This window comes from Pseudoliparis swirei, chromosome 8, assembly GCF_029220125.1.
Source record: "Pseudoliparis swirei isolate HS2019 ecotype Mariana Trench chromosome 8, NWPU_hadal_v1, whole genome shotgun sequence".
Taxonomy (NCBI): domain Eukaryota; kingdom Metazoa; phylum Chordata; class Actinopteri; order Perciformes; family Liparidae; genus Pseudoliparis; species Pseudoliparis swirei.
Window position 1 is genome coordinate 21,662,256 of NC_079395.1, and position 243,578 is coordinate 21,905,833.

At 45.8% G+C, this 243,578-nt stretch overlaps 9 protein-coding genes and 1 pseudogene across 15 annotated transcripts; 4 read left to right on the plus strand and 6 right to left on the minus strand.

Moving 5' to 3' along the window:
* Positions 1 to 8,040: 8,040 nt before the first annotated feature.
* Positions 8,041 to 116,154, plus strand: map4l (microtubule associated protein 4 like). Of its 2 annotated transcripts, XM_056421154.1 has the most exons (17): positions 8,041 to 8,121; positions 29,690 to 29,889; positions 43,587 to 43,673; positions 45,138 to 45,215; positions 46,854 to 47,081; positions 52,936 to 54,252; positions 81,402 to 81,739; positions 84,358 to 84,540; positions 86,148 to 86,274; positions 86,879 to 86,932; positions 87,893 to 88,134; positions 91,399 to 91,449; positions 103,522 to 103,614; positions 105,231 to 105,312; positions 105,407 to 105,516; positions 105,651 to 105,843; positions 109,671 to 116,154. In XM_056421154.1, exons 2-17 carry the CDS (start codon positions 29,700 to 29,702, stop codon positions 109,673 to 109,675), a joined length of 3,378 nt encoding a protein of 1,125 aa, XP_056277129.1. In that variant the 5' UTR covers positions 8,041 to 8,121; positions 29,690 to 29,699; the 3' UTR covers positions 109,676 to 116,154. The 2 variants fall into 2 exon arrangements, with proteins under 2 accessions (XP_056277129.1, XP_056277130.1); XM_056421155.1 differs by lacking the exon at positions 103,522 to 103,614.
* A 7,298-nt stretch (positions 116,155 to 123,452) lies between these two features.
* On the minus strand, positions 123,453 to 139,102 carry LOC130197693 (myosin-7). The gene is made up of 39 exons (XM_056420516.1): positions 137,693 to 139,102; positions 137,551 to 137,594; positions 137,246 to 137,461; positions 136,941 to 137,084; positions 136,698 to 136,854; positions 136,584 to 136,611; positions 135,694 to 135,799; positions 135,510 to 135,602; positions 135,345 to 135,408; positions 135,158 to 135,256; positions 134,959 to 135,062; positions 133,935 to 134,073; positions 133,733 to 133,851; positions 133,492 to 133,641; positions 133,178 to 133,348; positions 132,787 to 133,093; positions 132,637 to 132,704; positions 132,283 to 132,488; positions 131,985 to 132,108; positions 131,686 to 131,822; positions 131,320 to 131,575; positions 130,450 to 130,692; positions 130,190 to 130,366; positions 129,954 to 130,099; positions 129,745 to 129,835; positions 129,265 to 129,654; positions 129,057 to 129,183; positions 128,817 to 128,935; positions 128,528 to 128,724; positions 128,106 to 128,289; positions 127,594 to 127,759; positions 127,380 to 127,504; positions 126,996 to 127,304; positions 126,711 to 126,914; positions 126,288 to 126,584; positions 124,772 to 124,876; positions 124,574 to 124,669; positions 124,190 to 124,324; positions 123,453 to 123,563 (listed from the first exon to the last, which is right to left on the minus strand). Exons 3-39 carry the CDS (start codon positions 137,444 to 137,446, stop codon positions 123,543 to 123,545), a joined length of 5,805 nt encoding a protein of 1,934 aa, XP_056276491.1. The 5' UTR covers positions 137,447 to 137,461; positions 137,551 to 137,594; positions 137,693 to 139,102; the 3' UTR covers positions 123,453 to 123,542.
* Positions 139,103 to 140,352: 1,250 nt separating this feature from the next.
* On the minus strand, positions 140,353 to 148,836 carry LOC130197611 (myosin-6-like; annotated as a pseudogene).
* A 9,804-nt stretch (positions 148,837 to 158,640) lies between these two features.
* On the minus strand, positions 158,641 to 173,520 carry LOC130197692 (myosin-7-like). 2 transcript variants are annotated; one of them, XM_056420514.1, is made up of 39 exons: positions 173,494 to 173,520; positions 173,240 to 173,299; positions 172,467 to 172,674; positions 171,814 to 171,957; positions 170,359 to 170,515; positions 170,238 to 170,265; positions 170,035 to 170,140; positions 169,271 to 169,363; positions 169,110 to 169,173; positions 168,889 to 168,987; positions 168,665 to 168,768; positions 168,018 to 168,156; positions 167,818 to 167,936; positions 167,572 to 167,721; positions 167,291 to 167,461; positions 166,901 to 167,210; positions 166,742 to 166,815; positions 166,418 to 166,623; positions 166,202 to 166,325; positions 165,979 to 166,115; positions 165,621 to 165,876; positions 165,299 to 165,541; positions 165,040 to 165,216; positions 164,797 to 164,942; positions 164,614 to 164,704; positions 164,138 to 164,527; positions 163,210 to 163,336; positions 162,997 to 163,115; positions 162,719 to 162,915; positions 162,297 to 162,480; positions 161,987 to 162,152; positions 161,777 to 161,901; positions 161,380 to 161,688; positions 161,092 to 161,295; positions 160,698 to 160,994; positions 160,046 to 160,150; positions 159,866 to 159,961; positions 159,635 to 159,769; positions 158,641 to 159,510 (listed from the first exon to the last, which is right to left on the minus strand). In XM_056420514.1, exons 3-39 carry the CDS (start codon positions 172,665 to 172,667, stop codon positions 159,490 to 159,492), a joined length of 5,814 nt encoding a protein of 1,937 aa, XP_056276489.1. In that variant the 5' UTR covers positions 172,668 to 172,674; positions 173,240 to 173,299; positions 173,494 to 173,520; the 3' UTR covers positions 158,641 to 159,489. The 2 variants fall into 2 exon arrangements, with proteins under 2 accessions (XP_056276489.1, XP_056276490.1); XM_056420515.1 differs by having other exon boundaries at positions 172,467 to 172,669; positions 173,494 to 173,513.
* Positions 173,521 to 178,686: 5,166 nt separating this feature from the next.
* On the plus strand, positions 178,687 to 184,314 carry fitm1l (fat storage inducing transmembrane protein 1, like). Its single transcript, XM_056420911.1, has 2 exons — positions 178,687 to 180,013; positions 181,695 to 184,314. Exons 1-2 carry the CDS (start codon positions 179,835 to 179,837, stop codon positions 182,365 to 182,367), a joined length of 852 nt encoding a protein of 283 aa, XP_056276886.1. The 5' UTR covers positions 178,687 to 179,834; the 3' UTR covers positions 182,368 to 184,314.
* A 1,312-nt stretch (positions 184,315 to 185,626) lies between these two features.
* trnau1apb (tRNA selenocysteine 1 associated protein 1b) lies at positions 185,627 to 192,538 on the minus strand. The gene is made up of 9 exons (XM_056420910.1): positions 192,355 to 192,538; positions 191,620 to 191,717; positions 191,408 to 191,507; positions 190,500 to 190,552; positions 189,270 to 189,398; positions 188,790 to 188,906; positions 188,389 to 188,641; positions 187,616 to 187,661; positions 185,627 to 186,281 (listed from the first exon to the last, which is right to left on the minus strand). Exons 1-9 carry the CDS (start codon positions 192,388 to 192,390, stop codon positions 186,145 to 186,147), a joined length of 969 nt encoding a protein of 322 aa, XP_056276885.1. The 5' UTR covers positions 192,391 to 192,538; the 3' UTR covers positions 185,627 to 186,144.
* Positions 192,539 to 193,750: 1,212 nt separating this feature from the next.
* ankrd45 (ankyrin repeat domain 45) lies at positions 193,751 to 206,291 on the plus strand. The gene is made up of 5 exons (XM_056421143.1): positions 193,751 to 194,743; positions 195,510 to 195,677; positions 195,755 to 195,840; positions 197,925 to 198,063; positions 205,747 to 206,291. Exons 1-5 carry the CDS (start codon positions 194,509 to 194,511, stop codon positions 205,797 to 205,799), a joined length of 681 nt encoding a protein of 226 aa, XP_056277118.1. The 5' UTR covers positions 193,751 to 194,508; the 3' UTR covers positions 205,800 to 206,291.
* On the minus strand, positions 198,763 to 205,060 carry bpnt2 (3'(2'), 5'-bisphosphate nucleotidase 2). Of its 4 annotated transcripts, XM_056421142.1 has the most exons (9): positions 204,408 to 205,056; positions 204,154 to 204,226; positions 203,746 to 203,892; positions 203,485 to 203,644; positions 202,674 to 202,769; positions 202,424 to 202,585; positions 201,727 to 201,861; positions 201,624 to 201,651; positions 200,792 to 200,870 (listed from the first exon to the last, which is right to left on the minus strand). In XM_056421142.1, the coding sequence occupies exons 1-8, from the start codon at positions 204,524 to 204,526 to the stop codon at positions 201,629 to 201,631; spliced, it is 915 nt and encodes a 304-aa protein (XP_056277117.1). In that variant the 5' UTR covers positions 204,527 to 205,056; the 3' UTR covers positions 200,792 to 200,870; positions 201,624 to 201,628. The 4 variants fall into 4 exon arrangements, with proteins under 4 accessions (XP_056277114.1, XP_056277116.1, XP_056277117.1 ...); XM_056421139.1 differs by lacking the exon at positions 201,624 to 201,651 and having other exon boundaries at positions 198,763 to 200,870; positions 204,408 to 205,046; XM_056421141.1 differs by having other exon boundaries at positions 200,778 to 201,651.
* Positions 206,292 to 211,724: 5,433 nt separating the features above from the next.
* Positions 211,725 to 223,891, minus strand: dars2 (aspartyl-tRNA synthetase 2, mitochondrial). Of its 2 annotated transcripts, XM_056421216.1 has the most exons (17): positions 223,403 to 223,891; positions 221,805 to 221,904; positions 221,199 to 221,265; positions 220,969 to 221,070; positions 219,420 to 219,515; positions 219,199 to 219,322; positions 218,247 to 218,293; positions 217,965 to 218,071; positions 217,291 to 217,360; positions 216,047 to 216,226; positions 214,674 to 214,781; positions 214,476 to 214,538; positions 213,608 to 213,760; positions 213,313 to 213,531; positions 212,742 to 212,852; positions 212,577 to 212,652; positions 211,725 to 212,323 (listed from the first exon to the last, which is right to left on the minus strand). In XM_056421216.1, exons 1-17 carry the CDS (start codon positions 223,569 to 223,571, stop codon positions 212,106 to 212,108), a joined length of 2,010 nt encoding a protein of 669 aa, XP_056277191.1. In that variant the 5' UTR covers positions 223,572 to 223,891; the 3' UTR covers positions 211,725 to 212,105. The 2 variants fall into 2 exon arrangements, with proteins under 2 accessions (XP_056277191.1, XP_056277192.1); XM_056421217.1 differs by lacking the exon at positions 220,969 to 221,070.
* An 832-nt stretch (positions 223,892 to 224,723) lies between these two features.
* On the plus strand, positions 224,724 to 229,599 carry cryz (crystallin, zeta (quinone reductase)). The gene is made up of 8 exons (XM_056420867.1): positions 224,724 to 224,926; positions 226,061 to 226,213; positions 227,026 to 227,189; positions 227,872 to 227,923; positions 228,027 to 228,176; positions 228,314 to 228,415; positions 229,152 to 229,247; positions 229,365 to 229,599. The coding sequence occupies exons 1-8, from the start codon at positions 224,819 to 224,821 to the stop codon at positions 229,524 to 229,526; spliced, it is 987 nt and encodes a 328-aa protein (XP_056276842.1). The 5' UTR covers positions 224,724 to 224,818; the 3' UTR covers positions 229,527 to 229,599.
* The last annotated feature ends 13,979 nt before the right edge of the window (positions 229,600 to 243,578 follow it).

The following is a 243,578-nucleotide window of genomic DNA, read 5'->3' on the forward strand; positions in this document are numbered from 1 at the left end:
AGTGTGTGAGTGAGTGTGAGTGAGTGTGAGTGAGTGAGTGAGTGTGAGTGTGTGAGTGAGTGTGTGAGTGTGTGAGTGAGTGTGTGAGTGTGAGTGTGTGAGTGAGTGTGTGAGTGTGTGAGTGTGTGAGTGTGTGAGTGTGTGAGTGAGTGTGTGAGTGTGAGTGTGAGTGAGTGAGTGAGTGTGAGTGTGGAGTGTGTGAGTGTGAGTGTGTGAGTGAGTGAGTGAGTGTGTGAGTGAGTGTGTGAGTGAGTGTGTGAGTGTGTGAGTGAGTGTGTGAGTGAGTGTGTGAGTGAGTGTGTGAGTATGTGAGTGAGTGAGTGTGTGAGTATGTGAGTGTGTGTGTGAGTGTGTGAGTGAGTGTGTGAGTTTTTGAGTATGTGAGTGTGTGAGTGAGTGTGTGAGTGTGTGTGTGAGTGAGTGTGTGAGTGTGTGAGTGAGTGTGTGAGTGTGTGAGTGAGTGTGTGAGTGTGTGAGTGAGTGAGTGTGTGAGTGAGTGTGTGAGTGTGTGAGTTTTTGAGTATGTGAGTGTGTGAGTGAGTGAGGGTGAGTGTGTGAGTATGTGAGTGAGTGAGTGTGTGAGTGAGTGTGTGAGTGTGTGAGTTTTTGAGTATGTGAGTGTGTGAGTGAGTGAGGGTGAGTGTGTGATGGAGTGAGTGAGTGTGTGAGTGAGGGTGAGTGAGTGTGTGATGAGTGAGTGAGTGTGTGAGTGAGTGAGTGAGTGATGGAGTGAGTGATGGAGAGTGAATGATGGAGTGAGTGATGGAGTGAGTGAATGATGCTGCCTGAATTTAACAGCCTCTGAAGGTGAAAGGCAGTGAGCTGGTGAATCACTTCTCTCATCTCAACGCGTTGATTATCATTCTGATGATGATGATGTCATCAGAAGAGAGGGACGTCCCCGTGAGGACTTGTGCATGTCCTCTCCGCTGGTTCCGGTCTTGGTGTCTTCTGTCACGGTGAGACTGTCGGCGTTTCTCAATCAGCGTACTTGTGCGTACTTTCCTCTACTTGTGTCCTCGTGACTCGTGAAACGTCATCAGTCTCAGCCCGGGTACATGTTCCAATTCAAAGTGCGCTTCTCGCAAAGCACGGTCAAAATGCCCGGATGTGACTTGATCCTCCCACTTTCCGGAGGATGCATCAGAGGAGACTTGTGCGCACTCTGGCCAGCAGATATTCCAGAATGCATTTCACCAGCAACCGGAAACAGTAGCGGAGGAGAAAATAAACTACTGACAGTTGACTTTTTATAAATACTACTGTTGTTGAGTCACGGAATGTAATTTTACGATGTTTTGTTTATTTGACTGTAAAAAATAATTTACAGTGAATAATTAGAGTAAACTCAGCAGCAAGAACAGTTGATGTGGTGACGTCATCAAGTCAGCTGCTGTTCCAATCGCAGAAAGACCGTCCTCCCGTTCTCCCGTCCTCCGGAGTCTGGACTCCCAAGACCAGACTCCAAAAGAACACAAGTCTGTACTCGTGTACTTTGAATTGAGAAACGCCGATTGTGACGCGCGTTGCTTCCTCTGCTCCTCCACTGGATGTTGATGGAAGGTGTAACACCCCTTCTGGCCAGCAGGTGGTGCTGCGGGTCCGTGCTTATCCACCTGTTAGGATCTCGTCGGTGTTTTAAGGAGCAGCATGAACCAGACCTGACTGTTCTGGTCTGTGCTGTCAGAACTAGTGGGACGCTCTTCAAGATTTGTTTTCATTTTTAATGAATTAATGAGTAGTATATAATACATTTTCCATCATTTCCTGCCGCGTCACAGAACATTGCATCACCGCATGATAAATACATTCTCCTTGTTCTGTGATTCTCTCTTCTCTCACCTCTTCATGTTCATAACACTCTGTGCGATGCGTTCAAGGTCCCAGAGAAGCAGTCTGGACTCCAGAGACCGAGCTCTCAGTGGGCGACAGGCCACATGTACGACACTAGATGTTTATGAAATAAAACTTCTTCTCTTTTATAGTAAGAATTGTAAAGGTCACCAGAGGTCAGATCCAGTGTGTCTGTACTGAGGCATACTTTACGATTCATGGTTGTGCTCTGAAATCATAGCTACTAAACAAATAAAACATATATTCATTTGTTTTTCTTTAATTTTGATGATTGACCGTTTACTAATTCGAGGATTTTTTTTCCACAGTCTGGAATATGTATAAAGTTGCATAAAAATTGGTTCACGCGTTTGTTACTTCTAGACTGGATTACTGCAACTCCTTAATATAAGGCTGCTCTAATAAGTCTCTTAAGTCCCTCCAGTTGATCCAGAATGCTGCAGCTTGTATTCTCACTAAAACCAAGAACAGAGATCACATGACTCCTGAGCTGCTCTGCACTGGCTCCCTGTAAAATCAAGAATCACTTTTAAAATTCTCCTCACCTACAAAGCCTTGATTAGTGATTCTCCATCATATCTGAAGGAGCTTGTAGAACCATATTGCTCCACTAGAGAGCTTGTAGTACCATATTGCTCCACTAGAGATCTGCCTCACTAAATGCGGGGCTACTTGTGGTTCCTAGAGTCTTAAACAGTAGGATGGGAGCCAGAGCCTTCAGGTATCAAGCTCCTCCTCTTTTATGGAGCCAGCTCCACCTTCAGTCCTGGAGGAGACTCCGCCCCCTCATGGAGACTGAAGACTTTCCTCTTGATGGTCTTATAGTTAGACCTGAACCAGGTTCACCTGGAGAGACCTAGAGATGCTGCTAGAGGCTGAGAGGCTGAGGGGGACGCTTAGGATACACTGAGCTCCTCTCTCCTCTCCTCTCTCCTTATGGATGAATTTTCATCTCTCCATTACACATTATTACCTTCGCATTGAAAATGCCGGAAGGTTATGTTTTGATCGCCGTGTATTTATTTATTTATTTATTTATTTGTTTGTATGCGTGTTATTCGCAAAACTCAAAAAGTATTGAACCGAATTGCATGAAATTTGGTGGGATGATTGTTTATTATCCGGGGACCAGTTGATGAGATTTTGGGATTGATCGGGTCAAAGGTCAAAGGTCAAAGGTCATGAACAGGTCAAAATCTTTCGCAGAACTCAAAAAGTATTGAACCGAATCGCATGAAATTTGGTGGGATGATTGTTTATTATCCGGGGACCAGTTGATTAGATTTTGGGATCGATCGGGTCAAAGGTCAAGGTCAAAGGTCATGAACAGGTCAAAATGTTCTTGAATCGCATGAAATTTGGTGGGATGATTGGTTATTATCCGGGGACCATTTGATTAGATTTTGGGATCAATCGGGTCAAAGGTCAAGGTCAAGGTCATGGAAAGGTCAACCTCTTTTTTTACCATAGCACGATACATTTTTGTCCAATTGGCATGCAACTAATGCCAAAATGTTCATAATTCAATGCCCAATCTTGTGATATGCGAAGGTATGCGCTCTACCGAGTGCCCATTCTAGTTAACTCTGCTTCCCCTCCTGAGTCCTTGTGACTTCATGTCTCATCGGGTCCATTGGACCTGGCTGGGTCTGATGCCATGGCACTGCTGATGCCCCGCCCACTCCTCCTCTCTACCTCCATCTGCCTGATGGATCATGGAGGTCTGGATCGTGGTCCATGCCTAGTACCAACTATTCATACACTCTGTCATATTCATTGAATGTGTTGTTACTCTGTAATGGTTCATTCTGGTCACATGACATCTATTGTTCATCTGGTCACATGACATCTATTGTTCTGTCCATCATGAAGAGGGATCCTCCTGAAGGGTTCTTCACTTTTTTTCCCCTGTGAAAGGTTTTTTTTCTTTTTCTTGTGAGCTGTTCCTGATCCGATGTGAGGTCAAAGGTCAGGGATGTCGTATGTGTACAGATTATAAATCCCACTGAGGCAAATTTGTAATACAAATACAAAATAAACTGAAATGAATTGAATACAGAACTTTAACCCTTTAAATGTCAGTTTACATCATGCTGCTTCAAAAAACTTTAATGTGTAAAAAACCCAAATATTCCCATTGCTGCACACTGGACCGGCAACATTTAATCCCCCCCCCCCTATCATCATAGCTGCCTTCCCTCCCCCTCCCCCTCTAACCCAGACACCCCCCGTGGGGCCTTCGCCCCAAATCCTCCTGCAGCCTTAAAACTCTCTCCTCTAAATCTCCTTCCTCCCTGCAGTCTCCCCCTTCCCCCTCCCCCTCCCCAATCATCTATCATAACTATCATCATAGCCGTCTCTCAGAAAAAAACCTGCATTGTCAGTATTTTGTTTTTGTGTGTGCTTGTGTTAAATTGACACATCCTATGTATCAGTGTGTCAATCCCTCAGCTAAGCCCCGCCTCCGCGGGGCTTCACTCCTCATTTAGGTCATCAGATGGTAAAAAAAGTGAAACTCCTCTGATTGGTCCACAGACTTTAAAAATGGCGGTTTTCCAATGAGCAACAACCCAAATCCTCCCTGACACACACGGAGCTGGAGCCCCACGCTTCAGTGATGTCATTATAGAAGTGATGTCTCAGCGGGGGGGGGGGGGGGGGGGGGCATGTCTTCATCATGAATCATTAATCTGAGAGTTAAGTACATTAGCTGGTCATACGTACCACGCATGACCTTTACTCTTGTGCATCGTGTATTTATTGCCCCTGTGTACTGCATGCAGGTAGTTTGAATAGTGGGGATCACAGATCACGACCATATCCAGAATGACCTTATAGAAAGGTTGAATACATTAATAATGACAATGGCAACATGGGGAGACTGTTGGTCAATATGAGTCGCCATGGGAACGCATCTGTGAGGCCAACGCATCGATAGCAACGTGCACCTTGAGAGTATGACATAGCCAATTTATTTTCTTCTCAAAATTATCACGTTTTATTTTTTGGGGGAGGGCATTCTTATATATATCTAATTTTAATTTGTTTTTGCTCAAAACATGTTCTGTGCATTTCTGTTTGCTTGACATGATTTCAGTGATGTTGTATTAATTCAAGAAGGTTGAGTTCAGGCTCCGCCCCTTTACAGTGTGTCTGGATTTCCCACACTCCTAACAATAAATAAATAAAATGTTCGTAAACATTTCCCCTGCTTCGGCCTGCTTTATCCTGCTTTGATCTTCTTCGTCCTGCTTCGTCCTTCTTAAGCCTTCTTTGGCCTACTTTGTCCTACTTTGCCCTTCTTTGGCCTTCCTTGGCTTTCTTTGTCCTTCTTTTGTCCTTCTTTTGTCCTGCTTTGTCCTGATTTGGCCTTCTTTGTCCTTCTTTAGCCTTCTATGGTCTACTTTGTTATACTTTGCCCTTCCTTGGCCTTCTTTGGCCTTCTTTGTCCTTTTTTGGCCTGCTTTGGCCTTCTTTGGCCTTCTTTGTCCTTCTTTGTCCTTCTTTGGCCTGCTTTGTCCTTTTTTGGCCTGCTTTGGCCTTCTTTGTCCCTCTTTGGCCTTTGTTGGCCTTCTTTGGCCCTCCTTGTCCTTCTTTGTCCTTTTTTGGCCTGCTTTGTCCTTTTTTGGCCTGCTTTGGCCTTCTTTGTCCCTCTTTGGCCTTCTTTGGCCTGCTTTGTCCCTCTTTGGCCAGCATCAAGCCGACTGTCTTAAATCCTGGCAAACATCTGTAAAACACTCGACGGTCCCAGTTTTAAAAGTAACAAAAGGGATATTCCGCCGTTGTCTTTTTAGCGCTCACACTCATCTATAAGCCGGATATGAACATAAACAATGCCCCACGTGACCTGAAGCCAGCGTTGATGTGTGTCTATGTGAGTCAGAAGCTGTTGCCATGACGCCCGTGGCTTTACACATTGGGGGCGTTTCCTTTCTTCGTGCCGTTCGTTTGCACGTCAACGGCACGTCAGCTGTTTTTTCCGTGTTATTGTTTACGAGTATAGTTTTCACATTAGATGTTGTTGGTGGTGAAGTACCTGCAGCTGCACTGTGGAGGAGATGAATGTTCTGCAGGCGGTTGATGATGTTGGAGGATAACGAGCAAACCCACCGAATCAAACGGGAGCTGTAATCCCAGATAATCCCAGAGGAACCTCAAGCAGCCAGTGGTCTGGCTGGAGAGCTGCGCCAGCCTGCAGCCCTGATCCAGCCAGGCAGGCAGGCACCAAGCAGCCGCTCAGGTTGTTCCATGAAAACACTGCGAAGCAACGGACCATAATTACATGAGATGAAGAGTGAACTCACAGCGGGGTCGTTCTTCAATCCGAGGGTCGGCGGTTCGATCCCCGGCTCCGCTAGCCCCCGTGTCCATGTGTCCTCGGGCAAGACAGTTAACCCCAACATGCCTCCTGTAGGTGTGTCTACGGTGTGTGAATGTTAGTTACTCCTGTGCAGGTGGAACCGTAGCTCCTCCCATCAGTGTGTGAATGTTAGTTACTCCTGTACAGGTGGAACCGTAGCTCCTCCCATCAGTGTGTGAATGTTAGTTACTCCTGTGCAGGTGAAACCGTAGCTCCTCCCATCAGTGTGTGAATGTTAGTTACTCCTGTACAGGTGGAACCGTAGCTCCTCCCATCAGTGTGTGAATGTTAGTTACTCCTGTACAGGTGGAACTGTAGCTCCTCCCATCAGGGTGTGCATGTTAGTTACTCCTGTACAGGTGGAACTGTAGCTCCTCCCATCAGTGTGTGAATGTTAGTTACTCCTGTACAGGTGGAACTGTAGCTCCTCCCATCAGTGTGTGAATGTTAGTTACTCCTGTACAGGTGGAACTGTAGCTCCTCCCATCAGTGTGTGAATGTTAGTTACTCCTGTACAGGTGGAACTGTAGCTCCTCCCATCAGTGTGTGAATGTTAGTTACTCCTGTACAGGTGGAACTGTAGCTCCTCCCATCAGTGTGTGAATGTTAGTTACTCCTGTAGTTAGTTACTCCTGTGGAACTGTAGCTCCTCCCATCAGGGTGTGAATGGGTGAATGATATCATCTTGTATTCAAGCACTTTAAGTGGGAAGACTTTACAGCTTTATTTATCATTCACTATAGGATCACAGAAGAATGCAGCCACTATATTTGTACTATTTGCTTTTTGCTTCACTAAATCTGAGTCTGTGACATTCAAATCCTTCATCCACAGTTGGGAAATTAACTTATTCCAGTCATGTTTCTAAATGTAAAGTACGATCAAATAACTACATCAAGGTAGCTTCTAATTCCTGCTCATGATTTGTGAGTTTCAGGCTCCAGATATTACTGCGACAGCAGCAGCTCAGAGCAAGGTAGCACAGCTCATTTGCATATTGGTTCATTCTTTACTTAGGTCCCGTCTTACGTTACCGCCTTTTGATTTATTGTTCATTGATTCATCTTCATGTTCACAGTAAGATGCTTTCACTGATTCTGACTCGTTGAAAGTTAAAATGGATCTATCAAAAGAAGTCCACGAAGAACACTTTTGTTTTAGGATATAACATCAAAGTGAACATTAAAAATAACTCGCAGATAAACATGGTTCACACTCAGCCTGCATAAACAGGGCCAGAGTGCATTCATGTAAGGTCTCTAGTAAAGAACGTGTGTTTGTTTACCGATGCCCTAATATGACACAGGCTTCTTTAATTAAAATATGACAATAAAACTATTATTAGTTTGAGTAGAGAGTGTTTTACAAAGCCGTTGGTGTCTAGACAGGTGGTGTCAGCCTGAGAACTGAACTCTACTTACTGCACCTTTCTACTTATTTGTTCCGTTAGTTTTTACTCGGGTAGCACATTTGTGTTTTTAAAAATATATAGCTGTTTTTAAAAATGTTCATAGATATTATATGCAGTCTGTTTACCCTCTGAACATCAGAAGTCTAATTTGGAAATGCTATGTCATTCTTGTATGTACTGCGATACACTGTGTGCATTTGTTTCTTACAAACCGAGTGAATGTCTCCCCTTTCCGGCGGCTCGTGAAGGCAGCAGCAGCATCCCCCGGTGCCTGCAGATTCCCATCTAAAGGATTTATTTTCTCCTCTTTCGCTCCGGGCTACTGATTGGCTGAGCAGCCTGGGAAGAGGGCGAGGCTTGCATCAGAGTCCCGGCACCAGTCTGCTCTGCAAGCAGCGAAAGGTGGACAGATTTTCACCTTCACGCGCTCTACCTGTCACACACACGCGCGCGCGCACGCACGCATACACAGATACGAACGGGACTCATCTAAGCGGTGAGTAAAGTGCCTTATTTTAGCTTTTGTGTCGGATTTTTTGACGTGTCATTCGGCGTTTTCTTGTCGCTCATCTCGCCTGCTCCGTCCTCGCGCTGCGCCATCCTCGTCTCGCGCGTTACTGGCGGTTTTCTATGTAGGTCTCGCGCTGCTGCTGCTGCGGCACGGCTGGTGGGCCTATTTATCTTATTGTATGGCGGACGGGACACCTCACTGGTGTGCGGTGTTTCCAGTCGCAACGGCGGAGGACAGTGGGCGTGTGAGGAGGTGTGTGTGTGTGTGTGTGTGGGGGGGGTCTCTCATGCGGAGCTCCGTGGGTTCTGGTCTCTTTGTTGTGGTGGTGCCGCAGTCGGGGATGGTACAGCCCTCCTGCAGAAACACCACCAGGCTAAAGTGATCCAAAGATGTTCCTGTGATATCCCTCCGCGAGCTCGTCGTCCTCACCAATTCGCGTCAATCAGTGCATCGCAGCGCCTCTTGCATCCAATGCTATTGTCGTCTTTGCCTCTTTAACCTTAATAGTGCAAGATGGGACAACACTACCCTATAGACTATGCGTCCCAGTGCTATTGGTGCTCCATCACCTCCACCACAGGAGTGTAGTTTACTCAGAGGCAGCAGGTGCAGTCAGGGCCTTCTTGTTATATAAAGGCCTTCTCTTTCTCTCCCCCCCCCCCCCCCCCACACACACACCACCACCCCTGATGTTACACAGCCTTGCACCAGTTCATGGAAGAGTCTGGGACGTTGTACTGGGAGCAAGCCATTATACAACCCCCCACACTCACACAATACACACATACACACGCTCTACACAACTACAGACACACACACTGCATCCTCTGTCTCTTTGTGGATTAGCACACATTATTCCATCGATGTGTCTTTCTCTCTCCGGCCGCTTCTGTTTCTTGCTCTTTTTTCTTGTCGGTTTCACATAAAACTCGACGGGTCGTACATTTTGAGTAAAGTTGTTAATAGACGGACTGCCACGCTGTCGGTCTGGGGACATCTTGATTCCCCCCCCACCCATTCCCTTAAAGTAGAACTGGCCCTCGAGTCGCAGTGTCACGTTGTGACGCTACGACTCGGGACGCGCCGGTATCGATATCGGGGCCAATACCGAATAAACAGCTGGCTGGGGTGTCGATCTATTTCATCCAGTTCTATTTTTTTATACATACTAATATTTGAATCCCTGTTTATATTTTAGTATTTAAAAAGCACTTGAATTGTTTTTCCTGCTCATTGTGATGATTGCTTTTGACCAAGTGTGTACGATTTATTATATTCAATAATGAATATAAATTGGGTACTTTGTCCGTATCTTTTATGATTTTTTTAAACAAAAAGCTCACAAAGCAGTGTTTCGGTCACCCTCATAGATACCCAAAGCCCAGGTATTGGTTTCCAGACTGAACACGTCTGGATCTCTATGTCTAAATCTCTATTTACTTAAAAAGCAACGTGAAGTTTAAACCCAAGAAACATGGCTGCGCCTCTCATCTCACTCAGTGATTTCATCTAGACATGAATGGTATCTTTGGAAAGTTCAGAATTTGCGGATCAGGAGGACGGTGCTTGGTGCGGATGGATCCGCTGGCGTCTCCTGCTGGGGGTCGAACAGGTCAGATTTTGTAAAGACGACTCCTAATCGGAACGCCGTTTGGAAATCAAATTTACGATTGCACATATTTAACAGAACTAGCTTCCAAGATAACTAAACTCTAACATTTAAATTAAAAACAGAAAAAAACACTACGAAACTACAGAGTTAGGTTCAGGCAACAATCCTACTTGGTTAGGTTTGTTTAAAAACAGTCATCATGGCTTAAAATGACAATGGAATTTAAGTGAAATAAAACAAAAATGCAAAAAAAGTAATTTGTTCACATGGGACAGAAACAGCAGCCTCCTGGGTGAAATATTCTTTATATTTATTCATAACTCATGTTGCTATACATTGTTATGGCAGCAGGTAGTGGAACCGGTTATCGGTTCATAGCCCCAGCTGGTCCCACCACATGTCCAAGTGTTTTCGGGTATATTTGTGACAGATCAGTGTGGACAGACTAGTCAGATAGACAGGCTAGTCAGAAAGACAGACAGGCTAGTCAGACAGACAGGCAGACTAGTTAGAAAGACAAGCTAGTCAGAAAGATAGACATGGTAGTCAGAAAGATAGACATGCTAGTCAGAAAGATAGACAGACTAGTCAGAAAGACAGACAGGCTAGTCAGACAGACAGGCAGACTAGTTAGAAAGACAAGCTAGTCAGAAAGATAGACAGGCTAGTCAGAAAGATAGACATACTAGTCATAAAGATAGACAGGCTAGTCAGACAGACAGGCAGGCTAGTCAGAAAGATAGACATACTAGTCATAAAGATAGACAGGCTAGTCAGAAAGATAGACAGGCTAGTCAGACAGACAGGCAGGCTAGTTAGAAAGACAAGCTAGTCAGAAAGATAGACATAGCCTACTAGTCAGAAAGACAGACAGGCTAGTCATAAAGATAGACAGGCTAGTCAGAAAGACAGACAGGCTAGTCAGAAAGACAGACAGGCTAGTCATAAAGACAGACAGGCTAGTCATAAAGACAGACAGGCTAGTCATAAAGATAGACAGGCTAGTCATAAAGACAGACAGGCTAGTCATAAAGACAGACAGGCTAGTCAGAAAGATAGACAGGCTAGGCATAAAGACAGACAGGCTAGTCAGAAAGATAGACAGGCTAGTCATAAAGATAGACAGGCTAGTCAGAAAGACAGACAGGCTAGTCAGAAAGATAGACAGGCTAGTCATAAAGATAGACAGGCTAGTCATAAAGATAGACAGGCTAGTCATAAAGATAGACAGGCTAGTCATAAAGACAGACAGGCTAGTCAGAAAGATAGACAGGCTAGTCATAAAGACAGACAGGCTAGTCATAAAGACAGACAGGCTAGTCAGAAAGATAGACAGGCTAGTCATAAAGACAGACAGGCTAGGCATAAAGACAGACAGGCTAGTCATAAAGATAGACAGGCTAGTCATAAAGACAGACAGGCTAGTCATAAAGACAGACAGGCTAGTCATAAAGACAGACAGGCTAGTCATAAAGACAGACAGGCTAGTCAGAAAGATAGACAGGCTAGTCATAAAGACAGACAGGCTAGGCATAAAGACAGACAGGCTAGTCATAAAGACAGACAGGCTAGTCAGACAGACAGACAGGCTAGTCAGAAAGACAGACAGGCTAGGCATAAAGACAGACAGGCTAGTCAGAAAGACAGACAGGCTGTTGAGTCAGAAAAGCAGACAGACATGCTGTCTATTCAGAAGGACAGACCGAATGACAGCCAAGAATAAACAGAAAAGACAAACGGAGGCAGGAAGATGGAAAGAGAGCAGCATTGCCAGCAGAATGATGTGGTCATGAATGAACTTGGGAACAAAGAATTGACATAAGTCCGTCTGCAGGTTCAGGTGTGCAGAGGGACTCGCAGCATGCAGAGGACGGCCCACATCGCATCAGCCACACAGAGAGAGGCAACAGGGAACTAGATGCTTTAAAACCATTACAATGAGAAAGAAGGAATACAAATAAATGCTGGCTGCATAAATCAAAATGTTAGCCGTGCTGTAATTGATTACGTTTTTGCGATGACACCCGGTGTGGGGCTGTGCTCGGGATCGGATCAGCACAAAGGACAAAAAGGGAGCAAGTCTAACCTTGAGAGATCACGTTTCCAACAATACAAATAGCCAAACAATGACAATCCATATGAGCAGATCCCTTTGATGTTTGATGAAAGCAGCTGGTATCCAGACATCACCCTCCCAACATGTTCATTCAATAAACCATCATCTATTCTAAATGTTATCTCTTGACTTTCTATATCGCTTTCTTTATTCATGGAGTCACAACTGTAATGCTCGTAGAATAATACAAAAAATAAAAGATTGTATTTTTATTGATAAAAACAAATCTTGTTTTATTATAATCTGAGTTATTGGCCACGGTTTATTATTAATCTTTAATATCTATTCATGTTGTTGTGATTTTTTTTTACAAGATTAAAAGATTACATGTGAAAAAAATCAGCGTTACATTTTACCTGCGCCGTATCGTATTTTCCGCAGAACCTGAACGCATCATGATGCAACTGAACGGAAGCTTCGCCCACTGGCTTAGCGGTGCTGCTAACATTAACTAGCTCTCCTCTTGTCGCACAGATTGGTTGTTTACAATGTAACGTGGTCAGAGGTTAGAAAAACATTCATGACGTCCTGATCACATAATTGACTGAATATTGACGGATAGCGATCGGCAGTGACATTTTATTTCAAGCAGTGCAAACGATGGCAACAGCGCTGACATAACAGTATTTTCTGGCATCAGTTCATCATCAGTACAGAGCGGCGGCCATCGGCTTAGCCACTAAAAAGCTCTGTCGACAAAGAACGGAGAAGCCCGGGTTCATTTTCTGCTGAGAAATATCAATATTATATTGATGTTGTCTCAGATTCTGGATATCATGATATAGGTGTTGTTGTCCTTTCTTGGTATTCAAGGCTGCATCACAGTACAATTATAACATTTTTTGAATTGAAAAGACAATTCTAGCTGAACTATTGTTAGCATTTACCCACTTCGTCATTACAGCCACATTTACTGATGGTTATTTATTTAAAATGGCTTTTTGTAAACATTGAGTAAAAGCGCGAATGGCCAACCCGACAGTATCGTTGCTCAATACTCCACGACATCTTTACATGGCAAATCACTGTTAACTGCTCTATTGACGCTCTGAGTGTCGTATAGTGTTCCCAGCACCCGGCCCGGTACCGCTCCGTGGGTCCCTTGCTACGCTTTGATTTATTATCAAAGGCGGAAATATGTTTTATTTTGAAAAAGTGACTAGTGATGGGAAAAAAAACCCAAAACTGTTCATCACGTGCATGTCAGCGAATATGTTCTCAATAGGGATGCACCGATCTGATCGGCGCCGATCCATATCGGCCGATATTCCCATTATCGGTTTTGATCGGCGTTCTCAAAATGGCCGATCAAACTTGGCCGATCAGATGACGTAACATCTGCGAGAACGATCAGAGACGTTTCAATCGCAGCGAACCGCAACGGAGACAATGCGCCCGGCGAGGGCCGACAGAGGTCAGAGGTCCACGAGGGGATCCTCACGCAGCGAGCGGCGTCCCCCGAGTTGAATCACTGCGGTCAACTCAGCCGACTCTCACATGTCTGCCCCTATAGACTGATGTTCACGGTAAACGCATTAGATCGGGAGAGTGCGAGGGTTTTGATAAAGTTAGCGGAAGGATTTACGTGACACAACATCCGGTTTTGAAAAGTTCGCGGAAAGAACCACGTGAAACAACATCCGTTTTTCAAAATAAGATGTAGACAAATCATACACTAACATATAAAAGTAAACAATGAACTGATTTTGTATCTTTATAGATCGTTTCTGAGATTTAGCTTAAATTATGCTAACATTAAAACATGTTTACTGTACCAAGGAAGAGTTTATAAAAATAAGTCAGACTTTTGTATGTTAAAAAATGTCCTGTAAATGGATTTCCCCAAGAGTTCCAGGAAATGAATAATGCAGATGTGTTCCATACATATCTGAAATCCCCTACACTGGCAATCAATCAATTTTAATGTATCAATTAGGAAATGTTTCAAAGTAAAAGTCCTAAATGTTTAAAGAAATCGGTAATTTCTTTAATGTTTGAGGTGCTTTATATATGTATTTCCTCATAGTCCTAGGCAATAATGCTACACAATAAATAGAATGCTTCAATCGACACCGTGATCGGTATTATCGGATCGGCAGGTACTGATTTCAGTGATCGGTGATCGGCACCAAAAAACCTGATCGGTGCATCTCTAGTTCTCAAAAGTATGTTTCAAGTCGGCTACAGCCGAACCCTCGTTCTGTTTTGATCAATAGTAATCGAGTTGATAAGCGTGTCTTCTTGTCTGATCAATACGCAACTGTGAGGTGTGAGGTGCGCGAATGGATAGAGAGACACAGACCGTGCGCGTGCAGCACGCCAACAATTTTTTTTGGGAGCACCGAAGACCCATTTTGACCCAGGAAAAACCCTGATCTGTTCACGGCACCCGCGAAATTAAGCCGGGAGTGACGTACGCAAATCTGCTTGCGATACCCGCGAAACTTAAACTGACAAAATGAATGCACTTCTTGCCCTCTTTTTGTCCCTTGTTTACCCCTTTCTCCACCCCATGTGGAATTTACGGTCCACCCCTTTTACGGTCTGTCGGTCCGTGGTCTACCGCTTGTGCTACCGTAGCCATCTCGTCCGCCATTGTTTTAGAAATAAAATGAAAAGCTGGCGAAAGGGCTCCTCCTCTTCCGCTACGTAGCCAAGATGGCGGCCATTTAGGGCGAGTAGTGTCCATCGCTTTACACGACATTTTTTGCCCGTTTGCAGTGCGCCATCCGGGTACTTTCAGTGCACTGAATTCTGCTGGTTTTATCAGTGTGGCGCCATAAGCACTGAAAGTCAGTGCTCGAAGTGCTCAAGTGTCCGGTAGTAGACACAGCCCCAGACATCCCTGCCCCAAAACCTCACATCGGATCAGGAAAAACTCCCAAATAACCCTTCAGAGGGAAAAAAGTGAAGAAACCTGCAGGAGAGCAACAGAGGAGGATCCCTCTCCAGGATGGACAGAACAATAGATGTCATGTGACCAGAAGGACAGATTTAGAGTTAAAATACATTCAATGAATGTGACAGTGTATGAATAGTTCATAGTAGGCATATTCCACGATGGAGACCTCCACGATCCATCAGGCAGATGGCGGTAGAGAGGAGGAGTGGGCGGAGTCTCAACAGTGGGCGGAGTCTCAAGATGCCGCTGGCCTCCCGCTGTGCCGACTAGAATACGGCTTCAGTCCGTCGCAAGATGTTCGGTACACTTAATGGGCAGGAGTGGTGTGTATCTATTATTGATGACCATGGTGGATCATTATAAGCTATGGGCTATCTGTTAGAAGCCTTTTTTATTGCCACAGTGGGACTCACGGGATGAAATCCGTACCAACGTTTAACAAATGAAGGCAGCTTTCAAGTGCTCTGACGGGGCATCGACCAGGTGACTTAGAAAGGACGCTTTCTGTCTACCGGGCCCTCGGTGTGTTTGTAGACAGAGCTCCTGTTGAAAGGAAACTCCAACTTGCTCTCCTGCTTTTGGTGGTGGTTGCCATGGGGATCTGGCCTGTGTAGAAGTGAATCACCTTTTGTGAAATTTGTAAATGAAAAGGCCGCTCACGAAGTTCACTCACTGCCACGCTGGTCTTTCTGGACGAGGCAGAGCGTGGTGGGAAGCTCTGCACCGACTCAGCCCAAAGGACAAAGCTGTTTCTGGAATGGGGTTTGAATAAACACATTACGCTCAAGTACTCTTGGGACTTGAGCACTTGATGTTAACTTATTCTTATTATGTGGCTCCTTCATTTGATAAGAAAATCGACGCAATAAAAAGCGCAGCAATGTCTTGTTACTCATCGGCCGTTATGTACAGTAAATCGTCCAGTTAGTCTGTCTGGATCATTTTCATATGTGACTTCTAGAACAGACGGTTCTGTAAACCCGGTATGACTGGAAGGAGTGAGGTAAATAGTCGCCTTTTGTTAGTGGTGTGCAAGTTCTGTTTGGAAGCGCTTAAACCGAAAGATACTTCAACAAATGCATCGCGGTACCATTGAGACTTCAAAGGTATCCCCGACTACGCTGTAGAGGCGGCGAGCCCATCCAACGGGGAGTTCACAGGAAACGACAAAAGGTCGTCCTCTCCCGCTGAGGGAACGGGCCGAGACTCCGATCCGACCTGACATCATGTGGTACAGCGGAGCCGGGGAGGACGGGATGTCATCCTCCCCTTCCAGCCAGCCTCCTCCATCCAGCCTCCATGCAGCCTCCATCCAGCCTACATCTAGCCTCCATCCAGCCTCCATGCAGCCTCCATCCAGCCTACATCTAGCCTCCATCTAGCCTCCATCCAGCCTCCATCTAGCCTCCATCCAGCCTCCATGCAGCCTCCATCCAGCCTACATCTAGCCTCCATCTAGCCTCCATCCAGCCTCCATCTAGCCTCCATCCAGCCTCCATCCAGCCTACATCTAGCCTCCATCCAGCCTCCATGCAGCCTCCATCCAGCCTACATCTAGCCTCCATCTAGCCTCCATCCAGCCTCCATGCAGCCTCCATCCAGCCTACATCTAGCCTCCATCTAGCCTCCATCCAGCCTCCATCTAGCCTCCATCCAGCTTCCATCCAGCCTGCATCTAGCCTCCATCTAGCCTCCATCTAGCCTCCATCCAGCTTCCATCCAGCCTGCATCTAGCCTCCATCCAGCCTCCATCTAACCTCCACCCAGCCTCCATCCAGCCACCATGCAGCCTCCATCTAGCCTCCATCCAGCCTCCATCTAGCCTCCACCCAGCCTCCATCCAGCCTGCATCTAGCCTCCATCCAGCCTCCATCTAGCCTCCATCCAGCCTCCATCTAGCCTCCCTCTAGCCTCCATGCAGCCTCCATCTAGGCTCCATCCAGCCTCCCTCTAGCCTCCATGCAGCCTCCATCTAGGCTCCATCCAGCCTCCATGCAGCCTCCATCTAGCCTCCATCCAGCCTCCGTCAGTGCGTGTTTGTGATATGAAACAAGCTGATAGCAGTCGCTGAGATCCAGATCAGGTCTGACATCAGACAGTAGAGGACGGGAGGATGAGTACAAAATGGCCCTCAGCTGCCTTCAATGCATTAAACCATCGGACAGTCGCAAGGCTCACGACTTAGGGTTTGGGTTTTGGGGTTGGCATCGCAGTCGATCCTGTTACTCTTCTTTTGTGTTTGAAAGATTCTTTTGGGGGCATTTTACACCTTTTTGTTTTGACAGGAAACAGGAAACGTGGGGAGAGATAGTCCAGCCGTCTTCTGTCTTTTCTTGTGTACATTTTAGCTAACTATTCTGTTCAGACAATGTGGATAAACCATTTTTACTTCTCAAGATTCAAGATTCAAGATGTTTTATTTGTCACATACACACACAGGGTGTGCAGTGAAATGAAAGTGGCAATGCTCAGCAGGAATGTGCAAGGGCAACAAGTACACACTATTTACAATAAAAAACAACACAATATTTACAGTAAGTGTGTGTGTGTGTGTGTGTGTGTGTGCCTAAGAGGGGCAGTTGTGTGGGTCTATGTGGGGTCCTGGTGAGGTCGGAGTTCACAGTCCTGATGGCCTGAGGAAAGAAACTCCGTCTCAGTCTCTCTGTTCTTGCAGCGTGACTACGGAGGCGCCTGCCTGACCGCAGCAGCTGAAACAGTCTGTTGTTGGGGTGGTGAGGATCCTTCATGATCCTGCCGGCTCTGGTTCTGCACCTCCTGGTGTACAAGTCCTGCAGGGTGGGGAGTGTAGTTCCAATAGTGCGTTCAGCCGAACGCACTACTCTCTGCAGAGCCTTCCTGTCCTGAGCGGAGCAGTTGCCAAACCAGGCTGTGATGCTTCCTGTCAGGACGCCTCTACAGCTCCAGAGTAGAAGGACTGAAGGATCCTCTGGGAAACTTTAAATTTCCTCAGCTGCCTGAGGTGGTAGAGGCGCTGCCTTGCCTTTCTCACCAGAGTGTCTGTGTTTGTTGACCATGTCAGATCCTCGGTGATGTGGACTCCCAGGTATTTATACCCGCTCACCCTCTCCACAGTAGTCCCGTTAATCCCCAGTGGTGAGTACGTCCTCTGTTGTTGTGCCCTCCTAAAGTCCACAATCAGCTCCTTAGTTTTGGTGACATTCATGATGAGGCTGTTGTCCTGGCACCAGAGTGACAGATCAGCAACTTCCTCCAGGTAGGCCTTCTCGTCGTTGTCGGAGATCAGGCCCACCACCACTGTGTCATCCGCAAACTTGATGATGGTGTTCGAGCTGAACCTGGCCACACAGTCATGTGTGTACAGGGAGTACAGTAGGGGGCTGAGGACGCAACCCTGGGGGGATCCTGTGTTCAGGGTGAGGGATTTGGAGGTGTGTCTGCCCACCCTGACCACCTGTGGCCTGGCGGTCAGGAAGTCCAGGATCCAAGCACACAGGGGGGTGTTCAGTCCCAGCTCAATCAGCTTGCCGGCCAGTCTGGAGGGGACTATGGTGTTGAAAGCTGAACTATAATCAATGAACAGCAGTCTCACATAGCCCCCCTTCTGGCTGTCCAGATGAGAGAGTGTCTCATATGTTTTATTCTGCCGTGGACACTTCGAGTGAATAGTTTTAGTGAAATACTGACAGCTACCAGCACCGGAACAAGTTGAAACCCACTGGGAAGAGTGGTTTCAGACTTTGCTATCGTCGGCGTTAGAGTGTTTATGTAAAGGTTACAGGTACTGGAACCCAAAAGCACGACAAACACAGGAATGCAGGAGGAGGCGGTTTACTGTGTGTTTCAGGCAGGGTCAAAACCAGGTAGTCAGTCCAACAGGGCAACAAATCCAAAAAAAGGGGGCAGGCAAAACCTTGAGTCGGGTTAACAGGCAAACACGGTCATAACAGGCAGGTCAGGAAGAAACTCTAATAACGCTGGAAGGTTTGGCGGTGACACACAAGACAATCTGGCAGAGGACAAGTGGAAGTGAGGGAGCTAAATAGTGAGGGACTAACGAGGGGATGGGCTGCAGGTGAGAAGGGCGTGAGGACCAGGTGAAGGGAATGAGGGACAATCAGGTGAGGATGACAGGATCTGGAATGACAGGAGAGTTAATTAAACGTGTAAGCAGGATGAATTTTAACTAGGAAGGTGGGGAATTCGTGACAGTTTATTTTCCGTGCTTTGTCTCGAAGTGGCGCTCCACATTGCCGCTTTCAACAACCACCACGCGTTTGAAACACATGGAAAATGATGAAGTCCAAGCATGATTGTTTAAAAAAAACAGTTTTTTTAATGTCGGCTTTTCCCTCTCTTTAGAGAACGCCGTGTTAAGAATGTATTTGATCTGATTGACGTTATTCTCTCACTTCCGTCTCTCCTCTCCGTGAGCTCGTATCTCACTCCCGGGTCGCAGATTTGATTGGCTAAGGAGCCTCAGTTCCTTGGCCAGCTAAACCAGTCCCAATGTAATACTTCTCAATGATTTATTCCTCGTTGACCGCTGGTCTCCACTGTTAAATTCATTGCTTTCCTGGGAAGTTTAGCAAAACCATTACAAGCACATCACTAGCACATTTCTACAACTAACCAACAATATATATCATATTTAAAGCAAAATAAACGAGGTTTCAATGTAATATGTGTATTTGGGTTTTATTGTTATGTGGGTTCCAGGACTAGGGAAAGTCTTCTGGTGTCAGTCCAGCATTCACGTGCACAGACATGTTGGGGGGCAGGTGCTCAAACACAAAAAAGGGCACCCATCGCCAAGATGATTTATCTATTGATCACTGTCACTTGAAGTTAGCAAGTAATTTGTTGCTAGGCAACACCTGAAACACATTGTGTCGTGAGACATGAGAGCTGAACACAATGACATGTTTTCTATTAACAATTACAATTTATTTTCATTTACAAAATGATAGGAGCGAAAAATGACGTATAATAAACGTGCGAGGAGGAGGAGGAGGAGGAGGAGGAGGAGCTCGGGGCAAAATTCTCACAAGAACTCAAATAAATGCCCCGTCAGATATCAAAACACATTTGGGGGGAATTGATGACAGAGAGAGGTATTTTTATTCTTCAATAGTTATGAATAAAGAAAAAATTGGTCTCCAGCAGAAGGGGCACTTTTCTCATCCAGGGCAAAAGGGGAGGAGCTTGAGCACCACTAGGGGTCTATCTGTGCCTGGTGTCCAGTGTACACTCGTATAGTATCTATACAGTACAAGTAAACTTGATTTGAGGGCATTGTACACGTGTCTGATTACCTTTGCATTGAAAATGTGGAAGGTTATGTTTTGATCGCCGTGTATTTATTTATTTGTATGGGTGTTATTCGCATAACTCAAAAAGTATTAAACCGAATCGCATGAAATTTGGTGGGATGATCCGGGGACCATTTGATTAGATTTTGGGATCGATTGGGTCAAAGGTCAAGGTCAAGGTCATGAAAAGGTCAACATCTTCTTTTTACCATAGCGCGGCCAATTTTTTATCCAATTGGCATGCAACTAATGCCAAAATGTTCATAATTCAATGCCCGATCTTGTGATATGTGAAGGTATGCGCTCTACCGAGTGCCCGTTCTAGTTCCTATTTGAAACTATTGATGTGAAAGTTGTTGAACTGACTGGGCTCCACATGCGGTACCAGTTCTACGCGCCTCCATACAGATCTGCAGCCTTGTGTTACCATCACATCGTAGGTTTTGCCCAAGGAAACGTTGAGCAAAGGACGTTGACTTAGTTTGTTTCCTTTCCAAAGGACACTTACAGCCTCGAGCTGCTTCCATCTGCATCCTTTTTTGCGTCCTTTCTTGTGTCCTTTGTCTCTCCTCCCACTCTCTCCTTTCGAAAATAGACCACGCCAAGTGCTTTTGCTTTGAGACCGTGGCAGTGTGAGGAGAGACGGGGAAAAGTCCTGCGTTGAATTCTGACTTCATGCGAATGTACTCAGAGTAATCAGAGTAACTCATTGTGCTGAGTGGCCCATTCAGATTAATGTTTGTTTGTTGGATTGTTGGACAGTTTAACGTTAATCTTCACAGAGAGATATAATGTTGCAGTGTTTACACTGTAAACAACCGATCAGTGTTGAAACCAACAGGAGAGCTAGTCACGTTAGCAGCACCGCTAACGGCCAGCGAACCAAGATTCAGTTACATCATGATGCGTTCAGGCTCTGCTCTGTGAAAATTATTTTTGGGCGAAGGTAAATTATAACATTATCGTGATGTGTTTATGTGTAATTTATTTAAATGTAGTTTTTTTAGTGGGTTTTTTTTTAACAAAGTTATTAGAGTTGAATTATGAGCTGTTTAATATTATTGACACTAGCTCTAAACAGATTATATCATCAATATCATTAAGACTACAGCAAGATTTGTTTTAATCCATAAAAATACAATGTTTTATTTCCACATAATTTCAATTGGGTGTTTTTCTGGAGACAAAACCCATTATAGATGACTATAACGAACAGTAAAAGGATAACATTTAGAATAGTTGATGGTTTATTGGCCTCAGAGGTGTTTAAATGATAAATGGTCTGGGTCCTTGTAGACCAGCTGCTATAATCAAACAACACATAGTTCTATATCTGTTAATATGGAGAATGAATGATCATCAATTAGTATCGATGGCAAAAACAATAGTTTGGTAAATGACTCAAACTAAATGTTTCTTTTGTCAATCCCCAACATTTTAATTTGAATTGTGCGGCGAACCCATCTCTCCAGACTAGCGGCTGCATTAAGTATGTAACCGTCCCGACAACCTTGTCAACACCTCTTAAGTCATTAAACCATCAAACATTCTAAATGTTACACCTTTACTTTGCTATAATCCATCTAAAGTGTTTTATTTCTTTATAAAAACACAACTCAATTTAAACGCATGTTGTCATTGTCAGTTGTATTGATGTATTATAATCTGCTTTGAGTTCAGTGTAAACAGCTTATAATTAATCTATTATATATAGCTCTGTCCTTCAAACAGACATATTTATTTAAGTATCTCACCTACAATATATTTTATAATAACATTATAATTTACATTCGCCTCAAGTACTCATTTTCACTGAACAGACCCTGAACGCATCATAACTGAACTGAATTCAAGCACCGATTGGTTGTTCACAAAGTCACATGATCAGAGATTGGAGACGAGAAAAAATTCAACGGTGTCCTGATCACATATTTGACTAAATATCGGAGGATAATGATCGTCATTATGGTTATCCAGATCCCATGAAGCAACATGTTTTCGACTAAATTGAATAACAAGCACCTGCTAACTCAAATGTCTCTGACAATCTGAATTGATAAGACTTATGGGGAATACCCCAATGTAGTTCACTCAGACTTGTCTTATGACTGTATTTGTGTGCATACACATAGTCAGTGTACAGATGGACATGTGTTACATGTTTACCTTCGCATTGAAAATGCGGAAGGTTATGTTTTGATCGCCGTGTATTTATTTATTTATTCATTATTTATTTGTATGCGAGTTATTCGCATAACTAAAAAGTATTAAACCGAATCGCATGAAATTTGGTGGGATGATTGGTTATTATCCGGGGACCATTTGATTAGATTTTGGGATCGATCGGGTCAAAGGTCACGGTCATGAAAAGGTCAAAATCTTCTTTTTACCAAAGCACAGTCAATTTGTATCCAATTGGCATGCAACTAATGCCAACATGTTCATAATTCAATGCCCAATCTTGTGATATGCGAAGGTATGCGCTCTACCGAGTGCCCGTTCTAGTTTTGTACTGCGATAGTTCACTTGAAACATGTTTAGTTAAGTGAGGAAACACTTGTGGTGTATTTAATTCCCACATGAGAGAACGTAACTATGTGGTCCCTTCATATGGACCGTCATGATAACTCATTCCTGCAGCCATCTATTGAAAAAAAACCTTTAACCACATTCCTATGTTTGGTCACCTTCACTCGCGGTCTTCATCTCGTCTCCTTCCCTTGAACGCCTCTCGCTTTGAAAACACGAGCACTGAGCCACATCTGACAGATCTGCCCCGTTAGTCATCGTTGGCCGACTGTCTGCAGCTCTCGCTCACGCACCAACGCCACGTGTGTGTGTGTGTGTGTGTGTGTGTGTGTGTGGATACGTCGACACAGTGTGTTGTCAGCAGTAATTGAAACTGCCGCTCATCAGAGAAACGCCCGCCGTCGTAGTTTGTTCCCTGTCAAGTGAGAGACGGCGAGAAGCTGCTGAGTCACCATGGCAACTTGGCCCGGCAGCCATGACAGGTTTTTTTGTGTTAGTTCCGGCCCAGGTGGCGCGTTCGCTTTTATTTCCCCCTTTTGTCCTGCATGGACTTCTCTCCTGTCACTCATCCACGTCTGACATGTCCATCGTCCAATCAGACAGCAGCGCTGCCGTCCAGCGTCACACCTGTGTTGTAAAGAGACAGGAGAAGGAGAACATCGTACTTCCCGTCGCCACGATTCAATCAGGAAGACGGCAAACGAGAACAGTTCCTGAAGCTGGACGAGACAAGTCGACACATGGATTACGAGCCGACTAAATGGGGTCAACATGTTGTATCTAGCTGCTATACGTCACATGACATACAGGGGGCAGCACACCATTCAACTGAAGTCGGGCCCTGAACCTTTAACTCACTGAATTTATTGAGGGTATTTTGTATTTTATTCAGTCAATCATTGCAATTCAATACAATATTATTCTATAAATATACAAAACGGAAAGACTGAAAAGGTATCTGTGGAAGCAAAAATGCTGATATATTCCTATCCGAAATGATTATTTTTAAATTAATAAATATTTAATATAAAATAAAGAAAAAGCATGAAGAAAAGTAATAATTATATATATATATACACATACATATATATACAAATATATATATCTACAAAGATATATATATATATACATACACATATACATCTTCCATATACATACCTCTCAATCACACTTATAACCATCAAAAATGGTTTTATAAATAATCCTTTTGAAAACCAAAATCAGTCCGATAATCCATATATCCGTCCTCTATATCTATGTTTATGTTTCACACCAACCACACCTCTTGGTAGTTTCCCTCCGAGCTTCTCATCCTCGTGGCCTCAGTCACGACCTCAGCACATTACGCTTCGTCTGATTGGTGTCCGGCGTCAGCAGCTTTATGGGAGAGCTCAGCACTCACTGTCACGTTGCAGTGCCGCTGGTTTTAGAGGTGACGGGTTGAACTCCTCCGTATCGTCTTACAGATGAGCGTTTTGAACCTTTCAAGAGATCCCGCTGTAAACGCGTACATTTAAGGTGGAACGTAGGAGACGAGATCACACAAACTGCATTTAAAAAGAAGACTTCTCTCTTTTCTCTCCTGGACTGCAGACATTCCAGATAATTAAAAAATATGATGCAGCTTAAAGGCCATTTGCTCAGTATTCAGTTCTTCAGTACTCAACATATTCCGTTCCTCTAATTTCTTCACACCCCTAATGAAAGTGAATATTCCACCAACACTCCTGTGCATCTGCAGCCGTGCATTAGCGTGAAAAGCCGGCGGTGCCCACAGCCGCCCTCCTTCAGTCCTTACACCACCTTCCTGAAAAGGTCATCGCTGCCACATGTGACATCCGAGCCCTCCGTAAAGTTTCAAAGTAGGAGTGTTTCTCCCTCCAACCAAAGCCTGGGTTTACTTCCTCTTCATCTGAGAGTGCATCTCTTCCTCATCAGGTCTTAGCAAGCAGCAGACCAATGCAGGCCCACAGTCCCACTGCGCACCAATGCAGGCCCACAGTCTCAAAAGGGACAGTGTGATTTAAAGTAAGAGTGATATAAAGGGACAGAGTGATTTAAAGGGACAGTCTGATTTAAAGGGACACTGATTTAAAGGGACAGTGTGATTTAAATGGACAGTCTGATTTAAAGGGACACTGATTTAAAGGGACAGTGTGATTTAATAATAGAATTTAGAAATTATGAGATACCCACGAGACCTGGAGGAGAATTTGTGACAATGGAAACAATTTTCTTACGTACGAACTAAAGTCATAACAAGTGTATGAGGATGTGTATTTAATACGTATGTGAATCTTACCTGTCACATTATTTTCCCCATACATGTTGGGTTCCTGCTATCAGACAGGAGGAGTGTGTGGGACGGTTATGGAGATTAATTTAGATGACGGTTCATGTTCTCTCACACACACGCATGAGCACATAAATATCAACCAAATCTCTCTTGTGTTTCCATGGAACAGTTATGTGTTTGATGTCCTGCCAATCAGTGTGTGTGTGTGTGTGTGTGTGTGTGTGTCTGCTTGCATGAGAGCAGTCGGTTTGGGAGGATGAGATGATTATGTAGCAGAAGGCTGTGTACAAAGAGGGAGAGGTGGCGGGTGCTTGAGCAAGGGATTGTGGGTACAGATATAGTTTTTAATCCCCCAGAGTGCAACAGCTGTCTGCCCCCAACAACCATCATTGTCATCGTCATCACCATTTCATCATCATCTCACTCCCGTCTCCCAAAAACACACACACACACACACACACACACACACACACACACACACCTTTTCAGTGAACAGTTACATCGTGGTGCTTCTGTTTAAAATGCTTAGAAAGTTAACGTTGCATTGCGATTGGCCGTAGTGACATACTGTATCTGCTTCCAAGCTGCATTGATGCATTTCTTTTGTCCACTTGGGGGCAATAAAAAAACCTGAAAACACAAAACTGATATTGAAACGATCGCATTGGGTTCAAATACACGCTTGTTACCTGACTCGGGCTATTAGTTCAGGTGGTGCCAGTGACCCTAGGACTAACGGGAGGCAGAATGGGGAAGAGAAAACAATCAACGGCGGCTCCAGGCCACTGAATATTCCGCTTTATGAAGCCTCTCCAATGGAGTGATGAATATTGCAGAATAATACGCTCAAGAGGGCAATCCCTCTATTTGGGATTGGTTCATTTTTCGAACTGGAGCGGAGGAATTATTCAGTGTGTGTGTGTGTGTGTTGGAGGGAGAAAGAGCGAGCGCGGTGCGATTACAAAACAAACTGTGTTAAAGCATTTCAGGAAGAATAATTTGTTGGACAAAATATATCTGAGAGAAATATGAGACAATGAAATAAAGTCCGAGAGAGAAACCAGTGAAAGCTGTTCAAGAGTGAGAAACACAACGTGAATGTGTGTGTGTGTTCATTTGTGTGTGTGTGTGTTCATTTGTGTGTGTGTAAACAATGGCCCACAGTTCCGCTCCCTACTGTGTGTCCTCACACTGGCTGCTATACCAGCCCGTGTGTATGTGTGTGTGTGTGCGTTCTTGTACATCTATCTTTGTGGGGACCAGTCTCATTAGTGTTTCTCACAGCCCAAGATGACGTCCTCAAATGTCTTGTGTTGTCCACCGCAGCAGACGTTTATGAAAGTGGTTGGCCATTAATCCGATAGATGATAAGATAGATAGATATATACTTTATTAATCCCCAAGGGGAAATTAGTTCTCTGCATTTAACCCATCCTTAGTTATTAAGGAGCAGTGGGCTGCAGTGATGCGCCCGGGAAGCAACTGGGGGTTCAGTGCCTTGCTCAAGGACACTTCGACTTGCAACTAATGGGGAGAGCCGGGATCGAACCGACAACCTTGGGGTTGCAGGACGACCCCCTTACCCCACTGAGCTACAGCCGCCCCAAATAGATAGTTGGCAAATGACCAATCGATATTTTCATCTGACTTTCTTGTAAAGTGAAGATATTTTAACAGGTCCTCATTTCCTTCAAAGGGAAAGTTAAAGGGCTCCGACTTGGATGTAAGGTTCCGGTCAGAGTGAGACTCAGTTTAGGGTTAAAGGTCAGACATTTAGTTGTTAAGGTTAGTGAAAGGAGCCAGGGACTGCAGTATTTCAATGAGTGTCCTCGCAAATAGAATAGATAATAGATAGAAGTACAGGCAACATTTGTGTGTGCGGGTGTGTGTTTGTGTGTGTGTGTGTGTGTGTGTGTGTGTGTGTGTGTGTGTGTGTGTGTGTGTGTGTGTGTGGTACAGTTGCAAGACAATGGCAGCTTGTTTTCTGGCCGGTGGATGGAGGGACAAGCAGAAACAGTTTATTGAGGGTTGTTGGGACATCGTTGAGCGGACGGAGCAAAACATGAATCCCAGACATGCTCCATCTCCATGCATCGCTATGGTAACCGATGCAGGGTTGGTTCAGTGAAACCTTTCCACCAGTGTCCGATATGAAATGATGATGAAAACTGTGCATGCACTAAACCGATTTATTTGCCGACCTGACGCTTTTTACTTTTGTATAAATCTATTCCACAGCCTTAATCCTTCTAAACTCTTGTCAGACGCAACATTTCATGCCACCGTGACATCACAAAACACTCTTTTTTGGCCATAACACAATCATTCATATGCTAATTCACCAACAAATGATAGGAGCGGTGTGTGACCAGTGGCGGCTGGTGATTTTTTTGGGGGGGGGGGGCGCAGTTGGGCGACGCGGTTTAAATAGCACTCAACAATGAGAAGAAAAGAGGTTTTGAGTAGAATATTGTAAAAAACAAAGCTTTATTTAAAGAACACACTGTGCTCAACACTGTCCAACACACTGTAACTTTGGGGATGAGAGGTTCAGAGCAGCTTTAAGAAACATTGGGCTGGGTTTCAGAGGTTTGCAAAATAAAAGAGTTTCACCCTCACATGAAAGAGGTTCAGAGCAGATGTTACAGATGTGGAACGGGCATGGAAGAAGTCGGCTCAGATGGTGGATTTTCCCAGCACTTATTTATTCTGCAGAAGACAACAGAACACACACATTAGCCTTCTGATCTGTCTCTGCACTTCCACTTCCCTCAGCAATATAAAACCATTGTCCATGGAAGACAGGACCACATTAAATATAAATAATAACAATTCTCATCAAAACCCATTACATGTAACATACAAGGGGAAAACAGAGACCCCTAATGGACAAAATAAATAACTACATGAGCTAGAGTCATTTCAGCAGAAACAGCGAAAATTCTAACTTTGAACAAAAGGGAAACACATCCCTGCAAAAGACAACAGAACACACACATTTGCCTTCTGATCTGTCTCTGCACTTCCACTTCCTATACACGCAAAACAACACAATTTACACAAGGAAAATATACGTCGGGGCGACCAGATGTAGCTAAACAAACGTTGCCAAAGTGGCTCAATGAGACCGCCACCAAACGTATATGTTGACGGTCTAAATGACACGACAGCTGGACGCCGTGATCGTATTAGCGACCATTACTGTATGTAACATAAACGGTTAATTTTTATTAAAGAATATAGCCAAAATAGTGCTACATCGTTTTTCACTCAACTCACCCTCAGCAATATGAAACCATTGTGAGCAGGGTTGCCAGGTCTGTGTGACAAAACCAGCCTAATGGCCAATCAAAACCAGCCCAATATCAGAACTCAAAATATGCCCGTGCCAAACCATATGCACTGCTTTTAAAGTCCAACAGCATTGCTATCATTGCCAAATGTATTGTAATATCTACAAAGTAACAACATATGTTTAGTTTGCCAGCATTAAAAGCAGGTTTCCCTAAACAGTTATTTCACCTAGGTCCTAAAATGGCCTTGTGTAATTAGATACAGTATATTATCATAAATAAAATGTGTGTAGCCTACGTGCTGATCTGGAGTCAGTTTGGTAGGATTTGGGCATGAATAAATTATTTCATTTAAAATATGGATTTTTATTTAAAGATATTCATGTAATTTGCATGCAAAATAGGTCTACCCGAACCAACGGACAACAAATTCAACCCGCGGCAACACTTCAAAAGTAGCCCGATTCCGCGGGAAAACCGCGGACCTGGCAACACTGCTCTATGGGCTGAGGGAACATACGGGTCTCTGATCTGCCGAATAGTCCACGTGACGTGACCAGTGGCCATGGCGCACATTTTTGTGACCCAAGATTCACGTTTCATCCGCCAATGAGAAGCCGTCCTTGCCGAAACGACTGAAATGTTTTCTCGATGCCGTACACACACATTGGGCCGGTGTCTTGAAGAAGGGGAGGGGCTTCTCTCCGTGATAATGGCGATATATTATATTTTTTCACATTAACTTAAGTGGTTGTTGACAGGCTGACGGTCTCCCACACACATTTAGCGCGTCAACACGGTATATTTACTATTTAAATGATTTGGCATATAATGTTTTTTGACAGGATTTTTTTTTTTTTTTTTTCATCTTAAAATTTTAAGAGGGGCGGCGCCCTAGCGCCCTCTATGGACGAACCGCCACTGTGTGACGCACAGCAAAACTCTGGCACCCGGTGTTTTCAGTGTCAGTCAACACGCTGGCGGCATCTTAACGGCCAATCGGCGAGGATATATCACCGCCCGGTTACACTGGATGATTTGGTGCATGACTTTAGAACCACGAGTCATCTGTTTCCATTAAGGGTTCATGCGTATCGTTAAAGATAATAAAACCCCAACAGAACGTGTTCACGACTCCCGTTAGATGTGTTGTTTTAATGCTCTACTGATCTGGACCCCTTTGTGTTGAGAGGGATTGGCGTGATTGGTGCGGCCCGACCTCGTGTTTTCGTTCCTCGGTAGATTGATGGTCTTTTTCTAACTCAGAACGTGTACAACCCATTCAACCACTTATATTGACTTCCACATATTTAATTCATATTCAAGCTTCGACTCTTAATCACTAACGGCGGATGAACTGGGCTTGTATAAAGCGTGGCGGGCTCAGTCACGTACGTATCGTGAACGTTATGAAGGAGTTAGGGTTGTATCGATGACGGCAGTTGGGAGGAAGACAAAAAGCACCGGATAGTAAACGCCCCTCCCCCCCCCCCCCCTTATTTTTTTCTCTTCAGCAACAGGACGATGGACCTGAGCCTGCGAGACGCTCTGGGCGGGTGCGGAGGCGGGGTCCCGGGCGGGGCCCCCGCCGAGGCCCTGCTGAAGAGAGACTTCGTGGCCTCGCTGGAGAAGGAGAGCTACGACGACCAGGTGGGAGAGACGGTCTCCAAGAGCGACTACCGGCCCTTACTGGACGGGAAGGACGGCAAGAGCGGTGAGTCTCCGATCGGATGGGGGGGGGGGGGGCGTCTCTGGAGGAGGGTAGAGTCCATAGTGGCTGGTAGACATTGAGTCAAATGGATATTTTCCCATCACTGGGCTTGAGTTTAGGTCGTCTGGGTGAGATTGTGAAGTTTCAAGAGGGTAAACGGACCGCGGTGATGACCGGTTAAAGTTCTGTCCGCTCCCCGTCTTCATTTGTTCTGATCTGATCTGAGATCCAATCCAAACCGTGAGCTTCATGATGCGTTCAGCGCCACAACGCTCCAATTTCAGAACCCGCTATCGGGTCTGACGACGTTTTTTAGCTAACCCGAGCTATTTCAGACTATTGTTCCCCGAGTAGCCAATCAGACGAGCTGATACCGAGCGGCGTCTTCGTCAGACAGCGGCGTGGTATGGACCAGGGGGCTCCGCCTCTTCTGCTTTCAACACTGTTTATCTGCATGCAACCAAAGGCAGCTCCAACGCTATTGGTCGGTAGCCCAAAGGGACGACAACCGGACTTCAAATGGAAACCAAAACGCTTCCCGTACCAAAACTTTGTCCCGAGAATATAGTTATAGAGATTAAACTTCAACCGACCCACCAAATAAACTGTAATTATCTACAGTCTTGTAGGTTTGACATGTTATAGATCTGTTATCCCCGGGGCGTTAATCGTACAGCTTGGTTTTACATGCGGCTTCAAATAAAACACTCAGTTCTCCCATCAGAGGATGGGTCCTCACCGAGGATCGTCATATGAACAATTATTATAACACAGCCGTCTTATTGATGTTAATTTCCCAATGCGCCGCTTTAAGAGAGCCTTTTGTTTCAGAGACACGATGTGTGAATAATTAATGTTGTTTTCTACAATGTAGGTTACTGCATATGAAACGCATTGCAGCCACTGAAGTGGTCCTCACAACGCTAGGAATGTACGTGTGTGTGTGTGTGTGTGTGTGTGTGTGTGTGAGTGTGTGTGTGTGTGTGTGCTTCGGAGATTAAGAGTGTAATTGCCTGGACACTTTTCTAGCCCTGTCTAGACTTAAATTAGCCGACTGTCTCTTTCTGTCGTCTTCTCTTTATTTTTCCAACCTTCTTCCGACTCATTATATCTATATTTTCTTTTACTCTATTGATTTTGTCTAATGATATATATTTGCTATATATAGTTTTTCTCTCTCTATTCCGCCCGTCCCCTCTTCTCGTCTCTCTCTCCCCGTCTTTGTTCCGCTGTGTCAGCTGGAGACGGTGCTGTGTTAGCATCATTAGCATCAACACACACACACACACAGTTATCAGCCAGCGGCACAGCCCGGTCCAGTGGGCTGAGTGGAAACCTGACTATCTTGTCAGTACCGTCCACCGCTGGAGGAACTCTAACCCACGACACGTCTGGGCGTGTTGGGAGTTGTGGGATTCACGAGAGACGGAAGACAAACAAAAACTCCAAAAAGAATCGTCAAGCTCAAAGCAGAACTATTTTATTTAAGATTGAGATTGATTCTGACATCATCCGGGGCCGACTCCTCTGGTTGTATAGAAGTCTATGCTTCATGTGTTAAAGCTGCATTCTCTCTCCTGACCACTAGGGGGCGACTCCTCTGGTTGTATAGAAGTCTCTATAGTGACTCTCCTTTTCTCTTGATTTATTCCCCCAGTAAACATTGTAGTGTATGTCTCAATCTCTAGTTTCAAGTCTTCCTTCCTTCCTTCCTTCCTTCCTCCATCCTTTATTTCCTTCCTTCCTCCATTCTTCCTTCCTTCATTCTTTCTTTCTTTCCATCTTTCTTTCTGTTTTTCTTCCTTGCTTATTCCTTCCTTTCTTTCCTTTTTTCTTTTATTTATTTCTTTTTTTCTGCCCTCATTCCTTCCTTCTTTCTTTCCTTCCTTCTTTCTTTCCTTCTTTCTTTCTTTCTGCCTTCATTCCTTCCTTCCTTCTTTCTTTCTTTCTTTCTTCCTTCATTCCTTCCTTCTTTCTTTCTTCCTTCTTTCCTTCCTTCTTTCTGCCTTCCTTCCTTCATTCTTTCTTTTATTTCTGCCTTCCTTCTTCCTTCCTTCCTTCTTTCATTCTTTCTTTTATTTCTGCCTTCCTTCCTTCCTGTCTGTTGACCCGATGCCATGTTCCTTCGTGGCGACCAGAGTTTCCGTAGACGTCCGCGGTGCCACATCAATTTGACATTCATACATCAGTTCATTTCTCTGATATCGCCTCACATGACGCCACAGGCGAGCGGCGGCGCGTGGCGTTCCGAGCCGCTCAGCGCAGACGGCTCGTCTGAGTCGACGTGTTCGTTTTATTCTTTTGATCCTTTATGATAAAACATCCGGCTGTCGTATCGTCTCACGTCGTCCTCGACACGCACAGCTGGCGTGATAACCATCACCCAGAGACACGTCCTCTGGCTGTGTGTGTGTGTGTGTGTGTGTGTGTGTTGGTGCCATATGGGAGCTGCTGTATAGGAGGAAGAAGTCATGTGCTGACAGCAGATGTGTCCAAATGTTTTCAGAACAAAAACCCTCAGTCGAGTGCAGATTACATCACAGATTCACATGTGATAAGATATTCACTCAATGAATTTTGTATTATTTATTTCACAACACATTTATTTAATATAATGCTCTCATATATATACATATTATTATTTATATATATATACATATTATTATTTTTATATATATATATAGAGAGAGAGATTTTATATAAATATATGTGTATATATATAAACATATATACATATATATATATGTATATACATATATATAGATACATATTATTTATATATATATATATAGATACATATATTTCATATTCATATAGATTTTATAAATATGTATATAGATACTGTATATGAGCATTATGTTAGATAAATATGTTGTGAAATAAATAATAAATAAATATTATATATTGCGAAATAAAACAACAAGATAATATATAAAATGCACGAGTCGAGGCAACAGGACCAACAACATGACGTGTGTCACAGCTGCATCCGCTGTCCATTGTTTAGTTGTATATAAAAAATATATATAATTTATATATAAAATATATATATTTTATAGACCCAAAATGTTTTGTTGTCAACATCCTGTCACAATTAAAGCTTAAAGTGTAACAGGTTGCAGCCTCCATTCAGTATAAAAACACAAGTCCTCTGAGGGGGCGGAGATGAGTCCTCTACTGTGTGTCAGTCTGAAGGCAGCTGGTGGACATGAACAATAATGATGTGCTACGCTGAACCCCAGACCGGCGTGTATCTGGTTGGAGGGTACGTGTCCGTGTCAGCATCACTATACGCATCAAGGAGATCTGCCGTCTCCATCTCTGCCAGCTCCTTTTCCTTCCTCCCCTCACACGCTTTGGGCTTTTTCCTCCTCCTCCGTCTCGTCCCTTTACGTCGCCGTGGAAGCCGTGAAGTCGCTGGAGGCCTCAGCAGAGATGCTCCTGAGTCCCGACTGTGTGCACGGACCGGGAAACCCACAGCTCCTCCGTCCTCAGGGCAGAGTCTCAACAGGGCAGTGGCGTAGTTGGTCGCAGGAATTCCACGGTCCGACAACCCTATGAGACGTGAAGTCAAAAGGACTCCGGGGAGAAAGTAGAGTTAGTAACGTGTGATGGAGAGATGAAAATTCATCCCTAAGAAGAGAGAAGAGGAGATAGGTACTCAGTGCATCCTAAACGTCCCCCGGCAGCTATAAGCCTATCGCAGCATATCAAGGGGCTGGACCAGGTGAACCTGATTCAGCCCTAACTATAAGCTCTGTCAAAGAGGAAAGTCTTAAGTCTACTCTTAAATGTTCCCCGTTAAAAGTTTAAAAAGGGGCAGTCGAGGCGTCTTAATGACTGTGATGACCTCATTGTATTGTAATATAAGATATATTTTGCATTACTCTTGTTTAAGGTGAAAATGAAAAGCAGCAAAACAAAGGTAAAGTTGTGCTGCCGTCTGCGTCGTGATGCTATCGAGCTGCTGCTTAGCCACGGGGACACACCGCTGCAGTGTGTGTACTTTCACTGTGTGTGTGTATATGTATATGTGTGTGTGTGGTACAGTCCAAGTCACTGCAGACACATGTGACTGCAGTACAGGAGCATAATTTCCAGAAGCTCCACACACACACACACACACGTGCAGCTCGGGTGAAGTCATCACACACACACACAGACACACACACACTGCCGAAATGGTTTGGACGTGTCTGTGTGAATGTGCTGATTCAGCAGATAAGTGAATGTGATGTAACTGGAGCTTTCACAGCACTAATGAGTCGTAATGTAGGAACAACATAGTAACATCACAGAAGACCGAAGTTCACACCAAAAGACACGTCGTCGAAAACGCGTGAGTTTACTCGCTCGACCATTTGCCGTGTTCACGCCATAAGCGTCGAGACGCTCCGCGTGGGGCGGGGCTTATCTCCGTGTCTCGTCTCCGTAAAGACCGTTATCATCTCCTTCATCCACCAGAATAACTAACCACTAGTTCTGCTTTATATTTGTTGAGGACATCCCACACACTAACGCCCTCGTGTTTGGGTTCATGACATCAATATATATATATATATATATATATTTATACATGACATCACCCGTAGAATCACTCAGCTCGGTCACTTTCACCGATGAAGTTACTGTCACGTCCAAAAGACTTCCAGCGCTACGAGAGCAGAACATCTAAACGCTGTTATTGTGTTCATAACATTATAATATTTAATAAATGTTATTGTGTTCATAACATTATAATATATAATATATGTTATTGTGTTCAAAACATTATAATATATAATAAATGTTATTGTGTTCATAACATTATAATATATAATATATGTTATTGTGTTCATAACATTATAATAAATGTTATTGTGTTCATAACATTATAATATATAATACATGTTATTGTGTTCATAACATTATAATATATAATATATGTTATTGTGTTCATAACACTATGATATATAATAAATGTTATTGTGTTCATAACATTATAATATATGTTATTGTGTTCATAACATTATAATATATAATATATGTTATTGTGTTCATAACACTATGATATATAATAAATGTTATTGTGTTCATAACATTCTAATATATAATATATGTTATTGTGTTCATAACATTCTAATATATAATATATGTTATTGTGTTCATAACATTATAATATATAATAAATGTTATTGTGTTCATAACATTATAATATATAATAAATGTTATTGTGTTCATAACATAATATAATATAATAAATGTTATTGTGTTCATAACATTATAATATATAATATATGTTATTGTGTTCATAACATTATAATATATAATATATGTTATTGTGTTCATAACACTATAATATATAATATATGTTATTGTGTTCATAACATTATAATATATAATATATGTTATTGTATTCATAACACTATGATATATAATAAATGTTATTGTCTTCATAACATTATAATATATAATATATGTTATTGTGTTCATAACATTATAATATATAATAAATGTTATTGTCTTCATAACATTATAATATATAATATATGTTATTGTGTTCATAACATTATAATATATGTTATTGTATTCATAACACTATGATATATAATATATGTTATTGTGTTCATAACATTATAATATATAATATATGTTATTGTGTTCATAACACTATGATATATAATAAATGTTATTGTCTTCATAACATTATAATATATAATACATGTTATTGTGTTCATAACATTATAATATATGATAAATGTTATTGTGTTCATAACATTATAATATATAATAAATGTTATTGTGTTCATAACATAATATATAATATGTGTTATTGTGTTCATAACATTATAATATATAATACATGTTATTGTGTTCATAACATTATAACATATAATAAATGTTATTGTGTTCATAACATAATATATAATATGTGTTATTGTGTTCATAACATTATAATATATAATATATGTTATTGTGTTCATAACATTATAATATATAATGCGTCTATCGCAGCCACACGCGTCTGTACGTTGACTTTTCATAGAATTCGCGAAAAAATCTCGTCGCTTTTGGTGTGAACGCACCTTTACCTGTTCGTCTCCTCGAAGTATAAACACGTCTCCACTTCCCCGTCTTCTTTAAATGAACTTTCCTCTGCACCAATCTCTCTCTTCTTGGACATGTTGGGATTATTTGTCTGATCTTTTTCAACTCTTTTTGTCGGAAGTTAAACGCCGATATGGATAACACTGCTTTCTGGGACGCTGTTCATTTAGGGGTCACAAAATCAACGTGCATTGTGGGAGATTCAGTAATTTCTTTTGACATTTTCAAATGCCGGGGTGGTGACCGGGCCAATCTGTCCGTGAAAAGACCAGAGACAACCGTCATCTGAGTTTCAGTCGGGAACAATGTGTGTTTGTCTTTAACAACTTTCAGATTTCAGTTTGTTAAACGGCGGCTGACTTCTGTTAGAGATGCTGCTCTAGGCTGCTGGGGGACGCTTAGGATACACTGAGCTCCTCTCTCCTCTCCTCTCTCCTTATGGACGCTGAGGATACACTGAGCTCCTCTCTCCTCTCCTCTCTCCTTATGGACGCTGAGGATACACTGAGCTCCTCTCTCCTCTCCTCTCTCCTTATGGACGCTTAGGATACACTGAGCTCCTCTCCTCTCCTCTCTCCTTATGGACGCTGAGGATACACTGAGCTCCTCTCCTCTCTCCTTATGGACGCTTAGGATACACTGAGGTCCTCTCTCCTCTCCTCTCTCCTTATGGATGCTTAGGATACACTGAGCTCCTCTCCTCTCCTCTCTCCTTATGGACGCTGAGGATACACTGCGCTCCTCTCTCTCTCTCTCTCCTTATGGACGTTTAGGATACACTGAGCTCCTCTCTCCACTCCTCTCTCCTTATGGATGTTTAGGATACACTGAGCACCTCTCCTCTCCTCTCTCCTTATGGACGCTGAGGATACACTGAGCTCCTCTCTCCTCTCTCCTTATGGACGCTTAGGATACACTGAGCTCCTCTCTCCTCTCTCTCTCCTTATGGACGCTTAGGATACACTGAGCACCTCTCCTCTCCTCTCTCCTTATGGACGTCTAGGATACACTGAGCACCTCTCTCTCTCTCTCCTCATGGACGCTTAGAATACACTGAGCACCTCTCCTCTCCTCTCTCCTTATGGACGCTTAGGATACACTGAGCATCTCTCTCTCCTCTCTCCTTATGGACGCTTAGGATACACTGAGCTCCTTTCTCCTCCTCTCTCCTTATGGACGTTTAGGATACACTTAGCACCTATCTCCTCTCTTCTCTCCTTATGGACGCTTAGGATACACTGAGCCCTCTCCTCTCCTCTCTCCTTATGCATGTTTAGGTTACACTGAGCTCCTCTCTCCTCTCTCCTTATGGACGTTTAGGATACACTGAGCTCCCCTCTCCTTTCTCCTTATGGACGCTTAGGATACACTGAGCCCTCTCTCTCTCTCTCCTTATGGACGCTTAGGATACACTGAGCTCCTCTCTCCTCTCCTCTCCTCTCTCCTTATGGACGCTTAGGATACACTCAGCTCCTCTCTCCTCTCTCCTTATAGACATTTAGGATACACTGAGCACCTCTCTCCTCTCCTCTCTCCTTATGGACGCTTAGGATACACTGAGCTCCTTTCTCCTATCCTCTCCTCTCTCCTTCCGGAGGAAGCGCTGTGCCAACGGCTGCTTGTTTCAGTAGTGGCGTTTTGCTTTTATTTTATTGTCTTTTTTTGCACTTTTCCTCTCTTTTTCTTTTTCTTTTCTTTCACGTTTGTCTTAGCTACGGTCGGACACTGGACCATAACTACTTTTTTCGATACTTCTACTGTGGCTTTTGTTCACTTTGTCGTGAGTATCGGTGAGCCACAGCAAAACAATGACGGGACCGCGCCTACTGCGTGCTCAGTTGATCGCGCTGTGCAGGCCGGCTTCTGCCTGGAGACAGACCTGTGATCCCGCTGGAGCTACGGAGGAGGGCTCATGTTGCAGATCGGGTGTCAAGCGGAGGGCTAAACGAGGAGATACAAACCCTCGGTACCCGATCATAACGGGAACGTGAGGTCTTTGGCGAATAAGACGGATGAGCTCGGCGCTGGTAATGACCGAGAGGATCTTCCGTGAGAGCAGTCTCTTGTGCTTCACTGAGACGTGGCTGCACGCGACTATCCGGATCACAGCGCCTTTGCCCGGCTTCAGGACTGTTCGGGCTGACAGAGACGCTACACAGAGCGGTAAGAAGAGGGGGCGGATCGCTGTTTATGTGAATGAACGGTGGTGCCATCCGACCATGTGTGCGTGAAGGAGCGCTTCTGTAGCCGAACATTGAACTGTTGGCCGGGATGCGCCGTACTATTTGCCGAGAGTTCACGTCCGCCATTGTGGTTGTCGTAGCCGCCATCAGCTGACGCTGAGGAAGCTGTGGACACCATCCACTCCACTGTGTCTGCTCTGCTGAATCATCAGCCTGGAGCATTCATGGCTATCACTGGTGACTTTAACCACACCACATTGGAAAAAGCTCTGCCAACCTTCCATCAATACATAGACTGCCCAACAAGGAACAATAAACTCTGGACTTGCTGTATGCTAATACTAAGGACGCATACAGCGCCACTGCCCTTCCCCCCCTCGGCAGGTCTGATCATGACCTGGTCCGGCTGACACCCAGGTATGTTCCTCTGGTGAAGAGGCTGCCGGTGACCACCAGGACTGTGAGGAGGTGGCCTCTCTCCTTATGGACGTTTAGGATACACTGAGCTCCTCTCTCCTCTCCTCTCTCCTCTCCTCCTCCTGGACCTCCTATGGACGCCTCCTCTCTCCTCTCTCCTTATGGACGCTTAGGATACACTGAGCTCCTCTCTCCTTATGGACGTTTAGGATACACTGAGCACCTCTCTCCTCTCTCTCCTTATGGACGCTTAGGATACACTGAGCTCCTCTCTCGTCTCCTCTCTCCTTATGGACGCTTAGGATACACTGAGCTCCTGTCCTCTCTCCTCTCTCCTTATGGACGCTTAGGATACACTGAGCTCCTCTCTCTCTCCTCTCTCCTTATGGACGCTTAGGATACACTGAGCACCTCTCTCCTCTCTCCTTATGGACGCTTAGGATACACTGAGCTCCTCTCTCCTCTCTCCTTATGGACGCTTAGGATACACTGAGCTCCTCTCTCCTCTCCTCTCTCCTTATGGACGCTTAGGATACACTGAGCACCTCTCTCCTCTCCTCTCTCCTTATGGACGTTTAGGATACACTGAGCATCTCTCTCTCCTCTCTCCTTATGGACGCTTAGGATACACTGAGCTCCTCTCTCCTCTCCTCTCTCCTTATGGACGTTTAGGATACACTGAGCTCCTCTCTCCTCTCCTCTCTCCTTATGGATGTTTAGGATACACTGAGCTCTCCTCTCCTCTCTCCTTATGGACGTTTAGGATACACTGAGCTCCTCTCTCCTCTCCTCTCCTTATGGACGTCTAGGATACACTGAGCTCCTCTCTCCTCTCCTTATGGACGCTTAGGATACACTGAGCCCTCTCCTCTCCTCTCTCCTTATGGACGCTTAGGATACACTGAGCCCCTCTCCTCTCCTCTCTCCTTATGGACGCTTAGGATACACTGAGCACCTCTCCTCTCTCTCTCCTTATGGACGCTTAGGATACACTGAGCCCTCCTCTCTCTCCTCTCTCCTTATGGACGCTTAGGATACACTGAGCTCCTCTCTCCTCCTCTCTCCTTATGGACGCTTAGGATACACTGAGCTCCTCTCTCCTCTCCTCTCTCCTTATGGACGCTTAGGATACACTGAGCACCTCTCAGAACACCTCTCTCCTTATGCACGCTTAGGATACACTGAGCTCTCTCCTCTCCTCTCTCCTTATGGACGCTTAGGATACACTGAGCCCTCCTCCTCCTCCTCCTCTCTCCTTATGGACGCTTAGGATACACTGAGCTCCTCTCTCTCTCCTCTCTCCTTATGGACGTTTAGGATACACTGAGCTCCTCTCCTCTCCTCTCTCCTTATGGACGTTTAGGATACACTGAGCACCTCTCCTCCTCTCTCCTTATGGACGCTTAGGATACACTGAGCTCCTCTCTCCTCTCCTCTCTCCTTATGGACGTTTAGGATACACTGAGCTCCTCTCCTCTCCTCTCTCTCCTTATGGACGCTTAGGATACACTGAGCTCCTCTCTCCTCTCCTCTCTCCTTATGGACGCTTAGGATACACTGAGCTCCTCTCTCTCCTCTCTCCTTATGGACGTTTAGGATACACTGAGCTCCTCTCTCCTCTCCTCTCCTTATGGACGTTTAGGATACACTGAGCTCCTCTCTCCTCTCTGCTTATGGACGCTTAGGATACACTGAGCTCCTCTCTCCTCTCCTCTCTCCTTATGGACGCTTAGGATACACTGAGCTCCTCTCTCCTCTCCTCTCTCTCCTTATGGACGCTTAGGATACACTGAGCTCCTCTCTCCTCTCCTCTCTCCTTATGGACGCTTAGGATACACTGAGCACCTCTCTCCTCTCTCCTTATGGACGCTTAGGATACACTGAGCTCCTCTCTCCTCTCTCCTTATGGATGTTTAGGATACACTGAGCACCTCTCTCCTCTCCTCTCTCCTTATGGACGCTAGGATACACTGAGCTCCTCTCTCCTCTCCTCTCTCCTTATGGACGCTTAGGATACACTGATCTCCTCTCTCCTCTCCTCTCTCCTTATGGACGTTTAGGATACACTGAGCTCCTCTCTCCTCTCCTCTCTCCTTATACACTGAGCTCCTCTCTCCTCTCCTCTCTCCTTATGGACGTTTAGGATACACTGAGCTCCTCTCTCCTCTCTCCTTATGGATGTTTAGGATACACTGAGCTCCTCTCTCCTCTCCTCTCCTCTCTCCTTATGGACCTTTAGGATACACTGAGCTCCTCTCTCCTCTCCTCTCTCCTTATGGACGTTTAGGATACACTGAGCTCCTCTCTCCTCTCCTCTCTCCTTATGGACGCTGACCGGCCCACCACCGCCCTTCAGCCAGCCCCCGAACCACTTCCTGCACAGCACCCTGACCTCTGGAGGAAGTTTGCGTGTCAGCATCCATTTAAAGGGAGACTCCCCCCGCCAGAGCACCAGCGTGGCCCAGAGATATGTATCTTCATTTATTTCTCTGTCACAGTACTAGGGGAATAATCTCAGCATCAGGAGCACCAGGACAATGTTCTGGGTTTGGAGGAGGAAAGGAACCCAAATGAGCAGCTAACATGTGGTTAGACTCGAGGGTACGGACTCCGAGAGACACTTTTAAACCGAGGAGAAAATACTTTTTGAGTTTCAGGTGTCAGGAAAGACACTTTGTATTATTGTTATGAGCAAAGTATGAAATAGCATCCAAACTGAAAAGTGCTCTGAACCGACCAGATCAATAGTTATTGTATTGTTAAGTAATGCGTTTGAACCACAGCTCGGGCCGATGGAGGCGTGGCTTAGAGATGGCGACTGTGGGCGCTCCTGAAGAGGTCAGCACAGAGTCATTTTATGGGTCATTTCATCCTAAGGATGGCGCTGCGTCACAAACCATCTGCAGCGCCTCGTCACCGACACGCCCCGTACCCGTGAAAGCCACCTACTACCTTCAGAGGCACCCCACACACACACACACACACACACACACACACACCTCGTGTCAAGGCCCATACCTCTTCTCTTTTGAACCCATTGCCCCCTTCTGGACCAACCTGAAGATGGCTGAGCGCGGTGAGCTCCAACTGAAGGTCACCTTTGCATCTCCGCCAAAACCCTCGGCGGTGCTGTCCAAACCGTGCGGTACAAGCAGTTCTTTTGGGCTGTACTTCCTGTTTCTCACGCGGTGTGTTTTAAAGGAGCTTTCCAGTAAAATTTGACCTTGAGGCTCGATGCCGGCTCAGAGGACTGTCTGGGTCCTGACTGTCTGCACGCACATCCTGTGAGTGTGCGAGTGTGTGAGTGTGTGTGTGTGTGTAGTGCAGTTGCAACCTCGATTTCTACAATGTAGGTTGCTGCATTTCAAAACACATTGTGTCCTTTGACTGAATTCAAGTGGTCCTCACAAGGTACAAGGGCAAGGAACGTGTGTGTGTGTGTGTGTGTGGAGGTCTGAGAGAGGGAACGATCTTGTTGCATTGTGTCTAGAATGCATTTGTTTGTTTCTGTCAGCTGTGTGTCTCTCTGTGTGTACGTGTTACCTTTATTAAAAAAAAGAGAGGCATAATGAAAAATTTGCTCTCTCAAACTCACTCGACCCCAATGCTGACAAACTCACCGCTGAACAGCGCCTGTTCACGATGTCACCACGATGTCATGGTGTCATGATGTCACCACGATGTCATGATGTCACCACGATGTCATGGTGTCATGATGTCACCACGATGTCATGGTGTCACCACGATGTCACGGTGTCAGTGTCACGATGTCATGATGTCACCACGATGTCATGGTGTCACGGTGTCACGATGTCACGATGTCATGATGTCACGATGTCACGGTGTCAGTGTCACGATGTCACGATGTCATGATGTCACGGTATCACAGTGTCACGGTGTCACGATGTCACAATGTCATGATGTCACGGTATCACAGTGTCACGGTGTCATGATGACACGGTGTCAAGATGTCACGATGTCACGATGTCACGATGTCACGATGTCATGATGTCACGGTATCACAGTGTCACGGTGTCATGATGACACGGTGTCAAGATGTCACGATGTCAAGATGTCACGGTGTCACGATGTCACGATGTCATGATGTCACGATGTCATGATGTCACGGTATCACAGTGTCACGGTGTCATGATGTCACGATGTCAAGATGTCACGGTGTCACGATGTCACAATGTCATGATGTCACGGTATCACAGTGTCACGGTGTCATGATGACACAGTGTCAAGATGTCACGATGTCATGATGACACGGTGTCATGATGTCAAGATGTCACGATGTCACGATGTCACGGTGTCACGATGTCACGATGTCACGGTGTCACGATGTCACGATGTCACGATGTCACGGTGTCACGATGTCACGGTGTCACGGTGTCATGATGTCACGGTGTCACAATGTCATGATGTCACGATGTCATGATGTCACGATTTCATGTTGTCATGATGTCACGATGTCACGATGTCATGATGTCACACGGACAGACACATACGCATTCACACGCACATACACAAACATATACACACATATACACACACACGCATACATATACACACACACACATACATACACACATACACACAAATAACCCCCCCCACACACACACACATACACACACACATACATAAACCCACACACACATACAAACACACACAAACACACACACACACACACACATTCACACACACACATACATAGACACACAAACCCACTCACACACAGAAGCACACACAGGCTGGAGCTGGAGGAGCAGCTGACGGAGGGACCGACTCAGGTGGAGCATCTTGTGTACGTTGTTGGTTCCGTCAGGGTTCAGTCATCTTTCAGACACAACACACACACATACACACACACACTGACACACAGACATCTTTCAGACACACACACCTGTAAATGTGTTTATGAGTCATCGGCCAATGACGAGCTCACAACACAACGAGCCAATCGGTGATGTCTGCTGATTGTCGATGACGCACCTCTCTCCTCTCCTTCAGGTCCGGGGATGATGTCGCCAATGATGTCGTCGGGTGGACGCCAAGACCCGGCAGGACAGTCCGCCTTCAGCTCCGACTACCTGTCTGGTGAGGGGGGGGATTTGAGACTTAACTGGGAGAACACCCAATACCACCAGTACCACCAGTACCAGTATGTGTGGCTCCGCTCCGGTGTCCCAGTAGCCAGTGGAGCAGGACTCTGATGGGACTCATTCGTCCAATAAGAAACATAAATGTCAGTTTGTTTATTTACTAAACACAACAAACACCGATCAGAGGAACTCCTCGCTGCGTCTCCTGGTAAACAAACATGGCGTCCCCAGGTGCATGCTGGTCCGGTAATATAACCACAGGTACCCACAGTGTTAATTAGTGAACACATGAACAATCAAAAGACTAAATATATCTCAACCACAACAACAATGAACTAAACTAAAAACGACCTCGTCTTTCATGTCTTTATTTACGCCGTGTTTGTTTGTTGTTGTCCAGTAGCATTGTTTATGTTCACATGTTTTATTGATTGCATTGAACCTCCAGACTGATCCCGTTGGAATACGCTGAACAGCAGCACGTCTACGCCCACTCACTCTTCTCCCCCTCTTCTTCTCCTTTTCTCCCCCTCTTCTCCTTTTCTCCCCCACTTCTTCTCCTTTTCTCCCCCTCTTCTCCTCATCTTCTCTTTTACGTCACTCCTCCCTCATTTTCCCTTTCTCTCTCTGGTCGTCTCTGATTCTCCAATTTCACTTCCGCTCGTCACTCTCCCATTCCTCTCTCTCTCTCTCTCTCCCCTCTCTCTCTCCATCTGTCTGTCTGCCGTTCTGTCTCTCTCTCCCATCGCTCCCATCTCTCTCTCTCTCTCCCATCTCTCTCTCTCTCTCATCTCTCTCTATCTCCCCCTCCATCTGTCTGTCTGACATTCTCTCTCTCTCCCATCTCTCTCTCTCTCCCTCCATCTGTCTGTCTGACATTCTCTCTCTCTCTCCCATCTCTCTCTCTCTCATCTCTCTCTCTCTCCCCCCATCTGTCTGTCTGACGTTCTGTCTCTCTCTCTCCCATCTCTCTCTCTCTCTCTCTCTCTCTCCCCTCCATCTGTCTGTCTGACATTCTCTCTCTCTCTCCCAACCATCTGTGTCTGATGTTCTGTCTCTCTCTCTCCCATCTCTCTCTCTCATCTCTCTCTCTCTCCCCCCATCTGTCTGTCTGACATTCTGTCTCTCTCTCTCATCTCTCTCTCTCTCTCTCTCCCCCCATCTGTCTGTCTGACATTCTGTCTCTCTCTCTCCCATCTCTCTCTCTCTCGCATCTCTCTCTATCTCCCCCTCCATCTGTCTGTCTGACGTTCTGTCTCTCTCTCTCCCATCTCTCTCTCTCTCTCTCTCTCTCTCTCTATCTCCCCCTCCATCTGTCTGTCTGACGTTCTGTCTCTCTCTCTCCCATCTCTCTCTTTCTCTGTCTCTCTCTCCCATCTCTTTCTCTCTCTCCATCTGTCTATCTGCCGTTCTGTCTCTCTCTCTCCCATCTCTCTCTCTCTCTGTCTCTCTCTCTCAGGTCCCGTGATGGGTGGGAGGACCGATCAATGGAGCCTGAACAAGACGAAGGACATCAGCGTGCCCGACTCATTTCTAGGTCCACTTTTGACTTTTGACCTCTGGCTCTAAATTAAAACGTCATATTTTCCATGAACATAAACAATATGTTGTGCGGATAATCCTCCTGGAGGCTAATCCATCAAAACAAAAGCCCTGACACAAGCTGCTGCTCTGGCTGGCTGACGACACGCCTGCTGCGACCACGGTCACCACTCAGGGGATGAAGTTATTTTATTTAAAATAACTGGAAATGTCCATAATAGATAAATACTAAATACATAAATAAATATGATGCAGTTTATGGGGAACAAAAGTAATTTGAGAGAGAAGCATGAAGATGGGTGTACAGTGTGTGTTTTGAACAGGGTTCCTACGGTCATGGAAAACCTGGAAAAGTAATGGAATTTTAAAATGGTTAATTTTTTAGCCCTGGAAAAATCCGTAAAAAAATTTAATCCCACATTTTTTGAAAAAGTCATGAAAATGTGTTATATTCACATGTTCATTCAAGCTGAGTTTTAAATATATAAATAGTTTTTAAAGAAAGACGCTCAAAATATTAGCCGGCGTACTGCTTCTGCTTATCTCGTGGCGCAATTTCTTTTTTCCCGTGCTGCGAGTGAACGCACCTGAACTGAAAGGTTCGGTGGCCGTAGCAACAGTAGCTCAGGGGTAATCCACCATCACGTTTACACCGAGAGTTCACAACACGTTTGGTCGTGGACATTTGGTTTAAAGTCCTGGACATCTATTGGTCAACATGTGTGTGAACCCTGTTTGAGGGACATGTCCGGGATGCTTCAGTGTTGACAGGTTAGCAAGATAAAGATGGAAGCTGAAGCTACAGATCTCAGAGTGAAGGTGAACTCATCACCTGCTGGTGGAGACTGAAGACGAGGAAGTTAAGGAACAACTCTGTTCCCGAGAAGGAGGTCTTCATTCACTGTGACAAGTATTAAAGAGCTAAAGCAGCCGTTTACATTCACTAGCTAGCGTAGCATAAACATAATAACGCTAGTTAATGATAAGCTAACGTACCCTGCTAACGTTAGCTACACAGGTTTTAATGTAGAAACGTCATGTTTTAGAAACGTATATATATCTCCTTCCGACCTCTCTGGGTAACAAGCATCACGGTCACACAACGCTCAACATAGAAGATGAAGAACAGCATCAGCTACGCCAGGGCCAGCCTGCAGTCAAGGAGCAGGGCTTAACTAAGCTAGCAGGAAACCGTGCATCCTGGATCGCTTGTAACTAAAGTAAATGTGTAAACCAGCAAACAGTTGTCGCTCTACGTGTAGAACGTGACGACAGAATGTTTAAAATGATTCTGAAGGTATCCGTCAAGTTGGATGTTGCCACGCCTAAATCACGAACAATGAATTATGAGTATTGTTTGAAGCGTAGCGTATGACACGTGATGTACATAATGCGGGAACAGTGTGTAGGATTTCAGGTGTTATAATAGCAGAAATGGAAAATAATATTATCACTTTTTTTCTGTTTTTCCATGACCTGAGGCTCACCAACAGGGGAGGGGGGGGGGGGGTATTCACTCGGTCCCAATCTATGACCTCACCACCAGATGGCACTACAACCTACACACTGTCCCTTTAAAGCGGTTGTTGGTCTGTTGGTGAACTCTGTGTCCCGCCACCCCCCCCCCTATCAGGCTTCTCCCAGTCCGGGATGGGGGGGACCACGGGGTCCGGCCACCCGCCGTTCCAGACCGCCACTCTGGGCCAGACCGGGACGGGCTCCACCATGGACGCCCAGAAGAGCTCGGGGGGCCTATTCGGCGTCGACAACAAAACCACCGGTGGAAGCAGCAGTCCGTTTAAGACCGGCGATCTGTTCTCGTCTGGCGGCCCGGGATTCCCCTCCATGGATCACTCTACAGGTATCAGGGGGGGGGTTCATGCTGTTACTGCGTGCCAGTGGCAGCAGAGGGCAGGGGGGCGGAGTCAGGAGAATGAGGAGAGAGCGAGGAGGAACCTGCGGTCTAGGCGACAGCTCGGCCCAGATTGGGGGGGAAAACCACCTAAACCCTCGTCATGTCCTCCAGTTAGATTCATTAAATGTCCTTAATTGTTGGCGTGTGAATCCCGGGACGTCGCCGTGGGGTTTCTGCAGCAGCTCGTCACGCAGGCCCTGCTCCCGGCAGCAGGGGGCAGCCTTCCCCATCGCAGGAGCACTCTGTTGCTCCTCTGGACCATCATAGACAGCTTATATTTTTATTAGTGTTCAGAATCTCACATACACATATTTAAATTTTTCAGATTCTTTGTATAAAGAGAAGTAAAAAAACAAAAAAATAAACACATATGCAAATAAAGAAACAAAAACAATACCATAGTAACAAAACGATAAATAAATAAAACGGGGAGAAATCATTTTCTATAGAGTAAAGAAATACAGTCAGGCCATTTATCTGTGACATAGTTGCACCACTTTTGCCAGTGCTTAAGAAATGTTTCCGTTCTTTGGTTAACATGGGCTGTGATCTGCTCCATTCTGTAGATCTCTGTTACAATGTCTCTCCATGATGTGATTGTAGGACACTCTGGTAATAACCATTTTCTGGTAATAGACTTTTTACTGGCCACCAGCATTGCATTTATCAAGCGTGACAGCCCATAGGTTCATGTCTCGCTGAATTGAGTGTTGGTAATCCTCATAAGCAGCCTGAGTGAAGATCGGAGGTTCGATCCCCGCCTCTGCTACACTAGTCGATGTGTCCTTGAGCAAGACACTTAATCCTGTTGCTGACTGGAGTTGTTAATCAGTGAGACATTTTGATAATTTTGTTTCCGCACGGCCCTCAACTGAACTTTTTTAATGACTGAGGATCTGATAGTGCAGAACTTATTAAACATTAAGCGAGGGTTTTTCATTTTGGATTTCTTCTCCCTAGTTGTTACGTAACACTTACTATCCTCGGAGGGATTGTTCCTCGGTAATTGTGGTCTTTAGATTTACAATCCTATTGATTTGAGCATAGAGATATTCTTATGATGCATCATAAACATACTGAGAAGTTGTTATAATCTGCTCTGAATATCATCATCATAGTTGTAATACATTGTTTTATTTCTAACATACATCATACATTATACATCATAACAACATCATTGTTAATATGCATTATAATGTGATTATAAGTGAAAATAAATGTAGATGTCCTTCTATGATATCTATGCACGAACAACACAAAATGTTGTCAGATTAATTTTGCTTTACTTGAAGCCAACAATAATTTAGTTCCTTATAATCACATTATAATGCAACTGCACAGCGATCTGGATTGATATGTAGACTCAATGATCAATAATTCAATGTCACCGAATACACAACAGCATTTTTTATTTTGAAATCATATTTTGAAATTGTTTTCAGCAATTTTATTTTGGAATTTTATTTTAGAATTTAATTTTGAAATTGTATTTTTACATTTTATTTTTTAATTGTATTTTTAATTGTATTTTTTTAATTGTATTTTTACATTTCATTTAAAAAATATATTTAAAAATGTAATTTAAAAAAAGTATTTGTACATTTTATTTTTACATTTTATTTATACATTTTATTTTTTAATTCCTCCAGAGAATTGTCTAGTCAAATGTCAGGATGACAGTAACTTTAAATGTAATACATGATCCATGAACGCATGATAATAACGGTGATTGTGATGCAGTATTATGATACTTGACCTAAATGCTTTATCGCGTTATTAATAATGTTGATGAGCGCCTGTAACTATAACTATACAGCAGATCATACGGCGTTAAGAGTATGTGCATAAGGCATTATGGACATGGGTGTCATAGGAAGTGCTACCTTTTGAAAAGAGGAGGCAGTGATGTAACCACACTCAGCTCAACCGCTCCATCACACAAAATAAATGTGCCAATCCTGTGGCATCAGCTGTGGTTTTACCCAACAACAACATGTGAAGCACCAGTTAGATTAACTTCCAAGTGCGTCCATGTTATGCTACATTGTACTTCTACTCCACGACATTTTGAGGCAAATATTTGACGGTGTTGCTGGTGGTAACGATAGTAGGAACCTAAAACATGAATGTTATGTCCCCTTTAACCCTTGTGTTGCCTTCGGGTCATTTTGACCCGATTCAATATTTAACCCTCCTGTCGCCTTCGGGTCAATTTGATCCGATTCAATGTTTAATGTCGGTGTTCTTTCGGGAGTCAACAAACAAACATAAAGTACCTCACACTTAAACTTGGAAAACAATATTAATTCTAATAATTTTCTGGAGATTTTAATAGCTGGGGTCATATTGACCTCATGGGTAAAATATGTTAGAAAATATAAAGGTAACCGGAGGGTTAAACATTGAATCGGGTCATATTGACCCGAAGGCGACAGGAGGGTGAAACATTGAATCGGGTCAAATTGACCCGAAGGCAACACAAGGGTTAAGTAAAACATCTGAGTACTTCTTGCCAAAGTAATGAGGTAGAAATGCTGACTCCGCCCCCTGAGCTCAGAATTAGCCATTACGCCCAAAGTACTGGGAGGTGGTGGATGGAGGAGGTAACAATGAATATACCATGCAGAATGAGAGAGTACAGATGTTACTCATATTAATAACAATAGCTCTGTTCCATGGAGGAAGGCCATTACACCCCCGACTCATGTAAGTCCACTGATTCTGAAGTACTTTGTTATTGCTTCTGAACATCATGTGAAGTCCTCCCACATTTAACAAGGACGTTAACGTCAATACATTTATCTTTTCTCTACATATTTTCTACAAGCTTCAGCGAGAGTGGCTGAGTACGAGGAGGCCGGTCCTGTTGCTAGGCAGAAAGAGTCACGGCAGATCATATAGCTCTCATCAACGAGTATCCAATGAGGCAAAAAAAGAGTCCTTGAACGTCTCGTAGCAGAGCTCACGCTGCCCGATGGGATTGAGTCCAGAACAAGTCGTGATCCAGATGATAGGAAGAGTCGGGGTCACACCGGCTCCTCTAGCAGCAACTTTTCAGTCCGGTCTCTCACTCGAAGCTCTCTTTTCCACCCGCAACGTGTTTGAGGGCATCGATGTGTCCGCGTGGCAGTTAGCCAGAGCCCAGATTAAGATGAACTCTCCATTAAGTACCTTATCGCATTAAATATAGACGATGATGCCTCCTCCTTCCAGCTGTTTATAGCCGGGCAAATGGCTTTGCAGGCCGAAAGCGAGGGACACGGCTCCTGCAATTCAATCAGTTTAGAAAAACAAGGGGAGAAGTGGCCGATTTAGAGGGAAGGGTGCAGCTTTATCTGGATTCACACTGGGGGGGGGGGGGGGAATAGGACATTTATAATTTAAAGGGGACATGACGTGCAGAGTGAGAGGAGTCGTGTAGATCGATGCTGCCGATCCGTCTGTCTGGCCGTCGGTTCACCTCTCTCTCTCTCGCTCTCTTTTTCATTCTCTCTGAGTCTACTGTCAGAAATAGTTGAGTAACAGCTCCTCAGAGGGGAAAGCCACCGCCGCCCCCACCGTGACGACTTCATTCCCCAAAATAAGAGGAGAGATAGTGGGAGTGGACAAACGAAAGGGATTCTTCTTCTTCTTCTTCTTCTTCTTCTTCTCCTCCTTCTCCTTCTCCTCCTCCTCCTCCTCCTCCTTGCTTGTCAAAGCTCGCATGTGCACAGTTGGTCATGCCGTTGTGATTCAGTTGCTCCACGGTCCATACGTCATGCTGCATGTGGGATTCTTCAAGCGCGCCATACCTTTTATTTCTAATCCCGCATGCCGAAGGTGCTCGCTTTGTTTATTGGCTTATTTTTGCTCTGCTGTGTGTGTTGGTGTGTGCCTGCTCTCTACACAAGACGTGAGGTCATGGTGATGATGATGATGATGCTTAAAAAGAGGTGAATCCAACATGTTTTCCACATTGAGAGAATCACACATTATATAGTTTTATACAGTCCATCCCAGACTCCATTCAGAATGTTCATCATTGGAAATGTGCACACCATGATACGGCCAGCCAACGGATCCTTCAACTTTGATTTCCTCTCATTTCACCGTATTGATTGATGTATTAATATACAGTGGAATGATCCTATTGTGTTAAAACAGCACCCGAACATCTCTGTCTCGATTATGCATTTTCCAATTCCGTGCCTTTACTGAAAAATAGAAAGTCTGTAACGGGTTAGTAAATGACACGTTGAATGTATTGATGAAAGCAGGCACCGTCACGTACGTCGTATTTTATGAAGCATCCCAAAGTCTGAGCCAAACGGAGCCTGAAAGCGATCCGATGGTGGAAACACTAGCAGACCTCAGACCAGTAGAGGTGAGCAATATGCTAATGAAATGCGTTGTTTTACTTACGACTCACGCTCAAATCTAAATCTTTCCAGATATCCACATTCAGACCTGTAGAAGCTTTTAATCTTGATCGGGACATAATCCTAGTTTTGCTCAATTAATGGTCGTCTATGGCATCGAAGTAGCTCCCTTAAAGGGGACATGCCTGTTTTTAGGTACAGACTAGTATTTTAGGTTTCTACTAGAACATGTTTACATTCTTTAATATTCAAAAAACACATACCTTTTTCTTATTCTGTCTATCTGAATATACCTGTATTCACCTTCTGTCTGAAACACTCTGTTTCAGCGCCTGTCTCTTTAAGAAAAGCACGCTCTGCTCTGATTGGCTTAAAATTAAATAAATAGCGCACTTTTGCAGAGGTAGTTTTCAAGCCGTGGGTGGAGATACTCAGATGAGATGGGAATACTTTAGAAAATTATTCCACTGATTTATCAACATTTGATGGACATTTGTTTATTGATGTAAAATGTAATTTGACTGGGACGACACTTATAGTCATAAATACCACCCACTCAAATATTTTATTTTCTTAAATTTAGAGACCCACACCTCCAACAATTCCTGTCGACTATGTCGCTTTTTAAAATTCTGTATTTTATGGATACACGAGTGTTTTCTTTAACACTTTTGGACATATAAGCAGCTAAATTAAAAACTGTAGTTATAATCTATAAGAAAAAACAGGACTCGTTGTTAAGTTTCTGAAATAATCGATGAAATTAAGCTGCTTAACCCGTCTCTCCTTATGAGGAAGCACTCGCCTGATGAAAAATGAAGCTGTGTGGTATGTTCCCATGTTAGAGAATGTAATAAATATCCCCTTCGATGAATTATCATTTCACCCACCCTCAAACCTTTACGCTCTTAATCTGAATGTTATTATGACCCAACCCGCTTTCGTAAATAATAAACTAGAAGTGAAGTAAAACATTTTAAAACTTGAAATCCCGTTCAGTATTCAGAGATATCGTTAAAGGACCTAAAGGACATGATACAATGTTCGTCACATTGTGCTCCCCAACGTCAACTTTGATGGAGTCCCCCTTGAGGAAACATGTTTAATGCCAATAATATGTGCAAACAACCTAAGGGACTGCATTGAGCCTCGAAGTAAGCGCTCTAGGAGAGGCCGAGTCCCAAGTCCTCTTGCCGGTGTTTTAACTCTAATCTCTTCGGCATACCTTCGAACGACACGCAATATCACCTCATCTGGTGTAGAGCTTAACTTTGGATGAGACCAGTCTTTAAACACTCCCACACTGCCATGAAACAGTAAACAATGTAAACATGGAGTAGTGACGGCCACCTTCGATGACCACAATCTGATCCGGCAGCTGATTCTCTGACACAGTATGTGATTGGTTCCTCCTCTTATAAAACCTCCCCACCCCTCGGCAGCTCCCGTCCTCTCTCCCAGCGGCTCAATGGACGACAGCAGTCCCACCTCCTCCGCCTCCGAACCCCTCAGCCCGGAGAGGGCGGGGCCGGGGGGCGAGAGTGGCAAGGAACAACAGAGGCGGCGGAAGAAGAAGAGGAAGGGCCACGGCCACATCTACGACTTCTTGGCCAGCCAGGAGAAGAACAACATCGGCCAACCGGACACGCACGGGATGCAGGATAAGGGCGGACCGGAGGCGGAGGAAGACGAGGAGGAGAACTGGGAGTGGGATATCAGAGAAAGTGGAGGAGGGGGTAGAGTGAAAGGCAGGAAGACTAAGACTAGGGCAAGACTCCCAGAGGAGTGGGGTATACCCCAGAAGCCCAGCTCCCATGGGCCGGCTACTGTCGCTCCCAATTGGGCCACAACGGGCAACTCCAGTCCTTTTGACTCCAAACCTCCAGATGTCAACCCCGGCCCTGTTTTGCCCTCTACCCCTGCGCAAATACCCACCAGTTTCACCAACTGCTCCCATGCTAGCCTCGTAACAGATGCATCTCCACGCTCTTACGAGCCGATGTGTGTCGACGAATTCCCCTTGTCTGAGAAAGATGGTCCAAGAGCAAATCAAGAGAAGGTTTTGGGGAGCAAACCTGACCACACCAGCACAACAGCTAGTGTTGCCATCAAGGGGAGTCCAGCTGGGGATCTTCGTGGTAGTCTAGCGTTGATGACCGGGGACAATCTAAGCCCTGTCTCCCAGACCTTCTCCTTCCTGGATTCAGTCCTCCAGACCCCTCCAGGCTCCACTCCTGACTCGCAGACCACCACACCTATCACTTACACCCCTTCCCTTGCTACAGCTCCCCTGACTAAGTCCACCCCAACAGAAATAGGCATCCCCGCTTCACAAGCCACTAATGGTTTGAACCCCTTCAAGATCACTCCAGACCTCCTTCCTGCTGCCGTTTTCTCCACCGACGCCCTTCTGTTAGTAGGGCCACGCCCCCCAGCCACCGCGGTGGGGTCAGCCCTCAACGTTGATGCCAAGCCGTTTGTCCCCTCGGCGACACTCTTGTCCGACACAGCCACACCCAGTTTGACTGCAGCTATGGCCGCTACCACTTCAGCCACGCCCCTTATACCCTCAGCTTCTCACTGTAAGAATGAAGCCACTCCCACATTATCTCCAGACACTCCCCCCAAAAGTGTAGCCACGCCCTTAAGCTCAGCGAAAGCCACTTCCCCACCCCACATCACCCCCGCAGCCCCTCCTTCTCTCCCTGCACACTCAGAGCACCAGGAGTCCTCGCCGCCACAGCTCTCACCACTGGAAGGTTGGTGAACTACAGGGAAGATTCTGAATAACATGGGGGAAATTTGAATAAAATATTTTTAGGCTAAGCTAGCAGGAAGTAGCTACTGTGTGTCTTCCTCTGTGCATGGCTCTTTGTCTGTGGATTGAGCACCAGGCCTGCTTGGTGCTTTATCTTTTTATTTACATATTTGTAATAACCAGGGCAGAAACCAGAGACATAAATGCAGAGCAGCTCAATTGTATATAATAATCTGATCCAAACACAAACCATTAAACAAATCAAAAATATTTTTTACAAGAAACATTTGTGTCCAGATACATCACTCTTCACAGCTGTTGGCAAGGGTATGACACAAATGTACTGTAAATGAAAGTTGTCTGATTTGACTTCCCTCTGCCTGCCTCTGTGTTTCTGTTACCATGTTCCTAACAGTGTTATTACTTGACCTTCTGCTTCTGATAGCTCTGCTATCTTTGCTTGTTCCACTGTCTACTGTTTCATATGAATGTCAGCTGCCCATGTGACCTCCCACTATCTCCTCTCTGTCTCTAGAACCACACACATGACCTGGGTCCTTGCTTGGCAAAGCTAGTTTGCTAACGCTTTTTAGCTTCCTAAAGTTGTAACTAATGTAGTGGTTAAAGGTAGGGCGGCAGTAGAGAAGTTAAAAGTAGTGACCGAGACGAGTGAATTGGTTTACCAACCATTTGGTTTAGGTTGGTGAGAGACAACCTGCAGTTGTCCAATTTTCTTGATACCTCCTGGGTTTATTGTGTCTAAATGTTGTGTTTCTATTGCAACCGTTTCTAATGTATGTGACGACATTTAGAGACTTTCTGTTATTGCTATTTGTAAGAGATTTTAGGACATCCACAATAAGCAGAACATCTGACTCATGCTACCCACTTAAAACCTGATCAGAATAAGCTAATATGTTTTACTCTCCAGTCAGCTGTCATGTGAATTTGCATCAGCCAATAGAACAGGAGTCATCAGTGGTTATCTCGACCTAACCTTCTAACACTTCACTTTGGCCAAACTGCACCTTAAGTAAAAGTGAACTTCTTGTATCAAGACCAAACAACTTTAGGAAACACAACTACTTGGTTAGATTGAGAAAAAGTGTGATTTGTGTTTAAATAAGTACGCTTGTAACTTGCGTAACTTGGCTTCAGCGAAGTAGACAAGTATGTTTAATGAAGTCTTTCGGTTCCATACGGGGCAAGAACAGGGTCTCCCAGGTGAAAGTCCGGTCGCTGTTTGACCCGATACATTATTTCAACCCCTTGAGACAAGAGTCAAAGTTTGACAAAAATATCTGTCCCCTTGCCAGATATCTTCCAATATACAACCACCTGTTAGAGACCATGGTTTTCATGCTTTAGTACGATGATGACAACTAAACCACCTCCATAGAAATAATAAAAACTACACAATGGAGGTCACAAGATGTTGCTCAAAGCTATGGAAGACAGACTGTTACTATATAGTCCAGGTTAATAATAAAACCTCAAGCTCACGGTTGAAGTATTTCAATTCAACCCCTTGTTATCTTGAGCCTGCTTTGGAAAATTCTAGAGCAGTTTCTAGGTTTATGCGCTTGATCCTTTTCAAAACGATAGTCCTGGTTAGAATCTGTTTTCCGAAAAGGAAAAATATAATCACTCTACTAACTCTTAACAAGTCGAAGAAGTTATGTTTGTTAGACTTTGTTAAACCCTGAGATGACCTTAGTTGGATGCTTGTTCTTACTGAAGATGCTGGGTTTCTATCGTTCTCTGGCGACGAACCCCAAGTCTGCTAAACAAAGCTTTATTTAAAAGGACGATTAGACCTGTGTTCCTCAGACTTTTCTAACTACTACAACCTGACTCAACACCAAACGCTGTGTGTGAAATGTGTGTTAACTCTGTCAATTAATCTAATATGACTCTAATGCATCCCATAGTCTCTAAAATGTCCCATAGCCTCTGAACCGTCCCATAGCCTCTGAACCGTCCCATAGCCTCTGAAATGTTCCATAGACTCTGAAATGTCCTCTGAACCGTCCCATAGCCTCTGAAATGTCCCATAGCCTCTGAACCGTCCCATAGCCTCTGAACCGTCCCCTAGCCTCTGAAATGTTCCATAGACTCTGAAATGTCCTCTGAACCGTCTCATAGCCTCTGAAATGTCCTCTGAACCGTCCCATAGCCTCTGAAATGTCCTCTGAACCGTCCCATAGCCTCTGAAATGTCCCATAGCCTCTGAAACGTCCCATAGCCTCTGAAACGTCCCATAGCCACTGAAATGTCCTCTGAACCGTCCCATAGCCTCTGAAATGTCCTCTGAACCATCCCATAGCCTCTGAAATGTCCCATAGCCTCTGAACCGTCCATAGCCTCTGAAATGTCCTCTGAACCGTCCCATAGCCTCTGAAATGTCCCATAGCCTCTGAAACGTCCCATAGCCTCTGAAATGTCCTCTGAACCGTCCCATAGCCTCTGAAACGTCCCGTAGCCTCTGAAATGTCCTCTGAACCGTCCCATAGCCTCTGAAATGTCCTCTGAACCGTCCCATAGCCTCTGAAATGTCCCATAGCCTCTGAACCGTCCCATAGCCTCTGAAATGTCCTCTGAACCGTCCCATAGCCTCTGAAATGTCCCATAGCCTCTGAAATGTCCTCTGAACCGTCCCATAGCCTCTGAAACGTCCCATAGCCTCTGAAATGTCCTCTGAACCGTCCCATAGCCTCTGAAATGTCCCATAGCCTCTGAACCGTCCCATAGCCTCTGAAATGTCCTCTGAACCGTCCCATAGCCTCTGAAATGTCCCATAGCCTCTGAAATGTCCTCTGAACCGTCCCATAGCCTCTGAAATGTCCTCTGAACCGTCCCATAGCCTCTGAAACGTCCCATAGCCTCTGAACCGTCCCATAGCCTCTGAAACGTCCCATAGCCTCTGAAATGTCCTCTGAACCATCCCATAGCCTCTGAAATGTCCTCTGAACCGTCCCATAGCCTCTGAAATGTCCCATAGCCTCTGAACCGTCCCATAGCCTCTGAAATGTCCCATAGCCTCTGAAACGTCCCATAGCCTCTGAAATGTCCTCTGAAACGTCCCATAGCCTCTGAAATGTCCTCTGAACCGTCCCATAGCCTCTGAAATGTCCTCTGAACCGTCCCATAGCCTCTGAACCATCCCATAGCCTCTGAAATGTCCTCTGAAATGTCCCATAGCCTCTGAAATGTCCTCTGAACCGTCCCATAGCCTCTGAAATGTCCTCTGAACCGTCCCATAGCCTCTGAACCATCCCATAGCCTCTGAAATATCCCATAGCCTCTGAAACGTCCCATTGCCTCTGAAATGTCCCATAGCCTCTGAAACGTCCCATAGCCTCTGAAATGTCCTCTGAAACGTCCCATAGCCTCTGAAATGTCCTCTGAAATGTCCTCTGAACCGTCCCATAGCCTCTGAAATGTCCCATAGCCTCTGAAATGTCCCATAGCCTCTGAACCGTCCCATAGCCTCTGAAATGTCCCATAGCCTCTGAAATGTCCTCTGAAACGTCCCATAGCCTCTGAAAGGTCCTCTGAACCGTCCCATAGCATCTGAAACGTCCAATAGCCTCTGAAAGGTCCTCTGAACCTTCCCATAGCCTCTGAAACGTCCCACAGCCTCTGAAATGTCCTCTGAAACGTCCCATAGCCTCTGAAAGGTCCTCTGAACCTTCCCATAGCCTCTGAAATGTCCCACAGCCTCTGAAATGTCCTCTGAAACGTCCCATAGCCTCTGAAATGTCCCATAGCCTCTGAACCGTCCCATAGCCTCTGAAATGTCCCATAGCCTCTGAAACGTCCCACAGCCTCTGAAATGTCCTCTGAACCGTCCCATAGCCTCTGAAATGTCCTCTGAACCGTCCCATAGCCTCTGAAATGTCCCATAGCCTCTGAAACGTCCCATTGCCTCTGAAATGTCCCATAGCCTCTGAAACGTCCCATAGCCTCTGAAATGTCCTCTGAAACGTCCCATAGCCTCTGAAATGTCCTCTGAACCGTCCCATAGCCTCTGAAATGTCCTCTGAACCGTCCCATAGCCTCTGAACCGTCCCATAGCCTCTGAAATGTCCCATAGCCTCTGAAACGTCCCATTGCCTCTGAAATGTCCCATAGCCTCTGAAACGTCCCATAGTCTCTGATATGTCCTCTGAAACGTCCCATAGCCTCTGAAATGTCCTCTGAAACGTCCCATAGCCTCTGAAATGTCCTCTGAAACGTCCCATAGCCTCTGAAATGTCCTCTGAAACATCCCATAGCCTCTGAAAGGTCCTCTGAAACGTCCCATAGCCTCTGAAATGTCCTCTGAAACGTCCCATAGCCTCTGAAATGTCCTCTGAAATGTCCCATAGCCTCTGAAACGTCCCATAGCCTCTGAAATGTCCTCTGAAACGTCCCATAGCCTCTGAAAGGTCCTCTGAACCGTCCCATAGCCTCTGAAACGTCCCATAGCCTCTGAAAGGTCCTCTGAACCGTCCCATAGCCTCTGAAACGTCCAATAGCCTCTGAAAGGTCCTCTGAACCTTCCCATAGCCTCTGAAATGTCCTCTGAAATGTCCCATATCCTCTGAAATGTCCCATAGCCTCTGAACCGTCCCATAGCCTCTGAAATGTCCCATAGCCTCTGAACCGTCCCATAACCTCTGAAACGTCCCACAGCCTCTGAAATGTCCTCTGAACCGTCCCATAGCCTCTGCACCGTCCCATAACCTCTGAAATGTCCCATAGCCTCTGCACCGTCCCATAGCCTCTGAAATGTCCCATAGCCTCTGAACCGTCCCATAGCCTCTGAAACATCCCATACTCTCTGAAACTCCTCATAGCCTCTGAACCGTCCAATAGTCTCTCAACCGTCCCATATGATATATGCTGCTGTGATTTTTGAAATTTTCCCACTGTGGGACGAATAAAGGTATATCATATCATATATCATATCATATATCATATCATATATCATATCATATCCTCTGAACCATCCTGTAACTTTCTGATATTCTAACTGGAGTTTTGAAGCACAATAACGATTTACATTTTCCGTGAGACGTTCTTCGTCTTTGTTTGCGTTGATGATGGATGTTATAGTGTCTTTTATTCCATTGAAGCTGTTTCTGAACCGGCTGACCTTTGTCTTTTTCTCCCCCCCCCCCCCCCCTTCATTTATATTTCATAATGGCACCAATCACGCGGCCTTGATCAACAGGTAAGACTCGTTTCTCTTTTTCCAGTTTGCATGTTGAATTCTCATATGGACGTTTCATATGTCAGTGGTGGATTTGCATGTGAAGCAGTGGTAGTGATATAAAGTAGAAGCTTTTGGTTTAAAAGAAGTAAGAGAGAGCTGTTGTCTGATGTAGAATTGTCATCAGTATAGAAGAACATCATATTGTGTTCTTCTGGTACAAAGTGGATTCTTTTTGTATCCTGGTTTGAGACGCTTGAGGTTTCTTGGAACATTGGGGAATTACGCTCTTGGCCAGTGGTTCCCAACCTGAGGTTCGGGCCCCCTCAAGAGATCACAGAGGGCCCCTGATATTCTAAAAGCAGGTTTGCACTTGTATATTTAAATCGTAACAACAAACTCACTGGATCCTTTATCCCCAGAGTCAGTATGTTAAACTATTTAAAATGTACGTTTTGACCTCACTTTACAAATGAGTCGTTTACTTCAGAGGCCACATTCTTATATTCATGAAATAAAGTTGATTTCATGACAGAAAGACCTTTCTTAAACTCAGTAGTACTCAATTAATATTATACGTCTTTGCTTGAAGGTGAAAACCTGCAGAAAGATGAATAATGTTGTACATTCTGAGTCAGATTCACGTACGGATTGCACGGCTTTTTCAGCAAAATAAAACTACATGGTTAAGACCCAAAAAAAAGAAATCGTTCAAATCTCCAAGCGCCGAAATGGATGTATTTGATCTCCCGTGATCTAACTATTTGTCTGTTTGGGTCTATTGGTCCAGTTCTCTTTTGCAAGGCATTTTCCATCGCTATCGCTTTCCGGCCAGTGAAATTAATTGAGCCTTGAATATTAGCCCATAAAGTGGTAATCACTGAGTTTTTGGTTGAGTCTGCAATAATCATAACTTTTTCAATGAGCGTTTCTGCACTTTTCAAAAACACTTCTTTATTGAAATTTGTTGATTTAAAAGTCCAATTTCTGAGGAATTATGCCGTCAATGTTAATACGTGTGCTGTTGACCGCTGCATCGCAAATATACGGTAAATATTCTTGATTTCTCTATGAAAGTTTGGATCTAACCACCTTTAGAAAGGACTTTGCCTCACTTTTTTTAATGTGTGTGTGTGTGTGTGTGTGTGTGTGTGTGTGTAGGTGTGTGTGTGTGTGTGTGTGTGTGTGTGTGTGTGTGTGTGTGTGTGTGTGTGTGTGTGTGTGTGTGTGTGTGTGTGTGTGTGTGTGTGTGTGTGTGTGTGCGTGCGCGTGCGTGTGTGTGTGTGTGTGTGTGTGAGAGAGAGTCTCAGCGCAGCTCTTTGCCACCCTCTGGCGGCCTGCTGGAAAACTGCAACTGAAAAGATTTCAGTTATTGAGCAGGATGAGGCACCTGGATTAGGAATGTTCTCAAGGCTCGAGTGTTTGGGGAAATGGGATTTAAAAATATATATATATTTCACACAAATTAGCACTTCAGTGGCACTTGGTATTACTCACGGTATTACATATGGTATTACTCATGGTATTACATATGGTATTACTCATGGTATTACTCATGGTATTACATATGGTATTACTCATGGTATTACATATGGTATTATTCATGGTGGTACTCATGGTATTACATATGGTATTATTCATGGTATTACTCATGGTATTACATATGGTATTACTCATGGTATTACTCATGGTGTTACTCATGGTGTTACTCATGGTGTTACTCATGGTATTACTTATGGTATTACCCATGGTGCTACTCATGGTGTTACTCATGGTATTACTTATGGTATTACCCATTCAATTCAATTCAGTTTATTTGTATAGCCCAATTTCACAAATTACAAATTTGTCTCGGAGTGCTTTACAATCTGTACACATAGACATCCCTGCCCCAAAACCTCACATCGGACCAGGAAAAACTCCCAAATAACCCTTCAGGGGGAAAAAAAGGGAAGAAACCTGCAGGAGAGCAGGTGTAACACCATGGTGTTACTCATGGTGTTACTCATGGTGTTACATATGGTATTACTCATGGTATTATTTATGGTATTACCCATGGTGTTACTCATGGTATTACTCGTGGTATTTCTCATGGTATTACTCGTGGTATTACGCATGGTATTATTCATGGTATTACTCATGGTATAACTCATGGTATTACTCATGGTATTACATATGGTATTACTCATGGTATAACTCATGGTATTACTCATGGTATAACTATAGACCTAGAAGCATACATTATTGTAGACTATAGACCTAGAAGCATACTTTATTGTAGACTGTAGATCTAGACCAACATATTAGACACACAGATATACTATATTTATATTGGTATCAGTATATTTTTGCCTGATTCCAGTACAGAAATGTCCAACTAGGTTTAAGGGCATTGAAAAAAACTGATCTAAAGGACATGTGTCATGGTGTGTTTATTGGTTTGATATCAGTGTTGAAATTTGGAAACTCCCAAATATCAGTCTTGGCCTCAGAAATCCGGCATCGGCCGCGCTACAGCGGACATTTGAATAGATTTTTCCTCCTAACATTGATTTGCGTTCAGTTCAGATCAGATTGAAGATAATCCTGAGTCCTCAGAGACGTCAACACAACTGTCGAGATGGAAAGGTTTAAAAACATCTGGGGCCGATTTAAATGAGTTTGAATGGAAGCAGGTTTAAAACATAATGACGGCTTTTCAATGGAGTTCATTTGTCTCCGAGGCGGTGACAGCCGGGTCGGACCACCGGAGCTCCGTGTTCACTGGGTCTCTGCAGATGTTCCTCTGTGTTTGGGCCTTTGGTAACCACCGAGAGACACAAGTGGGTCCTCCCTTTCTCCCTCCTTTCTCTCTCCTTTTCTTTTTATGTTTCCCTCCTTTCTCCCTCCTCTCTACCTCATTTTCTTCTTTATTTTTCCCTTCTTTCTACCTTCTTTCTCCCTCCCTTTCTCTCTCCTTTTTTCCTTACTTTCTCCCTCTTGTCTCTCTTTTTCTTCCCTCCCTTTCGCTCCTTTCTCCCTCCTTTCTCAATCTTTTCTCCCCTCCCTTTCTACCTCCTTTATTCCCCCTTTCTCTCTTTTCCCCCTCCTTTCTCAATCCTTTCTCCCCTCCCTTTCTCTCTCCTTTCCCTCTCTTTTCTCCCTCCTTTCTCTCCTCCCTTTCTCTCTCCTTCCCCCCTCTTTTCTCCCTCCTTTCTCACTCCTTTCTCCCCTCCCTTTCTCACTCCTTTCTCCCTTCTTTTCTACCTCCTTTCTACCTAATTTCTCCCCCTTTCTCTCTTTTCTCCCCCCTTTCGCTACGATCTCTATCTTCTTTCTCCGCTCCTCTGTCTGTTCGCCTCCTTTCTTTTCTGTATTAATTTAGTGTGCCTCCCCCCACCTCCCTACTTCCACCTTCCCTCTTTCCTCCTTTTCTTCTGTGCATCATACCTCATCTGTATTCCAGATTCCTCTACCTTCGCCACCCCCCCCCCTCCATCCCCCCATCCTCTCTCCTTCTCTCTGCCCTTTCTGTCTCCTCCATCCGTCTTCCCCTTCTTCTCAGACTCCCCGTGTCGCTGCGGCACCGTGAGGATCGCTGTGGAGGGGGGTATGGGGTGGGGGGGGGGGTCGTAGTCAGGGAGACACAGAGAGGTGGTTGCCGTGGAAACAAAGAGACTCAGCGAGCGAAGGGATAGAGGGAGAGAGAGAAGGGGTGGACTGGGTGTGACAGTCAGCGAGGTCGAGGAGTAAAAATAGAAACGTTCTGACAAGATCCTCCTCCTCCTCCTCCTCCTCCTCCTCTGCCCCCCACATCTCTCCCCCTCCTTGTCTCTCGGCCGGGCGCCACAGGCAACCAGCTGTAGCATCCTCTCTCTCTCTCTCGCTCTCTCTCGCTGTTCACTTCATCTCCAGCGGATGTTCAACACGCTGTGACCTTCAGAAGGAGGACCAACAGTGACCTCTGTGACTCTGTTGCCCCCGTGCACTGATTTTTCTAAATATATGCAGTGTATGTTTTAGCTCGTCATCTTTCACAGAACTGTACTGATGACATGTCAGAGTAGCACAAATATAAACGGAAATATAACAAATAACAGTTTAAAACAATAACGGTCAAAATATTTCTTTGGAGCCCAGGAGATATAAACAAGCAACAAAACTCTTTAATTGAATTTTCGAAATTATTTAGTTAGTTTGTTTCTGGATGGTCTATCGGATGAAACCGCTGAATTAATGAGGATGAAATGCAGCGTCGCTCCAACAGGAGCAAGTGGGGCATCTGCAGGGGACTATTTTCATCGGTGGATTAATCCACATGTTGTGCTCTGGTGAGAGTTTGGATCAGTGGGCGGGGCTTTTAATCCTACCAGCTCAACCAATGGGCTGTTAGATATGAGAGATACGAAAATGTGGGTTAGAAACATTCAGTTTACACAACCACTGATAACAGGGGGTGTGTTTATGGTACTGAGGGAACAGTGATGTGTTTTTGGGACAACAGTGGAGCTCCTTGGCACAGATACATGACACAGTGATGGTTTAATCCGGATTTAAGGAGAAGAGAAGCCAGAGAGGAGGCCGAAATGAAGGCGTTATGAGTTGCTTGTATTATTTCAGTTACGGCTGGAACATACTGCCCAGTGGAGAAGTGGATTTGACTTTAGTTGCATGAACAGTTTGAGTCTCCTCAGTTATGGATGTCAGTTACTTTTCTTGTGTTCTGAGTCAAACTCTGGACGAGTTTCTGAGGACACTAGAGTTCTCAGTTCTAAATTCTAAAGCTAACTCACTGAATCCAAAGCAACGTCCACACGACTCGAGCAAAACGCTCAGCGAGGCCCAAACGGCAGTGTCTGATCCAACCAGCAGGACGCAAACAAAACTAAAGGGTGGGTGGGTGGGGGTGGGGGGGGTTCTGTGTCTTGTTTTTGAGATGCCAGAACGTCAACTTGTCAAATCTAGAAATCCCTTCGCTTTAACCGGCTAGCCCGTTTGGATGTCAGCACAAGCCTGACCCCGACTGTACCGGAAGGATTTTATTGCATAACGCTCCCCCCCCCCTCCCCCTCCCTTCCCATTGCAAATCCATTGAGCCGAACAACGCTCTAATGTCTCCCTCTCCCTCTCCCTCGGCCTCGGCCGTTACAGCAGACAAACTGTTTATGGAGGTATTACGTAATGATGCTCATTCATTGGCGCTCAGGCTCGACGGGCTGCTCTTGTTACGCTGGCACCGGCCTCGGGTCGGTTGGGGGGGCAGCCGGCTTCTCATCAGGCGTTTTGTTTGAGATCGTGTTTCAGAGGCAGGGTCGAGACCCCGGGACGGCTCGCTGACAGCTGAGTGCTCTTACTGCTGCACACTCATGTATTTATTGTTCTTTTTCCTCTCGGTTTGGCTCCTTCTGGCTCCTTTTGTCTCCTGAGAGCGCTTTCTCTTTTCACCGTCACCTTTAGCGCTGCGAAGGCGCCATGATCCCATTGGTTCTGGATAGATATGAGACAATACAGTTGTTGGATAATCTCGAATGTCCTCGCGAGTGAGCTGAAGAATGGTGCCTGATTAAAAAATGACAGGATGTATCACGCGAGAAAGAGCAGACTCGCACAGTGACGCTAATTATGTAATGATTTAACTCTTCGAACTGTCCTTTGTTTTTAAGGGGGACCTTATGATTTATGATTATCTTATCTAGGATTGTTTGTTTTCCACTGAAATTAAAATGTGTCCTCTTAGTTCTCAACAAACTGAAAGGTAAAGTTATACCTGCTTGTGTTGGTTCCAGTTTGAAGGATATTTTGATGACTATCAGGATAATATCGCGAATCGCAATTATTTTGGTGAGGATAAACGTGAAATATTTATATCGTCCGATGCCTTGGTCAAGAGTAGCACTCCTTAGCCGGCAATGCTTTGGATGGCGTAGGAATGCTATCACACTTAACGCAGAGTTATTATTTTATCCAGGTCGGAACATAAAAAGCAGATTTCTATTCAGTTTCATTCCAAATGTAGATTCTACAATTTGGACCGTTTCGATCCCTTTAAATTCTGAATATATTTCTGAGATGGATGAGATAAAGTGTGGTTTACCCATAGTTTATTTCCCCCTGTTGATCATGACCTTGGTCTTGGTTCAAGGTTGTCCGATGCTTTAAGTCAGAAGACTTGTCACAGAACCCGAGATGATGGCACTCCTCGAAGCCATTTTATGCTCTCTGCGTCGGTGAAATGAGCGCCGCTCGGATCGTCATTAGGTCGCTCTGCAAAGCAGCATCAGTTAATTAAATGCGTCGAGTGTAGCCGAGAATGAGCATATGTAACGGAACACTGATAGTTAGCTCCCGCACACGGTTTCTCAGGCAAGTCCAGAAAGTCGGTGCTCTGCAAAATCATTTTAATCCTCCTTGCAAAGCTCCATTCTAAATCCTGAGAGGACTGGTGTGAGATGGAAGAGGCAGAAATCTACCCGCCGTAGCTTCCTATAGCCATTGTCTGTATAGTGAATGAGGTGGCCTCATTTAATTAGTGGTGTGCTCTAGGGGCATCATTACCATAGGGCCACCATAGGAATTGCCTCATGCTTAGACCATTAAACAGCCACGCAGAGCCCTCAAACCCAATGAATCGCAACGCATCAGTCTTTCATTGCAGAGTGTGTTTGCAATGAAGACCCTTTGTTTAAAGGCCTGAGCTGAGCTTTGAGGCCAGACTCGACATGAACCCGCGTAGTAAACCTAAAGCATGGCCTCAGATCGGGGGCCTGAGCCCGGGATCGGGTCATTTCTTTGCGGTAAAAGAGTTAAAACGTCGCCGAACGCCTTTCATGGAAATGTACAGACCTGAGAGATGAAGGCAGTCGGTCGTGCTACATCGGCGTGATCTGACTGGGGCTCAGGACTTTGTAGAACTGGATCACTACAATAAAGCCTGGCTCTGTGGAACGATATTCGTAGCCCGACTCTTTCCATACCCCTATTGGCCCCTAGTGGCCCCTAGTGGCCCCTAGTGACCCTGTGTGAGCTAACAGTCTGCAGCTGTGTCCATTGTTCAATCAAAGAAGATTTTGTCAACAAAAACAAACCGTCTAGAATCATTACACCCAGGCCACACAGCCAGCTGAAAGTCGTTGATGATGATTACCATCACCCAGCTCCAAACTGCTCCGTCTTACTACAAAGATCCACAACTATGTCTGTCGTTTTTGTAACTGCTGCTTTGAGTTGCTTTGAAAACACACACACACATCAAACTGCTAATTATAAGGCAGCTATTCGAGCTGACGCATATCGCTACTTGGCAATCTAGCTAACGTGATTCACCTTCGTGAGTCATGGCTGTTTGTTTCCGACCCTTTTTCATAACACTCCAGGAAGTGGGTCGGTACACACTGACACGCGCACTTGTTTCTTTCAAAACTTTATACAGCTCAAATGGGAATGTGGGCGCATTGAACCCATTATTGGCATTATCTGTGTCACGGCCTCGCACTGCAGCTCCCTCAGCAGCTTCATCTTCACCACGAGCCAAGTTTTCCCCAAAAGAGGAACAAATCTCTGACGCAGATGCGTAGCTGTGTTTAAGGGGCGCACACGGTCAGCGTTAATCTGGACTGTCTCATCTAATGTAATGCGGCCATGGTGGCATTTTACACAACTAAATGTTTGCATTCACATAATGTGTATCGAATAAAAAATAAATAAATGAAGTACCCTATTAGTATCACATTGATGATACTGATATCATAGTATTTCTTTAGAGATAACCATCCCTGGTATGTAACCTAACTATGAAAACAAAATGCCAAACTTAACTTTGCAACTTTGAAAAGTTACACACAAAAAACCACTGTCACAGCTTTGAATGAAGATTTTCCCAATCAAATCAAAATGTAATCTAATCCTGTTCGTAAAATGATGGTAAACCGGTGAAAATGTCAAACTCACCAAATAATCCCAGCAAAGGCACAAATAAATCTGGGCAGGATGATTAGAGTCTTCAGAGATGTGTCACTCGTCTCTCACTCTGAATCAACATGTGAACAGTGACTGTCAAAAGGCTTCTGAGTAACTGTGACAACCATTGATCTGTGTATATGCTAGTTTGAAACTTTACATGTGTGTGCGCGATCACGGCTCTTCATGTGTGTCATGCGTTTGCCGCCGGGGGCGAGACGCTGAAATCTTTGCTCCAGCGAATGAAGGATTATTCCGGGCTGTCATGTGACCATGTGACGTCAGAGAGAGAGAAAGAAAACAGCGAGAGAGAGAGAGAGAGAGCAAGGTGCAATTTAGCCTCACAGCTGATCCGTGCAGTGCTCAGAGAGAAGCCGAGGCGACTAGACACACACGCGCGCACACACACATACACACACACACACTCTCACTCGCACTCTTTTTGCCTTGCCTGGAAACACACATGCACAAATGCACTCGACACACAACAGCACAGTGACACACAACTCGGAGGCATCACCTTGAGAAGAGAACTAAAAAAAGGATGTATCGTTTCCTCTACTTCCCAAGCTCATAACACTTTGGATACTGAGGAGATTTCTGCCTCCAGTAAAACGGCACTTGTTGGAGACGGAAACGAGCAGCAGGAAAAACGGAAGAGAGGGAAAGAAGAACAGAGATTATCAAAGAAAGTCAAAGGAGGAGGAAATAAGAGAGGAAAGGTGAGACAACAAGGAAAAGAGCAAGACAACAAGATCTGACAACAGAGCGGGAGAATGTCCTTCCTGTCTGGCTCTCCCTGGCAGAAGCCTGGCATCATTAGCGGTGGCAGTGGGTACGGACAGCCTTCCAGTGGGCATCAGCAGCACAAACCTCCAGCTACCCTCGCTGGTGCCAACACTCCTGGGGTCCTGGCCTCCTCTCCGCTGCCACCCTCAAGCCCGGCCTCCGAGCGACGCAGTGATTGGCAGCGCCGTAGCCAGGTGGCACCGGAGGGGCAGGTCGGCACAGCAACACCGGGGGGATCCAAAATCACTTTGACTGAAGACGAGGCGAAGTCAGAGCGAGGCTGGACCGAGATGCCGTTGTCTGGGGCGGTGGCCGAAGCACCAGGAACGCAGAACTCCAAGATGCCAGCGCTGAAGATAGAGGATGAGGGATCCAGAGGGGCGAGGCCAAGGGAGGTCGGACATAGAGCGGGAGGGGCGGGTGGGTCATTAGGGAGTGCAGGACAAAGCCCCAGCAGCCCCCTGTCTTCAAACTCTTCACCATCCTCTACATTACCTTCCCCTTCCATCTCACCCGGGAGATCCTCCCCGAATTCTGCGCTGGACCGTAAACTTGCATCAAACCCCAACTCTGGACAAAAGGATCTGCAACAAAAATATTCAGGCAGCAAAGGTGGATTTTTCATCCAGGGATCTCAAGCGTCTGCCCAAGGCCAGGGCATGCTTCCTCCTTCAATGCAACAGGAGAGGAACACATTGCACCCTTGCTTCACTGGAAGTAGTCAATCAAGTCCTGGACATAAAGAGGATGAGGAGAAGTCTCGAGGCCTATCCGGAAGTGTGACCGAAAAGTCTGTTGCAGATCTACCTCAACAAACGCTCCGGCCATCTTTAAGCAAGCAAAGCGATGACATACGACCTCCAGGTACTGCTCCTTCTGCTGCTGAACAAACGGGAAGTACAGATGGTGCCGCTAGAACAAGCACACCTCCACCCTCAACAAGCATAGATGTCGGGCTGGGTGGTGTTTTGGAGAGTAGGGTAGAAAGAGAAAACCTAAGCCATACCGAAAATGGGAAGACAGGGTCATGTACTTCACCCAGAGGCGTAAGCGGAGAGACACAAACTAGCCATAGCAGTGAACTGCCACAGCGGACCGCGGTGAGACGGGCTATGTCTGACTGTTCACACCTGTCAGTTCCCATGTTGATGGCCGGAACGTACCCCACCGGTATGGCAGGATCGCCAGCGATCATACCCAACGCACTGAATTTTGCCTCGTTGGGATCAGCATGCCCTCACGTGGCCGTCCGGCGCTCACTCACCGTTACCGGCGGCACGGAGGCGTCAGCTGCAATGGCGACAATGATGTCATCCCCGCTAATGACGTCCGCTGTAATGCCATCATCCCCACCTCCAAGGAGGCACCCTGGGAGCTGCGAGACCAATTTGTTACTTCCCGTTCCACTCCCTGCAAGAACATCTATGAACAGCACCCAAGATAGCAAACTGAACTCAACGGGTAAGAGCTTCTCCTCGTGTGCGTATGTGTCTGTTAGGATAGATATGAGAACACTTAAAGTAGGTTTAGGAACCAGGTTCCCTAATCTGGTTCCAGGCCACTGAGTCAGTGATTCAGAGAGGGCTGGTTTGTGGGTCCAATTTGCACAAGTAACAACTCTTAACATTGAAATGTTCTTTGATCAAAGCGAAAAAGAACTTGGAGCTGCTCGTAGCAGCTGCCACCGCCGGTGCTAACGTGGATATGTCTCTCACTCCTGATTATTTCGAACAAAACTGTCCCAAGATTGACAGGAACCTTGTGATACAGATTGATCGTGAGCAGAGGGTTTGCAGCCAACATGGCTGCTAGACACTACATCTGTAGGATATTGACTTTAAGGCAAGCTTGCTTGACGTCCTCTTCCCTCTCAACAATCTCCCCCAGCATCAGTCAAGGTAGCCCCGATGAGCATTTCTGAAGTGCACACTAACCACAGCGTGTTGGCTCTGTTGCTACGCTGTAGATCGAGCTTTAAATTCCAGCCCCTCGCTTACAAACCGATTGCGAGCCGTTCCAGCTTAGATGCTGCTCTGCCTTTATCTTCGTAAAGGACCGTGTGGCCCGTCATGATTATACAGCTGAGCTCATGATTGCACGCAGTTGTTTCTTTGTCCTTCCTGTCGCTGCACATCCATGGCATTACAGCAGTAGCATGTGGCTCAGTATAGGTTGTTGGCTGCACATTTTATTCTTAGCTTTGTCTGAAAAGTAGTGTCGTTAGAATATCAATACCAGGCTGCCACGCCGCTGGTGACCACTTCGGTAGAAAGCAAAGGCACTCTGCGTGCCACCCGCTGTGGCATTGTGTCGTCAGTGGCACTCAACCGAGGCCGGTTCCACTGCGGCCCACCCCCACTAACCACCTCTGGATATACATTCTGTTCTTCTTTGGTAGACATGCATTGATTCTCTGCTCACTTTTTCTATCTTCTTTAAATTTCACATACAGACAAAACGGCAACACTGTCAAAATAACATATTTTTAGAGTTATAATTAATTCAGGGTTTTCTTAGCACTGCGTACCATCTCACAATCACAGTGAAGTAACTGGTTGGCATGCCACGCTAAATCAAGAAAAGACCCCAAATAACCACCGTCAGCAGCCTTATTGATTAATATGAGCGTATTAATGATTCTGTCCCAAGTTTTGTGATCCATAAGGGGATCATATTGATCAGTATAAAGCTGCGTTCACACCAAACGTAATTTTGCGTTGCATTACTGAAAGGATAATTTGTGTAAGTCCAAGAAACTAAACGCGGTGTCTTCTGGGTTCATGACATCACCTGGAAGCGATATGTGAACTTCATCGAGAGTCAAAAGTCTCATGCAAGTTGACTTTTTTTTGTCTGAATATGCACATTTGAAGACAGCATAACCCTACAACATAACTTTACAGCTTTGATGTGTAGTTGCTGGCTTGAGTTTGGACTACAGGTTTTTCTTGTTGAATGACACCCAATGTGCACAATATTGGCGGCTTCCCTTTTTAAGAAATCAATATTTAGTTTGTGTTGGTATTGAGAAAACAACGGCAAGGAAACACACATAAATCCAACCAATTATCAGTATGAAGCCCCCCCCCCCCCCCCCCATCAGAGCTCCTTTAACAACTGTTGCCATGTTAGCCGTTGATCACTGAATGACCTTGGCTGCTTCCGGGATGAGACATGAGAAGTTAAGATCACACCCATCATGCAATGGGTTGATTCTGACATCATGTACAGAATGAGGTCAAATGTAGGAAAACAAAAAGGAGCAGAGGATTTGGGGAAATTACATTTTGACACTGTTGTTGTTGTGACTCGTGACACACATCGGTCTCGGGGCCCACAGACATGCGTTAGCGAGGTGGTTGCCATGTAATCGGCGACAATGCCGTGCTCTCCGTACCCTGTCTGCAAAGGGACTTGAGCTTCTTTATTGTCATGATGTCAAAGGTTAAACCGAGTTAAATCACCATCTGCTCCTCTGATTGTGGTATTAATGAGCTCAATCCATAAGAGACCATGTCTTCTTATTTCATGAATGGATATTACCACATCCTGGTGGCTCATTGCGTCCTCTTGAATTGACCCACAGACCAATTCTAGGTTGATGGTGGCATAACTGAACTCAAGAGGGTGTGTGTGTGTGTGTGTGAATACAGCAGGCAAAGCATTGTGGGAGGAACATCTGCAGGGCTTAGAATTTAATATGTTTTATAACGGTTTGGATTATCGCCCCCTTTTATTGCGGAGTTAACGAGCGAGGAACCGAACTTATTCCTTCCCTCATTCCCTCATTGTGACGCCCTCGCTCCGTGTCTAGTCCGGGCACACTGGACGTTCCTCTAACGCTGTAATGTAACATCCATCCAGACCGCAGCCGACGGAGAAAAGCTGGGGCATTGATTCAACATCGACTCTGACTGTACCCGTTCAGATATAGAGCAGCTATTTCTAGCTGTGTGTGTGTGTGTGTGTGTAGGTGAACAGCTTCCACTGACTGATTTTTACAGCAGGCAGTGTGTTCCGTTAGCGCACAAAGATAGAAATAGATCACAGCTGCACAACAATACACTCAGAGAGGAGCACAGCCGTTAAGGGGCTGTGGGGGTTGTGAGGGGAGGGGGACTTCTTTTCAAAATACAGGGGCTGCATTCTCTCTACTGACCACCAGGGGGTGACTCCTCTGGTTGTATAGAAGACTCGATTGGTCTGTCCGGAGTTGAAATCCTCCAATGGGGAGCGAGAACAAAGATTTTGACCAATTTCTAACATTGGACCTATAAAAATGTGTTCCGACAATAAATTGGATTTTCTTTGTTTGGGACCCTTCTCTGTGAAACTTTCATATATATATATATATATATATAACCAACAAATGACATTTATGTTCTCACATGTGGAGTGATACTGAGAGTGCAGAGGTATTAGACAAACCAATCAGATCGCTTTATTTGAGCTAATAATTCTTGTAATCTTCGTAGACATATGGAACAGGTGCAGGCTGTGCGTTATGTTTCCCCGGTGAGTCGTGTTGTTGTTGATCCACGTTGCTTTCCAAAGGCTTTTAATTGAGCTTGACTTCCTGAGACACCGAAATATACCAATATGCCATCTTTGCGTGCTCACATTAAAATTCCCTCAAAGTTAAAGGATCTGCTTATTGCCTATGTTACTCTTATAAATATTGTAACCGTTTTCTTTTTTCCCTGAGATCTGATAATATGTTGACATGACGACTACACAGTCTGATGCATCAAAGAAATGACAAGTTGTGAAAAACAAAAAAAATTTCAAGTAGTAGCTCAAAGTTCAAGTAGGAAGTCTTTAAACTGTGATGGATGTTCACAGTCTGGGTAATAGTCGTACTCTCCATCACTTCGAAATAAATGAGTCTAACCTGGGGGGGGGGGCACATCCCGTCTCCCCATCCTACCTAGCTCTTGTGTTTCTTACCCCATCAGACTAAGAGCGTTATTTGATTCTGACGGTAACGATCGGAAAGTCTTCTTACGTGGACGATATGTTCTCAACCCGATGGAAATCATTCTGATTAGAAAGAAATTCTTACTTTACTATTTATAACAAGAGTCCATAAAATATTCAATCAGAAGAAGAAGAAGAAGAAGTATTTTTTTTCTAACTTTATGAGAACATTCAATTAAGTACAGAATAAGTGTTTTTTAAAGTCCTGGACGAAGCTTGCTCCACTTTTGGGGGCTGGGGATTTCCCCTGAAGGCAAATGCACTCTGTCAGTTTTTTTAAATGGGAAATAGGAAAGTGCATGACCTTGGAGATTAGAACGATGCACATAAAATACATATTTATTCCAACCACGGAGAGTGGATTGAGTAATAACGGTTATAAAACAATAAGATTATGAAAGGAAACAACAATCCAGCCTGACTAAATCAATTCCCTCTGATCACATTGGAGACGTTTCATTGTGATTCTGCTGTTATTCTGATTATTAGTGCACTACTAGGCTCCATGTAAACGCACCCAATGAGAAGAAAAACCCATCAGGGGACTTTAACTCAGGATTGTTTTATTTCATTATATCTCATCTGATATATCTGCTGCTGCTTTGATCTGAATGTGATTATTTTAACTGTCAATCAGAAGCCCAACGCCGTGTCACTGGTTCTCTTCTAAAGGTTCACCCAGCAGATAAAGGGCAGAACGCCTCCCCTTTCCTTTGGAATACGGCAAAGAAGTGAAGTGTGATGAGCGCCGTCAAGCTCTTCTTAGTCCCTTCCTGGAAAAGGGAATGGATAATAATATTGGAGCATATTTTCTCTGTCAGGTGCCAGGACATTTAAAAAATGCATGATAATGAGGAGGTGTCTGTTATGAGTTGGTATGGAGATTGAACCCAAACGCAGACTGACAACAGCTTGAATACAACCAGAGCTCTTTATTCCAAAAACAAGGACAAGGCAAAACAGAATAACAAAAATGCAGGGGTCTCGGACCAAAGTCTCTTGCTCCGAGGTCAGGAGGGAAGCTCGACCGAACACTCAAAAAAAAGGAAAAACAGTTAAAGTTGGCTCCTCAATCAGGTGACGACCGAGTCTCTACACTGAGCAGAAAAAACACAAAGTACAGGTTACGGAGTAACGACGGGAAGAAGACCTCACAGGGCGAGTGGACGTACGGACTGGCTTTGGGTTGGTAAACCAACGACCTGACAGTTAGCAAGAGCAGGACCGGGGTATTTAAGCCAGCTGGAGATGATCAGGTGAGATGAGCCCCAGCTGGCTCTTCTGGAGGAAGGCGTGGCAATGGGCGGAGTTCGGAGGAGGGAAAAGGGCGAGGTGAGACGAAAACATAAACAAAAGCACATGGCACAACGACAACACACATGAGGAGAGGAGGTAAGGGGACAACAGAAGAGAAAAACAGCAGGGCAGACAGAGGTCCTAACAGTGTGACTGGGCGGATGAGCCTCCGTCAGCGGGGTTCAGTCCAGCCTCACGAGGTAGCGCGACGCGCCGATGGCGTCGGACCGGCGGCGAGGACCCGGACGCAGAGCTCCACGGGAACTCTGCCAGCCGGAGAGACGCGCTCCGTGTGGCGCCGTCCGGGTTCATGGAGAGAGAGAAGGAGAGAGGAAACACGGCGGCCTGGTCGCAGTGGAGATAGAGCCGTTGTCACGCGGCAACCGTCGGACCGGAGGGGGGAAGAGGGAGGACGAGGGGGGAAGAGGGGGGATAAGTGGGAGGACGAGGGGGATAAGGGGGAGGTCGAGGGGGAAGAGGGGGATAAGGGGAGGACGAGGGGAAGAGGGAGGACGAGGGGAAGAGGGAGGACGAGGGGATAAGGGGAGGACGAGGGGAAGAGGGGAGGGGAGGACGAGGGGGATAGGGAGGACGAGGGGATAAGGAGGGGACGAGGGAGGACGAGGGGAAGAGGGAGGACGAGGGGATAAGGGAGAGGACGAGGGAGGACGAGGGGAAGAGGGAGGACGAGGGGATAAGGGAGGACGAGGGGACGAGGGGAGAGGGAAGAGGGGAAGAGGGAGGACGAGGGGGATAAGGGAGGACGAGGGATACGAGGGAGGGCGAGGGGGGAAGAGGGAAGAAGAGGGGGGAAGAGGGAGGACGAGGGGGGAAGAGGGAGACAGAGGGGGGATAAGGGGGAGGACGAGGGGACGAGGGGGGACGTGGGGACGAGGGGACGAGGGGGGGATAAGGGGAGGACGAGGGGACGTGAGGACACGAGGGGAGAGGGAAGAGGGAAGACGAGGGAGAGGGGACGAGGGGAAGAGGGAGGCAGAGGGAGGATAAGGGGAGGACGAGGGAAGGACGAGGGGAAGAGGGAAGACGAGGGGAAGAGGGAGGAAGAGGGGGGATAAGGGGGAGGACGAGGGGGGAAGAGGGAAGACGAGGGGAAGAGGAGGGGGGAAGAGGGAGGAGAGGGGATAAGGGGAGGACGAGGGGGAAGAGGAGGACGAGGGGAAGAGGGAGGAAGAGGGGGATAAGGGGAGGGACGAGGGGGATGAGGGAAGACGAGGGGAGAGGGAAGAGGGAAGACTAGGGAAGAGGGAGGAGAGGGATAAGGGGAGGACGAGGGGAAGAGGGAAGACGAGGGGGATAAGGGGAGGACGAGGGGAAGAGGGAGGAAGAGGGGGATAAGGGGAGGGGACGAGGGGGATGAGGGAGGACGAGGGGAAGAGGGAAGACAGGGGAAGAGGGAAGAGGAAGACTAGGGGAAGAGGGAGGAAGAGGGGGATAAGGGGAGGACGAGGGGAAGAGGGAAGACGAGGGGGGATAAGGGGGAGGACGAGGGGTTACGAGGGAGGACGAGGGGGGAAGAGGGAAGACGAGGGGGGAAGAGGGAGGAAGAGGGGGGATAAGGGGGGGGGACGAGGGCACAGCGTCGGCCTGTCCACTGTCACTGTTATGTAAGGGCGTCTTGGTGGCAACAAAGAGCCCCTTATCTCTTTCTGTCCCGTCCCTGAACCCTGTCAACCTCTCCAACTCCATCCATCCCTCTGTCTCTCCCCCGGCGTTTTATTCCTCTCTCTCTCTCTCTCGCTCCGCTCATCACATCGTGAATCAGCTGTTCGTGATGCATCGGGCTGCGACCTCGCGCTCCCCACGACGAGCATAGACGACCCCATGCGGTGTTTCCATCATCCCGACACGCACGTGAACGCCAACATCCACAGACACACTTTTCAAATTCAGATAGAAATAAAACACAAATATATGAAGTAGAAATGATCGCCTGTACACAGGTTAAATACAACGAGGAACCACCGAGAGCTACGTGGAGAAGTGAATAAGCCTCCCTCCGTAGCCACTCCCCCAAAATGATCACGGGCGTGAACAACGTGCACGGCTGTAAAGACGGCAGGTTATGGAAAACTTGTTTAACGAGCGAGCATTCGGCAGGGTGATCTGATTGGTCAGGCTTATTGTAGTCGTGCTTTCACCTTCCTTTTTTTTATATGGCCAGAGCATTATTTATTATTTTTTAAATTATGATTGCATTCACAAGACTTTTAACAAATATAGCTTCTAAAATGAATGAAGCTTTAAATGTCAGAAGGCACGTCGTTGACCCCACAGCCTTCCTCAGGATGGAGGGAATCTAAATAAATCACTGAAAGGCCGAAACACACAGCTGCCCCTTTTTATGTGTTCATTCTACCGCCACTGTCCTATTCCCAACCTCGCCGCCCGGCACAAGAAGAGACATATTTCTCTCTTTCTCCTCTCACCCGGCTGCACCCCACCTCCCTCGCCTCTTTATACATCACGAGTGGCCGGGCACAGACTCGTCGTTGAGGTCCACCACGGCAACGTGACCGCCATCTCCTACCGGAGTGAAAATGGTCGGTGAGGACCGGTCGTGAACTCGGATAACAGTCTGCTCCCCGTGTTGGGCGTGACCTCTCTCACTGATGGGGAGTTTAAAGATCTTAACGATTTTTTTTAGCTCTTGCATAACGCACACCGATGGAATAACTGGGCGTGTCCTGTCCGTCATCACTGAAGAGGCCGAGGTGGAGGAGTGCCAGGGAAATGTTCGTGGCTGTAGGAGTCGAGACTCCAAGCTGATTTTAAAGGGGACATATTATGAAAATTACACTTTTTTTAGTGCTTCTATAAGTTAATTTGGGTATCTGGCATGTCTCCCAACACAAAAACGCTGGAAAAAAACAACTCACGCGGCTAGTTGTGGTTCCTCTATGTCAGAAACGATATGCTTGAGTGCGTCCAATGGGATCACCACCAACGTCTACGTAGATTTTGAAGCACGCCCATGTAGGGAGTCTGGCTCCATGGCCTTGGACCGCCCCCCACCACAACACTGCAGGGAAAGTTTATTTGAAAGTTGTGTTCATATTACAGATATGAGTCATCAAATAAGTCATAAGTCATCAAATACAACGATTTAATAAGTAAACAAGGTTTAAACGCTAATTAATGGAGGTAAAAACGTGACCCCCGCCCTGCTTGGTCACTTACTGTTGTCAGATAACACTTTAGTTTACAGATGGAACTTTACTCATGGAGCATTTATATCTTTATGGCGTTCCCGTTACTTGCATTTACACAAACACTTTCACACACAGTAACTTACATAAACACACTGTATTTGCTACATACTCAGACATGCACAAACTATTCACGTACTCGAATCTCTAGCACCACTATAGTGCTCTCAAAACCGCCAACAAGACTGTGAGACCTTAGCCAATGGACAAACAAAAAGACATGTAGAAGTGCCATTCAGAAACGTCCTGTTGAGCCCTAACTTGTCGAACTTGTTCGGGAGCCTCTTCTTGTTCAGGGTCTGACTCTGGTTCAAAACGAGATGGTTGCACGACGCTATCTTCATCTGCAGTAGCCATATTTCTACAAGGGTAATGGCTAGCTGGGCAGGCAGCAGCTAGGCGAGCGCATCTCGTGGAGGAGGGGGGAGCTGGCTCATTAGCATTTAAAGGAACAGGCACTCAAAACAGGTTAATCTGTGGGGAGGTGTTTTTGACAGGGTAAAAAGGGTGCTGTTTGAAATGATTCTTGTGGTATTTTGACCAAAATATGTTACAAACATTTCATTAAGACCCCAAGGAACCATATCAACTTGTGGAAAAATGGGCATAATATGGGTCCTTTAAGAAATCCTATGTAGGGCGGCTGTAGCTCAGTGGGGTGAGGGGGGTCGTCCTGCAACCCCAAGGTCGTAGGTTCGATTCCCGCTCTCCCCATTAGCTGCAAGTCAAAGTGTCCATGAGCAAGGCACTGAACCTCCAGGTGCTCTCCAGGCGCATCACTGCAGCCCACTGCTCCTCAATAACTAAGGGTTAAATGCAGAGAGTATACAGAGAATACATTTCGTTGCCTCTGTGCAATGACAATAGATTAAATTCAATCCAATAAATTTGAAGATGAAATCATCATGGTTTTAGTTTACGCTCCCAGTCCCAGCTGTGGAGACATTGGTGCAGCTGTCTATTTATAAAGCATTTGCAGTTCTATGTATTTTACTTGTGATTGTGTTTGTATTTTATTATATTCTATAATAGTCTGAAATCAAATTTGATTGATTGACTGTTTCGACCTACAAAATAATCATCAGCCACAATGACGTTCAAAGTTATATATATATTAGGGCTGTCAGCGTTAACGCGTTAATCTATGCGATTAATTTGGCCGCGTTAACGCACTAAAATATTTTAACACAATTAACGCAACTTTGTTTACTTCCGGTGTGCCTTGAAGTTTTTACACTCCTCTGAGTGTCAAACCGCGGCAGTACGGTTTAACACTGTTTCCGTTATTTAAAAAAATATTTCTCCGCGAAAATAAGGATCATAAATCAGTTTAAACTCGTGGATGAATCAGTCGGGTTTCCTCCTGCTCCTCCTTCCTCCCGTCTCCCCCTCTGATACACAGAGGAACGGAGGGGCGACGTGTCGGGTGACGCGGCGCGGAAAGACTCGTCACACGAAACCTTCACCGTGATTTGTCAATCCGTTTGTCTGTCAACATTTTGCGAAAAAAACAACCAATGAACACTCAGTAAATAACAAAGGACCTCCCACCTCACAGGTGAGGCTCATTAGCAGCCTGTCAGTCAGAGAAGACAGAGAGAACACGGCACGAGGACAATGTGCCTCAATATATAGAGCTGAGATTGTTCTGGAATGTTTGATGTAGAACACGTGGGTATGTGTCACATGCAAACGCCTTTAAAAGGTGAATTTACATTTTTTTGTAAAATGTATAAAATGCCCCCAGCCTCCAGAGGGTTAACGTGACATATTTGAATGTCAGTCAGTTACCAAGGCCACTGGTTCTGCTGTTCAGTGTTAAAGATGACAGGACCAATGGGGTCTCAATATACTTCTTTTTTTTTACTAATCTGGATGTTTCACTGAAGAAACAATTTATCATCCACAATATTAAATACCTCGCTGGCACTTTATAGGTAGGAGCCTCTTTGAAAACACAGCTCTGTGTGAAGTTTTGTCTTTAAAAAGAAGGAAAAAAACCTTTTAATCGCGATTAATGAATTTCAAAATGTGCGATTAATTAGTTAATTTTTTTTAATCGATTGACAGCCCTAATATATATATATATATATTAGTGCTGTGAAAAATAACGCGTTAACGCGTTATGATTAAATTACAGGATTAATTAGTTTAAAAAATTAACGCATTTAGCGCATGCGCAGAATGAGCTTCCAATCCGTCTGTTGTTGGTCGTCTCTAACCAGCAGCATGTCATTTTGTCTCTACGTGTCGCGGTAACACTACTCCGATCTCCGTGTCGCGCGCCGCAGAGCTCGGATGCCGGCGTGTGCGCGCACATCGGGACGAAAAAAAGTCACTTGCACCCCCCCCCCCCCCCATCAACAACTCTTCTCGGCTCGCGCGCGGCAGAGCTCCGATGCTAGCGCGCACTGGTGAGCAAGTTATGTGCCCCCCTGTGTATAAATGTATATATGTGATTAATCATGATTAATCCACAGAAACCTGTGATTAACCTGATTACAAATTTTAATTGTTTCACAGCCCTAATATATATAAATATATATATTTATTTTGCTTCTACAAATTCACAAGACAGGACTTTAAGGATACAATACAGAGGGAAAGGAGAAATAAAAGGGTAAAGAACAACAGAACACAGACCAAAAAATAGATGACAAAATTAGAAAAACCACAGCAAATAACATTCACCCATCACCAGTCTGACATGAGTACATCTTTAAGGTTACATCATCAAACCAATCAGCATCGGTACCAGTGTTTTTCATCTGGCATAGCATAGTCCAGCCCGGTTTCCATATTTTGATAAATCCCTTGACGTTGTCATGGAGGGTGTAGGTCAACTTTCCCAGAGGGAGAACTTCCAAAAATCCCCTTCATCCGTAGAAGGAATATCTTTAGAGATCCAGAGTTTAGGGATAGTCTTTCGTACAATATACAATAGAATAGCGATCAGGTTAGCGTCGTTGTTACTGTCTGTCTGGTATTTAAATGTTCTGTTGGTTGTCACATTACATCTGAACGTAAAGATGAATAAGCACGAAAGGACACCCGACAGACTGGATTTGTTCCGATTCCTGCTTCTGTGTCCCTCTTGTGGCCGAGCAGATAATGACTCCTCTCACAGAAGTAGTTCTTCTAGTCCGCGGTGGCGTGACGTGATGGCGTGAAGCCGAGAGTCGACACTGAATTGTTTTTAAACCACGTGAGAAGATTGTAACAGATGAAGCTCTCTTCACCTTCAAACAATGTTTTTCTTCATCACCCTCACCAAGTAAAACGTCGTTAACTTAATAATTCTCAACCTTTTTTTTATTTTTATAATGAGGTTGGTATTTTTGACCTGTAGACGGACAAAGAAATGTATGATATCACTGGTACAGGGGATGCAATGTAAGAACTACTCCAGAGTTAAACCATCTGGTGACCCTAAAACTGTCCTGCGACCCTCTCTCGGGGGTCCCAACGCCCAGGTTGAGGACCACTGCCCTTGGCCAATGTTATGAGGAGTTTTGTTTTCGAACATAAGTGGAATGTTGGACGATCTCTCCGGACTGAACCATTGCTCATTTAACCCTTTTCCCTGCAAGAACCCTGCTTCCCACAAGGTGTGCTTGTGAACTGTAGAAGTGTGTTCATATATATGCGGTAAAAATAGTTGATTTATCGATTTGAATACTTATTTTCTTTGGTAGAAGCTGACGTTGACTTTTTTTTTGTCTCTCTCAGTGAAATCGGACAACAAGGACAAGCAAGAGAAGGCGGACATCATGTCCGGCAAGACGGACAAGCTGGACAACTTTGACAAGAAGGAGAAGGACGAGCAGCAGCAGAAGGACTCCGGGCCGGACAAGAACCAGAAGTCGGAGAAGAGCCTCAAAGACGAGGCGGAGAAGATGAACGCGGCCAACGAGAAGGCCGAGAAGGTGGACAAGCCGGAGAAGACCAACAAAGATGGCAAGAAGGAGGAGGAGAAGAAGGAGGAGAAGAAGGAGGTCAAAGGGACGGCCAAGTCTCCGGCGGGCAACGGCGGCAAGACCCTGCCGAGCCCCGACGGCAAGAGCAAGGTGGGTCACATACACACACACACACACACACAGACGCAGAGCACTGCTGTCCACGCACGGTAACAGAAACAACCCCGTCACCAGAGGTCACAGCGTTGACCTCTGCCACAGCTGGTGTCTCCAACAACAGCCTGGTCGAGTGTCCTTGAGCAAGACACACACACACACACACACACACTGCCTGTTTACGCTCATGGATGCGGCGGTGCACTGCTCCTGCTACTTTAATGGCCTCTTGTGCTGTGTGTGTGTGTGTGTGTGTGTGTGTGTGTGTGTCCTAAGTTCACACCTGAATTTGAAATGTCTTTCATTTCGGAGAATCACTGCAATCAGAGGATTTGCTCCCAGGGATGAATTAAATCATTTATGTCAGGTTTCAAACACCGGAGCAAACCATCTCGAAGAAATGGAAAGCCGGAGAGTCCAACATGGCGGAAGCTATCAAAGCCGACTAGCGGTGTTGCATCATCCACTTGTTTTCTTTTGTTTGAGTCAGGGCTGCAACGAGCTATTATTTCCAATACGGAAGTATCTGCATATCATTTTCTGGGCTCTAAAATGCCAGAGAACAGTTTAAAATGCCCGTCACGGTTTCCTAAATCCCAAGAGGGTGTCGACCAACCAAGTATAGCAGTGAATCTCATTAAAGGACCAACTGGATTGATACATTAATTAATTATCTGTAATGTAGTGTAATTTTCCATGAATTGACACATTTATGGGGTTCATCAAGCTTCTTTTTTTTTCTTCCTCTCTTTCATAACAACCCTCTTTAAATGACGTATCGGTGCAGAGAAAACAGAAGCTTGGAGAGCTAGCCGGTTTCAGGCTACAGTGTTTTACTAGCTAGGGCGTGTTAGCTAACCCGCTACAGTGTTTCACTAGCTATCCACAGTTAGCTCACCCGCTACAGTGTTTCACTAGCTATCCACAGTTAGCTCACCCACTACAGTGTTTCACTAGCTATCCACAGTTAGCTTACCCGCTACAGTGTTTCACTAGCTATCCACAGTTAGCTCACCCGCTACAGTGTTTCACTAGCTATCCACAGTTAGCTCACCCACTACAGTGTTTCACTAGCTATCCACAGTTAGCTTACCCGCTACAGTGTTTCACTAGCTATCCACAGTTAGCTTACCCGCTACAGTGTTTCACTAGCTATCCACAGTTAGCTTACCCGCTACAGTGTTTCACTAGCTATCCACAGTTTGCTCACCCGCTACAGTGTTTCACTAGCTATCCACAGTTAGCTTACCCGCTACAGTGTTTCACTAGCTATCCACAGTTAGCTTACCCGCTACAGTGTTTCACTAGCTATCCACAGTTAGCTCACCCGCTACAGTGTTTCACTAGCTATCCACAGTTAGCTTACCCGCTACAGTGTTTCACTCGCTATTCCCAGTTAGCTAACCCGCTACAGTGTTTCACTAGCTATCCACAGTTAGCTAACCCGTTACAGTGTTTCACTAGCTATCCACAGTTAGCTTACCCGCTACAGTGTTTCACTAGCTATCCACAGTTTGCTCACCCGCTACAGTGTTTCACTAGCTATCCACAGTTAGCTTACCCGCTACAGTGTTTCACTAGCTATCCACAGTTAGCTTACCCGCTACAGTGTTTCACTAGCTATCCACAGTTAGCTCACCCGCTACAGTGTTTCACTAGCTATCCACAGTTAGCTTACCCGCTACAGTGTTTCACTCGCTATTCCCAGTTAGCTAACCCGCTACAGTGTTTCACTAGCTATCCACAGTTAGCTAACCCGTTACAGTGTTTCACTAGCTATCCACAGTTAGCTAGTTTTTGTTTGGAGGTGCTAAATATTATAATGATCATTTAGTCTCTGTGGGTGTGCGTTGAGAGTTTCTCCAACATCTGAGCCTGATTTCCATATCATACGCAAATTCCATCGGCTTTGAGGCTTATAATTTTATCATTTACTACTCATGAGCTCTCAAAAGTTGCGATAATTCGCTAACTTTACGTGTGATTTTATTTTGTGATTGTCATATGCAGGGCTCTCAAGTGTCACGCATTGAGCGTGACACTCACGCATTTCGGTCTTAAGTCACGCACTCCCGCCACACATCGTATTTCTCACGCTGAAAAAAACTCTCGGCTATTTAATGTTTTAATGTGCCGCAGCACGCCAACATGAGCTGGCCGCGCTGCCCTCACCGTGAAGGAATCAAGCGCTCCCCTGGAGTTCTGCTGTGAGGAGCCACTTATCAGCCAATCAAAAAAAAGAAATGGGCTACACAATAGGCAATCAGAAAAAAAACGTATCTGGGTAAGATTTAATCCAGCAACCAATGAAAATAAAGCATCCTGGAATTGCGCGCGACTGACTAATATCCGAAAATATCCGAAAATTTCGTTCTGTCGGGGGGGGGGGGGTGCTGATGGAAATATCATTCTTGCCCTTGCCTGTCTTCAAAACTTGAGAGCCCTGCATATGGTTGCTGGCTATGCTGCCATATCACGCAGTCATGGCAATCAGTGACGTCATCTCTGCTTTTTCTCTTTCTCTATCTCTATCTGTCCTCCCTTTTCTCTCTTTCCCTCCCCTCTCTTTCTTTCCACCTTGTCGTGGCTTCTTTTAATTCCATTATCACCAGCCTGACGCGGCTTCAACTGAACCAAACTCTTCCAAATCCCGCCCGTCCACCCTCTCCACCAATGGCGATGCCAACTCGGCCAAACGCCCCTCCCCCACCACGGCCAATAAAAAAAGCCCTGTATCCAAGGCGACCACGCCCACTGCCGCCAAGCGACCACCGACTGCAACCAGGGCCGCCAAGGTGAGTATCATACACACGGGTAGACATGAATGTCACACGATCCATCCTCGTGAAGGCTGGAGCTTCTCAGCCTCTATTCTTGTCTGTACTTGTCATCGCGATCCAAAGTCTCACCTGAAGTGTTAATCAAGGATACCTTTGGGGGATGACGCTTGTATCCCAGAATGCATCTCTAGTTTCAAATCAACCTGAGGCGATGTCGGAGGATACAGGCTCAGTGTGTGTTCACCTCGTCTCGTTGACTGGGCTGTCAGCAAAAGTGTTCTTAAAACTGGTTACAGCAGAACATAAACCAGCTGCTGGACCTGAAGACTATTGTTAACTAGAATGGGCACTCGGTAGAGCGCATACCTTCGCATATCACAAGATTGGGCATTGAATTATGAACATTTTGGCATTAGTTGCATGCCAATTGGATACAAATTGACCGTGCTATGGTAAAAAGAAGATTTTGACCTTTTCATGACCTTGACCTCTGACCCGATTGATCCCAAAATCTAATCAAATGGTCCCCGGATAATAACCAATCATCCCACCAAATTGCATGCAATTCGGTTTGATACTTTTTGAGTTATGCGAGTAACACGCATACAAATAAATTTAAAAATAAATACACGGCGATCAAAACATTACCTTCCGCATTTTCAATGCGAAGGTAATTAGTGATCTGTCAGATGTTCTGACCATCAGAACTTAATATCTGTACAGATCTTATTTTAAGATTCCTCACATCCCACGTTGATACTGCAGGCTATGAGAAGCATCAGTCATGGTCTCTGTCTGATCAAAGTGGACCACACAACATTTATGAGACTAAATACAGCCTAATCTCTCCAACTAACACGTTTCCAGTTTCTATGTTTTTAAGTTAACATCGACCATCATGCCCTGAGGTTCTGAAAATGCAGCGTTACGCGTCAGGTGACCTCTGACCCCAGTGACCATCCCGCTGTCTTTTCTGCAGTGGCTGTATGGGGGCTGGAGGATTGTTTCTGTTTTCATTAAGCTTTCTACAAGTGTAAATATGATATATATTTATATTTATATATATATATATATATATACATATACAGTATATATAACATATAAGACAATAGCTATGTATTTTAAAAGTATATATATATATTTTTGTATTATATATATTTATATATATATATATATACTTTTAAAATACAATAGCCATTGTCTTATATGTTATATATACTGTATCTATATATATATATATATGTATGTATATTTTTATTTAAAATATAACACAATGGCTAAGTATTTCAAAAGTGCAAAATGTTCCATTACATTCTCATCTTTGATATCCGTTGCTATGAAAACTGGGGCTGTAGGCTACCATAGTTATTATTACTAATAATCGGAACAAAAAATGTATTGCAAAAAGACGAAATGTTCTGCTTCAATCAATCTTTTTTGGTGTTTAACCTTAAAAAAAACATTCTTTCACAACGAGGCCATCCAGCCGCATCGTAAAGGAGCGAGTGAGCTCGTCAACATGTCTTCCTCCCTCTCGTCTCCCTTCCTGCCCCCTGCTGTTGGCGAGGTTAACCCTGGCGTCGCTCACCAAACTGTCCTGTGTCGTCCGTTGTGATTTACAGACTCCGGAAACTGAGAAGCGCCCACTGGTGCTGAAGGCGGCGGCGGTGCCGGCGGCGCCCCGCGCGGCCGCCGCCAAGAACGCCTCCTCCGCCTCCTCTGCGGCGCCGGCTGCAAGTAAAACCGCCGGTACGTGCAGAAGCTTCATCGTCTCTCCTCCAACCCACAGGGTGTGTCTGACTGTGTGATTGTGAGCCGACAGTAGCCCCGCCTCCTCTGCTTTGTGACCTCCGTGGCGGGACTTGACCTCTGCGCGCGGTAACGATGACCTCGGTGTAACGGGGCTCACTCAGTGATGCCGTGTGTTACGCTGTATCTAAGGTCTTTTCTGAACATGGCAGATTACTAATCTATTAATGAGACAACGCTCAACGAGAATACGCTCATGATATTACAGACAGGAATAATTCACTCATGTCTGGAAGAAATAAGGAGTTTCTTATTTTATATGCTGACCTTTTAATTTATTTATTCGGTGAGAATTGGACAGTTTTTTTGCGATGAGGCTCACTTGCTGCAGAAAGTTTTTACACAAAATGTCTCCATATCCCCAAATTCAGAGACGTGAATAAAGCTGCTCGGGTTTTTGGTCGCGAGCTTTGTCCCCGCCTGCTGCTGAGAGGGTAACTCGTGAGGGCGATACACCTGTTAGACACCGTGAAGGGATGTTCTGGTCCACGTGTAGCCACGTGAGAACTGCTCATGTGTCATGTGTCATATTTCCTGCTTACAGCGAATAAGACTGACAGCAAGTTGGGAGAGGCCAAGAAACCCAAGACTCCTACAGGTGAGAGAACTACGAGGAAGACGAGAGAGAGTTCATTCAAACAGAAGTGAAGATGATGGAGTGAAGTCAAAGCTGCTTCAAACGCCTTTATTTGTATATATATATATATATGAATATATATAAGTGTTTGTATTTATATATATATATGTATGAATATATATAAATATATGTATTTATATATGATTATATATGTATATATATTTATATATATATATATATATATATTTATAAATATATATATATTTAGATATCTAAATAAATATAGACATTTATTTATATTTTAATTCATTTATTTTAATTTATTATATTTATTTATGTATTTATATAAATATATATATATGAATATATATATAAATATATGTATGAATATATATAACTATATATTTATATATATATGTATGAATATATATAAATATATGTATTTATATATATATTATATATGTATATATATATGTAGATATTTAGATATATAAATATATATATACATTTACTTATATTTTAATTTATTTATTTTAATTAATTTTATTCATGTATGTTTATATTTATATATATATATTATATATTATATATAATATATGTATGTGTGTGTTTATTTTCGGGAGTGATTTAGGTATGATTTAATAAGAGTTCATAACCCTCCTCACACAGCACATCAAATGGCCAGATTCGGATTGTCTGTCTGGCTTTATAATAAACGGAAAACCATTACGAGTATAATACAAATGAAAGGATATTTGTTTAAATATATTGTCTTTGTTGTAGTCAAAAAAACACATTATCGTGTGTGTGTGTGATTGTGTTCCTGTGTGTGTGTGTTTATTAAAAAAACAGCAGTATTTCTGAGTGTAGGACTTTTATACAAACTAATCCATATCTGGACCTCAGGGATGAGAGCCGAGCCCACTGGGTCCTTTTCTCCCCCCCCCCCTCACTTCCTTCCTGTCTCTTATCCCCCTGCAGCCCGCCCCCGCCAGCCCTCCATCACCACCCCCACCGCCTCCATTAACGGCGAGGCCTCCCACCGCCGCCGCGTCCTCACCAAGCCCCCCGTGCCCAAGCAGACCCCCATGGAGAAGAAGCCGCCGGTGCCCCGCGCCCCGCGGACCCCCCGGCCCATCAACACGCCCACGCCCGACCTCAAGAACGTGCGCTCCAAGATCGGCTCCACCGACAACATCAAGTACCAGCCCGGCGGAGGGAAGGTAGGCGGAGGAAGACGAGTGGCCGCAGGAAAGGTGGAGGAAGTTGAAAGGGACCTTTAACCGAGTATCGCTGCCGCCGTTCACCTTGAGAATCAAATCACTCTTATAATCAGAAGGCAATATTGATGAAATACTGTGTTAATGACGAGCAGCTGTGCCGTCTGCATGAGTGACCACAGAGGATACGAGCACGTCTGAACAATGGAACATATAAAGATTAAAAGGTGAAATACACCACACATAGTTACATAGGTGTAGGTGTTTCCTGTGTTGGAGGTAAAGGGACCGTTTGGAGGTTTTAGAGTTTTTAGAGTTTCGCCCACAGTATGATCAGGGTTCCTACGGTCATGGAAAACCTGGAAAAATCATGGAATTTTAAAATGGTCATTTCCAGGCCTGGAAACTCATAAAAGTTTGGGAAAAGTCATGGAAATGTGTTATAATAACATGTTCATTTACGCCGAGTTTAAAGAAAGACACTCAAAATATAAGCCTGCGTACGCTCTCAAGTGTTCTACATTTTTTATGTTTATACCGAGATTTCAGTTTGGTCATGGAAATTTGTTTTAAAGTCATGGAAAAGTCATGGAAATCCATTGGTCAAAATGTTTAAGAACCTTGTATGAAGGTAGATTTGTGTCTTTATTACACAAACCCCCCCAAAAAAGTTTTTGAGAGCAAATTTCTTATTTATAAGTAAATTAATTGATAGTGTTGCTGATGAAACCACACAAAAAAATGCTCTCTATGATGCCAACTTACCTCCACGACCTCCTCACCGTAACCCCCCCACGTGATCGCACCAATAGAAACTCCTCGCTCATTCAGCAGCGTAAGCCCCGCCCACTACGTCCAAATTCAACTCGTAGATTTTCGTTTTGAGAGCGAAGGTTATTTTTTTAGGGGTGAGTGCAAGTTTTTCTATTTTGAGAGCAAATGTTTTTGAGAGATGAGAAATACTAAACAATTTAAAACGTTACTATGTACAATATATGAAGTCAATCACATCTTCAGTATTGATCTATCCTACTGCAACTATGGACGTGCCATAAAAACAAGCAAGGAAAATAAAAAACATGAACATTTTCCTGCTTGAATAATTAAATTATGAACAGAATTATAGGCCGGAACTTTTTTAATTCTCTATACAACCTGAAAGAATCAAGTGAACGCTGTATTTAGAATATTCAGGGCTGTTACCTGACGGTCTGGCTCCGCCCCCACATGAGGCTCCGCCCCCACATTAGGCTCCGTGAAATCAGCCTAAATGTTGGTCTCTGGCTGTCGGCTTCAAACTCCCCCCCCCCCCCATTCCCTTTGCAAACAAAGGCTCACACTCCTTCTTTGTCAGTGCGAAGCCACTTTCACACACACACACAGACACACGCACACACACATCGCCGCCCTGCATCACAATAAGTAGCGCTGACTCATTCAGTCCATCCAGTGGACTGAATGAGATTGGTCTGTTATGAACTTTAATATGAGCCACTCAGCTCCTTCAACCTTTCCGTCCTCAGTGACCTCACCATTTGTCTGGTTTTGGATCGTCTCTTCTGTAATTCACGTCACGCTTTGTGATTCGTCGGTTCAATGCCTCAATGCGTCTGATTGGCCGCTCCGCACACTTCAATTCAATTCAGTTTATTTGTATAGCCCAATTTCACAAATTACAAATTTGCCTCAGAGGGCTTTACAATCTGTACACATAGACATCCCTGCAGGCACGTGCACAGACATTTTGGGGGGCAGGTGCTCAAACCAAAAAAAAGGGCACCCAATGCCAAAAAAATTCTGACAGAGTTGAAGCATTAGCAGCATTACACTGATGATGCTGTCCTCAACCTGCGTCTCCTCTGGCAGCATCAGACAGCTAGCTTACATTTTCTTTATGAATAAAGATGAATTATTATATAGCAACAACAGTACAAGCATTCTGATTGGCTAATGGGCGTCATGCCAGCCACGTATTGCCCTCCTGGTCTGTTGAATAGAACGGAATAAGAATTATCTCTCTCTTTTCTCTTGAATTCTCTCTCCCTCTCTCTTCTCTCTATTCTCTAAACATAACTAGCGTCAGTAAACAGCTGGACGAGGCTTTGAAATCACGGAGTTGTTTGTTTATTTTATTAGGAAACGTCGGACCAGTTGTGACGTCATGTTTTCAGCAGCGCTAATGTTGTGGTTGATTTATCACAAAACAACGTTAGGGGACAAACACCGTCATGACCTGTGTGTCTGGTGCTGCGGGTCAGAGAAGGAGGTGCACCCGTTTGGTGGCGCGAGGAGCACTGCGCGCGGAGGAAGTGGAGGAGGGAGGGGCGCGGCGGGGGGAGGGAGAGGAGGGGGGGGGGGGGCTCGTGAACGCCGCGGAGCGGGTCTAGGCGAAATTCTCACAATAACTCAAATAAATGCCCTGTCGGATATTAAAACACATTTGGGGGGACTTGATGACAGAAAGAGTAACTTTTATTCTTAAATACGGATGAATGAAAAAAACGTGTCTCCAGCAAAAAGGGCCCTTTACTCATCCAGGGCAAAGGGGCTGGTGCTTGAGCACCACTAGGGCTCTACCTGTGCACGTGCCTGCATCCCTGCCCCAAAACCTCACATCGGACCAGGAAAAACTCCCAAATAACCCTTCAGGGGGAAAAAAGGGAAGAAACCTTCAGGAGAGCAACAGAGGAGGATCCCTCTCCAGGATGGACAGAACAATAGATGTAATGTGTACAGAAGGACAGATTTAGACTTAAAATACATTCAATGAATGTGACAGAGTATGAATAGTTCATAGTAGGCATATTCCACGATGGAGACCTCCACGATCCATCAGGCAGATGGCGGTGGGGAGGAAGAGTGGGCGGAGTCTCAACAGTGGGCGGAGTCTCAACAGGACAGTGGCGTAGTCAGGAGCAGGAACTCCACGACCCAGACCTCGATGATCCATCAGCAGATAGGATCTATGCCGTCTCATAGGGTCCAATGACCCCATGAGACGTGAAGTCACAAGGACTCCGGGGAGAAAGCAGAGTTAGTAACGTGTGATTGAGAGATGAAAATTCATCCCTAAGGAGAGACTTGTTTATTCCCCCCTCGTACTTCTTACTGTAAATGGTGCTCGTGAGGATTCACACACACACATTTGATCTTTTGCTGTCTTCTGATTGGCCGTCATGGTTCCCGTGTCCCCCCCCCCCCCTCCACCGCGTTGTATTGTGTGGTTGGTTGCATTGACCAGGTGGGTGTTGTTGTTGTCTGCTCCAGGTCTCCCCGAACAACAAGGCATCGGACCCCTCCACCCCCGCCAAGGCCAGAGTGAGTCCCTACCCTCTGCACACACACACACACACACAAACACACACACACCTGTCCTCCACAAACTGAAAGCAACATTTCCAGCATCACTGTTTATATCACATGACCAAATCAAATCATCAAAAGTATTTTTTTCGTCTCCAAAGATGTGTGGATATTGTTCTTTGTAACCTTTCAAGTTTAAAGGGACAGTGCGTAGCATTTGGTGCCATCTAGTGGTGAGGCTGCAGACCGCAACCAGCCGAATACACCTCTCTTCCTTTACTCGCGTGTCGGAGAGCTACGGTGCCTTCAGGGACCGTGACGAGACCATGAAGGCTTCCTCTCTGTTTGTCCCTTCTGGGCTACTGTAGAAAACATGGCTCACTCTAACAGGGCTCGTTCTGAACCGTTCTTGGTGGAATATTACACGAATGAAAACATAGTTTATGAATAGATTCCCTAAAGTCCTACACACTGCTCCTTCACTACATTCACGGACAAAATAAAGACAACACAAACATGTCTGCTAGCAAGGTGCCGTCTTCGTACCCCGTGACAAAACATTTTTAAAAATCAAGATTCAAAGTGACCAAAGCGTGCCAGTGACAGCATCGGCCAACATTAGCTGACCATGGCGGTTAAATACCAACAACTCACGCATGTTCCTGGTGTTTACAGTCCGTCTCTATCCTGAACATTAAGAACACAGCAATCATACCTGCAAACTTCTCGCTTTTTTCATCAAAATTCGGCCGTTATTTAAATCAAAATACGTCATCCACGTGAAACGTGTGGATCCGAAGAGCCTGCACACGTTGACTTCAAGGGGGCGGAGCTTCAACAGGGCAGGTCTGCACGGGGGCGGGGCTACCAGGCAGCGCTCACTCACAGCGAGTGGCGTCAGGTTGATAAATACACCAGTATCATATTTATGGTATTGTATTGAATTCTGGTATCGTGGTACCTGGCATCAGGATATTTGGGTCCGGTATCGGATCAAAGTTATAATTTTGATATTATGAGATCCGGAGGCAGAACACACTCAAGGAAAAGGCTCAACGCTAAGCAGCGCTAACGAGTCCCTGGAGGACTGGGAGGGCCACAAACAGGAAGTGGACCAATCCAGCTGCACACCTTCCTTCTCTTATTAGTTGTTTTCATCCCGTCTGCATGTTTTACGAACTCTCATGAGATCCTGCTTCACAGCTGCTCCTCCCTCGTTCCCTTCTCCTGGTCCTCATGCCCTACTCACCTGATCCTCCCTCGTTCCCTTCACCTGGTCCTCATGCCCTACTCACCTGATCCTCCCTCGTTCCCTTCACCTGGTCCTCATGCCCTACTCACCTGATCCTCCCTCGTTCCCTTCACCTGGTCCTCATGCCCTACTCACCTGATCCTCCCTCGTTCCCTTCACCTGGTCCTCATGCCCTACTCACCTGATCCTCCCTCGTTCCCTTCACCTGGTCCTCACGCCGTCTCACCTGATCCTCCCTCGTTCCCTTCACCTGGTCCTCATGCCCTACTCACCTGATCCTCCCTCGTTCCCTTCACCTGGTCCTCATGCCCTACTCACCTGATCCTACCTCGTTCCCTTCACCTGGTCCTCATGCCCTACTCACCTGATCCTCCCTCGTTCCCTTCACCTGGTCCTCACACCGTCTCACCTGATCCTCCCTCGTTCCCTTCACCTGGTCCTCATGCCCTACTCACCTGATCCTCCCTCGTTCCCTTCACCTGGTCCTCACACCGTCTCACCTGATCCTCCCTCGTTCCCTTCACCTGGTCCTCACGCCGTCTCACCTGATCCTCCCTCGTTCCCTTCACCTGGTCCTCACGCCGTCTCACCTGATCCTCCCTCGTTCCCTTCACCTGGTCCTCATGCCCTACTCACCTGATCCTCCCTCGTTCCCTTCACCTGCTCCTCATGCCCTACTCACCTGATCCTCCCTCGTTCCCTTCACCTGGTCCTCACACCGTCTCACCTGATCCTCCCTCGTTCCCTTCACCTGGTCCTCACACCGTCTCACCTGATCCTCCCTCGTTCCCTTCACCTGGTCCTCACACCGTCTCACCTGATCCTCCCTCGTTCCCTTCACCTGGTCCTCACGCCGTCTCACCTGATCCTCCCTCGTTCCCTTCACCTGGTCCTCACACCGTCTCACCTGATCCTCCCTCGTTCCCTTCACCTGGTCCTCACACCGTCTCACCTGATCCTCCCTCGTTCCCTTCACCTGGTCCTCATGCCCTACTCACCTGATCCTCCCTCGTTCCCTTCACCTGGTCCTCACACCGTCTCACCTGATCCTCCCTCGTTCCCTTCACCTGGTCCTCATGCCCATCTCACCTGATCCTCCCTCGTTCCCTTCACCTGGTCCTCATGCCCATCTCACCTGATCCTCCCTCGTTCCCTTCACCTGGTCCTCACACCGTCTCACCTGATCCTCCCTCGTTCCCTTCACCTGGTCCTCATGCCCTACTCACCTGATCCTCCCTCGTTCCCTTCACCTGGTCCTCACACCGTCTCACCTGATCCTCCCTCGTTCCCTTCACCTGGTCCTCACGCCATCTCACCTGATCCTCCCTCGTTCCCTTCACCTGGTCCTCACACTGTCTCACCTGATCCTCCCTCGTTCCCTTCACCTGCTCCTCATGCCCTACTCACCTGATCCTCCCTCGTTCCCTTCTCCTGGTCCTCACGCCGTCTCACCTGATCCTCCCTCGTTCCCTTCACCTGGTCCTCACGCCGTCTCACCTGATCCTCCCTCGTTCCCTTCACCTGGTCCTCATGCCCTACTCACCTGATCCTCCCTCGTTCCCTTCACCTGGTCCTCACGCCGTCTCACCTGATCCTCCCTCGTTCCCTTCACCTGGTCCTCACGCCGTCTCACCTGATCCTCCCTCGTTCCCTTCACCTGGTCCTCACACCGTCTCACCTGATCCTCCCTCGTTCCCTTCACCTGGTTCTCACGCCGTCTCACCTGATCCTCCCTCGTTCCCTTCACCTGGTTCTCACGCCGTCTCACCTGATCCTCCCTCGTTCCCTTCACCTGGTCCTCACACCGTCTCACCTGATCCTCCCTCGTTCCCTTCACCTGGTCCTCACACCGTCTCACCTGATCCTCCCTCGTTCCCTTCACCTGGTTCTCACGCCGTCTCACCTGATCCTCCCTCGTTCCCTTCACCTGGTCCTCATGCCCATCTCACCTGATCCTCCCTCGTTCCCTTCACCTGGTCCTCACGCCGTCTCACCTGATCCTCCCTCGTTCCCTTCACCTGGTCCTCACACCGTCTCACCTGATCCTCCCTCGTTCCCTTCACCTGGTCCTCACGCCGTCTCACCTGATCCTCCCTCGTTCCCTTCACCTGGTCCTCACACCGTCTCACCTGATCCTCCCTCGTTCCCTTCACCTGGTCCTCACACCGTCTCACCTGATCCTCCCTCGTTCCCTTCTCCTGGTCCTCACGCCGTCTCACCTGATCCTCCCTCGTTCCCTTCACCTGGTCCTCATGCCCTACTCACCTGATCCTCCCTCGTTCCCTTCACCTGGTCCTCACGCCGTCTCACCTGATCCTCCCTCGTTCCCTTCACCTGGTCCTCACGCCGTCTCACCTGATCCTCCCTCGTTCCCTTCACCTGGTCCTCACGCCGTCTCACCTGATCCTCCCTCGTTCCCTTCACCTGGTCCTCACACGTCTCACCTGATCCTCCCTCGTTCCCTTCACCTGGTCCTCACGCCGTCTCACCTGATCCTCCCTCGTTCCCTTCACCTGGTTCTCACACCGTCTCACCTGATCCTCCCTCGTTCCCTTCACCTGGTTCTCACACCGTCTCACCTGATCCTCCCTCGTTCCCTTCACCTGGTCCTCACGCCGTCTCACCTGATCCTCCCTCGTTCCCTTCACCTGGTCCTCACACCGTCTCACCTGATCCTCCCTCGTTCCCTTCACCTGGTCCTCACACCGTCTCACCTGATCCTCCCTCGTTCCCTTCACCTGGTCCTCACACCGTCTCACCTGATCCTCCCTCGTTCCCTTCACCTGGTCCTCACGCCGTCTCACCTGCAGCCCTTCCCCTCATGAGTCCCTCACTCCTCAGGTCTCCTCATTTGTCCTCTTCCAGATTATCTTGTGTTTTTTCTTCTGCTCTGTTCCTGCCGGTCCTCCAGTTCAGGATTATTATTTGTTACCTGTCCCGTGAGTCGTGCTTTGGGTCCCTGGTTATCGCCCCGTGACAGGAAGTTGGTTCATGAATGACTTTGACCATATTTTATATCATGAAAACATATATTTGTTATAATTAGGGTCCGAGCGACTGCTGAAGTCAGTTCGAAAGAACCCTTTTGAAATTTGTAGGGGTATTATTATGATTCCGCTTCATATTTGTCCACTTTACACAACTTAACTTAACACACCCCAAAACTCACCAAATTTAGCAAGCTTGTCAGGCTGGGTGAAACTTGACGAATGATAAAGACGTCAACATTGGGTTTTAAATTGTTCTTGACTTGAAATTGTTCACACGTGACTAAAAAGCCTATCGGACCCCGAAGCTCCGCCTACTTCGAATTTACGCCATCTTGAAAAAAAATTAAAACACACAATTGGCCACTTCTCCTACACGCTGGGTCCGATGCATACCAAACTTTCTGTAGATCATAATTGAAGCCGGATCACCTTCTATACATCGGACATTTTTTATATCTCATTGTGTTAAGATTTTATGGACCAATGAACCTCTTAGGGGCGTATCTTATTATTATTGTCAGATCCGCTTAGAATGTTGGTGAGAACAATCAAAAGACCGTAGTTATAAAACCTTCAGGCTTCATCAAACCAGGGGGATGTGGTGTGGCGACTAAAAAAAATAAAAATCTAACCCCGCCCCCACTTCCCTCCCCTTCGCGCAGGGTCACCTTTTTCAACCCTTGTGAGTTTGCAGGTATGATTTCTGCTCATTGACCGTTTCATTCCAATACACATCCCTATAGTTCATCACTTTCCTCAGGACAACTCAGCGGTGAACGTTGTATTAATCCCAAATTAGGAAATTGTTGTGCAGCAGTTGCAAAGAAAGAAAGTATCAAAAAGTGCTAATGTAAAAAGTGCTGATATGCCAAGAAAACATGGTTCACAGTGTGGATGAGGATGGCGAGCAGCATGCGTGTGATTGTAAAATATCAAACCTGAAGACCAGGTAAGTGTCGGGTTCAGAAGGTTCCGGAGCCCGCGCAGTCGCACATGTCAGGGGGGCCCGAGAGTGTGTGAAATGTCTTCCTATGCTTGACTACCAATGCTCACTGATGGTTTCACATGCCACCAGTGCACACGCTCCACTGCAAACCCCCCAAATGTAAGCTGGGGTAGGTACGCAAGACTTTTCGTATAAATATCCGAAAGAAAAAACAGTTGCCAATATTGCTCTAGCAGCTAACTAGCTCCAAAAGTATCTAAATATAATGAGAAGGTTGCCAGCCCGCCCCTTCAGGCCACTCCCCCAGGATGACAGTGTGAGCGTAAAAAGCCAACATGGCTGTTGTTAGTAGTCACGGCTACCGAGAGGGCAGCTAGTGGAAGACTCCGGTGACGAGCAGAATGGAGGACGGCAGACCGGCGGGTCGCCCGACCAATCGGTTCACTCAGTCGGAATGACGTGATTGGACGGGCTTATTACAGTCCTACGACTTGGAATCACACAGGACGACATATCACCGTTGAGGCGTTCCGGGTCAGATCTGTCTCCATAATTGCAAATACACACAGAATAATTCACAAATATGTTCGATTTCCGGATGCATGAACGATTCACACCTTCCAAAACACGTAAATAAATTGCGATTTCTATAAATGTAAAAGAAAAATCACAAATACATTTCTCCATTTGTTTGTGGATTTGTATGTATTTATTTGTTGATCGCACTGCATTTGTTTGTGGGTTTTTTTGATTGGCAAATGTGTTTTTTTCAACATAGACCTACATGTAGCCAATCAGATGTCGCCCTGTCCAACTGAGACCGATCTGATCCCATACAGACGACGTTGCACAAGGCACATCGGCACAAAAGGTCTCCTGAGAAGGACCGTGTGGGTGAAAAAAGTGAAGAAACCTTCAGGAGAGCAACAGAGGAGGATCTCTCTCCAGGATGGAGAGAACAATAGATGTCATGTGACCAGAAGGAATCATTATACACAAATTAAAACACAGTAACAACACAATCAATCATCAGACTTGTGGCACTCCATGAAATGTGGTTTAGTTCCACTCAGTTCTGTTTCTTCACTTGCACAACAGTAATCCGGGGAAACATGTTCTGCATCCTGCTCTGCCCCCTTTTTATTTGCATATGTGGCATTTCTCACTGAAATTGAGGAGTCAAGAACCTGGGATGTACAGGTGTGTGTGTGCGTCTATGTGTGTGCGCATTCACGCGTTAAGCGCACGTGCTCAGTGAGTCATCCTTTTGCTGGTGCCACCTGCGTCATCGTTCCATTTTCAGCCCGGAGACAATGGAAGAATGCGAATTAAGTCTGCAGCAAAACCTCCGAGGCCACGAAACCAGGATCCCAACACAATAGGGAGGCCGTGTGTTTGTGGACGCGTGTCACATTCAGACGCCTGCTAGAGGCTTCCTATCTATTCTTGAGAAGCAAACATCAGAATATTTCTTCTCTCTCAGACACATATTTCAGCTGCTACGTGAGAAACCTGACAAACACATAAGAACATTCAATATTTAAGATTTATATTAACAGTTAGTGTGTGGGGGGGGGGGTCCTCTTATCCCTCAGTGGGAGAACAATACAAACAACTGACCACTGCATAAACGTGAGCTTGCTTGATTAACGTGATACATCAAGTTCCAGAGAAAGTAAGCAATTCAAATAGCCGTTAGGGGCGGAGAGTATATTAAAATCTCCTTGCTAGGTTCATAGTTTCAATTCTGCTTGCTGACTCCCCATTGTGCATAATGTGGAGTGGCAGAAACCAACTGTTTTTTGGGACTGATTCCAGAATTCTTCTCAAGTAGGATGCTCCAAACCCAAAACCTCTTAGTTTGGGCTGATAATAGCATCGCTAAGTCAGGGAAAGTCGAAGTCAGCCTCTGTCGTCAGTCTGTCGTCAGACTTGGATCTCATCCTATTATGTAATATAGTATTGAATATAATCATATTTGGCCACATGGGCAGAAGCACTCGTCTGTCACTTGAATGACCCCCGGGGGTAGCGGTGTATCTTAACGCTTGAGTTTTACGTGTTGTGAGACAATTGCCGTTATCGTTGAACACGTGGTTAACGTGACACATTGAGAACATCGGAAAAATTATTGCAGTAAAGATTATAAATCATGGTTTATGTTATTAAGCGTTCATGGTCAATGTTGTAACACAGGTTTAAGGTATTGAAACGTTCACCGTTAACATTGAAACATGTGATTAATCTGGTGAAGTAGGGGCAGTTAACGTAACACGTGGTTAGCGTCGTGAACCGATGGCGGTTTACGTTGTAACACGTGGTTAGCGTCGTGAAGCGATGGCGGTTTACGTTGTAACACGTGGTTAGCGTCGTGAAGCGATGGCGGTTTACGTTGTAACGCGTGGTTAGCGTTGTGAAGCGATGGCGGTTTACGTTGTAACACGTGGTTAGCGTCGTGAAGCGATGGCGGTTTACGTTGTAACGCGTGGTTAGCGCCGTAGCGATGGCGGTTTACGTTGTAACACGTGGTTAGCGTCGTGAAGCGATGGCGGTTTACGTTGTAACGCGTGGTTAGCGTCGTGAAGCGATGGCGTTTTACGTTGTAACACGTGGTTAGCGTCGTGAAGCGATGGCGGTTTACGTTGTAACACGTGGTTAGCGTCGTGAAGCGATGGCGGTTTACGTTGTAACGCGTGGTTAGCGTCGTGAAGCGATGGCGGTTTACGTTGTAATGCGTGGTTAGCGTTATGAAACAATGGTTACGTTGTTGTTACTTCCGTCATGCGTCTTCAGATCTCCTGCTGTGAAAACAAACACCATTCCACATTTATCTTAAGCACAACGGCACTGCTGAACTGCAGATCATTTTGGTCACTAGATTCGTATTCATCAATATTAATGGTGTCCCTTTGTGTCTCCTCAGGTGACTTAATAATAAACGTAATAATTAAATTGGGCTGTGTTTATCATTTTTTCTGGCTGTTCTTGGTGCCGTTGTGATTGCACCCGTTACCCACCCATCCGACATGTGCTCAGTTTGTGCTTTCGTCATTCTCCATCGAACAGCGGGACAGGCCTCACAGGCTGATAGGCGTCTCGTAGAATAGCCCCCTGCCCGAGAGGAACATCTTTGTTGTCTTCCACATTCCTGTGTCAGCTGTTTGCAGACAGAGCGGCATGCATTAACACAACATCACTCACTGTTCCCGTGTAATATTCTCATGCATGTGCTCCGTCTCCCCTTCCACTGTTTTTCCTGAGTTCAGTTTTTGTTATCGACTATGGAAGCATCTGTTGTCATTCAATCAGTACCCTCCATCTTTTAAGTACTTCAGCGTTGACTTTATTTTGGTAGGAATTCACAAACCTTGAACCTTTTTAAGAGTCCGTACTTTCAGCTGCACCCTGGTCCCAGCGCCTTGTTCGACAGTTCTATCAGATAATACAGACAATCACCCAACTTGTGCGAAAGAGGGTTCATTTGATTTGAATGACAGACCCTCTTCCATACTTACAGAGCAAGGCCTCTCTGTTTCCTGTTAACTGAAGCTGCCAGCTGATCTGCTCTAAGATGGCGCGGCTGTGTCCAGACGCCGTCGAGGTAGCTCCGCGGAGATTGTGCGCTCTTTTAGTTTTTGTGTTTATTTTTAATGTTTTCTTTGCCACAAACACATCGGCACTAACAGCATACGACCACAGCACACTTTTGGACATAAACTTTTGCGCAAAACAAGGGTTTTTGTCCACTTTTTCCATCGATCCAGCGTGGCCGGCAGAGATCGTACGAGCGAACCACATCAACAACAGTGGGACCGCTACTACGGGGGGGCAACGAAAACATCGAGGGAAACGGAGCGGAATTCGGAACAGACTGAGAGTTCAAGCCCACCGTCCACCTCTGCCCAGCATCCTTCTTGCTAACGTCCAGTCTCTGGAAAATAAGATGGATGATGTTAGGCAAGGATCAGATTCCAACGGGACATGAGGGACTGTAATATCTTTTGTCTGACGGAAACATGGCTGACCCGCTGGTGCCGGATCGAGTCATATGCCCAACCGAGTCCTTCTCTGTTTTCCGTGCAGACAGAACGGAAGAGTCTGGTAAATCTAAGGGTGGAGGGGTTTGCTTCATGACTAACAACAAGTGGTGCAACCCCAAGGACATTAAGACTCTTTCTCGCTCCTGCTCACGAACCTGGAACATCTGACGATCTCATGCCGTCCATTCTACCTTCCCGGGAGTTCAGCTCGGTCATCACCACAGCCGTCACATTCCACCACAAGCGGACACCGACGTAGCACTATCGGACCTACATGATGTGTTATGTCGGCATCAGAACAAGTATCCCGACGGCTGTGGTGGTGGCTGGGGACTTTAATAGGGCTAACCTATAAAGACACATGCCGAACTTTGACCCGCACCTTACGTGTGCTACCAGAGGGGAAAGAACGTTGGACCACTGCTATACGCCATTCAAGAGAGGCTACAAGGCTGTCTCTCTCCCTCCGTTCGGAAAATCAGACCATGCCGCCATTTTTCTGCTTCCGGTACCGGCAAAGATCGCGCTGGAAGCGGTAGTGACGAGGAACGTGAAGCGGTGCTCTGACCAATCAGAGGCTGAGCTGCAGGACGCTCTGCGAGGCGCCGACTGGGACATGAGCCAATCCAGTTCCAGTGACGCCAGCGAGTTTGGAAGTAGCAATGAGCCTCATAGCAACGCTTAGCGGACACCATCGTCCCCACGGTAAAGTTAGGGTCTTTCCTACCCAAAAGCCGTGGGTTGAGGGATCCACCCGGGAAGCTGGGAACGCCCGTAGTGCTGCCTATAACTCCGGTCTTGTATCCGCAACATGGACGAGTACAAGGCAGCGGTCTATGGACTGAGGAGGGCGGTGAAGGAAGCCAAAGGAGGTACCGAGACAGAGTGGAATCACAGATGGAGCAGCGCGACACCAGGCGCCTATGGCAGGGGCTACGGACTATCACAGACTACCAGAGCAGACCCCGCGCTATGGTGAGTGCCGACGCATCCCTAGCGGACGACCTGAACTCATTTTATGCACGGTTTGAGGCTAGCAACAACAGCGCTAGCTCGCCGCTAACAACAACACCGTAAGCGTAGCCGAGGTGAGTTCTACCGCTGGGGACGAACACACACTCTCTGTGACCGAGCACAGTGTGAGGAGGGCTCTGTTGAGGTGAACACCAGGAAAGCTGCAGGTCCAGATGGCATATCTGGGCGAGTACTGAAGACCTGTGCTAACCAGCTAGCTCCAGTGTTCACCACAATATTCAACCTCTCCTGGCTGAGTCCGTGGTCCCGCCTGCTTCAAGAGATCCACTATTGTCCCTGTGCCCAAGAATGCTTCTCCAGCATGTATGAATGACTACCGACCGTGGCCCTCACCTCGGTGGTCATGAAATGCTTTGAGAGGCTGATAAAGGACTACATCTGCGCCTTCCTCCCTTCCTCCATGGACCCGCTGCAGTTTGCTTATCGCCCAAACAGATCCACAGATGATGCTGTCTCCCAGGTACTGCACACCACACTCTCTCATCTGGACAGCCAGAGGGGGCTATGTGAGACTGCTGTTCATTGATTATAGTTCAGCTTTCAACACCATAGTCCCTCCAGACTGGCGGCAAGCTGATTGAGCTGGGACTGAACACCCCTGTGTGCTTGGATCCTGGACTTCCTGACCGCCAGGCCACAGGTGGTCAGGTGGGCAGACACACTCCAAATCCCTCACCCTGAACACAGGATCCCCCAGGGTTGCGTCCTCAGCCCCTACTGTACTCCTGTACACACATGACTGTGTGGCCAGGTTCAGCTCAACACCATCATCAAGTTTGCGGATGACACAGTGGTGGTGGGCCTGATCTCCGACAACGCGAGAAGGCCTACCTGGAGGAAGTTGCTGATCTGTCACTCTGGTGCCAGGACAACAGCCTCATCATGAATGTCACCAAAACTAAGGAGCTGATTGTGGACTTTAGGAGGGTACAACAACAGAGGACGTACTCACCACTGGGGATTAACGGGACTACTGTGGAGAGGGTGAGCGGGTATAAATACCTGGGAGTCCACATCACCGAGGATCTGACATGGTCAACGAACACAGACACTCTGGTGAGAAAGGCAAGGCAGCGCCTCTACCACCTCAGGCAGCTGAGGAAATTTAAAGTTTCCCAGAGGATCCTTCAGTCCTTCTACTCTGGAGCTGTAGAGGCGTCCTGACAGGAAGCATCACAGCCTGGTTTGGCAACTGCTCCGCTCAGGACAGGAAGGCTCTGCAGAGAGTAGTGCGTTCGGCTGAACGCACTATTGAACTACACTCCCACCCTGCAGGACTTGTACACCAGGAGGTGCAGAACCAGAGCCGGCAGGATCATGAAGGATCCTCACCACCCCAACAACAGACTGTTTCAGCTGCTGCGGTCAGGCAGGCGCCTCCGTAGTCACGCTGCAAGAACAGAGAGACTGAGACGGAGTTTCTTTCCTCAGGCCATCAGGACTGTGAACTCCGACCTCACCAGGACCCCCACATAGACCCACACAACTGCCCCTCTTAGGCACACACACACACACACACACACACACACACACACTTACTGTAAATATTGTGTTGTTTTTTATTGTAAATAGTGTGTACTTGTTGCCCTTGCACATTCCTGCTGAGCATTGCCACTTTCATTTCACTGCACACCCTGTGTGTGTATGTGACAAATAAAACATCTTGAATCTTGAATCTTGAATCTTGAATCTCTGCTGCTCTTGTCTTTCTTTCTTCTATCTGTCTTTCTTGCTTTCTTTCTTGCTTTCTGTCTTTTCCCTTCAACCTCCTCACTTTCCTGCTTGTGTGTGTGTGTGTGTGTGTGTCTGCCTGCCTGTCTTTAGGTTCAGATAGTGCACAAAAAGCTGGACTTCAGCCATATCACGTCTCGCTGTGGCTCCAAGGACAATATCAAACATGTCCCTGGAGGTGGCAAAGTAAGTACTGCTGGAGCCGGCGGGAGACTCTGGTGAGGGTGGATGCGTATCATATTCTGAGCTGATAGACCCTCAATTGCTCAGAAATTGTGATCAATTGAGGATCTACTTTTCTTCTTCTGCTTTTTTATCCCAGCCACTAAAAAGATGAGGACTTTGTGTTCCTCGTATATAATGTTGGTTCATAGCTGGAAGCATGTTGCATCTCTTCCGCCCGATCGGGCTGTATTTACCCAGAAGCATCGTCTTTCAAACATTGCACTGTAATCAGCGCATTTATGGCTCCTCTCTGTTTGCATTTTGGATTTAATTTCACTCAAAGTGACCTGACCACAGGTCCCTCTGCCCACCCTTCCAGATGTTGCTCCCATCTGCTCTGAACACCTGCTGCACTATCATATTCCATCTCTGGGCTGCCCTCACAACCACCACTTGGCTGCCTCATGTCATTTAAACCAAATGCAAAAAAGGGTAGGCAGGACATCAACGACAGCTATCGGCTGGACCCGTATGTTCGGTTTTAAAGCTGCATTTGGTTAATTAAAATCATAAATGTGATAATTGCTCACACCGTCACTCTATGCTGACAGTAGGACATGAGACAGGTCACCTGTGAAAAGCAGCTTCCTCTGAATAAATCCCTTTCCTCGTGATCTACCTCTCAAACCCTTTGTACTATTATTCCTATGCATCTGTTTATTTGAATATTTACCCTTTATTGTACATTTTTACCCCATTTTTTGGTATTTATCTGTGTGATTTTATGTATTGTTTTTTTTTTACATATGCATGTAAAAAAAACATGAAATATTAGAGGGGAACACCACCTAAACGAAGAATTCCAACAAGTTCAATCAATATTTGTTTCTATAAGCCAGAAACCAGAGAGAAACCCAACGTGTGACATCATCAAGTATAAATGTCGTGGCTGTACTTTCCCTTTAAGAGAGTATTTAAGCCACCGTCTGAAAATGGATTGACATAAACATAATGATATTGTTGTTCCACATGAAGTAAGCAAATACTAACACAATACATAACCACGTGAAGTAGAAATATCACAGTTGTGTTCTATACTGAAGTCAAAGGTGTGTTTCTCAGTCCGATTAGTATTCATGTTTGTATTCTGAGAAATATATGTGGTAAATATTAGCACCTGTCCAAGCAGCCTCTAATGAGGCGGAGCTCTGACGTCAATCGGCCGTACTCGAAGGGTCGCGGTCGGCCGCCCGCGCGTCCTCCTGTCCGGCGTCGCACGTGTGCACTGGATTCTCTCGCGACGGGGGCGTCGCTCTCATAACTTGGTCCCCCTCCTCCAGTTGAACCCCCGAACGGATTCATAAGCAAAGCACGCGGCGTCGTTTGCCGCACATAAAAAGCACAGGACCCGGGTGTGAAGCCTCGGGTCGGTAGTGCAGCTTCCATCCATACGCCCCCGTGTGGCACCTCTCCGTCACTGCACCAGGTGCACGTCGACGATGGAGGATTTCCTGAAGCGGTCCGACTGGACGCTGACGTGTAGCTGCATTGCACCGGCTGTGGCCTCTTTGTCACTTTGTGTGAACAGGCTACATCGTGATCTCCCCCTTCCCCCTCCCCCATCCCCCCACCTGCAGGTGCAGATCCTTCACAGGAAGGTTGACTTGAGCAAGGTGACGTCCAAATGCGGCTCAAAGGACAACATCAAACACAAGCCAGGTGGGACGTCTGACTCCGGTCTTCCTCCGATTCATGATTCTATTTCGACTATAATACTAACATTTCTCTCTTTTTGGTTGTCGTCGTGTCTCAGGTGGAGGTGATGTGAAGATTGAGTCCCATAAGCAAAACATTAAAGCCAGGTCTAAGATTGGGTCCATGGACAACGTGGGGCCGGGCAACGAGCAGAGCAACGGGCACAAGGTCAGACTCTAACCGGTCACTCATCTTATCCGTTACCTTCTGGGACTATCAATAACACCTGTGTGTGGGCGCGTGTGTGTGTTTGTGTGTGTGTCGGGGTGTGTGTGTGCGTGTGCGTCTATATTTGTCCACAGGAGGAGAAAACGGAGCAGAAGACATCCACCCCCCCGAGCGTCGCTCCGGCAACAGGACCGGCGGCGGGCGTTGCCACGGCAACGGCACCGGGAGGCGTTGCCAAGGAGAATGGGGTGAAGGAGGCCACACCCACCCCTTGTGGGGGAGATGGACTGAGGGAGCAGAGCATAGACAAACGCATCACTGAGACAAGTGGGTGAAAACACACTCACACACACACACACACAGACTATCAGTTCTTTGGCACCGACTGCTCACTAAGCAGATATTTGTGTTATGTAACCTGTAATGATACAGTGAGCTATTTCTGAAATAGTAATTTAGTTAGCTGAGCATGTAGAACATGTCCGGGCCAATCAAAACAGGTTTGAATCCATCTGACCCTTCAGACGCAGAGCGTCGCTCCGTCCATAAAACTTCTTCCACCACTTCCACCTGACTTTGCACAATCTCTGTCGAGGGGTTGAGCGAGTGCAGACACACTTGAGGAAAGAGATGTTGTGCGTGCATGTTTATTAGGCCTCCGCTACGTGTCTGATGTGGGGATAAAACAACAGACACTTTGCTGCTAAATGAAGTTGCGGAGAGACCTAGAGACTGAAGATGAACGTCTCGGTGGATAGATTCATCTCCGGCCTCCAGACTCCCAGAGTTCAGAGGCACAAGAGGCCAACACCCACTGGGAACGTGTCTGACTTAATGCTGAGAATGTGAACACAGCTCTTACTGCATCCAACATTCATCCATAAGGAGAGAGGAGAGAGGAGCTCAGTGTATCCTAAGCGTCCATAAGGAGAGAGGAGAGGAGAGAGGTGCTCAGTGTATCCTAAGCGTCCATAAGGAGAGAGGAGAGGAGAGAGGAGCTCAGTGTATCCTAAGCGTCCATAAGGAGAGAGGAGAGGGGAGGAGAGAGGAGCTCAGTGTATCCTAAACGTCCATAAGGAGAGGAGAGGAGAGAGGAGCTCAGTGTATCCTAAGCTTCCATAAGGAGAGAGGAGAGGAGAGGAGCTCAGTGTATCCTAAACGTCCATAAGGAGAGAGAGAGAGAGAGGAGCTCAGTGTATCCTAAGCATCCATAAGGAGAGAGAGAGGAGAGAGGTGCTCAGTGTATCCTAAGCGTCCATAAGGAGAGAGAGAGAGAGAGGAGCTCAGTGTATCCTAAACGTCCATAAGGAGAGAGGAGAGAGAGGTGCTCAGTGTATCCTAAACGTCCATAAGGAGAGAGGAGAGGAGAGGGCTCAGTGTATCCTAAGCGTCCATAAGGAGAGAGGAGAGGAGTCTTAAACGTCCATAAGGAGAGAGGAGAGAGAGGGCTCAGTGTATCCTAAACGTCCATAAGGAGAGAGGAGGAGAGAGGAGCTCAGTGTATCCTAAGCATCCATAAGGAGAGGAGAGGAGAGGAGCTCAGTGTATCCTAAACGTCCATAAGGAGAGAGCAGAGGAGAGAGGAGCTCAGTGTATCCTAAGCATCCATAAGGAGAGAGGAGAGAGGTGCTCAGTGTATCCTAAGCGTCCATAAGGAGAGAGGAAAGGAGAGGAGCTCAGTGTATCCTAAACGTCCATAAGGAGAGAGGAGAGGAGAGGTGCTCAGTGTATCCTAAACGTCCATAAGGAGAGAGCATAAGGAGAGGAGGAGAAAGGTGCTCAGTGTATCCTAAACGTCCATAATGAGAGAGGAGCAGTGTATCCTAAACGTCCATAAGGAGAGGAGAGAGAGAGGGCTCAGTGTATCCTAAGCGTCCATAAGGAGAGAGGAGAGGAGAGGAGCTCAGTGTATCCTCAGCGTCCATAAGGAGAGAGGAGAGGAGAGGAGAGAGGAGCTCAGTGTATCCTCAGCGTCCATAAGGAGAGAGAGGAGAGGAGAGAGGAGCTCAGTGTATCCTAAGCGTCCATAAGGAGAGAGGAGAGGAGCTCAGTGTATCCTAAGCGTCCATAAGGAGAGAGGAGAGGAGAGGAGCTCAGTGTATCCTCTCGTCCCCCTCAGCCTCTCAGCCTCTAGCAGCATCTCTAGGTCTCTCCAGGTGAACCTGGTTCAGGTCTCACTATCAGACCATCAAGAGGAAAGTCTTCAGTCTCCATGAGGGGGCGGAGTCTCCTCCAGGACTGAAGGTGGAGCTGGTTCAATAAAAGAGGAGGAGCTTGATACCTGAAGGCTCTGGCTCCCATCCTACTTTTTAAGACTCTAGGAACTACCAAGTAGCCCCGCATTTAGTGAGGAAGCTCTCTAGTGGAGCAATATGGTACTACAAGCTCTCTAGTGGGGCAATATGATACTACAAGCTCTCTAGTGGGGCAATATGGTACTACAAGCTCTCTAGTGGGGTAATATGATACTACAAGCTCTCTAGTGGGGCAATATGGTACTACAAGCTCTCTAGTGGGGTAATATGATACTACAAGCTCTCTAGTGGGTCAATATGATACTACAAGCTCTCTAGTGGAGCAATATGGTACTACAAGCTCTCTAGTGGAGCAATATGGTACTACAAGCTCTCTAGTGGGGCAATATGATACTACAAGCTCTCTAGTGGGGTAATATGATACTACAAGCTCTCTAGTGGAGCAATATGGTACTACAAGCTCTCTAGTGGAGCAATATGGTACTACAAGCTCTCTAGTGGGGCAATATGATACTACAAGCTCTCTAGTGGGGTAATATGGTACTACAAGCTCTCTAGTGGAGCAATATGGTACTACAAGCTCTCTAGTGGGGCAATATGATACTACAAGCGCTCTAGTGGGGTAATATGGTACTACAAGCTCTCTAGTGGAGCAATATGGTACTACAAGCTCTCTAGTGGGGTAATATGATACTACAAGCTCTCTAGTGGGGTAATATGGTACTACAAGCTCTCTAGTGGGGTAATATGGTACTACAAGCTCTCTAGTGGGGTAACATGGTACTACAGGCTCTCTAGTGGGGTAATATGGTACTACAAGCTATCTAGTGGGGCAATATGATACTACAAGCTCTCTAGTGGGGCAATATGATATTACAAGCTCTCTAGTGGGGTAATATGGTACTACAAGCTCTCTAGTGGGGTAACATGGTACTACAATCTCTCTAGTGGAGCAATATGGTACTACAAGCTCTCTAGTGGAGCAATATGGTACGACAAGCTCTCTAGTGGGGTAACATGGTACTACAATCTCTCTAGTGGAGCAATATGGTACTACAAGCTCTCTAGTGGAGCATCTCTAGTGGAGCAATATGGTACTACAAGCTCTCTAGTGGAGCAATATGGTACTACAAGCTCTCTAGTGGAGTAATATGGTACTACAAGCTCTCTAGTGGAGTAATATGGTACTACAAGCTCTCTAGTGGAGCAATATGGTACTACAAGCTCTCTAGTGGAGCATCTCTAGTGGAGCAATATGGTACTACAAGCTCTATAGTGGAGCAATATGGTACTACAAGCTCTCTAGTGGAGTAATATGGTACTACAAGCTCTCTAGTGGAGTAATATGGTACTACAAGCTCTCTAGTGGAGCAATATGGTACTACAAGCTCTCTAGTGGGGCAATATGGTACTACAAGCTCTCTAGTGGAGCAATATGGTACTACAAGCTCCTTAAGATATGATGGAGCGTCACCAATCAAGGCTTTGTAGGTCAGGAGAAGAATTTTAAAAGTGATTCTTGATTTTACTGGGAGCCAGTGCAGAGCAGCTAGTGCAGGAGTGATGTGATCTCTGTTCTTAGTTTTAGTGAGAATACGAGCTGCAGCATTCTGGATCAACTGGAGGGACCGAAGAGACTTATAGAGCAGCCTTATAATAAGGAGTTGCAGTAATCCAGTCTAGAAGTAACGAACGCGTGAACCAATTTGCATCATTTTGATGCAAGGTGTGTCTGATTTTTGAATTTCTGAACCTGTCATCTCAGGTTACGCACCACCTGGCTGTTGAGACTCAGGAGGTTTCCTCCCCCGTCTCAGTGTCACCTTTCTTTCCTTCTCTCATCTGCTTTAACTTTTCCCTTTTCCTTATTTCTCCATTCCATTTCTTTCCCCCCAACAGATTGAGTCCCAGTGACCAGTAGATTTTGGCGGGACACGCATGGCGCTCGCCGACCTGCCAATCGACCGACCGACCAACCAACCCACCACGGCGCCATCACTTCCCTTTGGCCCCGCCCCTTCATCTCGCCCACCGCAGCACCAAACTGACCGATCGCCTCTCTTGTGTTTTCTCTGGGGGGTGGGGGGTGGTTCCGCCTGCCGGCTTCCTGCTACCAACCCCTGACCTTTGACCTCTCAACGGTTGACCTTTTTTTGACCCGCCTACCACAGAGAAGAGCACTTCCTGTTTGTCTGTGTTTCTGTGTGTGGGTTTCCGCCAGCTTCTCGGCTGATAAAATTCCCTTTGCAAGCACTGATTCTGAGACTTAAACCCTAAGATTCACACAATAAACCCACTTCTGTAGTCAATGCTCATAGAAGTGTAGTGAATATAGTCGTAGAATATGTCCACCTACGAGTCTGACACTGTTTAACACTGGGGCTAATCGATGGTTCCTCCTACAGCCAATTCAAAACCACCTAGATCTTCACACCTTGTTAGCAAACCATTTGCCCCCCATCCATCCTTCTGTCCACTTAGCCCCAGTACACACTAACCAGCAGAAGACCTGGCAAGTCTTCTTCAAATCAACACATTCCAGCCACTAGTTATTTCCAAGTCTACAGTATCTACAGCATTGCACGTTGTCACCTCATTGGTAATTATGCAGCCTGCGCATCAAACATCATCTCCCGATACATCTCTTGGTATCGTCGCACCAGTGTGTCTCACCCAGACGTAGTACAACAACACTTCTTTGTCTTCACCGGAAGCAGCAATCAGTGCAGAAGACGGGAGCATATGTGAAGTAAAGAGCACCTAGTACCTATAGAGCACCTAGTATCTCGAGAGAACCGAGTACCTCCAGAGCATCTGGTACCTCCAGAGCATCTAGTACCTCCAGAGCATCTAGTACCTCCAGAGCATCTAGTACCTCGAGAGCACCTAGTATCTCCAGAGCATCTAGTACCTCGAGAGCACCTAGTATCTCGAGAGAACCTAGTAACTTCAGAGCATCTGGTACCTCCAGAGCATCTAGTATCTCGAGAGAACCTAGTACCTCCAGAGCATCTAGTACCTCGAGAGCACCTAGTATCTCGAGAGAACCTAGTACCTCCAGAGCATCTGGTACCTCCAGAGCATCTAGTATCTCGAGAGAACCTAGTACCTCCAGAGCATCTAGTACCTCCGGAGCATCTAGTACCTCGAGAGCACCTAGTATCTCGAGAGAACCTAGTACCTCCAGAGCATCTAGTACCTCCAGAGCATCTAGTACCTCCAGAGCACCTAGTATCTCGAGAGAACCTAGTACCTCCAGAGCATCTAGTACCTCCAGAGCATCTAGTACCTCCAGAGCTTCTAGTACCTCCAGAGTATCTAGTACCTCCAGAGCATCTAGTACCTCCAGAGTATCTAGTACCTCCAGAGCATCTAGTACCTCCAGAGCATCTAGTACACCGAGAGCATCTAGTACCTCCAGAGCATCTAGTACCTCCAGAGCATCTAGTACCTCCAGAGCATCTAGTGCCTAGAGACGATCTGAGACTCTTGGAAACGGATCCAAAGGTGGAGTTCCAAATCGGTGCAGAAAGTCGTTGCAGAAATGGACGTTTGGGATGTCCTGTTTTAAAGATTTCTAGAAAAGATGCATTCAATGACAGAATACAGTACAGACGATAACAGAAGCTGACGGCTTTTTGCCACAATTGTGATTTAGTGCATGAGAATCAGCAAGAGATGGAGCTTCTGTCACCTTGGTTTAAGAAGAATTGAACACAGGTATTTGATCTTGGAGTCGAATGAGTTGAGATCGCAGTATTTAACCTTGAAGGGTCTGATCTCGAAACAGGAGTGTTCAACCCTTGAGGATAAAGTGTTAAACTAGTTCATCTGCGAGCTGCAGCACCTTTTAGTCAACATGAAAGTGTGTCCTGAATACCATCGCGTCACACAGGCCACGCCAGGCCCTGAAATGGAGCCGTATGATTCATCGGTTACACTGGAATTGGCATGATTGGTAATTTCACTGATCTAAGTCTAAGTAAATATATAAAACCGTGTAAAAATTCCCACATTTAGTTCAAGTTAGTGAACTTTGACACGCTGATTTGCTGTTGGGGAGTAAACCACATGACGGAGAGAAAAACCCAGAGAGCTGTTGTGTTGTGAGGCTAGCATGTTTTCAGCTCGCTAGCGTCTTAGCGGTTAGCTAGCTGGCGCCCATTGTTGTCCGACTAGCCCTACAGTCGGTCCCCACGTCACCGGGCTGCTAAAGTCACATACTTCAGGAAGATACGACTTCCTGGTGCGACCGGGCCTGTTTTATTCTGCAACACAATATTTTGTATGGTGATGGACCTGTCACGCGTTGGTTTAGATTAGTCACGTGGTCGTAGCAGAAATCCACAAACCACTGTGGATGTTACAGAAAAACGGACAGAAAAACCTTTATTTAGAAATAAACTCATACGCATATGTCCGACCATTTGCATCCCAAACCTCCCATGTTTCCTTCCGTGCCGCAGTGGACTCTCCTGTGAGCGACCCCAGACACACACACACACACAGACAAGCCACACACAGACAGACACACACACACACAGACAATGCCCTCTCTCTCTCTCGCTCTCGCAAATGTAGTACTTCCTGGTCATGTGGTTCCCCCCTGTGGAGAGGGAAAAGTACAGAACAACCACCTCTTTTGAGTCCTCCCGCTAGCCGGTGGCCCCCCGACCCCCCCACACACACACACACACACATACCGACACACAAGCACAGATGTCTCCAGGAAAGCACACACATGCTTGTTGGTGTGCATGCCCACGCACATGGACACACACACACACACACACATCTAAACAAACAGAAGGTTAGTGGGGTGTGATGGGAGTTTACTTGTAGGACGGAGTGTCAATTAAAAGTGAATATCGTTACATTCATGGCAAGTCTGAAGTTGGCATTTTCTTTGCAACTTTTTGGTGACAGACTAGTTCACTAGAGTCTAGTAGATTGAACTCTGGCTCTAAGCATCCTGAGGCGACGACTGCACGGTAACACAAGGATCAAGTTTCACGTCTCAAGCGTATATATATTTTACTTATTTGTAGTGTGAATAGATTTTTTTTAATTTTGTTGTTGTTGTTGCATTTTGTAGTTTGATTTGTATAGGATAGGTCATAATTATTAAATATGACTTCTGAATTGTTTTACCCCACTGGACAGGAGGGACTGCCCAGCTCCAAAATGCCATGAATGAAGCAATATGTCATCAAAGCAGAACCCAGAAGGAGCTGTGAATACTGCAGCAAGGACCGTGACAATGGTCGCAGTGATGGAGAACATCTTCATCATTCTCCTCAATTAAACTTTAAGCCTGTTTGTATTGTTCGAGGAAATCCCCTAAATTCAGTGCAAAATGCATTTTAGCGAAAAACAACACTGTGATGTGACTTTGGTTTCCAGACCAAAAGCGTGGCGTCATGTCGGCAGGTTAGAATTAGTCATTCTGTGCATGGTGCTCTTTGGAGTGGCGCCGTGTTGGTGGGCTGCTGCCATCGTGGTCAGATGTGTGACGTGTTACTCCTGCATCCATCCTGTAGAGAGCGCTGCTCGGCCTCTAGAACACTGATAGTCTGGCTCTGAGAAACCTCCCATCCCCATTACAGGAGCTTCAGGCCAGTTGCACGCCATTGTCATTGATGGCCACTTGATATATTATCGTATCTGGAAATCACTAAATGCCACCAAAATCCTTTGAAATATGCACAGTTCCACCTTCAAACTCAAAAATAAGTGTTGTGCACTTTAAACACAGTCTCGTTTCATTTCTTGACGTGATATAAAAGTGGCTTTGCTGTGTCTTGGTGAAACATCATCAGCGGTGTTCTGTACATGTCGAGTCTTGGTAGTTAGATGAAGTCATGATAATCAAAGAGCAAGTGATCAAGTAGTGAACGATGAAGACTAGGAAACCACAAGCCCCCTTGAAGCATATTTAAAGTGTCCTAGTCACCATGCCCGTGAGCTGCCTGAACGTAAATAAACGTGTGTGGAAGCGCTGGCGTGAATCTGTCCTCCAGGAATGGAAGAGCAAAAGGGATGGAAGCCCGCTGAGAGGTGTCGACGGCGGTTTGTGCGTTTCAGAAGACGAAGGAGTTGTCGTCTTAATGTGTGTTGGACGCTTCATGTTGGCGTGTGTCGCCGTGTGATGACACATGGGCGCCCTTTGTCTTTGGCTGCGTGGATTCTAGTGGAACGTTGGCCGCGGGGGTCTCACGCTCAACTCTCCTGTCAACGTCCACTGGTTATTGCTTTCTGACCGAGCTACGCGCACACGTTATAGTCGGCTGAACTAAAATACCTTTTGAGAGGACGAGCATCAAAGCTAGCGCTTCCGGATCCTTTCTTCATTCACTAGATCGCATTCCTTTGACAGAAACGGTGCTAAATTCAAAATGTAGAGCATTAAAGTTAATGAAGTCTCATCCAGCGCCCCTCTGTCTCGCCGCGCTGAACTGCTTCTAGCAACTCACGCTACTAGGACCACGATGCTAGCATCACAAGCTTCTAGCAACACGCGCTACTAGCACCACGATTCTAGCAACGCGCGCTGCTAGGAACACGCACTGCTGGAACCACGATGCTAGCATCACGAGCTTCTAGCAACACGCGCTGCTAGGACCACGATGCTAGCATCACAAGCTGCTATTGATAGTGGAGAATGATGCAGATTATATGAATACACTGCTATAAAGTTATTTAAAATCCATTTAAGGTTTGCATATAGTTTGGAATAAGGTGGGATTGAAGTGTTTTGCAGTTTTTCACACTTTCTATGCATCTATCAGCCTCCTAAATTGTGGAATTTGGTCCATTGGGTTACTCCTTTTCTTCGGCGGGAGAAAGCAGACAGGGAACGCGATAGAACAAATGTGACAAAGGGCCCTGGGTATGGCCGCCATCTTAAACCGCTCGGCCGCCATAGCGACGCAGAGACGACGGTCTTCAGTTGTTGCGTAAGAGGATGTAACACAGTTGACTTTGCAGCTTGGACAAAAGGTAATAACCAGATTCACTCTGATGTCTGTTGGGTTCCCCACGTGTCGCCCTAGAACACCACCCTTCCACTAGCATCTCACACGGCCCCCTGTATATAGTCCCCACCATGTTTTTATCACTCCGGAATTAACTCAAATGAATTCAAACGAAAAAAATGAAGAAAAAAAACAAATGTTACTTCTTAACAGGGTGTTTGTGGACGTTGACAGATGAGCTTTGAGGTTCATAAACCTGTTAGCGTCAAGCTTAATCATGGTATTATTATAAGATTGCAAAGCAAAAGAGAGGAAAAGGTTACTTTTAGTTTTTGTTTTAGAGTCTTGCCCCTCCCCCCGCCACCCCCCCCCCCCCCCCGCTAAGAAAAAGGGCTGCTGAAGTCTCAAGAATGTTTTTAAAATTGTATTAAAAGTGCAAGATGTACGAGTACGTGGATGAGGTTGTCTCTGTTCTGTTTTTGGAAGATAGATCACGCTAGGAAATTAAAACGCTTATTTGCCCGGATCCAAAACTCGACGGGCGGGAAGGGAGGCAGCAGGTGTGTGTCGGGTTTCAGAGAAAAACGACAACGGACGAGGAGCACGAAGGAAAGCCGTGTTCCACCGCAGACCCCCCACCCCCCTCCCCCGCTGGACTAACCAGACTCAGTCTTTTGGCATGTGGTAGAATGTAATGTTGTTTATTAGACGGCTCCTATATAGACACCTCGACGTACCTACCAACACGGGAACTGAATTATGGGATGTCTCGGCCCTCCTTATCTTCTCGGCGTCGACAAAAATATATAGGAACATTTCGGAAAAGTTTGGACGATTGATTAAACTTTCTTCTTAGGATGAATCAACAAGTACAGTAAGTCAGGGCCTGTACTGTACCTTTAAGAGTGTACTGTACCTTTAAGAGAGACGGCGAATTGCCTGAAATGCAACCGGGGTTGCATAAGAAACAGGGCGTGTTGGTAGATATGCACGTGGAGCCTCCTCGCTCAGCATCCCAGCATCCCTTACGCGTGACCTTTGCCACCAGGCTAGAGCTCTGTAGACGACACGTATAATATTTATTCTACTTTATTAATGAGATTCATTTTTGGTCTTTTTTGCGGTCCTACCTGCTGTACTCTGGTCAGCACGTCTTCAGTGGCGTGGAGGAGGAGGAGGAGCCAGTGCATATGGGCGCTGTGTTCTTCTCCAGGGCGAGAGCATGAAGACAGCCGACCCCCTGCTGGTCGTTAGAGGCATCTGTCTTGTTAGATAGAGCTCACCCTCCCCTCCCCTCCTTCCATTCTGAATATTTGGTATGAAAGAGATGTTTATTGTGATTTCATTGTTAACCAGTGATGTGAATATTAATCATGAAATAAAAATTAAAAAAGATGAGCAAAAGATCATTCCGTGTCACGGTTGTGTTTTTCATATTCTACTTTATTAACTACTCATATTGTGTGATTCATGTTTGAGTCGTGACCACAGAGGTTGAACCCAGACGGCGCTCCAAGCATAAGCACCTCCATTCTGATTTACACTCAATCCATTGTTTTTGTGTATGCTTTATGACATATTATATTAATTTATTGTTATGACAAACTACATTCAATACGATTCACACTATATGACATTTTTATACTACATTCTTTTTTTACATCAAACAATACTATTGACATTTTTTATGACACTATCATTATTTTTGAGTACATACTTAATTACACATTTTATGACATGCTATATTATTTAATTTTCTAACTATATTAGATTTTTGAATGTCATATATTGTTAGACATACTATACAATTATATTGTTATGACCAAAAACAATATGTTTTATGAAAAACTATATTATTTAACTAACAGTATTACATATTTAGCTTCCTGGACGACACTTTTTCTAAATTAGTTCACCGAAACCTTTCAGTGTTCATATAGGTGTTTATTAAAGTAGCTTATTGTTGTGCAATAACACTGAATATTAGTTCTGATTATGGTAAATTATGAATAAACCTGTACTTTCCACTCAAAGCTCTTTTACACTACATGACATCATTCACCCATTCACACCCATTTATACACTGATGGGCGGGGCTAAGGTTCCACCTGCCAATCAGGAGTCACTAACACTCACACGCCGAAGTCACAGCTACAGGAGGCATCCGGGGTGAAGTGTCTTGCTCATGGGCGCATCGACATGGTCTCTAGAGCCGGGGATCAAACCGCCGATCCACAGTCGCCCTGATACGTCTCTGTCATGAAGCTTTCTAATAAACCATAGGAACATGCTACTGTGACTGAACGCTGTTCTGATTTTTTTTTTTTTATATAACGTTTTATTTGGCATTTTCCAAAAACAGATTATTCCTTGACATCGAGAACAAAAATATATATATATCTACAACAAAATAAAATCAGCACACATCCAAATCCATCCATATCCACATAAACACCCGCAAAGATTCCCACCCATCCCCTCCCACATGTTTATACCCTCCAAGAGTAGAACCCAATGAGCCGTTCTGATTTTAATGATCATTTGAATGAAAGACTCAATTATCCAATTATATTATTATATTATATATATCCATAAATCCTACTCAGTAATAATCTATTGTAGCCACTACTCCTTATTAAAGCAGTCAACAGAAGAGACAGTGGGTCAGCCGTGTGTGTTGGGTTCACCGACGACCTTTAAATAACCCAGACGTGTGCTGAAGGCACTCGGCTCACGTCCCCTTCAGGTTCCAAGACCTTTTGTTGAGCCTCTGTAGAGACGAAGAGGACTCGACACAGTGTCATCATCATCATCATCATCATCATCTTTGCCCTTTACTTATTAATGACTTGTGTATTCCACCTTTAGTCTCATAGAGATCAACAAATGACTCGATGTCATCCGTGATGTCCTCCGCCAGCCCTGATGTGTCATTGACCCTGGCCTCACGATAAGGTCTCTGTCCTCCCTCCAGTGGACATGCACAAGGTCGGTGTGTTTCCCATCATGCAATAGTTCTGAACCTCTTTACAGAGCCTCTATCTATTCCACACACTCAGGCCTCCTCCAAAGGTCCCATTCCCAGCTGTCCTGAGTCCTAGCACCTTGTGTGCTCACACAAGGGAAGGTGTGAGGCACCTTCAGTCTGAAACCTGAGGAGGTCGCTATTGTTAGCCTGCTCGTTGATGACTGAGGCTCCCTTGAGGAGGTGCTGAGTATGGGACGGGCCTCCCTCCATGGGTCCTTCCCTCCATGGGTCCTTCCCTCCTTGGGTCCTTCCCTCCATGGGTCCTTCCCTCCTTGGGTCCTTCCCTCCGTGGGTCCTTCCCTCCGTGGGTCCTTCCCTCCATGGGTCCTTCCCTCCATGGGTCCTTCCCTCCTTGGGTCCTTCCCTCCATGGGTCCTTCCCTCCTTGGGTCCTTCCCTCCGTGGGTCCTTCCCTCCGTGGGTCCTTCCCTCCGTGGGTCCTTCCCTCCATGGGTCCTTCCCTCCATGGGTCCTTCCCTCCATGGGTCCTTCCCTCCGTGTCTCCGTGTTTTGCCTCCTCCAGTCGGACTGTGAGGTCGTGGTGGCTCCTGGAGATCGGCTGATGACCACGGGAACGCCGAGGGAGCAGAGCGGGTAGGCTGCATCATTCATTCATAGACTGGTCATTGTGGGAAATGTGACCTATATGCATGTTGTGCTCATATGATATTGTTCATGAAATCTTAAAACATTTGAAAATATAGTATAGTATAGATACAAATAAAAAAAGTACTTTCCTTTATGAGCCCCATTATAGGGATTCATTACTAGAATATATTCTTATATACTTACGTATAGTTTACTGCAACGTATTTAAGTAATGAGCTGATATGTAGAAATATCAGTTAATCTGTAATAATAATGCATGTTTGAAGTGCCTTTGGTCACAGTGTCATATTTCATGCTGCTCTTTTTTAAACAATCATGGGCTTTTATTGTGAAAACCAAAGTTGAGGATGAGACATATAGGAGTATAACAGGCACATCGTGTCTGTTGTGTTCACGTCAGCGACGGATATGTCGTTATGACTATGTGGCAGTGTGAATCTTGCTGTGGATGTAAATACTTTCTATATTTATATAATAACCCATTTAGCACAACACTGTTTAATAGCCCCGGCTGGCTGTGGTCACATGTTGGACCCCCTATTGGTTATTATCAGAGGATTAGTGATACTTAATGCTAAGAATAAGACAATAATATATCCATAACCATTCACTGTATTTTTAATGCACAACGATTACTAATTTAAATACATATTTGTGGCGTAGTGCATTTAGTTAATGTTATTTATCCAACATAACTGTCCATACAACTCATGAACATGAAGCCATTCTCAAGCTGTTTTGATCAATTCCTGAACCCATTAACCTATTGATCACCTTTTTCTGGAGGCATTCATTTGTAATTGCTATGATTAATTGGTATATTGAAGATGAACCCGGTCATAATGCATCAGGCCGAGTTAGAGCATCTATTGACACTTCCACTCAAAACTGTGGAGAAGATAACAACCATTTACTCAAGAAAAGATCCAAATGTGTGATCTTGTTGTATATATCTTTTTATATCATTATATATACTGTATATATGTATATGTATTTCCAGTATATATATTCATATGTATATATATTTATATATTTTTATTTTATTTATTTATTTATATATATGTATTTTCTGTATATATATATGTATTTTCAGGATATATATTCATATGTATATTTATATATATATATATTTATATATATATATGTATTTTCAGTATATATATTCATATGTATATATATTTATATATATATACTTTTTATTATTAAATATATATATGTATGTTCAGTATTTATATATATACATATATATACATATATATGTATATATGAATATATATCCCAGTTAACTTAAGTGGCACCAGTATTAAGTACTAATATATGGTTTACATATTTCACAAAAAATACACCAAGGCCCAGTTTGAGATGATTATGTACTTTTATGCTTATAGAGAAACTATTATTAAGACGCAGAAACACAGATTCATTCCATGAGCTTCTCTCCCCGTCGTGTTCTTTCTGAAAGAAGAAAAATAACAAGTTTAAATGTTATTTAAGAATACACATTATACATTGTGAAACTTCCTAAATGTTGTAGATTCACTGTCCTACATATTAGTTAGAAGGTTATGTTACACAATGTAGTGGGTGGCATTAATGGGTTCTGGTAGAAATACAGTATCCTGACCTCTGACCCCACATCACAGCTCTTGGCACGGAGCTGGTTGAGACTCGGCGAGATTATTGTTGGCCTGTTCCTCCTTTTTTTTAACAATAATAAAAACATTAATAAAAACATTTCTGTAAATGTGCCAAAGATAGCCAAGAATTTGTCGTCCCGAGTCCCGATCTGTAGTCGCTGTAGAATATAAACACAATATCACATGTCTGCACTCATAACTTACCTTTTATTAAACATTAATGTGTAACATTGAAGTTATTTTGTGCCACATTGCCCACCACATGTCTGCATGAGTTACAAATGAGCCACATGTGAATTCATACGGCCCTCTTCTGTCTGGATACAAAGAAACAAAGAAAAACAACTCTCTCTCTCTCTCTCTCTCTCTCTCTCCCTCCCTCTACCTCTCTCTCTCTCTCTCTCTCTCTCCCTCCCTCTACCTCTCTCTCTCTCTCTCTCTCTCTCCCTCCCTCTACCTCTCTCTCCTCTCTCTTGTCTGTCTCCTCTCCTCTCTCGCCTCTCCCTCCTCTCCTCTCTCTCTCCCTCTCTCCTCCTCTCTCTCTCTCTCTCCTCCCTCCTCTCTCTCTCCTCCCTCCCTCTCTCCTCTCTCTCTCCTCCCTCCCTCCCTCATCTCTCTCTCTCTCCCCTCCCTCTCTCTCTCTCTCTCCCCCTCTCTCCCTCCCTCCCTCCATCTCTCTCTCTCCCTCCCTCTCCCTCTATCTCTCTCCCTCCCTCCCTCTCCCTCTCTCTCTCCCTCCCTCTCTCCCTCTCCCTCCTCTCCCTCCCTCTCTCTCTCCCTCCCTCCTCTCCTCTCTCTCTCCCTCTCTCCCTCTCCTCTCTCTCCTCCCTCCTCCTCCTCTCCCCTCTCTCTCCTCTCTCTCCTCCCTCTCCCTCTCTCCTCTCCTCTCTCTCTCTCCCTCTCTCTCCCTCTCCTCTCTCCCTCTCTCCTCCTCTCCTCCCTCCCCTCTCTCTCTCTCCCTCCTCTCCTCCTCTCTCCTCTCTCTCCTCCTCTCCTCTCTCTCCCCCCTCCCCCTCTCTCTCTCTCTCTCTCCTCCCCCCCCTCTCTCTCCCTCCCTCTCTCTCTCTCTCTCTCTCTCCCTCCTCTCCCTCTCCTCTCCTCCTCTCTCTCTCTCTCTCTCCTGTCTCTCTCTCCTCTCCCTCTCCTCTCTCTCTCTCCTCCCTCTCTCTCTCTCTCCTCCCTCTCTCTCTCTCTCCTCCTCTCCTCTCTCTCTCTCTCCCTCCATCCTCTCTCTCTCTCTCTCCCTCCATCTCTCTCTCTCTCCCTCCATCCTCTCTCTCTCTCTCTCCCTCCATCTCTCTCTCTCCCCCCTCTCTCTCTCTCTCTCTCCCTCTCCTCTCTCCTCTTTCTCTCTCCTCTCCTCTTCCTCTCCCTCTCTCCTCCCTTCCCTCTCTCCTCTCCTCTCTCTCTCTCTCTCCCTCTCCCTCTCTCTCTCCCTCCTTCTCCCTCTCTCCATCTCTCTCTCTCCCTCCCTCTCCCTCTATCTCTCTCCCTCTCCCTCTCCCTCTCTCTCTCCCTCCCTTTCCCCTCTCTCCCTCCCTCCCCCCTGTGGTACGCTGCAGCTGTTGCAGAGTGAGCTCTAAGCTCAGGACTTATCCCTCATCAGTTCCACTCCCTCCGGGGCTCAGTCCCTCTGTCCTTGTGTCCTTGTGTCCTTGAGGCCTCCAGGACAAAGATAAACTGTGAATTCGTCCTCTGTCACGGAGGACGAGCGCGACAGCTGTATCCCCCTCTTTGGGCACGGATATTATATATATATATATATATATATACACTGCCGTTCAAAAGTTTGGGGTCATCCAGACAATTTCGTGTCTTCCATGAAAACTCACTTTTATTTATCAAATGAATTGAAAATTGAATAGAAAATATAGTCAAGACATTGACAAGGTTAGAAATAATGATTAATATTTGAAGTATTCATTTTGTTCTTCAAACTTAAAGCTCAAAGGAAGGCCAGTTGTATAGCTTATATCACCAGCATAACTGTTTTCAGCTGTGCTAACATAATTGCACAAGGGTTTTCTAATCAGATATTAGTCTTCTAAGGCGATTAGCAAACACAATGTACCATTAGAACACTGGAGTGATCGTTGATTGAAATGGGCCTCTATACACCTATGGAGATATTTCATTAGAAACCAGACGTTTCCACCTAGAATAGTCATTTACCACATTAACAAGAATATTGTGATGAAGTTCTTTATTTCTGTAAAATGCAATTAAAAATGTGTAATGAATCAGAATGCATGACATTTTTTTTTTTAATTACAACAAAAAAATAAGGCTTTTATATTCTAATGTATAGAGTGTATTTTTGATTAATGTTATCTTTATTGAAAAAACAGTGCTTTTCTTTGAAAAATAAAGACATTTCTAAGTGACCCCAAACTTTTGAACGGTAGTGTATATATGAGGTATTGCCACTAATGTTGGCAACAAAGATCCTCGATGGAAAGAACAAACTGTGTGAGCCATTTGTATTTCTTACCTCAAAGTATTTCTTACCTCAAAGTATTCCTTGGTGCTCCCCGTGCTCAGCAGTCGGCACGGAGGAGGCGATGCTGAAGCCCGAGCTGATGACGTTGCAGTTGATTCTTAAAGGGCGAGCGGGACGACGAGTAAAGCAACGGCTCATGTTTGTGTTGCCGTGGGGACGACAAACAACAACATGATGTGTTTTACGTCTTCTCTTGTAATCTCTCTGCAGATTTCTCAATCCTTGGAAGGCCACGTGAGATCAGAGTCCGCCCGCAGGGCTCAACAAGCTGAGTGCAGTTAGAAATGTTATGACCGAATATGGATGACGGATGACTTGTCCCAACGCTGATGAAGCTGATGTGCACCACAGGAGTTCTGCATCACTGGTGGATCTTATTCTCTTGGCTTGTTGACACAACATGTTAGAACTCTGTAAGACGATGAAACCTCGCCAGAAATAATATGAAGTGCACGGCGTGCGTTATTACTCCACTTCCTGTCTGTTGCCCGGACCAACACAAGTCCATCCAGGAAAGATCTTTTCTTTGTGTTCATTGTTGACTGGGTAAAGTCATTTTAAGACTGGGTTCAACCACTTTGGGTTTTTAAACGCCAATGAAAAGTTCTGCTGAAGTGTTTACAATCAATAAAAGGAGCGTTAGTAACTGATATGTAATTTATTCACATACAGACGATCCCGTTCCCCTACATTGTCAACCTGCTGTACCATCCAGTCATGACCTTCATACACGTGTGAAACTATTCTCCATAAACTCTCTGCTCCAACAGGAAGTCTGTTCAGGGGTGACCTTCAGGAACCCTAATCCACAGGAAGTCCACGTCCTCGCTTTGTGTTTCTTTTATGATTTCTAATGCCAACCCTTCTGACGTCATCGTCTACTGAGTTGAGTGGACCCACTGGGTAGTGAATGAATGAGGAGACGACACGGTCCTTTGAATGCACCGTTTCTTTATTCCACAGAAGCACTTTGAGGACAAAGGGGACCGCAGCGCAGGAGATCCTCGGAGGGCTTCGGTGGCCGTCACTCCTCATCCAGCCCCTTCTGTGATGAAGAGGAGACACGGATTAGTGACAGCGGAGCAACGAGACCAACCGGTGATACCAAAGGGAACGTGAGTGTGGCAGCTGTTGGGGCGGGACTTCCAATTGGCCTCGGCAGCTGCTCTGGCTGATTGGCAATCGGCCAGCAGCCAAGGCCTAATTGCTCCCTTCAGAGAGTGAAAGACGTGATTCAAGGGTCCTGCAGAAATACTTTCTGTTCCAGCATTGACAACCACTACCTACACTGCAAAGAATATTAATGTAGAGGTCAATTCATATTAATGAGCCGTGCTTTGGGGCTCCGTTGTCTCCCATCTCTTTCTAGCCTGATTTTATTTACTGTCAACTCACTAAAAAAGGCATAAACCGCCCATAATAATGAAGTATCTTAACCTTTTTGTACTTATATATGGCTTTTCAATTGTCATGACACCTTCTGTGTGAAGCACGACCACTAACCTATTACATTTTATGAACACAACTAACAAAATAAAAAAAATAAAAAGAATGTATCTCTACAACAACTAGTTTGGTTTGTTTACACGTATTTAAAATGATGAACACTTCTGTAATCACTGATGAAAAGCAGAGATGAATGGCAACACGAGGACGGCGTATGCCGCTCACCTTTGGCCCCATGTCCCGGCTCTTGACCCGCAGCTTGTTGACCTGGGACTCGGCGATGTCCGCTCGCTCCTCGGCCTCGTCCAGCTCGTGCTGCTGCTTGCGGAACTTGCCCAGGTGGACGTTAGCCTGCTCCTCCTGAACAACAAAAACCAAAAGGCCAATCATATCAATAACTGTCAGAAGCAATGGACCTCGTGGTCTTTAGCTGAAAGGGTTAACACGGCTCCGACATGTTCACCAATCAGGTCTAAAACAAGTCAGAGATGTTTCCTAGTATGTATTCACTCAAGCATCTACAAAATGTCTTAAATTGAACAATATGAAGTATTTTGAAGATGTCGATAAAGAATAAAGAAACGGTGTGTATAAATAAAGAACACTCACCGCCTCCTCAGAAGATCTCTTATAGGCTTTGACCTTCAGCTGCAGCTTGTCCACCAGGTCCTGCAGACGCACCATGTTCTTGCGGTCCTCTGTAGTCTGTTCGGACGGAGGGGAAAGGGAGGAGGAGGCTCTCAGGTTTGATAAGGAGAATATAGAGAAATAAAAGTATTGATCCATTCAGAATGAAGAAAAACTCACCTGGTACGTGAGCTCTTTGATGCGTCGCTCATATTTACGCATTCCCTTCACGGCTTCACTGCTCTTCTTCTGCTCCGACTCCACCTCGCCCTCCAGATCCCTCACCTGAGGAGCACCAGACATATTGAGAATTCACTGGTACACAAGAATATATTTCAACTCCCAAGATAAGTATTAGCCAATTTGAGTTCATTAACTCTGAATAAGACATTTTTTATGCGACTAATATGGTCACAATGAACTTTCATGAGCTGAAAACACTCAGTGAAAGGGTTAAAGTTCTCAGATGAAAACCCCCGAAAACTTCCAGACACCGCGGTAGCGACCCGTCAATCACAAGTTAATCCCAACATAAAGCATGCTGTGCTTTATGGACTATTTTTGTTTAAAGTGGGACCTCAATTTAAAGACTTTAAACTATAGATTGAGACATAAACTCATGTTTACAATGTTTACTGAGGGAATACATCAAGAAAGAAGTGGATTCGATTCATTTATATAGATTTCCATACAACCAGAGGAGTCTCCCCCTGGTGGTCAGGAGAGAATATGCAGCTTCAACACATGAAGCATAGACTTCTATACAACCAGAGGAGTCGCCCCTTGGTGGTCACGAGAGAGAATACAGCTTTAACACATGAAGCATAGACTTCTATACAACCAGAGGAGTCACCCCCTGATGGTCACGAGAGAGAATGCAGCTTTAACACATGAAGCATAGACTTCTATACAACCAGAGGAGTCACCCCCTGATGGTCACGAGAGAGAATGCAGCTTTAACACATGAAGCATAGACTTCTATACAACCAGAGGAGTTGCCCCCTGATGGTCACTAGAGAGAATACAGGTGTCAGGCCCTTACGCATGGATGAATTTTCATCTCTCCATCACACGTTACTAACTCTGCTTTCTCCCCGGAGTCCTTGTGACTTCACGTCTCATGGGGTCATCGGACCCTATGAGACGGCATAGATCCTATCTGCCTGATGGATCATTGAGGTCTGGGTCGTGGAATTCCTGCTACCGACGACGCCACTGTCCTGTTGAGACTCCGCCCACTGTTGAGACTCCGCCCACTCCTCCTCTCTACCGCCATCTGCCTGATGGATCGTGGAGGTCTCCATCGTGGAATATGCCGACTATGAACTATTCATACACTCTGTCACATTCATTGAATGTATTTTAATTCTAAATCTGTCCTTCTGTACACATTACATCTATTGTTCTGTCCATCCTGGAGAGGGATCCTCCTCTGTTGCTCTCCTGAAGGTTTCTTCCCTTTTTTCCCCCCTGAAGGGTTATTTGGGAGTTTTTCCTGATCCGATGTGAGGTCAAAGGTCAGGGATGTCTATGTGTACAGATTGTAAAGCACTCCGAGACAAATTGGTAATTTGTGAAATTGGGCTTTACAAATAAACTGAATTGAATTCCGCATTGGCTTCACTTGTCAGAGCTGGAGGTTACACCTGTATTGGTCAACAATTGTACTTGTGTAATATTTGTACATGTGACTCACCCTGGCCTCGAGCTTCTGCACCTGCTTCTTGCCTCCCTTCAAGGCGATCTGTTCGGCTTCGTCCAGACGGTGCTGCAGGTCTTTGATGGTTTGCTCCATGTTCTTCTTCATGCGCTCCAGGTGAGCGCTGGTGTCCTGCTCCTTCTTCAGCTCCTCTGCCATCATGGCGGCGTCAGTGATGGCCTTCTTGGCCCTCTCTTCGGCATTTCTGCACTCCTGCACCGCCTCCTCCACTTCGCTTTGAAGCTGGGAAGCGTCAATCTCAAGTTTCTTCTTCTGGTTTATCAGGCCAGTGTTCTGAGAGGTGAGAGATTTGAGAGATTGTTACGGCAGCCAGAAAGAGTACTGCCTTTGATTTCTTTATGATGTCCAAGAAAACCATTCAGTCACATGTGGTTGTTGCAATGAATTACTCCGCCTTACCTGAGAGTGCAGTAGCTGCACCCTTTCACTAACGTCCAGCAGCTCTTGCTCGGCAAGTTTGCGACCTCTCTCCGTTTGCTCCAGAGCAGACCTGAGCTCCTCCAGCTCAGCCTGAAGCAGGTTGTTGCGCCTCTCCACCATGGCGTTGTTCTCTTTGAGATCATCATTGGCCCGAACGGCCTCATCCAGCTGAATTTGGCAATCCTTTACGGGATGATATCAACCACGTTGGAATCGGTTTGAATTTTAAACTTCAGGAAGTGCGTCTTTCCTTTCCTAGTTTACCTTCAGATGTGCGTGGACAGCCTTGAGCTGCTTCTGGGCCTCCGCTGCCTGCCTGTTGGATTGACTCAGCTGGATCTCCATCTCATTGAGGTCTCCCTCCATCTTCTTCTTCAGACGGAGAGCCTCGTTCCTGCTGCGAGTCTCGGCTTCGAGAGAGCTCTGCAGGGTGTCGATCGTCCTCTGCAGGTTCCTCTTGGTCTGCTCCATCTCCTCGTCTCTCTCGGCGAGCTTCCGTTCCATGTCGGCTTTGATCTGGTTGAACTCCAACTGGGCTCTGAGGATCTTGCCCTCCTCGTGCTCCAAGGAGGCCTGGTGGACAGGGGGGGAGGGTTATACATTGCAGAAGACAGTTTGGACTGTAACGTGTTTAATGAGGGCCTGTACCTCAGCTTCCTCAAGAGCAGACTGGATCTCACTCTTCTCCTGCTCCAGTTGTTTCCGTAACTTCTCCAGTTCGTGGATGCTCTTCCCGCTCTCACCGAGTTGCTCAGTGAGGTCAGAAATCTCCTCTGTTGACCGAGCAGAGTGATTAAGATGGCGTTACAATTCAAGTACTGCTGCAGAAACTCGGACACGAGCCCCCGGCAGTACACCTTACCCTGTAAGTTCTTGTTCTCTCTCTTCATGGTCTCCAGGTGATCCAGAGACTCCTCGTAAGAGTTCTTCAGCTTGAAGAGCTCGGTGCTCAGAGCCCGGGCCTCCTTCTGGGAGCTCTCCAGCTCACACTGGGTCTCTCCGTATTTCTGCTTCCACTCAGACAGGACCTAGAGCGGATAGGCCAGCAATGAGTGTAAATGCATCAGATAGTTGGGGAGGTCGTTTTTTTGTGAGAAAATGTTACTCGTTATTATGGAATTAGAGATAACACAAAGGCTGCAATGACAACAAATCACCCGGATTAAAATGAATGGGAGGACTGGTATTCATTTTGGCAAACACCAGATTTGGTGTTCGCCAATTGTGTTTTATGGACACATTTGTACCAATGGTGGCTTTAATAACCCATGTTAGAGTTGCATTGGCCAATGAAACCATAAATATGTGGGATCGCTCAAAATAGAAGGTCAAGAGAAGACATCTCCTGGTTGGTGACACTCAGCACTGGTTCACCTTGTCAAAGTTCCTTTGCTTCTTGTCCAGAGCAGCAGCAGCAGCATTAGACCTCTCCACGTCCACCATGAGATCTTCGATCTCATTCTGCAGCCTGTGTTTGGTCTTCTCCAGAGACGAACACTTAGCGTTCACCGCTTCGACGGCCTCCTCGGCGTCCTGCAGCCGCTGGGCCAGCTTCTTCCTTTAGAAATCCACCATTCAAACCGTTCAGACATTCTGCCGTTGAGCTCTCACGATTACATGTGAATGAAATCCACCAACGGGACCGGCTGCTCGGTCGTCCAACAGACAAACTTTTTGTTCGTCTTACATTTTAGTAGGAACACAACACAAACAAAAAGCTGATCTGTTAGACGAAGTAAAAACGTCTCTGTGGGAATCACATTTCAAATCATGAACCGTTTTTCACGTGGACTCACTTGGCCTCCTCCAGTTCCTCGGTTCTCTGGATGGCATCAGTTTCGTACTTGGTCCTCCACTGAGCCACCTCCGAGTTGGCCTTGGACATGCCGCGCTGCAGCTCGGCCTTGGCCTCCTGCTCCTCCTCGTACTGCTCCCTCAGCAGGTCGCAGTCGTGGCGGGCGGACTGCAGCGCGTGGGCCAGGGCACTTTTTGCCTGTCAAAAAACAAAAAATCGTATGAATGAGTAACACATGGGACCCACTCCATTTAGACGTTATGTCCTGAGATGTCACTGTGCACTGAAACCTTGGTCTCCTCTTCTAGTTGCCGCTTTAGGTCTTCAGCCTGTTGAGTGTAGGACAACTTCCCTCTTGTCAGCTGAGACACCAGAGACTCCTTCTCCTCCAGCTGCCTCGTGAGCTCACCTTGTATCAGCAAAGGTAGAATCATATCATGAGTGTCCCGCCCAACCTTCCGTCAAGATAGTTTGTCTGCCTTGAAAATAGAAGATTTTTAACATGAAAATGGTCCGCTGCATCAATGTACCGTTTTCCGTTTGAAGTTTTGCTTTTTGCATGTTGAAGTCGTTGATCCAGCGTTGAGCCTCTTCGAACTTTGTTTTGTATTCATTCATCTGATCTTCCACAGTCCTGCATGTCTTCTCTAGATTTGTCTAGATTTCAAAAGGGAAACGTAACAATCATAATCCAAAGTATACCTGCACAACATTGGCAAGAAAATCAGCTCAGCCGACCTTTGTCTTCACAATATGTTCCATATTGGAGACCACGTCATCCAGCTCCAGTCGGAGCTCACTCTTCTCCTTCTCCAGTTTCTGCTTGACCCTCTGCAGGTTGTCGATCTGCTCCCCGAGGTCGGCCACACTGTCGGCTTGTTTCTTCCGGAGCGTGGCGGCGGTGGCTTCGTGCTGCAGAGTGGCCTCTTCCAGGTCCCTGCGGAGTTTCTGGAACTCGGCCTCCCTCTTCTTGTTCATCTCGATCTGGACGGACGTCGCTCCGCCGGCCTCCTCCAGCCTCTCGCTGATCTCCTCCAGCTCTCTGGACAGTTCTGCCCTCTGCTTCTCCACCTTGGCTCGGGCAGCTCGCTCTGCCTCCAGCTCTTCCTCCAGCTCCTCGATGCGGGCCTGTGTAAATGCAGAACTATTTAGTCACTACTACCATCAAAGGGTTTTACCAATCCTGAACCGTTACACATTACGGTAATCAGCCATTACCTGGAGCTCCTTCAATTTCTTTTCAAGCTGAATTGTTATGGCCTGCTCATCTTCTATCTTGTTGTTGAGCTGACTAACTTCAAAATCTTTCCTGTGTAGAAAGAAAGTAGTTAGGATTAGAGCGACTGGTCATTGGTTATGCCTCTATTAATGCAGCATGTGTGTCTTGTTCCAGGCACTCTGTACATACGGGAGTACATTGTGCCTACTTTTTCAGACGCTCTTCAAGTTGCTGCTTGTCATTCTCCAGGTCCATTAAGCTCTCCTGGGTCAATTTCAAATCGCCCTCTAGTTTCCTCTTCGCTCTTTCCAGATCCATCCGAATCTTCTTCTCTTGTTCAAGGGAACCTTCAAGCTGGACAATGGCATTGCAAAAAGTCAAACTACGTAGATCCCAAAATGCAAGAGCCATATGGTATGACTGAACACTTTAAGGCATACTTACATCATCCACCTGCTGCTCCAGCTTGGCCTTGGCCTTCGTCAGACTGTTGACTTTGTCTTCTTCACTCTGCAGATCATCCAGCGCTTGCTGGTGAGCTTCCTGTAAAGCTTTCTTTTCCTTGGTCAACTTGGCAATGATTTCATCCAAAGCAGACATCTCTTCCACCAGGTTCTTCACCTAAGAGCCAGAAGACAATTTCGTCAAGGACTTCAATGTCGATGTTCGTCAGAGCACTTTACAGTAAGTCGGGTATGTCCTACCTTGTTCTCGGTGGCATGCTTCTCTTTCTCCACTTTAGCCAGAGTTAACTCCAAGTCATCGATGTCCTTCTTCAGCTCAGAGCACTCGTCCTCCAGCTTCCTCTTCTTAGCAGTCAGCTCAGCATTCATCTCCTCCTCATCCTCCAGTCTCTCAGACAGCTCTTTGGCTTTTGCCTCCATCTGAATCTTGTTCTTGATCAGCCCCTCACATCTTTCTTCAGCATCTGCAAGATTATCTTGCTCCTGAATTGAGAAGGGCATTAATTTGTTAACATACGGCAAGTTGCAATATACATGATTAATAAAGAAAATAAAGTATATACAGTATATATTACATAATAAAATTGGATGTACCAATCATTCTCAAAGACTGGGATCAAAACCCACAAGTGGATCGCCAATCAAATTTGCAGGATTTCTTCCAACTAACATGTATATCTGGAGCACACCAGAGCCACAGAGGTCTCCAGCAGATAGAAAAGGCCAACAGCTTTGTCAGCTGGTTTACCAGCTAATGTAAGGCGATGTGCAAATGTAAAAATGTTCATTAAAGCACAAATTCGCTCCTCTCACAAAAAATACATACGGCCTGTTTGGAGTTGGGTGGCTTGTACTTTTAAAAAGTAGCTCTCTAGAAACACTGGTATACATCAAACTCCATCCCAACTACTCAAGTGACAACTAAAAGTTACCTCGGTAAAATTAACATGTTAAAGTCAATAGGACTTCTAGGCCAAAGGTACCCAGTCCATTAAAGAGGGATACCAATGGGTCCTGACCATAATTGACCGGTTGGGACAGAGATTGTGTTGCATATACTGAATGATTATATTACCATTTATACATTAAGAATAATGTCATTGGACTCACAGCCTGGACATGGAGCTGCAGGTCGTTCTTCTCTTGAAGAAGAGAGACCATTTTCTCCTCTAGTTCCTTTCTACGAGTTTCAGATTTTGCGTAAGCCTCTTTCAGCTTCAGGAATTCTTCCTTCATGGTTGCCATCTCTTTTTCTGCCTCGGCAGATCTCAACAGAGGTTTGATCTTGAAGAAGAGCTTCATCCAGGGCCAATTCTTGACCCCCATGAAGGCACGGATGTTCCACTGGACCACATATAGTGCATCTCTGTGGGAAGATAAACCAGAGTTATTACTACCACTTACACTAAATCTCTAAGGATGAGCGTTATCATTTTCTTGGCTTTAGTTCATTTTTAAGTTCCCGTGTTCTCTGACCTCCTTTCAAAGATCTTGTTGTATTCTAGTCTCGCCAAGAGCCCTCTTCCTCTTGCCTGGATTCCAGTGATGATGAGTGACAAGCGGTCATCCCTCATCTCCTCCAGTAGCCCAAGAAGACCAGCCTTGAAGAACACCTTTACGAGCAAGTAAACATACGTTCCTCTTAGAAATTCAAAGATCAGTTTTCTTCTTCTACTTTTCTGCCCAGTTTGCATTTACCACCATTCTGTGGTGTATTTCAGGTTAAGCATTTTTAACAGATGTCCTTTTTCGACTTTTTCTCTTGTATTAATTACCTTTGTGTGTCCAAACTTGTACTGACTGTGATCAATATCCAGAGAACCAAGAAGTTTCTCAGCTCCCTTCCTGCTGTCAATGAACTGTCCATCGGGGATGGCAGCAGGATTCAGGATGCGATATCTGGGAAATGGAAAGTAAAAATAGATTCGCACTTTCTTTTGGATTTATAAAGTACGCCACAAAGCATTGCAGGAGAATAAGAATTGCCAGGTGTATTGCCACGGCTGTTTACAATTACAATAGACGTATAAAGAGTAAATAACAGTAAAGTACTGCTAAAAGACAAAATAATACCTCTGTTTGAAATCCCCATAGAGGATCCTGTTGGGGAAGCCCTTCCTGCAGATCCTGATGCCTTCCAGCACACCGTTGCAGCGCAGCTGGTGCATCACCAGAGGGTTCTCCATGGCCCCGGGAGTCTTGGTCTCATTGGGGATGATGCAGCGCACAAAGTGAGGGTGAGTAGACTTCAAGTTGGTCATCAGTTTGTGCAGGTTCTCCTGTGGAAGTCATGCAATCGTATGCTTAAGACCCAGTTCATAGGATTATTGTGATACATATCTATCAGTTATCAATGCATAATTAATTTTCAGTCAGTGGTTTACATATGAAGTAGCCATTGACACATATTTATGTGTTTTTACTTACCCTGTGCAAGGCAGACACCGTTTGGAAGGATGAACCCTTCTTCTTGCTTCCTTTCCCTTTTCCATCTCCTTATGAACCAATGTAAAACTCATTATCTTGTATTAACAGAGAGGTTATTGTGACAAATGTAGTGCATTCGGTTATTCCTACCTACGGATGCCGAATAATTAATGAAGAGGGAAGATAAAAACTTGAGATTAGACTTCTGGTAGAGTCCTACAACGGTCTCGTTCAGGGGATCCTTGTTCTTCACCAGCCAGTTGTTAATGTTATAGTCAACAGTTCCAGCGTAGTGCATCAGGGCAAAATGGGCCTCTGGTTTTCCTTTGGCAACTCTGGGCTTCTGGAAGTTGGCAGATTTCCCCAGATGGTTGTCATAGAGCTTTGCTTTGAAGGTGGCATCAGAGGCTTTGGGGAACATGCACTCCTCTTCAAGGATGGACATGATACCCATGGGCTGAAGGGACAAACACACGAGTGGTTTGAAGACAATCAATCAATCTCCATGTCTGTCTGAACATGCGATAGCCCGGTCTCTCACCTTTTCAATCAGGTCAATACAGGCCTGTAAGTCCATACCGAAATCTATGAAAGTCCATTCAATGCCCTCTTTCTTGTACTCTTCCTGCTCCAGCACAAACATGTGGTGGTTGAAAAACTGTTGCAGCTTCTCATTGGTGAAGTTGATGCACAGCTGCTCAAAGGTGTTGTACTGCAATGACATCGATAGCAAGCAGACATTAACTCAGGCATGGTAATGTTTAGTAGTCCTTTTTATACTAATCTCTTTGTTACATGTGAGTTGATTAAAAACATTTGCCTGAATAATATATATTGTCTAGACATATAGCTCACTTCAAAGATTTCAAATCCGGCAATATCCAGAACACCAATGAAGTACTGGCGAGGCTGCCTGGTGTCCAGGGATTGGTTGATCCTCACCACCATCCACATGAACATCTTCTCATACACTGACTTAGACAGTGCGCCAACAGCATAGTACACCTAGACAAAAATAAAAAAGTTACAGTAAATAGCCCTTGTTTGGCCAGCTATTGCACTTCAAGGAACACCTAACAATGTGTTTCATTATTACCTGCTGGACAGTTTGTCCCTTGGTGACCCACTCGTTTCCTACTTTGACTCTCGGGTGACAGAGACCTTTGATGAGGTCGGCGGAGTTCAGGCACATCAGATATGCGACTTTGTCGACGTCTAAGGAAATACACAATTTCTCAATAAACTCACTACGTTCTGATGAAATGTTTCCTATCCCCCGATCGGAGGACGTCCCTCACCTTGGGTGCCATCGGCCTCCGCCTGCTCCTCGCGCTGCTTGTTCTTGAACTTCATGTTGCCGTGATGCATGATGGCACCGGTCAGCTTGTAGATGCCATTCTTCTCTTCTTGAGTGAAGCCCAGCACGTCAAAGGCATCCTGTGGAGGAGCACATGAGAACCTATCAAGGCTTGTGCTAGATTTTTGGCATCGGACATTGGGAAGAGGGCCCCGCCCCCCCTCTCCTCTCTACCTCCTCCTGTCTCATGGATTGTGGAGGTCTGGATCGTGGTCCATGCCTACTACGAACTATTAATAATTTCTGACATATTCATTGCTGTTCATCAGTACACATGACATCTATTGTTCTGTCCATCCTGGAGAGGGATCCTCCCCTGTTGTTCTCCTGAAGGGTTCTTCACTTTTTTCCCTGTGAAATGTTTTTTTTATTACCCAGGTAGTCTTTCCTGATCCGATGTGAGGTTAAAGGTCAGGGATGTCGTATGTGTCCAGATTGTAAAGTCCGCTGAGGCAAATTTGTGATATTGGGCTACATAAAATAAACTGAATTAAATTGAATTATATTTGTTATGCTGTTGACTTATTGCAATGTTCTGCGTACACAGTAGTGAAAGGAGAGATCCGGGGGGATAAGATAGCGTGTGTCCTCTGACCCACCACCATCCAATGCTATAACCAGAGTTGGAATCTAATCCAGTCTATTCAAATCATTTGGCTAGAGATGCATTCATAATCCCATATCAACAGTGAGATACAAAATAACATGCAGGAAGCCAGAGCAGATTAACACGGTTGTCTCAATAATACATACTATATCATGTACACAAATAAATTGATTATTAGTGTAGTAAAATGTTTTATATTACACTAACTAATGATAAAATAACATAGATTATAGTATTAATAATAATTAAAGATGACTAATTAGAATGCCATTGTTTGTTAACAGTTAGATAACTATTAGCTAAAGTTGAAGTAATAAATTGACCATTTATTCTGACTTTTCGGTTCATCCCTACTCACATCCGTGGCCACCAGCTCATCGGAGTCATTGATGGAGGCTACTGTCGTCTCTCCTTGGGAGATGAAGGCGTAGTCGTAGGGGTTGTTGGTGATGAGCAACATTTCTGAGAGACAACACAGTGAAGGTTAGATTCTTTATGACAGTGACATCACCACTGGTAGTTGTTCCTTGCCACAGATCGATTTTGTTTCTGTTTACCGAGCAGCTCCGGTTTCTTCTGAGACAGAATCTGATAGAAGATGTGGTAATCTCTCTCATTCTTAAGCTGAAAGGTGACACGGGACTTTTCCAGCAGATCTGTAAACATATATGTGTTTTTTGTAAGTGGCATGGTGATCATTGTGGAGGGTGCAAAATGAAAAGAATTGGAAAAAAGACTGCGTACAGGTCTCGATGTCCGCTGAGGCCAGCTTTCCACTGGCGGCAAAGTGGATTCGGATGAATTTGCCCTGAGAATTTTGACAGTGAAAATATGTTAAGTAAAGGAAGTAAGTAAGTAATTAAAATAGCATTGGCACAAAGGGGTATTTCATTACAGAGAGACACTTACAAATCTAGAAGAGTTGTCGTTCCTGATGGTCTTGGCATTCCCAAAGGCCTCCAGAGCAGGGTTGGCCTGGATGATTTGATCCTCCAGGGTACCCTGAAAGAATTGAGGAGTGCAACATGTGCTTAAAATGGATCTAAAGCTTTAAAGAAACGATGCGCTGCCTTCAATGTGTCAGCATTATAACCTTCTTGTCAGTGCCTGCGTCCTTCTTTCCGCCTGCAGCAGCGATGCTGGCAAAGTACTGGATGACTCTCTTGGTGTTGACAGTTTTCCCGGCACCGGATTCTCCACTGAAGACGCAAATGGTTTTATTAAGTCATCTTCAATGTGTCAGGAGCTTTGGTGAAAGAACGCCAACGCGTTCTTTCTCCGTCAAAGTCGTCGCATACTGACGCCTTACGTCACTTTTCTAACACACTGGGAAGCCAAAGTGCAGGTCGCAGTGAACTCTGGGTTAATGTTGTTAATGCAAACAAAAGCAGCTGTTTAGGTTCAGGCAACACATCGACTGAGTTAAGTTTCGGCAAAACCTGATTGTTGAGCGAAAAATAAGTACTACGACTTAGTTCTAGGCAACACAAGCACAAAAAACTAAGTAAAACGTCAAAAACTTTTTATAAGTACAGAAAAAAAAGCAGAAAACATAACTAACTTTGAAACAGCACTTTAGGACAAGACCTCTCCAACAGGTTGAAAGCCCGTTTCTTGCCCTTCAGCCTAACACTGCCAGGTCTAATAAGGATGTGGGTGGGTTTACATTGGAGGTACTTAGGTCTTATACAGATGGTGAAAGGGGTGTGTCAAAGTGACGGGATTGGACGCAATTAATATAAGAACAGGCTGAGAATAAACCCTGACTATTGTTGAGTCATTTCATTTCTTGCTATTAAATCTACTATTTCAGGTTGACATTCATATTCATGTTCACGAATAAGGTACCACTTAAAAATAAAAACATACATCTGCGGGAGTAACTGGAGCACAGCAGCAAAAAGTCACAAAGCAAAACAATATTTCTCACAAGCAAAAATATCGTTTTCTCAATTGCAGCACAAGCACGACAACACGACTCACGTGATGAGAATTGACTGATTTTCTCTGTCTGGAAAAGAGAAGAAAGGATCACTGGAGGGTTCTAGGATTCACCTCCATGTGAACGTTCACGAAAAGCTTAAAGGGGGAATTTACCGGTCAGCATGGACTGGTAGGCATTGTCAGAGATGGAGAAGATGTGAGGAGGAGCTTCTGCCCTCTTCTTCCCTCGATAGGCGACGACCACGTCCTGGTTGTAGACCGGCAGCCCCTTGTAGGGGTTGATGGTCACGCAGAAGAGCCCCGAGTAGGTCTGTGAGGATGAGGAAGCAAAGGGGTTTCTGATGCTGTTTCCCTGCAGTCTTACTCTGGGTGAGAGGTGCTTCAGCCTCAACTCACGTAGATCATCCACGCCGCGTAGCGCTCTTTGAGGTTAAACAGCACGGCGGGCTCGTGGAGGAAGGTGAACATCGCCATGTCTTCGATTTTATCGAACTTGGGCGGGTTCTGAGGGTGCACGTCGCACTCCTTCACCGTGACGGTCTGAAAACGGAGACGGTGAGCATTTAATGTGCCGCTTTGGATCCTCGTCCGAGTGAGAACGCATCCTCTTGTTTCCCTGCTGTGTGTAACTAAAGGACACAAGGAGCTGAAGCCTCCGTGTCTCAGTTATGAAAGCAGCTGCGCCCGGCCGGCTCACTGACCTTCCCTCTCTCAGTATTCGCCGTGACTTTGTCCCCCTCGCGGCTGATGATGGACGCCTTCACGTACTCCTCGTCCACATCGGGGACGAAGCACTGCTTCTTCATGTCGAAGGGACGGGTCTGGGCCTCCAGGCGCTCCCTGTCCGACTTCCTCAGGTATGGGGCCGCCGCCCCGAAGTCTCTCATGACAGCGTCACCCATTTTTTTTCACCTTGTCTATACGGGAGAAAAAAATGAATTGCCAACAGGATTTTCATTTAGCTGATGTAACACATGATGGCAAACACCCGTTCAGATGCTCGTACTTTGCCCTTGTCCCTATACTGAGGAGACTGGAGGTGTGCTGGTCCTGAGGAAGTAGAAAAAGGAAACTGATGAAGTCTGAAGTCCACACCAACACAGGTACACGCTCACAGTGATTCGGGAGCCATTGTCCCCGCAGCTTACCTTGAGATAGAATGGCGACCTGTTGGGGGGTTTCACCGCAAGTTCCCCTTATAAACAAAGCCCCTCCGCCAAATATGGAGGAGCGTTCAGGGTCCGGGAATGTTATTGTGTCTGCGTGGGGCTAAGGGGGGTGAGTGAGGGGAGGGGGTTAATGAGCGGCCCAGGGCAATAAAGAAATCATCGGGTCAGAGTGCTATCTGGGGTGTGGGGGGTCTCCTGACGAGGCCATATTAGGAGGTCCATGCAGGGCAGCCATTAATCATAGGTACTCTGGAGCAGGGGACCACGACTGACTCTGGAAATAGACTCAGGGAGGAATTCCTTTCTCATCATCCCTGAAGTGTGCTTCTGTTACAGGAACAATACACACAGCACTGATCAGACGCCTCCTCGCCTCAGACCAAATCTCATTTTGTTTGTATTTTTATGATATATTGTATTTATTTATTGATCGGCGAGACCTTGTCTTTTATTTATCGGGCATGTCTTTCAAAGAAATGTGCTCAAACAGCTGTTTGCTCTCAGAGGGCAATATTACCAATATAAATCATGAATCTTAAAAATATGTGTATGTATTAATATGTCATGTTTCCCTGCTGATCTGCACTTTTTTATATTATTAAAACACTTTTTATTTTTTTTCATTAAATCAAAAATGTAAGCAAGTACAACTTAATTGTACATTTATCATAAATAGTACATTTTAGAATATTGCTAAATCCTCGAGTGAAAATAGCTTGAGCAAGGTTTTATAAATCTGTTTTGAATTCCATAAATTGAACAAAATATAAAAATATTTAAATATATTACATTCTAATTCAATATAATTCAGTTATTTTTTTACAAAAGATAAACTTGTGAGCTGGAGATTGACAAAGAAATAAAGCAGGAACAAAACAAAAAAAAGATAGTTAACATTCTTCATATGATGAAACATAATCCAGAGTATTCCGTGAATGCAAAGCGCTCGTATTGTTTTTTAAACACAAAGCAAGACACAGAAAATATTTGGCGGGATATTCTAGAGACGCATGTCATGCGTCGGTCTCAATTACCCAGAGAAGGCTTAGGTGGAGTCGCAAAGTGAGGCATTGGAAATATATTAGTAATCATAGAATGGACTTTGGGGTAATATAAACAGCCACCAGATACCGAGCGGGTCGCTCTAAATAAAGACCAGCGGCCTGCGAGATTAGGCCGGCCACAGGTGACGTGCTCCAGATTCACCGAGAGGCGGTAACGACGCCACACAATGGGGACCATGTCAGCGCGACATGCTCCGATGGGGCGCCAAGGTCACCGTGGAAGCCCTGGCCCATTATCACGGTTACAGTGCCTGCTGACATGGCACCGTGTCTTTTGGGGTGTGGAGGGGTCAAAGATAACTGTGACATTCCTGTTGGGCACACGGCTCTGATTGAGGTCACAATGAACTTATGAGCTGAAAACACTATGAAAGGGTTAGTTCCTCAGATGAAAACCCCGAAAACTTCCAGACACATGTAGCGACCAATAATCACAAGTTAATCCCAAATATAAGCATGCTGTGCTTATAGCTATTTTTGTTTAAAGTGGACCTCAATTCTAAAGACTTTAAATTATGATTGAGACATAAACTCATGTTTACAATGTTTACTGAGGGAACACACATCACAGTTAGAAGTGGATTCATCTATTTATATAGATTTCCATACAACCAGAGAGTCTCCCTGTGGTCAGGAGAGAATATGCAGCTTCAACACATGAAGCATAGACTTCTATACAACCAGGAGTCGCCCTTGCACATGGAGAGAATACAGCTTTTAACATTACGAAGCATAGACTTATACAACCAGAGTGAGTCACCCCCGATGGTCAACAATAGAGAGAATGCAGCTTTTAACACATGAAGTATTAGACTTCTATACAACCAGGAGGAGTCACCCCTGATGGTCACGAGAGAGAATGCAGCTTTTAACACATGAAGCATAGACTTATACAACCAGAGGAGTTGCCTCTGATGTCACTAGAGACAGGTGTCAGGCCCTTACGCATGGATGAATTTTCATCTCTCCATCACACGCTACTAACTCTGCTTTTCCGGAGTCCTTAGGGACTTACTCATGGGGGTCATCGGACCCTATGACGGGCATAGATCCTATCTGCCTGATGGATCATTGGAGGTCTGGGCTCGTGAATTCTAAGCAACACGACGCCACTGTCCTGCTGGAGACTCCGCCCACTGTTGAGACTCCGCCCACCTCCTCTCTACCGCCATCTGCCTGATGGATCGTGAGTCTCCATCGTGAATATGCCACTATGAACTATTCATATACCTGTCACATTCATTGAATGTATTTTAATTCTAACTGTCCTCTGTACACATTACATCTATTGTTCTCTCCATCCCTGAGAGGGATCCTCCTCTGTTGCTCTCCTCAAGGTTTCTTCCCTTTTCTCCCCCTGAAGGGTTATTTGGGAGTTTCTCCTCATCCGATGTGAGGTCAAAGGTCAGGGATGTCTGTGGACAGATTGTAAAGCACTCTGAGACAAATTGGTAATTTGTGAAATTGGGCTTTACAACAACCGAATTGAATTCCTCGCATTGGCTTCACTCTATCAGAGCTGAGGTTACACCTGTATTGGTCAAACAATTGTACTTGTGTATTTGTACATGTGGATCACCTGGCTCGAAGCTTCTGCAGCACCTGCTTCTGCTCTCCCTTCAAGGCGATCTGTTCGCTCGGCCCAGACGTGCTGCAGGTCTTGATGGTTTGCTCCACAGCCCTTCGCGCCCAGGTGAGCGCTGGTGTCCTGCTCCTTCTTCAGCTCCTCTGCCATCATGGCGAAGCGCTAGTGATGGCCTTCAGCCCTCTTCGGCATTTCTGCACTCCTGCACCGCCTCTACTTCGCTGAAGCTGGAAGGCCAATCTCAAGTTTCTTCTTCTGGTTTATCAGGCCAGTGTTCTGAGAGGTGAGAGATTTGAGATTGTTGACGGCAGCCAGAAAGAGTACCGCCTTGATTTCTTTATGATGTCCAAGAAAACCATTCAGTCACATGTGGTTGTTGCAATGAATTACTCCGCTTACCTGGAGAGTGCAGTGCTGCACCTTTCATCAACGCCCAGCAGCGCCTTGCTCGGCAAGTTTGCTACCTCTCTCCGCTTACTCCAGAGTTCCGAGCTCCTCCAGTCAGCCTGAAGTGCTGCTGCGCCCACCATGGCGTTGTTCTCTTGAGATCAATTGGCTGGCCCGAACGCCCTATCCAGCTGAATTTGGCAATCCTTTACGGATGATATCAACCACGCTAAATCGGGTTTGAATTTTAAACTCAGGAAGTGCTGCCTTTCCTTTCCTAGTTTACCTTCAGATGCGTGGACAGCCTTGAGCTGCTTCTGGGCCTCCTCGCTGCTTCGCCTGTTGGATTGACTCAGTTGGATTCCATCTCATTGAGGTCTCCTCCATCTTCTTCTTCAGACGGAGAGCCTGCCCTGCCATGGTCTCGGCTTCGAGAGAGCTCTGCAGGTGTCGACTGGCCCTCTGCAGGTTCCTCTTGTCTGCTCCATCTCTCGCCTCTCGGCGAGCTTCCGTTCCATGTCGGCTTTGATCTGGTTGAACTCAACTGGGCTCTGAGGATCTTGCCCTCCTCGTGCTCCAAGGAGGCCCAGGACAGGGGGAGGTTATAGTACATTGCAGAAGACAGTTTGACTGTAACGTGTCAATGAGGGCCTGCACCTCAGCTTCCTCAAGAGCAGACTGATCTCACCTCCTGCCCAGTTGTTTCCGTAACTTCCAGTTCGCGGATGCTCTTCCGCCTCCTCACCGAGTTGCCCAGTGAGGTCAGAAATCTCCTGTTGACCGAGCAGAGTGATTAAGATGGCGTTACACCAAGTACTGCTGCAGAAACCTCGGACACGAGCTCCCCGGCAGTACACCTTTACCCTGTAAGTTCTTGTTCTCCCTCTTCATGGTCTCCAGGTGATCCAAGACTGTGAAGAGAGTTCTTCAGCTGAAGAGCTCGTGCTCAGAGCCTGGCCTCCTTCTGGGAGCTCTCCAGCTCACACTGGGTCTCTCCCAGATTTCTGCTTCTCCACTCAGACAGGACCTTAGAGCGATAGGCCAGCAATGAGTGTAAATGCATCGTGATAGTTGGGGCGTCGTTTTTTTGTGAGAAATACTCGTTATTATGGAACGAGATAACACAAAGGTTGCAATGACAACAAAATCACCCGATTAAAATGAATGGAGATCAGATATTATTTTGGCAACACCAGATTTGGTGTTCGCCAATTGTGTTTTATGGCTGATTTGTACCAATGGTGGCTTTAATAACCATGTTAGAGTTGGTATTGAAGCCAATGAAACCGATAAATATGTGGATCGTCTAAATAGAAGGTCAAGAGAGATATCTCCTGGTTGGTGACACTCAGCACTGGTTCACCTTGTCAAAGTTCTCGCTTTTGTCCAGAGCAGCAGCAGCAGCATTAGACCTTCCATCGCCCACCAAGTGAGATCTTTCGATCTCATTCCCAGCCTGTGTTTGGTCTTTCTCCAGAGACGCACACTGCTGCTTCACCGTCGACGTGTTTCCTCGGCCCTGCAGCGCCGCTGGCCAGCTTCTTCCTTTAGAAATCCAATTATCAAACCGCTCAGACATTCTGCCGCTGAGTTTCCTCACGACACATGTGAATGAACTACCAACGGGACCGGGTTGCTCGTCGTCTAACAGACAAACTTTTGTTCTGCCTTACATTTTAGTAGGAACACAACACAAACAAAAAGCTGATTCAGACAAAGTAAAAAACGTCTCTGTGGAATCACATTTCAAATCATGAACTGTTTTTCACGGGACTCACGGCCTCCAGTTCCTCGGTTCTCTGGATGGCATCAGTTTCGCATTTGGTCCTCCACTGAGCCACCTCCAGTTGGTCTTTGACATGCCGCTGCTGCAGCTCGCCTTTTGGCCTCCTTGCCCTCCCCACTGTTCCCTCAGTGGTCGCAGTCGCGGGCGGGCGGACTGCATGCCAGGCCAGGGCACTTTTTGCCTGTCAAAACAAAAATCGTATGAATGAGCAACACATGGACCCACTCCATTTTAGGACGTTATGTCCCAGAGATGTCACTGTGCACTGAAACCTTGGTCTCCTCTTCTAGTTGCCGCTTAGGTCTTCAGCCTGTTGAGTGTAGGACAACTTCCCTCTTGTCAGCTGGAGACACTAGAGACTCTTCTCCTCCAGCTGCCCGTGAGCTCACTCTTGTATCAGCAAAGGTAGAATCATCATGAGTGTCCCGCCCAACCTTCCACAAGATAGTTTGTCTGCCTTGAAATAGAAGATTTTTAACATGAAATGGTCCGCTGCATCAATGCACCGCTTCCGTTTGAAGTTTTGCTTTTGCATGTTGGGAAGTCGTTGATCCAGCTACAGCCTCTTCGAACTTTGTTTTGTATTCATTCATCTGATCTTCCACAGTCCTGCATGTCTTCTCTAGATTTGTCTAGATTTCAAAAGGGAAACGTAACAATCATAATCCAAAGTATACCTGCACAACATTGGCAAGAAAATCAGCTCAGCTGACCTTGTCTTCACAATATGTTCCATATTGGAGACCACGTCATCCAGCTCCAGTCGGAGCTCACTCTTCTCCTTCTCCAGCTTCCTGCTTGACCCTCTGCAGGTTGTCGATCTGCTCCCGAGGTCGCCACACTGTCGCTTGTTTCTTCCGGAGCGGGCGCGTGCTTCAGAAAGGCAGAGTGGCTCTTCCAGGTCCCTGCGGAGTTTCTAAACTCGCCTCCCTTTCTTGTTCATCTCGACCTGATCGTGATCGCCGCCCGCTGCCTCTCCTCCAGCCTCCTCGCTGATCTCCTCCAGCTCTCTGACAGTTCTGCCTCAGCTTCCACCTTGCCTCGGGCAGTCAGTTTGCCTCCAGCTCTTCCTCCAGCTCCTCGATGCGGCCTGTAAATGCAGAACTATTTAGTCACTACTACCATCAAAGGGTTTTACCAATCCTGAACTGTTATACATTACGTGTATCAGCCATTACCTGGAGCTCCTTCAATTCTTTTCGTTGGAATTGTTATGGCCTGCTCATCTTCTATCTTGTTGTTGTTGACTAATCAAAATCTTTCCTGTGTAGAAAGAAAGTAGTTAGGATTAGAGCGACTGTCATTGGTTATACTCTATTAATGCAGCATGTAATTGTTCCAGGCACTCTTGTACATATCGAGTACATTGTGCCTACTTTTCAGACGCTCTTCAAGTTGCTGCTTGTCATTCTCCAGGTCCATTAAGCTCTGGGTCAATTTCTAAATCGCCCTAGTTTCTTCGCTTCTTCCAGATCCATCCGAATCTTCTTTCTCTTGTTCAAGGGAACTCTGCTGGACAATGGCATTGCAAAAGTCAAACTACGTAGATCCCAAATGCAAGAGCCATATGGTATGACTGAACACTTAAGGCATACTTACATCATCCAATTGCTGCTCCAGCTTACCTTGGCCAGACTGTTGACTTTGTCTTCTTCACTCTGCAGATCATCCAGCTTGCTGGTGAGCCTCCTGCAGTTTCTTTTCCGGTCAACTTGGCAATGATTTCATCCAAAGCAGACATCCTTCCACCAGGTTCTTTCACTTAAGAGCCAGGAAGATACCCTGTCAAGGACTCAATGTCGATGTTCGTCAGAGCACTTTTACAGTAAGTCGGGTATGTCCTACCTTGTTCTCGTAAGGCTTCTCTTTCTCTCCACTTTAGCCAGAGTTAACTCCAAGTCATCGATGTCCTTCTTCAGCTCAGAGCACTCGTCCCTCCAGCCTCTTCTTAGCAGTCAGCTCAGCATTCATCTCTCCTCATCCTCCAGTCTCTCAGACAGCTTCTTGGCTTTTGCCTCCATCTGAATCTTGTTCTTTTGATCAGCCCTCACATCTTTCTTCAGCATCAAAAGATTATCTTGCCCTGAACTGAGAATAAGTAATAATTTGTTAACATACGGCAAGTTGCAATATACATGATTAATAAAGAAAATAAAGTATATACAGTATATATTATATAATAAAATTGGATGTACCAATCATTCTCAAAGACTGGGATCAAACTCACAAGTGGATCGCCAATCAAATTTGCAGATTTCTTCCAACTAACATGTATATCTGGAGCACAACTAGAGCCACAGAGGTCTCCAGCAGATAGAAAAGGCCATTTTGTCAGCTGGTTTACCAGCTAATGTAAGGCGATGTGCAAATGTAAAATGTTCATTAAAGCACAACGCCTTCCTCACAAAAAATATACGGCCTGTTTGGAGTTGGGTGGCTTGTACTTTTTGTAAAAGTAGCTCTTAGAAACACTGGTATACATCAAACTCATCCCAACTACCCAAGGACAACCAAAAGTTACCTCGTAAATTACGTTGTGTCAATAGGACTCTAGCCAAAGGTACCCAGTCCATTAAAGAGGGATACCAATGGGTCCTGACCATAATTGGACCGGTTGACAGAGATTGTGTTGCATATACTGGAATGATTATATTACCATTTATACATTAAGAATAATGTCATTGACCACAGCCTGACATGGAGCTGCAGGTCGTTCTTCTCTTGGAAGAAGAGACCATTTTCTCCTCTAGTTCCTTTCTACGAGTTTCAGATTTTGCGTAGTGTTTCTTCAGCTTCAGGAATTCTTCCATGGTTGCCATTCTTTTTCTGCCTCGCAGATCTCAACAGAGGTTTGATCTTGAAGAAGAGCTTCATCCAGGTCAATTTGACCCCCATGAAGGCAACGGATGTTCCACTGACCACATATAGTGCATCTCAAAGATAAACCAGAGTTATTACTACCACTTACACTAAAATCTCTAAGGATGAGCGCGTTATCATTTTCTTGCTTTAGTTCATTTTAAGTTCCTGTGTTCTCTGACCTCTTTCAAAGATCTTGTTGTATTCTAGTCTCGCCAAGAGCCCTCTTCTTCCTCTTGCTCTGGATTCCAGTGATGATGAGTGATGTTGGTCATCCTCATCTCCTCCAGTAGTAGCCCAAGAAGACCAGCCTTGAAGAACACCTTACGAGCAAGTAAAGAATGCCTTCTAGGAAATTCAAAGATCAGTTTTCTTCTACTTTCTGCCCAGTTTGCATTTACCACCATTCTGTGGTGTATTTCAGGGTTAAGTATTTTTACCAGGATGTCCTCGACTTTTTTCTTGTATTAATTACCTTTGTGTGTCCAAACTTGTACTGACTGTGATCAATATCCAGGAGAACCAAGAAGCTTCTCAGCTCCTTCCTGTTGTCAATGAACTGTCCATCGGGGGATGGCAGCAGGATTCAGGATGCGATATCTGGGAAATGGAAAGTAAAAACAGATTCACATTTCTTTTGGATTTATAGCATGCCTACAAAGCATTGCAGGAGAATAAGAATACAGGTGTATTGCCACGGGCTGTTTACAATTACAATAGACGATAAAGAGTAAACAACAGCAAAGTACTGCTAAAAGACAAAATAATACCTGTTTGAAATCCCCATGAGGATCCTGCTTGGGAAGCCCTTCCTGCAGATCCTGATGCTTCCAGCACATCACAAAGAGCTGGTGCATCACCAGAGGGTTCTCCATGTCCGGAGTCTTGGTCTCATTGGGGGATGATGCAGCGACAAAGTGAGGTGAGTAGACTTCAAGTTGGTCATCAGTTTGTGCAGGTTCTCCTGTAAGCCGCGCAATCGTGATGTTTAAGACCCAGTTCATAGGATTGTGGATACATATCTATCAGTTATCAATGCATACCACTTTCAGTCAGTGGTTTACATATGGCAGCCATTGACACATATTTATGTGTTTTTACTTACCCTGTGCAAGGTAGACACTGTTTGGAAGGATGAACCCTTCTTCTTGCTTCCTTTCCCTTTCCATCTCCTTATGAACCAATGTAAACTCATTATCTTGGTATTAACAGAGAGGTTATTGTGACAATGTAGTGTATCTGTTATTCCTACCTACTGATGCCGAATACCACGAAGAGGGAAGATAAAACTTGAGATTAGACTTCTTGGTAGAGTCCTCACAACGGTCTCTGCCTATGGGGATCCTGTTCTCAACAGCCAGTTGTTAATGTTATATAGCTGGACAGTTCCCAGCGAGTGCATCAGGGGGCAAATGGGCCTCTGCTTTGGCAACTCTTGGGCTTCTGGAAGTTGGCATTTCCCAGATGGCGTCAGAGCTTGCTTTGAAGGTGGCACGAGGCTTTGGGGGAACATGCACCCTTCAAGGATGGGACATGATACCCATGGGTTGAAGCGGACAAGACACGAGTGGTTTGAAGACAATCAATCAATCTCCATGTCTGTCTGAACATGCGATAGTCTGCCCTCACCTTTTCAATTCAGGTCAATACAGGCCTGTAAGTCCATACCGAAATCTAAGGAAAGTCCATTCAATGCCCTTTCTTGTACTCTTCCTGCTCCAGCACAAACATGTGGTGGTTGAAAACTGTTGCAGCTTTCTCATTGGTGAAGTTGATGCACAGTTGCTCAAAGGTGTTGTACTGCAATGATGACGATAAAGTAGACATTAACTTGTGTACAGTTGTTTAGTGGTCCTTTTATACTAATCTCTTTGTTACATGTGAGCTGATTAAAACATTTGCCTGAATAATATATATTGTCTAGACATATAGCTCACTTAAAGATTTCAAATCCGGCAATATCCAGAACACCAATGAAGTACTGGCGAGGCTGTTTGGTGTCCAGGGATTGGTTGATCCTCACCACCATCCAGCGAGAATATCTTCTCATACACTGACTTAGACAGTGCGCCAACAGCATAGTACACCTAGACAAAAATAAAAAGTTACAGTAATAGCCCTTTGTTTCATTAAATATTGCACTTCAAGGAACACCTAACAATGTTTCATTATTACCTGCTGGACAGTTTGTCCTTGGTGACCTACCTGTTTCCTACTTTTGACTTCCTCGGGTGACAGAGATCTTTTGATGAGGTCATGGAGTTCAGGCACATCAGATATGCGACTTTGTCGACGCCTAAGGAAATACACACTCAATAAACTCACTACGTTTGATGAAATGTTTCTATCTCCCGATCGGAGACGCCCCTCTTGGTGCCATCATCGCCTGCCCCTCGCGCTTTCGCTTGTTCTGAACTCATGTTGCCGCGTGATACGATGGCACCGGTCAGCTTGTAGACGCCATTCTTCTTCTTGGAGTGAAGCCCAGCACGTCAAAGGCATCCTGTGGAGGAGCACATGAGAACCTATCGCTTGTGCTAGATTTTACATCGGACATTGGGAAGAGGGCCCCAGCCCCCTCTCCTCTCTACCTCCCTCCTGTCTCATGGATTGTGGAGGTCTGGGATCGTGGTCCGCGCTCACTACGTAACTATTAATAATTTCTGACATATTCTATTGCCGTTCATCAGTACACATGACATCTATTGTTCTGTCCATCCTGAGAGGATCCTCCTGTTGTTCTCCTGAAGGGTTCTTCACTTTTTCCCAGAAATGTTTTTTTTATTACCCAGGTAGTCTTTCCGATCCGATGTGAGGTTAAAGGTCAGGGATGTCAAGTGTGTCCAGATTAAAGTCCATTGAGGCAAATTTGTGATATTAAAGGCAAATAAATTGAATTAAATTGAATTATATTTGTTATGTGCTGTTGACTTATTGCAATGTTCTTATGACACAGTAGTGAAAGGAGAGATCCGGGGATAAGATATGGTGTCCTCTGACCCACCACCATCCAATGCTATAACCAGAGTTGGAATCTAATCAGTCTATTCAAACTATTTGGCTAGAGATGCATTCCATAATCCCATATCAACAGTGAGATACAAAATAACATGCAGGAAGCCAGAGCAGATTAACACGTGTTGTCTCAATAATACATACTATATCATGTACATAAAATAAAATTGATTAGTGTAGTAAAATGTTTTATATTACACTAACTAATGATAAATAACATAGATTATAGTATTGGTATAATTAAAGATGACTAATTAGAATGCCATTGTTTGTTAACAGCAGATAACTATTATTAAAGTTGAAGTAATATTGGACCATTTATTCTGACTTTTCGGTTCATCCCTACTCACATCCGTGCAGCGATGGAGTAACTGAGCCTCGGCCGCTCACTGACCTTCCGGGACCACGACTGACTCTGGAGACGCATGCGCCGGTCTCAATTACCCAGAGAAGGCTTAGGAGCTCAACACTTGAAGCTACAACAGAATGGTATTCAGAGTATTATTAAAAGCAGTTAACAAGTCTAGATGAGTAATATCTACCTAACTGAAGTCTCTTCCTGCCCACTAAACACAGTTAGCTGAGTCAGGACTTTAGCCAAAGTGCTGTTGGCAGCGTCGGCGTGTTCAGAGCCGTCGAGAGTCAAACTAAAATGCTCCCATAGCACCTTTAATAATGTATAACCCATTACACTCATTCAACACATTAGTAGTCCCAGGAGGTACGTGTACCTCAGGGTATGTGAAGGCCTCTAGAGGCACGGTACCCATAAGGGTACGCATGTCCTCTAGCTGGGTACGGTAATTCTGTGGTACGTGAAGTCCCTTCATAGGAGGCAATGTACTTCCTGTGGGTATGTGAAGGCCCTCTAGCGGGTACGGCAATGCAAAGCACCATGGGCACGTGAAGGCCCTCTAGCCGGGTATGTGCAGGCCCCTGTGGGTACGTGAATGTCTTCTAGCGAAATGTGTACCCATATGTAATGCACGTGAAGGCCCTCTAGTGGCACGTGTACCCGTGTGTACGCTCATGTCTCTTGTGCAATGCACTTGTGCATGTGAAGGCCCTCTAGCGCAATGCACCCCCTGTGGGTATGTGAAGGCCCTCTAGGAGGTGCGTGTACCCTTGTGGGTATGTGAAGGCCCTCTAGCGGGTACGCAAAGGCCCCGTGGGTATGCGGAAGGCCCCTAGCGGTACGATACCTCCTGTGGGTACGTGAAGGCCCCTCTTGCACGGTCCCCAGCGGGTACGTGTACCCTGTGGGTACGGTAGAAGGGTCTTCAGCGTGGTACGTATACCCCGTGGGTACGTGAAGGCCTCTCAGCGGGTAATGGCACCCCGGTGGGCATGCGGAAGGCCCCAGCGGCACGCAGTACTCTGTGTGTACGTGAAGGCCCTCAGGAGGCACGTGCACTTCTGTGGGTATGAAGTCCCTCTAGCGGGTAATGCGCAGTACCCTCAGTGTATGTGAAGGCCCCTCTAGCCGGTACGTACCCATATGGTAAGCACTATGCGAAGGCCCTCATGGCACGTACTGCACTCGTGGGCACGGAAGGCCCTCTAGAGGTACGTACTCCGTGGGTATGTGAAGGCCCTCTAGGAGGTACGTGTACCCATATGGCACGGAAGGCCTTCATGGTACGCAAATTTCGTGGTGCCAGCGCCCCAGCGGCACGGTACCCCGTGGGCACGTGAAGGCCCTCTAGCTGGCACGTGATACCCCTGTGGGCACGTGAAGGAAATGATACCCCAGTGGGCAATGTTAGCCCTCTAGCGGCACGTGCACCCCGTGGCACGTGAAGGCCCTCTGGCGGTACGTGTACCCCATGTGGGCACGTGAAGGTCTCTCTAGCGGCACGAGTACCCTGTGGGCACGTGAAGCCCTCTAGCAGGCACGCATAATTTCCGTGGGCACGAAGGCCCCATGGGTAGCGTGGTACGCACCTGTGGGTACGTGAAGGCCTCTAGCGGCACGTGCAGTACCCTGGGTACGTGGGTACGTGAAGGCCCCAGCTGGCACGTATACACCGTGGGTACGTGAAGCCCCTCTAGCGGGTACGTACCCCTGTGGGTACGTGAAGGCCCTCTAGCGGGTACGTGTACCCCTGTGGGTACGTGAAGGCCCTCTAGGAGGTACGTGTACCCCTGTGGGTACGTGAAGGCCCTCTAGCGGGTACGTATACCCCTGTGGGTACGTGAAAGCCCTCTAGCGGGTACGTATACCCCTGTGTGTACGTGAAGGCCCTCTAGCGGGTACGTATACCCCTGTGGGTACGTGAAGGCCCCAGCGGCACGTGTACTTCACCCGTGATGCGGAAGGCCCCCAGCAGCGGGCACGTGTATACCCCTGTGGGTACGTGAAGGCCCTCTAGCGGGTACGTGTACCCCAGTGGGTACGTGAAGGCCCTCTAGCGGGTACGTGTACCCATGTGGGTACGTGAAGGCCCTCTAGCGGGTACGTATACCCCTGTGGGTACGTGAAGCCCCTCTAGCAGGTACGTATACCGTGGGCACGTGAAGGCCCCTCTAGCGGCACGTAACGGGTTGGTACGTGAAGGCCCCAGCGGCACGCACCCATGTGGGTGCGTGAAGGCCCTCTCAGAGGTAATGTGCACCCTGTGGGCACGTGAAGGCCCTCTAGCGGCACGGTACCCCGGTGGGTACGTGAAGGCCCTCTAGCGGGTACGTGTACCCCTGTGGGTACGTGAAGGCCCTCTAGCGGGTACGTGTACCCCTGTGGGTACGTGAAGGCCCTCTAGCGGGTACGTGTACCCCTGTGGGTACGTGAAGGCCCTCCAGCGGGTAACGCACTTGCCCCGTGGGTAAGTGAAGGCCCCAGCGGTAATGCACCTGTGGGCACGCAGGCCCCATGGGCACGATACCCTGTGGGCACGTGAAGGCCCTCATAGCACGGTATGTGAACCCCTGTGGGTAATGCGGAAGGCCTCTAATGGCACGTACACCCGTGGGCAATGGTGAAGGCCTCTAGGAGGTACGTGTACCCTTGTGGGTATGTGAAGGCCCTCTATGGGCACGGTAATTTCCTGTGGGCAATGCGTGAAGGCCCTCTAGCGGGTACGTGTACCCCTGTGGGTACGTGAAGGCCCTCTAGCGGGTATGTGTAGTCCCTCTGGGTACGTGAAGGCCTTCTAGCGGGTACGTGTATACCCCTGTGGGCACGTGAAGCGGCCCCAGCGGTACCCCTGTCCGGTTGGTACGTGAAGGCCCTCTAGCGGGTACGTGTACCCATGTGGGTACGTGAAGGCCCTCTAGCGGGTACGTATTCCCCTGTGGGTACGCATGTCTCTAACGGCACGCGTATACCGGGTACGCGGAAGGCCCTCTAGCGGGTATGTGTACCCCTGTGGGTACGTGAAGGCCCCAGCTGGCACGCACCCCTGTGGGCACGTGCATGCCCCTAGTGGCACGTGATACCCTGTGGGTACGTGAAGGCCCTTAGCGGCACCCCATGGTACGTGAAGGCCTCTAGCGGGCACGATCTACCCTGTGGCACGTGAAGGCCCTCCAGCGGGTACGAATACCATTGTGGGTACGTGAAGGTCCTCTGGTGCACGCATACCCTCGGTGGCACGTGAAGGCCCTCTATGGCACGCAACCCCTGTGGGTACGTGAAGGCCCTCTAGCGGGTACGTGTACCCCTGTGGGTACGTGAAGCCCCTCTAGCGGGTACGCACCCCAGCGGCACGTGATACCCGTGGGTACGTGCAGTCTCTAGCGGGTACGCATATACCCCTGTGGCACGTGAAGGCCCACGTGGGCACGTGAATACCCTGTGGGTACGTGGCGTGCTCTAGCGGTACGCAGCACCCCTGTGGGCATGCAAGGCCCCCAGCGGCACGCATATACCCCTGTGGGTACGTGAAGGCCCTCTAGCGGGTACGTATACCCCTGTGGGTACGTGAAGGCCCTCTAGCGGGTACGTGTACCCCTGTGGGTACGTGAAGGCCCTCTAGCGGGTACGTGTACCCCTGTGGGTACGTGAAGGCCCTCTAGCGGGTACGTGTACCCCTGTGGGTACGTGAAGGCCCTCTAGCGGGTACGTATACCCCTGTGGGTACGTGAAGGCCCTCTAGCGGCGCGGGTACGTTACGTGAAGCCCCTCTAGCGGGTACGTATACCCCTGTGGGTACGTGAAGGCCCTCTAGCGGGTACGTGTACCCCAGTGGGTACGTGAAGGCCCTCTAGCGGGTACGTATAATTTCTGTGGTACGTGAAGGCCCTCTAGCGGGTACATGTACCCTGTGGGTACGTGAAGGCCCTCTAGCGGGTACGAGCACCCCTCCGTGGCACGTGAAGCCCCTCTAGCAGGTATGTGTACCCCTGTGGGTACGTGAAGGCCCTCTATAGCGGGTACGCATACCCATGGGTACGTGAAGGCCTCTAGTGGGCACGATACCCACTTGGCAATGCGAAGGCCCTCTAGCTGGTACGTGATACCCTGTGGCACGCAGCCCTCTAGCAGGTAATGCACCCTGTGGGTACGTGAAGGCCCTAGCGGCACGCAGTACCCCGTGGGCACGCAGGCCCTCTAGCGGCACGCTACCCCTGTGGGTACGTGAAGCCCCTCTAGCGGGTACGTATACCCCAGTGGGTACGTGAAGGCCCTCTAGCGGGTACGTGTACCCCAGTGGGTACGTGAAGGCCCTCTAGTACGCACCGTGGTACGTGTATGTACCCCGTGTGGCACGTGAAGGCCTTCTGTGGCACGGCACCCCAGTGGGCACGAGTTCTCTAGCGGGTAGCGTATACCCCCAGTGGCAATACGGAAGGCCCCAGCGGGTACCTATACCCCTGTGGGCACGTGAAGGCCCCAGCGGCACGATACCCCCGTGGGTACGTGAAGGCCCCTAGCGGTAGTATACCCGGTTGGTACGTGAAGGCCCCTAGCGGCACGTACCCTGTGGCACGTGAAGGCCCCAGCGGCACGCAGTACCACCGTGGGTACGTGAAGGCCCTCTAAGCCGGCACGAGTGGGTACGTGATGTCCTCGGGTACGCGAAGTCCTCTAGCGGTTACGCAGTACCCGTGGGCATTAGAAAGGCCCCTCCAGCCGGCACGATACCATTGTGGGTACGTGAAGGCCCCTCACATGGTACGTACCCGGTGGGTACGTGAAGGCCCTACGTGGTACGGCACCCCTGTGCGAGAAGGCCTCCAGCGGGTATGAGCACCATTGTGGCACGTGAAGGCCCTCTGGCGGGTACGCACCCCTGTGGCAATGCGTGAAGGCCCTCTAGCAGGTACGTATACCCCTGTGGGTACGTGAAACTCCTCTAGCGGGTACGTATACCCCAGTGGGTACGTGGAAGGCCTCTCGCGGCAATGCGGAAGGCCCTCTAGCAGGTATGTGTACCCTCCGTGTGTACGCAGCCTCTAGCGGGTACGTAGTACCCCAGTGGGCACGTGAAGTCCTCTAGTGGCACCCATACCCCGTGGGTACGTGAAGGCCCTCCAGCGGCATGTATACCCCGGTTGGCAATGCGGAAGGCCCTCTAGCGGGTACGATACCCCGTGTGGCACGTGAAGGCCCTCTAGCTGGCACGCAATTTCTGGTGTAATGCGCAGGTCTCTAGCGGCACGTATACCCCTGTATAATGCGAAGGCCCTCTCGCTGGCACGTGATAGTCCTCTACGTACCCCTGTGGCATGCGGAAGGCCCTCTAGCGGGTACGTATACCCCTGTGGGTACGTGAAGGCCCTCTAGCGGGTACGTGTACCCCGGTGGGTACGTGAAGGCCCTCTAGCGGGTACGTGTACCCCTGTGGGTACGTGAAGGCCCCCAGCGTGGCACGTGGCCCCTGTGGGTACGTGAAGGCCCTCTCGCGGGTACGTGAAGGCCCTCTAGCAGGTATGTACCCCGGTGGGTACGTGAAGGCCTTCTAGCGGGTACGTGTACCCCAGTGGGTACGTGAAGGCCCTCTAGCGGGTACGTATACCCCTGTGGGTACGTGAAGGCCCTCTAGCGGGTATGTATACCCCGGTTGGTACGTGAAGGCCCTCTAGCGGGTACCTATACCCCTGTGGGTACGTGAAGGCCCTCTAGCGGCACGCATACCCTGTGGCACGTGAAGGCCCCAGCGGCACGACACCCTGTGTGTACGTGAAGGCCCTCTAGCGGGTACGTGTACCCCAGTGGGTACGTGAAGGCCCTCTAGAATGGCACGTGATACCCTGTGGGCTACGTGAAGCCCCCAGCGGTACGATACACCAGTGGGTACGTGAAGGCCCTCTAGCGGCACGTACCCCACCCCTGGGCACGCGAAGGCCCTCCAGCGGGCACGTGATACCCTGTGGGCACGTGAAGGCCCCAGCGGGTAATGCAGTACCCCTGTGGGTACGTGAAGGCCTCCAGCGGCATACCCTGTGAAGGCCTTCTAGCAGGTACGTGTACCCCAGTGGGTACGTGAAGCCCCTCTAGCGGGTATGTATACCCCGGTTGGTACGTGAAGGCCCTCTAGCGGGTACCTATACCCCTGTGGGTACGTGAAGGCCCTCTAGCGGGTACGTATACCCCTGTGGGTACGTGAAGGCCCTCTAGCGGGTATGTATACCCCGGTTGGTACGTGAAGGCCCTCTAGCGGGTACCCCCAGGGCACGTGAAGGCCCCAGCGGGTACGTGCACCCCTGTGGGCACGCGGAAGGCCCTCTAGCGGGCACGATACCCCTGTGGGCACGTGAAGGCCTCTCCCGGTATGTGAAGTCCCTGAGGGTACGTGTAATGCCCCTCTGGGCACGAAGGCCCTCCAGCGGGTACGTATACCATTGTGGGTACGTGAAGGCCCTCTGGCGGGTACGTGTACCCCGGTGGGTACGTGAAGGCCCTCTAGCGGGTACGTGTACCCCTGTGGGTACGCAGGTCTCTAGCGGCACGATAATTCTCAGTGGTACGTGAAGGCCTCTCGCGGGGTAACGTGAAGGCCCCTACAGGTATGTGTACCTCGTGGGCACGTGAAGGCCTCTAGCGGGTATGCGGTAACCCAGTGGCACGCAGGCCCTCTAGCTGGTACCCACCCCTGTGGGCAATGTGAAGGCCCTCTAGCGGGTATGTATACCCCGGTTGGTACGTGAAGGCCCTCTAGCGGGTACGTGTACCCCTGTGGGTACGTGAAGGCCCTCTAGCGGGTACGTGTACCCCGGCACGTGAAGGCCTCTAGCGGTATGATACCCTGGTACGCGAAGGCCTCTTATGCGTATGTACCCCGGTTGGCAATGCGGGGCTGGCCCCATGGCACGTGTACCCCTGTGGGTACGTGAAGGCCCTCTAGCGGGTACGTGTACCCCGGTTGGTACGTGAAGGCCCTCTAGCGGGTACGTGTACCCCTGTGGGTACGTGAAGTCCCTCTAGCGGGTACGTGTACCCCTGTGGGTACGAGAAGGCCCTCCAGCGGGTACGTATACCATTGTGGGTACGTGAAGGCCCTCTAGCGGGTACGTGTACCCCTGTGGGTACGTGAAGGCCCTCTAGCGGGTACGTATACCCCTGTGGGTACGTGAAGGCCCTCTCGCGGGTACGTGTACCCCGGTGGGTACGTGAAGCCTGTGATGTTGCGTGTGCGTAAAGAACCGAATGGAGAGCTTCTTGATCTGTGACTGCGAAGATGACTTAATCAAAAAATTAGTTATAATTGTTAATAGTTGTTTAAAACATGTAATAACAATAAATAAACAACAAAGAAATAATACAATTGAATATGATTCTCAGATTTTTGTTTTCTGTTTGTTCCAAAAATTTGAGAAAACACTTTGAATCTGTAGACTACCGCCTAATATTGTTGTTACTGACATTTGATGACAGTTGCTCATATACTGTAAGCCTGAATAAGTGTATTTATTATTTTGAACAAAGATGAAATGTTATTTCAAAAGTTTCAAAAAGTGCCCGCATTTTATGTGTTGGTTAAAGGAAACATGATTCAGAGGATTGGTTTATGTCACAACAACAGAATATTGTCGCCACATATAGTCAATTAGATCCAGAAGTAGACGGGGCATCAAGCTACCGGTCCTGGGCCTTTTGGTCCCGGATGACAATAAACACCTACAAGCAACTAGCAACTTCAGAGCAACTTTTTTAAATTTGAAACTCAATTTTGCCAGAAAGCTTTCTTCAAATGTAACCGGTGACTTTGTAATTGTTTTAATGTTTTGTTCTTCCCTCTGCTTTTTACTTTTGAATTTATTGTTACTGATGTAGTCACGGAGCTGATACAGGTTGGACGTTGAGTAGAACTCGATGTTTGAATGAGGTTTTCATGGTTTTTGTTCATTTCTACAATTAAAGGGGCAGCGCTTCCTTTTCCAGGCCATCCTCGCTATCATGACTTGTAGCTATGGTGCCTTCAGGTAACATAGAAACGTTTCTATCATCAGTGTTTGGTTTGTCCATTCTGGGCTACCATAGAAACACCAGCTTCCTGTGTAGATATGACCATTGTGTGTACAATATTTCTTTAATTGGCAATACATAAATCACCTTTGTATTCAGGCAGTCAAAAGAGCAAAAAGTGTTTTCGTAAAAACTAAGTATTTTACTTGTGATTTCCTACGTATTTTATTCTATTTTAATGGTTTGTACTATCTGGATGTTGAGTTTTGAATAAAAGTTTGATTGATTGATTATATGGCAGTGTTAAGACCACGAGCATCCCGCACCACGTTAAAGACGGTCTACTTATAGAGGTGGTGAACTGTTCCATCTTGGGCCGGTCCTCCGAGGCTCAGATGTCCTGTTAATTGTGCCGATAATCTTTAACACATACTGCGAATGTGCTTTCATTAGCAGACAGATACCTGCGTGGTCGCTCAGGGAGTTAAGACATGACACGTAATAAGAGATGGCGTTCACACAATGAGAGTCTGGGGCAGGGTACAAAACCAGCCCATGGCCAATCAAAACCAGCCCAAAACCAGCCCAATGGCCAATAAAACCAGCCCAATATCAGAACTCAAAATATGCCCGTGCCAAACCATATACACTGCTTTTAAAGTTCATGTCCAGTACTGCTGCTAACCATGTTGGTGTCCTAAGCATAACTCCTTCATGATGCTCCCCTGAAATAGGAAAGTGACCCGCGGCGAGCGTTGTCGGGAGTCAGTTTGGTAGGATTTGGGTATAGATAAATTATTTCATTTAAAATATGGATTTTTATTTAAAGATATTCATGTAATTTGCATGCAAAATAGGTCTACCCGAACCAGCGGACAAAAAATTCAACCCGCGGCAACACTTCAAAAGTAGCCCAATTCCGTGGGAAAACCGCGGACCTGGCAACACTGGTCTGGGGCCTCCCTCCTCCTCTGGGGCCTCCCTCCTCCTCCACAAACCATCACGGAGTCGTTATTTAAACCAACCGAGGCAAACGTGTAAGGAAGGCGCTCTAACTTCAGGGTTAAAAAGTATTTATATTGTGTTGGTTGTCTCAGTATATGAATTAGATATTTGATTATTGGTTCTTTGAAATCCTCCCTAGCCATTTGGAGGAGCAGGCGGGCTGAGGTATTAACAGAGCAGCTGCCAGTGATTATGAATGGTATGATGGAGTGTGGGCATTGGGTTGACCTCGAGGCCCGGGCTCTTCTTTAACTCTATTTAAAGATTAAGGGGATTTGCTATATCTCTCTCTTTCATAGCAATCACAAAATATGTAATAACAAGTTTATTGCGATTATTATTATTATTATTAAGATCATGTGACTGTTGCTGCTTATTTCTTGCCTTGAATGTTTACAGAACTCTTTAGCTGTAAAATGTAAAAGGTTGCTGCGGCTGGTGGGCGGGGCTTAGCTTTGGCTAGACTGTTTTCAACATGGGGTCACAAACTTCACACACTTTTTAATTTGAGTTGTAAATAGCCCACGAAAATGTGTTTCTGAAATCATTTAAGGCAATACAGTATCATAATCTTGATTTGTAATAAATCAGCCCTGCCTGCTGTTTACGAGCAGTGTATAACAGCTGAGTTAGAGACTCCTCGGCTCTGATTGGCTGTTTTCCTTTGGGGCGTGGTGTAATCTTGTAAATAACATTAGGGGCACTAAAAGGATACAGATTGTCATCACAGATTACCTGTCACATGTGCTACTGTCAGGATAAAGTGACAGTTTGAGCAAATATGACGAAAAGTTGGTTTTATGGAAATTACCAACTGCAGCTGTAAGTTTCATTAAACCATAAAGTTCCAAAGTTTGTATTGAATGGAAGAAAACGATGTTGTAGAACGACTTGGTGAGATTTTATTAAGCACTGCAGGTTGTGAATAGTTGAGCGGATCTACGTCCTAAAACCAATCTGAGATTTTGAGAATGAAGTTGTAATTTTTAAGAAAAGAATATATATATATATATTATAATATTTCAGAAATAAAGTCAAAACAGAAAAGGTTGCCTTGACATATCTTAAAGTTACTACTGTAGCCTATAGAGTTATGTGGACCGTATTGTCCCGTCTCCTCTGCTCTCCCATACATTTGGATGGCCCTTTTGGATGGTCCCTCTGGAAAGCAGAGGAACGCGGCTGTGTGAGCACTTCATCGGTGTTGAGGAAGTTAATGTTTTTCCGTGCACAATTAGCCACACAAAGGTGATATTTAAACAGATAGTGTCAGTGTTCCTCTTCCAGTGACAGTTACCTAAACCTCGGGTCCCGTGAGGCTCCATCCCTGTGGGACCTCATTCCCACCCTGTCCTCAGCTGAGCCTCCAGCTGCTGCCTCTAAACACATCTGGTTATTGACTCATCCATCATGTATCTGCTTTCCTTTGACTCTCATAATAAGATAGGTGACGCACTGTCTCTAATCTGTTCGCCACACCTCAAGCATCGTGACTTAAAATGACGTCTTCAATCTTGTAAGATTGCAACTTTTTGTTCTCGGATTATTACGACGAAATTCTACTTAATTTACGATTTCATTTCTTTTTCTTTTTTTTTCTTCTCAAAAGCACTACAATTTAATTCACAAAATCTCAGAATTGTCTTCCCTCTCCATGTGGGCCGAGCTCTTGGTCGTAGATCGGCGTCACGCGGCCGTCAAAAGGGATTTCTGCAGACTCCCGAAGCTTCACTCGTCATCGAACCCTTTCTGTACGGAGAAAAGAGAAACAACGTTAAGGTGGAATGCCACAAAGCACCGTGTTCATGTCTTTGTGCTCATGCTCGCAAAGATGCCGAACGCAGCCAGCAGGGGGCAGCGAGCAGCTGCTCACCTTGGAGCCCGCGTCCCGGCTCTTGACCCGCAGCTTGTTGACCTGGGACTCGGCGATGTCCGCTCGCTCGTCGGCCTCGTCCAGCTCGTGCTGCTGCTTGCGGAACTTGCCCAGGTGGACGTTAGCCTGCTCCTCCTGTTTTGGGGGGATGAACGCAAAAAACAAAGATGTCGTGACACACCGACATTGGGGCCATTGAAGCCGGATCAAGACTCTCATCTCCGCACTTACGGCCTCTTCCGCGGATCTCTTGTAGGCTTTCACTTTCAGCTGCAGCTTATCCACCAGATCTTGGAGTCGGGCGACATTCTTGCGGTCCTCCTCGGTCTTTGTGAGAAACACACAGCGTTGTAAAAGTTAAGCGCTTCGACCGCGAGTGCAGATTAATGACGCTAGCTTCCTGCAACAGACCTGGTAGGTCAGCTCCTTGATGCGGCGCTCGTATTTACGGATGCCCTTCACAGCTTCGCTGCTTTTCTTCTGCTCCCCTTCCACCTCATTTTCCAGCTCCCTCACCTGGTCAGGGAAAATATGTAGCTTTAACACATGAAGCATAGACTTCTATACGACCAGAGGAGTCGCCCCCCTGGTGGTCAGTAGAGAGAATGCAGCTTTAACACATGAATAATAGACTTCTATACGACCAGAGGAGTCGCCCCCCTGGTGGTCAGTAGAGAGAATGCAGCTTTAACACATGAAGCATAGACTTCTATACGACCAGAGGAGTCGCCCCCCTGGTGGTCAGTAGAGAGAATGCAGCTTTAACACATGAAGAATAGACTTCTATACAACCAGACGAGTCACACCCTGATGGTCAGCCGAGATAATGCCACTTTAACACGTAAACTTCTATACAACCATATGAGTTGCCTCCTGGTGGACACTAGAGAAATGCAGCTTCAACACATAGACTTCTATACAACCAGAAGAGTTGCCCCCTGGTGGTCAGTAGAGAGAATCCAGGTTTCAGGCCCTTACGCATTGGCTTCACTTGTCAGAGCTGGAGGTTACACCTGTATTGGTCAACAATTGTACTTGTGTAATATTTGTAAATGTGACTCACCCTGGCCTCGAGCTTCTGCACCTGCTTCTTGCCTCCCTTCAAGGCGATCTGTTCGGCTTCGTCCAGACGGTGCTGCAGGTCTTTGATGGTTTGCTCCATGTTCTTCTTCATGCGCTCCAGGTGAGCGCTGGTGTCCTGCTCCTTCTTCAGCTCCTCTGCCATCATGGCGGCGTCGGTGATGGCCTTCTTGGCCCTCTCTTCGGCATTTCTGCACTCCTGCACCGCCTCCTCCACTTCGCTTTGAAGCTGGCATGTATCTGCCTCCAGCTTCTTCTTGTGATTTATCAGGCTGGTGTTCTTTCATTATACAAGAAAGGACATTTGGTTATGGAATGTATGACAGGGAAAAATTTGGAGAAAACGAAACAAATTCAAAGTCTAGCATCCGCCTTACCTGAGAGTGCAGTAGCTGCACCCTTTCACTAACGTCCAGCAGCTCTTGCTCAGCAAGTTTGCGACCTCTCTCCGTTTGCTCCAGAGCAGACCTGAGCTCCTCCAGCTCAGCCACAAGCAGGTTGTTGCGCCTCTCCACCATGGCGTTGTTCTCTTTGAGATCATCGATGCATCGAAGAGAGTCGTCCAGCTGGAGCTGAGCATCCTGGAAGAAGTTCAGAGCCTCCGGTTACAAAGACGGCATGGTTATGACGCTTGTGAAACTAAAATGTGTGTCCCTTATGCTTACCTTCAGATGTGCGTGGACAGCCTTGAGCTGCTTCTGGGCCTCCGCTGCCTGTCTGTTGGATTGACTCAGCTGGATCTCCATCTCATTGAGGTCTCCCTCCATCTTCTTCTTCAGACGGAGAGCCTCGTTCCTGCTGCGAGTCTCGGCTTCGAGAGAGCTCTGCAGGGTGTCGATCGTCCTCTGCAGGTTCCTCTTGGTCTGCTCCATCTCCTCGTCTCTCTCGGCGAGCTTCCGTTCCATGTCGGCTTTGATCTGGTTGAACTCCAACTGGGCTCTGAGGATCTTGCCCTCCTCGTGCTCCAGAGAACCCTGAGACAGGCATCAGGGGTTTGTTAAACTTAAATACTTCCAACTATTCTCCAACTGTCCGCTTCTCGTTTAGATACGTCGGTCTCACCTCGGCCTCCTCGAGGGCGGACTGAATCTCGCTCTTTTCCTGCTCCAGCTGCTTACGCAGTTTCTCCAACTCGTGGACGGTTTTCCCTCCCTCGCCGAGTTGCTCGGTGAGGTCAGAAATCTCCTCTGTGTGTGAAAGTAGTTGCATTAAATTTGGCACCTGCGGTTAACTTGGATTACCTGTTGAGAAGTGATAGATGTTATATATTACCCTGCAGATTCTTGTTCTCCCTCTTCATGGTCTCCAGATGTTCAAGAGTTTCTTCATAGGAGTTCTTGAGCTTGAAGAGCTCGGTGCTCAGAGACCGGGCTTCCTTCTGAGAGCTCTCCAGTTCACACTGACACTCTTCATACTTCTGTTTCCACTCAGACAGGACCTAGACATGGAAATAGACGTTTTACAATTTCAAGATGTATTCACCACATCAGGCATTCTACAGGTTGGCAAATGTCCTATTTCAGGAGACTCTATTTGCACTGGAGCAACACTTTAAAAAACCAGGCACGTGATGATTAGAAACCTTGTCAAAGTTCCTTTGCTTCTTGTCCAGAGCAGCAGCAGCAGCATTAGACCTCTCCACGTCCACCATGAGATCTTCGATCTCATTCTGCAGCCTGTGTTTGGTCTTCTCCAGAGACGAACACTTAGCGTTCACCGCTTCGACGGCCTCCTCGGCGTCCTGCAGCCGCTGGGCCAGCTTCTTCCTTTAGAAATCCACCATTCAAACCGTTCAGACATTCTGCCGTTGTGCTCTCACGATTACATGTGAATGAAATCCACCAACGGGACCGGCTGCTCGGTCGTCCAACAGACAAACTTTTTGTTCGTCTTACATTTTAGTAGGAACACAACACAAACAAAAAGCTGATCTGTTAGACGAAGTAAAAACGTCTCTGTGGGAATCACATTTCAAATCATGAACCGTTTTTCACGTGGACTCACTTGGCCTCCTCCAGTTCCTCGGTTCTCTGGATGGCATCAGTTTCGTACTTGGTCCTCCACTGAGCCACCTCCGAGTTGGCCTTGGACATGCCGCGCTGCAGCTCGGCCTTGGCCTCCTGCTCCTCCTCGTACTGCTCCCTCAGCAGGTCGCAGTCGTGGCGAGAGGACTGCACCGCGTGGGCTAAAGCATTCTTGGCCTGGATTAATATCGATAATATGAGTATTTCTCTTGGACATTTATGTAAAAGATAGATGCATATATTTCAGTCATTTCATACCTTTATTTCCTCCTCTAGTTGTCTTTTTAAATCTTCAAGTTGTTGATTGTAGGAACACTTTCCTCTGGTAAGCTGAGAAACAAGAGATTCTTTCTCCTCCAGCTGCCTTGAAAGCTCATCTAGAAAAGCCAAATTTAGGTGTTAGGTTGTGTTGCGTTCCACAATAAACAAGTGTATCATTTATTATGTACAAGTGAAAACAGTAACACTGACCATTCTCAGATTGAAGCTTGGCTTTATTGGTGGTGAAGTCATTCAGGGATCTCTGACTCTCATCAGACCGGTTCCTGTATTCATTCATTTGATCCTCCAAAGTTCTGCTGGCCTTCTCCAAGTTAGTCTACAAAATAATGTAATCATAGTTCACAGGTATATTACTGGTCAACATTAACTATACACTACTCAATGTTGAATGTTACATTAAATGTGTCTGGTCCAACCAGAGGTCATTTGGGCATTTCAACATTTCTCGCACAATTTTTGCTGCTGGCCTAGCCTGATAAGAACAATACATTTAAGTTGATATTGCGGGAGGCAGACACAGTCACCTCATTTAAAAGTAGACTTAAGATAGTCTTATAGTTAGGGCTGAATCAGGTTCACCTGGTCCAGCCCCTAGATATGCTGCTCTACGTTTTAGGATACACTGAACACCTCTCTCCTCTTCTTTCTCTACTTATGGATGAATTTACATATCTCCATCGCAAATTACTAACTCTGCTTCCTCCCCGGAGTCCTAGTGACCTCACGTCTCATAGGCTCCATTGGCCCTGGCATTCTCGTCACATGACATCTATTCTTCTTTTCATCCTGCAGAGGGATCCTCCTCTGTTGCTCTCCTGAAGGGTTCTTCCCTTTTTTTCCCCCCTGAAAGTTTTTTTTCTATTTCTTATGAGTTTTTCCTGATCCGATGTGAGGTCAAAGGTCAGGGATGTCATATGTGGACAAATTGTAAAGCCCTCTGAGGCAAATTCATAATGTGTGATATTGGGCTATACAAAATAATCTGAATTGAATTGAATGTTCCCAGTTGCTGCATCACCTATTTTAAACAGTCACAAGCATTACGTTTGCTACTAGGTCGTCAGTTATTCCCACCAGTGTGGACATTTATCTTCAGAGTATCCTCATGAGCGCATACCTTAGACTTTACTATTTGTTCCATATTGGAGACCACGTCATCCAGCTCCATTTTAAGCTCACTCTTCTCCTTCTCCAGTTTCTGCTTGACCCTCTGCAGGTTGTCGATCTGCTCCCCGAGGTCGGCCACACTGTCGGCTTGTTTCTTCCGGAGCGTGGCGGCGGTGGCTTCGTGCTGCAGAGTGGCCTCTTCCAGGTCCCTGCGGAGTTTCTGGAACTCGGCCTCCCTCTTCTTGTTCATCTCGATCTGGACGGACGTCGCTCCGCCGGCCTCCTCCAGCCTCTCGCTGATCTCCTCCAGCTCTCTGGACAGGTCTGCCCTCTGCTTCTCCACCTTGGCTCGGGCAGCTCGCTCTGCCTCCAGCTCTTCCTCCAGCTCCTCTACACGAGCCTATTGTCCAAACATGTGTCCAGATTTAGCAACACTTTGGGGGAATGTTAACATTAACTTTAAGACTTATTAATGCACATGTATACCTGCAGCTCTTTCAGCTTCTTCTGGAGTTGAATGATTATGGCCTGGTCGTCTTCAATTTTGCTGTTCAACTGGCTGACCTCAAAGTCTTTCCTGCAGCATCATATTGAATCAGTGTTAGCTGATTGAAACCATATGCACAGTATTAAATGAAGTTAGTGAACAATGTCATGATGAATTTGTACTTTTTCAGGCGCTCCTCCAGTTGCTGCTTGTCGTTTTCTAAATCCATCGCAATCTCCTGGGTCAACTTTAAGTCGCCCTCCAGCTTTCTCTTGGCTCGCTCAAGGTCCATTCGAACCTTCTTCTCTTGCTCAAGAGATCCTTCAAGCTGAATGAAAATACATGCAATTACAACATGAGTGAATTGTTTAATCATTAAGACTCACAAGATCATCAAAGTAGTTGCATGTTATATGGATTCTTACATCATCCACTTGCTGCTCCAGCTTGGTCTTGGCCTTCGTCAGACTGTTGACTTTGTCTTCTTCACTCTGCAGATCATCCAGCGTTTGCTGGTGAGCTTCCTGTAAAGCTTTCTTTTCCCTCGTCAACTTGGCAATGATTTCATCCTGAGTAGCCATCTCTTCGACCAGGTTCTTCACCTATGAACCAACCAAAAGACGAGTTACTGAATGCCGTATTAAGTTGCTGATATGAAACAAATGGTTGAATTAGATGTCCTACCTTGTTCTCGGTGGCATGCTTCTCTTTCTCCACTTTAGCCAGAGTTAACTCCAAGTCATCGATGTCCTTCTTCAGCTCAGAGCACTCGTCCTCCAGCTTCCTCTTCTTAGCAGTCAGCTCAGCATTCATCTCCTCCTCATCCTCCAGTCTCTCAGACAGCTCTTTGGCTTTTGCCTCCATCTGAATCTTGTTCTTGATCAGCCCCTCGCATCTTTCCTCAGCATCACAGAGGTTATCTTGCTCCTGCCAAACATTTGAACTCACTAGCACACACCTTCTTGACAGGGTACAAAGGAAGGTGGTAGTAGTGTGGGATTCTCACCGCTTGGACATGGAGCTGCAGGTCGTTCTTCTCTTGAAGAAGAGAGACCATTTTCTCCTCTAGTTCCTTTCTACGAGCTTCAGATTTTGCGTAAGCCTCTTTCAGCTTCAGGAATTCTTCCTTAATGTTGGCCATCTCTTTTTCTGATTCAGCTGATCTCAACAGAGGTTTGATCTTGAAGAAGAGCTTCATCCAGGACCAGTTCTTGACCCCCATGAATGAACGGACATTCCATTGGATCACTAGTAATGCTTCTCTAAAATATAGAATTAAAGTACAATAGAATGCTTTAGTTAAGTGTACAAATCACAAAACATCATCTGTGAATTGTTAGACATCAGCAGGACACACAAGATACCTGCGTTCCACCATCTTCAGATACTCAATACGAGACAACAAACCACGAGATCTGGCTTGAATACCAGAGATGATTTTGGAGAGACGCTCGTCTCTCAGCTCCTCAAGCAGACCCAGCAAACCAGCCTTGAAGAACACCTAACAACATCAAATGGGTATTTTACTACTACTATATCTCCCACTATATCTCCCATGGACAATATCAGAACGACTTCAGGACATACCTTTGTGTGTCCAAACTTGTACTGAGTGTGATCAATATCCAGAGACCCAAGAAGTTTCTCAGCTCCCTTCCTGCTGTCCATGAACTGTCCATCGGGGATGGCAGCAGGATTCAGGATGCGATATCTGGGAAGGAAAGAAAGAAAGAAAGAAGGAATGAGGATATTTCTCAACATCTGTTTGGAATTATACAGTATCTGCCTTAAATTAAATAATACCTCTGTTTGAAATCCCCATAGAGGATCCTGTTGGGGAAGCCCTTCCTGCAGATCCTGATGCCTTCCAGCACACCGTTGCAGCGCAGCTGGTGCATCACCAGAGGGTTCTCCATGGCCCCGGGAGTCTTGGTCTCATTGGGGATGATGCAGCGCACAAAGTGAGGGTGAGTAGACCTCAAGTTGGTCATCAGCTTGTTGAGGTTCTCCTGATGATATAAATATGATGAAGCATATGTTATCAAATACTGGCTGTTAAAGTATTCAGTATCATATAAATATATTGTATCCAGGGGTTAAAGAAATTCACAAAGAAATTCGAAATACCCTATGAAGAGCAGACACAGTCTGAAACGATGATCCCTTCTTCTTCCTTGTCTCTTTTTTGCCTTCTGCGCCGTCTGTTCAGAAAGATACGCTGAAAATGTAAGTAAGAGTGGCAAGACAAATGAAATGTCCAAAAAAGAAAACCAAGGACCACGGTACCTGAATCAGACACAGCATAATTTACAAAGAGAAGAGATAACACTTTGAGATTAGACTTCTGGTAGAGTCCTACAACGGTCTCGTTCAGGGGATCCTTGTTCTTCACCAGCCAGTTGTTAATGTTATAGTCAACAGTTCCAGCGTAGTGCATCAGGGCAAAATGGGCCTCTGGTTTTCCTTTGGCAACTCTGGGCTTCTGGAAGTTGGCAGATTTCCCCAGATGGTTGTCATAGAGCTTTGCTTTGAAGGTGGCATCAGAGGCTTTGGGGAACATGCACTCCTCTTCAAGGATGGACATGATACCCATGGGCTGAAGGGAAAAACACACGAGTGGTTTGAAGACAATCAATCTCCATGTCTGTCTGAACATGCGATAGCCCGGTCTCTCACCTTTTCAATCAGGTCAATACAGGCCTGCAAGTCCATACCGAAATCTATGAAAGTCCATTCAATGCCCTCTTTCTTGTACTCTTCCTGCTCCAGCACAAACATGTGGTGGTTGAAAAACTGTTGCAGCTTCTCATTGGTGAAGTTGATGCACAGCTGCTCAAAGGTGTTGTACTGCAATGACATCGATAGCAAGCAGACATTAACTCAGGCAACATATTGCTTATGTTTGTTCGCTGTTGAAAGAGTGGGCTGGTTTATTGTGTTCTAATGAGTTAACTTACATCAAAGATTTCAAATCCGGCAATATCCAGAACACCAATGAAGTACTGACGAGGCTGCTTGGTCTCCAGTCTTTGGTTGATTCTTATCACCATCCACATGAACATCTTCTCATAGATAGACTTGGCTAGAGCTCCAATGGAATAGTTCACCTAGGGCATAGAAATCCATATAGAAAACATGTCCCTGCATTGGATCTAGATCCTTGTGTATAAAAACGATTGAAGTTGACTTGTTTTGCCTCTTACTTGAGCAACAGTTTGTCCCTTGGTGACCCACTCGTTTCCTACTTTGACTCTCGGGTGACAGAGACCTTTGATGATGTCGGCGGAGTTCAGGCCCATCAGATATGCGACTTTGTCGACGGCTGAAAAGGGAAAGCGAATGTTTTTCAAACTGGCTCTCTTGGTTTGTTCTGAGCCAGCCGGACAAACGGAGCTCGTCTCACCTTCGGTGCCGTCGGCCTCCGCCTGCTCCTCCCGCTGCTTGGTCTTGAACTTCATGTTGCCGTGATGCATGATGGCACCGGTCAGCTTGTAAATGGAGTTCTTTTCCTCTTGAGTAAAGCCCAAAACGTCAAAGGCATCCTGTGGAGGAGCACATTACTTCTCAACATTTGTGCAAATAATATAGGTTTGACCAAAATTTAAAAATATAAAACAATGAAAGCTTTAACCTGGTTAGATATTTGCTGGAATGCAAGTGCACATTGCTAACATCGTATTTTTCAACATACTGTAAATCAACCGCACTGTATTTCGACTATAACGCATTTCTACCATACCGTATTTTGACCACACCTCCTATTTCAGGATTGTTGTGAGAAAAGATGAAATAGTTGCTACCGTGATACATTTCTAGAGATGGAAAATCCTTTCTCTCAGTATTATAAACCTGTTTCTTTTGGCATTCAAACATTTTATTCTGTTACTCATCCTGGACTTTGTGGATTGTATGTTATTGTCATTGTGGTCACTAAACTATCACAGCCCCCCTCTGTTTGTTTCGTTTTTCAACTCATGTATGTAACTCATTGTGTTATCATGATTACAGTTTTTTTTATATTTGTAAAAATAAAATAAAAAAGAGTCTAACATCTGTTGCTATCAGTTCATCGGAATCATCAATGGAGGTGACTTGAGTTTCCCCCTGAGAGATGAAGGCGTAGTCATAGGGATTATTTGTGATCAACAGCATCTCTGGAAAAGAGAGAGAGGGGGGGATAGAAAGTAAATTACAACCATGGCTTATCCTTTTTCTTCCACTTTTGTTTTCCACTTTTTCTTTTCGTGGTGGCCAACCACCGCTGAGCCACTCACCCAGGAGTTCTGGCTTCTTGTTGGACAGAATCTGGTAGAAGATGTGGTAATCTCTCTCAGCCTTGAGCTGGAAGGTCACACGGGACTTCTCCAGAAGATCTGTGATAGATACAAGAGAGAAAGATTATCATGTGTGTAAAATCCACTATATTACTGCTGTATGCCATACAACATGAATGAGATAACATGCTCAGGATTAGTGACTTTAGTGTTGCCCTTACATGTTTCAATATCAGCCGAGGCTAACTTTCCCCTGGCGTCAAAATGAATCCGGATGAATTTACCCTGAAAAAATACAGATTTTGAAAAGAACATTTTTATATTTGCTTTTTCCAGTTATTGTTCTCAATGTTGTCACAAAAAAAGGTTATTAGAGACTCACAAATCTGGAAGAGTTGTCATTCCTGATGGTTTTGGCATTACCAAAGGCCTCCAGAGCAGGGTTGGCCTGAATGATTTGATCCTCCAGGGAACCCTGTAAAAGGGGAACATGGTGTCTATCAATCAAACCGTGAAGAAAGGAATCTCTTTCCGTCTGTCCGTCTTCATCCTTCCCATATCTGGAACTGTTCACCCAATCAGCTTTACACTCGACTGTTGGATTGCTCAAGACCCAAGAGAGTACAGTGTTGAACGTGGTGTAATTTGGCCAGAAGATTTTACTATAGCATCATATATCTATGAAGAAAGGTCTGCCTGTCTGTCTGTCTGTGTTTGTATGTATGGCTGTCCTTCACATATCTAGAGAAGCGTTTATCCAATCAGAGAATCGGTGAAAGCTGCCATAGCTCAGTTCACAACAAACCTCCGAACGGGCACCTACCGCGTCATTCATGTTTCATGCTACACACAAAGACTTCAGCGGCCTCCGGCGGCACTTTATGGAGGTTTGAAGAACTTTCTTAACCTTTAACTTATGTAGCACATATGCTGTTGATCCTGAAGATAGTTTAAGTCATTGTTTGATGTGTGGCCAATACATTCTTGTTACTTTACTTGTCATTGTTACTTTACACCGGGCAATTACGGCAAATATATTCAATTCCAGTGAAGCAGCGTAGTCGCGTCATCTTTAGTGTTAGTCAGTTTTCAGACCAACCAGAACCCCCAAGGCTACTCCCACCTGTGACAGAGCGTATTATTTACCTTGTCCTTTGCATTGGGGTCTTTCTTCATGCCTCCAGCTGCAATACTTGCAAAATACTGGATGACTCGCTTTGTGTTGACAGTCTTTCCTGCACCAGATTCTCCACTGTAAACATTAAGTCATTAACATTAAAACCTACGTAATGTATAATATGGTATTTACTTCCAATGATAGTGTCATTCATGCGTTTCAAGTTACATACGTGATCAAGATTGACTGGTTTTCGCGGTCTACAAAAATAAAGCACAGAGTACAACATTGTCAGAATAAAGATTCAGCATCATTGCATGTAACAGAAGTTAACAGTATTTGTCTTTTTTTACCTGCCAGCATGTACTGGTAGCCATTGTCAGAGATGGAGAAGATGTGAGGAGGAGCTTCCGCCCTCTTCTTCCCTCGATAGGCGACGACCACGTCCTGGTTGTAGACCGGCAGCCCCTTGTAGGGGTTGATGGTCACACAGAAGAGCCCCGAGTAGGTCTGTGGAGAAGGAGACCACTGGTTTAAAGCTGCAATATATATATCGGATCGGGAGCATTTCTGTTGCCTCGCAACATGGCTGAGCCAGCGGCTAGGAGCTAATGGTGCTAACAACGCTAACAGTGCAGACAACGGCAACCTGAAGGGGGGGGGGGGGGTGGACTGTGACTCAAGTGACTTGGAAACCCAACTCTCTTTCAAGAGTGCCTCAAAGAGACAAAAGTCTTCTTTCTCTGCTGAGCTACACATTACTCAACTATATCTGTACACAGAACATAGTTGCTGGATTATATATGAATGTTCTGTCACGCCTGACGTCACGGGTAGCGAGGTGTAGGAGCTCATGCGCAGAGAAACAGGCAGAACTGAACGTGAACAACACAAGGCACTCTTTAATGAGGCAAACGTTTACAAAAAAACAACAAGGTCCAAAAAGGGGCAGGCACAGAATCAAGGTTCAGGGCAGGCAGGCAGGGTCGAAACAGGCAGGATCAGAAATACTCAAGAAAGACAGAAAAAAGACAACAATCCATCAACAGACTAGGGAAAGAGTGGCACAATATATAGGTGGGGAAACAGGTGTACGACATGGAAACAGGTGTACGACATGAGACGGTAACGAGACGAGTGGCTGAGGGCAGGTGCAGGGAATGACACAATCAAGGAGACAGGAGAGGCTGAGGGCAGGTGAAGGGAATGAAACAATCAAGGAAACAGGAGAGGCTGAGGGCAGGTGAAGGGAATGAAACAATCAAGGAGACAGGAGAGGCTGAGGGCAGGTGAATGGAATGAAACAATCAAGGAGACAGGAGAGGCTGAGGGCAGGTGAATGGAATGAAACAATCAAGGATACAGGAGAGGCTGAGGGCAGGTGAAGGGAATGAAACAATCAAGGAGACAGGAGAGGCTGAGGGCAGGTGAAGGGAATGAAACAATCAAGGAGACAGGAGAGGCTGAGGGCAGGTGAAGGGAATGAAACAATCAAGGAAACAGAGGAGACACAGAGAAGACAGCGAGTATCGAGTAGACACAGAGTAGACAGAGGATACACAGAACAAAGCCGTACATGTTCTAAATATTTTGTATTGCACTTTTAAAATAAGCAATTATAATCAGCAATTAAAATATTTAGATGATTTCAGATTGTGGACATACTATTCTCACATCCACGTTTTTTACCAACTTAAAGAGAGACCTAATGCCAATGCAACAGCATTTATTTGACATACGGAGACATTTTCAATCCATATATAGTGAGCAGACATAAAAGCGTGTTTCCTGGATTGAGGGTTACTCACGTAGATCATCCACGCCGCGTAACGCTCTTTGAGGTTGAACAGCACGGCGGGCTCGTGGAGGAAGGTCAACATGGCCATGTCCTCGATCTTGTCAAACTTTGGAGGATTCTGTTGCATAATGTCGGTGTCTTTGACCACCACAGTCTGAAGAACATGAAGGACAACAAACATTTCACACAAAGGAAGTTATCTTTCAGAGCAAGTGAGCCAAACATTGACTTTCTACCTTTTATTGTCAACACAAAGCCACACATTGTTAACACCTTGTTTCATCACACACACACTACTGGAGACACAAGTAATTGCCTTTTCATTGAGAGTTAATTACTTTTAATATAATTTAAAACTAATAATTCTCCATTTCTGTCCACAGCCTGCCCTTTACTTAGTATAACGTGCCGACACATATTCTCATACATGTTGACATGTTACGGTGAGGCTTTAGGGTGATAGTAATAAAGCTATTATAATGTGTTATTAATGACATCATAACAATAGTTCATAATATCATCGTATGTGTAGAGATGGTAAAGCCCTCTGAGGCACATTCGTAATTTGTGATATTGAACTTTACAAAATAAACTGAATTGAAATTGAATTGAATAATATTATTATTAATAATATCAATCCAAATAAATAAAGTAACCACTGACCTTCCCGCGCTGCGTCTCCACGGTGACCTTGTCTCCGTCGCGGCTAGAGATGGTCGCCTTCACGAACTCTTCCACGGGATCCGGGATGAAGCATTCCCTCTTGATGTCGAAGGCCCGCGTGGAGGCCTCCATGCGCTCCTTGTCCGACTTCCTCAGGAACGAGGCCGCCGGCCCGAACGCAGCCATCTGTGCGTCCCCCATGTCTGCACTGAGGCACACGGGAAAAGGTCCAGCGCGGTCTGAATACCTCACTCGCATCTTCTACTATACTTGTTAAGCCATTGGTTTAAAGGAAAAGCTTTTTTTGTCTTTTGGACTTTTTGTCTTTTCTACTTTTTGTATTTTGGACTTTTGGACTTTTTGTCTTTTTGAGTTTTTGAGTTTTTGTCTTTTTTACTTATGGACTTTTTGGCGTTTTTACTTTTGGACTTTTTATCTTTTGGACTCTTTTACTTTTGGACTTTTTATCTTTTGGACTTTTTTTTAATGTTTGTTCTGTTTGTTACATCTAATAATTATAATTAAGAGCAAAGAAAGAAAAATATGGGAAATATCCACGAATCTTTTTGCCTTTTTGAGTTTTTATCTTTTTTACTTTTGGACCTTTTGTCTTTTTTACTTTTGGACCTTTTGTATTTTTACTTTTGGACCTTTTGTCTTTTGTCTTTTGGACTTTTTGTCCTTTGGACTAGAAGCACATATAGTGATATTATACCAGTGTCGACCTCTGCCATATGAAATGCTATGAAAGCATGAAGAAAAGGATGAATTACCTATGCACTCCGCTCAGAGGACAGGTGAGACTTCAGAGTACGCCAGTCACCTGAAATGGGCTGAGAAACACAGACAGTGAAGTATTCCGGTATTTGTTCAAATTCAAAATCAGTAATTCAACCTCGTTAGTGAAAAGGGTCTAAAAGGTGCATCTGACGAAGACATTTTGTCGCATCTAGAATTCTTGTGTTAAATAAACCTCAAAAGCACCTCCATCATTGTGTTAAAGCAGATTGTGTTTAAATCCATTTACCTTCACACAACAGAAGGAATACAGCCAGCGGAGCAGACAGGAGGAGGAGGAGAAGAGGAAGCAGCTGGACTGGAGGGCAGGCGGGGATCAAATATATAATCCCCGATAACCCTGCCCTACAAGGCCAAGGGCACCACCCTGACCTACTGACAAACACACACACACACACACACACACACACACACACACACACACACACACACACAGGTACACTACTTCCACACATAACCCTTGACACACACTCATTGAGCTAATCTGCATCACTTTCATCAGCAGTGACAGGGCCCTCCACTCCCCTGGTGTCTGGCTCACGTCCACATGACATGGTGCATTGTGGGAGCAGAGCCAGGAACGTTCTCCTGCATACCTCGACTGTCACTCAGCCAAACTTAGCCTCTCTATCTCTGATTCTATCGCTGGTTTTTTCTTCTGGCAACACTCTGAGTGCTAGATTCTTTTTTCAAGTGTTTTTTTTTTCCATCTGTGGACAGAAAGCAGATTCTATTTATAGCCTGTGTGTGTGTGTGTGTGTGTGTTGGGGGGGGGGGGTGCAAGCCAGGGCAATATTTAATGGCTTTTTTTTTTTTTTTACATGTTTATCCATTATTCATTTTTAGGGTGGAAATCATTAAAGATGCTTACCATCTATGCTTACTATATATATATATATATATATATATATATATATATATATATTGAAATAAGTCAAATAAATACTGTTGCATTGGGATTAGTTCTCTCTTTAAGTTGGTAACAAATAGTGTAGATGTGAGAATAGTGTGTCCACAATTTGAAATCATCAAAATATTTGAATAGCTTCTGTTGATAGTGCAATACAAGAATACTGGATGTGTGTCTGAATTTAAGCCTAGAAATCGATATATATATATATATATATGTATATACAGGACTGTCTCAGAAAATTAGAATATTGTGATGAAGTTCTTTATTTTCTGTAATGCAATTCAAAAAACAAAAATGTCATGCATTCTGGATTCATTACAAATCAACTGAAATATTGCAAGCCTTTTATTCTGATTTATTGCTGATTATGGCTTACAGCTTAAGAAAACTCAAATATCCTATCTCTAAATATTAGAATATCATGAAAAAGTATACTAGTAGGGTATTAAACAAATCACTTGAATTGTCTAATTAACTCGAAACACCTGCAAGGGTTTCCTGAGCCTTGACAAACACTCAGCTGTTATAAATCTTTTTTTTTCTTGGTCTGAGGAAATATTAAAATTTTATGAGATAGGATTTTAGAGTTTTCTTAAGCTGTAAGCCATAATCAGCAATATTAAAAGAATAAAAGGCTTGCAATATTTCAGTTGATTTGTAATTAATCCAGAATGCATGACATTTTTGTTTTTTTTATTGCATTACAGAAAATAAAGAACTTTATCACAATATTCTAATTTTCTGAGACAGTCCTGTATATATATGTATACATATATATGGATATATATATATATCCATATATATACAAATATATACAATATACATATATATATACATATATATGTGCATATATATGTATATATACGTATATATATGTCTATATGTATATATGTGTGTATATATGCATATATATACACATATATATGTATATATATGTATATTGTATATATTTGTAAATATATGTATATATATGTATATATATATACACATATATATGTATATATATATATGTATATTGTATATATTTGTAAATATATGTATATATATGTATATATATACACATATATATGTGTATATATATATGTATATTGTATATATTTGTATATATATGTATACATATATATATACATATATATATCGATTTCTAGGCTTAAATTCAGACACACATCCTCAGTGTTGAAGGACCGGTCCATGAACCCGGCAGCATCGTACAGTCAGTGGGCATCGGGCTCCCCTCTAGTGGTCACTCTGAAGAACTCCGTCCAATGCTGCTACATTAAAAAAATTATTAAAGTAATAAATAAATGTATTAAATAAATAAATGTATTAAATAAATAAAGTATTTATTCATTGTATAAATACAATGAATAAATAAATTAGTATATTTAAAAGCATAAAATAAATATTAAATAAATACATGTAAAAAAAAATACAATTTAAATGAATGAATAAATAATTGAAATTGAAATAAATAAAATAAATGAATAAAATGAACAAATAAATTAAATAAATAAATAATAATGAATTTTTTAGAACACAGCATGAGTTAAAACCAAACTAAGACTCAAGTCATCATGTCCCAGTTCCCACATGTGCACTTACCTCAGTCAAAACAACATCTACAACCAGATGAACCTTCTTCCAACTCTTTCAATCTATTTGTTTTAAAACACCTAAAGAGACTTTAATAACAAACGTATTGGACGAGGGCTTTCTGTCGTTTCCTTTCGCTCCTCTCCTTTATGGTGTTAATGTCTCCCAGTCGCCTTTCCTTCACTGATCGGGCTCCTCGTGTTCCTCACTTCCTCAAAGTTCCTCGGCTGCCTTTCTCTTTTCCTCATCCAGGTAGAAGTTCATTGCCTTCCACACATTTTATACACTTTCCTCTGGCTTAATGCCATCACCACGCTTTATACCTATAAATGAGAGATGTATCTGGGCTTTTTTAAATTCTCGATTTCATTTTATTTTTTACAAAAGCCCTTGGACAATTTCCCTTAACTCACTAGCATGAATTAACTTATATTTCCCTGTAAAAGCAGTTTGTGTGTGTGTGTGTGTGTGTGTGTGTGTGTGTGTGTGTGTGTGTGTGTGTGTGTGTGTGTGTGTGTGTGTGTGTGTGTGTGTGTGTGTGTGTGTGTGTGTGTGTGTGTGTGTGTGTGTGTGTGTGTGTGTGTGTGTGTGTGTGTACTTTAATGCCTCAAAGCATCAGGGCTCTCAAGTCTCAAGTGTCACGCATTGAGCGTGACACTCACGCATTTCGGTCTTAAATCACGCACTCCCGCCACACATCGTATTTCTCACGCTGAAAAAAACTCTTGGCTATTTAATGTTTTAATGTGCTGCAGCGCGCCAACATGAGCCGCGCTGCCCTCACCGTGGAGGAATCAAGCGCTCCCCTGGAGTTCTGCTGTGAGGTGCCACTTATCAGCCAATCAAAAAAAAAAAGGGGGCTACACAATAGCCAATCAGAAAAAAACGTATCTGGGTAAGATTTAATCCAGCAACCAATGAAAATAAAGCATCCTGGAATTGCGCGCGACTGACTAATATCCGAAAATTTCGTTCTGCGGGGGGGGGGGGGGGGGCTGATGCTGATGGAAATGTCACTCTTGCCTGTCTTCAAAACTTGAGAGCCCTGAAGCAAAAAATCATAAATCGAGATGCCTCAAAGCAAGAATTAATAAATCGAGTATCTGCAGTGTCAAAGTTGAACCACACGGGGGCAGTCTTGTGTAAACGGAGCGGGGTTGGATCCAATGGGTTAGTTTAACTTGGTGACATTTTGTTTCAGACATATTGTGTAGGTCTCCTTCCATAATTCAATCAAATTAATTAAAATGTATTGTAATCATGAAGAAGAGCACAGTATCAAACAATCCCCATTATTTTCAGAACATTCGATGAATAAAAAATAAATTTTAAAGGCAAAAGACGAGGGTTAACTTAGGACACATAATCATAAACATTCAACCTTTTCCTGAACAGTGCGAGTCAATTTCAATTCAATTTATTTTGTATAGCCCAATATCACAAATTTCAAATTTGCCTCAAAGGGCTTTACAATCTGTACACATAGACATCCTGACCTTTGACCTCACATTGAGTCACCGTTCTCATAAAGTCGTAGTGGGGACCGACAACAGCTGAAATAAAACGTGTTTAGGCCCCAGGCAACGGGGCCCATTGTCTCAAGATCTGCACATGAGTCATATCTATTGCAGAGCTATACGTGTATTGTATGTATTATATTACATGGCCCTACAGACGGCTTGTGTACGTGTGTGTATGTGTCTATGGTGCAGACTGGATGAGTCGGCGGACACATCTGAGGATTATTATTATTAATATACGAGGTTTAGGTCCCACTTAGAGGAAGTATGACGTGTAGTTTCCTGTGATCTCACCGCTCCTTAAAGAAGTAGTCCAACTTGTTGCACTAATTGATAGTTAATTATGCATCAGACAATTAAAATGATGTCAAACAATGTCTGTTCCTTAAATGCGTGTCACAAACGGAGCGGTTGGTGGATCGAAGGCCGTCTGTAACTCCCCGAGACCTTTCTGCAAGCGGTGGGAAACGGAGCCGGAGACATGTGACCCTTCCAAACTAGGTCAACCTTTATTTCTGGACGGACGACCGGCTGCTCAGAACAGAAACGAGCAGACGGGAGAGTTCAGCTCTGACATTTCAGAAATGCAAAGCACAGCAAAGGATGGGACAGAAGCAGATCAGAGTATATATATTATATATATCAAATGAGAGGAACCTGCCTGATGTTGAAAACAGACATCTTTGAGCATTCTCATCCTCTTTTTTTATTTTCAACACAAACTGCTGTCAAGTTAGCTAGCTGGGATTGGGGCATGTTGTCCGCCTGTAGCCACTCCCTTCAGCATCATTAATGTTCTGTTTGACCATACAGTATAAATGATGACATCATGCTGTATAGAAGAAGACTTGAAACTAGAGATTGAGACATAAACTCATGTTTCCAATGTTTACTGAGGGAGTACATCAAGAGAGAAGTAGAGTCACTATATAGACTTCTATACAACCAGAGGAGCCCCCTGGTGGTCAGGAGAGAGAATGCAGCTTTAGCACATGAAGCATAGACTTCTATACAACGGTAGGGGTCGCCCCCTTGTGGTCAGAAGAGAGAATGCAGCTTTAAAACATGAAGCATAGACTTCTATACAACCAGAGGAGTCAGCCCTGGTGGTCAGGAGAGAGAATGCAGCTTTAAAACATGAAGCATAGACTTCTATACAACCAGAGGAGTCAGCCCTGGTGGTCAGGAGAGAGAATGCAGCTTTAACACATGAAGCATAGACTTCTATACAACCAGAGGAGTCACCCCCTGGTGGTCAGGAGAGAGAATGCAGCTTTAGCACATGAAGCATAGACTTCCATACAACCAGAGGAGTCAAAATTCAACACTCTCTTTACTTTTCAGTGTGTGTGTGTGTGTGTGCATGTGTGAGTGTGTGTGTGTGCATGTGTGAGTGTGTGTGTGTGTGTGTGTGTGAGTGTGTTACACTGATTGACAGGGACAGACTGCTGCAGCAGCTGAGTCTCAGCCCAGATACAGGACAAAGGTTGTTGCTAATAATACTCGTGAAAACACACAGACACACAACATTGTCACGCCGTTGTTCACACTTGATTTGGGACTTTTCCGTAACACTGGTTCTGTTGGCGCCGGCCAGCTTTCTCTCAACCTCTAAATGAGTCATAAACATACCCACACTAACGCCAAGGAGCCCATGTCATTGGTGCAACCTCCCAGCAGGAGCAACGGGACACCTTCAAGGCCCAGGGTGAGAACAGAGGGCTGGAGGGCGGGTGGTGCGTGAGTGACGGAGAACACACAGTGACAGCAGGAGATAGCTCCATCGGTCGAGGTATTTGACGTCTCTCAGCGGCGGCCATCGCTGACTGAAACACCAAAGCCCGTTGCATTTCGGGCAGAAGCGCTCCGGAGGAGACGAGAGAGGAAGAGGGTGGGGACACCGGCTCTATGAGAGAGGACAAAAAGCTCAATCCGACTTTCTGCAGCGGCGAGAAACACCCGCCGAGCGACCGCTGCGGGTGTTTGGTTGCCTTGTTTAGCCGTCACCTAACTCCTGTGCACCGAAACTCTACCAGAAGATACCGGCAGGACCGAGTCAGGAGGAGGAGCGCCTGCCGGATTGGAGAACCTCCTGGTGGGGGTTCACAGTGTGCACGTATTTGCAGTCCGTGGAATGCTAGAGGCCAGCTGTCTTTTCCTTCCTGTGTCATACAGCACGCGCTACGCCAGTGGACTTCCACTATTTGTTACTACTCGGACAGCGTTTTGGGATTCCTGGATCCGGATTTGACCTCCATCTTTGCACCAATGGTTCCACTCTCAAGCTTTGAAAAGATGAGTTCAGTTTGTTGAGATTGATCGATCTCGACCATTCGGACCTCATTGAATTGTTCTGTTATGCGATATAAATCCAAGGCGTCAACAAAGTGCATTCTATACCGGATTACAGATTTAGCACGTGCTATTTCGTCTGAGGTGGATAATCTACACAAACACGCCGCTGCAGAGCCAGCAGCAGTGCACTTTCACTCAGTGACGTGAAGTTGAGTTGAGATCTGGTCAGAGGTTTGGATCTGGGTCCAGATGTTCCTCAACACGATGCTGGTGGTCCTGACGGACCTGGCGGCCGGGCTCCTGGGTAGCACCGCCTTCCGGAAGCACTTCCACCTGTTGCTGTCAGCGGTGGTGATGTTCGGCCCGGCACTGAGCTTCTGGGTCTCCCAGCACAGCGTCTTTGCCAAGAGAAGCCACTTCCTCTACAGGTGAGGCTGACTTCCTCTTTCCCACCTGGCTGTAGAACGCTTCTCCGCGGGGTCTCGAGTGGCCACTTGTGATCAGCTCTCACTTCATGCAAATAAACATCAATTCTGTGTGCAGTAAATGCGATGTTTTTAAATCTGAGGCCCTTCCTGTACCTTTAGTCTTCTGAAAATTAAAAGAGGAAGAAAGAAATCTAAACAAGATTGATAAATAGATAGATGGATAGATAGATAGGTAGGTAGATTGATTGATATGTAGGTAGTTAGATTGATAGGTAGGTAGATTGATAGGTAGGTAGTTAGATTGATAGGTAGGTAGTTAGTTAGATTGATAGGTAGGTAGATTGGGAGGTAGGTAGATAGGTAGGTAGTTAGATTGATAGGTAGTTAGATTGATAGGTAGGTAGTTAGATTGATAGGTAGGTAGATTGATAGGTAGGTAGTTAGATTGATAGGTAGGTAGATTGGGAGGTAGGTAGATAGGTAGGTAGATTGATATGTAGGTAGTTAGATTGATAGGTAGGTAGATTGATAGGTAGGTAGTTAGATTGGTAGGTAGGTAGATAGGTAGGTAGTTAGATTGATAGGTAGGTAGATTGGGAGGTAGGTAGATTGATAGGTAGGTAGTTAGATTGGTAGGTAGGTAGATAGGTAGGTAGTTAGATTGATAGGTAGGTAGATTGGGAGGTAGGTAGGTAGATTGATTGATATGTAGGTAGTTAGATTGATAGGTAGGTAGATTGATAGGTAGGTAGTTAGATTGATAGGTAGGTAGATTGGGAGGTAGGTAGATTGATAGGTAGGTAGATTGATAGGTAGGTAGATTTGGTATGTAGGTAGATTGATAGGTAGGTAGATTGATAGGTAGGTAGATTGTTAGGTAGGTAGATTGATAGGTAGGTAGTTAGATTGATAGGTAGATTGAGAGGTAGTTATATTAATAGGTAGTTATATTAATAGGTAGTATAGTTAGATTGATAGGTAGGTAGGGAGATTAATAGTAGATAGATAGGTAAGTAGATGTATAGGTAGGTAGGAAAGTAGATACTTTATTAGTTTAGGGAATTAGTTTAATATCTAACCTTATTGATGAGTTCAGCTTCAACAAAGAACGAGGTCATCCTCAGATTTAATACATTTTCCTGCAGCTGACACATCCTTGACCACCATTATTTGGGCCCTTTTCCCTCTGCAGTGCCTTCTTGTCCATCATCAGTAAATAGTTGAGGTTAATTCATACGCACACTGAGGTTTTTTACTTTAAATAATCCTTCTTCAGTACGAATGCGTTGCGGACTTCAAGTGACTTGTGTGTCGTATTAAGGAGCAAGCAGCATAACTTCTCACATGGATAACTGAACTGCACAGGAAGTTAGAAAAGTGCAAACCGGAGGTTGATTATATATTTTATTTAACACTGAATGAAGACCAATAGTAACTGAAGTACAATAGATTTATTATGATAAGTTGAATCCTGGCCTTCTATTGTCTGAGTGCTCTATGAGCATTCTTTACTTCTCAATATGTTATTTGTTCAAATGAATTCTACATTATTAAACATCTGAGTCGATACAGCTCTCCCGCTCTCTCACTCATGTCCTGATGTTTAACTCCCGTCATCATCTTATCCAATTCATCCCGTCACGTCCTCCCATCCAAACCGCCTCTCCTCTCCTTCCTCCAGGATGTTCCTTCGCTCCGGTTGGGGCTGGACCTGCGTCTTCGTGGGCTCCTTCGTCTTCCTCCTCTCCTTCTCCGTGCGTCGCTCCCTCTCTCTCTCCGTCCGCCACCTCTCCCGTCTCGTGGCGGCCGGCGGGCTGTGGCTCGGCTTCTGTAAACTCCTGGACCTCCTGGAGAACGCCACCGGCAGCTGCTACGAGCCTCTGCCCGGCGGGCCGGAGGTCGCCGGCGGGCAGCCTCTGCTGGTGCTGCGAGAAGGGGAGAGCAAGTCCGTGTGCCTCAGGGCCGGGATGCTGTGGAGGGGGTACGAGGTCTCAGAAGACGTCTTCCTCCTCTGTCTGTGCTGCCTGCTGCTGGCGGAGGAAGCCGCCGTGTTCGGCCCGTATCTGAGCCTGGGGGGGACCTCGGGGGCCCCTCTGAGGATCCTCTTCCTGTTCTGTGTTCTCCTGCTCTGGCTCTGGCTCTTCCTGCTGCTCTGTCTCTTGGCTTACTTCCCTCAGTTCCCCACTCAGCTACTAGGGGGCGCTCTGGGGTGCCTGAGCTGGAGGGGACTGTACCAGGGCTGGTATTGCCAGGGGCCCAGCTGGCATTGCCCCGGGAGGCCCGGACTGGGACTGCTCAACACCAAGACCGGCAGTACTGGAGCAGAGGAGGACCAACAGAGCCTCAATGACTGAAACTGAAACTTAACAATGACACAGATGCGTCTGCGAGGTTGTCTGGAGGCGACGAGGATGACCTGTCCGTTTGCGTCAGTAACCGTGAGACCAGATGTCCTGACGGCGCTTGGAACAAACAAATGGACTTCCAAAAATGAATCACAATTATTATTATTTTAATGTAAGCAAATGCAGCAAATACATGCTATAGTTATCAAAAGGCTTAGGACGTCATGACAGGGAGGCCAGTACACATGGGCACGTGAGGAGCCGGTGGCCCCGGGCCCCCGGGCTCCTTCCTCCACCGGAGAGACTCAGACTTTAAAGCTGTTACGCCTCTTTTCTGTTGTCGGTTGTATTTCCCTAGTTTTGTGTCTTTTTGTCGTTGTGTTGTGTCTCTTTGTCGTTGTTTTGTGTCTCTCTGTAGTTGTTTTGTGCCTCTGTCGTTGTTTTGTGCCTCTGTAGTTGTTGTGTGCCTCTGTAGTTGTTTTGTGTCTCTCTGTAGTTGTTTTGTGCCTCTGTCGTTGTTTTGTGCCTCTGTAGTTGTTTTGTGTCTCTTTGTAGTTGTTTTGTGTCTCTTTGTAGTTGTCTTGTGTCTCTGTAGTTGTTTTGTGCCTCTGTAGTTGTTTTGTGTCTCTGTAGTTGTCTTGTGTCTCTGTAGTTGTTTTGTGCCTCTGTAGTTGTTTTGTGCCTCTTTGTAGTTCTTTTGTGCCTCTGTAGTTCTTTTGTGCCTCTGTAGTTGTTTTGTGCCTCTTTGTAGTTGTTTTGTGCCTCTTTGTAGTTGTTTTGTGCCTCTTTGTAGTTGTGTTGTGTCTCTGTAGTTGTTTTGTGTCTCTGTAGTTGTTTTGTGTCTCTTTGTAGTTGTTTTGTGCCTCTGTAGTTGTTTTGTGTCTCTTTGTAGTTGTTTTATGCCTCTGTAGTTGTTTTGTGTCTCTGTAGTTGTTTTGTGTCTCTTTGTAGTTGTTTTGTGCCTCTGTAGTTGTTTTGTGTCTCTTTGTAGTTGTTTTGTCTCTCTGTAGTTGTTTTGTGCCTCTTTGTAGTTGTTTTGTGTCTCTGTAGTTGTTTTGTGTCTCTTTGTAGTTGTGTTGTGTCTCTGTAGTTGTGTTGTGTCTCTCTGTCGTTGTGTTGTGTCTCTCTGTAGTTGTTTTGTGTCTCTTTGTAGTTGTGTCTCTCTGTAGTTGTTTTGTGCCTCTTTGTAGTTGTTTTGTGTCTCTGTAGTTGTTTTGTGTCTCTTTGTAGTTGTTTTGTGCCTCTGTAGTTGTTTTGTGTCTCTTTGTAGTTGTTTTGTGTCTCTTTGTAGTTGTTTTGTGCCTCTGTAGTTGTTTTGTGTCTCTTTGTAGTTGTTTTGTGCCTCTGGAGTTGTTTTGTGTCTCTGTAGTTGTTTTGTGCCTCTTTGTAGTTGTTTTGTGTCTCTGTAGTTGTTTTGTGTCTCTTTGTAGTTGTGTTGTGTCTCTCTGTAGTTGTTTTGTGCCTCTTTGTAGTTGTGTTGTGTCTCTCTGTAGTTGTTTTGTGTCTCTCTGTAGTTGTTTTGTGTCTCTTTGTTGTTGTTTTGTGTCTCTTTGTCATTGTGTTGTGTCTTTCTGTAGTTGTTTTGTGTCTCTCTGTAGTTGTTTTGTGTCTCTTTGTAGTAGTTGTGTCTCTCTGTAGTTGTTTTGTGTCTCTTTGTAGTTGTGTTGTGTCTCTTTGTAGTTGTTTTGTGCCTCTTTGTAATCGTTTTGCATCCCTTTGAAGTTATTTTGCCTCTTTTTTATAGTCATTGTTCATCTCTTTGTTGCATCTTTCCAGCTGTTTTCCATCTTTTTGTCTCTTTGAGTGACGTTTTGTAGGTGAAGGCCAGAGAGGCCAATAGAGTAATCCATCCATGACAGGAATTCTTAGAATGCAGAGGAAAACAAATACCCAGTTGTTTCTATGGATATGTGAAGTAACTAAATCAAGTCAACAAATAAAGATTCAATAAATGGAGTTTGTGTAATGAACCACTTTACTTGTGTGAAGCTTTTGAAAGATGGACTAGAGAAGACAAACACCCATGTGTTTCTCTATTAGTGAGTTATTTTGCATGGGCACATATTGATTATTAATAATAATAATAATAATAATACACTATGGGACAGCATCTCAACAGACGGGTAAAGATGCTTCTCCGTTGCATTGCGGTCACTTTTCACTTAAAACTCCACTTTCACTGGATCTTGGTTCTATTAGCAGAAGTATCTTCACTTTTCACTCAGCTGTTGCATATTAAAAAATAAGATAGGACACAAAATCAGACATTGAGAGATCACACAAGTCTTCTGCTTAAACAATAAACTCAATCTAGCTCCACATTGAGAGAAATCTGTTCTGCTCTTTCACTGAGAGAGAGGCAGATTAATGTCAAAGAAGTCAAGAGGCAATGCAAAGAATTAATTAATTTTAAAAACAAATGAAAATTGGTGAAAGGAAAATAGACAAAAACATCTCCTGCTAAGAATAATGTGTGGATTATGTTGAGAAACCAGGTGATTGTTTCGAGAAGAGACAATGCCGTTATGAAATGTATTTATTTATTTGCACCACCAGCCGAGCGGCGTCTCGTTCCATTATATTATATAATTAAATTGGAAAACAGGGAGACTCTACAGCTAATGTTTCCAAAATTAGGAAACCGTATTTTTTTTTATATTTTGGGGTGACTGTCCTTTTAAGTGCTAATTACCTTCGCATTGAAAATGCGGAAGGTAATGTTTTGATTGCCGTGTATTTATTTATTTGTATGCGTGTTACTCGCATAACTCAAAAAGTATTAAACCGAATCGCATGAAATTTGGTGGGATGATTGGTTATTATCCGGGGACCATTTGAGTAGATGTTGGGATCAATCGGGTCAAGGTCATGAAAAGGTCAACATCTTCTTTTTACCATAATTTCTATCCAATTGGCATGCAACTAATGCCAACATGTTCATAATTCAATGCCCAATCTTGTGATATGCAAAGGTATGCGCTCTACCGAGTGCCCATTCTAATTAGCATATGTATGCCAACAGCTGGATGGTGCGAGTGGTTAACATCATAGCATGCTGACATTAGCATTTTGTAGTACAGCCTCACGGAGCTGCTGATTGGCTGTCGGCTCCTGATCTTACATAACGAGAGCTAGGTGAGCTCTGAGGCCAACACACGTTCATGATATTTACAGGTTTGGTTCCACAAGATGAATCTTTACAAATGAACACGCGTGTCGTGTGAATACGTCACATGACGTCCTGCTGTACCAAAGAGACAGAACACCATTTCCTTCCTAAATTTGTTTTATTGATAAAACGTTTCCACCAACGAAAATATATACAAAGCGCCGGCCGTCCAACAGCAGAACATAAACGCTGCCGGGGCGTCCCGTATGAACTCGTTCATGTGATAACCGTCATGGATTAAAAAGGAACTGCATGGCGAATGATAATCAAGGCAATGTTTGTACTTGTGTGGCTGTTGCTGGTGTCTCCACTTCGTCGTTTACGGGTTGCATGACAGTAAACCTCCTGTGTGGTAGACACTCTCGGTGTGCACTACACGTCACTCGTCATTCAACAACCGTTTTTGAATATTACCAACATGGTAAACATTAAAATCAAGTGAATATTTGTGCGTACTTTTAAAATATAGGAAGAGGAAACATCGGCGTGTACCGAGCTGCAGCCTTTTAAAGGCGTCCGTGTGGTAAGACAGAATGGGGAGTACAAAATCCTACAAATAAAAATAAAAAAAGAAGAAATATTTAAGCTTATGGGCGGGATCAGAAGACGGAGACCTATCAGGAGAGGGCGGGGACGGGGGAGTTGACCGAGTCCAGGGGTTCCCAGCGGGAGCTCATCATGGCGTCGTAGAGCTCCTCACTCCGCTGCATGAAGTCTTTGTTCCACTGCTCCACGTCACACTCGGGGAAGGGCTCTGAGGAACACACAGCGATGATGTCATACACATGCACGGTGGCAAAAACACACACGGGTTAAGAGAGAGTGGTGTGCAGGGCCCGCCCACTCTGAAGTTATCAAGGCTCATCTGTGAGGAGAGTCAGGTGACCACTCCTGAAGACTAGCTCCCATTACGTAGCCGACATAACCGGCTGTGGTAGATGAGCTCCCAGCATGTCCAGAGTCACCGGACGAGACTTTTTAAAGCGCAGACGCTCCAAAAACGCGCCGGGCAAAACAGCGCGCCTGTGGAGCGGACCTGCGTGCGCAATCAACGTTCACGATATTTAAAAAAAGAAAGGAAAGAGTACGGCGAATACCACCATCTGTTCCGTGAACTGTGTCTCGATGGCGAGGCTTTCAGTTGCACTTCCGGCTGAGCGGGAGTCAGATGGAGTCGTGTTTCCATTTGGAATTATAAAGCTCTTCGTAATTAAATACCGCTGATATGAGGTTCTCGTCGGGAAAACAGGAAGGAAAGCCTCCTGCTTGATCCTATTGGCTGCCTTGGGCCTCCTGCTTGATCCTATTGGCTGCCTTGGGCCTCCTGCTTGATCCTATTGGCTGCCTTGGGCCTCCTGCTTGATCCTATTGGCTGCCTTGGGACTCCTGCTTGATCCTATTGGCTGCATGGGGCCTCTTGCTTGATCCTATTGGCTGCATTGGGCCTCCTGCTTGATCCTATTGGCTGCCTTGGGCCTCCTGCTTGATCCTATTGGCTGCCTTGGGCCTCCTGCTTGATCCTATTGGCTGCCTTGGGCCTTCTGCTTGATCCTATTGGCTGCCTTGGGCCTCTTGCTTGATCCTATTGGCTGCCTTGGGCCTCTTGCTTGATCCTATTGGCTGCCTTGGGCCTCCTGCTTGATCCTATTGGCTGCATTGGGCCTCTTGCTTGATCCTATTGGCTGCCTTGGGCCTCTTGCTTGATCCTATTGGCTGCCTTGGGCCTCCTGCTTGATCCTATTGGCTGGCTTGGGCCTCCTGCTTCATCCTATTGGCTGCCTTGGCCGAGTCTGACATTGATGAGCGGTACGCGCCTTCGCGCTTAAAGTTGAGAATATTTAAACTTTTAAGCGCTCCTAAAAAACGCTAAAAAACCGCGCCGCGCGGCGTTTAAAAGGCGCGTCTGAAAGGCGCCGTACCGTAGGGAATCAATGGTTTTGCTAGCGGCGCGCTGTGGTCGATAAGCTCCCAGCAGGTCCAGTACGGTACCACAGGGCAGCAACACGGCCGCTCCTTGTCGCCTCGTCTCAAAGCCAACGAGCTTCCACAATCACGGGATGTTTTTTACACGATGACAAAGCGTCTCACCTTCTGAATTATCCTCGGCTGCGTCTCCGCCCTCGTCGTGACTCGGCTGGGGGAAGAGCATGAAACACCAGGAATTGAGTTCTCAAACACAACGTGTGCACGGGTCACGTGACGGGAACACCAACAACGGTGAAGAAACACCTCCAATGGAGGGACACGGACCGCTCTGGTCTCCGGGGACTTTACAGAATGTGTAAACGTCACGGTCTAATAAACAGGGTTCAGTCACACGACCGACGGGTTTACAGGACTTCAAACCAACGACCACACATGTTGGGAACACTCGGTGTGAACGTGATGGTGGATTATCCCTGAGCTACTGTTGCTACGGCCACCGAACCTTCCAGTTACGGTGCGTCCACTTAAGAAAATATGAAAAATGTCGCTGTGAATATGAGAGCGAAGCCGACTTATATTTTAAGCGTCTTTCTTTTAAAAACATATTAAGTATTTCAAACTCAGCATAAATAAACCTATGAATATAAAAAAATTGTTTAGGACTTTTCCAAAACTTTTGGGATTACATTTTTTTCCCCACGGTCTTTTCCAGGCCTGGAAATAAACATTTAAAAATCCCACGACTATTCCAGGTTTCCCGTGACCGTCGGAGCCCTGTGTTTGGATTCGGGAACACGTCGTGGCCGACCACGACATCCTCCGGCACCTGACCGACCCGGTAGGGAGGTTGTTACGGCGTATTGTTCCGCTCGCTCGCATCCTGGACTAATCGGACCGGTCGCGCTCCTCCTCGAGGGTCAACGCGTGTCGCTCACCTCCGCAGCTCCCGTCGTGTCGGCGGGCGGCATCCCCATGGGGGGCGGCGGCGGCGGCGCGTGGCCCGGCGGCGGGTACCCATAGGGCCCGTAGTTGTAGCCGCCGCCGTAGCCGCCGTACTGGTCGTAGCCGCCCCACTGGGGGTAGTAGCCCGCCTGGCCCCCGTTGCCCTGGTTGCCGTAGTAACTGGACGGGGGCTGGTTGTAGTTGCTATGGTAATTCTGGCCCCCGTGGTAGTTGCTCATCTTCTGGCTGCGACATGAGGAATAAAAACACGGGGAGGGGCTTTTAGATCCAGATGGAACGAGAGGAGAATACCGGCTGAGACCGGTTACAGGACCCTTCATGAGGATCTTAGCGGGACAACGGCTGCTAGACGGCGGGTCATCCTGCGCCTCACCTCTTGGCCACGGCGATGCTCAGCCGGAGCGGCTTGCCCCCCAGCATGGTGCCCTGGCACTCCTCGATGGCCTTCTTCTGCTCGCCCTCCTCCCCGAACTTGACGAAGCCGTAGCCTCTGCGGGCGAGAGGCGACAGTGAGGCCGACGCTGTCCGCGGCGGCGCGCGCTCCATACTTGGCCTTCAAAGAGCCACTTATGAGAAACAGTATAATAATGGGTATTGTTATGGTAGAACTGAAACGTGTTGTTTTACTTTTTAACATGAGGTAGCATCACTTGAATTGTGAGTTGCTCTTGCTTAGCCTATATGGGGAAAACAATAGTTTTAGCAGAAAAAGACAGAAAGTGAACATTTTTTTTTTTTTCAGCCATTTTGGAAAATAGATGCAGATGTCGACCGGTGGTCGACGTCCACAACAACAAGATACGCTACGGTGTATTTGTGACAATGCCGCTCTCACGCTTCTGAAGCCGCGTACCTGGAGTATCCGTACTGGTCCGTGACGACTTTGGCCCCCTTGCAGGAGAGGTACTTCTTGAACACTTGGTGCAGTTGGAAGTCGTCCACCTCGGAGGCCAAGTCCCCCACAAACACAGAGTACTCCGGCCTGAGAGACGGAAACACGGCGGGCAAACATCCTCACTCTGGATATGAAGGCTGTCCAACATTACAAGAAGGGGGACAGCTGGGTTTGTGGGAAATGTCTCCGTTCACCTAAAACCAGACAAATGAATCTGGGACTTTGAGTCTTTCTATCCTAAAATATTCTAACTTTCTTAAAAAAGCATAACAAACATTATCAGCGTGCAGTTTTATGCCGTCAAATTAACAGCTGCATGAACAGATAAATGAAGGTACGCTGAGCTTTCTGCTCAGGCGGCAGATGAGCCGCAAACTGAGACTACTGAATTACAATATAACAAGAGTTATTATATATATACACTACCGTTCAAAAGTTTGGGATCACTTAGAAATGACTTTATTTTTCAAAGAAAAGCACTGTTTTTTCAATGAAGATAACATTAAATCAATCATAAATACCCTCTATACATTGTTAATGTGGTAAATGACTATTCTAGGTGGAAACGTCTGGTTTCTAATGAAATATCTCCATAGGTGTATAGAGGCCCATTTCCATCAACTATCACTCCAGTGTTCTAATGGTACATTGTGTTTGCTAATCGCCTTAGAAGACTAATGTCTGATTAGAAAACCCTTGTGCAATTATGTTAGCACAGCTGAAAACAGTTATGCTGGTGATATAAGCGATACAACTGGCCTTCCTTTGAGCTTGAAGTTTGTAGAACAAAATTAATACTCCAAATATTAATCATTATTTCTAACCTTGTCAATGTCTTGACTATATTTTATATTCATTTGATAAATAAAAGTGTGATTTTTCATGGAAGACACGAAATTGTCTGGGTGATCCCAAACTTTTGAACGGTAGTGTATATGTATTAAGTTAGCTGTTATGCTTATCTTGGGAGACAATATGTGAGCGTCATTTCTCCTTCACTCAGACACGCGTTGAGTGCCTGTGACGCCGTGTGAAACTCTCCGATGCGTACGTGAACGTGACCGCCATTTAAAAAATAAAATAAAACAAAAGAGGCCGACAGCTCTCTGGTCATGGCCGGCCAGCTGCGCTCCAGCACGTCAGCACTCAAATCAAACAGCAACAAGAAAGGTGGGAGTCACGTCTTACCCCGCCTCTGGCCTTTTTCCATAGGTGGCATAGTTTAGCTTAAACTTCCGGGGCTGCACGGGGGGGAGAGAGAAAACACACACACACACTGAGCCAAAACCTCACACACCAACGACGTGTAGTAGCATGGCACTGGTATTGCTGAAAATGAAGAGCGGCGTCATTATGGTTGTTGTTATTTGGGTTTTACATACCTCCACCACCCAGACCAGCCTTTAGCCCATTCCTCAGTTAGTTGCTACCAGAGACTCTATTCACCACCGGCTTCAAACAAAGTACATTTGTGTACGAGCGGCATCTCAGCAGCAGGTACAGGTGGACAGGGGAGCCCCGTAGCTTGGCCGGCTCACAGGGGCCGACAGCGCTTCGAATGCAGTAGCAAGCGGCTAAAAGCTCACAGCTCCACACACCACGGAGCTAATTTTCCAGCTGGCTTGTATTTTTTTTTACATCACCAGATCCTTAAGAAGAAGTGCTGTGACAGCAGCAGGTGTGGAATATAGTTCAACAACATCTGAATCGGGTATTTAGCGTTGCTTTGTAAATGGTGCGTTTAAAGTCACAGTATCGAAAAAAACTGTTGCATTAACAAGAATCTGGTGCGTTTACAGAGCAAACCTCATACTATATATATATATATATATATATACTATTGAGTTATTGTAACAAACAAAAAGAGGACCAAGACTAGTGGAGCTCCACTATCCACAGTCAAATCGACAAATAAATACTGCTTGATAACATAAAAGTCCAATACTGGGAAAAAAAGGAAGGCAGTATTATATAATCAATAGTATATGTATATTTGCGGAGAAACAATTAATTAGATATATGTATTGCAGTAAAGATTGCATTTAAAAAAAAGATATATATGAGGAGGTATTTTGAAATTACAGCATATAACTGACCGGGTTTGAGCCAGGAACCAGTTTCCCGTTCAGCCTTTGGACGCAGCGGTCGACGCTGGCTTCATCGGCCAGCTCCACAAAGCAGTACCCGGCCGAACCACTGGCCCCAGGAGAGAGAGGACATGTTCAGATCAACCCTGTTGGTGTGTGTGTGTGTGTGTGTGTGTGTGTGTGTGTGTGTGTGTGTGTGTGTGTGTGTGTGTACACCCTACCCTGTTATCCTGTGAGTGATGATCTTGACCCCAAACGGCGACTCTCCCATGGCACTGAAGGCCTGTTTGATGAAGGCCTCATCCATGTACGGGTCCAACTGGACACACATGCGAAAAAGAAATTGCACATGCATCACCACACACACACTTTATACCCAACAACACATAATAATAGTGCAGAAGTACCATACACTTGTTTATAGAATGTCAAAACGTTGTAATAACATTGTTATAGCACAATCTGATTACAGATCGTTACTTTATATATATATATATATATGTATTATTTTCTATTTTTTATATATATATTTATTTATATTTATATATACATATTATTTTGTATTTGTTATATATATATATTTTTATATATTATTTTCTATTTTTTTATATATATATTTATATATATAAATATATTTATATATATATATAATAAAATATATATATATAAAATATATATTTGGCAGAGAGACTCCTGTGAATTTCTCGTGCACGCGCATTTCTGACGCTCCTCGATGACAATCCTGCTCCTCCGCTTTTAGTTTATTATGAACTTCTGACGTTGGCTCGGATCAAGTCGCTGTTAAGCCAACGGTTGCGTCAAGGTGAAGAGCGTAACGGGGTTTTACGACAGGGGTCACATATCCGGGCTAACGTAACACAACAGAGCTACGGCACGCGCAGCTAAGCTAACGTAAAGGTCCCCCACACCGAAAGACACGGAGACTTTAGACATACGTCACCCATCCACAGGCTCGTCTGTCGGTTAAACATCTCGATTTGTAACGGAGGTGAAATGGGAGAGGTGCTCGTTGGTGTGTGCTGGGGAGCGGGGGGGGGAAGCGGAATTTTACAACGTTAAAAGTTATCCACACGTCCAATGCTAAGCTAAACAAACCAATACGTGGTTCCGCTTCCGTCGCAGGCGAATGACGTCACATTTCCGATGGGCCATCGTGTGCGCCTTTCGGGCACGGAAAGGTGTCTGAACTCAGGCACTTAGGACAACAACGTTCAGAAACTGTCTGTACACAACATATGTTTTGCAATTACCTCCATGTGGATGTAGGGACAGCAATAATAGTGTGTTCGTAGTGAATACGTTTAATTAAACTCAACTGTCCACAAGGCTGTTTCGCTCAGAAGATGTCTCCACTATCGTGGAGCAGGGATGCGTGAAAGTAATAAATAAATAAAAACATTCAAAAATGTCGCTTATACAACGAGTAATTTACAAAATATTCGAGGTTTTATTTAGAAATGACAAAAACTCAGGTTCCACCGAGATTTGAACTCGGATCGCTGAATTCAGAGACAAGAGTGGTAACCATTACACCAGGGCTATTCAACTTCAGTAGCAAGTGGGCCGAATAAGAAAATCACGGGGGGTGTGAGGGCCGCACAGAATATTGATCAAATAATGGCTAAAAATGAAAAACAGTAATGTATATTTCCACAGGTAAACAATCACACACGAAAATGCGTCGGTATTGTGTGGCAAAAGTGTTGCGAACAAGCATCACTATAAACATGTTTCAAAGTGTAAATATCCGCTCAAGGCAACCAGTTGTTTCAGATCCCTTCAACCAAACTGTTCCCATGAAAACATAAGAAATGTGACTTAATGGATCAATATATAAATTACTTGGAATAACACTAAAATCTGGTGGCGCAGCGCACAGACTGCATGTCTTTGAGTGCAGACTCCTTTTGCGTGAAAGGGATCGAAACCAGGTCGGGCGATCTTTTTATTTTTATTTTTTCGAAAATGTATTTCTTCATCCGTGGCTGTGATGCACTGCTCACTTATACAATCGTAACCGCCGACATGGATATGAACGGTGGCTTGAAGATCTCCAGCAATATGTTTGTGAATGTGTGACAAATCTGGTGCGCGAGACAGAGCCCCGCTGCAGATGTGAAGAGAACACAACGCACGCGCAGGGAAACCAGTAGGTCTGAAAACCAGTAGGGGTGTAACAACGGCAACCAACACGGTGCGTAACATAAAGATGTAACCATACAGGTTTGGTTGAGGCAACAGTGAAACTCAATGGCTCTGGGTTAGATGTCTCAATGTATAAAAGAGGCGTGTCCGTCAGTTGTATTTTTTCTTACCAAACTATATTGATTTGCAGGCAGTCTTGCGGGCCGTAGTTAAACTCAAACGGGCCGTATCCGGCCCGCGGGCCGCTAGTTGAATAGGCCTGCATTACACCATGGAACCCTAGTGATGCCGCTTCTTGTGTTTGAACAATTTAATCATCAACCCGTAAACACATCACGACGATGTATTTAATGTTGACTTGACCACATTCTGAAAATAAATGACTCCCATGTGACACACCAGAAACAATTCAATTCAGTTTATTTGTATCGCCCATCAGAGTGCTTTACAATCTGTACACATAGACATCCCTGACCTTTGACCTCACATCGGATCAGAAACAACTCCCAAACAACCCTTCATGGGGAAAAAAGTGAAGAAACCTTCAGGAGAGCAACAGAGGAGGATCCCTCTCCAGGATGGACAGGTGCAATAGATGTAATGTGTACAGAATGAATCATTACACACACATTAAAACACAGTAACAACACAATTAATGAATATGACAGTCATACAAATATATAATTTGACAAAGTGACACATCGCTTATGGTATGCCTTAAGGAGTTAAACAAAGTTAGACATTGACATTCATCAAAGTTATATAAACAGGGCATTGAATTAATATTTTACAATCCATCAAATTATTTGGCGGCTACTTTTATTTTGAAAGAGCGCGTTGGTAGACTTACATTTGTCAACAGAAGAACCGTGTGCAAATCAGATTGGCGGGTGATGCTGTAACCATGGAAACATCCAACTGAAAAAGCGTTGTAGCCTACCGACATGACGTCCACACAAAGAGAAGTCTTTACGCGAGTGCTATCTGGGGACCTGGAGGGACTGACGGAGCTGCTCGACCGCGACGCTGTCGCCGGGGGGTCGCCGCAAACGGACCCGTGCGGAGTGACGGACGAGATGGGGAGAAACGCGCTGATGACCGCCTGCATGCTGGGGAGGAGCGCCATCGCCCGAGTGCTGGTGGACCACGGGGCCTCGGTCAACGAGCAAACCGTCAGGGGTGAGACGCAGGGCGGTTGGAGAGTTCAAGGAATTGGGGGCTGAGCCCCGAGGGGAGGGGGAAACATGGATGTGTTTTTAGAGATGAAGTAGTTCAGTGTCAAATATACCATTCAATGGAAAACAATATGTTATAATAATATATATTAATGCAAAGAATAGAGAGATGTCAATTTCGAATTCGCTCGTTCACACTCTCGCTCACTGGAGACAGTTTCTAAGTTTCCCTTTCATTTGCCTCAAGTAAAGCTAAATACAAGCAGGTAACAAACCTTAACAACTACCAATATATTATATTATATATATATTATATATATATATATATAATATATATATATATATATATATATATATATATATATATATATATTATATATATATATATATACATATATATATATATATATTACATTCTGTAACTACCTGGACTTACAGGTCACTCTGCATCATTTACTTTGAGCTAAATTTATTGGCTGTAATCCTGGCTGTTTTGAGGAGAGACATTACTTAGCAGAGTGAGAAAGCCAGCGCAGCAGCCTCCCCCAGGTCCTAGTGCCCGGGGATTTTATCATTAAATTTGATGATCGGCTATTGGATTGTAATTTGAAGGAGGAGAAAACATACAAACCAGAACAGGCCTAACGACGCCCCTGAGTGACGGTATCCTTTTATTTGGATTTTCTTCGCGCGTGCTCGCCGCCCGGTACCGGACCTCAGTGCCGGACCTCGGTTCCGGTCCCCAGTGCGTGACGCTCTTCGTCCCGCAGGTTACTCCTCGCTGCACCTCGCCGCCTGCTGGGGCCACCTGGACACCGTGAGGGTCCTGCTGGAGCTGGGGGCGGACCCGCTGAGCCAGACCTTCACAGGGCAGCGGCCCGTGGACCTGGCCATGAAGTACTGCAAGACGGACTGTGTGGACTGTCTCCTCCTGGCCGGTGTGTGTGTGTGTGTGTGACTGATTAGTGATGACGTGTATAAGTCCTAACCTGTAGGCGTGTGTATTCCTGTGCAGAGGCTAAACAGGACCTGGCTTCATATGTGGACCTCGTCCGGGACCTGGTCTCTGACCCAGAGAAGAGCCTCACGAAGGAGGAGAAGGTGACTTCGTTTCTACATCAGGATTCAACAATATTCACATGCATTATAGATTTTACATTGATGATTAATAACTGTATAGAATACATATTGTAATGTATGTAGTGTGCTGGGGGGCCATCACAGGAACAAAGTGACTGTGTGTGTGTGGGGGGGCCTTTACAGCTGACCTTTCACGAGGTGTTTCAACCTTTTTCATCCTCTCAGCTTCACTCGGCCACCTCCATATTCCCAGTTCACAATACAATTAAGACATCGTCGATATTTATAGTCTTTAAAGTTCTTAACCGCAGGAGTTTTCATTTGAAAGCACATTGATCCCTAAGTTGCTTTGGAGAAAAGCAAACCTCTGCCAAATGGACGGTATCTCATGGATACATGTATATAGTATGAAACGCGTGTCTCCAAACCTTTTGTGTTGTTGTTGTGCTGTGCGTGTGTGGAAACTTTCCGTTAGCGGCTAATTGGTCATGGGGCCTTCAAGAGAACTGGTTCTTCTTTGGCTCCACCAAGTTTCATTAAGATCAGGCTCGTTGTGGACAAGCTAACAAGCCTGACCAGCATCAACTACTATCATGGCCCTGCTGAGACTCCGCCCACTGTTGAGACTCCGCCCACTCCTCCTCTCTACCTCCATCTGCCTGATGGATCCAGGATCCTGGAGGTCTGGATCGTGGAATATGCCGACTACTAACTATTCATACACTCTGTCATATTCATTGATTGTTTACTGTGTTTTAATTTGTGTATAATGATTCCTTCTGGTCACATGACATCTATTGTTCATCTGGTCACATGACATCTATTGTTCATCTGGTCACATGACATCTATTGTTCATCTGGTCACATGACATCTATTGTTCACCTGGTCACATGACATCTATTGTTCATCTGGTCACATGACATCTATTGTTCATGTGGTCACATGACATCTATTGTTCATCTGGTCACATGACATCTATTGTTCATCTGGTCACATGACATCTATTGTTCATCTGGTCACATGACATCTATTGTTCATCTGGTCACATGACATCTATTGTTCATCTGGTCACATGACATCTATTGTTCATCTGGTCACATGACATCTATTGTTCATCTGGTCACATGACATCTATTGTTCATCTGGTCACATGACATCTATTGTTCATCTGGTCACATGACATCTATTGTTCATCTGGTCACATGACATCTATTGTTCATCTGGTCACATGACATCTATTGTTCATCTGGTCACATGACATCTATTGTTCATCTGGTCACATGACATCTATTGATCATCTGGTCACATGACATCTATTGTTCATCTGGTCACATGACATCTATTGTTCATCTCCTCACATGACATCTATTGATCATCTGGTCACATGACATCTATTGTTCATCTGGTCACATGACATCTATTGTTCATCTGGTCACATGACATCTATTGTTCATCAGGTCACATGACATCTATTGTTCATCTGGTCACATGACATCTATTGTTCATCTGGTCACATGACATCTATTGTTCATCTGGTCACATGACATCTATTGTTCATCTGGTCACATGACATCTATTGTTCATCTGGTCACATGACATCTATTGTTCATCTGGTCACATGACATCTATTGTTCATCTGGTCACATGACATCTATTGTTCATCTGGTCACATGACATCTATTGTTCATCTGGTCACATGACATCTATTGTTCTTCTGGTCACATGACATCTATTGTTCATCTGGTCACATGCCATCTATTGTTCTTCTGGTCACATGACATCTATTGTTCTTCTGGTCACATGACATCTATTGTTCTGTCCATCCTGGAGAGGGATCCTCCTCTGTTGCTCTCATGAAGGTTTCTTCCCTTTTTTCCTGTGAAGGGTTGTTTGGGAGTTTTTCCTGATCCGACGTGAGGTCAAAGGTCAGGGATGTCTATGTGTACAGATTGTAAAGGCCTCTGAGACAAATTTGTAATTTGTGAAAATGGGCGATACAAATACACTGATTTGAAACTGAATTGAATATTTATTATAATGATATTGAATTGACATGGCACCAATGCTAACAGGGCTTTGTCCCTCGTGTAAACCTCTGCAACAGATCATCTGCACTAATGCGTGCTCCTCCAAGACGAACTGGATCGAGACGGTCGGAGGCCCGGCGGCCTCAGACTTCACGGCCCAGAGGAGACACATGGAGGACGCTGTCCGGCCGGTTCTGGACCGGCTGTCCGCTCGGGGTGAGTCTCGGTCACATTGGGACGGTTTTCTTGTCAAAAAATAAATTTTTACAACTGCAGTCACATTTTCCTTTTTACGGAAGCCCTGAGTGAAGAACAACAAACCTGTGACCTATCAGGTTGTTTTTTATCCATCTGTGAAAGTGGTGAGAAAACCATTTCCTCCAGAATCATATGTGTTCATCTATTGTTCTGTCCATCCTCCTCTGTTGCTCTCCTGAAGGGTTCTTCACTTTTTTCCCCATGAAATTAGCTTTTCTTCTATTTCTTGGGAGTTTTTCCTGATCCGATGTGAGGTCAAAGGTCAGGGGCGTCGGATGTGTACAGACTGTAAAGCCCTCTGAGGATCATTTGTAATTTGTCTGAAGCTGAACACCTGACCTGCTCCCATCAAAGCTCGGCACGAAAATAATACACAATTAAGACGAAGTTGAGTCATAATCTTCTACTTGTCCAACAGACGTTTCCTCTTTGACTCATCAGAGGCTGTGATTGGTCGATGCTCCCTCAGGGCTTCCGACCCTGGACGTACACAACACCTTTTATCCATAAGCTCTTTTTCCCTCTCCGTCTGGTGTGTGAAGTGTGTCTGTGAGCTCCCTTCTCTCCGACACCACACCCCAGATTGATGTTGTTCATTTTCAAACTTCAGACTACTGACGCTGACTTAAGTGACATCACTTGAGGCCACTCATCAGATTCCACACAGCTCCAAAAAGGCTTTATTTAATGTTTTTTTATCCCCCACACACGTCTCGTCGTTTTTCCACGACACCTTCAACACGGGACACGCCCACAGGGCACGCCCACTACATGACACACCCCTTGAAAAATGGACAATGAGTTCAGAGGTCGTGTCTTGTAGGAAAGTGCAGATAGACCCGCCTCCTTTAACGAATGTCTCAGACTGACGGCGGATCCAAAAATCACCATGGCGACACCACACTTGCATAATAACCACCGCTCCACCGTCGCTCAAAAGGCACTCCAATCACAAATCACACAAAGCCCCCCCCTGCTATCGAGGTCCCGGGCTGAACGCTGTCCCCTTCGTAGTGTCGGCGTCTCCTCGTCGTCACCTTTGACCTCTGTGCAGGGTCGTCAATCGTACAAGCAGAAGCTCAGACAGGTCCAAAGGAGGGTTAACTTCCTGGAGACACGGACATGAGCTTCCTGTCACGGTTTGTTGAGGACCACAACGCACACGGTACAGAAAGACATGTGTAGGTGGGTTGAGGGGCCGAGGTCACTTAAAATACAAAACCGATGAGTCCGGTCCGGTCAACACGTGACCAGGTGCGAGGGGTCACGATCTCCGGTCTGGAGTGTACGCAGCTGACCGCTCAGGAGTCGTACCGGCGAGGCGGTGACGAGCGTCCCGGCGCTTCGTGGTTTCAGTTCATTACACAAGTGTTTTTACAGGAAGATAAATGTTAGTGTCCCTCAGGGATCCGGCTCATTAGAGGGGAACGTGTCATGTTCCCTTCCAGGGTCATACTTGTATGCATTTCACATTTCTACTCAAACATGTTCACATGCTTTGATAAAAATAAAAAAACATTATTTTTTGACCATAGCCTCACTCTTATAACTGTATATTCTGTCGGAAACAATCAGTTTTAGCACCCGTCTCTTTCAGAACCCGTGTTAAAGGCCCAGACATTTCTAGGGAGGTTATTTGGCTGCGATTAGGAAGGAGAGCCTTGATATGTCCATTTTAACCCCCACTCACTGCTTCCACTACACACACATTATATACATTTATTTATACATAAATATATATATATATTTTAAATAAAATGTATATATACAAAATATTATATATATGAAATATATATAATAAATATTAAAGAAATCAAGACATATCTGAGAAGAGGTTTAATCAGCCCACATTTATAAGATAATAGACCATTTCCTTCCGATTTCCCCCTTTAGTCATTTCATTGATTGCTTAGTAAATCTAATAGATTCACTATTATTCCGAGTTGGCCTAATTCATACATTTTTAGAAGTTGACTTTCTACTAAACCCGTTCTCAGGCTCACATGTCCACGAGCTAACATCCAATGTGTGGTTGTCACTGAAGACCATGTTTCTAATATAAAGGCATTTGGTGTGAAAGTGATATTTGAAATCCTCCACAGTGCCTGGCCCAGGAGGAGAGTTTTCAGAAATAGATTTTTCTTGAAGTGAAGATCAAACCAAAGTTTGAAAACAACAAACCAATACACTAGCTGGGTCCTCTTGACCCAGAGCTGAGAGGCCAAAGTCCAATTGACAGAAATCTGCCATCCTGGTGACCTCAATGCTACCGTGTACGTCTGGAACACAGGAGTGTCCCTTCATCCTGCGTCTACTGGACTCGTGATGTCGACGGTCTTAACGTCCCATCGGGCCCTTGAAGGGTTCGTGGGTATGGAGTGGTGATGGCCGTGGCGAGGGAGCCGGGGTGTGTTTGTGTGGAGGAGGAAGGTGTACCATTTCTCACAGCTGCAAAGTACGATTGCATGTCCAGGAGTGCGAGTTCAGAGCCATTGGTTTGGCGGCAGCCGTGTTGGTTCCAACCCGTCCGATCGGCGGATGTTTTGGCTCTCGGTGGGAGAAGAGCGCCGCCACGTGTCGCCTTTTCCCCACGAGCTGACCGAGCGGCCAGTGGCTCCGCCTTCAGTGCTTCTCAGGGTCCAGGAGGGGCAGCCGCTGCAGTAAGGCGGCGTGGTCCACGCCCACGCTGGCCACCAGGCCGCCCTTGTTGAGCGGCGCTCCGCTGTAGTCGATGGCCTCGCCCTTCAGCGTCGTCATTTGGCCCCCTGCGGTCGGGGAGATGACACGGCATTGGTTCAAACATACGGTCAAGAGACGACAACAACTCATTATGCAATATGGCTTCGTATGTAGGCCCGTCACGGTTACTACTTTCTTTGGACAGATATTCTGCCAGAAATAAATAAAATTTAAAATTAATTAATTAATTAAAGAAAATAAAGATATTCTGCCATAAATAAATAAAATTAAAAATAAGTAAAATTAATAATTTAAAAATGTAAAGATATTCTGCCAGAAATAAAAACATTGTCATTTTTAGGACCATTTCTATGCCACTGATAATGATAATGTAATTGCACTAATTCAAAGTACAATAAACATTTAACTATTGAGAATACTCAGAGATTGGAAAATTAAAATAATCCTAAAAATAAAACCACATAATCAAACCCATAAATAAAATGGACTCCAAGTCTTCTAATGGTCAGGAAACCATGGCGTTTATTCTGGGAGGCAGAACCACGTCCACACATGGTACTATGGGTCGATGACGTATAGATGATGGAGGGGAAGTCTGAATATCGTGTATATTTATTGAGGCTGGCCTCGTGCACGCTCTCCTCCGAAGTGGCATTGATATCCTGCGGCATCTCTCGGCGTGTGAGGTTCAAGGTCTATTTACAGAGGAAACGGGAGCGCCGCACCAGCCTCGAGTGAAGACAGATTAAAGGCTCTGAGACATGTGGGTGTGAACAAACTGCCAGTCACAGCGCTTTGGATGTTCCTGCTCTCCTCACCTCGGTCAGGACTCAGACATCCAAACACCTGCCCACCAAAAAAGGTTTATTGTCATATTTTGTATCAGCTGGAGAACTCTAAATAAAATGTTTAAATAACTACCCAGAGCGTTGAGTAATGCAGCACCGGCGCAGATGTCCCATTTCTTAATAAAGGTGACGTGGATGTAAACGTCCGCCTGGTCCATGGAGCCGGTGTCACTCGAAGGCATCGCCAAGAGGGACAGGACTTTATATCCTGAGAGAGAGAGAGAGAGAAAGAGAGACATAGACAAAGAGAGAGAGGACAGACAGAAAGAAAGAGAGAAAGAGAGAGAGACAGACAAAAATATAGAGAAACAGAGAGGGACAGAAAAAGAAAGATTGAGAGAGATAGAGACAAAGAGAGAGAGACAAAGAAAGACAGAGAGAGACAGAAAGAGAGAGAGACAGAAAGAGAGAGAAACATAAGAGAGAGAGACATAAAGAGAGAGATAGAGACAAAGAAAGAGAGACAAAGAGAGAGAGACAAACAAAGAGACAGAAAAACAAAGAGAGAGAGAGAGACAGACAGAGAGAGACAGAAAGAGAGAGAGAGAGACAAAGAGAGAGAAACATAAGAGAGAGAGACATAAAGAGAGAGAAACATAAGAGAGAGAAACATAAGAGAGATAGAGACAAAGAAAGAGAGACAGAAAGAGAGAGACAAATTAAAATGAAAGCATATTTTGCGTGCACCTCTTTGCTGCCACGCGGTCCTTCATGATGTTCTTAAGGGCTGCTCATTGTGAGTGTGACTCCTCATGACCCTCGTCTCCTACCTGCTCCCCCGGCCTCGATGATGGTGGTGCCGTTTCCAAAGGCGTCCTGAACAAAGCCTTTAACTTTCCCGGAGTGGGACCGCGAGACGATGGCCTTGGGGGGGCTGTCGCTGTAGGACGCCCGGGGACTCATGTTGGACCCCTGGCCGACAAACGCCCAGGCTGGGGGGGGGGGGGGGGGGAGGTCAAATACACTTTAACCAATAACACACCAACACACACAATAAAACACAAACACACAGACACTTACCAGTGAAGTCAGTGAACGGCTGGTGTATGACCCCGATGACTGGTTTACCGTCTACGGCCACACACACCATCGTGGTCACATACTTCACCAGATTCTCTGTGGGGGGGGGGGGGGGGGGGGAAGAGATGAGCACAAGCACCAAATGTGTCACCGAGTTAAAGAGAAACACTTTGTCTGCACCGAACTACACCCGCCAGCCGGGTCAATGTCCAGAGGGAGGGGAGCATTGATACCGCTAGCATCGCCTAGCTAGCTAACGGCACAGCTCCACCTAGCACCACCAAGCTAGCTAACGGCACAGCTCCACCTAGCAAGCTAACAGCACAGCTCTACCTAGCTCCACCAAGCTAGCTAACGGCACAGCTCCACCTAGCAAGCTAACGGCACAGCTCTACCTAGCACCACCCAGCACCATCTAGCTAACGGCACAGCTCCACCTAGCACCACCAAGCTAGCTAACGGCACAGCTCCACCTAGCACCACCTAGCACCATCTAGCTAGCTAACGGCACAGCTCCACCGGAGCAGAGACGGCGTTCATGTTCCCGCCGTCTGAGCCTCTCGTCCACGAGTCGATGCCGGGGTACGATGCGTGGGTGTACTTCGGCAGAGAGAAAGTAGTTCCCACATGAAGCTTCATCTCGAGTGACCGGGGTCAGGATGTCTTGCTGTTGGGTTTCTTCAAATGCATTTCTACGGCGTGTTGAGTGCAGCGAACGGTCCCTTTAAAGAGGCCTCGGCTACAAGAAGGGGCCACGAGTGTTAGTCACCTGTACAGAGACACCTGGTGGCACACACATTGAAATACACACCCGTGTACTCCTGCGTGGCGTCCAGAGGGTCGATCCACACGGTGACGCTCTCGGCGGGGACGTCCTTGCCCCCGTCGATCTTGTCCAGGATGTCGGCGGGGATGTCCCGGCTCCAGGACGCGGCCTTGTCCACCGTGTTGTCGTGCTCCTCGCTGTTCACCTGGACGCACGCAGGTACGGGCATCGGTCGTGTGCCTCGGGCGTGGTTTTAAATGAAAAATAACTAAAAATCCAGCGACCCGCACGGCGACTGGTTCTCACCGTGACGTCGGGGAAGGTGTTGCTGATGAGGTTAAACATCTTCCTGTGGGACTGCAGGTCGCCCATGGTCAGGAGCTCATCGACGCCCTCCCGCGTCTTGCCCTTCGACTTCTCCTTCAGGCCGTTTTCATCGCGCACCTTCTTCACCTGGGGAGGGGGAAGAGACGCGGCTCACGTTCCACACTTTTTTATTGTTTCGGTACGTTTGGAAAATGGAAACATGATAAAGTATCCTAAACGTGAGCCTGGTACTACGATTGATAAAGGGTCACACACCCTTATGAAGTTGGGTGAAAAAGTCTAAATGGCTGCGGTCAGATCATCTTGTGATAACTGATCTTAGTTGAACTAAACATATATATCATAAAAGCCTACACGACCGTGTAAATTAACTTGTCTTTTTTGTACCTCTGTGCCTCCGAGCACCGCGGCCTCCACCGAGACCGCCAGCAGGTCCCTCAGATCCACCCTGCTGCCCTGTCTGCAGAGAGCAGGACACAGAAGGAGAACGTTTTTTGGAGATTGTCGCCCGGGCCGTGTTAATCACATGATGCCGATAGTTCACAATCAGACAACTGCAGAGACTCATCAGTTAACCCACAGAAGGCCAGATGATGGCGACGTACAGGGACACATCTCAATGGGGGGGGGGGGGGTCTGACCTGAAAGCGGCCCAGCGGCTGGAGATGACCCCGGCGTACAGGTGGTAGATGACGCCGACTCCAAGGAGGCAGAACACCGCCACGCCGAGCGGTGACAGTCGGACACCCATGGGAGCCATTGTCTCAGGGAAACACTCCTTTTTAAAGTGTTTTTTAATGGATATGACGAAACAAAAGAAACGAGAGCACTTCCGTGCTCGCAAAAAAACGACCCGAGCAGAGAGAGAGAGAGCGAGAGAGATAAGGCGATACGTGGCCGTGGCCGTCACCGCAGGCAGCTCGCGCGCGCCCCCGCCGCTTCCCACCCGGCGTCCCCGTTTCTGAAGAGCACGTCGACCGTCATGCAGCGCGCGGCCGCAGCCTCGCGGAACCCCCGGCGCGCGGCGGCTAACGTCGCTTAGCTGGCTGCCCGTTCAGCACCGGCTGCCGGTCGAAGTCTCCCGAATAACCGGGCGTCGCGTGCGCACTGACATTCCGCTCGTGTGGTCGCGTGACTCCTTCTTGCCCCTCGTTCAACGCGCCGACGCGGGCCAGGAGGAGCTCGCTGCGGGGGAGGGCGAAGCGGAACAATCACACCTCTGTTCGCTCATTGCTGCCCGTCGTCCACAGGGAGGAGGGGGCGGGGTCACGCGCGGCCGGCTTCTCATCCGGGTCACCAGCTGGTGTCGTCATCAGTGTGGGTTTCGTATCGGTGTATTCATGAATCGTTATACCTACATACAACGAATATTTCATGAATGAAAATAGATGTAGCTTTCCTTTTCTGATGTTACTGGTCTTATTTATATTTATGTATTGTGTATTTTTATTTATATTTAATTTTGAATTAATAGCATTCTGCAAGAAAACAACCCGTTTTTATTAGTATATATTTGGGAATCTTTCAGATAGATGTTGCTCTGTATGTGTATGTATATATATATATATACATATATGTAAATATTTAGATATGTATGTATATTCTTGTTTTTAATATATATAGTGTTTATTTGTGTTATATATATTTTAAATTATTGCATCACAAGGTAAGTAAATAAAGCAATAAAAACACAGTTAATCTATTACTGTGTATATATATATATATATATATATATATATATATATGTAATCATTTGTTTTATATATATATATTGTTTGTGTGTATATATTTTTTTATTATTGCATCATAAGGTATGTAAATATGAAATTACTATATATACACAGTACACTATATAGCGAGATAGATTGATCGTTATGGAGGTCAACATCTTTGCATCTTCCTTCGTGTACCTTTTGCCATATTGGTCACAGTTGTAAACAATAACAACAGAACATATTGACACTGAGGGATGCTCGACAGGACTCCTCCCGGAGCAGCAACCCCCCGCCCCCTTGATGAACGGCCCGCAGTGAGCAGGATGTGGCTCTCCTCTCAGATCCGGTTCAACCTCTCTTGTGTTGTTGCAGTTGTTATGCACCTTTTTTTATTTATTCAGTAATCAGTCCCACTGTTGCCCTTATCACCCGCATTCAACAGCAGCCACCTCAGATCCAACCTCCAGAACCTTCCGTCAGTCCCTCACACTCGCCTTAAAACTCGAGGTGACCGAGCTTTTGAGGCAGCGGCACCAAAGCTGTGGAACCTCGAAGGATTTCAGATTCCACAGCTTCATTTAAACTATATCTCAAAACTCACCTGTTCACACTGGCACTCGGTTGATTTGAATATTCTATGGACAAGCGGTTTTAGGCCATATTGTTTTTTGTGTTTTTTTATTCACCATACTTTGCTCATTTAATAACTGTTGATATGTTTTGGCCTGTTATTACCAAATAGTTTTAATTGACTCCTGTACTGCACTTTATGATAAATGCAAAATAAATAAACTTTACTAACTAATTGAATTATAATGATTAACTTTTTTCACTGTTTGACAATAAAGAGATGAAGAAGCCTGAACCCCCAGTGTGACCTTCTGACATCTCCTGGTAAATAGTCAGTGGTGTATAGTAACGAAGTAGAAGTACTTCGTTACTTTACTTAAGTAGTTTTTTTGGGTATCTGTACTTTATTTTACTACTTATAGTTCTGTTTACTTTTACTTTTACTTCACTACATTTTGCAATGAAAACTTGTACTTTTACTCTGATACATTTCCCCTGAAACAGTATCGTTACTACGGAAAAAAATAATCATGAGAAACATCGGGGACTGTTGTGGAACACACCGCAGCGCACCTGAACGCAGCACATCGGGGACTGTTGTGGAACACACCGCAGCGCACCTGAACGCAGCACGAGCACCAGGTTGGGGATCAGTGGTCCTTGCCGCGTGTTTTCTCTTCCCAGTGATGCCCAGGATGCGAGCGAGCGAGCGGCTACAGATACGACTCATTTCATGTGGAGCAGCTCGAACAACCACGGGGACCAAGATCAACTCTTTTCTTTTGTCGGAGTGAAAGTTTCTTCCTACCGGATGAAGTGCCTCTTATGCCGACCGAAAGCTACGGAGATACTGGCCTTCAACAACTCACCAACCTCAAGAAACACATTGAGGTAAATTAAGATTAATCCCATGAGCCGCAACGTTAATGTTTAGTCATCATAAACCTGTTAAGATATCTAGCAGTGTTGTCCTCAGGATTGGAGTAAGTTATATCTTTGGCAGGAGAGGGGAAACAGGTGTCTGATTGTCCTACGCATGTTGTACGTTAGGCTAACGTTCGCTAGCTATCATCAATTAAATGAGACAATTAGCGTGAGTGGAGCAGACGGATCTCTAGCGAGTTAATGAGCTAAAGAAGTGTTGACAGTTGTGAGAATGTTGATTTGAGTCGTCTTAGCTAAAATATAATGCTAATCATTACAGCATTATTATAATTATTTGTATTAATATTATAAGAGTGACGGTCCAGTAATGGCGATTATATTGATTTGGGACTGTTGTGTTTAACTACAGAGATACAAGTACATATTCACAAATCAACTCTGGATGCACGGACAGTGCATGAAACTAAATGTATAAACTTCAAATTAAAACAAACTATTTTGTACAAAACTTTAGGTTGGGGTCATGACATGTTAGGAAGTGTTATTAATTCTATCATGTCTGTAATACTCACTTTATTTCAGGAATGGACTACATCAAGCAGCACATGGAAGAACCCTCCCTGCAGCTAGGGGATGCCAACAGGTCCAGTTCATCTGATGAAGAGGACTTCTTCTTCCATCCAAGCACGTGACAGCAGCAAACAGCTGGATGGAGACGTGGATCACGTTGACTTGCTGAAATGCTTCCCAACTGTGTGCTGCTGTCTGTGAAGCTAGACACACTCTACCTGCACCATCAGGGCCTGTGAAGCTAGACACACTCTACCTGCACCAGGGTCTGTGAAGCTAGACACACTCTACCTGCATCATCAGGGTCTGTGAAGCTAGACACACTCTACCTGCATCAGGGCCTGTGAAGCTAGACACACTCTACCTGCATCAGGGCCTGTGAAGCTAGACACACTCTACCTGCATCAGGGCCTGTGAAGCTAGACACACTCTACCTGCACCATCAGGGCCTGTGAAGCTAGACACACTCTACCTGCATCAGGGCCTGTGAAGCTAGACACACTCTACCTGCATCAGGGTCTGTGAAGCTAGACACACTCTACCTGCACCATCAGGGTCTGTGAAGCTAGACACACTCTACCTGCATCAGGGCCTGTGAAGCTAGACACACTCTACCTGCATCAGGGCCTGTGAAGCTAGACACACTCTACCTGCACCATCAGGGTCTGTGAAGCTAGACACACTCTACCTGCATCAGGGCCTGTGAAGCTAGACACACTCTACCTGCATCAGGGCCTGTGAAGCTAGACACACTCTACCTGCACCATCAGGGCCTGTGAAGCTAGACACACTCTACCTGCATCAGGGCCTGTGAAGCTAGACACACTCTACCTGCATCAGGGCCTGTGAAGCTAGACACACTCTACCTGCACCATCAGGGCCTGTGAAGCTAGACACACTCTACCTGCATCAGGGCCTGTGAAGCTAGACACACTCTACCTGCACCAGGGCCTGTGAAGCTAGACACACTCTACCTGCATCAGGGCCTGTGAAGCTAGACACACTCTACCTGCATCAGGGCCTGTGAAGCTAGACACACTCTACCTGCATCAGGGCCTGTGAAGCTAGACACACTCTACCTGCATCAGGGCCTGTGAAGCTAGACACTCTACCTGCATCAGGCCTGTGAAGCTAGACACACTCTACCTGCATCAGGGCCTGTGAAGCTAGACACACTCTACCTGCATCAGGGCCTGTGAAGCTAGACACACTCTACCTGCATCAGGGCCTGTGAAGCTAGACACACTCTACCTGCATCAGGGTCTGTGAAGCTAGACACACTCTACCTGCACCAGGGCCTGTGAAGCTAGACACACTCTACCTGCACCATCAGGGCCTGTGAAGCTAGACACACTCTACCTGCATCAGGGCCTGTGAAGCTAGACACACTCTACCTGCATCAGGCCTGTGAAGCTAGACACACTCTACCTGCATCAGGGCCTGTGAAGCTAGACACACTCTACCTGCATCAGGCCTGTGAAGCTAGACACACTCTACCTGCATCAGGCCTGTGAAGCTAGACACACTCTACCTGCATCAGGCCTGTGAAGCTAGACACACTCTACCTGCATCAGGGCCTGTGAAGCTAGACACACTCTACCTGCACCAGGGCCTGTGAAGCTAGACACACTCTACCTGCACCATCAGGGCCTGTGAAGCTAGACACACTCTACCTGCATCAGGGCCTGTGAAGCTAGACACACTCTACCTGCACCAGGGCCTGTGAAGCTAGACACACTCTACCTGCACCATCAGGGCCTGTGAAGCTAGACACACTCTACCTGCACCATCAGGGCCTGTGAAGCTAGACACACTCTACCTGCACCAGGTGAACGGCTCTTCAGCATCGCAGAACTTGTCTTCAGCCCCAGAAGAGCGACACTGACATCTGTCCATTTTGAAAATCAACTTCTTTTGAAGATGAACAAGAATTTGTTCACTTTAAAGTGATGATTCTGGTTGTTACTTTTGGTTCTGCTTTTTTCTGTGTTAAACGTGTTTTTATATTTAAGTAATTTCATAGTATTCATATATTGCTAAATTAATCCGAGCTCATACTCCTTGTTCATGGCGGCCACAGCACCCAAACAAATAAACTTCATAATTCTCACAATTCTGACCCTTTGTTTTTTTTATTAACAGCATTTACTTTTACTTTCAATACTTAAGTACATTTAATATCAGAAAATTACTTTTGATACTTTAAGTACAAAAAAAATCAGATACTTTAATACTTTTACTCAAGTAGTATTCTCATGGGTGACTTTGACTTTTACTTGAGTAATTTTCCAGTCAAGTATCTTTACTTTTACTCAAGTATGACTTTTGGGTACTTTATACACCACTGTAAATAGTAATATGAACGGGACGGCAACTTACCCTTCAGGAAGAGTGTTGTGTATATCCATACCTGCAAACTCATGAGGGGTGAAAAAGGTGACAACGGGGGGGGGGGGGGGGGGCAGTGACTTTTTGTTGTCGTTGTCACCACACCACATCCACGTTGTTTGAAGCCTCAAAGCTTTTAGAACCACAACTACAGTCATTTTATTGTTCTGACCACAAATCTAAATAATGATAATAAACAGTTTAAGAACAAAAGGTCCTCCGCTCTGACTCAGCCCTATAATGATAGTAATAACAAATATACATTGTCATTATATATAATATGGTTAAAGTCATTCATGAACCAACTTCCTTTTTTTTGTGCCTGAACAGTCCTCATGGACTTTTCCCTGAATCTGTTCTGTCTCTACCTGTTTGTCACGATACTCATATTATAACTTCTATACATATTACATACCTGCCATAAATATCATGATACCCGATACCAGAATTCAATACAATAAAAACAATATGGTACCATAAATACGAGACTGGTATATGTATCTATAATAGTAATAAATAAAACAGCTGTATGGTTCACTTTTTACCAACTTTTTCAACACTTAACAAATGTCAGTAATATTCGTATTAATACAGCCAGATATGAATGAAACTACATGGTTCCATCATAGCATTGATGATCACTATGAGGCCGTTAGTCTCTGACCAGATGATCCACAGTTCATCAGGATGAGCAGCTGGAGAGTTACACAACTTTACAGACTGAAACATTTCACTTCTGGCATCTTTTTATTTTTTAAGCCGAAGTCTCTAAAGCTCCGCCTCTTCTCTGGCTGTGAGCTGCGCAGCGCAGTGTGCGCAGACAGCTCGACACGGAGCAGCGCGTGCGCTCTGATCGCTCTCTTAATGAAGGATCGATACTAAAAATATGCTAAATCACATCGTGTTTAACGTACGGGTACTTTGTTAGCATCGCTACACCGTGCAGCGCGACAGCAGCAGATGTAGCGGACTAACATTCAAGCTAACCTGAACCCCCAAACGCTGTCGACATCTGAACGCTGATTGGCCGAGACGCGACACGCCCATCAAAGATGTTTAATTGCGAAGAGCACCACTTCACACTTTTCTCCGCGTCTCACTGCAATCTCAACGGCAGCGGGCCAGGTGACCCCCCCCCCCCCCAAAAAAAACCTCTTCGGATCTCAACGATTCACGTGGATGACCTATTTTGAGTTCAAAACGGTGAATTTCACCGAAAGGTGACAAGTTTGCAGGTATGATATCTGTGGATGTTTATGCTTATACATTTCACTCCCTCATTTAAACGTTTCCCAGGCTCTTTCATTTCAAAGAATCCTTTCACTTGTTTTTGTCCAAAAAACATTACTGGCTAAATTAAATATGATTAATAAATAAAGCTCCTCTGATTTGACGTTTTTATCTTTCATAAATGTAACTTGCCAAACTGAACACAGATCACCCATCAGTCTATTTTTTACATCTCCATGCCACCATGGGTAACTGCGTGTTTAAAGTCACATTGCTATGCATTGTGGGTAATACCCTTGAGAGAAGTCTGCATCTAATGCCGACTTAAGGAAAGAGTTGGCAAAGGGCTCCAAACACTCGACAGTGAGCTAAACCTTCAGGCCATGAGGGGCGGACTGGGAGAGGCTCATTAGGACATCGACACAGTGATTATCCTTCACGAAGTGCATGTTTAAAAAATAAATATATATAATATATATATAAATATTTCTTTTTTTGAATATAATATATATATTATATATACACATAAATTCACACACGTTCCCCCTTCATCATTGAATTCAAAGCCTCAGTAAATCTGTCCGTGTACCGTACATAAAACTCATTGTGTGTCTTCTTTAATCAGCTGAACTCTAACAGGTTGTAAATACAGTCCCAATTTAATTCGACATTTTCCATCCGCGATTTTTCAAATGAGCCGACATTCATTTCTCTTTATCCCCTGCAAAGCTGTGTACGATTTGAAAGTATCGGCTCACACTAGCTGCAGCCGCGTGAGGCTGGACGTTCCTCCAGATGTTTATTCTCATCAAGGTGGAAAAACATCTTTGGCTTCTTCGTGGGACACAAACCAAAACAAGCAGCTCTTTGGAGTCAGTGGAGCTGTAAGTCCTTACAATGAGGAAATTGTTCATATAAAATGTTCCGTTAATAAAGATTCTAGGAGGCTGTATCCTCCTCCTGGCCGGCCGGCAGATGTGTTCACAGCTGCTCGTCCTCTCTCGCCTCTGCGACCTTACTGCTTCCTTCTCCTCCCTCTGCCGGCCATGTGACAGCGATGTGGTAACACTTCAGCTCCTCCTCAGACACAAAGTCGGGGGCGCGGCTCATGAGGTCGTGACCCCGGAACGACTTGGGGAAGGCCATGACGTCCCGGATGCTGGGAGCGCCGACCATGATGGAGACCAGCCGGTCCAAACCTAGAACATCAAGAAGGGCAACAAAACGACAGGAACACAAACAGGAGCTAAGTGGCTACATCACGCGGTCGCTCGTTAGCCGGAGAGATGCCGGGGGCGGGCGGTCGACTCTTGAAGTTTCCATAGACCTAGTGGGCGTATGATCCGGGCTTATTCTGGGAGGTAAACCCTTTTGCTAAAGGGATCTAATTAAGAAAAGAAGTGTAAAGATATACTTCAGTTGCTTTTACTCGGCTCAACTAGCTCAGCTCACCCAGAGCGATGCCTCCGTGTGGTGGAGCTCCGGAGTCCAGCGCCTCCAGCAGGTGAGAGAGGAGACTGGGGTCCTCCTGCAGCGGCGACAGGTGCGTCATGAGAAGCCGTTACGACCAGTCCTTCATTCGCCATGATTCCAGAGCGGTCACTACATAGAACCGACCTTGAGGATGCTCTGCAGCACGTGGAGCTGCTCGGAGGCCTTGTGGATGCGGATGGAGCCTCCTCCGACCTCACAGCCGTTCAACACGAGGTCGTAGTGCTGACCGCGGACCTGGAAGCCGATAAGAGGAGCCCATTCATCTTTTATTATATTAAAAAAAATAAAAATTTGACGGTGTGAAAAGATAAAAAAATATCTGAAAGTGTCATGACAACATTTAAAAATGTGAACGGTTTCTTTAGCTGAAAGTATGAAGATCTTAAAGCTTTTAAAGTTGAAGACTTTCTCCATTGTGATCCCATTCAAAATAATAATCATAAAAGATTTATAATAAGAACTGTTGAAGAGTTTGAAATATGAATAGATATAGCCATCGATTCCTGAAGGAGCTGAATTTTAAAAAATTAAAATATGAAGAACTAGATAAGGTCCAAGATAGATACGGAATAAGTTGAATAAAGATACAATAGTTGGACTGAAATAATCCATCATGTGTGACATTATTATTATTTCTAAACCTTCCAAAAATGAGAAGAAGAAAAAAAGACTCAATTGAGTATCTGGTGAGAACCTTCTGTGGATCGGTGTGGAGCAGCAGCGCGTCCTCGGGCAGCGGGGCGGTGAACGGGTGGTGGGCCGACTCCAGCTGCTCCGGCGCCTCCTCTTTGGGCAAGAAGAGGGGGAAGTCCAGAACCCACAGGAAGTGGAACGCAGAGGGGTCGCGGACCGACACGCCGCGCGACTCCAGGAGCGCCGCGCAGCGCAGACGCAGGTTACCCAGCAGGGGGCGCTGCGAGCGGATAACATGGAATCAACGTACATTCAAGTCGTGTTTCTGACTTCAGTGACGTCAGCGAGTCTCCCACCACGGAGGGGAGCGGCCCGGCGGCCAGCAGCAGCAGGTCTCCGGGTCGGGCCGCCGTCCTCTGCAGCAGCTCGTCTGTGGCCGAGCCGGACAGCAGCTTCTTCAGGGGAGACTTCAGGGTCCCGTCGGGTCTGACCAGCACCACGCTGAGCTCCTAGGGACCGACCACACACACACGAAGAACCGTGAAAAAGGGACACGATGAGACGGAGGGTTTGACGGGGTGGAGAGTGCTGGTGATTTTGGATTGCCACCATCTTTGTACATCAGGTTTAATGGAAGTCGCTCTAGCGGCGGGGCTCTCTCACACCGTCACATCTCAAAGGATCCGGAGGGACATTCACACGACTCCCAAATAATAAAATCTTAACGCCTCTCGTGCCACCTTAAGATGAACATGTGGAGTTTGGAGTAAAATGTCTTTTTGATAGATGCCATGAATAGTGACCCTGGACCTACGAGACGCCATCCAAGTCTCTGGTAATTAAATAAATGAATAGGTCTGTAAGATAAATACCGAAATAAATAAACGAGGCAACAAATATATAAACGACAACCAAGTCAAAGAGCCTCCCAGGTCAAGGCAGCGGGAGACTCCGGTCGTCACTCTGTCTGACGTGTGGTTGTGTGAGGTTCTTCTCCAGTCACACTGTCCCTTTAAGATGTGCTGCAGCTTTGACAGTGTGTTTTTTTTAAAGTTACAAATAATCAATATGAACGAGAAATACAGATTTGAAGCCACTTAAACTTTGTACGCTTCAAAAAGTTCACATTTGCCTCAGAGCTCATTAGTTTAAATAAATAAAGAGATCGGCGTCGCATGACACGGTGACATCACACGACAACCACAGGGGGAGAAACTGACCCACCTGGCCGAACTGAGTCTTGGCCGTTTGTTTCAGTTCCTCCAGATCCTTCCCGGAGAACAACTCCTGTGGTCGGACACAAGACAGAGAGGGTCACGTCCGCTCAGGTGTGACTCCTCCAGCTCCGTTCTGTCGGTGCTGCTCGTGGTTCTCATCCAGCGTGTGATGCACCGGAACAGGAACCGCGGGTTTCAGTCTCACCGCTCCAGCCGGGACGCACACGGCCTGGACGGAGCCTCCCGGTTGGCCGAGAGCGGCTCTGAGGAACTCGACTTCCGTGGATGAGAAAACCTGGGCGAGGTCGATCAGCTGGACAGACAGACAGACGCGGGTCATTAAACAGCCAAACAGACATCCTCATACCGGCCTTCAACAGCCATGAGATAAACGTTTAGGTCTGATCTTAAGATGGAAACTCTCCACCGCTGCTGTTACAACTGTAGTAACATTAATAACAGTGTTGGAGCTATTTAACTTAACATTTGTATTTAGGTTTTATTGTAAAGTAATATTGCTTATTTATTGCTTATTGCCTTCGCATTGAAAATGCGGAAGGTTATGTTTTGATCGCCGTGTATTTATTTATTTGTATGCGTGTTACTCGCATAAGTCAAAAAGTATTAAACCGAATCGCATGAAATTTGGTGGGATGATCGGTTATCATCCGGGGACCATTTGATTAGATTTTGGGATCTATCGGGTCAAAGGTCAATGTCAAGGTCATGAAAAGGTCAAAATCTTCTTTTTACCACAGCGCGGTCAATTTGTATCCAATTGGCATGCAACTAATGCCAAAATGTTCATAATCCAATGCCCAATCTTGTGATATGCGAAGGTATGCGCTCTACCGAGTGCCCGTTCTAGTTTAGGTTATATTTTGATATGTTAGTTGTTTCTTATGATAGTTGTAGTTTAGTTTAATATATTTAGTTTTAGGTTCGCTGATTGGGTAACACTGGGCACCTGTGGTTATATGTAGAGGTGGGGAGGCACAGGACCAGCATGCACCTGGGTGGCCGATGTTTTTTTTTACCACAGCACAGAGAGGAAGTGTCAACATTTTGTTTGTTCTTTTTTGTTGGTTTAAGAAATAAATTATCAGAATAATAACAGGCGGAAATGGACATTGCTTTCTTTTGCATGCGTCAACACCGAAACCCACGGTACATCAGTGGCGGTTAGATTTATAGTTTAGTTTGATTTTGTACGACAAATGGCCGCAACAAACAGTAGTCACAGTAGTAACAATAATAAGTCATAACGGTAGTAAGAATAATAACAGTTGTAACAGTAGCAACAGTAGTAACGGGCGTGTAACGGTCTTTATTCTTTTCTCCTGCAGAAGGAGACGTGGCATCAAGTCATCGAGGTGACGTTAAGAATTAAACCCGTCCATGAGGCGACCTCTTTATCCATGTTTATGTATTTATGTTCCCGTTCCTCTCGGTGGGCTCGTTGTCCGATGGTGATATCAGTTAACGTACATGTTTACCGTGTTATGTACCTTTCAATATTTCTAAAGAACAAAATACATAAAGAAAAAAGAAAAGAATCAAACGCGTCCGCCCGCCCACCTTCATCCTGAACCGGGTGTCGGGCTTGTCCACGCCGTAGTCCCTCATGGCCTCCTCGTACGTCATGGTGGGGAACGGCGCCGCGAGGACGCCTCGCTCTGCAGGCCAGGAGTGCTGCAGGAGACCCTCCACCAGGGACAGGACGCCGGCCTGGTCCACAAAGGACATCTCTATGTCTACCTGAAGGAGACACAGAGGAGACACACAGAGAGGAGACACAGAGAGGAGACACACAGAGAGGAGACACAGAGAGGAGACACAGAGAGGAGACATAGAGGAGACACATAGAGGAGACACATAGAGGAGACACAGAGGAGACACAGAGGAGACACAGAGGAGACACACAGAGGAGACACAGAGAGGAGACACAGAGAGGAGACACAGAGAGGAGACACATAGAGGAGACACAGAGACACAGAGAGGAGACACACAGAGAGGAGACACACAGAGAGGAGACACACAGAGAGGAGACACACAGAGAGGAGACACAGAGAGGAGACACAGAGAGGAGACAGAGGAGACACAGAGGAGACACACAGAGGAGACACACAGAGGAGACACAGAGAGGAGACAGAGAGAGGAGACACAGAGAGGAGACACAGATGAGACAGAGAGAACACAGAGAGAACACAGAGGAGACACGGAGGAGACACACAGAGAGGAGACACAGAGGAGACAGAGAGAACACAGAGATGAGACACAGAGAGGAGACACAGAGAGAACACAGAGGAGACACACAGAGGAGACACAGAGAGGAGACATAGAGAGAACACAGAGGAGACACACAGAGGAGACACAGAGAGAACACAGAGGAGACATAGAGAGAACACAGAGGAGACACAGAGGAGACACACAGAGGAGACACAGAGAGAACACAGAGGAGACATAGAGAGAACACAGAGGAGACATAGAGAGAACATAGAGGAGACACAGAGGAGACATAGAGAGGAGATACACAGAGAGGAGACACAGAGAGGAGACACACAGGAGACAGAGGAGACACAGAGAGAACACAGAGGAGATACAGAGAGGAGACAGACAGAGGAGACACACTGTTTGTTATTGTCTTATGTTTGTTATTGTTTTATGTTTGTTATTGTCTTGTTTGTTATTGTCTTGTTTGTTATTGTTTTATGTTTGTTATTGTCTTGTTTGTTATTGTCTTGTGTTTGTTATTGTCTTGTTTGTTATTGTCTTGTGTTTGTTATTGTCTCATTCTTTTCCCCGTTCTGCCTCCACGTTACCTGGGTGAACTCCGGCTGCCGGTCCGGTTTGGAGCCTTCATCCCGGTAGCACCGAGCCACCTGGAAGTACCTGACAGCCACGAAGAAGAGACACTTCTTACACACTGGACGGACCTTTAGTTTACCTGTGCTCAGGCCTGCACCCACCTGCCTACACCCACCTGCCTACACCCACTGGTCTACACCCACCTGGTCTGCACCCACCTGCCTACACCCACCTGCCTGCACCCACCTGTCTGCACCCACTGGTCTACACCCACCTGGTCTGCACCCACCTGCCTGCACCCACCTGTCTGCACCCACTGGTCTACACCCACCTGGTCTACACCCACTGGTCTACACCCACCTGGTCTGCACCCACCTGGTCTGCACCCACCTGTCTACACCCACTGGTCTACACCCACCTGCCTACACCCACCTGGTCTACACCCACCTGTCTGCACCCACCTGTCTGCACCCACCTGCCTACACCCACCTGTCTGCACCCACCTGCCTACACCCACCTGTCTGCACCCACCTGCCTACACCCACCTGCCAGCACCCACTGGTCTACACCCACCTGCCTACACCCACCTGCCAGCACCCACTGGTCTACACCCACCTGTCTGCACCCACCTGGTCAGCACCCACCTGCCTGCACCCACCTGGTCTACAACCACCTGGTCTACACCCACCTGTCTACACCAGCCACCATGAGCAGCTGTTTGAACTGCTGTGGGCTCTGGGGCAGAGAGTAGAACCGGCCCGGCTCTCTGGACGGAACCACAAACTCTTTGGCTCCCTGAAACACAGCAGAACGAGTCAGAGGGAACAGGTACGCGTCCTACATGTGAGGAACGTGTGTTTCTCAAAATGATTTCACAGCAGCTTGGAGAATAAGCTTTAAATGTCAGAATGTTTGTTTGAGAACATTTAAAGTGACTTTAACCGTAATCGTTCATAAGGGACCTTCTTACCCCGGGTGTTCTTTTAAACAAGGTCGGCGTTTCCACGTCCACAAAACCTTCAGACGACAAAGAAATAGACATGAGCGGGACGTGGATTCATCTATTTTATATCTACTGTTGCAGTGACTTCATGGGGTTTCCCTCCAGAAGCCCCAGAGGCGAGTGAGAAAAGAAACTATTCTACTCATCCATTTTCTAAATATGATCTAAACATTTTTACCTTCGCATTCTGAGAATGCGGAAGGTAATGTTTTGATCGCTGTGTATTTATTTATTTGTATTTGTGTGTTATTCGCAAAATTCAAAAGTATTAAACCGAATCGCATGCAATTTGGTGGGATGGTTGGTTATTATCCGGGGACCATTTGATTAGATTTTGGGTTCGATCGGGTCAAAGTCATGAAAAAGTACCAAAAAAAGTGGCGGCGAAGGTATGCGCTCTACCGAGTACCCGTTCTAGTTCTCTCCTGTATTTTTGACTTACGGACGATGTGAAACAAAAAAGTTTAAGATAATCTTTATCTCATATCAGTTTTTCTTCCATTGGTGAAATGGGTAAAAAAAAAGAAACTTTTTGCCAGGATCATAAAGTGGTTGTTGTTGTAATACTCATTTTGGCCACCAGAGGCCGAAACGCACCACACTACACTACTGCATGTTGTAAATAGATAGATAGATTAAAATACATGTCTAGCCGAAATTTAGACGTGACAGAAAGGTTACGTAACTTTCTGACAGCTCGTGTTTGAAGTGCACAGAGACGTTCAAACTCACCTGGGAGAAAACACGAGGGCTTTTAGTCTTATTTGGAACGAGTGACAAGTATAACGAAAACATTATTATCTAAAAAGGTTTTTTTTCTCCGCATGTGAAAAAAATAAAATAAATAACATTCAAGGAACTTATGAATACAATGAGATCAGAATGAGCCAGGTGTGGATGGTGCTGCCCCTCTCCTCACCATGCACATTACAGAGGTACTCCCTCATCTTCATCACCAGCTGGGACCGCATTCGGAGGTTCTTCTGCATCCGAGCGGACCTCAGGTCCAGGTAGCGGTACTGCATCCGCAGAGACTCAGATTTCTGTCCAATCGCAAAACGGAAACACAGCGGTTCGCGATCCACAGCGATCACAAGTACCACAGCACTTGATGGAACATTTGCACAAGTGTCAACTCACTTTGACGAAGTCCTTGATCTCAAAAGGCAACTTCCGGCACACGTTGAACACCTCCACGCCCTCGGCCAGGACCTCGACCTCGCCCGTTGGCATTGCCTGTTGGAGAAGAGAGTAGCAGAATGAGAGGATGGGCCACTCGGACCAGAATCCACCACTGCAGCCGATTACAGATCTACGTTATCTACGGTGATAAAAGAGTTTCACTGGACACGAGTGTTGGCTTCTTGTTCCTGTGCACTCCCCGGGTGGTAAGAGTGGTGAGGCTTCAGACAATAACAAAGAATCAACGCGAAATACACAACACACGTCATGTGCGTCTCATTCGTGTGCATTATTCCATAATTAAAATAAGAAACATAGAAACCTTCATTCCCTTCTTCTTTTTACACTTTAAACAAATCCCAAGCTGCTTTAAAAGTAAAATAATGATCAAACTGAATTTTTTTTTTTTTTTTTACTACCTAAACGCCAGTATTTTTGTAAATGGGTTTTGGGTTCCGTTGTCTGGTGAACGGCGATGGAACGCCTCAGACTAACCGAACGGCTTTTAGATAAATACGAGGAATGAGGAGAAGTGCAAAGGCTTTAAAAGACGGTCTCAGGCTGCACTCCTGCAGCCGAATGTTGAATAAACTTGAGCTGATTTATTGTTGTGACACGTCTGTGCTGCCCCCTGCTGGACAGTAATACAGGTTCACGGTTCTTTATTTGCCATTTGTGCCGAGACCAACAGTCCAGCCACATTGGGATTGTTCTGCAGGGCTCTCCGAGTCAACAGAGGTACACACATATGGAGGACTTAAAACGACTTAAGTATAAATAAATAACATATTGATTTATTCCTGTATTTATTTATACATTTATTTATTTTTGGATTTATTTAAGAATTTATTTATTCCTGTATTTATACATTTATTTAAGCAATTATTTATGTATTACTGTATTTATTTATTCATACATTTATTTCAGCATTAATTAATTAATTCTTGTATTTATTCATGCATTTATTAATTTATACTTACGTCATTTTAAGTCCTCCATACACACACACACTGTAATAATTAGAAACAATATAAAATCACACTGTTCATAAGGTGGTAGGTATTAGGTACAGTTTTTTAAAAACAGGTTATCAACATAAAAAAGAAACAATTCATTGAGCTATAAAAGACCAATAAGACTAAATAATTGTGATTTAACGAAGATTCTCATTTCATTCAGGCAGAGTAATGCATACCTACATATAACAACATGTGATTCACTTCATTTCTTTGACGGATTTATCATCACTTTGGGATTCAAACGCAATTAATCGGCAAATTACTCGTTCAGAGCTAAAGTCTGAGCCCCCTTGAATGTCCTCATATGAACAAGGACACACACACACACACACACACACACACACACACACACACACACACACACACACACACACACACACACACACACACACACACACACACACACACACACACACACACACACACACACACACACACACACACACACACACACACACACACACACACACACACACACACACACACACCTTGTTCTCTTGCCCCGCTGGGCGACTTCTGACCGTCCCCGTAACCTTGATGACGGACTCGATTGTGAGATCGCACAGCGCCGCTTTCAGATGGCTCGCCGACTTCAAACCACACGGAGGAAAAACAAACGGAAGACGACACACGAGTGAAACAACTTCTGGAGTTTGACCACCTGAAGAAGAGAGAGCGCCGCCGTGGCGTGGCGCCGGCTTCACGTTGGCGACCTTACTTCGTCCTGAGGGATCAGAACTTGGGCCGAGCCGCTGAAGTCCCGCAGGATGACGAACAGGTCCTGCCTGTGGGAGGCGGAGATCTATTAATCTGACTGTTAGATAAACAACCATTTGGGTTCTCTGGCTTCTGCCTACTGGACAAATCCTATTGCCATTTAATGTCTGGATAGATTGTACTGTGTGTGTGTACTTCTGGCTTGGCCAAACGAGGTGACTTCTTTATAATTATTTGTACGCATTTATTTTTCTGTGGGTGTACCAGTGAGAGGGGGGGGGGGGGGGTGTCCGTTTGTATATGTCAACAAAAAGATGGAAAACAATGGAAATATCAGTTAAAGAACATGTTTACCGTGTTATGTACCTGTCAATATTTCAAAATTAAAAAAATACTCGTTTGTGCGAGACTACGGGTGCAAAACACACAAAAACCGGCAACCATAAATGTAATTGCAGGTTTCCTCTTCATCAGATAGAACCGTGCAGACGGTCACAGGAAGTGTCTTAAAGCGTAACAGTCGACACACAGCAGCGAGTGTCTCTGATCCAGACTGAAACCCAGGCTGAACCCTGACCCTCTGCAGGTGAACTGGGAGTGATGGTACCTGAGGTATTGGACCCAGCCACACAGAGTGACCGTCTCTCCCACGTGAGCCGACCTCAGCTCTCCACAGGTGTGACTCCTGAAGGACAGGCTGCTGGGACCTGCAGGAGGAGCAGGTGACAGGTTGTGACTGGACGACAACTGGAATGGTTGCGGTCATGTGATGTCGACGATGACATCACACATTCACATCGACAAATCACATGACTCCGAGGGAGAAAATGACTAACTCAAGAGGTCGAACTCCTTAAAGTTAGCCAGCAGAAAAAAATATGTAACTTGCTATGACCCCTGGGTATCTAGTGCGGTTGGCTCTGGTCACCTTCATCCAACCGGGGTAAATCGTATGCCCGGTTCTCCAACAATGGATCTGATTGGTTAAAGGGGCTGATGGGAGGGGCTAAATTACACTACAAATATGTGCTAAATGTTCTAGAAAGACGGATTTGTTGGACTTGGTGAATGTTGCCGCGTGCTCTTTAAAACACTTCCCATTTGCCACAACACTTTCAGTGGAGCGCAATTTTATGATGTGATTAGGTCATGTGATCACGTGGTCATGTGATCATGTGACCTCCGAGCATACACACGGTATTATGAAGGCATAGTGTGATTATACATCAGACTCCATAGACATTCATTACAACGGCCGGTCCTGATGTTGGAACCATAGACTGAGCCCCTTAAGGAACAGAGCCATTGGCTGCAGTCCAATAGTCAAAGATACTTACGTCCTATGTCCTAACTACTTTTCCTTGACCTTGTTGGAAAAGGCCATGAGGTCAAGCAACGATGTGAGGGAGAATGTATTAGGACTTGGGTCTGCCGTTCCTTTAAATGTCGTATGAATTGTGGGAAGGGGAGGATGGTCCAGGTGTACCGTTAGCTTTAGGAGACAGGAAAGGAGGCACGTGGGCTGGGTTTGTTATCGGTCAACAAAAAGATGAAAAACAATTAAAATATCAGTTAAAGTACATGTTTACAGTGATGTACCTGTCAATATTTACATATAAAAATACATTTAAAAAAGGAAAGGAGGCACTAGGATTTAGATAATTTGGCAGCTCTTACAAAAGGCCTTCCCTCAGACACCTGAGCGTCCTTCAGCGTCAAGGAACCTTCACAAGCAAGAACAAATAGCGTTTGGGGCTGCAGTCAATTATTGACGTGTTTGGCATCACCTGTGCTCGCCCTGCCCCTCGCGCGCCGTCACCCCTGTATGGTCCTGGTGGACCCGGATAATAATAATCATTTATTTTATATAGCGCTTCTCAAGACACCCAAAGTCGCTTTACAGAGTCCAGAGTCCAGTAGTCACACACACATTCATCCCGGTGGTGGTAAGCTACATCAGCAGCCACAGCTGCCCTGGGGCAGACTGACGGAAGCGTGGCTGCCAATCAGCGCCTACGGCCCCTCCACCAATCAGCGCCTACGGCCCCTCCACCAATCAGCGCCTACGGCCCCTCCCCCACCACCAACATTCATTCACATCCATACGAGGTGGTGCATGTCTTGATGATGGATGAGAGCCGCTGTCCACGTATGAGCTGCAGCCAATGGGCTGCGAGGTGACATCAACACATCTCTTCGTCGTACCTGTGGTGGGGGTCCTTGAATGGCAGACCGGAAGTGAGCAGCTCAGGTGTCTGAGTGGAGGTGTCCGCGGTGCGCGTCCTTGGCGTGAGGCTGAGCCCGGCAGCCGAGCGGCGCGAGCCCCGAGTCCCCCGAGCAGCCGCCGCAGCACGAGCCTGCTCGTTGTCGCCATGTTGTTCTGTGAGCGCAGCGCGAGGCGGTCAGCGCGTGCTTATGCACTGCCACTGTTGTTCAACATGAGGACACTGACACGGGGAACTGGACTTCACTGACCGACTTCCGGGTCCGCGGATGGGCTTTTCTCTTGTTGCGCGTGAGCCCAACGCCCATCCACATCGCTTGGGAGTCGGTGATTCGCAACCGGATGTGACGTCGTGATAGAGGGCCAGACCAAACCAGTCTATCTGCAACATAATCGATTTTAAATCTGCTATCAACTGGGTGACATCGTCAAGATGCGTTTATATATATTTATATTATATTTATATTTAAGTAACTACCGTGATGATGGGAAATAAGTATGTGTGTCCTTTTTATGAAGTAAATTCAAAATATTAAATGGGACACTTATTACAAACATAAGAATGGATAAGTGAATACAAATAGGTACAAAAATGAATCTTATAACAGCATTGAACACAACGACATATTTTTATTGAATAGAATGTTTAGTTTGATCCTAAGCCAATCTGTTTAATTTGATGGCTGGTCTAAAAAACTTTAATTCAGGATGCGACGATATATCTTTTATTTCACTTTCCACCTCAAACTGTACTCATTGTTTGACAGGCCTCTACTGAGGTCCAATATTCATGTCTGGCTTACGTTTGTTTAATTGTGAAATACATTTTGTTTTCTTAAATTAAAAAAGCTACTTTACTCCTCACGAAGATTACCACTCAGCATGAGAAACACCACTGTAAATGTTTTCTGTGGCTTTTTTTGTAAAACACTTTGAGTTGTAGAAATTGTATTAATATTATTATTATTATTATAATAATGATTATAATAATGATCATTATTATTATTAATATTATAATCATTATAATAATAATAATTATTATTATCATTATTATTATTTATGATTATTATTATTATTATTATGATAATTATTATAATTATAATTATTATTATAATAACTATTTATTTATTTTATTATAATTATTTATTTTATAATAATAGTAATAATAATTATGATAATAATTACAATTATTATTGTTATAATTATAATTATTATAATAATTATTATTAATAACAATAATATTCACACCTGTCAACTTGCAGTACTCTCCGGTCCAGAAGGCGGCGCTATGGTATCTGTGAACTCGCAGAAGCTGCGCGCGCACGTCTCGGGCTCTGCAGCGTGGAGAGTGGGACGTCCGCGGGAGGAGTTTGTTTCTCCCGTCGTTGCGCGCAGACATGTCGGGCAGCAGGCTGATGAGAGCCGTGAGGGTGAGCGAGTTCGGACCTCCGTCGGTGCTCCGACTCTGCTCGGACGTGGCTGCCCCACAGCCCGGACACAGACAGGTGAGTACTGACGGAAGCCGAGTGGATCCAAACCACCCAGTCTACAGGTGGAGGTCGGCCAGTGTAAAAACAAATAAAAACAATGCAATAACTGCCCTTATTGTGTCAGAGCAGTGTCGGGAAGCTTACCGACAATAATATATTTGGACATAAAACAATTTCCAATCACCAACATGTGATGATTGTGTAATTGCTATGACATACATATTTCTCAATAACTGCATTGTTTTAGTTGTGTAACTCGTAAGTCCAAAGTGCGGTCTGGTGAGGCAGGTGAATGGTCATCATGAAAAGTTAAAAGCAAATGCTGATATGGGCTTTAAATGTAAATTCTCTCTCATTCTGATACTTTTTATAATCCAAATTGCTGAATTCGCGCATGCTCTGTTCAAAGCGAGGAGGTCGATGTGAGGACCTGGGACAGATATGTGTACAGAGTTAAAGCCCTCTGAGGACAATTTGTAGTTTTGGTTTAAATAAATAAATGTATTTATTTATATCCTTTCCGACCACAGAATAGGTTGTATATTTCACGTATGTGAAGAACCTATTTATGTTTATATTTATATATACTTTATATATATTTATATTATTATATTGATATATAAATGTATTTCTATATATAGTATGTAGTATATTTAATATATAGTTATTTATATGTATAAATATATATATTTATATATAAATAAATACACATTTATATATATAAATATTTGTATTCATATTTATAAATGTATGCACATATTTATAAATGTATATACATATTTATATAACTATTTATAGATATATTACAATATGTATTGTTTATTGTTTATAAATAAATATATTTATATGTCAATATATGTTTATATATATATGGACTAGTAGACAGGGCTATAATAATCGAGAATAATTGATAAACACGGTCACTCATGTACATTTGTCTTTTGGGTGCACAGCTCACAGAATGGCAATCAGAGTGAATTTAGTTTAAAAGCAACACATTAGTTATTATTATCTATAAGGATTACATGGAGCTGGGAAAACGTTTATCATCTGGTGTGCTTGGGCGTTTGGCTCTTGATATTTCCTTTTTAATTTCAAGTGTCCCTTTCATCATCATCTTCATCATCATCATCTTCCTCTGTGCCGCAGGTGCTGATCCGGGTCCACGCCTGCGGGGTGAACCCCGTGGAAACGTACATCCGGGCCGGGACGTACGCCCGTCGGCCCGCCCTGCCGTACACACCGGGCTCAGATGTAGCCGGGGTGGTGGAATCGGTGGGAGAAGGCGTGACCGCAGTAAAGGTCTGAGGAAAAAATTAAAACTGATAACGATGTCGTCCAATCAGAGACGGCGAGTGTGAATATATATAATAATAATAGTAATAATAATAATAATATACTGTGTATATATATATAATATATATATGTATATAATATATACATATATATAATAAAAATAAATACAAATAAAATAAAATCAGCTGCAATAATAAATGACAAGTTTTCCTTTTTTTCGTGGCATATACCGACTGACAACAGACATGTGTTTATGCCTAAATGTTAGAACTAGTTTTTCTTACGATTCTTCTATCTCGGTGGGTGTCACCACGAGTCAGAGGAAGGGGCTCACCTGGGCCGCCTCCTCTACTCACCTTTCTGCCAGTAATTGAAACTCAACTTCACTCTCATGTAATCACCACTTCTTTTTATGTCATTTAAAAAAATATCTTAATTTCTTCAGCTCTTCCATCTAGTGGCAGTGACATCTAACTGTGTATAAGAAGAGGACAAGTGGATATCTTATTCGACTTGTATTTTAAAAAATCGTTGATTATAGTTTGAATTATAATAAAAAGGATGATTATTTGGCATTATTTTAGCAGATTGTAATAAATTTAAATAACATGCCACATGGGTGTCCTGCCACGAGGATGTCGGGGATGTCGGCCTCGCTGCAGTAAGCGTGGGCCTGTATTGGCCCACCTACACACACACACACACACACACGTAGATGTACTGATATATGGAAATCTGACAAACAAGTTCATCCACGTTTCAGTACTTTGACAGAGTCTGTGTGTCTGTGTGTGTGTGTGTGTGTGTGTGTCCTCCAGGCAGGAGACCGGGTGTTCTCCATGGCCACTGAGACCGGCGGTTATGCAGAGTTCGCCGTGGCCGCTGACCAGAGCGTCCACAGGCTGCACGCCGCGCTGAGCTTCCTCCAGGGAGCGGCCCTGGGCGTCCCGTACTTCACCGCCTACAGGGCCCTGGTTCACAAGTGAGACCTCCATCACAACAGCTCCCCCTAGTGGGGAAAGAGCGCTACTGCAGCTTCAGACATGACACAATGAGACTGTGTGAGGATCTGTGACGCAATGATAATGAGATCTGGTTACCACATACGACTGGGCGACTAAACAAGTCAGGTTTAACTGAGCTGTTGTGACTAAAGTCAGGTTTAACTGAGCTGTTGTGACTAAAGTAAGGTTTAATGAGCTGTTGTGACTAAAGTCTGGTTTAATGAGCTGTTGTGACTAAAGTCAGGTTTAACTGAGGCGTTGTGACTAAAGTCAGGTTTAACTGAGGCGTTGTGACTAAAGTCAGGTTCAACTGAGGCGTTGTGACTAAAGTCAGGTTTAACTGAGGCGTTGTGACTAAAGTCAGGTTCAACTGAGGCGTTGTGACTAAAGTCAGGTTCAACTGAGGCGTTGTGACTAAAGTCAGGTTCAACTGAGGCGTTGTGACTAAAGTCAGGTTCAACTGAGGCGTTGTGACTAAAGTCAGGTTTAACTGAGGCGTTGTGACTAAAGTCAGGTTCAACTGAGGCGTTGTGACTAAAGTCAGGTTCAACTGAGGCGTTGTGACTAAAGTCAGGTTCAACTGAGGCGTTGTGACTAAAGTCTGGTTCAACTGAGGCGTTGTGACTAAAGTCTGGTTCAATGAGCTGTTGTGTGTTGCAGAGCTCACGCTAAAGCTGGAGAGACTGTCCTCGTCCATGGAGCCAGTGGAGGGGTGCAATTTTTTTGTTTTATTCTTTTTTAATTCTATGTGTATATATGTATATTGATATATATTTTCCAAAATGGCCACATCCTCATGGCATGTACGTGTTTAGGTTGGCGTGGCAACGTGCCAGTTGTCCCGCGCTTTGGGTCTCACGGTGTTGGGGACGGCGGGGACGCCGGAGGGCCTGAAGCTGGCCCTCAGCAACGGAGCTCACCTGGCCTTCAACCACAGAGAGGAGGGCTACACACAGAAAATCATGGTATACACACACACATATACACACACACACACACACACACACACACGTGGCGCATGAAGCTCAGCCAGCGTTTAAATATGTAATCACATTTCATTCTTCGCTTCTTGAAGGAAAATGTGTGTGTGTGTGTTTTGTAGGAAGCCACAGGGGGCAGAGGCGTCGACGTGGTCGTGGAGATGCTGTCAAACGTCAACCTCAGTAAAGACCTCCAGATGTCGGCCGTGGGGGGACGGGTCACGGTCAGTATCCACAGAGGAGCTCCCGTTTCCTCTTTAAGGGACACTCCAAAACAAAAGAGATCCATACGTTCTTCCTCTGGCCTGAGGTTCGTGTATCAGGCGAGATTGTTTTGGTGTGCGTATTCTCATTTGGGCAGTAGAGAAGCTGAAATAATCCAGATCAATAAATAATAAACTAGAATGGGCACTCGGTAGAGCGCATACCTTCGCATAATGAACATTTTGGCATTAGTTGCATGCCAATTGGATAAAAATTGACTGTGCTATGGAAAAATGAAGATTTTGACCTTTTCATGACATTGACATTGACCTTTGACCCGATCAATCCCAAAATCTAATCAAATGGTCCGCGGATAATAAACAATCATCCCACCAAATTTCATGCGATTCGGTTTAATACTTTTTGAGTTATGCGAGTAACACGCATACAAATAAATAAATACACGGCGATCAAAACATAACCTTCCGCATTTTCAATGCGAAGGTAATAAATCCTAAACTAGGAGGTGAAATTAGTACTTTGGATCTTTAGGCCTTTTGAATTACTCTGAAAACACAAAGTTCGGACCGGCTCTTTTCTTCCACCAGTTCGGACTCTACCGTCACGTTTCGCCTCAGGATGTTTTTCTAATACGACCCCTAGATGTCTAAAGCTCTGGGGTGCAGCGCCTCCGACTGGCTCCAGGGGACGCTGCACCCCAACGTGGCTCACTCCATCCCTCTCTCTCTCCTTCAGGTCATCGGCTGCAGAGGCCCCGTCGAGATCAACCCCAGAGATGCCATGGCGAAGGAGAGCAGCATCATCGGAGTCATCCTCAACGCCGCCACGCCGGTACGAAGCGCCGGCGCCGCACGAGTCGTCCCGGCGCTCCGGCTCGTCCCGACGCTCCGGCTCGTCCCGACGCTCCGGGTGTTTAACGTACGTGTTTTTGTGCGTGTGCTCCCTCAGGAGGAGAACAGGGAGTGCGCGGCGCTCCTCTACGCCGGCATGGAGGCCGGTTGGCTGCGTCCGGTCGTCGGCGCCCAGTACCCGCTCGCCGACGCCGCCCAGGCTCACCATGACATCATCGAGTGTCTCGGGGCTGCTGGGAAGACGGTCCTGATCGTGTGACCATGTGATCATAGCATGGGGGGGGGGGAGTCAGAGGAAAGGTTTAACACAAATCAATAAAATAATAAAGACATGTTGGAGTGTCTCTTGTGACCCGAGTGAAGCACGTTGACGTTCGGGTAAGAGGGAGTCATAGGGGGCGTCTCGGGTGACAGCCGGCTCTACTGAGCATGCTCAGTGGGGTCCGGTAACTTAACACACACACACACACACTGTATCTGCTCCTGTGGCAGCCGGTAGATAATGGCGCTCCCAGTGTGAAGTCTCCCTCCGGCCCCGCGGTTCATCGGGTCGTTCTTCTGGATTGTTCCGGTTATGAAGGAGCGCACCGTGTCGCCAGGTGAGCAGCTTGTCGTGGGGCGTTCAAGGACCCGGCACCATGATCAGTATTTCAGATGTTCAGAAACTAACTTCCTCGTGTTCCGGTTCTCTGGTTAGTTGAGGGTCAGCTGGGTGGTTATCTGGCTCCTATTGAAATGTGTGGCACTCGGAGGAGGTTTTAGTTTTTGATTGGGCAAAAGAGAAAATAAATGTATATAAATAAACATTTAAATGTAATGTCCAATAGAGGAGGGTCTGAAACAATGAGACACCGATGGAAACGGGTTTCAGGAGTCCAGTTCCTCAACTGACCAGTGAAGACCAGGGATGGACTCGCGGCTCTTCTCGAAGACGATTGGTTAAGGTTCCGCATCGAGAGGTTGGGGGTCAGGATGGAGCCCTGTTGGGAGGGGACTGGAACCAATCAGGCCCCGAGTACCTTGCGGAGCATGGACTCCTGTGACCAGATGATCAATAGATGGCATGTGACCAGATGATCAATAGATGTCATGTGACCAGATGATCAATAGATGTCATGTGACCAGGTGAACAATAGATGTCATGTGACCAGATGAACAATAGATGTCATGTGACTAGATGATCAATAGATGTCATGTGACCAGATGAACAATAGATGTCATGTGACCAGATGAACAATAGATGTCATTTGACCAGATGAACAATAGATGTCATGTGACCAGATGAACAATAGATGTCATGTGACCAGATGAACAATAGATGTCATGTGACTAGATGATCAATAGATGTCATGTGACCAGATGAACAATAGATGTCATGTGACCAGATGAACAATAGATGTCATGTGACCTGATGAACAATAGATGTCATGTGACCAGATGAACAATAGATGTCATGTGACCAGATGAACAATAGATGTCATGTGACCAGATGAACAATAGATGTCATGTGACCAGATGAACAATAGATGTCATGTGACCAGATGAACAATAGATGTCATGTGACCAGATGAACAATAGATGTCATGTGACCAGATGAACAATAGATGTCATGTGACCAGATGATCAATAGATGTCATGTGACCAGATGAACAATAGATGTCATGTGACCAGATGAACAATAGATGTCATGTGACCAGATGAACAATAGATGTCATGTGACCAGATGAACAATAGATGTCATGTGACCAGATGAACAATAGATGTCATGTGACCAGATGAACAATAGATGTCATGTGACCAGATGAACAATAGATGTCATGTGACCAGATGAACAATAGATGTCATGTGACCAGATGAACAATAGATGTCATGTGACCAGATGAACAATAGATGTCATGTGACCAGATGAACAATAGATGTCATGTGACCAGATGAACAATAGATGTCATGTGACCAGATGAACAATAGATGTCATGTGACCAGATGAACAATAGATGTCATGTGACCAGATGAACAATAGATGTCATGTGACCAGATGAACAATAGATGTCATGTGACCAGATGAACAATAGATGTCATGTGACCAGATGAACAATAGATGTCATGTGACCAGATGAACAATAGATGTCATGTGACCAGATGAACAATAGATGTCATGTGACCAGATGAACAATAGATGTCATGTGACCAGATGAACAATAGATGTCATGTGACCAGATGAACAATAGATGTCATGTGACCAGATGAACAATAGATGTCATGTGACCTGATGAACAATAGATGTCATGTGACCAGATGAACAATAGATGTCATGTGACCTGATGAACAATAGATGTCATGTGACCAGATGATCAATAGATGTCATGTGACCTGATGAACAATAGATGTCATGTGACCAGATGGACAATAGATGTCATGTGACCAGATGAACAATAGATGTCATGTGACCAGATGATCAATAGATGTCATGTGACTAGATGAACAATAGATGTCATGTGACCTGATGAACAATAGATGTCATGTGACCAGATGAACAATAGATGTCATGTGACCAGATGAACAGGAGATGTCATGTGACCAGATGATCAATAGATGTCATGTGACCAGATGATCAATAGATGTCATGTGACCAGATGATCAATAGATGTCATGTGACCAGATGATCAATAGATGTCATGTGACCAGATGATCAATAGATGTCATGTGACCAGATGATCAATAGATGTCATGTGACCAGATGATCAATAGATGTCATGTGACCAGATGATCAATAGATGTCATGTGACCAGATGATCAATAGATGTCATGTGACCAGATGATCAATAGATGTCATGTGACCAGATGATCAATAGATGTCATGTGACCAGATGATCAATAGATGTCATGTGACCAGATGATCAATAGATGTCATGTGACCAGATGATCAATAGATGTCATGTGACCAGATGATCAATAGATGTCATGTGACCAGATGAACAATAGATGTCATGTGACCAGATGAACAATAGATGTCATGTGACCAGATGAACAATAGATGTCATGTGACCAGATGAACAATAGATGTCATGTGACCAGATGATCAATAGATGTCATGTGACCAGATGAACAATAGATGTCATGTGACCAGATGAACAATAGATGTCATGTGACCAGATGAACAATAGATGTCATGTGACCAGATGAACAATAGATGTCATGTGACCAGATGAACAATAGATGTCATGTGACCAGATGAACAATAGATGTCATGTGACCAGATGAACAATAGATGTCATGTGACCAGATGAACAATAGATGTCATGTGACCAGATGAACAATAGATGTCATGTGACCAGATGAACAATAGATGTCATGTGACCAGATGAACAATAGATGTCATGTGACCTGATGAACAATAGATGTCATGTGACCAGATGAACAATAGATGTCATGTGACCAGATGAACAATAGATGTCATGTGACCAGATGAACAATAGATGTCATGTGACCAGATGAACAATAGATGTCATGTGACCAGATGAACAATAGATGTCATGTGACCAGATGAACAATAGATGTCATGTGACCAGATGAACAATAGATGTCATGTGACCAGATGAACAATAGATGTCATGTGACCAGATGAACAATAGATGTCATGTGACCAGATGATCAATAGATGTCATGTGACCAGATGATCAATAGATGTCATGTGACCTGATGATCAATAGATGTCATGTGACCAGATGATCAATAGATGTCATGTGACCAGATGATCAATAGATGTCATGTGACCAGATGAACAATAGATGTCATGTGACCAGATGATCAATAGATGTCATGTGACCAGATGAACAATAGATGTCATGTGACCAGATGAACAATAGATGTCATGTGACCAGATGAACAATAGATGTCATGTGACCAGATGAACAATAGATGTCATGTGACCAGATGAACAATAGATGTCATGTGACCAGATGAACAATAGATGTCATGTGACCAGATGAACAATAGATGTCATGTGACCAGATGATCAATAGATGTCATGTGACCAGATGAACAATAGATGTCATGTGACCAGATGAACAATAGATGTCATGTGACCTGATGAACAATAGATGTCATGTGACCAGATGAACAATAGATGTCATGTGACCAGATGAACAATAGATGTCATGTGACCAGATGAACAATAGATGTCATGTGACCAGATGAACAATAGATGTCATGTGACCAGATGAACAATAGATGTCATGTGACCAGATGAACAATAGATGTCATGTGACCAGATGATCAATAGATGTCATGTGACCTGATGAACAATAGATGTCATGTGACCAGATGATCAATAGATGTCATGTGACCAGGTGAACAATAGATGTCATGTGACCTGATGAACAATAGATGTCATGTGACCAGATGAACAATAGATGTCATGTGACCAGGTGAACAATAGATGTCATGTGACCAGATGAACAATAGATGTCATGTGACCAGATGAACAATAGATGTCATGTGACCTGATGAACAATAGATGTCATGTGACCAGATGATAAATAGATGTCATGTGACCTGATGAACAATAGATGTCATGTGACCAGATGATCAATAGATGTCATGTGACTAGATGAACAATAGATGTCATGTGACCAGATGATAAATAGATGTCATGTGACCTGATGAACAATAGATGTCATGTGACCTGATGATAAATAGATGTCATGTGACCAGAAGGAGTCATTACAACATATTCAATGAGTCTGACAGAGTGTATGAATAGTTGGTAGTAGGCATGGACCATGATCCAGACCTCCATGATCCATCAGGTGGAGGTAGAGAGGACGAGGGGGCGGGGCATCAGCAGCGCCATGGCATCAGAACCACCAGGTCCAATGGACCCTCTGAGACGTGAAGTCACAAGGACTCCGGGGAGCAGGGGCGTCAAACTCATTTTCACTGAAACACTGTATGAAGTACTCCTGAATATATTGTTAAATATCTCTCTTTGCATTTGATTATTGTTTATTTGAGTGTAGGAATATCGCACATAAGAACATTTCTCTAATATGATAACATGAATCGATTTAATTTGAAACCTTCAAATTAAAAGCATAGGATATTTGTCTTAAATCTCTTGAAGAAAAGGTGATCACGTGTCTTTCAAGCCGCCAGGGGCCAAATATAATGACGCGGTGGGCCGGATTCGGCCGGCGGGCCTTGTGTTTGACACCTGTGCCGAAGAGGAAGCAGTTAGTCATCCTCACCCAATGAGAGATCGTCCTATTGACGCGTCACGATGATTACGTTTGTACTTCCTGTGCCGAGACAACGACACACATCTGAATGAAGTCCGGACCGTTTCCCTGGACTCTGTGTTGGTCAGATCCGAGGCAGCAGGGCCCTGCGCCGCCTGCAGCTGGAGGGGAACCTGCTGACCAGCCTGGGCTCTGATTCCTTTCCTCTGACGGACCTGGAAGGTCTGGAGAGTCTGGACCTGTCCGGAACCCTCATCCACCATCTGCATAGCAACAGGTTGGTAGATTTTCTTTCATGTGTTCAATACATTCTTTTATCTTGCACTTTGCTTTTTTTCATACTTTCTTGGAAGTTCAGTTTCCATTAATGTCCAGTATTACATATCTATAGACCTATGATGCAGTAGTTATTCAGTGTTCTGACCCTAGCTTCGGGGCTTGGTGGGGCTGTGGACTCTGGACCTGTCCAGGAACCTCCTGGCCTTCTCCTCCCTGACGCTCCTCAACCTGCAGCTCAACGCCTGGAGCTGCTGACCGGCTGCTGACCGCCTCACGCTGCAGCCGGAAAGGTTTTCCTCTTCTTCTTCCTCCTCTTCTTCTTTTGTTCTTCTTCTTCTTCTTCTTCTTTTCTTCCTCTTCTTCTTCTTCTCCTTCTTCTTCTTTTTTTGTTCTTGTTCTTCTTCTTGTTCTTTGTTCCCCTTCTTCTTTTGTTCTTGTTCTTCTTCTCCTTCTTCTTCTTTTGTTCTTGTTCTTCTTCTCCTTCTTCTTCGTTTGTTCTTGTTCTTGTTCTTTTTCTACTTCTTCTTTTTATTCTTCTTCTTTTTATTCTTCTTCTTCTTTTGTTCTTGTTCTTTTTCTTTTTCTTCTTCTTCTTGTTCTTTTTCTACTTCTTCTTCAACCTGGACACACTTCCAATGTTTCAGGAACTGACACATGACAATTAAAACAGAGCGGGAAAATTACTGGAGTAATTGCTTTATTCTTGATGATTGGAATGAAAAATAAGAGATTCTACCCGAATGTCGATAAAAGCCTATTTCAAGCTTCGGTCATTTGAATGCTAAGTTGACTCGTCTGACGTCTCTCAGACCCTCTATAATGGCCGTACGATGGTGTGCGTGACCACCGTGCTGGAGCTGACCGAGGCCAACTGTGTCCCGTCCAATCAGAACATCACGTTGCGGATCGAGGCGAGAGGCGGCGTTCCCCCTCAGCGCTACGCCCGAGATCTGACCGTCGCCGCAGTCATCTGCTTCATCGGTGAGAATGAGACGCAAACAATGGAGAAATGGTTAGATGTGTTCAGCTGTGCCATGATGTCACTAACTAGTTCAACGGAAAAAGAGAATTAGATTTAAAATGCTTATAAATAATATCAGCGAAAAAAACGCATTGGACTGAGTTTAATTGCAAACACACATTTCCCATTTGCAATGTATTGAACAAAATAAAACATAATTACATTTTAAAGGCTTATACATATAAAACAGGAGTTTGCAAACTGTAACTTTGTCTTATTTAGTGGCCATTACCTGCATTTTATTCGGTTTAACTTGTCAGCGAGCTGGTTGGCGGGCTAGCAAGGCTGCTAACTGCTAACAGGCTAGTTAGTTTACTTGTTGACAGAGCTAACCGAGCCACCAATTCAGATTCAACTTTATTGTCATTGCACAGAGTAAAGGCACTGGGGCACCGAAATGTAGTTTTACATCTGACCAGAGAGGGCAAAGAAGCAGGATACCATACATACATAAATAAATAAATACATAAAAATGCAGTGCAGATATGGTCAACAGTGGAAATGTACAAATATATATAAACAGCAAACCAAAAGCCAAAAGTGCAAATGATTATATTTAGACATTTAAGGTGCAGTGTGATTGGGGGAGGGTGTGGAGAGGGGTTGGCGATGATGGAAGGGAGGAGGGGATAGGGATGGGGGGGGGGGGGGGGGGGGCTGTCAACGTGGTGCAGAGTCGAGGCTGTGGACCGCTGAGGGGAATAAACGGTTCCTGTAGCTCCTCCCAGAGGGAAGGAGGGCAGACAGTTATTAGCAATTAAACAGTGAGAAATTAGCAAGCTAGCCAGCTCGGTAACTGACTCCACCTACTGTTCACTACTTACTGCAAACTCCGTGTCACCCCTTGTTGGGAAGGCTCATGTGGCGTTAGACGCTGGGACACAATAACGATACCCGAGGCTATACCTCTGTGGGTTTAGATGCTTGTTGTGAACAAACGCTCTCACTGCTAAGCTTTCATTCATATGAGGTGGAAGGAGATCTGTAAAGATGAATGTAAAGACCCTCCCCGTCCTGCTGTTCTTCAGGGGGAGTTTGCTTGACCCTGCTGGGAGTCCTGATCAACTATCAAGTGTCTCGTAGGAAGAAACTGAAAGAAAGTAAAAGACAGAAAGAGGAAGAAGAAGAAGACGAAGAAGAGAGAAGCAGCACGGCGGTGAATCAACCTGTCAATCAACCCGATGTTGATGAAAAGAGGAGGGGCCTCTTCTGGCAAGCACAGAGAAGCCAGCCTTGGGACAGGGAGGCCGTGGCCTTGGACCCATGGGCAGATGGCCATGGCGGCCAGTTTGGGTACAGAACTGATGAGAACAGCCAGTTCAGGTGTCCGGACTGCAGCACCAAAGCACAGAGAGGGACGGGATCGAACCCGATGAGATGGACCAACAGGACCAATGGAGGGATGGAGACGGAGAGGGAGAGAGAGAAGAGGAGAATGAGGATGATGACGGAGGAAGAAAGGAGGAGGCTTGAGGAGGGAATGGTAGGCAGGGACACACATAACACACATCTTCCTCGTGGCAACTCCAACTCTTCCTCACATCCACGGAAAGAAGCCTTCGCTCAGGCAAACAGAGACATCGGGGAGGTCAACAGGACTGAGATGGAAGGGAAGAGCCGAGGACATGAGCCGGTGCACTGTGAGAGCTGCCACAGGACGAGCAGACCTCCAGAGCAGACCCCGAGACGAGGGAGGATTCACACCCACGAGAGAGACTCGGCTCGGTTGGAAGGCGTCCATCCTCAGGACAGGGTGAAGAATGTTAACCACAAGCAGTTTGACACGACGAGGAACACAGAGTTGAGAAGAGAACAAAGAAACGCAACGTTTGACCTGGAGAGTTCGAGAATCCGAGAGCAAGGAAGCAGTCGAGGCGAGGACAAGAGGGAGGAGGAGGCGAGGAGCTCCCGACACAAGGACAGAGGAAAAAGAGATAAAGCTAAAGTCCAGTCAAGTCGGCTCGTGAAGGTTAAACTGAACTTGAACCCGCTACGGAAAGGCAAAGTCCATCCCAAGAGGAAAACGGAGCTGCACCACTCGGAGAGAAGCGGCTCAAAGAAGAGTAAAGACAGAAGGACGAATGAGTCTGGTCAGAAAACGAAGAGATCCAAGACCAAAGGATCGACAGAGGATGCCGCGAAAGAGAAGAAAGAGGAAGACAGAGGAGAAGAAGAACAGGATGGAAACATGTCCTCTACGCAGGAAAAAGGCGAGCAGGTGCGTCCACAGGAGAACCAGGGAGAGGCTCCTCCCCCAGAGAACTCCCATCTAAGCGATACCGCCAACACCGCCGACCAATCGGCCCCTGCTCTTGCCATTGGTCAGGGGCACAACTTGCAGGGTGGGAGTCTTCAGTACCAGGGAGCTGGACTGGTTCTGGGGAGTGCTCAGCTATCCCCGCAGTATCCCGTCTCCCTCTCTGGCAATCACACGACCAACCTCTCCCAGCTGACTGGCAGCAGCCTCTCTCTTCAAGGAGGGAACTTGTTGCTCAGCACCATGGCCCCGGGATCACTGTTCCCCAGTGGTCCAGCCAATCCTGTTGCTCCTTGCATCAGTGGGCCGAACATGGCTCCAAGCGCCGCCCCAGAGCGCCTCAGTCGGCAACCGGGGGAAGGCCTCACGTCTCCTGCTCCCTCCCTTCTAGCTAACACTGACTATGCTAACCCTTTGCGAGCAAGTGCAACCCATAGCTCTCCTCTCCAAACCTCCCAGCCTGCAGGACTAGCCTCGGGTTTAGCAGCCAACCCAGCTGCACCCATGCAGTCGCTCTTGCAAAGCAGGCCCCCTCCAGATAGCTCTCCTCTGGAGGCTGGAGCCCAGGGACCAGGCCTTCAGACTGGGGAGGGAGTGCATCCCAATCTCCAAACTCAGGCACCTCCACATGTAAATAGTTTGTCTTGGCCGACCCCTCCGGCTCATGGAGCGGTGACCACAGTGGAGAATCTGTCAAACAACAACCGTCAGACGGAGACCGAGGGTGTGCGCGCTGGGTCCACGGTCCACCTGTCCGCTGGGGGTGCTGCCCTCACTGAAGGACCTGCTGCAGGGTCGCCCGGAGGCGGCGTGCAGGGAGCGGGTGTGAGTGTGTCCGGTGGCTCTGCGCCCAGTATGTCCACTCCGAGTGTGACGTCCACGGGGGACGCCCTGCTGCAGCAGGAGTACCTGTCAGAGGAAGAGGGATCCTCCCCCAGGAGGAAGCTGAGGCTGGTGCTTCCTGAGAAGACGTCCAGCCGACCCCCCACCGCCCTCGAGAGGAAGATACTCTAGCTGCTGCTGTCATATGTGATGGATTGAATGTGATGGATTGGTCGTGTCACTGAGACTGATGCTGTCATAGGTTCTTAGTGTGATGTCAGGTACTGTTAGAAAGGGTTTCACAGATGTTTGCTGTAGTTTTATTTTTGTAAATATAAAAATGTACTAAAAAGACTATTTTTGACTTTCAAAGTTCATTGTTGACCTTCATTACAGTGAACAACAAACAACGCTCTGCCTTTAGTCGATGAGTTGGAGCTTTGAGCCTCAAGTTGTCTCTTTTCTGAGCATCTCGTCCATGTTGGATTACAAGTTGAGTTTCACATGCCTCACAATCCTGAAGTTTCAAAGTTAATTCTTGATCTTAGAAACCATTGACTTAACAATCGAGGCCTGTGTGGTCGCTTCCTCCTGGGCTCACATGATCAAAACAAAATGATAAGCTAACTGATGAAGGTCATGTGATATGTTCAACAGCTCAGGAACAGATAACTTGATGTCATTATTTTTGTCAATATCTGTTGTTTGTTATAAAAGTGTACACAGAGATACTGGACTAAAATAGAATGCTATTGATTTTTATGTATAAATATAACATTTCGATTGCCCTGGTCAACCTAAAATGAGCTAAATTCGATATTCAGAGCATTAATATAGAATCAAACAACGACTATCTGTGTATTTGTGTGTGTTGTAATCTGACCTTTTCTGTAATTTGTTAACATAGCTAGGCCATGCTAGTACATACCAGTGCATGCTAGTGCATGTAAGCATGCACCACTGGCTAGCTAATGGCCGGCGCTCCACTCTGCGCCGCGCCCTGTTAGCACTGCTGCCATTGTTCAACGTTATCACCGTTAGCTGTTAGAACCGTTAGCTGTTAGCACCGTTAGCTGTTAGCACCGTTAGCTGTGCGACTCAAGCTCCCCCGTCGCCACGTTGAGAGCCTCGTGGAGACAATCCCTCGATCGTACATAACCTCTGAATTAGAAGTCCGGCGCCTGTCAGAAGGAGGCAGTCCGACTCAGTGTCCCGAAGCCCCGGAGACACGGAGACGAGGTGACAGAACAGCAGCGACATATTTACAGTTCAGTGGTCGAGGCCGCCCACGAACCCGAGCACAAAGCCATCTGAGACGGCCGGAACTTTGACCCGCGCTGGTCGGAGCGGCTTCTAGGTGTCACTGCCGGGTCGGGTTTCGGTCTCTGGCACCGCGGCGTCCGCTCACGGCGCGTTGGGTGTCGCCGGTCACGCGGCCGACCTCTGAACGCCGCCGACAGGCGGGTCGGTTTACGCTCGCCGAACATTTACCTTCACACGGGCGTCACCTTTATCCATGACGCTGACTCACTTTGCTTCTTGAACAAGAACTGCCTCCTCTTTCGGTTCTGTGGCGTAAACAATCCGTCCCATCGGACAGAAACTAGTCCGTCATTTATTTTCACCCGATGCTAAAATGCTACGGGCAACAACTTGAACCTGCGTTACGAGGTCGCTCGTGGCCGTTGTCGACATCATCCCCTTGAACATGTTAGCGAGTAGCTTCTTCGTTACCGTCCGTCCAGAGTCATGTTTCTGGTCCGGGGAGAAGTATCCGTCTCGCTCTATACTCTTTGAAAGTGTTTATGTAACTCTGTTCATCTAGTCACATGACATCTATTGTTCTCTCCAGCCTGGAGAGAGATCCTTCTCTGTTGCTCTCCTGAAGGGTTCTTCACTTCTTTTCCCCCTGAAAGGATTTTTTTCTATTTCTTGGGAGTTGTTCCAGATCTGATGTGAGGTCAAAGGTCAGGGATGTCGTATGTGTACAGATTGTAAAAGCCCTCTGAGGATAATTAGTCATTTGTGATATTGGGCTCTATAAAATACACTGAATTGAATTAAACGGCTGCTGCTCCTGAAGATTAGGTTAACGTGAGGGTTGAGGCAGAATTTTAAAAAGGCAGATCATAAAAATATATGTAGACGTGGGGGGGTTAAACGCCCTCACGGTATCCAGGGCTCCCAACTCAGTGCAGGTCGATTCAAGTCCTGTTTCTCTTTAAATTAAATGGTTTTACTTTTCATCTCACCTCCTACAAGTACTGAAACGGTCCAAAAGGGACTCATTATTCACCAAATCAGTCACGGAAAAAAGGGAAAAGCTGTTAGTGTTATGTGGAAGTTTGTGTACCTGAGTAGGAACTAGCTGCAGCCCTCCCGTGTTGCCTCTAGGGGGCAGTGTGCACCTGAGTAGGAACTAGCTGCAGCCCTCCCGTGTCGCCTCTAGGGGGCAGTGTGCACCTGAGTAGGAACTAGCTGCAGCCCTCCCGTGTCGCCTCTAGGGGGCAGTGTGCACCTGAGTAGGAACTAGCTGCAGCCCTCCCGTGTCGCCTGTAGGGGGCAGTGTGCACCTGAGTAGGAACTAGCTGCAGCCCTCCCATGTTGCCTCTAGGGGGCAGTGTGCACCTGAGTAGGAACTAGCTGCAGCCCTCCCGTGTCGCCTCTAGGGGGCAGTGTGTACCTGAGTAGGAACTAGCTGCAGCCCTCCCGTGTTGCCTCTAGGGGGCAGTGTGCACCTGAGTAGGAACTAGCTGCAGCCCTCCCGTGTCGCCTCTAGGGGGCAGTGTGTACCTGAGTAGGAACTAGCTGCAGCCCTCCCGTGTCGCCTGTAGGGGGCAGTGTGCACCTGAGTAGGAACTAGCTGCAGCCCTCCCGTGTCGCCTGTAGGGGGCAGTGTGCACCTGAGTAGGAACTAGCTGCAGCCCTCCCGTGTCGCCTGTAGGGGGCAGTGTGCACCTGAGTAGGAACTAGCTGCAGCCCTCCCGTGTTGCCTCTAGGAGGCAGTGTGTACCTGAGTAGGAACTAGCTGCAGCCCTCCCGTGTTGCCTCTAGGGGGCAGTGTGTACCTGAGTAGGAACTAGCTGCAGCCCTCCCGTGTCGCCTCTAGGAGGCAGTGTGTACCTGAGTAGGAACTAGCTGCAGCCCTCCCGTGTTGCCTCTAGGGGGCAGTGTGCACCTGAGTAGGAACTAGCTGCAGCCCTCCCGTGTCGCCTCTAGGGGGCAGTGTGCACCTGAGTAGGAACTAGCTGCAGCCCTCCCGTGTTGCCTCTAGGGGGCAGTGTGCACCTGAGTAGGAACTAGCTGCAGCCCTCCCGTGTCGCCTCTAGGGGGCAGTGTGCACCTGAGTAGGAACTAGCTGCAGCCCTCCCGTGTCGCCTCTAGGGGGCAGTGTGCACCTGAGTAGGAACTAGCTGCAGCCCTCCCGTGTCGCCTCTAGGGGGCAGTGTGTACCTGAGTAGGAACTAGCTGCAGCCCTCCCGTGTTGCCTCTAGGGGGCAGTGTGCACCTGAGTAGGAACTAGCTGCAGCCCTCCCGTGTTGCCTCTAGGGGGCAGTGTGCACCTGAGTAGGAACTAGCTGCAGCCCTCCTGTGTTGCCTCTAGGGGGCAGTGTGCACCTGAGTAGGAACTAGCTGCAGCCCTCCCGTGTTGCCTCTAGGGGGCAGTGTGCACCTGCCCACACACACACAAAGGAATCCGGTTCTCTACTGAAGGCTTCATGACAAGATGGAAGTGAAATGTCACATTCTGGACTCCAAATGTAATTAAAGCATTAAATTAGCAATTAAAGAATCTGCTTCAACACGTTATTGTACAAAAAGAAAAGTGACTAATTTATTCAGGAAAGCCTCAGAGGACGAAACCGAACCAATTTGTAGAGATTCTGTATAATGTTGACATTATACAGCCGTCACTGAGAATTCAGCCGTGTTTTGAAGAGCTTCCGGTTCCCCGGCTGGAGGTTTGACTCAGTTGAGTTGGAAATGGATCAAAGTATTGAACTCACGCCGATATGAGATGATTGATGAGCCTGAAACGACACCAGCACCTGTACTGTGAGCAGGAATATAACCGTGTCCTCAGGCAGGTGTGTGTGTGTGTGTGTGTGTGAAAAGAGAAGCTCGGTGGGCTCCGACTCGCCCACACAACCACTGCAGGCGGCTTCCTTCTGGAAATGGAAATACTGGACATGAGATGTATAAACAAGTTAAATATAAAATATAAAGTGGTGCTTGTTTTCCTTTCAGCTTTTTCGGTTCTGGTCTCCACCGACTCCTGAGGAAGTGCTCAGGTATTATTATTATTATTATTTATTCTGACAGGAGCCACTAAAACATTTCATTTCTGCTCATTATGAAATAAACTTCCATTATCACAGGAAGTCAGATTTGACTTTTGTTCAAACTTATCTCGACCCGAGGTTAGAAATACACATCGAGTGAAACTTCAAAGACGATTGTAACGCAAAAGGCCGAGACAGGAAGTGTGTGTGTATCGTACGGGTTTGGGTTCGTTAGAGCTGTCGCACACAAAGAGGAAGAGGAGGCCGGCTCTGGAGTAATGGCTGCACATCAATGCAGCGCCACTTTATTCTCAAACACATTATTAGAATCTAAAAATAAGAAAATCTTCATGGTTGTTGTTGCCCAGAGTCCTTTCATCTGCCAAAATAAACACATTAATACAAAGCGATA

Bases quoted from the DNA above. Each gene is read 5' to 3' on its own strand.
- map4l (XM_056421154.1), top strand. From the start codon at position 29,700: ATGGACCTGAGCCTGCGAGACGCTCTGGGCGGGTGCGGAGGCGGGGTC. The intron at 54,253-81,401 runs GTTGGTGAACTA...TGTCTCTCTCAG, and splicing joins ACAGCTCTCACCACTGGAAG to TGAAATCGGACAACAAGGAC. The intron at 105,313-105,406 runs GTGGGACGTCTG...GTCGTGTCTCAG, and splicing joins CAACATCAAACACAAGCCAG to GTGGAGGTGATGTGAAGATT.
- LOC130197693 (XM_056420516.1), bottom strand. From the start codon at position 137,446: ATGGGTGACGCTGTCATGAGAGACTTCGGGGCGGCGGCCCCATACCTG. The intron at 132,705-132,786 runs GTAGGAATAACC...TTGGTTCATAAG, and splicing joins TAATTATTCGGCATCCGTAG to GAGATGGAAAAGGGAAAGGA. The intron at 129,655-129,744 runs GTAATGGCTGAT...GCATTTACACAG, and splicing joins AGAAATTGAAGGAGCTCCAG to GCCCGCATCGAGGAGCTGGA.
- LOC130197692 (XM_056420514.1), bottom strand. From the start codon at position 172,667: ATGGGGGACGCACAGATGGCTGCGTTCGGGCCGGCGGCCTCGTTCCTG. The intron at 167,937-168,017 runs GTGAGACGAGCT...TTCCCTTTTCAG, and splicing joins GGAGGCCGACGGCACCGAAG to CCGTCGACAAAGTCGCATAT. The intron at 159,511-159,634 runs GTGAGCAGCTGC...TTCTCCGTACAG, and splicing joins GCCGGGACGCGGGCTCCAAG to AAAGGGTTCGATGACGAGTG.
- fitm1l (XM_056420911.1), top strand. From the start codon at position 179,835: ATGTTCCTCAACACGATGCTGGTGGTCCTGACGGACCTGGCGGCCGGG. The intron at 180,014-181,694 runs GTGAGGCTGACT...TCCTTCCTCCAG, and splicing joins AGAAGCCACTTCCTCTACAG to GATGTTCCTTCGCTCCGGTT.
- trnau1apb (XM_056420910.1), bottom strand. From the start codon at position 192,390: ATGTTTAACCGACAGACGAGCCTGTGGATGGGTGAC. The intron at 191,508-191,619 runs GTAGGGTGTACA...TCCTGGGGCCAG, and splicing joins ATCACTCACAGGATAACAGG to TGGTTCGGCCGGGTACTGCT. The intron at 186,282-187,615 runs GTGAGACGCTTT...TGTGTTCCTCAG, and splicing joins AGCCGAGGATAATTCAGAAG to AGCCCTTCCCCGAGTGTGAC.
- ankrd45 (XM_056421143.1), top strand. From the start codon at position 194,509: ATGACGTCCACACAAAGAGAAGTCTTTACGCGAGTGCTATCTGGGGAC. The intron at 194,744-195,509 runs GTGAGACGCAGG...TTCGTCCCGCAG, and splicing joins CAACGAGCAAACCGTCAGGG to GTTACTCCTCGCTGCACCTC. The intron at 195,678-195,754 runs GTGTGTGTGTGT...ATTCCTGTGCAG, and splicing joins GGACTGTCTCCTCCTGGCCG to AGGCTAAACAGGACCTGGCT.
- bpnt2 (XM_056421139.1), bottom strand. From the start codon at position 204,526: ATGGCTCCCATGGGTGTCCGACTGTCACCGCTCGGCGTGGCGGTGTTC. The intron at 203,893-204,153 runs GTACAAAAAAGA...CCCCCTCCCCAG, and splicing joins CGGTGCTCGGAGGCACAGAG to GTGAAGAAGGTGCGCGATGA. The intron at 203,645-203,745 runs GTGAGAACCAGT...GCGTGCGTCCAG, and splicing joins ACACCTTCCCCGACGTCACG to GTGAACAGCGAGGAGCACGA.
- dars2 (XM_056421216.1), bottom strand. From the start codon at position 223,571: ATGGCGACAACGAGCAGGCTCGTGCTGCGGCGGCTGCTCGGGGGACTC. The intron at 213,761-214,475 runs GTGGGTCAGTTT...GTCGGTCCCTAG, and splicing joins CCAAGACTCAGTTCGGCCAG to GAGCTCAGCGTGGTGCTGGT. The intron at 212,853-213,312 runs GTTCTCACCAGA...ATCGGCTTCCAG, and splicing joins TCCACACCGATCCACAGAAG to GTCCGCGGTCAGCACTACGA.
- cryz (XM_056420867.1), top strand. From the start codon at position 224,819: ATGTCGGGCAGCAGGCTGATGAGAGCCGTGAGGGTGAGCGAGTTCGGA. The intron at 227,190-227,871 runs GTGAGACCTCCA...TGTGTGTTGCAG, and splicing joins TACAGGGCCCTGGTTCACAA to AGCTCACGCTAAAGCTGGAG. The intron at 228,177-228,313 runs GTATACACACAC...TGTGTTTTGTAG, and splicing joins GCTACACACAGAAAATCATG to GAAGCCACAGGGGGCAGAGG.